A 288358-nucleotide genomic window follows, 5' to 3' on the forward strand; every position below is an offset into this window, starting at 1 on the left:
TGCTAGTTTTGTGGGTGCCTTACTGCCCTTGTGTTTTTGAAGGTTTGTTTGATTTCCACCGCCCTCCTATCGTGCTGATCTCTGAAGTTAAAAGGCAGCTCCACCTCACATGTGCAGCGTGCAGTGATAGAAAAGCAAATCAAGTAGTGGGAGGGAAGGGAAAGGGGTTTAGTCTTTGAGATGTCAGTGTAACTGGCCTACAAGAATAAAAGGAATTATACAGAGAAGCCTCCCTAAGACAGAGAAAACACAAAAGCTCCAAGGTAGGCGTCACACTCAGTGATATTTGGCCTTCTAAGGAGTTGCATTTAAGTGTTTGTTTTTGCAAAAGTCACTCAAGTGTTTCTTCCACACAGAGACTGGTGGTGTATTTTACTGTAGGCGGGATGGGTGTTTGCAGCCTCCACAGAAGAAGCTTTAGTTGCTTTATTCTGTGGGATCATCTCAAAGCCGCATTCTCTAAGTAGAGACAGTCACTTATTTAATCTGTAATTTTAACAATATGGACTATGCAGTTAATTTCATCTCCATAATATTGATAGAGGACAAGAAGTAGTTGTTATGTGATGGAAATATTTAGGCACATATTTCTGGTTTTGTTATTATTCCCTTTGCAAGTCCATCTACTGCTTTATTTTCTAACAATACTGAAAAAGCCCAAAGACCAAATCTGAAGGCTCTGTTTCTGAAAATAACTCCAGCTGTTAGAAGTTACTGAGTTACCTCAGATGTGTCTCAAGGTGGACGTGTAGGTTTGAGGTCTGCCAACAGCAGAAAGAGTCGATCTATGGTTGCTGTATTATGCTGTCCAAGTTTCCTTGCCTCTAATTTCATTCACTATCCCAAAAGCCGAGAAATATGTATGTTTTTTAAGAATTACTGGATGCTGGGATTTCTGGATGTCTTACAGACGAGTTGGAGCAGATCTGTAGCAGCAGCTCCAGCAGGATTACTAGACATGGACGTGCCGAAATGGTAAGCAAATGGCCAAAGAGGCACAGAATCTATGCTGTACCTGTGGAGAGAATGAAATCCTCATGGGATTGGATTAGCAGACCTGCACAGAGAAATGACAGAATTAAATTGGTGCTACACAATTGCAGGATGACACAGACGGTGCTATTCCTATGGGCATGTAACGGGTAGCTTGTTTTAGGAGTGACCTTTAAGAGTTTTATAGGAAAGTTCCCAAAATGTTCTTCCAAAATAAGTGCAGCAATGTAAAAATCTTTGAACAGAAATTATTATGCATGTACGTCCAGTACACGCTGGTCAAAATATAGGTTACTTGATGTATTTTGTAATGAGGGGATATTTCTTTAGGAGAGTAAATTTTTGTTGCAGATTAGCAAACTTTCCATTGCAGAACAGTCAGCTCCTACATCTAAACAATTTCCTGTACATTGCATGATCTTGGTAGTTGCTGTGCACATGAAAGTATTGGATAACAGAATATGCTAAGCAAAGCATAAACCTAGAACTTGCTGGCACCATGTTGTGATTTATATAACACCCCCAACCTTTAGAAGATTTACAAAGTTTGATGAACAACAAAAAACTACCCTTGCTCAGACAACCAACGTAGTACCTACGCTGACAACTGCGGGTGCTGAGGCTATGTAAACAGCTTGGTTATGGGAGTTGAGCTTACCAAAGCAAAGCAAGTGAAAACACCATCAAAACAAACTTAAAAAGTCTTCCTTGTGCCTTGACCTGAAGGCCCTCAAACACAAGCATCCATGAGCTCCAACGCAGGAGTTTTATGCTATTTACGGGTGACTGTTTCTGAGGAAGGCTGTCTCACAGAACTCTCCTGCTGACACCTGTGCATATCATGTCAAAGTAGCCTTTACAACAGGTTCAATGATTAGCTTCTAGAGACCCCAACATCTCTAGTAGACATTTGCTAAAGTAGTCGGGGAGAACTCTCTAAGAAATGTAATACCATTAATTAGTTATTATTTCTTCCATGAAACTGCTGAAAAAGACACAATCCAGCCACTTTGCTTTTAAGCAGATATGTTACAGACTGTTCAAGGTCTTGTTGAGATCAAGAGACCTCAAGAGCTGCAAAAGTTAAGGAGTCATTAAGTTAGATCATGAATCTCACTTGATGAGTTGTCTCCGGTGCAGAATGACTTCCCATTTCATATGTATCACTACGGTTTTCTCTGTGACATGCCCAGTCTTCCAGTCCCTCCTATGCCTTAGTCTGCTTTTGTTCCTTAAAACAAATTACATGGTGTACTGAGAGGGTAGGCTGGTATCAGCAGTCACTGCTTGTCCCAATATTAGTGGGATCTCTCCTGTTTGTCATCTTTGTTGGTGTCCTGGAGGAGCTGACCACCAAGCTTACAGATGACACTGAATGGAGCTGACCATTGAGCCCAGGGGCCCATCAAGGAGTTGGAGATGGGTCCTTCACAGTAATACATGGTGGGAGGACAAGAGATATTAGGAGAGGTTCAGGAGAGATATAGGTACAGACTTCAGAAGGCACCAGTCTGTAAGGTAAGTAGCTCAGGGAGGCTGGCTGGTTTTCAACAGGGGGGCTGGAAAAGGCCCTGAACACCCCCCTCTAATCATCAAGCTGGCCCTGACTTAAGGAAGAGCTAGGACCCCTGGGGTCTTTCCAGCATGAATTAGACTGTGGCTGTATGCTCAGCATTTTAAAACTCCCGGACAATACTGACAAATAATTTGCTTTGATGTTGTATTTTGTACGGCTTTATGGGATCTAATTTGGTTTCATTTTACTGCTGAAGTACACTTAGAGCTTTGGGACGTGGAGAATAACAGGGCTGACTGATCGTGACAGTTGCTGGGCCTGTTGTTGCCCTTAGTCACAGCAATGTGCTTGGTGCCTCCAATGTACATTTAGCACATCACTGGATCCCGAGTGAGTCTGGCTCTTCACTGACAAAACGCGTTTTCAGCAATTTTCTAGTTTTTGAAGATCAAACACAAAAATATTTCGATTCCCAGTAGCACACACTGGTGTGAAAATACCACAAAGCGTTCACATTACACAGGGACCCCACCACTGGAGGCATCCTCTTATTTCTACATTCATAATGGCCTGAAATCCTTACTCCATTGTCAGAATGACACCCTTTTAGAGCCGTGAGCTGCCTTGTGAAGAACCTTAATATTCATGCAGCTTTGGAAAAATCCCTTGCTCCTCACACAGCTACTTCTCACCGCTCATCTCCAGGACCCAGCGGCTGCGTTGGGAAGAAGGTGACTTCTGTGTGGTCCCATCTCACCTTTCCTGAGGTATCTGGACAGTGCTCAGTGAGGCAGCTGCCCGCGATTACAGATCCCCCTCGTGTCATGGGTCACATCACCAGGAAAGTGGGAAGGTTCAGGATGACAAACTGAAAGTAATCTGTCACTGTCAACTCCGTGGGATCAAAGGAAAAACAAACTGTATCTGTTTTGGCAAATGGTGAAGGGAAGAGGAAAAGCACAGGCTGTTAGGTTAACGTAGACAGACAGGGCTGACCTCTGCTATCTAGATTAGTTTATTTTGCTGCAGCATTTTGCATGCTGAAATCACTTCTGTCAGGGAACCTCCAAGCACTTTGCAGAAGATGTAATTAAGAACTGTGGCACCGTTGTGAGATTCGATCTCAGCCGTCCCACCATGGGGTGACCCTCCAAGAGATGCTAAATCACTCCGCTGAATGCCTCAGAAGTAAGCAAGCTGTTCTGGTCTCCATAGCCACCAGATGTTAAGGTGAGGATGGCATGGACAGCATAGGGGCATGGAGACAGCACAGCTGATGGAGAGGGCCTGAGACCCTGTGTCTGGGTTGTGGGTGCTTAAGTCAGAGCTAGGAAGAAGAAAGCTCAGTGTTGGCAAAGCATTCCAGAAGACAATGATCTTTGTCCAAGGATGGGAAGGAGCTTGAGTTAAGGTGAGGAACTCATCAGTTTTCAAGCAAGTGACAAACTTCTAAAGTGGTGTTTTTGGTACTCGAAAAATATTGAATTGAAAACTGGAATAAATGTTTTCTTTTTGTCTCTTCTAACCTGCATGAGTAATACACGAGCCACATCTGCTTCAGCAATCTCATGCATGCAATCATCGTTGCCTGGCATTAATCAAGAGCAGTGAATTCAGCTTCCACAATACAATCAGTTCTTGTTCTCAACTTCTAAGAGTTCATAATTCAGTCTTACTGTCATTTCTTTCCTCTTCCATGTTCTTCCATGAAAGGTAAACCTGCACAGAAAGAAACCAGAGTCATTAACTGTTGGAAACTTAAATGTGCTACAAAACCAGAATTAGAAGTGATAATGAAATTTCCACTGCTGAAAGCAGACTTTGCTAACTGATGTATGTAGTGAGAAAGGTGGCCACATAACCAATAAAAATAAGAACCGTGTTCATTTTTAATATGCCTCATTCATCTTTGCTTGTATTGGCAGAACACCAAATTAGAGTTTAAGTTAAGATGTTCCTTTTAATTTTCAGTAATTAAAATAAATATAGTTTAACCATTTCCATTAGACTCTATTAAATCCGGTGTGTTTGACAAAATATCCTTTAGAACAATGCCTACCAGGCTGAATATTATTTGTAACGTGCTTTGGAGCTAACAAAAAGAATTAGTCCTAAAAATCCAGGTTCAATTCTGCAAAAGCAGCTCACTGATAAATTACGTGTACTTCCATGGGTTGTTGCTACTAAATGAGATTTTGGGTTGGTTTCTTTTTTATTTTTTCCCCTAGGAGCTAAGTAATGGTGAGCAAGAATAACTTAGACCGTGAAGGCGAATAAGATTGGCATCCCCAGCTATCTGTCCTATCACCGACTCCACAATTCGCTGGGCTGGGAATCAAACAGCTCCAAACTTCACAAAGCAGCCTCAATTCTCAGGGCAGCAGCAGCACAGGTTCTCACAGCTATGAACTCTGGCTGTTTATAAAAGGTTTATAAGGTCCTGGTATTGAAAACTCTCTTCCAGATCCTACACCATGGACCCAACGCTGCTGCCATTCAATAAACAAGAGATCAATAGCTGAATTCAGAGGAAACCAAAGGACTATTTCCACAGAGGTCTTCAGTGTAAGAAGTTGTGCCATAACTTCTCGACTGTCAGAACAGCAAATTCTCCAAAATTCCTTTTTAAGTTACAAAAAGCTTTAACTGAAAATACGCGTCTCATTTTGCTGGAGGAAACAGACCAAAAGATATCGGTTCCACTTCCGGCTTACTTAAGAATTCGGGAACTGTCTTCTGCACCAGTAGCAAGATGAGAAGTCAGTTTTGATTTTGACGTGGATTCCAAAATGCCTAATGAAATCAAAGGTTGGGATTTATTAGGGAAACACAAATGTAAACAATGATAGTTGTATCAAGAACAGGCTTATTAACAACAGCAAAAGGTAAAATATTCAGAAGAGAAGATAAAGCAAAATAAAAAGGGGGGGGGGGGGGGGAGGGGAGGGAGAGTTTCACTTGGAGGAGGTTAGACTTCCAGCAACAAGGAGTGACAGAGTTACAGGGGAAAAATGAAATTGGAAAAGAGAGATGGAGAAAGCGGCAAAGGTGGGTTATATAGAATTTTGTCCTGAGGAATGGACACTGAAGAAATAAGGTAGCCAGAAAAGAGGGTGTTTAATAGTCAAGTAGATGAAATATCTTGAAAGGGAAAAGGAACTGGCAACTGAGACAAAAGCTAGCAGATAAACATAAATAGTGCTATGAAATCAAAGAAAATGAGGCATACACACACAATACTAAGAGAAGAGAGAAAGCCAAACCACAGAGCTCTGCCAAGGGATCAAACCCTGAAAGATTCATCTCGCCAAGAATTGTGAGGGCTTGTTTTATTTTTGCTTTCTTATTCCTGCCAGAAGATATAAACTATATCTATTTACTTAGGGGGAAAAAAATTGTATTGCAATACAGCCAATTTCTCTTGGGGAAAAAAGGATGCTGTAAAAAAATGCCTGAACAGTTTTTCACAGTATATCCAGGGATGCTGGAAGTGTTTGGTAAAGCTAAAATTCTGCAAGGTCTCTCTACAAGGCTGATCTATGGAGAAAGGGTTGGAATTGTCACTGGCCAGAATCAGATCTGGTTGTGAAGCCTGAACGGGCTGGGCCAGGCTTGGTCCTGCTGAAATGAATGAAACTATTCACAATAAGCAATTTGAAACAGGAAACCAAGAAGACCTCTCCAGGAAGGGCTGTGAGATTGACAATATAACTCATGCTTTTCAATATCTGCCCTGGCTTTGCAAATGTAGACCTTTTATGGACCCTCACAAAAAAGGTAAATCAAGAAAAAGGGGTTCAGGGGGAAGAAAACATTTGTTTGCTGGTTGCTTGTCAGGATCTAAGTGAGCATCTGTTTGCAGATCTGCTACATTTAATGAAATACTGGAGAAATTAATTTACAGCTCTAATTAAAAGAAAGAAAAAATAAAATGAAATAAAAGAAATCCCACCCCTGTGATCTGCACACTGCTCCCATACAGACACTGTCTGTATGCAACCTGAGCTTCGGGTGTACACAGAGGTTGGCAAGTTCAGCTGATGGCTGTGCAGAATTTAGGCCAAACAGCGATACACAGAGCGCAGCTCCTCGCTCAGCTCCAACTCTTCTGTGAGATTTAATTGACAGCGCTTTCCCTTGCCTGAACCTTCCTTCCTGTCATCAAAGCATGAAAGGAAGCAGGAGACATGGCACCAAGTCTCACGCAGCCCGGGCAAAACACTGGCAGGCCATGGGAGAAGCTCATTGGGACCAGGAGATCTGGGAAGGAATAACCACATGTATCAGTACAGCCTGGGAGATGGCCTATTGGATGGAGATGAGCTCTGCGGAGAAGGACCTGGGGGTCCTGGTGGGCAACAGGTTGGTCATGAGCCAGCAGTGTGCCCCAAGGGCCAAGAAGGCCAATGGAACCCTGGGGTGCATCCGGAAGAGTGTGGCCAGCTGGTCAAAGGAGGTGATCCTCCCCCTCTGCTCTGCCCTGGTCAGGCCCCACCTGGAGTATTGTGTCCAGTTCTGGGCTCCCTGCTATAAAAAAGACAGGGATCTCCTGGAGACGGTCCAGAGGAGGGCTACAAAGGTGACTAAAGGCCTGGAGCATCTCCCCTACAAGGCTGAGTGACCTGAGGCTGTTCAGCCTAGAGAAAAGAACACTGAGAGGGGATCTGATCAATGGTTATCAATATCTTAAGTGTGGGAGACAGAGGGAAATGGCCAGTCTCTTCTCATTGGTCTGTAGGGACAGGACAAGGGGGCGATGGCCTCAAGTTGGAGCACAGGAAGTTTCACATCAATATGCAAAAGAACTTTTACACAGTGAGGGTGACAGAGCCCTGGGACAGGCTGCCCAGGGGGGTGTGGAATCTTCTTCTCTGGAGATATTCCAGACCTGTCTGGACATCAACATGTGCGACCTGTTTTAGGGAACCTGCTTTGGCATGGAGTTGCACTCGATGGTCTCTGGAGGTCCCTTCCAACCCCCACAGTTCTGTGATTCTTTGAATCTGTGAATTTGCTGAAGCTGTTTTTTACTCTTTGCCTTCTACCCTCTCCATTCAGTTTTTAAGCATCAACCAATCTTTAACTGGTCTCAGGCCTTTTGAAATTGGGGTGAGGCTTTTGCTTGTGCCTTATTTTGGCTACCCCAATCTGTGAACCCACTTAATCTACCTTTATCAGGCACCAGCCTGACTGGCATGACTAAACCCTTAATACGAGGTAACTGCAAATTTTCCAAGATCAAGTGGTACTGCATTTTTTTCCTCATTGCAGCCTCCTCTTTAACATCCTCTCTCTTCTCCCATAACTGCACAACATGGGTGCGGATTTTAGCTCTGCATCATGCCACACAGCATCGACACAGTGGACAGAGGCGCTTTCTACGTAGAACCATGCTCTAATCCATTTATCCTTTTCCAGCCTCTTATTAAACTGTATCATGACTGTGTTACTGACTGGTCTTGAATAAAGGGATGCTGAAGTATCTGGAAATACAAGCAAAGGATGGAGTATCTTCAGGCAGAGTCTCTGGAAGAGGTAAAAGCAAATCCACGTATCCTCAAACTGCTTTCGCAAGAAAACTGACACAAAGAAATTGTGGCATTTTAATGAAATACTTACTTAATATACTTTAAAGAGATGGAAGGCCTAAGGAGATTGACCACAACAGAACACCGACAGCTGAAAGGAGGAGGGCATTCCTCTTTAAAAGCTGGTCCTTAACCTTTGCATACTCTTCCTTGTATAGTGCAAGAGTTGGTCTTAGGATAAGGACAGGATCAGCTGGGAGTGAAGTCTGACCAGGAGCAGCACAAGGTACCACCATATCTCAAACTGTGCTTGTAGCTGCCTGTTGTATGTCCTACGTATATACTGCCTGTTGCTTCCTGTAAGTGCAGCACAGTTTTATGGGCCTGGAAATGCAAAATGCTGCCATGCTACTGGATCTCCCAAAGTCCCAGAGGCAAATACCCACATTAAAACCTTTGCTACTCGAAGGGGTCTTTTTATCATTCCTACTCCAGAACTCAAAGTCAAACATGACAACTGTAATTGTGCAGGCATTTGGACAAAGGGCAGCTCCGAATTTGGTTGCATCTCATGGCCGTGGATATGATATATATGTCAGAGCCGATGCACAGGATACAGAAGGGGTATACACTCCAATGTAGAAGAGGAAAAGTAGAGAACAGTCTGTTACTTTCTCAGACCAGTGAAACTTGCTCCCAAGAGAAATTTAAATTTGTGCAAAGTGAAGCTCTGCCAACATATGTTGGCATATCAGGAATCAAGGGCTGGGAACTGCCTGCGCTGCCGTTGCTTTGGGGCAGGGGGAGGGGACAGAGGCTTAGGAGGTATGCAGTTGTTGTGTGCACAGGGACAGATATCTGAGAGCTGCGAGCCAAATCTTTTTCCATGACCTAAGCAATGGTTAAAGATTTCCATTCCTGCTGGATTCAAGTCTCACCCTAAGGCTAAGCCTTCACTGTGTCGATGGCTCTGGATACACCCAGTGCTCCTAAAACCCCCGTTATTTAAAGGGAGACATATATGAGGTTATCCACATGAGGTGAGAATGGATTTCCTTTGCTTTTCTGAGCAGCACTGATTTCTGCTGGCGTAGTACATCTCCCTTTTTAACCCAGTTAATGAATTAAATAGCTACTAACTAATACATTAAGTAGTATTAAGCTATATAAAAGCAACTAGGGTTTTTTTTTTTCCCCTCACAAGAGCAAATTATAGACTCAGGAAGGGAGCAGCACGGTATTACGTTACACAGCACGTGCCCCTGCGGAATTCTTATGGGAAAACAGAGCCACATCACCTGCTGGGAGGTTTGCTGGGGGCCAGCAGACACATGCAGCACCCAAGCCACTCTAAGTACTACAAGAATTTTGGTTAACGTGTGTTTGCATCCCATGCAACATACAAAATCTTTCATTTAGAAAGCAATGGTAATCAGTGAAGTGATGCGTATCAGCCTATTACAGTAGACTTGCTGTGGGGACTCACGGTACATTAAGGGCTTGCAATGTACTGAAGGCTTGAAATACCCTCATTTAATACAGAATCACAGAATCTCAGACTGATGGGGGCAGGCAGGGACCTCTGAAGATCACCTGGTCCCACCTCTGCCAGAGCAGTATCCCCTTGAGCAGGCTGCACAGGACAGCTCTGAGATTCATGGGGTTTGAATGTCTCCAGAGATGGAGGGAGACTCCCAAGCCTCTCTGGGCAGACTGGCCCAGGGCTCTGTCACCCTCCCAGGAAAGAAGTTCCTCCTCATGCCCTGGTGGAACTTCCTGCCTGTGCCCATTGCCTCTTGTCCTGTCATGGAGAGGGAATGCTTCACCTGCCAAAGGCAGTTTTGGGAGCTTATCTGCTGAGGAGGGACAGGGTATCTGGAGGAAGGCAATGGTCAACTTTGGCATATGGCCTATGACTGAAAGCCATGAGGACTGGACACCTCTGCCATAGCAAGGACAATTCTCACATTGTCCTGTCCAGCCTGAGCAAGTCAAGCTCAGGCTACCAACCTCTGAGCACAAGAGTGAGGCTTAAGCCCCAAACCTGCAGGAGCACAGTGGCAGCCACATCCAGCATCCACCAATGTACTGGAAGAAGAGGTACCTCAGGTATGGTAAATGAACACCTGACTCTTCCTGCCCTGCTTGGGGCAGGGTTAAATTACTTTAGGGATCATGTTATTCCAGAACAGCTTTCCAGAACCAGGGTTGTATCATATGGGGTAGTTTAACCCAATTTTATGTGTATCATGGAAGAATCACAGAATCATTAAGGTTGGAAAAGACCTCCAAGATCACCTAGTCCAACAGTCCCCCTATGTCCCACCTATGTTACTAACTGAACCACGTCCCTAAGTACCTCATTCAACCTTCCCTTGAACACCCCAAGGGACGGTGACTCCACCACCTCCCTGGACAACCACTTCCAATGCCCAACCACTCTCACTGAGAAGAAATTTATCTTCATTTCTAATCTGAACCTCCCCTGGTGCAACTTGCAGCCATTCCCTCTTGTCCTGTCACTAATTGCCTGTGAGAAGAGGCTGACCCCCAGCTCACAACCTACTTTCAGGGAGTTGGAGAGAGCAAGAAGGTCTCCCCCCAAGACTCTTCTTCTCCAGACTGAATAGTCCCATTTCCCTCAGCTGCTCCTCATCAGACTTGTGCCCCAGACCCTTCACCAGTCTGGCTGCCCTTCTCTGGGCATGCTCCAGGGCCTCAATGTCTTTCTTTTAGTGAGGGGCCCTGTACCCAGTATTTGAGGTGTGGTCTCACCAGAGCTGAGCACAGGGGGATGATCACCTGCCTGGTCCTTATGGCCACACTATTCCTGATACAGGCCAGGATGCCATTGGCCTTCTTGGCCACCTGGGCACACTACTGGCTCATGTTCAGGTGAGTGTCAACCAACCAACACCCCACAGGTCCTTTTCCTTTGTGCAGCCTTCCAGACACCCTGCCTCAAGTCTGTAGTGTTGCCTGAGGTTGTTATGACCAAAGTGCAGGACCCGACTCTTCACCGTGCTGAACTTCATCTCATTGGCCTCTGCCCATCAAATTCAACCTGTACAGGTCCCTCTGGAGAGTTTTCCTAACCTCCAGCAGATCAACACTTTCCACCCAACTATGGTCTGAGAAGAAAGCAAAGCTTTTGTGTTGAGACATCATCAAAACCCATTGGTCTCAGAAAAGACAGGGTTTAATGAGCCCTACCCTGGGAGAAAAGCAGAGACTAGGACATGCACTGGAAGGAGAACAGAGAAAGCAGCACTCCAGGAGCACAAGGAATTATGGGAAGACCTCAAGCTGATTCTTTTATTTTTCCTCTAAATTAAGCTATAGTCAATTTTAAGATAAAACTAAATTTAAAATACTTGCTGATAAGATACAGGCTAACTGTAATGTGGCAGCATCAGTAACTCTTTCTCAAAGGACCAAAGGCAAAAGGGCAGCTCATGTGGTACAGAAGAAATGCTTAGGCAAGGCACCTGAACCCTCATCGCAGCGTGGGAGACCTGTAAATTTCTTCCCCTGGACACCTAATGCCACACATCCAGGGACAGGAGTGGTTCTTAAACACAGGAAGGCCCGTGGGTTGTGTTTTTCCTGTCAAGATGATGATATCTGCTAATGACAGTTCCCCCTGGTATTCCTCCCTGGGGCTCACTGTACTGGGATCAGTCACCTTGTGAGCAATTCAAAAGAAGCATTGAGAGACAAACCCGGCCCCTTCTCTTTTAAATGTGCAAAAAGGAAAAATGTAAGAGTTGTTTTCCTTCCTGAAATGAGTTGACTCCTTCTGTGCACCCATTCTACAGCATGTGTCTTCAAAATTAACTCCAAGATTCCCCATAAATTCCGTTGGCACTGCATGGAAGAGGAACCCCATCAACACCTCATGACAAAAGGACGAGGAAACATGCCTACCCTCTTCACAGCAGTCCTCTGAAATGCCCAAAGACTCATTTCTCCCAGCGTGATGAAATGCAGATGAAACACCAGTGAAAACGGACTGTGCATCAGTGCTAAAGTATTCACACCTCATTGGAGAGCTAAATGGGGACGGTAAGCTAATCATTGTGACACCGTATCACGCAGTTCATGGGGGAACCCAAGTTTAAAAAAAGAGAAATATGGTGTCTGAAGCCTCATTTTCAGCCCACACCAGGCTCCATGTTTGTCATCTGGATATGTGTGTTTCAAAAAGAGTTATTTTTCCATGCAATGTTTAGTACTGATACAGCTCAGCTCCTTCATTTAGGTGGGATTTGGTAGATTTTATCCTCTAGACATTTATCATCCTGTGAGCAGGCATGTGCTGCTCAGTTACACAGAGCTGCTTCTTCCAACTGGACATAACTGACCTCACACCAGCATACATGTTGGTTGTGTTGTGCCCTTCCACGTAACCAGCAATATGCCTTATGCCAAGCCCACAGCGATCTTCAAGAGGAAGCAAATAGCACATTCTCCACCACTCAGGAACATGAGATCTAGCTCACACAAGGCTTCAAAGTGGACATCTCACCTGAACACACCTGCCTGTGGATAAGAATGTAACCGATTCATCATGGTGCATAGAGCCCCCCAAAAACCCCTGCCCAGCATCGAACAGCTCCAGCCAGCAGCGTCCAGCTGCAGAAGAATCATATAAGTGTGGATGATAAGACAGGCTAGAGATGCTTCAGCCCCAGCTGAAACATGCCAAGCTACCCTGATCCTGCCCTGCCTGTACTTCTGCACAGGGTCACTGCTCCAGAAGCTTTTTTGTGATGGGTCATAACCTGCTATTGTCTCATGTTCATGTAATGACAGACGGAGCTGCACTCAGTTTTCTGTTTTATAGGCTTGGAGCATGATGCTAGCCAACGCTGGCTTTTCTTTTCAAGGCTTTTAAAAGTGTGGAATGAGTTGTCAAAGTGGCAAATTTCCCTTTTCCTTGGCACCAATGTTATTCATGTTTCTAACCAAGGAATGGCTGGAAAATTTCCTTCTTTTCCATCTTGTATGGCTGCCACTCCCTCAGACCCAAATGATTCAAACATTTTCTCTGTCTGCTGAACAATGATGATTTTGTGGTGAAAGTGCTGACATTGTCCTGCCCCTGGTAAGCTTTTGCTGCCCAGAAATTACTAATTCCCTGTGTACAATTCTGGAAAATTGCACAGGGTACTTAGTTGTATGTTCTGAGGATGGGTTTCAAAATAACATTACTTAACCATCTCTCTGAGCTCACATGAGGCATTACAACACCTTTATTTGTGTGAATGGCTAAATATGGAATTAAGAGCAAAGAACAGTGTCTTTGGGCAGCACCACATGTATCAATTATTTCTTCATCCTCATTTTAATGTTGTTTTTTGGGGGGTTTTATTTTGAAGTGCTTACTGCTCTATATCAAGGTAAGTCCCAAGCCTTCATTTGTTCCTTATTAAAACAACTTGAGTGTTTTGAGATCTCCAGATGAGAATGACTGTAAAATTATGTCATCCAAAATAATATTTAATAGTTGGAAAGTATCACTGTCGTGTCATTTAGCAGCCATTCTAGTCTTGAATACTGCTGGTGTAACTTGTTATGCATCAGGATTTCTGCTTAATTACAACAGTATCTCACAGAATCACAAGGTTGGAAAAGCCCTTTAAGATCATTGAGTCCAACTGTTCCTGTCCTGTGCTAAACCAGATCCCTGAGCACCTCATCTGTTAAACACACCCAGGGGTGGGTACTCAGCCCCCTCCCTGGACAGCCTGTGCCAGGCCCTGACAACTCTGCCAGGGAAGAACATTTCCCTCCCAGCTGAGCTGACCCTGCCCTGGGGCAGCTTGAGCCCATTGCCCCTTTTCCCATCGCCTGTCACCTGGCTGAAGAGACCATCGCCCACCTCTCTGCACCCTCCTGTCAGGTGGTGGGAAGTGATAAGGTCTCCCCTCAGCCTCCTCTTCTCCCGGCTGAACCTCCCCAGCCTCCTCAGCCATTCCTCATAGGATTTGCCCTCCAGCCCCTTCCCCAGCCTGGTTGCCCTTCTCTGGAGTCACTCGGGGACCTCAATGTCCTTCTGGCAGTGAGGAGTAGCATGTATCTTCAAGTGCAATACAGACATGTTAAATACTAACAGCTCTTTCTTTATAGGAGGTTATATGGAGAGTAAATTGCAACAAGGTTTGAAATTCAAATCTTCACTGATGCAACTAACATAAAATAAAGTTAAAATAAAATTGTGCGTGGGATGTGTAACTTCCCTTTAAGGTCGTTTCCCAGATCCTAAATGTCAAATCGGAGAATCCCAGACTGATTTGGGCTGGAAGGAATCTCAAAGCCCATCTAGTCCCACCATCCCACCATGGGCAGGGACAACCCCCACCATCCCAGGGTGCCCAAAGTCCATTCAACCTGGTCCAAACCCTGACAGGGATCCAGGGACAGCCCCAGCTTCTCTGGGCACCCTATTGCCAGGGCCTCCCCCCACTCCCTTGGAAGGATTTCTGCCTAATACCTAAACTAAATCTCCCCTCCTTCATCTTAAAGCCATTACCCCTTTTCCTATCACTGCATGCCCTTGTAAAAGCTCCCCATATAAAAAGTATGCCCACTTTAAACCACCACAGTTATTTTAACGGCTCTTTGCTTTCCTGGGACGTGCTGATACCTGTTCTTTAATCCACGCCATACACAGGAAATCCTATTTCCTTATGCCAGACTTAGGTAAGCTTCAGGAAAGATAATATCTGCTTTGGCAGGTGATACTTGGGCTTGCAAACTTCACTTGCAACCAGTTTTTGCACACACGTGAGGTGGGTTGCTGGTCGGTGGTGCCTCAGAGCCAGACCTCGCAGCCATCCCGCCGAGCAGTGGCCCAGGGCCAAAGTGGGCACGTGGACTTCACACATAGGGATACAAAGGACTCTGTTGTTCTCCCCCTGAAGCCAATTGTACCTCCAGAAACAAATGCACTAGGATTTCAGCAAGCTGGCTGCCCAGAACTGGGAAGTCTCCGTATAAGATGTCAAGCCAGTGATGCCCCATCTCCACAGAGCTTATCCCAGCTCCACTCACAGCTTCTTCAAGCTCTTCACTGAATAAGAGTTCATCTAGAAGACCATATCTCATTTTCACTTCAGCTAAAACAGTGTTAAAAAGCTAAGCAAAGAAAAATTTGGAGAAAGAGAGATGACAACCACCCCTTTCCCTGTTTCTGCAGGTCTGCCATCAGAAGTGCTGACACCACCACTGGTGGGTTGTGCACATCAGTTGAGACGCCTTACTAAGCATGTCCCAGACAACTTTGAGAATGTCAGACCTTTTCTGGCTGTCATTCCGGACTGAAGGTACGCAGCAGGATGGAAGATGGCATCTTAAAGTCATTACAGACAGTACATCAACGTTTTATTTTCATAAAATACTTAATTTGGGGGGTTTTTTTGGGCACAACCACACTGGGGTTTAGCAGCACCAGGTACCAGAAATGCTGTTCAGTGTGAGCTGTCCCCCAAAGGAAAGGTGCATGTGAGAATTCAGATAATTTTGCCTAGCACAGCTCCTGCTTCTGAAACTGTGCAAGGAGAGCTGTCGCCGATGACAAGGTAGCACAGAGCCTGACACCTCTGCTGGCCCCCCTCCAGGAACACCGAGATGGTCTGCAGCACACAATACCTTTCTTAATTGTTTGGTAGCGAATAATTAGGACAACCTAAGCCTTGTTTAACAAACTAAAATGCTTGGGTAGACTTTGTGGGTGTCGGAGCAGGAAGCTGCGGGGTGGTGCCGTGCAGAATGGCATCCCTCCTCAGTGGGGCTGGAGCTGTGTCTGGACGTCTGCGTGGAGTGCTGCTTCATCCACATAACTCCCAGGCTTTTGGGGGTAAGGTAAATGATTCTCCGCTTCACCCCTAAACACAGTTTGGAGGCTACAATGAAAATGTACACCAGACAGACATGTTCAAACCATAAATGACTGGCAAAAACGTCATCAATATCTTCATTACTTTGACCTTCTCGTGGCCTAGCAGCTCGGCAACTTGAAACGCTTGTGTACCTTGCATACTTGCATAATTCAGGGTGTATTATTTCGGTTTTGCAAAGCCTTTTGAAGGAATGAAAAAGTGTTAACGTTTCCAAGCCGAAAGTATTTGTTTACAGCGCAACAAGGAAGAAAAGAGGCAAAAAAGATTACGCAGGGAATAAAGATCTCCCTGTTTATTCATCGCGTACTTTCTAGGGCTTTTTGCTCTTTAAATTTGTTCTAATATTATCAGAATTGATTTTTAGTCTCTCTGATCCCAGAGGAAATGTCTTCAGTGAAGCTCTCGGTGGATAACTGTAATGAAGAATCAGCTTGCAGAGCTGTTACTATGGTGCTCTTAAGTGTAGAGCTTCTAAAAAATTAACTGATAAGAAAATTCCAATGCACTATATTTAGAAGTATTTCATTTCCTAGCTTTTGACATAAAATAATTTAACAATTGAACGTCTACATGGAAATTGTTTATTTTTTTATTGCAGCGTGGTATCTTTTAAAACTTGGGGTGGTTTCTGGGGTGGGTTTTTTTTAAAAAGCTTTTAAATAAACTTTGAATTTAGTAAAGAAGCTTGCTGATAAAATTCTCCAAAACTAAAATCAGAAGCAAAAAAATAATGATGCTGTTCCTTTCTTCGGGCTTTTTGTTTTGGTTCATTTTTTTTTTTTTTGGTGGGCTTTTTTATCATTCTGAGAACCAAATCCCTTAGACTCCACTAGAAAATATTTATGTACAAAGAGCTCTACTTGAATGTTTACCTTTGCTTTATACTCTAGAAAGGCATTTTAACAGGGGTACTACTTTCTGACTCTCTTGGAAAAAGCCCAGGTCTATTTTTAGATGCCAGCGTCCTAAATTGTGTACTATATCACACAGGGCAATGCAAGCAAAAAAAAAAAAAACCAAAAAAAACCCAAAAAAAAAAACCCATGGCAAATTCAGCTTACTGTTTCTTTTGACCGTGAGCCAAGACTGGCCCATTTCTGTAGGACAGCCCAGCTTAAAGCCCTCCACAGTCACCGCTGAAGTTGTTATGAGGAATATGGGATTATTAAGAGCACAACTGTACTTCACGCACAGGGTTTGCACCACCTGGAGAAGAGTGAGCGTGAAATAGCTGAAGGTAACACCAAAGCGCCCAGACGCATTTGCAGAAAGCTCCGTGCTGCTGTTACAAATCAGTTTACACTAACACCTTCATTTGAATCCTTCCTATTAAAAATATATATAAATATATATACATAAAAGGAGCTGGGGAAGGGGTAGGGGGGGGGAACCAGCCCTACTTGTAACGAATCGCCTGCCAGCACACAGTTAATTTCCTGCACGGCGGTCCCCTCCCCATCACAGCCCTGCTGCTGCCCGCATCTTGCTACGTGGCTGGGAGGGCTGAGGGATTCACTGCTGTAATGGCTTTCCTGTACTATCTATAAACGAAGTAAAATGCTTGACAATGAGATTATTTTCCAGGGCTGACCACCTGCACGTGTCTGTGACTGCTCAAAACTCCTCTCACCGCGCTGGTGACCAGACTCCACCCTGCTGATGGTTAATAAATGGCTCATGAGGTGTCCACGGGCACGTCCTTGAGGCAGCACAAGGGAACAAATAGGAGTTCATCTACTTTTAATAATTAGGCAAAGATAATATGGGGGGGGGGAAGCATTTCTACCATCCCAATTGCACTCTTTTCACCTTTGTGTCACCTTGGCATCTTTGCAACGTGTCCAGCGATATTTTTTGCCTCCAGTGGTTTCACAGAGAGGGGAGGAGGGCTCATCCTAACTGATGGCAAACTAGTTGCAATAAAGTTTTGTTCTTCTGCAAAGGTTTTGTATTCTCAAAGTCATGTGGAAACAAAAATTAAACTAAACAGAAATTAAACTAAACAAAAACTAATTAACTGCGTGACTTCGTAACATCCAAGTGAAGCAAGCACCATGAGATGGGAGCATCCTGCCACTAACTCCTGAAAGGCATCAGATTTTGTGGTTAGTATAACACCACTTTCATTCTCTGCAGAGACCTAGAAAACAAATAATGAAAAGACATATATATATGTGTGTGTGTGTGTATGTATTACTTATCAATTATAATTATTTATAATATACAAAGTTACTGATAAATATACAAAATATTTTATTTGCATTTATTTTATTGATCATTTATACATATTTTATATGTATATGTATCCTTTATCAACTTATTAATAGTAGCACCACTAGTATTATAATCTTGCCTCAATTTATGAATTACTTTATGATGTTGCCCCTTCACTAATGTTTCAGCAACAGCACTGCACCGCCATCTGTAATTATGCCATTACATTCTGCATGAGTAAAATCCATCTACCCTCCCCAGAAAGGGGTGCAGTTGTCGGGGCGTGCAAGGGCAGCGAGTCACGACTACGTCGCACACGTGCACGCCGCCTGCCGCAGAGCTGGGCAGATTGCTGGGGCCCCTGCTCCAGCCCTCTGGATAAAACAGTATTCTTGTGTTACAGGCTGTTTTGCACGGCTCAGGAACACTGACGCCGTCTGTGTGACCACCCCACTCTATAGCCTGTGCTATAACGATCATACTGCATTTTCCAAGCTCACTCCCCTCTTCTGCTCGCTAGCTGAAAATATTGGGCCCTTTGAAAGGACAGCTTTGACTAGCTATGCTTTTTGTGTCCAGTCTCTATTGCTTTATGTAAAGAGAAGGCATCGAGGACATGTATTTGAATGTGGCAAATGTAGTAAAGTTATACAGTGAGGATTATTGTGAGGTTTCAAGGCTAACTCTTTTATATATGTATATTTATATATATACACACAAGCCTATATATGTTAGCACGTATGCATTTATTTTCTATCAATCATATTTTATTATTTTATTTTGAAAATTCTCCATGTTTCGTACCACAGAAAAGAGGCAAAGTGTTGATACAGCTCCTTCTAACTTTTCCTCAAGTTTTTGAACTTCTTCTCACACTACAATTAATCCAATTTATGCAGAACTGCTGGTAGTAAATATCATTAGGAGTGTAAGCGTTTTGAAGACAGGAAGCCTAGAAGTTGCAGCTCAGGATGGAGATTCAAGAGTGATGAAATCTACTGCTCATTTCCTCGCTGAATTCCTAAATAAAGAGTGACTATGTCATTTCACCTGTTTCCCTGTTATTTCATAGGGATGGTGCAAAACCTGAAATTTTAATTTTGGAATCTCAGAAGAAGGTGAGGGGTGTGAGTTTGCCGAGTGATTTTGTGGTGGTTGTTGTTGGAACTTCCAAGAAATATGAAAAAACAACTCCTTAAGGAGGATTTTTTGCTTCACTGTTTTTCTATATTGTTTAATTATTACAGGGAGTGCTGAGATGTATACACCACTGGCTTTCTAAACTAAAGCTTTGAGACAGTGCTTTTGAAGGGGGAATATAAGAGAAATTTCACAGATTTATAAAAAGGGTGAACCAAACACTTTAGGCCTAGTTCTACCTCAATTTAATGCAACTTTTTCTCCTGTAGACGTATTGTGTGTGCCCATACACATTGGCATTCGCTGTGACACTGAGAGCAAATGCTTAGCTCGTAATATTAATTTTTATGGTTTGTAGGGTTGTTTTTTTGTTTTTTGTTTTTTATATAATGCTCCCCTCTGCCCTAAACAATCCTGAACATTCTTAGCGCAATGTGGAAGATGGTTTTGTCCCACTGGTTTTGAAGAAAGGAAACATTTTGAAAACCATGTTTGGATTAACCCTGTATTCAGTGGCTGAGCAAAAGCAGTTTTCATCTTTTTCTTTTTCTTTTTTTTTAAACATATGCCATTGTTTTCACTTCATTGCTCTCCAAGGTCAACGCCAAACCAGAGCCTACCCATGCTCTACAGTGCATCCCATCAGACCCGCCTCTGCCATGGAAGCACGATGATCCAAGACTTAAAATCTCCCTTTCCTGTAGGAGCCTGTTGGTTTTACACGAAGTCTGAAGAACACACGTGACCTGGATGGGTTCGATCAAGCGCTGTCACATAAACACAGCATGCGCTGTGCTTCACGGGGCTGACTCCTTCGTCAGCAGCGTGCGCAGCTCCCATCACATCCAGAGGCAGAATAGACTCCCAAGCGTACAAGTTCATTGTCTGCTTCCTTCTCTTTGAAATACTACATTTTGAGGACTTTAGTTTTAAACACGCGCTATAAATCTGACAGCCACTGTTACTGAAGTCCCAACTCTAAATAAATAGTTTAAAATAAAAGTTGTATAAATACCCATCCGTGCCTACAATACAGTTTGAAAGGGAGCGCTGTAAACACAAAGTAAATTAAATGGGATCCACTTTTGTGGGGTGGATGGCTACTTAAACCAGTTATTATAGAGAAGATTTCGTTGTGTGGTGCGACAGCACGTACCCATGTGGCTAACCAAGAGCTGGTTGAAGAAACAAACCCCACCCATACCTAGGAGCAGTGCCACGACCAGACCACAATTCCTGCGAGGCATAAATTTAATTTGCTGAAAATGAAGCACAGGCACTGTCGCAGCTCATTAACCAGCAACAGACATATTGCAAGAGAAGAAAGTGGAATTCGGTGGATGGTCCAACTTCTACATGTGCTGTGAATAAAACAGACTATTGTTTTTTGATAAAGGAGTATTGTTTTGAATGTGCCGGGTAACTAAGTAAAGCCAGCAGAATTTTTTGGCCAAATATAGTCTCTTGCTCACTGCTAAAAATCCTAGCTTTTAAATTAGGAGCTGAAGTCATTGAAAAAAAAAGTTTACATTCCTGAAGCCGGCTGCAGCAAAGCCAAACAAATGTTTGGCTTAATATTCATATCTTTCATGAACCTTTCTTAAACATCTAAGTCATAAAATACCATTTCTGTTATTTAGTAATTTGGTGTTTTAAAGCATTGGTTTTCTTCCTTTCTTCCCAACCCGCACCAACCCCCTTTTTCCTTTTTTTCTTTTTTTTCTTTTTTTTCCCCCTTTTTTTTTTTTTTCATTATAAACTTGTTCAGAAAAGACCCAGTAGGGTCACTTCTGCGGTATTAGACTATGCGAAGCATTTCATAACTTAAAGAAACCATGGTTCCAGCTTCTGGCACCAGCTCCAAGTTGTAGGTCACAGTTAGTAGCAGCATGTTGGCTTTTTTTCTTCCTTTTTTTTTTTTCCTTTCTGTTGGGTTTTTGTTTTCGGTTTGCGTGTTGGGTTTTTTTGTCATATCCCAAACCACTGGAAAAGAGGAAAAGAAGGTGTTGTTTTTCACAGTAGCGAGCTGCAGTTGTGATTCGGGCCTAGAAAAGTAGCAGGGCTTTTAGGAGACCTGACTGTAAAAAAAAATAAAGCGAGAACTGCTACATTTCTTTAGGGCAATGCTGTGCGAATGACACACCGTAAAATTATTACAATTGAGTCGGGTAACGGCTGGAAGTCTGAATTGTCTAACACATCCTTTGATATATTTGGTGCTCGCTGCTTTTAGCCGCTCTGGCAGGCCAACAAGGTTATTTCAGTTCCAGGGATCTGGGTCTGAACCAGCCAGCCCCGTTCCTGCCCCCGCAGCAGTGCCAGGACTGAGGCAGAGGGATGCAATCCATGCCTCGTGTCTCCAGGAGACATCAGAAGCTTTTGGCCCTGTGAAGAGTTTTGGTCCCTGGTCCAGAGCTGCCACAACTGCTGAGCGCAGCTCCCGTGAGCTGCCAGGAGGATGACTGCCACGTGGAGGGGGAGGTTAGCTAAAAGTAACCAACTTGCCACCTTTTCAGACTTCTTGAAAGCTGCATTAAGACAGCATTAAAACCAATATGTTGGTCCTCCCTACTACAACAGGGTACGGAGTGTCTCACAGAGGTGAGACTGACCGGCGTGCAGTTCCTCAGGTCTTCTTTTTTTCCCTTCGTAAAAACAGGGGTTGTGTTTTCCCCTTTTCAAGACAGTGGGAACTTCACCAGACTGCCAGGACCTCTCAAATGTGATGGAGAGTGGCTGAGCTTCTTTATCTGCCAGTTCCCTCAGGACACATGGTTGCATCTCGTCAGGTCCCATGGACTTGTGCACCTTCAGGTTCCTTCGAGAGTCTTGACCTTGATCTCCTCCAGAGTGTGGTATCTCCACTCTCCTAATCCCTGCGTTTGTCTTCTGTGACCTGGGCAGTGTTACTGGAGCCCTTGTTGAAGACTGAGGCAAAAACTTCAGCCTTCTCCATATCCTGGATTGTCAGGTCTCCTGTTTCATTCTGGAGGGGGCCCATGTTTTCCCTTGTCTTCCTATCACCAATGTACTTATAGAAGTTTTTCTTGTTGTCCTCAATGTCCCTGGCCAGTTTTAATTTGGTCACAGCATTAAGTTTCCTAACATGATCCCTGACTGCTCAGACAGCTTCTCTACATTCCTCACAGCTTACCTGTCCTTTCTGCCACCCTCAGCAGGCTTCCTTTCTGGATTTCAGTTTGCCCAGGAGCTCCTTGTTCATCCATGCTAGTGTTCAGGTGGTTTTGCCTGACTTTTTCTTTGTTAAAATGCATTGCTCTTGGGCTCAGAGGAGGTCATCCTTGAATACTAGCCAGTTGTCTTGGGTCCCTCTTCCCGCCAGGGATTTGTCCTCTGCCACCTATGCAGTCTACCAAGCAGGGCCCTGAAGAGGCCAAAGTCTGCTCTCCTGAAGTCCAGGGCAGTGAGCTTGCTGCACCCTCCTCACTGCCCTGAGGATCTTGAACTCCATTTCATGGTGACTGCAGCCAAGGCTGCACTTGGGCTTCACATCCTCTACCAAACCCTCCTTGTTGGTTAGAACAAGGTCCAGCATGGCACCTCTCCTTGCTGGCTCCTCTATCACTTGGAGTAGGAATTTATCATCAGTTCATTCCAGGAGCTTCACTGATTGCTTTTGCCCTGCTGTGTTGTCCCTCCAACAAGTATCAGGGTGGTAGAAGTCTCCCATGGGGACTAGGCCTTGTGAACTTGAGGATGCTCTTATCTCTAAAGAGCCTCATCCGTTCAGCCTCCTTGGTTAGGTGGCCTGTAGCAGACCCCCACTATAGGGTCCCCTGTCCCCGTGCTCCCTTTAATCCTGCCCCAAAGTCTCAGCCAACTCCTCATCCATCCCCAGATGGAGCTCCATGCACTCCAGCTGCTCACTGACATCGAGGGTGACACCTCCTCATCTCCCCTGAATGTTCTTCCTACAGAACCTGTACCCTTCCATCACAACACTCACAGGAGACATCCCACCACATCTCTGTGATGCCAATAAGATCATGACCTGCAGACGTGCCCATGTCTCTAACTCCTCTTGTTTGTTCCCCTGCTATGGTGTGTTTGCACAGAGGCATTTCAGCTGGGCCCCCAGTGAGGCTGACTTGATGGCTGGAGTGGTTGGAATGCCTTTGATGTCCTTTACCAATGTTTCCCTGTTGGTTCTTATTACCTCAGGAGCCCCTGGCTCATCTCCACTGGTGTGTCCAGCACGTCCCTGAGCAACAGGCTGACGGCCCTCACTGGCGCCCCATCCCTTCAACCTCGGCGCATCATCCCACAACTTGTCACAGACGAGCCTGACATTATTCCCCCCCTTAGTGCCCAGTTTAGAGCTCTGCCAATGAGTCACACTAGTTCCTGGGCAAAGACCCTTTTTATCCCTTTGAGAAAGGTGGATCCCATCGGACTTCAGCAAACCGGGTGCTGTGTAGGCCATGCAAAGTCAGAAAAAACCAAATTTGTGGCAGTGACACCAGCCACGGGGACATATGTTAATGGACCATGTCCATCTGTTCCTCCCAGCGTACTGCCTGCAATGGGAGGAGTGAGGAGAAAATAACCTGTGCTCCAGATTCCCTCAGAAACTGTCCCAAGACCCCGAAGTCTCTTTTGACTGCTTTTGCACTAAAGCTATCCGAGTTGTCTCAGAATTATCAGGCAGGTGCAGTCTGAGAAGAATTGGCTTTTTTCTGCTTTTTTCTGGCTTTTTTCCTGGCTTTTTCTGCTCAGTGGTGTGGCTACAGACACACCATACCTCAAAAGGTTGGACTGAAAGAAAAAATCCCCATCTCACCTCCCCATGCTCACTGCAAGAGGGGACAACTTGTCTTTGCATGCCTATTGATTAATTTTCCTGGGTTACTGAAACACACACAAGTACAACACACTCTTACAGGGCTCATTATCACGTTAAATAACACAGGAATTATTTTAATTTTGATTTTTCCCACATTGTTTGCTGGATGTGCATTGTGGAGATGGTATCCTACTTCAGGAGGGAAACCTACTACCTGGGGAGTGTAAAGTTGGGATATTTTGTTTACATAAATTTCCTGAAGGTGTACATTTGACTTACCTCTATGCTGTTTCCTCCCAGGTTACTTCCCTTTTGGAGACATAGGGAGTACAAAAATATATGTCTGAAAATACTGCTTTAAAATCCCATGTTATAAGCTTCTGCATTCCAAAGCTCCTTGTAGCCCAGACTTGGCATGTGTGTTATGAAGCTTCCCTTGCCACGGGTGCTTAACGGCCAGCCTTGAAGTCTTGAACCTCTCAGGTTTTGAAGACATTCCCCAGCCTATTAAATTTTAGGTGGCTTTAACGGAATTCCTTTAAGATGTAAAGACAAATACCTGCATAAAACATTTCAAAATTACATTTTTTAATAGACACTGCCTTAGAGTTGCCACACAGACATGCCCCAAGTAGTTTAATTTGTTTCTGTTGTTGGTAAAACAATTCTTTTGCTTAATTCATTTGGTGTCTGGAAGGTAAGACAAAATTTTAACGCTTGAGATTTCCCTCTTTTCGATGCTTGAATGATACAAGAACTTGTTAATCACAGCTTTGGCTGAGAATCACATCAAGAACAAAAAATTTTCCTTCCGATCACATTCAGCGTTAATCAAAGAAAACAAAATACTTCATTTATTGGATTATTTTAACCGAGTTAATATAATAATAAGCCTATCCTAATCAGTATTGCCAGCACTGGCAATTTCATCACCAGTCTCAGGATATTTGGTGGTTTCCATAAAATCCTCACTCTTTTTCTCAGGCTATTAGGTCCAGTGTTTTTAAGTCTCAGTCCCTTATACTATCAAAAAAATCACGCGTCCTAACGAGTGAAAAAGCAGGAGACAAATGAAAAAACGATGAACAAAATGCTGGCATTCCTGGCTTTGACTCTCTCTTTTTCTCTCTCTTTTTTTTGGTCATTGTTGGGTCTTTTTTATTCTGAACCCAACCTCACTTTTGAGGATCTGGTTCATGATTTGGACTAGATGATCTGAAAAGTCTTTTCCAACTTAGTCATTCTATGATTCTGTGATTTCTGAAAAAGACTGGGCATTGTGGTGGTGCTGGTTTAATGACATTTCACCGGGTTTCAGTCTCCTGTTCTTTCTTCTTCTTTCTTCTTCCCCCTCTTCCCTTTTTAACTTCTTTCCCCCACTGCCCACCCCATTTCCAGGACAAGCACTAGAGCTTCCCCACTATTCCTGGAATGTCAGACCAAAGCCCCAACGAAAGACACGCGCGCGTCTTAAAAGCTCAAGTCCTCTCAGATTACAAGTAACACCGGCATGATACCAAATGCTAGTTCTGCCACCCACGGCCACTATCATCCATGCCAAACTTTCACTGGCAACAGCTGATCTCTGACAGACAATGGAAAATTTGAAGTATTAAAAAAAAAAAAAAAAGAAAGAAAGAAAAATGTAGAAAAAAAACCCCAAGCCATGGTTAAAAAGAGCAAACAAATTGATAGTGACATGGATCACTCATGTTGACTTAATAGATTGCCCTAGTTCTTCAGCATGGATGACTTTACGGCCGCTGCCATCCCAGCATAACTACTGCTGATCGTGCTGCCGTGCACTTTAAGAAAGGTAGGACTTCAGAAGGAAGTGCGGTGGAAATTTCCAAAATACAGGCAGTCTGTTTGGATAAAGGCAGGCTTTTTATACTTAATTGCTAGGCCCAGGAAGCCTGGCTGACCTGACCACTGGCTCTGTCTGGGTACACTCGGATGGACTCACACCGGTGGGATCCCCCATGAATAGGGGCGTTCCCTTCCCCTAGCATCACTTGCTTCTTTCTTCTTGCCATATGAGGCAGACTATCGAAAGGGGAAAAAAAATATTTCCATCAGCTGTGTTGCTAAAATGCCTGGTTTTCATAGTTCTAGGTGAGGAAAGATTTTGCTGTCTTTTGAGGCAGCTGGGATAGTGGAGAATCAACAAAGTCAACACGCTTCCCGTCAGTTAAAAAATCAGCTGTATTAAATATTTAGGTACTCTCGGAGTGTTGTCTGAGAAAATAATTTCTTTGGCATAAACAGGGCTTGTCTTAAAGGTTCTGCAGAGAGAAAGGACCTTCATCCATCAGCAATTAGATACGGCAGCAGACAGACTCCTGAAGGCTGTGGCGTACCTGCGTGTCGAGGTTCCCAAACTGCGTTAAAATTAATCGTGTCTTTCCCAAAAAATGCTTGAGCTTTTTCATGAAGACACCCGGGTAGGTAACGCAGTTGCAAGGTTCCGACATGTAGCAGCTCTGGGTTATCTAAAAATAGGCCATCAGATTCTATTTTTAGTAACGGTGATATGAATCTGAAGAAACCTCACTGATTTCATAGCACTCGCCTTGTATTTACATGTGAATTAAAGACATCAAATCAGTCCCTATTTTATTGCTGTGCATTGCTAAATGCAAATCCCTGATTCTGAAAAAAGAGGAAAAACAAAGGAAAAGATAGCAAAGAAAAAAAAGAAAATAAAAAAGAGCTGTATTAATGCACACGGCTGGAAAAGTCCATGTTAATTCTGTGTAACAGCCACCGAGTGAGAGTTAATATTCTCAGGTAGAAAAAGGCTGTGAGTGTTTTTCACCAGCAGCCTGGTTTAATACCAGCTTGTGGATTGGGACAGCTGAAACAGCAATTGCTCAGAATGTTTTTAAGCCTCGATTTTTTTTTTGGTTACCTCACTTATCACCATGTCAGAGTATTTTCTTCAGCAAATTCGAACCCAACTTTTTTCCTTACGTACTTTTCAAGTATTCCAAAGATTCATTCACAATGCCAAGCTGCAGTAAAATCCAACATGATGTAAATCACTCTCTGACACTGCTTTTCCTTTCTCTTTCTGGACAGTGTTATGAATGCAATGAAAAATAAATGATTTTGAGTGGAACTGGTATCACGGATAGAGTTTAGGAGTCAGATCATGTCACTAATAGCTGAATAATGTATTTCCCAAGTTGGATTTTGGCTGCACAAGTTTGAATGTTTGAGCATTTTCTTTTTTTCTTTTCCTTTCTTTTTTTTTTTCTTTTAATAAGGAGAGTGTTTTAAAGTGCTGAAACTGAGGATAAGGTAACATTATCCTCTTGGCACATTTAATAATGCGTACTAATGCAGCCCGTATTTCCAACCCCTCTTCACCATCTAGCCGTAATGCTGCAAATTGATGTGTTTTTCTGAACAGCAAACCCAAGCAGTAATGTGGTCATGGGAAACTGGAACAAATGACCACTTGCTCTGGAAAGCAGCAACACTGTGAGTTTGAAGTCCTTCGTGTTTACATAGTGGCTTGACTCTCAGCAACAGGTCATAGCCGCAGAAACAAGAGCTGCCTGAAATATCGTGTAGGGCCTGTAAAACCCAGGAATGCACTGTGTGCTGCCAGCAGTGCCCTATAGGGTCTAAAGCAGCCCGTCTTCTCAAGACCTGGGAGGACTGCAGATATTTCTGGCCAGACCTAAGGTGACTTTGACGGAAGTTCACTCATTAAACTAACAGCAGAGTTTGTGTCCAGTTCTTTCAACTGTTAAATGTTGTAGGAACTCCAAGGCAAAGATGCTGCTTACAACAGAGAGCACCACTAATAGTGTTTCCAAAGTAATTCATCAATCAAAAATTAATGAACTTTGGCTTGATGCCTTTTTTGGAAAGTATATTTAAAAAAAAATCCCAAACCTCAATTAAGTTGGTGCTTAAATAACACAAGACACCAATCTGTGTTCTGTGGGGACAGGACAAGGGGCAATGGCCTCAAGTTGGAGCACGGAAAGTTGTGAACCAATATGTGGAAGAACTCCTTCCTAGTGAGGGTGAGGGAGCCCTGGGACAGGCTGCCCAGGGGGGTGTGGAGTCTCCTTCTTTGGAGATATTCAAGACCCGTCTGGAAGCCGACCTGTGCGACCTGTCCTAGGGAGCTGCTTTGGCAGGGGGGTTGGACCTGATGATCTCTGGAGGTCCCTTCTAACCCCTACGGTTCTGTGATTCTGTGATGCTATGTTTCCCCTCCAAATGGAAATACCAAAATGCACCAAATTTTATTCCTTGAGTAATAGTATGTGTAACTGAGTCAAAGCCAGCAGTCTTTCTCCATAGTTTGCGCTGTGGGAACATGTATTTTGATGAGGGGTGCTATATAGAGTCTTTGAACTAAAATTCCCCTTTTCCAGGCTTCCCTTGTACCTACCTTTCCTGTTTAGAAAGCAAAATGATGGCAGGCAATTCTATGAAAGACTGTCGTGGATAGCAATTCACTTACAGTAAATAATTAGAAGCCAACTCTGCAGGCATAGTTGAGCTCATGCATCACCAAAAGCTTGTGAATGGCGTTAAAACCAGATCTTGGCTGATCTGCAAAGCATCCTTTCTAGTGCCGTAGTCCCTCCTAGGTATCTCAGTAGATCCATATTCCTTTAGATGGATGTTTCTACCTTCTCAACTCACACATATCTCTGACTTGTTATGGTTAGCTATCAACTGGCATTTCCAAAAGCACCCATCTCCACCCACCCACCCACCAAGTAGTCCAGGATAGCAGGGTACCTATTACACAAGCCAAACCAGTCAATCTGTTCAAGGGTGTGAAATTCTGAGCTGGCACTGACGAGTAGCAAAGAATTATTCAGCAGCACCACAGTGTACACATTTTAAAATACATTTAAGTTCTCAGTTCTTAGACTGCCTGTAAACTTTTTGAATTGCAGAGGCTACACTGGGATGTAATTAAATAACAAGGCTGCTGTCTATAATTATAATTAATCTCTTAAAGGTTTTCATTTAGAGGAGCAAACACGGTGGCCTTAAGACAACCAGCAGTAGTGTGCATGGCTTGACTTCAAATTTCTATACTTACATGAGCAGAGATCAGGAGAAACAAGGAATCTTGCCACTCCTTTCGTGCCAGATGAAGACTGTCCAACCTCATTTCCATACCGAAATCAAAAAGGCACATTAAATTGTTTTTTCATACTTAGGACTGCAAGAACGAGCTACATGCCAAGGGCCAGCCCTGAACATGCCTATCTTCTTCAGTAATGTAATTAATGGAAGCAGTGCTCCCCATCCACTGGAACTACCTCTGCTGACACGTGTGTTTGAGGAATCCGGCCATTAGTGTTTACTTCTCAGCTTTCCAAACTCTGCCTGATCCTTTTAGAAAATTTTAAAAAAAAGAAAGAAAATAAAAGAAAAAAAGGCTTTAACAAACTATATTCAAGGGGTTGATGCCTCCCCAGTTTTCTGTCGAACAGCTGATTATCTTAGAAGGAAAAAATAGCACTGCCATACAAAAAAAATGCTACTTTTCCTGTTGGTACAAACCCCTTTTTTTCTTGTTTTGTGCTACCTATCTCAGTTTAAGATACACTTTTTAGATTTAACAGACGGGCTAAATTGCATTCTCATTAACAAAATAGGCTACAGACTAATAAAAACACCTTACTTTGGGCCAGCAGAGCTTCCATTAAAACAAAAGGATATTTGTGCTACAGAGCCATAAAATAAGCTCTTTGCACAGCATCCTTTCAAAATTCAGCCTAGTGAAATACATGGGTGTACTTTCATTGGCTTTAGTGACTTTCACATCAGGCACCAGGACAGTGCGTGCATTACATCTTCTTAATGAAGACCCAGAGGGGGAGAAAAAAAAAATCAGATTTATTATCAATTCAGATGCTTTGAAAGGTTTTGTTGTGTGTGTTTGTTTTTTTTTTTACCTGTACTAAAAAAATCAGTGAGCGGAAAGTAGGTTCAGCATGACATGTAATTCTTTATCTTACCCACATCAGCAGTGTTAAGTCTGATTCTCCATAGTTTTGTCAAAGTCTCCTGAAGATTTGAAATCTTAAGTGAGGGCACAAGGTCTTGAATTGCCAACAAAGACAAATTTGTAGTATGCCATTTTTAACAAAGAAAAAAAGTCATTTTCAAAACTTTCAGACAATCGAAATGAAAAATCATTTCCATTTCAATTAGTGGTGCTTCCATTCTTTGTCGGGCAAGCCTTGGAAGGCAGAAAATGCTACGTTTCCCTACCAAAACTGGGACCCAGCACTCCACATCAAGTTCTGCATATAGGTATCAGTGATGGGACATGACGGCAGCATTCAGGACAAAGCTCATCACCAGTGCCCACTCTGATTCCCAGCTGCAAAATGAAGAGAAACGTGTAAAAAGATTGATAGAGCTCGAAACCTCGGAAAAAGTCTGTTCTTCCTTGGTGGGAAAGGGACAAGGAGTTAAAAATACTTATGTAATACCCCTTTCTGAGGTCGCAGGCAGGTGATTAAAGTTTAGTCTTCCTTCCACTGCTTATTACCCACTTATCTATTAACTCATAAAAACACTCTGCGTTGTTGCTGCTACTTTAGGCATCTGTAGGACACTTTGCTGTTTGCTGCTGAAGGACAATTTACGCAGATGGGGAAAGTACCAAATAACTTTCCCCGAAAGACAAAGCAAACGCTCTGCAATATTAACCCCCGCCAGCTCTTCTGCCCGCACTGGGGGCCAGTATCAGATGTAGCAATGAGTCAAGAGATTCAGCAAAGGTCAAGAGGCTCAGTACTGCATTTTTCTTAATCTTCCATCAGCTGAAAGCCAGCTAAATGACTTCTCTCTGGTCCTAAAATGTTCTGAATTCTGGCTTGAATGTATTTCCCTGAAAGCATGCACCGGAGCCAAGACGGTGTCATTGAAATTATCCTCTACACCATCATTATTAGTACATTCCTGGGCCTGAAGTGTTGGTTTGGGTTTTTTTTTTCCCTAACAGAGCTGATACAGCAGGGCATAAGTGGATGGATCATCTGAAAAACAGCCTGAGGCAATGGGGTTGTGGGCTGGGCTCGTGAGGCACACAGCAGCCTTTCTGCCACCACCAGCCCCACATCAATACAGGGACTTACAGCATCCATGCCATCACTGCTCAGGGATCTGCCGTACCAAAGTGGGACAGTTGGGCAGGAGGAAAGGGGCCACCTCTGTTGCTTTCACATCAGCCAGCAAAACTGGGGTACATGCACACCTTTTTTCCCAAAAAAGTCACACGTTACACACATATTCCCTCCCATTAAATGGATGGACTTGGAAGTCCTGGTACGGAGCTGGAAGTTGCCTCTGCTCTAAGGAACACTGGCATCACGGGGCATAACTCAGCAGCACCCTGCACTCTACAGGTCTGACCCCCAAGTCCCCTATCTGAGCATCCCTGTGGGGCTGGAAGTACCCCGTGTCTCACAAACACAGACTGTCCCTCACAGTCCAAGTCACAGATGTGGGATTTTTTTTAACCATCTCTCAGGGATGTGTTGCAGATTAAAGCACAGCCAGCTTCAGCCCCAGCTCTCTCTGATTGCAGCCAAGGGCTATCGTCTTTTCCGGAGTGCTGTCAAGATATTTAGAGGACCTGGCACCAGTGAAGCCCAATCCATCCTACTGGGCTGTGTAATAGGTCTGGAATCGCTTTATAAATCTGGAAAGCAGCATGTGAAAATGAAGATACTTGAGGAAGAAAGCTTCTGAAGATGTTCTTGTGAATAAGCTCCCATTTCAAGTACAATTAGATTTCTGAGGCACCAGAGAGCTAATTAATTATTCAACTGTCTAAATAAAGACAGATAAAACAAATACGTCACACACACACACACACACACACACATACAAACTCTCGTGTTTTCTCTCTAAAAACCTGTATTTTTCAATATTTGGTTTCCAAGTCATATATTTTTGCTTGATCACAGCCACAGTTCTTCAGGTAATGAGCATATATATTCTCCCACTTCCCATGCTAAATCATTTTCAGATATGGATCCCAACCATGTTATTTCAAGACACAAACTAAAGAAAATCTTGAAACTTTGCCTAAAGCTTGATACTTTCAAGCTTCTGAAGAATTTGGGAAAATGAGCCACACATCCAACTGCCTCTTAAAAATACAAAGGAATTCTTTAGCAATCAGCTTGTTATTTTCACAACCAGTGCATAAACACAAACTGATGCTATCGTTCTGCAAAGACCATCTTCTTATACCCTGCCTAAAAAATCTGCACCTTCATCCCATAAGCCTATTGCATTCTCCCTGATCGCTTTGGGAAAGGAGTCCAGGGCTCTCAAAATCCATACATCAGTAAATCAATATATGACATGCCTGTGAGACATTGATTTATTGGTCACGTAATTCATTGATTTTTTTTCACACTCAACCCAACTCCAGTTTATCAGTGTTTTAAATATTCCTTAAATGTGTGCACAAGTCTTCTTCAGCGTGAAACAGAACATCCTCAGATCCTCCTATTTTCCACATCGGAAAAATCCAATTAGCAGCTGCTGCTTCTGAAAAATTCCACCTTTCCCAGTATTTTATTTTTTAAAAAATAATCATTATTAAGTCTATATTGTTCAAATATATGGGGGGGGGGGGGGGGAGGGGGGATGGTCCATTCCACAGGAGGTGCTTATTCTGGCTTCATTATCCTATGGTGGCTGCCACTGAGCAGAGAGAAGAATTTTCTGGAAATAGATTTATAAACATTTCTTGATTAAATCATGTAGTACATGTGATGGACAGTCTGCATCTGCTAAGAGGTCAGAGGCTGGTTGCCCTACACATCTGTAGCCGGTAAGACAGCCCTGCTGTAGAAATTCAGGTTGTCTTTAACCCTGCAATAGTTGTGTATGTGTGCAGGTTTGGTTGTATGCAGGGTAGAAAGAAGGGGCATGTAATTAGTTGGCTAATTTAAATTACTTATTGTGTCTGCAGTCTGTGTGAAGAAAGTCCTAAAAAGTTCTTCAAATTGTGTCACACATTTTCCATACTTAATAATTAAGCCTTAAAGTAAGGGGAGCACTGCTGGACTAGTGTGCTGGCTGTAGAAATGCATGGTAGGCTTAACTGTGTGAGTCCTACAGCACTCGAAAATAGTAAAGGGAGGTCGTGGTGCATGACACGTCCAAGTAGGCACACTCAGGAGAAGCATATTACCCCCAAACTTCAGCAGCTATTGCTCCCCAGCTACTGAAGGCTGAGGAGGGAGAAGGACCAGAGGCTTCTCACTCCCTGGCAGGGTTCAAGGCCAAGTTGGATGGGGCATTGGGCACCCTGTTCCCTGCCCATGGAAGGGATGTGGAACTAGAGGGGCTTTGGAGGTCCCTTCCTCCCCAAACCAGTCTGGGATTCTGTGAAATAATCCTGGCTGGTGCTTGTATCCTTCTCGCCTTGTTCCTGCCTAGTAGCTTGTTCTACACGTCACGATAGGAAACCAGATGTCTAAGACTTGCTGTCCAGTCATGGGACTGGCGGGCACTGGTAGGGTTCATCAGTTCTGAACACAAACTGGACGAGGTGTCTGTCTCTTGCCACCAACTGTGGAATGAAGTTAGAATACAAGCTTAGAGTCAGAATGTTATCTGGTGAGGAGAATCCCACCTGTTGGGCTTAAAATGCCAACAGTGGTCCAGCTCCTTTTCCACTGTACCTGTGGAAATTAACTGCGGAGGTGGAACATCGAGAGCAGGTCTCATGCAGACACCTCTAGGGACTTTCCTCTGTTGCAGGGTATGGGTTCATCCAAAACCTGTGAAAAGATCTGGGGAACATAGTTCAGCCAGTGTACAGAAATCAGAAAACCGGTGGTAAATTCTGTGCTCTCGGTTATCAGTTGTGCGTGTAAACTCTGGAGTGTTTAGTCTTCTGTTGTTCTCAGGAACGGCCCAAAACCAAGTATTTCCTTTGTCACTTTGCACACAGTTTCTCCATTACCAGTGTTGTGTCTGCCCATGGCTTGGCTTTGAGTATTGTGAAAGTTGAAGTTGGTGATAATACAGAGATTCAAGACTAAAAAAGAAAAAAGAAAAAAAAAAAGAGGAAAAAAAAAAAAAAAAGGTTAACTGGTAGGCCAGAGGTCTGTAAGGGATATGTGCCTGGATGAGGCTACTTACGGGATCAGGGCCTTATTTACTGTGCAGTGCGTTTGTATCCACAGTTGCTCTGTGTCAATCTTCGTCCCTCATCTTCCCGGTGGTATCCAGGCACGATGTTTTCCGCCAGAACAAAATGAGGGCGCCAGCCAAAGCTCACTCGTCCCCCCTGGGGAGGGGACGGTGACCCAGGTGGACTTCACGTCACGTCACCTGAAGCTCTGTTGTTGTTTTTTGGTTCCTTCGTCTCGCTGAGGGATGAAGGCGGGGGGAAAAAAATCGAATAATTTGCGTTAAATTCTTTAGAACGTTTAATTGACAACCGAAGGGAAACGACGCACTTAAAGGTTATTGTAATTACATCTACTTGCATTTTTGTTCCATAAACAACATTTTGTTAACTTCCCAAATTGTGCAGTGTTGCTTTGACCTATTTTTTTTTAGATGCCTGAAAGGATAATAAAGGATCTGAAAGGCAGCAATTTTGGACTTAAAGTTTGAACCTCAAATGCAATTATTTTTAGTGTATAGTGTAAGGAGAGCTTAAAGAAGGAGGGGAAAAAAATAAACCTAGGTCAGGAACAAGCAACAAGCTCTTTTGTTTTAGTTTATTGTTCATCTTTTATTTTTTCCAAGCTGCATTATTGCTTTTCCAAATGAATCACCGCGCAATATCATTTACAGTCTGACCAACAAAAGCTGTTATTAGTGCTCAAATTAGCGGGATTTTGTAGTCTCTTCAGATCTCCTAAATGCTCTAACTGTGGCAATGAAAGTATGCTTGCATTAAAGACACCGAGCTAACATAGAACGAAATAATTACTTTACAATCTTTTTTTTTTTAAATATTTTTTTTTTTCCAGAGCCATCTGGCTTTCTTCCCAAAGCTTGCATCGCCGGGCTGAAGATTATCTGGATACTCTTTTGCTAGCCACTTGAGAAATATTTGGGATTCAGGAGACGATTCAGGAGACAGAAGACATGCTGAGGTTCTTGGAAACTATGTGTCAGGCCTCGGTGGCTCCAAATGGAAAAAAGGGCTGCAGAGAAATCCGACCAACACCAAGCAACTGTTCTGAAGAATGCGGCTTAAGGTTTTCAAAGTGGAGTCAGCCTGCTAATGCTCGCAGCTGTAGCGGAGGAGCACACAAAAGCAGAGGGTAGACGGGTGCAGGGGGGAAACGCTCCCGTTGCATCAGTTCTGCCTGAAAGATTTTCCTTCGTGATAACATCCAGATTGAAATGTTCTTCGCTCTAATTGACCTTTAAAGAATAACCACTGACAGAAAGGTTTACTAGCTGATAATTACAGCCCTTCGTTTATGAGATTTAGGTTTTCAACCAGAGAGACTGAGAGCGAAACGCGAGTCAAACTGCTACCGAGACCCGAGTATCATCGGGGCATGAATCTTTTATCTGAGACCACAGGAGGAAAGCAGTGAGTTTTCACCTTGAATTTCACAAAGTTGACATAAAAATGACCATGTCTTCCTGCAACGCAGCTTTTATTACAGCATCTAATTTTACCCTAATGACGCCAAATGCAAAACTAATATTGGTTTCTGTTAAGAGCAAAGCCCTGTTTGTTCCACTCACTATAACTTTTATTTTAAACCTGGTAATTATAGGAGGCACAGGTGGTGTTGCCCATAGCTAAGGCTGCCCATGATTTCCCATAATAAGATTCTTTTTTATAAAGATATTTACATTACAGCAACAAGTCTTAAAATACAGGGAAATGCCAGAATTAAGGTCAGGAGTGCATCTTTAAATTACCTCCTCACCCCCCGCCGTGGTTGCATGTATAACGTCATGCTCTTCGAATACCTTATCATAAACCTCCTTCTCCATCCATCTGGCTCCTGCCTCCTTCAGTGCAGGCAGGGGACTGTTTCCTGGGCTTGAATTTGGCGTGTTTAGTGAAGAAGACTTCTTGTCCAAGACATTCCTCTGGTTGGGGAAGAGGGAACATGTCGCTGGGTTGCAAGAATTGAAAGGATGTTTTCATAATTAAAGACCATTGAATGCTGCCCTTGAGTGCCATGCTCTGTCACCATACAAGCTTATCAGAAAAGCCATCAACAGATAGCTTCAGTTCACAGGTTTTCCCAGATCATCTCAGAGAGGCGCAGGCCCATCGATGACACTCCAAGACTCACAGAGCATCACATGCAATGTCTGGGGAAAGGCACAGCCAGTCACCCTGAGACAACCCGAAATACAGACCCTCCTCCCCCTCAGGCCCTGGTCAGAAACCCAGGCTTTTCAAAAAGAGTTTTTAGTAGATACAAAGTGGAAATCTGGGTTTGTTTAGACTAACAAAGTCTACACCAATTCATATGAGAGAATCCTCCTGGGTTTGTTATAAGATTATGTTGTTGAAGTTGGCTTCTTCCCACTGTTTCCACACCCAGACATGACAACAAATCTGCTGAGTCCCATGGCTTTGACATCTTACATAAAGAATTCGGGGTCAATAGGATGGAAGATATGACTGTGTTAACTCAGGCCCGTTTCCCTTGACAAAGTTTTGGCTAAAGAACTGAGTTTTCCACTCCTTTCATCTACTTGATAGTGAGAAAAAAATATGGAAAAGATGACTGATGTTCTAGGTAGGGCACACGCATTGATTTTCATATATAAATATGAAATATTCTCAGAAGAAATGACAATATAGATTACTTGTCCCAGTTTACTTCAGCATAAGGTGGACACACATTGCAGTGGTAAGTGGCACTAGTGGAATGGTGATAATTCACTACCACACCACTCCATGAGGGTTTATCAAGCTTTAGACTGCTGCCTAGAAAAAAATCTCGCCTTACAAAGAGACTTTGGTAATCTCCTTGGAAGTACATCACCCAAACCAAGTAATATCAATTCGAGTTACAAATAGGAGCTTTCTTATCTAGAACTTAGGGTCAGTAGCAGATGTTATAAATTCCTATAGGCGCATGCCCAAAGAGAAGGATTTTTTTTTTTTTTAATGGCAGAAATCTGCTAGCTATTCTTGCCTTATCTGCAACAGCTGAGCAATCTTTCAGTGCCATGAGGAGATTGAAAACTTGGCTCATATCTAGCATGGACAAGCTTGCCTTAATCACATTGCTCTTTTACATGTGCACGAGGACATCAACATTGACAGTGCTACAGTAAAGCAGCCATTTGCTGAAAACAACTGTCAACATTGTCAAGTTTTTTTGGAACCTTTTATAATGTGATTTGTGTGACAAAGCTTGTATAATTCTGTTTATCAGCTGCAGTAACAAATTTCCGTGAAGGGGGGGAATATATGGGGAAACATACCGGAGCTGGATTTTCTATTACCAGATCCTACCTGACACTCCAAAGCAAACGGATTAGAAAATGTTAGAAGATAAATGAACTGCAACCACCAGAGTTTCCAGTCCCATTTAATCCAATCTTGAGAGTTTTCACAACAAGTGGCAAAAACTGAAATAGGAAGATTTTTGTCTTTCTTTTAAAATTTGGGCTTTTTCTAAATCCTTTGTGTGTTTTTCTTTCCACGCTAATACTACCATTGAATATGTAAAGACATGATTGAAAAAGGGAATCATAATTAAATTATGTGTGGTGCTAATTGATACCTGGGATTTCTTTTAAAAGAAAAAGTGAAAGGCTCAGAATAGGGAGAGAATAGGTAAATATTACAAAGTGTTTGATAAAATGCCACAGAGGGTGGGACAGAAAGCTTATTAATCGTAGAATCACAGAACCATAGAATATGTAAGGTTGGAAGGGACCTTTAGAGGTCACCTAGTCCAACCCCAAAAGAGGATGAGATTAAATTAAACTCAGGACTGGTGCCTAACCTGTGCCTAACACCAGTTATTGGCAGCACTCAGCTCTTCCAGCACGTCTCAAAACCAGTCTCTGAGCATCTGCCACTCTTCAAGTTACCGGACCACTAACAGAAATCTGCAAATGGCTCTTGGCATCCTTGGCACCACAACGCTTGTTATGTTCTGCTCTCATTCTCTCCTAGGTGTAAGCATTTTTAAAAATCTTTAAAATCTAACAGCATCAAACAGTCAGCATTTTTGTTAAGATCAGTCTGGAAGGATATGAAGTTTCCTGCAACCAAATTTCAGGCTTAGTGCTGTTTCTGATTACTTGAACTCCCAATCCCTCTTGTTTGCCTTATAGAAGTGCACTTTTTTTTTTTTTTCCTTTTCTTCTCCTTTTCAATCAACCATTTTTCCTATTGATCCATAAAATAGCTTGTAAAGAAGAACCGGGCATGTTTGCCCCAGCAGCTCCTGTCTCACATCTCAGACACGTTACGAGGACAGCTTTGCATTTACTCCTGCAGTTCTCTTCAGACCATGCACCAACAGTGCAGGAGCCACCAGTACCTGAACCCCCCCACAGCCCCTGTGGAATGCTAATGAGAGACTGACGTTCTAAACCATGATGTTTTAACATCAAACTTTCTCTGTACCATCTTAATCATGGTCTCCAAAGATGGGTTGTACATACATTTCAGGTACAGCCCCGTTGACTCTCCAGGCTGTTCCCATTGATCTTTTCCAACATACACTTGCAATGCCTGGAAGATGTCTTGCAACAAGCTCTACAATTACTGGTATTTATCTTGAATTAAAGAGGAGTGGGGGAGGAAAGGAGGGAGAGGAGGGATTGTGGGCACAGTAGACCTTAGGCCCAGAGAGTGTCATAACTCCCGAGAGGATCTAGTGCACACTGTCAAAGTAAATGGTGTCTCACAGTTAATTTGGTTGGTGGCCAGAGGCTACAAACAATTCTCTTATCCACAGCCAAAGTTACTCAGATAATAATCGTAGTCTCATATAGTGGTTTGGGTTGGAAGGGCCTTCAAAGATCACCTAGTTCCAACCCCCCTGCCATGGGCAGGGACACCCTCACTAGATCAGGTTTCCCCAAAGCCCCACCCAACCTGTCCTTGAACCCTGCCAGGGATGGGGATGAACTCCCCGGCTTCTGCAAAGACCCAAAATCATAGACACAGTTTTACCACAGAGGGGAAATGTTAAGTTATACAGAATTGTATAGGTGAGCTTACAATATAATGCATTTCTAATTGTTCCTAAAGTTTAGGAAGAATAAAACGGTTAATCTTCATGATGACAAAAGGAAGCAGGAAAATAAAGTGACACACTTGAATGAACTGTGAGGAAATAAAGTGCACAACATGTGATAATGCCATGACTCTGTGTTACTGCGCATTTCTGGGCTGAAAAGATATGGTTTGATGGGTAATTTGTCATGCTGTGCAATAGAGAACAACAGTAAAGAGACTTCAGACAGAAGAAAATTACACAAATAGTAGGGTGGAAAGGTATAATTGAAGATGGCAAAAGACTGAAAGAAAGACATTTAAAATTACTGTACTGACCTACTAAATGCACTTGGGCGTGGAATCCTGGCCTCACAAGAAGAGGCATTAAATGACTGCAGGCTGTGACACTACTACAGGATAATGCCAATCTTATGGAGCTCTTAAGGATAAAAATCATCCAGTATTAGCTGGGGGAAAAAAAAAAAAACCTAAACTAAACCACAGTCCCTTGCTTTTCACATGTATGCACAGCCTGAAGACACAGTGAATTTCAAACAAGAGAAAGTTTACCTGCAGCCAAGCTGGTATCAGGTATCCAGGCTGTTGGAATCAAGGTCTTACTTTCTTCTTGTGAACTTCGTGAAGACTCATTATCTGCCACTGAGACTGTGGAGCAGTGTGTCTGTAGACAGACTTAGTAAGTATTTGCTGCTGATGTAGCTGATTTGTCCTCTGGTACCCTACTGAAAGACCCATGCTCGCTTCAGTGAAGCTAGCAGAGGCAAGGCTCACTACAAATGTGCCCTTCTCTGTGCAACACATCCACTGTTCCCCAAACTCCTGGTTGCTTACCAAAAAGCACTCGAGAGGAGTTTGAGCCCCTCCCGAGGACAAGGAATCTTGTGCTAAAGAGAGAAAATTAAATGCCTTCCAATAAGGCATCTACAAATAACCTTCCTTTTGTCTTTCCTCCTGTACTTCTTCCCGTGCTCTCCTAGCACTTCAGTGAGAGTACACAAAGGAAGCAGAGGAAGACCTTATTTTTCCTTTTGATTTATTGCACACTACTCACCAGCCTCAGAAATTGTTGCCAGTGCACATGAAAAATACCCGAGCCCTTCAGAACCATTAGGGTGAAGCAGGCTGCTGAAGATTGAGGTAAGGTCTGTTACTGATTGCCCCAGGTCTCCATGCATGTGCAACGTTCACATTACAAGCTAACTCCTTGCTTTCACTGATACACTTCGGTATAACAGAAAGAATTCCACCAGCACATTAACAGCTTTGTCTTTTCTTCGCTTCAGGAGGCTTTTGAATTCCACCTTCATACCTGCATGCTCTTTTATCCAAGAGAAATCACAGAGTACACATCTTTCTCCCCTCGGGGCTACCTGAAACACCAGGAACTCGGCACTGAAACGAGCTTCCCGGGGTTTCCTCGATGTGGGTACAGCACACTGGCACAACAGGGGAAACACTGAGCTGATTTAAGAGTTTGGCAGGTTACTGAAGCACCCACGCTGCGTGATGCCTGAATGAAAGAGAGCCGGAGCAGCCAGAGAATGAGGCACTTTCCCATTGCAGGGATAGGTTAAACTGTTTTGCTACTGTACAAACATTTTGACCATAAAAATAAATGGTCTAAATTGTGAAACTGTAGCTAGCCTGCTGTCGAGTTAAATAAACAGCGAAGCAATCCAGAGACTCCAATAGCAATTGTTGCTCCATGACCTACGCTTTTCAGAAGGCCGCTTCTAGTGCATTTAAGTACTAAAAGAAGAGAATACTTCAGTGTAAAATAAGTTTTCTATGTTTGTTTATCACCCACCATTTGGTAACAGTCAGGGCCCCGTGTGATCTGTGGCAATTAAATTTGCCAGAGAATCCACCCACTGCTACAGACACACACTACAGGATGCAGGCTGTCGGGTTTTGAAACTAAAGTGGGGTGGGGGGGGTGAGAGGGGGAGTGGTGTGCAAGGAAAACCTTCCAGATGTTAACTGAAAATAAAGCCGTGCAGAGATACGTGCCCAAGTTTGCAGGCAGCCTAACACAACGGTGCTAATAGGCATGAGCTGCCCCTTGATTTTAACTGGCAATCGAACCAGAAAACCTGATAGCCATTATTTAAATGGTCAGTGATGCTAAGTATTTCGCAGCTGCTTGTTATCCTAATCTCTACTTCCCAGGCCATCTTCCTATTCTTGCCAAATTTGATGAATTTCAACTTCCCGGCACCTCCTCGCCAAAACCTTCTGTTTATTACGCTGACAACTCTTGGTACCAACGTTGCAGCGCGCAGCTCGCTTTGAAAATGAAAAATTAAGCCTGGCATAAAATCAATAGGATGCAATATATAAGATTAAATGCCACACGGTGCTGAATTCGTCGTAGCATCCTTGGTGACGACGTCTACCTTTCGTACTGCATTATTTATTTATTTATTTATTTACTCCACTTGCAGCGGTGCCTGAAATCTCAATCTTTTTTTTTTCTTTTTTTTTTTTTTTTGCAACAGAAAACTGCAGCAGAATTTAGGTCAAGTGAGCTGCAGCATAAGATAGGGTCACAAAGAAAGCATATCGTAGTATGCCAGCCATAAGTAACGGTTCTGATTCAGGTCCTTATGTAAAATAGTTATGTTGCGCTCATATATCTTACCCATTTCAAAAACCTGCGTGCTTTATTGACATTTCCCAGACTACAGTGTATGAATATAAAAGTAACATAAGATCCAGGACCTCAGCTGGTGTAAATTAGTGTCTGTTCAGTGGGAGTGATGCCAGTTGTGTTGGCTGAGGATTGGTGCATGGAAAATGACTGGGAAAATATAGACGGAGCTGTGTATAATGTTTCCTATTAGTAGTCTTATGTTCAAGCGTTCCCAAAGAGATGAGAGGCTGTCTCCTTGTCCTCAGAGAAACAAAAAGCAAGGAAAAAATAAAAAAAATCCCACCTCCCCTCCCCCACAAAAACCCTTTCCCTGGGGTTTACTTTAAATCAGCTTTAAATGCCCCATTTTCTTCTCTCAGGACACAAATTATTACTCATCAACCTTGAGAAAGAAGTTAGAAATGAGAGAGGAAGCTGATCCTTGCCAGGGTGCAATCCTTCCCCTGGCAAGGTGAAGTTCCCGCACCATTCCCCTGGCACAGCTGTGTAAACAGGTACGCTCCTGGCCTGATTTATGTAGCTGTAGCTTTAGGAAGAAGTCATGGAATGAAAACTTGGACAACTCTCAAAAGAAAAAAAAAAAAATAAAAACAAAACAAACAAAAAAACTTCAGCTTCAAAAAAAATAAAAATAAAATAAAATAAAATTGTTCTTAGCATTTAAGACTGAATACTTTATTCAGTGTAAAGTAGTCCTTCATGCTGGCTTTAATACCGGAAAACAAATTCATATAATTGACAAAAAGTGGTAAGAACACATTAGTGCTCATAGAACAGCTCTGCTTCCTAATGGAGATTTTGGCTTTTCTGCTGTTTGGGGTGGGGGGTGGGTGGGGGCAGTTTAGAAGCAAGGTAACTTTTACTTGAATAAATCCATCATGTTTCTTAAGAAACAAACAAACAAACCTTTTCAAAATTATGCACTGCTTTTATATATAGCTAGCAAAACCTCATCAAGGCTGCCTACAGCAAATACAGGACTTGGGCTCATTTCACACTACTTTGACTACACTTAGGGGGCTAAATAGCAGTGTTTTACCCTTACCAGAATGGTGGAATTGTCAAGACTAGTAGTTTTCATTTGGAAATGGACAAGAGCTCTCCCTGACAAGAAGGTCATTATTTGATCTCACGGATTTACACTCTTAAGTAAACCGGCTTAAAGTGGCAGAATAACCTAGCTAAATAATTGCATTAACCTTCAAATTCTCCCACAAAAGACCCAGCATTTACAAAACCTACTCTGTAGCCTGAGGTTTCAGTCACAGCTTTAATTTCCCAACATCATTCCGGCTCCCTTTCTCAAGCAGCTGCACCTATAGCCTTTGCCCAGAATGTTTATGGGAAGAATTAAGCCTAAGTTTTTTTTCTTTCCTGAAAGGATGTCCTATGGTATTGTGTAACCTCTGATCTCAGGGACAGAGAATGGAGCCCTGAAGCTCTCACAGCTATGCTTACATGCCTTTGGTAGCTCTGGGTTTGCATTTGCTGGACCAAGCGAGTCAAACCTATCACCCTATCCTCCCAAACTTATTTGTGACGGAACCAAATCTGTCCAAGCCACACTTCAGCAGATGTAATTTGTACTTGATCGCTTTCCTTTCACCCCACTGACCTCATATCAAGTAACGAGTGTGACTGAGATACAGAAATCCTGACTGTGGTGCTATCCAGTACGCTGAGGGGCAAGATTGGCAAAATGAGCAACCAGGAACAGAAGGTCCACCTCAGGCATGGCTGATCTCCACTTCTGCCACTGTAAGCTAGAGCCTCTAGCCAAACAGCAAACCACACGTTTCACCCAGGTCAAGAAATACCTGAGTTTCCACAGCAATGGAGTCACACATCTCCACAGACATGGGATGATCGGACAGATGACTTTTCCTGAGTGCACAGTCACTTTCTGATCCTCTCTCCTGGGAGGTGGCACTCTCCACCATTGCTGAAGTTAGAAATGCACACATCCACTGTTTTCCTTCTTCTTCCTTTTCTGCCATGCAACTGTTGTTTTATCTATGCCACACCCAAAATTCCCCCTCACCCCCAAACTGATCCTTCCACGTAGAGAGTCATGTGCTGGGAGACAATGACGTGGCTGCTGCTGGCTGTCCTCTGCAGGCTTCCCAGTTTTTCATTCTGCCAACACCACCTTGCAGAAGATAACAACCCTCTCCCTCTGGCTCAAGGGAGCTGATGCAGTTATATCAAGACACATCGTATTTTCTCCTCACTTGCTGAGGAGAAGCTATGCTTGAAATAAGGTGAACACTGAGCTCTCATCAAGCACATGCTGACCCCCCCCCCCCCCCCCCCAAGAAAACCAAAGCAGGGCATTCTTACCCAAAGTCTGCATATATCATCTCCACTGAATCTCCACGAACTCACATGCAAGACAAGGACAAGTTTACCACTTCCATTTGTAATCTCAACCTGGACTCGACCAGAACTCACCGTCCCTTAGGACCATCACGAGGAAAGGCATCCTAAGCAGATGCAGATGCTGCGAACCCGATGACTGATAAAGGAAAGAGGAAGGAAGAAGCTGTCAAGGCCCTGATTGTCCCAACAGGCTGTAACGGCCATGATAAGCCTCCCTGGGAGCCTTCCCCTCACCCATGCCATGAGGCTCACGAGCTCCATTTAAACTCAGCCCAGGGCCTTAATTAGACAGAGGTATGTTTTAAGTGTATCAGTCTTTGGGTGGACACCAGACCTTTGCTGGGGGTAGCTGTCTCCTGTTGCCCCTGCTTTGTTGTAGCTTTGTCCCAAGCCCCATCTTTGTCCCCATCCCCCAGATGGACTAAGGATCCATGCTTTAGCCCCACCTCCAGCCCTGGCCCACCTCCTGCTGCTCTGAAAAGTCATCAAATGACTGATCGGGCAAGCACTCTAACTTTCCGTTTTACACATCTGATCTGATGCATTTAAACTGTTGTAAATACTATTATAATCACTCCAGCTTCATGGCAGCTGATGTGCTATACATGTTTGAGAGGGTGGTATCAATTAACTATGTTATCTATAATGCCATGCCTGCAATTACTACTACTTCACAACTTATCATTAATGCATTTGACAGGGTTTTTCCAAAGTAACATTTATTTAGAGGTTAATCAAAATCCCTAAGACTGCCATTTATTATAATCTGATTTTGGATAATTGTCCAAATCAGTGGCTCTTAGAGGCAGCAGTTTTGTCTGAGTCTTAATGAATATGGTACATTAATGCCAAAAAACAACAGAGGATTAGAATTACATTTTTTTGTATATACAAGTGGCTACTGCAACACTTGGTTCTTCAGAATGTATGAATTCTACTAGAAATTTTTCTGCCTACTAGTTGGGAGGATGGACGATGCTTGCAGCCATACTAAGAGCTGGGAGGGTGGGAGAAAGAGAGGAAGGCAGGGTGAGGAGGAGTCCTTTCCAAGGATCAGGTTAAAAAAGGCTTAAAGAGACAGCAACCTAGATATTCACCCTTCTGCAGCAGAAATTAAGACCAAGAAGATAAGGGGTGGATGCCACCTCGAGCATTCTGTCCAGTTTTGGAGTCCCCAAACACAAGGACGTGGAACTGTTGGAATGGATCCAGAGGAGGCCACAAAGTTGACTGAAGGGTTGGAGCACCTCTCCAGTGAAGAAAGGATGAAAGAGTTGGGGTTGTTAAGCCTGGAGAAGAGAAGGCTCAGAGGAGATCTTATAGTGGCCTCCCAGTACCTGAAGAGGCCTACAGGAAAGCTGGGGAGGGACTTTTTAGAAGGGCCTATGGCAACAGAACAAGGGGGAGTGGTTTTAAATTGGATGGGGGAAGATTTAGATTGGATATTAGGAAGAAATTCTTCACTCTGAGGGTGGTGAGGCCCTGGCACAGGCTGCCCAGGGAAGCGGTGGATGTCCCATCCCTGGAGGTGTTCAAGGCCAGGTTGGATGGAGCCTTGAGCAGCCTGGACTGGTAAGAGGTGACCCAGCCCGTGGCATGGGGGTGGAACTTGATGGTCTTTAAGGTGCCTTCCAACCCAAAGCATTCTGTGATTGATTCTGTGACAGCAGCTGACACATCCACCCCTACACAAGGCGAAACATGCAGTTTAGTGCTCACCCTAGTAAGCCCTCAGACTCTCTGATAATATAATGTCCACTGCTTAAAATACCGCAAATACCAGTATTAGTTGCCATGCAGCTGTAAGTTGGCTCGACGTATATAGGCATGCCAAGAGCTCCTAATCACTTCCTCCCCCTCTTTGGTGCCAGACTCCCAGCTGAAGCCTCAGACAAGTCTACCTGACCTGGTATTTTCCTGGTGAACTTCTCTTCGGCAGGCATGCCCTTTGGGCAGGTGTCAGGTACACAACTCCAAAGACTGTCCCTGAACAGCCCCTATTATTCCAAAATCTGTTGGTGTTAGAGATTGCCAGTGAAACCACTTTACACGTTCAGGTTTCTGTAACATATGTAAGCTAGAGCACCTCCCCTCCTGTCCATTTCAAGTAACTGCCGAATCGTTATAAAAAACCCAGGGTAAAGCACATTCCCGAAAAAAGTGACTTTGAAATCTTAAGGGTGCAATTTGGCAAGGTGAAAGCAATGTAAAATCTCAGTGAGACACGTTAGGCAACCTTGTGTGTGGCTGCAGTACCAGACCCACCTAAAATAATAGTTTTCAAATCAACTATTCGCACAGCGTGACAAGTGTAAAACCAGGAGGCCCGTTCACTTTGTTAGCGATCATCATCCTTTGCAGGGTGAACGCAAAATAAATCTCTTCTCTACTGAACAGAACTTATTTATAAAACTGGAGTTTGCATGAGTTTGGGAAACAAGAGCAAAATATGAAAAATGGTTTGCAGGAACAGGATTTGAGTCATTCTTACATGAAACTGGGAATGTTCGGCGAAACCCCTTCTTCCACTGATCCTTTCCAATGTTTATTATAAATATTCCTTTTCAAATAATTAATTTGACAATACACCATATTGCTGATTTGCACTAAAATGTTTTAGTTCTAAAAGCTTGTAACATTTTGAGGTTTTCGGTTTTGCTTTTAGATACTGTCTATGAATCACTCCCTATCATATTTATATTTCAATTCTTGGGCAACTATACTGGCAATTAGCATGTAAAACAGCTATACAAAAAAGCAGATCAGTCTGTAATAAATCATACTTTGGCAGAGAAGGTCACTATTAATTTATTACTTTAAAGTAACTTATAATCAGTGTGACTGTTCCGCAGTAAACATTCCTGGGGAAGCTCTCCTCTCTTTGTTGACAGAATCCTGGAGCACGTTTAAATTGATGGCAGATACGTACCTGAGTTCCCACAGGCTGCAGCTGCTCACGCCGCTTCCACTCCTTCCATGCAATGCTTTAGATCTATCCACATGCTTCCCAGAACTGCTTTTAGCTCCAACAAAAATCTAGTAAGGCAAGGTTTGTTGTGAGTTAGGTATCTGTAGCTCCTGGAACTGGACTTTGTGTTGTCATTCAACACTTGTACATGATCCCGATGTGACAGGGGCAGTGGCACAGCCTGCGCTGAGCTGCAGAGAGGATGCTGCCATGAAACGCAATGCTTGGGCCCTATCACATCACCTCAACCCTCCCTGCTTTCACACTTTGCACACATTATATTAGTGATCTCTCCCAGTATTTTATTTTAAATCTTTTAAAGGAAATCTAAGGGCAGGGGCATTCGATGTGCTTGTGTAGGTGGACACACATCACTCTCAGGCTCAGCATTTCAGCAGGACCAGAAACTCACTGCAAGGTTGGATCCTCCTCTCTCATTCACCTGCCTTCCCTGTCCCTTCAGTAGTTTTCATTTTCCTTTTTGAAGAGTTCCTTTCGGTTTAGCACATAAGAAATGGAAAAGTTGAATCACAGAATCACAGAATGGTTTGGGCTGGAAGGGACCTTAAAGACCATCAAGTTCCAACCCCCTGCCATGGGCAGGGACACCTCTTACCAGACCAGGCTGCTCAAGGCCCCATCCAACCCGGCCTTGATCACCTCCGAAGAGGGGGCAGTCACCGCTTCCCTGGGAAACCTGTACCAGTGCCTCGCCAACCCCATAGTGAAGAATTTCTTCCTAATATCCAATCAAAATCTAGCCCCTTCCAATTTAAAACCATTCCCCCTCATCCTATGACTCCCTGTCCTTCTAAAAAGTCCCTCCCCAGCTCCCCTGTAGGCCCTTCAGGTACTGGAATGCCACTATAAAATCTCCAACCCCAACTCTCTCAGTCTGGCTTCATAGGAAAGATGCTCCAGCTCTCCAATCATCTTTGTGGCCCTCCTCTGGATCCATTCCAACAGTTCCATGTCTTTCTTATGTTGGGGACTCCAGACCTGGACACAGAACTCCAGGTGGGGTCTCATGAGAGCAGAGTAGAGGGGCAGAATCCTCTCCCTTGAAGTAAAGATGAATATTCCAAAGTGTTCTCTTTTCCCCACTCCAAGAGACATGCTTTTGCCAAGCAACATTGGACCAGATGATCCTTAAGGTCCCTTCCAACCCATGATTATCTTTTTCCTGTCTTCAGCTGCATTTGTGCCAGATCTGGCACGCATCTCCCTCTGGCTGTGCACAGCCACTGCCACAAACAGCATTATTCCTAAACAACATCTCTTCCTTGACTCGCTCTACCTCCTATCTTGGTCTGTACTTACTCCATTCTCTTTCTCAGCTTATGGACCCAGATATTTCTGAACAAAATCATAAAATCATAGAATCACAGAATGGCATGGGTTGGAAGGGGCCCCAAGGATCACAGAGCTCCAACCCCTCCTGCCACAGGCAGGACCACCAACCTCCAGGTCTGGATCTACACAAGGTTGCTCAGGGTCCCATCCAACCTGGCCTTGAACACCTCCAGGGATGGGGCATCCACCACCTCTCTGGGCAGCCCGTTCCAGCACTTCATCACTCTCTCTCTAAAGAACTTACAATCCCAGCTCCTCTTCTGTGTTAGGAAAACCTATAGAACATTGCCCTCCCTCCCACCTGCCAAATGCATCCTCTCTGCTTTCGGACTCTGCATAATGACACAGGGAAGGTCACATGCAATGTCACATATGTACGCTTAGCACTATGTGCACACACGAGGGGCTTCACACTCTATCACACCACATTTGTGACTCCATCCTGGCAACTCTGTGCTCTGACCAGTGGAAGCAGACTCTCTGTTTTTGGCTTTCCCCCCTCTTTTCCAGCCCAAATTTGAGCCACCTTTTTGTGTACCAGCTCCTCGAACGCAGCTGCTTTTTAGTCAGCCAGGTTTTTACCTCTGTCCTTTTCAGCTGGGCATGTTTCAAGAAGGAGAGGGTCAGAATTTAGGGCCCATTTTCTCTCCAATTGTTCCAAAATAACAGGCCATGCTCCTTGGAGAATTCCTTGGCTACATTTTAGTCCGCTGGTGATCTTTACAAGCCTTCAAACAGCTCACTTTTCACCGCAACACGCCCTACACCTTTTCCACGCTCTTAAACGTTTTCCTGGGGTGAGGGGTTTTGTTCCCCCTCTTATTTGTATTTGATCTATATATTCAAAAAGCATGCAGTGAGCCTTTATGTTTGTGAAGTACGTGTAAGTTGATGGTGCTATAAAAGTGGTCTGTGGAAAACTAAAATAGTAATAATAAGTTGGGCATATGATGATCTAGAGTTGTATAATATGCCCATTATCATACGATCTGTGCAGTTTTGTCATAGCTTTTTAGCACCTGAAAAACTGAATATAGGCCAAATGTTGTATCTCTATTTTACGTGATGGAGAAGGAAGACAGATTTTATCTGCAATATGCTCAGGCTGACTTTCTAGCATTTTGGAAGTGATTCTTTAACAAATGCTAGGAAAAAAAGACATCTTGGATTAAAAAGCTAAAAATCACAAAGCTGAGAACATATTACTTAGATGAAGATTTATGTGCCCAAGTGATACCACTATCAATTTCCCCTCATCTCTTTCTTTCCCTGAGATCTGTGGCGAGGAAGAACAGGATTTTTGCCCGTTACACAGTGGCAGCAACAGGGCAAATCTCATTTCCTGAGCTTTGGCGTGGCTGGGTCAAGCCCAACCTTCCCTGCGTTTCTCCATCACACCTGAGCAGTCCCACTGTTCAAGCACGTAACGGAGAGAGTATTTGCTCAGGATGGCGGTCAAGGCCAGAGTTCCTTGCCCACATCAGACTGAACAGACCAGGGGCTGAGCTGAGACCAGTCTCTCTTTGTACTCCCCCAGCTAGCACCCCAGCAACCTTAACCTTGTGGCAAGGACAGGCACATGACAGGCGGGGAAATGTACAGAACTGTCATGCCTGCCGCTTCCTTCCCCGGAGGCTGAAAGTTTCACCTCTCTGATATGCTCAGTTGGCTCGGAGCAGAAGTTCTTGGGAGCAATCACAATCCTGGGTCTCACGTGGCAATCTGCAGGACGAGCGGGCCAGCCCACCGGTCACTGCCGAAGCTTTCGCAGAGAGCCAAGCAAGGTTCAACCACCCTGAGCCACGATCGCACCTCTTAAAGGGAATCTTTTACACGTTCATAAATGCGTGTACATAAATGAAGGAGGAAGCCTGATAAAGAGAACCCAGCCCGTAGGAAAGCAGCAGCTTTCATTAGGCGGCAAAGTTCTTACAGAGAGTTTCTACAAGGGCTGTTCCAGCCGAATCCACGGAGAGATCGTTCGTGCCATCTGCACTCAGCAGGGGCAGGGCTTGTGGAGGCAAGGTGGGAAATAAAAGCGGTAGCGGCAGTAAATGAAAATAATATGCAGAGACACAAACTTAGCAAAACAAGACGCTAAACCAGTTGGGTTTCACTGAGAACTACCGGATCTTTCTAGGCATAAAAGCGTTTTTCTGATAGCAGTCGTAATTAGCAAGGCATTTTAGTGTTACAGCCTGGCCCAGGTGAAGGAAATGTTTCCCATCCGCAAAATTAAGACAGAAGCTTTCAGAAACACCGACAGAATGCAAACTAATGGACAGCAGTCAGTAATCTTCACGTGTTGTAGCCCCCCCTGCCCTTCTCCACCAGAACCCAGCCACCCACAACAACAACACTACATTAAAAATTGAGCATCAGTCGTGCCTATTAATAGGTGGAATCCCAAAAAGAAAAAAAAAAAAAAGAGTTTTGGATTTGAGCCAAGGGAACTTTGTGCTAACTACATTTGATCTGCTGAGAATCTTCTTTCAGAACGTTTAAGTTTCGATAAGAAATGTAGTCTGTGCCTGTGCTGCTTTCTCTGTGTGGAAATATGGAGACAGAAACACCCTTATTTCTGTTAGTTCTTTGCTTTGATATCTGAACTAAGTAGTGGGGCAGGCACATCTTAATGGGAAAATTATTATTTTGCATTTGACTGATTTCTGTACTAAAGCATCTCCTTTATTTTCAGTCTCTTCAATTTGGTTTCAAGACGATTGTTAAGCTCTTAATTTCCGTGACCCACTAAGCAGCAATATAGGTGGGCATGGCCGCTGCCAAAGCAAGAGAGTCTGATTTCTTGGTATTATTTTTCCTATTTCCTTTTCAGAAAGACAGAAAAACAGACTAGTTTAATGCAATTAGAGCAGTGCCTAAGTCTGATGGTAACATGAGCTATGATCATTGTTTTGCAAACTGTAATGGATCATCAAAAATTTCAGAATTTTCATTCATTAGGACTTTTTGAATGTTGTTTTTTGTCTAAGAACAAGAGCTGAGAGGAGGCTTAAATTATGAAAACGTAAGATCTTTATTATGACAGATACAAAACCCGAGAACCAAGCTTCCACAAAGTACCTCCTGTATAATTTTTAAATAAAAACACTTACTTATTCAGTACTCAGCTTTTAAACCCTGAATAAGAGAAGTACATATTGAGAGAGAGGTACTTAAAACGTTTCCATGGATACAGGATGATGCCAATCAGGTCCATGTTTTTATCTGAAAGGGTGCCCCTGCAGAGACATACAGCCTGGTGAGTGGTTGTTTATACAAGTAAGTAAATAGGAACCTTGTTTATTTTACAAAGAGCTCCTGACCCATACTTTTTCTCATCACTTTTTTAGAAGGAACATTTTGCTCCTTTCAAACAGCATATTGTAGTAAAATACACACTTTGGGAATTTTTCTCCTTAAAGTTGTTTTGAGCTTATGACATAGTTTTCAAACAGAAAATGGAGTATATAGGTATGCTACAAGCGATCCCACCATTGCTGACTCTTTTTTTTCTGACTCAGTGAGAAGACACACTGATGCAAATTACTTCTATTTCAATCACAAGAAGCCACTTCCAGGAAGGAAAATAAAAAATAAAAAAAAGCAAGGGGCAGATATAAATGGTAAATACCCTTACCTTAATCCAGTAAGGACAAGAACACCCAAGTTTTGATCGCTTCTCTCAGAAGAATCTCCATTTACTCTTAGCTCCCATTTTAAAAGTGGTTGGTTCCTAGATTCCTACTGCATAAGTGCTACGAACATATAATTTTGACATCCAGTCTCTCAACACTGCTTGCTTTCTAATTTTGGGAATGAGATTAATACCTCCTATTTGAGAGGTTTTAGTCTTCTAATATTTCTTTGGATAAAAAAGCACAATGAGTTAGTGAAAAGAAAGGCAATCAACTTTAATACTTAACACAGTTTAATAACCTGAATTGAAATATGTGTGTGCTGTATTTCCATTTAAAAAAAAAAAAAAAAGAAAAAAAAAAAAAAAAAGAAAAGTTTCCTTCCAGCCACAATTAATAGAACAAAACCCTGTCTTGTTCAGAGATTATTCTTGGAATACTGTAATTTTAACATCTATGTAAAGGAGGAAAGGGTTGGGTTTTTTTTTTTTTGCCACGTGCAAGCAATTTGGCCTTCCTTTTTCTTCTTGAAGAAGCGGTTCCTGGATAAGACGACCTACTTGATATTTTCCATTGGAACTCGCAGCGCACTTGGAAAGGGGGGACGGCAGTGCCTGCCTTCGTTTGCCAGCGCTGACAAAGGTCTGCTTGTCAGTGATACCTTTTACAGCTAAATTTACTCGGGAGTGACAGAAGCAGGTGCACCTTGGCCTGCCAGACACTTGTGCGCCCGCATCACCCAGCCTACAGGTCAACAACCCAAGGAGAAAAAGCCCCGGGCTGCGGAGGAGAGGGTGAGTGAGGCGAACACAACCCAAACTGGGGGGTTTCTCTTCAAAGCCAGCTGGTCTGGCTTTATTCTACAGGAATTTTTATTTTTTTTTTTTTTACCTGCCGGTTTGATCAACGAGACCCTCAGCAGGTGCTGACGGGTACAACTTCCTGGAGAAGCAGAAGAAGGGCGCTGGTGAGTTTTTAATAGAGAAAATTATATTTTTTTATTATTATTATTTATATATTTTTTTAAATTCCTCTTAAGTCTTTGGAGTTGTTCTGCTTGCCGCAGCACTGGGTGGTTCAGCTCTCCAGGCTGGTGGCTGCGCTCGCTAAAGCTTCTTCCTTCAAGAGATAGCAGATAAGCTTTGTAGCAGGCTTCGTGTTTTATTTGATGCGGTGCTTGATGTTAGCTTCTGTTGCCAAGAAAAGTTTTCTTGAAAGTGGCTGGGTATTTATAGTCAGTTTCTTTCAAACTGTTCCTACCAATCTGAATGGAAAGGACAACAGAGGACTGCGTACGGGAACACCAGAAATCAGGCAGCACCCGGGGGGTGCGCTCCGTGCCCCACCCCATCTGCCCCCTTTAAAATAAAAGGGTTATCTTGGTAATTTCCAAATAAACAGAGAGGATGTGCTGTCTGTAGACTGTTCCCGGTTATCTGGAGCTTCAGCAGGCATTCCAGAGCCTTAGAAACTCCTTCTGAACATTAATGTAAGATCACTTTTTAATACATCGGGGAGTGAAGTTAACAGTCCTGAGAACGCCTTAAAAAAAAAATCTCCGTAATCGAAAGACTATCCCTCAAAACTCTCATCTTTCACTCAAATGAGAAGGTAAATTACAAAGCAGAAGCTACATGAGAGCAGTGCTTGGCATGGTGCTTTTTTAAGATATTATGAATTTACACAATTTTCCTTATTTTGAAACCACAAATTATGCCCGTGTGTGTATTCTTTAATTTGCGTAAGAGCTGGGAAACCAGACAAAGGGGGGAAAAAGATTTATTTTTCTAGAACAATAAGATTTCAATTAATGTGAAAATGTAGGAAAATGTGACCACATGTTAAAATAAATATTTTGGAGGGGAGAAAAGCATTTTTATTATGATTTCTATTTCAAGAACCCGTTCTTTTAACTTTGTTTCACAGTATTCATTACAAATTGTTGTGTTAAATTGAAAACATTTATTTAAGCGAGTAAACAGACAGAAAACTTGACCATATGAATCTTTTTGAGTAAACAGATTCCATACTCACAATTCACATGCACACCACAGAAGACACTGACGGGAGAAAGGAGGGAACTGTACACCAATATACAGTTAGACTATTTCTGTAGTGGATATTCCACTTTTGTCCAAATGCGTGGTTTATCAGAAATGGACAGCCTAAGATTAGGCTGGACATTAATACCCAAGGGCCTTTTAAACATCCCTGATCTGCGGCTCTTTTCAGCGAGGCTGCTTGGTGTGGGACCAGCAGAGCTGACAGGGAACTCCGACCCCAGCAGAGGTAGATCAGGAGACCTTGATCCTCGCCCGTTTTCTTCGTTTCAGGAGACAGAAAAAGCTTTTGCTTCTGGAAAACAAACAGAGTTTTGTTTGCTGCAAGAATATCCTACTGTATGTGAGAATAAAAAGACGAGTAAAACATTACTAGCCCGAGTAAAAAGTAAGCCTCCATATAGGAAAGATATTTCCTCAGCTGAAGAATGAAATTTAAAACAAAACACAAACCCCCAAAACTAGAGCTGCTTTTAAACTAAGCAATGCCTGTAAAACGTCGCTGTTTCATGCATCACATTAGTAATGTATGGAAACGAAATCCCCTGAACAGCCATTAAAACCAAGCACTGTTAAATCCGAAGACAGTAAATAGTAACAGCAGTTCCGAGAGTTAACTAGACATTGTACGTGCTACACTAACCAAGGAAAAAGTACAGCCTTTGGTTTACAGCCTTTAATTCATCAGCATTTTACTGTATTGATTTTAAAGGCTCGGAAACAGTAATCAATATGACAAACTCCTGGCTAATTTCATGAAATTCCAATTAAGTTAGTCTGTATTTCACTGCGCTGGGGAAAATGAGAATTTTGTAAAATGAAACTTCAGTGCAGAAGGTTTTACTTTTCTAGAAAAAGACTGGCTTGTGTTGCAAAAGGTAGAGATTACACACTAAGTAATTCCACCATTAAACTTAAATGACTGCCCTTGTTTGTCTTGCCATTTCTTATCATCAGGCTTAAGCACACTGACTGAAATTCTAAAATATTTCTATTATTGCTTATAGACTGAAAGATTAAGCAAAAGGAAAACCTTATTTCACTCACTGAAACTTCACTATTATTTCAGTTAGAAATAATCAGCCCTAAAACGCCCAGCAGAGTCATTTATTTCTGCACCAACTACTCACCATCGACCAAGAGCTCCGTTGTCTCTTTTGTAAACTAGGCCAGTTTATTCTACAACTATCTTTGTGTAATTTTTATTTCAAAAAGCTACAATCTAGCTCAGCTTTCAACCACATGTTTGTCTTTTCCAATAAATCCAAGCTTTGGTGTCAGGAAGACATCTATATTAGTTATTCCATAGTGCGTGTAAGTATAAAAAGAGATTTAACCACAAAGCTCTGGCAAAAATCGCAATTTAGTGACTCTATGTCGCGTTCTTCATAAGTTAATTCAAGGCTTTCAATTTGGTGTTACATGGTATTTTCAAAGCATGTCGTGCCTTCTGCTCCTTTCACTTACACTGGTGAAAACTGGACACTTTCCACGGAAGGCAATGAAGTTGCATTTAAAGATTATGTAAGAAGAACAACTGCATGATAAAAACTGGGGGGGGGGGGGGGGGGGAAGAAGTATGGTGAACTACTTTAATTACTGCTTCATATGTGAGCATTTAAAACATGCAGATTTTATATTTCTACCAGAAATATCTAGGCAGATACACACCTGTGTATACAAAGCATGTCTGTGTGTGTGTGTGTATACACATATATATGCAGATATACACTTTATTTTTCCTTTGGGATAGTAAGCAAAATATTATTCTACAAAATACATATAACTTTCTTCATGGACTTTTATTAGCTCATTCTTTTGTTTAAAAATGCATTGGTTATTGGTCTGAGACCATACCCCTGACAGTGGAAGGACGTTAGGAAGCCGGGGAGAGAGAACTGCCCCCACCACCAGTCTGCTGGCAGCTCACAGAGCCGATGCCACCCCTGAGCTGTTGGCAGTGGCTGCAGACAGCCTGTCCGGCAGCCGATCCCCACCCCTGCACCCCACTGTGGCCCATTCCCATGTAAAGACACCCCTGGCATTCCCATACCCCTCCCCATGCCTGCTCGCAGCTCCTCCCTGCTATCCCATTTCAGAGATGCTGTTGCGCTGCAGGGTTCACCACACTCAAGGTAACGTGGCCTCGCAGCATACCCCTTGTCAGCAACACACAGACACCATGTTAACCAAATTGTCTTCCCTGATACAGTACTCACAATTCATTGCACAGTTAAATTGGGTTCTGCTCCTCTGAAAACAGCCAAACATTACCAGGCAGGTTCTGAAAGCACCACTTGAGAAATTTTCAATGAAGACAAAGGCAGCGGGGTGCATTCTGCATGTAACTCTACAAGCACTGGATTCTAAACCACCCTCAGCAAACACAGCTTAGAAGATGTATCTATAAACATAGGTTTGAGCTAAGGTACACAAGTTTGCTGGAAGCAAGTAGCATAGCTTCACAAAGTGAATGAAACTGCAATTGACGCTTTGTTCATGTAGATAGGTAGGCAGGTAGGTAGATGATAGATAGATAGATAGATAGATAGATAGATAGATAGATAGATAGATAGATAGATAGATAGATAGATAGGCAGCAGTACTAGTTCTACATACATACTTAAAAGTTGCGCTCACAGCTCACAAAGTTCAATCTCCTGCTAAAGCAGCCGATGTGCTGTACCCTGAAACCCAACAGCATCTGTCAGGGCAAGAAAAAAAATTAAAAGCTGAGTAGTACCAACCCCCAGCTGCTAAGGATTAAATAAGCAAAACAAACCTTTCTGTATCTGCATTGTTTGGGTTTTGGTTTGGGTTTGTTTTGGGTTTGTTTTTTTTTAAATCTTAAAAAAACCCAAAAAACCTCTCACACAGTAATTTTCATATCTCTGCCTTCTTTTATTGCTATACCAGTAATGACACAGAAGTATATGAAATTGAGGGTTCATGTAGTTTTTGCTATGGATACCTGCAGAATTCAGTATTTTTTCCTTGCTTTCTTAAGTGCTGGCAGGATACTGTCTATCCAATACAACTAACTAGATGCAAATAGCCCTTTCCCCAGTACGAGTCCATCACCTCAGTTTGAAATTATTGTAGAAGAATGCTTGGTAATAACAAATTAGTATCTTGTGCAATAATTATAAAAATTAATGAAGAGCCTGCCAATGTTGGGAAAAAGAGAAGAGACTGTGAAATAATTTTTGTGCCTATCAGGAGATAGTTCCTACCATTGGAAAGATATGGCTGGCTCTCAATTTAATTATGTGTCCTTGCACTGACCGACTTCAGTAACCATTAAACCCCCATCAGCTACACTAAGACACATACAAACTAACTGAAATATTTTGGCAAGTATTCTTCCTCAGAAATATGAGAGAACTGGGTCCCACTTAGGGCAAAGAAGTACTTGTTCCTGGGAGATATTATCCCTTAAATAGTTTCAAAAACGCTGGGTTTAGCCTGCAAAAAAAAAGGATGCAGGAAGTCCTCACTGAATCTCACTTTAATCCAGAAATCTGTAACTTGTCTAGCACTGTTAGTGACAATCCTCCTTAAATTATTGCTGTCCATACGCCTTTTGGCCCATCTTCACCCTACCTATCTGCACTCCAAAAGACCTTTCAGTCTCACTTAAGAGCTAGAAAATTTAGTAACTCCCTCCCAAACACAAACCTGTTCTCCAGCCCTTAGTCCATTATGAGTCACAGCCAAGAGGACAGCCAAATCACATCCAGAGATACTAGTGGAAAGAGCCTTTACAGCACAGACCCTCAAACTGCTTTAGGTCTGAAAGGTAAAGACAAACGTTAGTGCCACCATAACATATGTATTTAACTGTCAGTGCAAGTTTATAAATGGAGAGGGCAATGACATCACTGATGTGCCAGTTCAAGAGGTTTCAATTGAAATCTGATGGGATATTAATTGGTTAAAAACGATCGGTGTCTGTATGGCCCCTACTTGCCCAAGGGAAGTAACAACCCTCAATTAAAGAAGCTTCTTCGATTAAATAACAAGGTTTCTCTCCTTCAACCATGTCAGTGTAGGTTATCTGTAAAGCCCTTGGTGAAATCAGAACTTGAGGGTCTGACTGGGGCAGGCTTGCAGAAAGTAACAGACCAGAAATGGGAACTTGGAGCTCATCCCTATCACACAGGAACTGTGAAAAGATGCTCAAACTACATCACACGACAGCAACAGTAACTTCACATGAAATACATCTAAACCAAGGCACGTATCCAAACATGACCTCTGAGGCTTAGTTTCCTTTTAACCTCAGTAATAACAACTTTCTAAAGTGCTTCCATGGGAAGAGTTATAACCAATGACATCACAGCTGGACGCTCGTGGAAGTTTTAATATAGACGAACATAAGTGGCACAAGCACATCTAAAAGCTGACCCAACTATTGTGCAATTACATTTTATGGCCACAGAGGTTACAAGTTCTTCACTTATCAACAAGAGCTGTCAACCTTCAAAAGGCCTCTCTAAAACATCTAATAAAAGGTTTATATTAATTATTGTTTTGGTAATAGAAATATCAGTATTACAGTAGCACTGAGAAGGCACGTTTGTGTTTTGACTTTTCTGTCTGGAGTAGTTCAAATGCAAAAGAAAACCATGAATTTAGCACTGAAGAGTTTACAAACACACAAAAGCACCACATTTTCTCAAAATATCAAGAAGCAATAGGCTATGCTCTGGACATAGGTATGCAAGCACATCTGTACAAAACAGTTTGCCAACAATACCTTTATCCCCTCATTCCAAGTACTAATGTATTGCTCTTGTGTGCTATACTCAATTATGCTCCACATGTCACACAGGATACTCTTGTTACAGCAAACAGGATTGCTGACCTTTCAAATTTGCATATCATTTACCCTGGAACATGGCTCCAGCGATTTGAAATGGAGGCAAATTGTCAGAGCAACAGCCAAAAAAGCTGGGTGCTTATCTAAAATATATCTCAAAGTCTAGTCTGGAAAACTCCTGAGAATTGAGTTTCTCAAAAAAAAAAAAAAAAAAAAAAAAAAAGAATTCCATCTTCTAGCTGGGAATAGTGTAACATCACCCCTTCATGTGGTAGGTTGGAATCTGTATCTGTACCAGGATGAGGAACCATACACAGCAGCCTTCAGCCACATCAGGAGATGAAGTTGACCAACGTTTTTCCACCCTTAGGACAGGTTTGATTTGAATTTTGTTTGAATTGTGGCTAGGGGTCTATCCAAAACAAATCTCTACTTTGCTTGGCCCTCAGAATTACCATGAATTTCATTGTCTACACAGATGCAGATGCTGATCTAATTTGTAGCAGCTGCAGAATGCTTAATTAAGCCTTTTCTGGCCATCTATGGCTGTCTGCTTCTGTATCGCATCATCATGCAGTGCAAGATAGACAAATGCTTGAGTGTCACACAATTAACAAGGGGGTGCAATCATATTTTTTGTTTTGGGGTGTGCAGTTTTTGGCAAAATATCTGAAAATATCACAATACCTTCGTCAGGCAATTCCATTTCAGGAAAAGAGAAGGAATGCTCAGCCTGGAAAAAAAAACAAACCCCTTTCCCCTTCCCCTCCCACACCTTGCCCAAAATGAAAGGAGATCACTGGGAGATTCTCTGTCATCAGCTGAGGACAATCACAGGGACCAACAGACATGGTAGCAAGAATGAGAGGTGACTGCTAGTGCTAGTTCCAAAATTTAATTTCTAGGAGCCCTTCTCCTTGGAGGGATGTGGGGAGGACTGTTCTAGCAGAAACTCCTTTTGAAATGGCCAGGGACCAGTGCTGCATAAATTAACAATGAAACACAAAGTTCTCCTCCTCCACATCAAGTCTAGAGGTTGTGTGAGACCCCAGCAGACAGATAAAAGATTTTAAAGACAGAGACTGTTCCCACAGTTGGCAGGAACCTACCTGATCTCTTCCTTAAATTCCAGTTGCCCCACAGCTGCTTGGGTTCAGTCTCCACTTGGGACACAGGCCCTTCAGAACAAAGTCATGAAGGCACAGCACGTCTCCCTCCAACGTGCTCTTTCCTTCTGTATTAGAGACCGAGCTGAACAGCAGATATTTTATTTCTTGGGCGGAGTCTGTTTCATAACCTAGGCAAACTTTAATCACAGTTGTGTTAAACCATACAATAAATTACACTTCCACCTTGCTGCAAAAAAAAGTACACACACCTAATGTTTCTGAGTCTCACAAAGATGCAGAATAATCAGACTGATGAAAACAACATTTCCAAAATTATTCTTCCAATACATTTGTGTACTTAAGCCCTATTAAGATGGGGAATTGATTCCAAATTTCCACTCTAAACTCGTATTTGATCTATTTTTATATTTTTGCATATGAAAAAAAAAGCCCATTTAGATTGAAATTTCACCTAATTAACTTTATGTCAGAAGAGATCGGTTTGGCAGGGGGGTGTGCGGGGGTATTAAAACTAGTTCCTGAGCTTCTGAGTTTGTCTGAGACTCAAGTTTTGCTTGCCAGTTTCTGACTAGCACTTAAGAACTTCAAAACCCTTGATACATTTCTTCCATGCAAGTCTAGACTCACATTTTTGGAGTCCCTAAATCTCAGCGGGGGAAAGGTTAGTAGGTTAAATTCTTCCTTTCGTTACACTTAAGTAAGATCACTGACTACAAGTATTGTCCCCCTTAAAATATATATATGTATATATAAGCCATATACATTTGGTGGAACGTTGTCATGGGACGATGAGGACATTTGAGTATCTTAGAGAGAGACAGTGGCTGGTAGAGGAACTGTAGCTAAAGCATATTCAAAGATTAATTCTGAGGCAGGAATAGAAGCTGGGTGGCCACTGACGTAGGGCCAAGCTTCCATTTTAGGGTCTCATTTGAGACCTCTCAGAGCGCATTGGATTTCAACATTCAGGGGACGGTGGAAGTGGCGCACGAGCTCCACAGCATCCCCGTTCCACGCCAAGCACCAGATTCAGCGTTCCTGTGGCTGTTAACTCCTTCGGATGCGAAGCCAGACTCATTTTCAGGCAAACAACAGATCTTAAGTGTCATTTCATTTCTAAAAAGCATGCATGGCACACGGCAAGTGGTTACGACCAGCTCCAAATCCCATCCTAATATTAGTAGGTGTTGTCACTCACAAAGCAACAAATACTATTTTTAGCCTATTTAAAACAATTTTAGTAGTATCTAATACTTGAAAGAAAACACAGTTTTCTGTGAAGGTACCTCCTATCTCATTTTACAGCACTGTTAAAAAATAACAAACCAAATACTACAGTAAAAAAAAAAGAGAGAGAGAGAAAAACTCTTAAGATAAAAATAATCTTTGGACAACTGTTTATGAGGTATTTAAAGGGCAACACCAACTCGCAAACTGCAGTTTCAGAAACTGCCTTTTGTAACAATGAAACACTTCAGATTACTAGAACGGGGTGGATTAGGCAAAACAAACAAACCCCCTTTTCATTGCTGACTGGGTGCACTTGGCAGCCTCCTTCCCTGCTGCAGTCGGCCTCTCCCCTGCAAAGGCCCTTGGACAGATCAGCGAGGGAGCACAAATGAAATACTTTTTTATTACTATTATTATTATTAAATTAGGCAGCCCTTAGAAAAACGACGCAACTTTCCAAGAGCCCATAGAGTTGGGAGACAGAGCTCCAGGCCAGCTCCCCTGGGACCACTACCTGCGCCCCGTCCCCAGCCGCCGCCCCCCCCCGCCGCGGCCTCAAGCAAGGCTCCCACCAGTGCCCAGGCCCCACTCCTCGCCGTGACTCAGCCCGGCACTGGCTCCCAGGGCCGGTGAGCGCCCCGTCCCTCGCACTCCGAGGCCTGCGCCCTGCCTCCAGTCTCCCGCCCACTCATTTATTTCCTCTCCCAAGAGCCGGAGAGGCGGGCGGGGTGATGGGAACGACTTCGGAGGGGGCGCGATGGGGACGGCACCGCGGGGAAAGATCGGGCCGTCGCCTTCCCCGGGGCCAACCTGCTGCCAGGACTTTCCCGCCCCTTTGCTATTCCCGTCCTGTTTTAAATAGCCGCCGCCGCCGCCTCACGGAGCTGCGCGCCGCTCCTCTCCCAACCGCGGCGGGATCGCTACCGCTTTCCCTCACGCCCCCCTCCTCCTCCTCCCTCCGCGGGACCACCCGCTCTCGCGTTAGCCGGCGCCCGGCCGAACTTACACCCGCCTTCCCCCCACCACCACCACCAGCCACCCCCCGCCCGCCCGCCTCAGCGCCTTCCCGCGGAAACGGGGAGGAGGCGGCGGTGGCTGCCGGAGCGGCAGTAGCGCCGGCCGCTTCCCGCACACACGTGGCCGCTTACCTCCCCGCACGGCGCTCCGAGGGGGCGGGGGGACCCGCAGCCGGACGCCACGTCCCGGGGTCTCGGCCTGTGCCCCTACGGGCGGGGAGGGAGCGGAGCGGCGGCCGTTGGGCCGCGCTGCCTGGGGAGATGGCGGCCGCGGGGGGTACCTGCTGCGGCGGTGCCTCCCTGTCACCCCCGCGCTGAGCCCGTAAACCAGTAACTAAACAAAACAGCAGCCCCGAGAGCGGGAAGGGTGTCAGCACAGAGGCGGCGTGTGTCCGGAGTGCGGGCCGGGGGACTAAGGGTTGGGGGGGGAGGTGTGTGGGGGGGTTTGTCAGGCCAGACACCCGAGCCGTCGCCCCTCCGAACCAAGGTGTCTGCGGGGAGCCCCCTCGCCACAGGTGCGCGGGGAAGAGGGGCAGCCGGGTTAAAAAAGGTGTCCCCGGGGTTACTCAGCGTGGCCTTCCCTCGGGACAGCCCGGGGGAGAAGCATCCCCCGGGGGTGGTGGTGGCACAGCGTACATCCGCGCTTCAAGGAAGGGCGGGAGGAGCGATGTCGAGCTTCCCAGGGCTCCAGCGTGTGGCCTGGGCTCTGGAACTGGCATTTATTAAATAACGAGGAAACGGCGCCGTTCAGAACGCGCATAAAAGCAGAAATAATTTTCCAGAGTGCCAGTCGGAGGATGAGCACGGTCCGAGGATCGATAATTTTGTAATTCTATTGATCGCTCAGCATCCCTGAGGTAGAATTCACTTGGAGTTTATTACAGCTCCTGAAAATGTCAGGTTGCTCGCGAGTGATGCTCCCTTTATGCCTAAGTGCACATCAGTAAAGACTCGTATTCTTTTTATAGACGTTGTTTCATAAATCTATTTAAATATATTTAAGTACTATGGGTTTGCATTTTAATAATACGCTACTTTTGTGCTTTTTTTAAAAAACTAAGGTGCCGAACACGAATTGTAAACTGTGAAGTAACTACTATGGGAAAGATTAAGTGAAGCATTGGAGGCGGATGATTTTGACAATAAAGAGGGTGTATGTGGTGAGTGTTTAATATTTATTGCATTTAATATTACAAAGTACTATTTATTGTTTTCAGATTTAATGTTAAAAGCAAAGCCTGGAGAGCAAGCTCCGCTGTATTATGCACTTACAGGTACACCTGCGACAAAGGCTTCCTGTAATCATTGCTTGATGTGTACAACACCATTTTAGTAATGGCATGCCATTTTATTTAAAGTTCGTGTGTCAGCTGTGCCTACCTTGCAAATATTATTTGATTTTTTTTTTTGCAATTAAATGATTTTGCAAAGAATCGTGTACGTTTCAGCTCCGTGCGATGGTTTACAAAGGATTCGAATTGTGCTCCTGGAATATATATCCTATTATCCTCGAAATTATCTGAGTTTACATCTTTTGTTCATTATAAAAGCATATGGATTGAGGGAATATTCTGAATGAATGAAGAACAAATACAGTACTGTTGAATAATCTTGTGGGGTAGATTAATCTATAGCCTCGATTTCTCTCAGGGTGGGTTGCTGTGGCAACCGCCCCAGCTCACTTTAAAATAATTTTGTAAAGCTCACTTCAAGCGCTGCACCCAGCGTGGGCCAAGTTTAAAAGCAGCCAGACATGGGAAGAAGTGTTATACTGTGTTGCTCTTACAAGATAGGGAGGTGGTGGAAGAGAGCGAGGCGTGGAGTGGAGTGGGGTTGAGCAGAACTTTAAACAGAAAATAGAAACCAAGCCACCCCAGGGTTAAGATGCAAAGGAGGTGGATCATTTCATAGTAACCTCACTGGCTTTTCAGTTTAAACGCCATTAAAAGGCGTGAGCTGGCAATCTCATTTCTCCTAAGGGAAAGATACGTTCTGCGACCACAAAAGAACAAAAACCGACTTTGATAATCATCTTCAAAGGAAATGTTACCTTGAGGTAATCACAGTTGTAAGGGAAGGAGATACTTAGATACTCACTTCACTCTTTAACAAAACTTCGGCGATCTGATCTTATGATTATTACATTTTGACTGGTATCTCATTGTTTAAAACAGCGCGTGCCTCAGGTGATGGATTAAGAAACAGGTAGTTTTGTCAGCAGACCTACACATGACCTGTGAACAGCAAAAAAAAAAAATTAAAAAGGAGTCAACTTCAGTCTCGTGCCAGAAATTGGAAAAGGGTGCATTTGTGGAGCATCGGTACAAGTACAGACACCAGAACAAAGGTTTTTCACTGTTTGAAATTATTCCAGATCTTAAAATTAAATGCAGCAAAAGAACAAAAAAAAAAAAAAAAAAAAAAGAAGAAGAAAAAAGAAAGTCCTAAACACTTCAAAAGACACAGGATAAATTCATGCCTTATCTAACCCTAAGATGAGCGAGGAAGCCTGATCCCTTCCCTTGTGTCTGTTTGCCCATCCAGCATCCCAACCCGGTTTTAAAAATCGAGGTGTCCTTTACATGGATTTGATGAATTGTACTCATGACAAAAACTTGGCATGGCTGTAAGGTACTCCAGTGTGTGAAGGTCACAACTATTTAAAGATTAGGCCGCAAGTGCCCACACGGAGCTGGTAGTGGATGTGCTAAGTTGCCTTGTACTTTTGTTTTCTGAAATTCTTGCCTACTCTTGATAATTGCTTTCAGGATAACGGCAGTGCTCCGTGTTCTGTCTTGCCAGTTGAAGGACTGTGTTACCAACTAGCCAGAAACCTGAAAGCTTAACATACCCGGCACAAAATAAAGCAGATGACAGTCATTTTCAATTAGAGCACAAAACTGTGAAGTCTTCACACAGTTTTCTATTTTTTGCTGCTAAGAGGAATACGAATATTACTGGATAGTTGGGTGCCGTGCTGGGAGACCGAAATTGTCTGCAGAAGAGGCATAGCAAGGGTACAACCTATGTAACTGTTCCATATTTCTTCCCTGCTGTGCTTCATGCCAAACCTGAGTCTGAGAAAGTATTTCTTCCCCAACGTGATTCGGGGCTCTGCTGCTGACACTGCCGAGCATATGTGCCTCTCACCACCGTATATACACTGTGCTTGGCTCGTGTCTGGCTGCCTGGTGGCTCTGGGCACATCAGTATTGCCGTTACTGTTGTTGTTCTGGGTATATTTACAGCATGAAACTGCCCATTTGAGAGTTGCCCATCCTCTGTCTTGAGTCAAGCCGAGATACAGCAGGGCATGAGGAGACCCGAAAGTCACTGGAGGGGTATTATTCTCTAGGGATCTGCGCGGAGAGCAGTTGCAGGGTGCTTGTTAGAGCTGCCTGAGCTTCGGTTTTGCTCTGACCGTGCTTTGAGCATCCGTGCTTTGAGAAGTATTGAATTGAAGAGGCATTTTTTCACTGTCAGATAGAGAACTTAGGAAGTAGGTCAGTGGCCCAATGAGATGTTTATAAGGGAAAAGGCTGCGAGACCAAGTACTCGTATTAAAATAAACCAAATATATACTTATCACTGTTGTTTGAATTTAGTCGTTTTTATCCGGCGTGCTGTTCCTATTTCCAGTGCCTTAATCTATCATAAAAATAATGGCCTGTGCCTTTATAAACTCCCCTGCTGCTCTCAGAGGATCGTAAAAGTTGGCTATCTACGTAGAAATTAAATCAAGTATCTGCAGAGTCCACTTTTACCGGCAAATTACTGCGTGTGCTGAACGTGGATTCAGGCTCCCATACAGCACGGTCCTTTCAGCCCGGTTTTAAAAGCAAATGAACCTATATTAAAATTTTTTTTTTAAAAAAAAAAAAAGGAGAAGAAGAAGTGCTGTCCCTTTACAGAGCTGGGAACGCCGCGTTTCTGCGGGCAGGTCTGAGAAGAGATGGGCTCCGGCAGCCGGTCGTGGCCGGGGGACCCGGGGCGGGCAGGGGAGCGGGGTTTTACCGGGCCATTCCTCTCCGGGGCTGGGGGAAAGGTGGTGCTGCCCCAAACTTTGCCACCGGGATCGCTCCTGCGCTGCGCGCCGCGGGGGGAAAAGCCACCCGCGGCGGGACACGGAGAGCCTGACGAGTTTGGGAAGTTGGGCCGCTCAGCAGCCGGAGGGGGCTCCGGAGAAGGAGCCCGGCAAAGGGGCAGGGAGCAAGGGCAGGAAGTCTCCGGGGGAGGGGGATGGAGTTGGGGGGCGGAGGGGGGTGGAAGTGCCGCAGGGCCGCAGCCCCGCTCCGCTCCGGAGGCGGCGCAGGGGTCAGCGGCCCCATCGCTGCCGCGACAGCGGCGGTGGCCGCGGCTCTGCAGCCCCCACCCCGGTCCCGGCGAGGCCCGTCGGGGAAGCACCCCGAGAGGTGCGGGAGTGGAGCGGTGTGCGTGCCCGCGGGGCGCGGGTGGGCGCGGGCGTTTCGGGGGGCGTAGGGGCGGTTTGGGTTGCGACACGGGGAGGAGGGGTGGAGGCAGGCATTTCGGAGCCCCCCCCCTCCCCCCCTTCCCCACCGTCCCGCAGCTTCTCCGCACGCCGGCTCGGTCCCCGCCGCCCGCTGCGGGGAACGGGCCAGCCCTGCCCGAGCTCACCGGCCGCAGATGCGGCGCTCGGAGCTGGCCCGGGCTGCGTGTTCCTCCCCAGCCCTTGCAGCGATGCTGCTGTACCTCGCCAGAAGGGGGAAAATACGCACCGGCTCGCCGTGTTGTCTTCGCTCGGTATAATAAAAGGATTGTCATTAGGTTTGCGTGTGGCATATGCCATTACCCCCACCGTAAAACTAAAATTAGCAAAATGTCAGGAATGGAAAGATTGATTCGCCCAAGATGCAATTATCATTTAAAAAGTGCTTGATTGAGGTGCTGATGTTCGGTGATTTATTCTGCATACCATATACATAATTAAAGTAGTGTAGTGGAGTAATTTATCAATCTAGTTTAGACTAGAGGGGCAAGGAAGGGAGCTGCTGCCGCTGCTGCTGCTCTATGTTTGTTTTATTAAAACGCTTTCGGGATCTGATCCCGCCCCCTTTTTGCAAGAGTGAAACTGATTATTTCTCCAGCTCGGGAGGAGAGAGTCATTCGTTTGGGATTGTGGGAGAGGGAGAGAGAGAGAGAGGAGACAGAGAGGAGAGAGAGAGAGAGGAGAGAGAGAGAAATAGAGACACGGAGAAGGAGAAGAAAAGGGAGGAAGAGGGAGCGAAGCAGAAAAGGACACCTCATCAGGCGTGTAGTTTGAATCCCTTCCTCGCCTCCCCCCCTTCCCCTCCGCGATGCTACAAAGGCTGTGAGCTGCTCGCCTTTTTTCCCATTCGCCTGCTGTCACTTCCTTCCTGGACGCTTTCAGGACGAGTCCGGTTACTTTTAATCCGACCAGCAGCTCAGCCACTTTCTCCTCCTCCACGCTGCACACACGCACACGCGCGCACACATACATATACACACACCAGACATCTTCTGCCTGCTTATTGGATTGACTTTGAAGGTTGTCTGTGAGATTCAAGGAGGCTGCATGTTGAACCAGGTGGCGAATATTTCAGGCTGGAAGAAGTAAAGGGATTTTTTCTTTTTCCTATGAAAGGAAAATATCTCAAGGACTAGGCTGACCATCCAAAACAGCTAGATGTTTATAATGTAAGTACACGTGAAATTCAGCATCGGAATGAAGTTATAGTGGGCACGATACAGGAGCCCTGTGTGCATTTCCTATTGCGCTGGAAGAATGTATCAGTCATTGTGTGTGGACTGGGATTGAGGTTGCTTGCAGACTTTTTAAGTGTGTGATTGCACTATCAGTCGCTTAAAAGTAACTTTTTTTAGACAGGCAACGCAGTTAAATCACTGTCTAGTAAATTATTGCTGAGTTGTCTCTGTCAGTGTCATAAGTGTTTAAACTTTGATGAAGTTAGTTTACATCATTTGTGTGCTTGATATTGTGAAGTGTTCAAAGCTTATTTGACTTGAATAGTTCACCAAATGCTATGACCTTGTAGTGCTTGCACCCTGATTTGTCAGACTAAGGACACAGTCCAGCTTGAGTGAAATGCTCTTAAACTTTATTGTATCGTGGGCTCTTCAGTTCTGGAGTTCAGGTAATGCATGCTTTGCAAGTGTTTTAACTTTGTGCACCTTTCAGCTGGATACTCTGCATTTTGGGGTGGAAAGACCCCCTTGCGCAGATGTGGGAATTCGAGCCATAGGCTGCAGACCTCTTTTGGAATAGCCTGCTTTGGTGTTTACATAGTGCTCTGAGCAATCTTTACATTTTTAAACACAAGAGAGTAGGACCTAATCAGCCTCGCAAAACTGGCTTGCAGTGCAGTTACTCACAGCCTAGCATAAAGTTTAATGTAAATGAGAGACTTCTCAGACTGTTGGTGCATTATGTAACTGTAATACTTAGCGTTTCCCATAAAACTTAGTGTGACCTCCTGTCAGCCTGAAAAACAAAACAAAGATAAACTAATAATTCCTTTTCCCAGAGGGAAGAGAGAAAAAAAAAAAAAAAAAGAAAAAGAAAAGCAGCACAATGCAATACAAAAACTTAACTAATCATTGTGGGAACCTAAGCATTGCCTTTTATAGAAGAGTTCCATTTTCTTTATTGTATATAATAATTGCTATTAGCAAGTACCTGTATGCTGAAATTAAATGCTGTAATAGGCAACCTAAGACAAAAGATTTAAGAGAATTAAGCAGTGAAAGGCACTTTGACAGTATTTTACTGGTGATCAGGGGAAAAAAATTGCCTTGACAGAAAATGCATTTTCCTAGCACCTATCTGATGATCAGCTTAATGGCAAATGTCCTAGTTTCATACCTCTACTTTAAAAGAACTACAAGAGGGATGATAATTACATTAGATGCAAATGTGACTAGATTTCTTTTATTGGCACTTTCCTGGGTATTGTGGTTGAAAAGTAAGGATGTTTATATGGAGTATAATAACTCTAATCCCTGGAGGCTTGGCAGAGCACGGAAATATAACCACCTGTGAACCAGTCCTAACCTCTGTCTTACATACATACTGATTTCCAGTTCAAACGCTCAGGCGAATGGCCACTTTGGGGTTTTGTTATTTTGTAAACTGCTTTTGTTACGTGATTTTAGGTATCAGGTCAAAAAAAAAAAACCCCAAACCTAAAACCCAGAACCACTACAAGACTTTCTCACTTTATCAGTTTTATTAAAACACCTATTTTCCTTGTGCTTTTTCTGTTAACGAATGCGTAATTCACATTGATTCTCATACCGAAATCTCTGCTCACACTTAAGTCCCCTTTGGAAGTAATGGAAAAATTCTTTGAAGAAGAACTCAAGAGAGTGGCCCTTAATTCCGGGCGTCTCTGTTCCTTTGCAGTGCACATTCTTTCATTTTAAAAACTCGCTGCCTGTTTGCACTTTTGCTAATTATGCCCTGCTCGTGTGAGAAGATAGTTCTGGAACCTGAGCATGAAAAACCTTCCTTCATGCAAAGACTTCTTCCACAGCTACTCCCACTGACAGCGCCGAGGTTACTTGTGTGGCAGGGAACAAGTCACAGGAATAACGATTTGCAGGATCAGGCCCTGAGGAGACCTAAACCCTTTGCCCGTCCCATAGCTCTCTTAGGACAGAGGTGTAAAGAATGTCACTTTTGATGTCCTATAAATAAATGTAGGAAACAGATATGTCTGTATCCTCTTAAGATTACTCGACCAAGAATAAAGGAAATTTAGGCTTAAGAGCCTTACAGAAATTGGTACTAAATGATGAACAGTGTGTAAGGTTAAGTCTTTCAGAGTTATGTTCCTGAGCTGCTGGTTCTGGAGCATTGTAAGAATATTCATACAAATACTGTGAATTTGCTTCCAGTATAGGATGAGAAATTTTCTTCTCGTTTTTTTTCCGTGAACACTCCTAATTTGTGCACATCCAACATGTGTATTAAAAACCGGAGGGATGCCTCTCTTAAATGGGACTTTTTTTTTTTTTTAACATCTAAAATGTCACAGACAAAGAGAAATGAAGCTTTCTGAAGCTTTTTCCAAAAGTTTACCCCTGAAAGATTTTGATAGTTCCCTATTTATTAGATACATGTAACTACATAGGAACTTAGGAACTGAGAAGGACTTGTGAACAGGATACTTCTGCCAACTTAATTTCTTTTAATCCTACTTTTCTCTGTAGCAGGTTAATTTATTGTTCAGTTCATCTTCAGAGGCAGCAAAGGATATTTTCTACCTCTCAGTGAGGAAGAAGACATTAGCTGCTATTAGGTGCTTGAAAGAACAGGCATTTGGTTTTTGATATATAGACTCCATTTTTACCTGTTGGACATCATTATTCTAAATTACGTGATAATTTATCCGAAAATCATGTAAAGTGTAGTGGTATTCTTTTGAAAACACTGGTTATAAAGATGAACACGAATTAGGTGCTACATAATTTCAAGGAGTTTATAGTCTCTGATTCAGCATTTTGAAGAATGACCAAAGCACTTCTATTTGTGATATATTTTAAGATGTTTAAATTTTGCTATATGATAGCAGCAGAGGGATTTTGCGATGTCCTCATTTAGGCTTTACAGCGACTTAGGTATAAAATACAGAACAAAAATTATATATATGATTCCAAAGAGCTGAAAAACTTCAAACTCAAGGTCAGGGTTGGTGTTCTGGTATTTGAGAAGGAAGAAAGTACGGTTTTGTATTTTATTTCAGAAACAAAGTGGGCTTAGAAGAACTCTGGTCAGTAAACACAACTGATGGTGCAAATGAAAAATTGAAGAAATTTATTTATTTATTTATTTATTTTAGTTTTCTGTTTTTAAAAGTAATTATTTGGGTCCTCTGACCAGCTTTAAGGTAATTTTCTCGGAGCTGATGGTCAATGTTGCATGTGGACAGGTGATTAAAAGCTAGTGTCTTCAGTCCTCCACTTTAATCTCACTGTCTCATTGACTGCAGTGCAGTAGAGCTTGTCTATTCACCAGGATCTGTCATCTTTAGGAAATCAGACCAGCTTATAGAGGCGATTCACAAAACCAACAGTGACAACAAAGTCTTATGTGCCTTACAAAAGAAGGATTAGGCAGTTCACATGTCATTTTGATTGGGCAGAGATAAAAGCTGATTGCTTCAGCATGTCAAGGCACACTTCAATTTCAATTGATTATTTTATAAGACAACTATAACTCTGTTGCTTAGTCATTGTTAAATGCAATTTGAAGGAAGGAAAACTCAATTTTGACATTACTGTTTTCGTATCACTTTATAGCAAAAGGTAGAGCCACTTGTAGCATTGTTATACAAAATTTTAAATAGACTGCTTAATTCACTGCTTTTGGGGGGGGATATGTTTAAAATGTAGCAGATATTGTCTTGGGGACTTTTAAAAAACGCTTTTGCCTAGATGATACGTTATAATAGCAATTAAAAGTTCTTAAGAGTGCCTAGGACTATCCTAAATTCACTGCACTTACCCTATTAAGAGCTTATGTGCAGAGGAGAGTGCATAAAACGTGTAAGGGCTTTGCAGATTTAACAAAAAGTATAAAGTAAGTCATCTTAGTTTACCTCTATTATATTGTTTTTAGAAATGTAATGTGATTTAGAGCTGCTTTGTATGGTGCATGTGAACATAGTAGCCTGGCTTGGAAATAGTTGGGAAATTAAAAGCTGTCCCTTGTATTATTAAGTATGTCATTTAGCAGTGAGAATAGAGAGCTTCAGCTATTTGCATAATTTAGTTGTAACGTACAGCCCTTAACATTTGGAAGTATGAAACTTCCAAGCTGACAACTTCTATGCTAATTTCTTACCATTTTTCAAAAGAAGAACTCTTTTTTTTACCCAACTGATGCCTCCTAGTGTTTCACATAATAAAACACTAATGAGTCAACCATAAATGTAAACATTGTTTTTTTCATTGTCCTCATCTTACGTGATACATGAAATTAATATTTACGTATTTAATTTTCTGCGTGTTGTTACGATCAGACAGGAAATGCCTGTAAATTTAGATGTTTCGTCTTAATGGACACTGAAAGCCCATTTTGATTTCATTCTAGCTTTCCCTAGCTGCTTTTTGAAAAGTTTGTTACACGGGAAGTACATTTTCTTCTTCTCCTTTTCTTTCCTATGTGTATTACACTGACTTCTCAGCATTGTACAATGCAGCTCAGATGGGAATTTTAAGAATTTTGGTATGGTAATGTTTTGAAAAGTAAGCCCTTGGAAATAGGCAATAAATGTGGTTATAGAAATGTCTGAAATATCCTGAAGTACCTCATGGCCAAGTAAGATGAAGAAGATTAGTCTGAGACATGCTCGCTCATTACAGCACTTAAAAGAATAGTTTAGTTATAACATTTGGTAATTGTGCCTGGTTATTTTACTGATATATAAGCAAGAAAAACTGTATTAGGACAGTCTTCAGATGTGCAAAATGTGCACCTTACACTTTTGATTGTACAGGAGGATGAGCTATACTTCTGAAAGGGAATATTACGTAAAATACTGAAAGAGTTTAAGTGGCAAAGACTGAAATACAGTGTCCTTTTCTTGCAAGTTCAGCCTGGCCATATAACTCATGAATAACTGGGGGAAAAAAATCAGTTATATTTGATTTATATCATAAAACAGTAGAATAGTTTCCTTTTTTTTGGATGGAAAGGTGTAATTTTCAAAAAGTTACCTAGCATCGGTGTGACAAAATACAACTTACAGTCCCCAGCTGTGTGTCTCAACTGTCAGGTACGGCCTTACAATGATAAAGAAGCAGGCAAGGCTGAGTGCACTTTTGCACATTTTAATGTCACGCAGTTTTACGTAAAGTATGAGATCAATTTAATGATGACATTGGAAATACAGCCTGTTCTTCTCAGGCTTACAGGAAAAGCAGTGGAGTTCCTAGATGCTTGCTCTACTAAGGAAGCTTTAAGGAGAAATAAAATCATTTCGCAATTAAAAAAATCCTAAGTTTACCAGCTAATATGGGGTAGTAAAAATTTATGTCTTATTCTCAGTGCACAGATGGTAGATTTAGGTGCCTGCTTACAGATAAAGGAATTGTTTCCCACTGAACACAGCCCATTAAATCTAAACGTGCAGATCTCAGTCATGGGAATTTTGTTTGCGTTCAGAATATATGTTTTAGGATTGCGTTCTGACATCAACCCTGTTCAGTATCACATTTTTCTCCCATCAGTTTTAGACCTCAAAGGGACCTTTCTGAGATCTGCCATTTATTTGAGCCGCAAGACGTGGGAGAGTATCCCAGCCTTCAAAGTTCCTTATCTCTTCAAAGTGTCTCGAAGTATGCAGATGGCACCCGTAATTCAGCCAGGAAAGCAAGCAGGCAAACGGGACAGAATTTCCCCACGTAGCTGCTCCTTCCCTTGCAAAGATAAAGTCAGTTTGCAAGGGGAACAGAGGGAAGCGTAGAGAAAAAGAATCTTTAAGGCACTGCAAGTGTAGGACTGCTGCTCTGGAATATGGCTAAACAGAAGTGCACTGAGCTTTTTTCCCCCACTTTTTTAATTCTTTAATTTTTTTTAACAAGGGAATACATGTAGCTTGCAGAAGTGTGTCGCAGGAAACTCTGCAAGAATGTTACCTGACTTACTTAGAACCAGGTCTGGATACATGATTTGAGATTTTCTTCCTGTAATGTCGTGTGGAATGAACCCTGGTGTGAGGTGGGATCGGTGGTCACGCCGGTCAGGTCCGCTGCCTTGGGTCCCCTCTGTCATCCCCTGCGGAGGTGACTTAGAAGTCACCTGCTTCAGAGGGGTAGGGGGTCCTTAACACCTTTCTAGGGCTGGGAGAGTTCGGGCAGAGGGGGCTTCAGAGATCCTGGCCAATACAGCAGGTCCTGGAAAGTCGGCATCTACTGCCACCATTTAAGTGAACCATAAGGCAGCCCACAGATTAGGGACAGAACTGAACAGATGGCATAAAGCTCCTCTGCCTCCATTTCCCAGGTTTTAAAGCGCTGCTGATAGGAAACTGGGAATCCAACCTAACAGGTCTTCTCTGATTCTTATTTCCTCAACTGAGTTAAGCGAACTTTTTGTCATTAAAATTATTATTAACCAAATGGCAGTGCAGGAATCCACCTTATGCATCCCTGACTTTTATCTCTCATCCTGCAATCACGAGATGTACAGTTAAGTAAACCGAATAAGATATAACATTATTTATGTTTGCTTTTATAGATACAGGATGCATGCCATTTGTGGAACCCATGCTCAGTTAAATTTCACTATTTACTTTTAAGTAGTCGATCAATAGCCGTTAGCAAAGTATGTACAAAGGACAAGGAGGGAGGATTGTGAAATTGTTTATAAAACACATCTGCAAAAGTAAACGCAATGCAGAACATTGTCCACGTGAAACAGTACTTCTGGTAATATAAACAAGTAACACGGTAGCTCGTGCCATTTATTTGATTTCTAATAAATTCTTCCCCTTACTGACAAATATGTCGCGATATGACATGATACTGGAAGCGGCAGTTTGTTGTTTTAATCCCTAATCCCAGTCAGTGCGGATCACTACCGAAATCAGAACGTTCCAGAACATATCCACCGGCACAAGAAGCTACACTACGGCACCTTTCATTTAAAAATCCCATATGGACTCCTCTTTTAAACCATTTCATTGGTTTTGGGCACAAAAACCGTCCCTGAAGTTGTATGGGAGGCTGTGCTCTAGAGAAATGACGGGACCCTGAGTTAGCTGGCCAGTGTGTCCCGGTTTTTTTAGCTTCAGAGCTCCCCTCTGGTTGCCGTAACCCTTGGGAATGCCTGGGAGAATTAGTACAGTTTGAGGATATTCTCTGAAACCAGCAGGAGACAGTGTGTTCTCTCCGCTTATCCTCAGGCCTGCTTTATCTCTGTCCATCTGTGTCCTCCTCGGCTCCGCGTCTGCCTCTTCTGAACAGGAGAAGTGGGAGAAACAGCAAAAAAAAAAAAAAACAAAAAAGAAATAAAAAAAGGAGAAAGGCTTTTAGGAAGGGTAGGAAGAACATAGCTGTGGACTGTTTAGTAAGACGGTGTGCAGGTGGAGGAGAGAGGACAGCACATGGTGGCAGAATTGGAAACCTGAATACCTGGATCTCGCAGGGTTTTTTTTTTTCCTGTTGAAGTGTGTAGAAATCATCTTGCTATGAATATTCCTTAATTGTCACAGATTTAGGGACACAGTCTTAACAAAATAGTAACAACGGCTGTTGAAGCACATCCTGTTGCCTATAAGGAACTGATCTTTGAAGCAGTGTTTGATGAGAACCTGTTTCGCCCACAGAGTCCTGGAGAAGTGGTCGTGTTTTCCTTCATCTTGCTTCTGTGCACAAGATGCAGTCAAAGAATTGATAACAGCAGCAGAGTGAGGAAAAATAACAGCGTATTGCCCCACTGCAGTCTGAAATTAAGTGTAAAACTGCACACTTACCAAACTTTGAAACATTATTTTATGTCAGAATACAGAGCCAGGGAACACATCCTTACTGTGGCATACAAAATGTACAACTTCATCCAAAACATACGCTCCTAGAGATCAGAAACATAACTGTAAATGTTAATAAAATCCTCTGGACTGGTAGGCTTGTTTAAAACCTAAATACGATCAAGCAAAATTTCATTAATGACCTTGGGAGCCCACATCATAAAAATACATCCCAGGCTTGCTGGGATACAGGTATGTCTGTTTATGTGGCAGGTTGTTGGCAATCGGAATTAATTTAAAATTACATTGTAAAACGTGCATTAATTGGAAAATAATATTCCAGATTTTTCTTAAAGGGAAACAGGACGGAATTATTGGCAAGCTACCTAATTAAAGTAGAACCGTCTGTAATTACGTGTACAGAAATGGAGCATGTCTACCTATATCCTTGGTGGGCAGACAGCTGCATATCTTCACTGGGGTAACGATAGGATCTGGTGTTTCTGTTTTATTGCTGGTGCTGCAATTAAAAAGAAAGAGAAGAGATCACACGTAGGGCAGACACAGAAGCACATTCTTTTATGTGTCCTGTAATATTCTTGGCATACAGGTTGAAAACCAGGCTGGCGTTTTTGTTTGTTATCCAAAACTTGGTACTGACAAAGCAACGCTGAGATTCTGCGTGTCTGTGTCCAGTGGATACTGTCACAAGCTCAGCGTTCCGTTCTGTGGTGATCAGCAGAGTTATCATCTCGAAGGCATCCTTACAGAGTGCTACCTTTTCTGGAATTTCACTTTGGGGGGAAAAAAAAAAAAGGGAGTATCAGGGTTAAGGTGGGGTGGTGATTGGCATGATGCAAATCCTTAGGGTGGCGGGAAATAAAGCAATAGAAGTGCCACCCTTACACGGTGTTTTCATGCAGTTAGGATTTTTCTTCTTCCCTGTTTCTGTAGGAGAAGCACCTAATTGAGAGCACAAGGATTTTTCAATGGAGGCAGATCGTGTTCTGTACTTAACTTTTTTTTTTTTACTTTTTTTTTTTTTGTCAGTAACAATACAAAGCACTATCTGATGCTGCAAAGAGGCATGGCACAAAAGAAAGATGTTCTGGTGTGTGCCAGAGAGCAGTACTTGTCATGTACCTGGACAAGGGGTAATTTTCCGGTGCTGCCTTCTGTTACAAGCCGCTGAATGTCGTCTGTAAAGCAGTAGCACTGTGTTTTACCACATTTTTCTGTGTAAGATGAAAGAAAAAAACAAAAACATCACTGCTCTGGCTGCCCCAAACAGGACGTGGAATAGCACTTCTACAGATTTCTGATAAAAAGTGGTTTTGAGGATGGTCAGGAAGAAAGTATCTGTTCTCTCCTTTCGCTCTACTGTTTTCCAGATGTGATCGGAAAGAGGAAGCTGTTCCACTAATGGATCAGAAGATTGCTCTGTGATTTAAACATCATCCTAAAAATAGAGCTTCATGTTTTCTAGATAGAAGTTCAGAATACAAGGCCTCTTTAAATTCACAGCGAATCTATAGAAATAAAGTTTTGTGAGATTCCCCTGCTGGCACCTGTGAGAGGAAAAAAAACCAAAAAAGCTTTACCAGCATCATATTTTCATGTGTTGGTTTAAATGCTAATATGAAATGCAGTGCAGCTAAATGAATACCCACCATCATGTCTGCTCACAGCGCACATTGGGAGTGTATCACGATTTAAATTAGACATCTAAGATTAAAATACAGGTTCTCTATCGAAAAAAAAGTTAGCATACAGCACACCCAGTTCCAAAGTGCACTCCAAATTTGAAACCGTTTTCTTGAACATAGTAATCTCCAGTCCCACGTGCAACCCACTGGTGATGATTTCCAAGAAGACCAGGGAGCGGAATCCGTCAATACGAATTCCAGAGCTTACAGGCAGAAAATATATTGTGTATCTTTAACACACTAATCCTTAATCACCATCCATCATCGTCCCTAGAAAGACACATTCACTTTATTTGCGACAACAGATGCAAGGTGAAATAGCGAAGCGCCGCAGCAGTCTGATGAGAAGGGGGCTCAGAACCCCTAAATGTAATCTTTGACGCAGCTGCAAACTTTCTTTGTGCAAGTCTGTGATGCAGTCTCTCAGTTCTCCAAGGGCAAAACATGGATGAAAATTGGCAACTTTACTGAGATGCTGTAAAATCTAAAATCTATTCAGCATGCCAGGGTGTATCCACATAATTAGAGACGACTCAGAGCAACACGAGGAAAAAAAAAAGGGGGGGAATTTAGGTTTTACTTTGCTGTGTCCTGTTTTCTACTGGAATTCACAACCCCAGATTAAATCTATACATTCTTTATAAGCACTGTTTTAACTTTATGGCAGAAATTCGGGATTTGAGAAAAAGGATTTGAAATACTTCCTACCCGTAATTTAGAGTAGTTCAGAGAAAAGACAATCATCTCTTTCTGGAAAGGTCCTTAATCAGTTGGCTATAGAATATTCTGGGAGAAAGCTACTCTCAGTTTCCAAATGTGAGGCCATCCCATTTTTGTATAGATAATTAAATATTCATCAAATGAAGGGCTGTAATTGAGTCATGTTTCACTGGAATGCCATAGTTCCTTAGCTATTGAGTTAGTCTTTTGTGCTCTTTTATCTCTCTTACTCAAAAAATACAAGCCTTTCTGTGTTTCTATTCTGTAATACAGTTTAAAACTAGTTTAAACAACCAGTTACTTGCCATCTTCCCTGTGGCATTGTCTGGAAAAAAAAATTAATTTATAAAATGCAGTGTGCAAGAAGAATGTACTTTTTGTTTTATCTTTACATTTGCAAGTGTATTCATCTTATAAATACCTCTGTCTTGGTCTTCCGTGATTTTTAGTGGCCTCATTCTTTCACCTGAGTTTGCTTCTTGCACTGAGACATACCATGCCAGGCAAAGCTCTGAACTCCAGGATAGGAGTTAGAAACGTGAAGAGGTGTTGGGGGTTGGACTAGGTGGTCTTTCAGGGTCCCTTCCAACCCCTAACGTGCTGTGATTCTGTGTGTTGGAACACGAGGACAACGAGCTCGCTGTAAATGACTAATGGATTGATTATAGGTTTGGCTGAGAAGGGAGGTATAGCTTCAGGGTGTGACAAATTGCTCAGGATATCTAAACGTGCTTAGCAAACCTTGATGGAGAACAAATAGTTCAAAAGTAGCCATTATGTGCATGTCCTCTGTCATCTTCCGCAGAGCTTGGGTGGTCCTGTAGGAAAAGACCTTGTGGCCCAGCGCGCATGCCTCTCCAGCCAGTTCCTTGTACAGTGAATGTGCCTGCCGAATATGTGGGTGTGAATCCAAACCTGACTTCCTGACCACATTATTATGCTTGAATTAATGAAGAAGAATAACAGCTCCGGTTAAAAAGTTGTGCTGATGTTCAGTCTTGACCAGTGTTTATCCAAGAGCTTTAAACAGCTTAGGCATTGTAAAAATGCGCTGCTTTTCTTTCTTTTCTTTTGACTATAATTGGGAAATTCCAATTTCACAAGTACAAAGAGAACTTACATCCACAGATATTAGTATGTTTATTTAACAGTATTTCGGATGTAACTGAATATATGAAAATATATCCTTTGCTTGTGTATTCCAGCATAACTCTGCTGACTTGATGACCTACTAAAAACTGCTTTATATACAGAATTATCATTCACGTTGTTAATTAACATCCACCTCTTTTTCTCAGTTCCATTCTGACTCTTTTTCCAGACTCATTAGAAACAAAGGTACCATTTGAATAGAACATTTCAAAAGAAGATCTCCTTACCTTCTCTTCTGGACCACACTGGGAAGAGTATGTAGAGATCTACCACTTCTTTGATCAAGAACATTATAAGCAGACTTAAGAAATTGTTCCAAGTCCCACTTGGGGGTTAAAGTCTGTACATGTGCGGCTGCCCGAAATGAGATGGAACGTGAAGGTGCATTATACACTGATCTAGAGCTTTTCTCAGACTAGGCGAGTATACTTCAGCTTCTGTCTGCTGGATGGTAATTGTACTGTGTAATGAGATATATATATATATATGAGCATTACAACTACCATATCGCTCTGTTTTACTAATGTAAAATGTACTCTGAAGTCCCATCAGAGTATTAGACAGTCACTGCATATGGAATACGTAATGGGCTGAGACCACTGGCCCCATGAGGCTCTCAGATGCTCTGAATAGATGACTTGATCTGCTCTGTCCATTAGGTGCTATACTAATCTTTACTCAGCTGGCAGTCACATCTTATTCCTGACATGTAAGGCAAAACAGTGTGCTAAACATCAGTGCAAAGTTCAGAAGTATGGTCTTGTAATGGTACTACTGTATTCCTTTTTAAAAAAAAAAAAGGAATGAGTGCACTTCCATGTCTATTCGGTCCATCTTCAAGTGATAAACGGAAAGGGAAACAATCTAAGTTGCTTTGCACCTGAAATAAAAGATTTCTTTTAGAGACTCAGGAGAATTCCCGAACTCATTCCTGTCCATAAGCATGCAGATCTTCTGCCCTGATGGGTTCAACGTCTGGGAGTGCTTTTTAACTATCAGCGAAGATCAAGTTCTCCTTTTATAGGATAACACACAGCTATTCGCAGTAGTTCTGCGCTGAAATCTGTAACACACATTGATCCTTTATAGAGCCATCTTGGGCTCTCAATCCATACACTCAGCAGTTAACACTTGAGAGGATACAAGCAGCAATAGCAAATTTGACTCGCTCACTGTTTGTGCCAATTTAACCTGTCAGGCTCACCATTCCTGCAATGATAGAGTCATAACAGGTTATTTGTTAAATGTCAATTTTAGGTATGGTGGTATTTCTCTTTGGAAGCAGAGCCAAGCATGGGAAGGGCATTCTAGTGCTTAGGATGGCCACCAGGTTTAGGACAGTTTAGACTTAACTCTTCCTTCCATAACCTAGTTCAGATGAACGTGAGGATCTCACTGTTGGTGCATCAGTTCTCCCTGTCTGTAGAGCGAGGCTGCTATTTCCCTCAGGCAAATTCAGAGGGACCCAGGCACTGTGGGAATGGTGGCCATATGAATTCCACAGGCAGTAAACAAGACAGCGCGGAGTATAAATATGTAGTTGCTTTTGGAGAGTTGCAGTCTAAAGCAGAGCTTACAGTCTGCACCAGACTCTTCAGATAACTTCACTTTTGTTAGAGAGCCATTTTAATTAAAGTTTAGAACTTTCTGCTTCTTTCTGTCCATTTTTCTTCTACTTCTTTAGTTGTTGTGCCAAGGTATCCATGTGTGTTTCTTCCACTGTCATCTGGCTCATTCCCAGCAGATGCACACAATCTGTTTTGCTGTCACTGACAGAGCTCAGTTTATGGAAAGAATGTGACAGAACATGCTGCTGTAGTCACTTATACAGGATTCTCTTTTCTAAAAAGTAACTGAGAATAAATTGATTCTTCTTATTTTTTCATATACGTATGTCGCTCAGCCATAGGGTTATATCCAGGCTACTCTGCATCAGGTCAAATGGGGTGTTTGGTTAATATCTTAGCTTTCTTTTCAATTCATAGTTTATAAAATATAGATTTGCCAAGGAAATCATCACGATTCTTTGGCAGACCTGAGTTTCAAGTGGTGGCCATTATCCTGGCTGTTCTGTAATAAATGTAATATTCCCACCTCTTTCTTAGGAAATATTAGGCTATTTCTTTTAAATTTTCTATTCTAATTTCTAATTAACGCTGACCATCAAAAATGTGGAGCATTAAGAACCTTACATGCATATGAAGCATGTAAAAGGATATTGTATAGAGGGGTACGTGTTCCTTACAGGTCAAAGTCCTTATGAAGACCAGAGTCTGCATAGGTGCAAATAATAAAATGACATTTTTCTTTTTAGGACTTTGTTGCCCATGGAAAAACAAACAAACAAACAAACAAAAAAAAAACCAAAACCAAAAATCCCACCAAAATACCCACCAAAAAACCCCAAAACCCTAAAGACTTTTGAACACAATTAATGTTGCCACTTATTGTTGCATTTTAACAGCTACCTGTCCTAACAGAGATTAGTGGTGCATGATGCTGTGCAAATACACATCAATGCAGAGCCTCTGCCTCAAGGCACTAACAGCATGAACAGAGTGGGTAAACAAAGAAGGTAAAAGGAAAAGAAAGGCGGATAGTCCTAAGGATGTCTTGCAGTGCTGCTCAGTGTTCAGGGGGAAGAGGCGCTGTGTTAATTAAACTTTATGGAAGGTGTCTAGCTAGCATAATGCTCTTTATGAGGTGATGGGGCATTCCGTTTTATGTCTTTGCCAGAGGAAAATTAATCAACAGCTCAAATTCGGTAAATATGACTTTAAGTTACCACTTTGCTGCTTTCTACCTCTACCCTGACAAGGGAAGGGATGAGAATAGCAAATTCCACGCTGGGCTACTAAGGTTACAGGCTAAGCTGTTGAAAAACTGTTAACATTAAATATGTATGGGCACACTAGGTGTTTATTAAAGAATAGAATTTGTTTTACAAGCTGATGTTTCCTGTAATACTATTATTCTCACCCTCAGTGATCTTTGAATTTTACTTTGTTGGAAGGGGTTGATGTCTCTGGGTTCTTTTTTAGCCACAGCTAAAACAAAAAAAATGTATCTTCAACAGTGGAAATCTTCATTAATTCCCAAAATCAAAAACTAATTTAATGAGCTTAGTGACTTGGCTACATTTGAAATAGCTGCATATATACATTAACATAAGTTAAATACATTTAAAGAAATTTTATCTGTATTTTGGGGACATATTTTTTGATGCTAATTCACTTTCTGGAGTGCCTTTATGTACTCAAAAAACTGAATTAATATTTTTGTACCTCACATAACTTCAGATCCTAAGTTATTTATAGGGCATGTGTGTTAAAAAGGCTATCTGGAAATGCACTGCACTGGTGGAGCTGCCATGCTAGCTAGGCTTGTGGCTTTGCTGTAAAAATCACTCCCTATGATCATGTACATATATTTATGCATATGTACATATATATATATATATTTCTGTGTGCTTTATATACAAATATATATGGTTTTCGAACTATGCTTGCATGCCTCTGGGTATGCCTTACACTGCAAATAAAACTGTCAAAATGTCTCTTCACAGTTAGACCTCATAAAAATAATCAGTCCATAAACACGTGGTGATCTTTATTCACGTATGTACAGTTACTATATAAAATGAAAGTCTTTCTCCTGTTGTTCTAGACTTACAGTCCTTCTGTATTATGGGTTAGAAATATTGGGTTTGTGTTTTTTTGGTGGTTTTTGTATGAACTTTTACATTTGTTTGTGTATGTGGGTATGAGAATGATATATATAAACATCCCAAACATAACTTTTTCTTGGTTTTATTATCAGTTTGCCTTACAAGATGACTGTAACCCCTAGTTTCCATCACTATATTTTTAATATTATTTTTTGTTAGAAGGAAGGTACATCTTTCGAGGGTTGGTGAAAATAATTTTGTCTTTCTTAACCAGTCCTAAAATTATGTTTGTTTGGGAATCATTAATAGGTGTATCTCTAAGAGGCAAATATTTTCAGTGTATCAGTTACCACACATAATGTAAAAAGAAGGACAGGAGGAAATAAGGTCCTCAGATGATTTCTTGTGCTACCTCTCTGCTAGGCTCAGTTTAACTCCAGAAATAGCATTACTGCTTAGCTATTACACTTTTAAGACTGAGATTACGACAGGACCAGCACACACATATTACCAAGTCAGGCAGTGAGAAGTGAATGGGGTAATTTAATACATTTCTAGAAGGGTAGATTTTATATCCTGACATAAGTCTTGAGAACTGATACTTCCACAAAGTGTCAGGAAAGAGGCCAAGCGAAACACTCCGCCATGTAACATCTTCTTGTTATGTCAACCTGTATTTATCTGGGTTATTAATTTTTTTTAGCACACTTTCTTTTAAGCTTAAGCGTATTAATAATACTTTCTTTGTAAAAAAAACCCACCAAAACCCTGTGAACCAAACTGCAGTTCATCATATTCCTTTCAGGTCCAAATGCTAAGCACAAGGATCTCAAATCAGTTTGCCTGGTACCTCACGATCCTACTTGGAACCTGATATGGTAAAAAAAGATGAAATTTATACACATCCATATTGGACAAATCAAATTATAAGTTCCAAAGCTGAGGAATTATTATATAGAACTCTATTCTGTAAATTTACTGGTTTCAGTGTCCATCTCAGACATCAGCGCTCATCTGAGTTGTAGATGGATCACAAGTGAGGAGATGTACTCTCAAAATTGCCAATATTATTTTTTTTCTTTTTATACATAGCTGCTAATTTCTGTCTAAAAAAATAAATCCGTAAGGAAAGCTAATCAAGTGATTAGCAGAAAAAATAATAGGCTGGGAACTGCTTTTCCATAGATGCTGCTGGTTTTAGTTTTCATAGGGTAGGGCGCTAAGGTTCATATTCTGCTTACTCTCATCTCTTCTGAACAGGGACTAGTTATCCTCAGGAATAATTTTTGGTAGTTACTAAAGTGGTAGTATGAAGATACTTGTGTATCTTCAGATAGATACATGGAATAGGTCAGGAAGCCCTGTGTATGTTTGCGTTTCATGCTTTCCAACACTGTTAACAGTAACTTAAAGAACAGGAAAATATAATGAAAGGGATTAGTTTGATGTATGACTATAGGCTGGAAAGCTGAGGTAAAATCAATAGTAAAAAATTACATTTTCTTGCTGTTCACAAGGTGGAACAGTACAGGCTTTTTTTTTTTTTTTTTGCTTGGAAATACTTTCCAGTGCCTTGCCAGTAGCCTGTTTCCGATGGGGGAACCACCCTCCGTAGTGGTATGAAGCAGATTTTTTTTTTCCCCCTGTATCACCTTAGACGTGGACCTTTCATGAGCAGAGACAACCTATTTTTGTGATGTGAGCTGGCCCCAAAAATGTGTTATTCATGGAGTAGGGCTCTTCAGCAGTAATGATAGCTTGGATTTCTTGGGCTAATACTGCCCCTAGTGAAAGCACTGTTTGTTTGGGGATATTTTTTATATATTTATATTTTATTTTATTTTTCCCCCCTTTTTAAAAATACATTTATCCTTTTTTATCTGTTTGCACTAGGATGCAGGACCATCTTACTCAACAACAAATTGCACTTACCCACAATGTGAGAGAGAAGGTGCCTCTCTGGTTGGAGTCAGCGCTGACCACTGACTCTTGAACACCACGCAGATTTGGCTGTGGCATTCAGTCATGCTCCACCTACATAAAGCCCATGAGCAGAAGTTGCAAGGGTTTACAAAGTGCAGCAGATATAACTTACAAACAATTAGTTTTTAATCCACTCACTGTATTCAACAAAAAAAAAACCCAGAACGTCAGTAATCACATCTCTGCTCAATTCTGTTATGGCACTTTGCATTTCCGTTACAATTTGTCCTTGGCAAAAAATTAATACAAATTATTAATTTATTATTTTTAAGAAAAGCACTGTATTTTTTGAGTGCACTTTTCAACAGTGTTCAGAAAAATTAACCATGTTAACTGTATTAAGATGGATGAGGATGAAGCAGCCCTTTGGTAGTAACACTTCTAGTTATCTTGAAAACAGCTCAGCTGACAAAGCTATCTAATACCATATTAACATTTTTTTTAAAAAATTGGCAGAGTTATTAAGCTTCCAAATACGCTATCTCAATAACTGTTCCAATTTTTTATTTCTGTTAGCTAAAAAATGTGAAAATAAGAACAGACAGATAGCTTTGTTGTTTCCAAAGTCTTATAATTCTGGTTTAGTTTGTTTGAAAACTTAACTGTTAAAATATCAAATGTGAGCAGCTGAAAATATAATGTGCGTTACAGCTCTCTGTTTGTGCAGATTCCTACTGCATGGAAAAACGCCCCTTTGATGGGATAAAATAAAACCTCTCTTTTCAGTATTCTGTATTAGAATTAGCAATATAAATCCATCGTATAAATCTACTTTCTTTATGTTTCTGTGACAAGGCATCGGTGGGAGATAGAACTCCAGTTCCCCCCCAAAAAAAAACCTTAAGTGCAAGAAAGCTCTTATTCAAATGGTCCGTTAAATAATTTGCATCCCAATTAAAGTCATGCCTAGACCAGACCCACTGGGCAACTCAAGCGCTGAAGGTTCCTGCTGCTGTATTGAACGAGAGCGAGGGCATTTCTGGAGCTGGGAGGAGAAACAGCTCATTACAAGAAGGTAAAGCAGATATTTCAGAGACCTTTCAGCTTATCTCTTGGCAACAAGATCATCATCAAAATCTCCAGTATTTGCTTAATTTTTATGGCGTGCATCCACAGAGGACATGCAAGGCAAAAGGAATTTTTCTTCTCTTGTCCATAAAGCATACTTCCAGTAAACAGAAGCTGGCTCAGGGACAGAAATATATTTTTTTTTAATTTTTTTTTTTTTTTAATGCAAAGCAGCAAGCTGATCTTTCAGTCTGTATCATCAAAAAGATTTTGTCCACTACTGCTTTCAGTCAGAAGTGCTGCACACAGTAGCTTCTCAGTAAATCAGGAAACAACTACATGTGTAGCTATTTCAGCATTGCATTAAGCTAATGTTTTCCTTCCCTAAATATGCTCTGTTACATAATGCCTCTGAAAAAAAGTATCTTTGGACAGAACTGAAAAATTATTGTGCAAACTTATCTTGAGAGATCCTTTAAGCAGTGAGGCCCTGTGGCAGTGGAAGGTCATTTTCTGAGGGATTAGAATTTGCCTAGTTTTGGTTTCTTTGTCTACCTTGCTTTATTAAGAGAAAAAAAAATATGTAAGCAGATGGGTAGGGTTTCTGTTCTGAATTGTTGGAGTGTGAGAAGACATTCTGTGAAAGCCATTTCTTCTCCTGAACTGGACTGATGGTACAGGCAGTAGCGCCGTCATCAAGGAAACTTGTGTTAGTACCTCCTGGAGCTTCTCTCCCCTTTAACTGAAGTCTTGTTAGCCCGAGAGACTCAGTTCCACATCAGAATATTCACTAAGCGTGTTCAGTCAATTTCCTGACATCCTGAAGTGCCAAATTTTCATGTTACAGAAAATGTTTGATGCGAAAACCTCAGACCAGAAAGTTTCTTTCTGTCTGTGTGATGCCAAGATTCACAGATTCACAGAATCATAAGGGTTGGAAGGGATCTCAAGAGATCTTCGAGTCCAACCCCCCTGCCAAAGTAGGGTGCCTAGGACAGGTCACACAGGTCAGCATCCATATGGGTCTTGAATATCTCCAGAGATAGAGATTCCACACCCCACTGGGCAGCCGGTCCCAGAGCTCTGAGATTAAGATGAAGTTACAAAAGTGTAATTTTCCATCTGTTAAGTACAAAGCTACTCTTACTGAGGTTTTGGTGGACACAGCCATCCATGTGAAATGTGTGGTTGTAAGGTGAAGGACCTGGGTTCTTTCCCCAGCCACTCCCGTAGACCTGCTGCATACCTTAACACTTGAAAATTCCTCCTTTTGCCATAAAACTTTGCTAGTTACTGCCAGTCAGAAGTGAAAGGCAGGGAGGAAAAACTTTATTTTATTATATATGTTATTTTATAATCAGTATACTATTTTCAGAAGCTTCTGAAAGAAAAAAAAAATAACACTTGTCATTTGAGAGCTGCAGCTGTTAGTCTGTTGAGACACAGAGGGGATGGGGCATATATTGAATTATTCATGAAGGCTACTGCTATAGTTGACAGAAGTTCATCAGCTAATTCCCCCACTCCATTCTGAACTTTCTTTCAAACTCGGTCAGGCTGTAGGGGTACAAGCTGTTACTTTTAATAGTCATGCTACTAGAAGTTTCCTATGCTGTGTACATCACACAAGTTGTTTGGTTTTTTTTTTTAAGAAAGTTATTCATTGTTCATTGGGGGGGGATAAGTGCCTAATTGCGAATACTTTAATTCACAGATAACGTTAATAATTTGACATGCTTTCAAGATGTAACTGTTGTATAGAAGTATTAGAAAACATGTGCAAGTGTGCTTCATTACCTTAATTCAGTTTGATGAACCAAAAACCCCAGACATTTTGATTGTGTACATATTTAAAGCTTTCATTACTTAAGAACATGAGGAGGTTTTCTCTCCTGTTACTTATATTTTACATTTTGTAGGTCTTTGGCAGACCCCAGAGTCATGTCATAAGGTGCCTGGCTTTGGTGAGTGTCATAGGAAGGGTGAATATCAAAGACTTGGTCCCCCTGTGAGTGACAAGCAGCGGCGTGCCCCAGGGATTTTGCACGTGCAGGCAGGATTGCTGGCTACCTCTCAGCCCAAGCACTGAGTCTTAATGGTCTGTATCTCTTTATCTTTAGGTGACCCTGCTCTCTCTTTTTTTTTTTTTGTCACGTCACTGCAGACTGATCTGGGGAACTGGAGTGCAGTAGGAAACTGTAGTAGAAATTCTGACGTCCAGTTCATTCCCCTCTCCTCTGTGAAGATCTCTGCACTGAATGAGATTGAAAAATGTCTTTTTAGTGGTGTGCTTGATGCAGACAGTGCCCTTATTTATCCTGTGATGACCTCATAGCAGCAGCACATGCCCTCTTGATGGAGAGGATTATTGTAATTCCCTCCTAGAAAGGCTTCCAGCAGCTCAGCTCTGTCACTTGCAGCCTGTTCAGAATGCAGTGACACACTCCGTCCTGTCTTGAGCAAATACAATCATCCCTCTTGTACCTTAACTCATTTACTTTGTCTGCTATGAAGTAGCTGTTTGATTTTAAAGTTTGCTCTCTTAATTTTGAAATCCTTAATGGTTTAGATCCTGGCTATTTTCAAGAACTCCTCCACAAATATCATCTTGACAGATATCACCACCCCCATAGCACATTTTAGGAATCTCAGCATCACATCTTAGGTTGGCAAGTTATGTCCTTTGCTGTGATAGGCCTTCAGTTAAGGAACTCCCCCAGGAAATCTGTCTTGAACCATATATCCTTATCAGAAAACATTAAAATTGCATTTAACTTTTTCCTACTTATTTCTTCTCCACTATTATTTTTTAGCATGCTTCTTATTAAGACCGAATTTATTAGGGTTGCTCTCAGTTATTCTGGCTGGAGTTGTTATTTCGGATTTTCTTGTCTCCTAATTTGCAGAGTAACCTAAGCATGTTAGTGGTGTAGTTGTCAATAGTCACTTCTTAAGGATGAGTTTCATGTTGCATGGTAAGAGTACCAGCTTTTTCATGTTAACACAGCACAGTGTGTCAATAGAATTGCTTCCTAAGTAGGACACATGGACCATTAGTACATTTAATATATTTTAAAAAGAAAAAGTGTTTGAGTCTTTATTGAGTCTTTATTCCTTCCTTGCAAGGAATTACTCCTTTCTGGTTCCCCTTGTGTAGTCCAAGTCACTAGACTTCAGCTGTACAAAACCTCAGATGGAGAGGAACCCTTATCTGTGATTGCTTGTCTCGCTGTCTGGCTTGCTGTTTCTAGTATAGTCCCTGTAATCGTGGTGAGATGTCTACAGCTATGTTTATGCAGAGCCTAGTGTTCTCTGTCCATGATAAACTCAGCCTATGTTTCTCTAAGCTTAGATTCAATGAGGACAGAGGGATCCTACACTTCTCTGCATGAGGTTCATGAGGCTTTTTTTCTTTGGTGCCATGCCCATATTTTCAGCCTAATGATTATCTGCATTCCTCACACTTGAGTCGGTTGGCACACTTTTTTACCAGCCTGCTCTCAATACTGTTCCGTGCACTGAGAGCACCACCTTTCATCTAGAGTCCCTGTGTTTAGGACTGTGCAACTTGTATGCACCAAAGGTGCATGGACAGCATCAAGGGTTTGCTTTATGCACCTCTGACCTGCTCATGGATTTCAGATTCTCATTGGCTTGCTTCACTCATCGGGATGCGGTAACAACACCCATGATTTCATTCATATTAACCGTTACATATGTACTTAATTTTAGGTACGTGAACAGTCCTGCAGCCTTCAGTGAACTATTCAAGTGTTTCAAATTAGGCATATACATTCATGCTTGTGGGTTTGGGGCTACAAGCCATCGTACTGCAAAGACTTACACATTTGTTCAAGTTTACTATTTTTGGATGTTGTACCAATGTCGCAATTATTTTCGTCTAGTGAAATACCACACACACACACACACACACACACATATACATACATCCCCCTTAAGCCTTAACTTGACTGGTTGGTGGGATGGTGTGCTTTTAAATTATTTTAAATCCTTGGAATGTTAAACTATTCCACGGATGCAAGTTACTTAAATAGTCTGATTGAAATGATCGGAATCCAGGATGTTTTATAAACTGTGTGTATTGATACAAAGTGAACACTAGCCTTAAGGAAAGAAAAAAGAAAAGAAAAAAAAAAGGTTGTTGGGGGGGGATTTTTTTTCTTAAATCAGATTTTACAAATCAGTTATTTCCGGAAAAAGAAGGAAATGGAGGAAGTTGACACGCATACCTGAAGCTAATTGCATTATATTTAGATCTTTCTAAATTTAACTTCAGTGCAAACTCCTTGTTCTGCTAGGTCAGCTAAATAGATAGGGTTTTATCTCCTTTTTTTTCCCCCCTTGTTATTTTTAGTAGCTTTCTGATGGATTACAGTCGGTGAGAACACCAAGGAACTTTTTAGCCCAAATAATTCTTGAAACAATCCAAAATCATCTCATATTAAGCTGGGAATTTACAAATCCTCATTACTGGATAGTCTTCAGGGTAACTTACTCTTAATCATTAGGCCTTGAACCACAATCCCAGCAGAACCTGCTGGTTTTAATAGCACTGGTTCCTATGAGCAAATTTTATTGTGGCATCGTGGAATACCATGCATTCTTTTGCTGTGTGATTTATTCTCCCTAGATACAAAACTGTAAAAGAGATGTGTTAATCTATTTTTATTCAAAGTACAGAAATAGCTCTGCTACAGTTCAGGGATTGAATAACCAGTATGAACATACTACTCGTTCTTAGTCGTGCGGTACCTGATGCTCACAGTAGGACTATTGATCAGTTGCAGGTACAGGGTAAGCAGACTGTTTTCCAGATCACTGCTAAGGAATACGTCCTCCTGTCCCAGACTGTTTTCCCAAAACGCTCTTGTAAATCAAAAGCATAAAATTGCTGCGTTAAATAATAGATAATGTGCTTCAGTTGCTGGTTGCAGCTACGTACTAGGAAAATAACTCACAGTGAGCTGACTAGAAATTATCCTTAAAGAACTGCAGTAACCTGCATGATTTTTACCTCTTGGTAGGTACTTAGGACACGGTTCTTTGGGGATTTATGCCCTACATATGTCTGGATTTATACAGCCGAAAAAGAAGAGTGTCAGAAAGCAACATTTATCTCTAAATTGAGGGAAATTTACCTGTTTCTCAGCCTGCAATTAGAAACTGACTGTTAGGCAGGGTGCAGAAAGGAGAACCAAGGCGGCTTAGCTTGCTTGTCTGGCACTTAGCAGTCCATGGCTGATAACCCAGTCTGATCCTGACCTTGGCAGCGCTGCACAAGTAATCTTTGTTTAAGGATGAACTGTTCTTGAACGATTTCTCTAATACATTAGGCACACAAAAAAAAAAGCTTTCCCTTTAAAAAAAAAGGAATGCCGGCTTTTTTTTTTTTTTCCTCCTTTTTCCTTCTTATCTGGAGCAAATGTATCTAAACAAGCTGCTGCCCAGGACCTTCAGTTCCCCGTTTCTCTTTGATCTGCCCATTTTTGAAGTACCCTGGGACTTGATGGAGTGCATAAGTGAAGGTTACTTCTGCAGTCTTTTTTTTTTTTTTATGTTATCATTAATTTTGAAGAGTTCAGAAAGTGCTGTTTAGTGACCTGAAGCTGGAGTATTACATGAGAGTGAAAAAGATGGCAGCGGGGACACGATTTTAGCCTGTTGGCATAGGAAGAACTAAAATGATGAACTTTTCCCCATCGTCAAAGGAGATGCACTACTGCAAATAGACAAGGTAGAGGTGAAAGCAGTGATGCCATGGGCATTACCATGAGTTCAGATGCTAAGATGGAGGACAGAAAAGTCAGGTGACTGAAAAAATCAGAGGTCCTCCATAGCTTAATTTTTGTGTGTTTGGTTCTAATGGAAGATTCACCTCTTCAGGACACTGCACATAGTGTTCATTTATGCTGCAGTTTTCCTTGAAAATATATGCAAAAGTTGGAACATTATTACACATTTTCAAAGCATTTTCCTTTTCTCTTCCATTTTATGTAACTAATGCAGTTAGTGAGGCACATGTGCACGGATGCAAGAAGTCAGAGCAGACACTTCAGGCTATGATACAACCTAGGGAACCTGCTTCATAATCTCAGATTGAATCATTGACAAGCAGCAGGAGATTGAAAACGAACTGATGCTGTAGTTAGGTATTTTCTGAAGGGCTGCATTATGGCAAATCTCTAAAGAAAAAAATCATTTTAGATTTACTGAAGACAGCAAGGGCAAAAACATTGCACTACAGCATCACCAGGTTCTCAGTAATAAGGAATGCACAGTCATTCTTAAAATACAAACTCAGATAATTTTATGGGATTTTTTTTTCCAGTATTATCTAGCTGGCAGAAGGGAAAGATGGAGAATTCAGTCACTTATTGTCACTGATCATTATTCCATGAGCAGGGAAGAATTAAGAGGAGTCATAGCCTGCCGCAACAGGCACACAGCCACCTTTTCTACACAGTGCAAGTGTTTACCCTTCACACTTCTTGCCGTCTTAATGACACGGAGTTCTACTACACAGATACAAACCCCACAGCCACTACAGTGGGTTCTACTCCACTGCAGTAGAATGTAACAGGTCACACAGTTAGCCAAAAAAAACCCAATGTGACAGTTTATGTTGATATTTGACCTGTAGTTCGGAAAAAATCCAAGTTTATAATGCTTGTAAAAAGAAAAATCATCCTCACAATAGATATTGTTTAAAATATATGTAATTACTTCCTAATGATCTTAACCTACTGAGTGTACTGTATCGTATTTTTCACAGGGTGCTTTCCTACCAGTGCAACCAGGCCCGTATGATGCCCTGTTTGCACCTAATTTTAGGTCTTAACTATATTCCACAATTATTTTTACCCTGCTGACTGGAAAGCTCCGTGCATTTCAGTTGAAATATGGCCAAAATCTGTGGGGAAAACCCCATGAAAATATAGGTAAAAGTATGACTGTGCTCTTCCGTGCAGGTTTAACAGTGAACTGAAATCTAAAATGCCCTTCTGAAGTTTAATGATAACTTGTTTCATTTGAATGGGCCTTGTAGCGTGCACCTTAGAAAATGCCGGATTAATTTGTTTAATTATAGGCTGTGATTTCAGGTTTGAGAGGAATCTCATGGCTGGTAGCAAACATTAGATGAATCTACTCTAAGTCAGTGTTGGCATTTGGCAAAAGTGGACTGAGAATCAGTCTTGGAGAGGAGATTTGCCTTTGCAGCAGGTCTAAACAGAACGGTAAGAAATTCAAGCTCGTGCTGCAGCACCTCCTTTATCTTGTTTCAATACTTTTAGTGTTTTAAATGCCTTTGGAAGAGAGCTGGTTCCTGATCAGCCAGACAAAATTAATGTGCTAAAATGCGGTCTGCTTTAGGATGTGAAGGTTTTTCTTTTTTTAGTTCAATACAAACTAAGTTGGTGGAGATGCTGTAATTTTTCCTCAGATTAGTCTCAACTGATGCCAGCGTTGAAACTCACTGTTTCTGACTGGCGCGTCTGTCCCAGAACCACCCAGTTACAGTTCTAATCTGTGGTGGTTTTGAGGGCCTTCTACCCTTTTAATCCAGTTCCAGGCAGAGTCTGACCATATCCAGACCTGGTGGGGTCACCTGGTTTTGTGTCAGACATTTAAACACAAAGTAAACATTGTATTTCTTCTGAGTTGTCTGATATCTTGCCGACGCTGCCTTCTAAAGCCTGAGCTTATGATTAAAGCATTGCCTAACCAGAATTTAAGTCTTCAGAGTTGCTGATGACTCTCATTCTCCCTTATCAAGACTTAGTTTCCGTTGTTTTCTGTCCATTCCTGTCTCAACGTGTTCCCTTGTGTAGGGTTTCTCAATGTGAAACACAATAAGAAGGAACAAATAAATCTTTTGTGGTTTCGGTTGGGTTTGGGGTTTTTTTTTGCTTTTTATGATCATATTCAAATCAACAAGGCTAAAAGCCATTATTCCATGCAAGCAAATTTGATGTTGACAGAAGTCTGCCTAAATTCAGGAAGAAGGTATGCACATGTAGAAGAAAATTCCTTCTATCATTGTCATATGTGAGAATTTGTAGACAACTGAGTTTTCAGAAATAGGATTTTCTCATCCTATTTAGCCAAATGGACAATACCTAAACCACCACTTGCCCATCACTGGCAGAATAAAATCGCCACGCCAAGAATAGCTGTGCTGTATGTGAGAGAATGTGTTAGGCAACACAATCTATTAGTAATAAAAGTACCTCCAACTCTATCCTACCATAGCACATTTTAGTGTCTCTCTCTCCCTTCATAATTAGCAACATTTCTGTGGATCACTAATTTCTGATTCATGACTGTGAAAACGTATAAGTTCTTGTAGGAAGAATTGATAATAGAGATAGTTTCTTACTCTGTGGGTGTTTTTGGTCTCTCCATCTCAAAAAGACTATTACAGAGAATTTGGATTTCACCTACAAAACTTATGCCACTTATGGGTGGCATAAAAAAATTATACTTAACACTCCATCTTCGAATGGGTTAAACTGTAAACATATTTGAAAAGAAAGGGTCTTGTTCCTCTCTCCCTACATAGCCTTTTATGTGTGGAGAACTTTCTGTTCTGTCTTTTGCATGATACCAAGTCAGCAGTGTAGAATGGACTTTCACGTCCTCTCTGTGTGCTTCTCATTAGTGCATCCTTATGTTACGAATCTGGGGGGGAGTCTGTCAAAAATTGTTTTTCTGGGTATATTTCAGTGATCTAATTTACCAGCCATACAATCAAGACAAATTCCTTGTGCCCCAACTATCTGACCCTGGAATTTGGCCATTCTAACAATTTTCCACCAAATACTGAGTCTTCACATCTCTAGGTTAATATGAAATTGGGGCATCAGTTGGTTAAAACAGAAATGCGTTCTTGAAAGCAGTGAGTACTCAAACCAGGTTTAAAGACATTTAAACAAAAGAAAAAAGTTGACCCTGTTTAAAAATAATAATAATTTTGTAAAGAATTACATGAATAAGGATGTCCACACCCCAGGCACTATGTCATGATTTACCACTTGCCCTGTTTAAGACTGATTTATGTCCACCAGTTTTATCTGAATCACTCTGTTTGCAAAATAATGCAGGGATAAGTATAGGTTATTACAACTTTCTACAGGAATGTGTGTTTCTGCTCTTCAGATGAGAAGAGCTGCCCTGAGCAAGATGAAACTGCTCTTTCTCTGATCTCTCAGTTGTTTCCACATTAACCGTGTGGCAAAGGATTATCAGCCAGGTCAGGTTTATTCAGGCAGCACACAAGAATTGTCATTCTTTAGGTTTAGCCCGTGATTTTCTTTCATAGGATTGCTATTGTCATTCATGTGATGGCATTGTATTGAAGAAGAGGAGATGTAGATATTAATTTAAATGAGGTTCTAGGATGGAAAGTGTTTCTGTGTTCGTTAATTTGAAAGGAGGTTCTTATTTTCTTTTATATGTAAGAAGAAGAAGAACCATCTTTTATATACGTTACTTTTCTGGAAAAGCTGGTAAGAGAAAGACTGCCCACTTCAGACATGCTGAAATTCCTATTAATAAAAATGCTTTATAAATGCCTAGTATGAAGTAGACCTCTACACTGAAGGCAAAATACGCACAAGGAAAGTGTTGAGTTCACCTGATCCTGAAAGCAAAGCCGTGGTGATACGCTAACACTTCCAACGTGACCAAACATCTGTCTACAACAAAAGGCAAAGAATGCCTTCTTCAGCTGCATTAGAGTTTATATGGGCAGAATGATGATCCAAGATGGAATTTGGCCAGGGCATTAAACATTCTGTATGGATCGTAATGAAAACTTTTATGTTCTCGGTAATCAAGAACTTGGTTTTGTCATCCATTTGTAATGTGCTCCTTCCTGTGAGCATAGTACCTCCAAAACACCATTGACTGAAACCTCTCTAACTTCATATATACCTGTGCATCTTTGGAGGGCTCTTGTTAACAAGTTAAATATGTAAGGGAGCTCAGTAATACCCTGATGTTTCCATTACAACTGAAGGCCCATTATTTTACCTGTTATTTCTTGTACCACTGCAGCTTATAGGAAAAGACTGTCCCTGTCCTAAAGAATTTGCAGCACATGGATCTGACCCGGCTTGACCCTGATTAGCTTGGGAGAGTCAACAGGATCACGGCACATGCTGGTTTGGCTGCTGCGACTCAAGGAAGTGTCTCTTTTCATTGACCATATGCCATCCAGGTTAAGAGTAGTTGACACCTCTTTAATTGAGGGTGACAAGTCTTTAGAAAGATGAATAACTAATCTCACCCTCTTGTATGGCGAAAGGGCATGGCACTGACTTACAGGGTTGAGGAAACAGGGCAGACAGTGCTACTCCTCCATGTGCGTGTCTGTCTTGAGGAGGAATATGCTTTGTCCTCGGCAGGTGCTTATTTTTGAAGGAACCCTTAGGCTCTGGCTCCATGTAGTGCCAGCCTCTCTACCCTTGCTGCTCTTCTGCTTTTTCATCAGACAAGCAGAAGAAGTCGAGCAGGGTGGATGGTCCTAACCCCCCTGTCCTTCTAACACCCGCCGGTCGTGGGCATGACGCTGAGCGTCACAGCCAGCGTACTTTTTTAAGGGGTGAAGGGAAATGAGCGATGCAGTGGCTTAACCAAAATAGTGAAAGAATGCATGGTGTCATGTTTCCACGTTTTTTTTATCCTGCGGCCTAAAATTGTGCTGTAAAACTGACAGTCTCCATGCACCTGAGTCCAGACCACGGGTAATTCTATTTTTTTTTCTTTTTTTGAATGCATGCATCTTGTTCAGTGGTTATTTCTAGAGAACCACGCAGCAGTGGGGCTTCCAGAAACAATTCCATGTAGATTTGGTACAGGGTCTCTTCATCCCTGCAAGAGGTTTCAGCAGGAGCTACAGGCTTACTAACGCATGGCTCTCGTCTGAAGAAACAGCTCTGGGAACTGGAACAAATTATCTGGGAATCTGACATCAAAGGTTCAACAGACAACAAAATAAATATAAAAATAAAGATTCTGGCCTAAAAAAAAGCCCCAAAACCACACTCAGCTTAAAACCCAGCAAGAGAGTTCCTTCCATCTACTGCAGCCAAGGAAAAAAAAATGACAACTGAGCAGCAAGCTCCTCTAGCACGAGCCATAAATCAGTTTGTTCTTGTCTCGGGCTGCTGGTGTTGAAAACTAAATCCATGAGCTGGTATGGGAAAATGTTGGATGATTAAAATTACTTGAAAGTATTCCTTTAAGTTTTCAGTAACTTAGATGTCTATTTTAACAGCAAAAGCCGTGTTTATACAGCTTTTATTTTTATTCTTGAGCATATTCAACATATTCTATAGCCGTTTGATGCAAAACAGCAAAACGTGGTCCTTGATTCCCTGGCGATCATCTCTAAGTAACATACAGAGCTGACGTATTTGTGCAAACATTATTTTTACAGAATCTATTATTGTTATTACCATCATTATTATCGCTATCATAATTATTATTATTTACCATGAGAATTTTATGCTGCACTTCTGCAATGCTTTGTTACCGTATACCACTGCGGTAGCCTACGCGGATTCTAGAGCCTTCTACATCGTGGTAACTCATCGCTCCTCTCCAGAACCACCCAGTGGACTCTTCAGAGAGACTGAGCAGCACCAGCGTGCATTTCCTTTATTTAAACAGGATAATGCCATAGAGGTGTGTGGGTAAGACCAGATAGAGCCTACAGCTTTGATACAGGAGCAGTCTTGGACATGTAGTACGATATACGCAACTTTTTTCCCCAGCGTCTCAGTGCTGCTATTGGTAAAGTAGATAGAAAAATTCCCACTAACTTCCACATGCACGGAAGCAATCAGAAAGTGGGATACTGTTCCCTGGGACTCTCTTTCCCAGCTCCACAACAAAAATTTTTAAATGGCTTTAAAAAAACCCTTTAATATCTTCAATTAGGTTATGATGTGCTGACGACATTTCTATTTAGCAGAAGCCATTGCTGATTCAGATGATTTTCACTTGTGAAGCACAGCGTGAATAGATAGGAGGATGAGCACTTTTTTAAAGTATTCCATCACTCATAGTTTGTTAAATCTGAAGTTAAAAAGAAAAATGCTGGACATTTCTTAGACATATTGCAATAAGTAAACAGATCAATTTGATGATTATGCTTGGAGAAAACAGCAGTGGACAGATAATTTCTTGTCATTTATGCATGATCTAATTGTAAAATTATCTGATTTTACCTATGAAGAGAGGAAATTTAGGTTTACAGAATAGGAGATCATTCTATGTCCTTCCATGAAGAACTTGCTTTCTGTTACTTTGGTGTTATTGTTAACAGGAGGTTTTTTGAAGTGGGTCTGTTATGGGTCTATGATCAGGAATAAACAGCAAATTTTGATACGGCTTCCCAAAACATCTAGTTTTATTTAAAAAAACAAACAACAAAAAAGACCAAACAAACCCAAAATCCCCAAAATCTTATGAGGAAAAAAAAAAAAGTCAGTGCTCCTTTGACCCTTGTTTATTGTATCATTTGTTAAGTACTGCCTGTTTTGAACCTTGAATTTTATCATTCCCATCTCAAACTGTCTCTAGGGCCAAAAGTGTATTTTCTGTAATAGACATAACAATGTAGTTGATGTGGAATGGATTCTGTCCAGTCTTTTCATCTGTTCATTGCAAAATGGAAATTAATCTCTTTAGCTCGAGGCTGCATAGTTTACTGTCATTAGTTGGGGACAGTCAAAGACGTGAAGTTTCGATAGTAGAGAAGCTTTGGGATTTTCAGCTATTTCTGAGATCTTAATCAAAAATGTTAGTGATTGCTTGGGAATCAATGAACACACTCCTGAGGAAAAAAAAAAAAAGAAGAAGAAGGCAGCATAACCTTAACGTTATTCACAGTGTTTTGTTAAAAGGGACAGTGATTCATAATTATTATTTTTTTTCATCTTAATATAAGGTAGCAGAGAGTATTAAAGAGCATCAGGAATTCTTGTTCTATGTACGTGGGTCGGAAATGTTCAGTGCTTTTGATCTGAGGCAGTCTTACACACACACGAGTAGCTTTAAATACTTAAGAGTTTTCCTTTTGACCTTTTTGGTGTATTAAGTTTTAGCATATTCAAAGGTCTGTGCTTGTTCAGGGCTTTTGAAACCATAGCTTTAAGGAAGACAGCTACTTCAGTACCGATACAGTAAGTGCTGTTTTAGGAGAATTAACTTTGTGCTGATGACACAAGCTACAGCATCTGGCATTAATGGAAACAGTTCATTTCTGAATTGTTGAAAGCATTCAGTAGGGAGGAAGGACCCTTAAACATCATCATATCCCACTTCAGGAGAATGCTCTCTCTATTATACTGCTCTCTGTTAGTACCGATTAAAGTTTGTCCCAGCTTCTATCCATCAACATAAAACTGCATTCCACTGAATAAGAGTTAATGTATTTTTAAAAATACATTGACTGAAGTCCAGTCAGGCGACTGAGGCTTCAAAACCTTTGTTTTTCTTGGGTCTCTTTCAAACAGAAAAGAGGAAGCACTTCCTTTTACAACGCGATGTCAAGACAAGGACAAACACGCTCGCAGTCGCGCACACATACAAACAAGGTACTATTCAAACGGCCCCCAGGAGTTTCACCAGCAGACACAGAGGATCCTAAGTGGTAGCATGGGGGGGGTGGGGGGAAGGATGCACGATGCCCATTAAAAAAACAGCAGCTAGATTATGCGGCACTGAAATTAATTGGAAATACAACTGCACAAAATGTGAGGTGTAGAAGGGTAGGAACAGGGGTTGATAAAGCACCAGGCTTCGTTTTCCAGGCGTACCTATGTGAAAGCTATTTTTCATCAGGGTGTTTATTTAAAGGGATGGTTGCAGGCTGCGTGCAGGTCTGATTTTCACCAGCAGATAATGGAACTGGCCGCAGAGCGGTTTCGCTCGCGGCCCCTGCGTTTTGAGTAGCTCGGGTCTCAGCGCTGACCCTGGGGGCCACAGCGTTTTACGGTACCGGTATTTTCCGCAGCAATAAGGACGTGCTGTGTCTTGACAACAAAGTCGTGGCAGCCACGAAGGCCACCTCGCTCTCAGGGGGGGAAGGCCCGCCTTCTAAAATAGCACCAAAACAAAATCAGAGTTGTGTTTTGGCAAGGGTCTCCAACTATTCAGAGCACAACAGCCAGAACAGTAAATAGTGCTTCAGTACCCAGATCTCCCCAAGCTGTAACTCCAAACCTGGTGGAAATACTATAATTAGGGGCGCTTTTCTCTGTAGCTTTTAAAAATATAGTATCCATTATCGATGTAAACATTCAGAAAGCAAGACTGATATTTCTTTTTAAATGCGGGATTTTGATTTGTGACAGCTGCATTGGGTCTTTAATCATATATTATCTTTATGGGAGCTTTTTTTTCTAACATATGTTAATTGGCTGTTTTCTGTGACAAATTATGAGCTCTTACTTTGATGAGGTTCAATTGCAATCATGTTGGAGTTGAGTATGTAGAGTTTCCAGCCCCCGCTGGCTCCTTAAACCACTACAAACATCTGCACGTCACTGCAGTGCTGAGTAATGGCAGGATTTGGGTTGATCTGATTTCTGTACAGATTTTTTTTTTTTCCTCCACAGGATATTTTCAGCTCTTTGCACTAAATCTGTAACAGGGTTTGCTGTTTTTAGCAAAAGAATGATCTAAATTTAAAGTCTTGTATGGGATTATTAGAATACAATGGGAAATAATTTGCAGCACAGTATACTGAAATCTTTTTTTTTCTAATCTTCAGAAATTTCAGCGTGCTATTAGAAATCCCCTATCAGCTGTTACTGTGTGCTACAGTTCAAATTTACCAGGGCCATATAGCATTACTGGGAGTAAAACTGTTGCCTGCCTTTTGAAGTCAATATTTTTTTAAATTCCTAAAGCTAACATTTGCAAGTTCTGTAAAATTTATTTTTTTTTTTGAGAAGCGGTTGGCATCGCTTTATTTTATTTTTTTTTAAGTTTTTACAAAGAAAATTATGTTCCCCCAGATGGACGGGAAATGTGTCTAATTATGTTTTACATAAACTTGCACGTCTTCCTGCTAGTAAAGAAGATTTTTTGCACTAAAATTTAATGTCTTTCTATCTCTTTCTGTGTGTGTGTTTAAGGAATATTGTGCTTACATTTGCTAACTATGTAAATTAGAGAAATATAGAAAACACTCACAATGGAATTAGTATTGCTTTGAGCTTTCTCTTTTTTTTTTTTACTTGTTACTTACTCTCTTGATGATAATTGTGCGTATAATCTTATCTAGTACAGCAATTCATTAGAAATATTGAGATAGAGAATGCGTGCTGTGTTCTAATATGTTGTTACTCAAAGCTGCACTTAAAAGTGAGGGTACAGAAATACAAAACCCCACTTATTTTAACGCAGAGTACCGAGAGCAGCCTGGTCATAAAATGGATGGAGCATCATCTTTTCAAAAACTGTGTCAAACAATATCAATTACATCGCAATTAATTTAGCGGAACACCACACAGCTCAGCTTTGACCTAAACCAAATGGCAGCAGATAAATCTGTCCCATTTGTTCTTCAGAGAAAAGATGGGGGAGGGGGGTGGGGGGTGGGGGGTGGTTAAATTTCCAGGCAGGTGTTAGAGTTTAGAATAAGAAGAGCCAGATGTGTGTGGAAGCTACTTCGGTCTCACGAGGCTGGTTTTAATTCAGCTATTTCCCTGGAGTACCACACAATCAATGAGTTCCAAATCCTGGGGCTACCTGCCTTTACGTGAAATCATGGGAACGTTTCTTCACGGCGTACCACTGAAGAAGTGTGGAAAAATTAGAGCAGAAATTAAAGGGTTTTGGTGGTTTTGTTGTTTTTTTGGGTTTTTTTTTTTTCAAAAATTAAAAAGGTTAACCTCAGAAGTTGCACTAGTGTCACATTCCTTCTTGGATTTATGGAACGAAGGGACGGTGAGCAGGTGGAAATCCTTGCAGAAAGAGATGTATTGCTGCAAGGAGAATTGTCAGCAGCGCAAAAAAATCTCGCGCCGCGGATACTTGATGCATTTCTCTAATCACTGCTCGTTGCAGGCAGTGCTCTAAAAGTCAGCATATGTAGGTCATGTGCAGCACAGTGAGAGGCACCAGAGCTAGGTGAATTGAATCGCAGAGGGGTTTCGAAAGGATGATTTTGAGCGTGTTGCCCCTACCTCTCTGTGTCCGCAAAAGTAAATTGACGCATTGTATCTTGAATTAGTCTACACAATGGCACTCAGTTCCACTTGATAAGATGAGCTTAATTGGCTTTAAGAAAATAAAGCAAGGTAAAGGAAGATGTACAAGTGAAAGAGAGGGCTTGGCACTTTATTGGATTTTGAGGCCTGTGAGCCATGTGTCTTAATTGGGGCCAGTTGGGATCATTTAATAATTGCTGTCAGAAGATCAAATTTAATTCTCTTTATAAAAAGACCACAGTGGGATACAGTTAAACAAATTGTCATCTGAGGTTTCAAATGAACGAAGCTTTAATTAGGTTGATTAGGATGCTGTAAGAGGGAGAGGGTAGGAAACGGGAAATTGATGAATCTGCTGTGTACCGTGTTGGACCTTATATGACAGTACTGTCAAATATCTTTATTTCAAGAAGATATACATTAGCATAAAGGGCTATGGAGAGAGAACAACATGTGTATATAAATGCTTTAGATATATCAGATAAATGCAACTTTCTGAAATCAGTGATTTTAGGCACAGATATTAGTATTTTTATAATCACAATCTTGCCTTTTAACATCACTTTCATATATTTTTACCTTTGCTAAGTGATCTTCTCTATTTATTTCCATACTCACTGACTGTGCCAGATGAGAATTCTCAGATATTTACTGAAAGCCCCAAGAATTTCTCTATTTTTTTTTTTAATAAATATAAACTGGAACTCAGAACATTTGCATGGACGAATCCCCAGGTTTCTTATCCCCAGGTTTCCAACAGAGAAACTGACTAAAAAATGGAGGCGGGATGAAGTGGTTTTGGCAGAAAAAGGAGCAGGTCTCAGCCACGTCTGCATCCCAACCTTAGATCCTTTTTTCTATTCTGCCTGCAACTTTTGCCGCAGCTGTCTGTTTCTAAGAATACTTTTTGTCAGAAATCACCTTGCATATCAATAGAGCTCGAAAAGTGCCATTTCTGAGAAAACATAATGTACATTCAAGGCCACAAAAAGATTTAGCTAATGTATCTCTGTATTGATTATGTTTTGGTTTATCAGCATGCTTCTAGGACAATAATAAAATGAGCAATGCTGGCAATGATCCGTTTAGGGGAAAAAAAAATGCTCATTCAAGATAGAACGGAGGCTATCAAGCAAATTGCACTGTATTTCCCTCTGCAAATTAAGCACATTTTATATGTCTGTTTTCTTCTGGTATTTGTCAAGGATGTTGACTTTTTGCATTGGCTACTGCCCAATGCAATGTGTTTTGTATGTGTAAAGAAATAAATAAATCCAGCTGCATGTGCTAATGGAGTGGTTACAGCTGAGGTTCAGTAGGCAGGGTGTGATGCTCACTTGTGGCTTGTGTAGTTGTAGGCAGCGGTAGGTGTACCTCCATGGGTAAACACCTTCCCTTTCAGCAGAAAATTCACTTTTACAGGTGTTGAGGTGGTGAGAGCTGCTCAACTCCAGTTCTGTGAAAAATCAGAACAAATCCTCATGTGGAAAATATGAATTAGTTACTTAACACAGTTTTCAAAAGCTGAATGTGAACTATGATGTAGTTGAAATTAGATGGGGCTGTTTATGTCTCTGTAACTGACTCGAGATAAGCCTTTACTATCTAATGTGTATTTCTTCTATCTCTTTATCATATCAAAACACAACTCCACAGTGAGCTGTATACCTTACATCTCTCCATCCTTTCTCTTTCCCTCTTTTCATGTGAATATTGTTCACACAAATGTATCTATCGCTTGCCCTTTTCTCCACCATGACAAACATAAAGAGTCTGTAGAATATCCCACTAAGCGGGAATGACGGAAAATTCCTTCCTCACCAGGCAACATAAGTCCATCACTTCGGTAACCTTGCCCATTTCATCTCCCACAAGACATCTTTTTCTGTTTTCTCCTTCAAAGCAAACTCTGTTTTCTTTCCTTTCTTGTAGACATGTCTGTTTATGCTTTTTTTTTTCTAGTTCCAAACTAGTGTGAATCCAGTTTGGATCTTCCAGTGTAGAGAGATGCCTCTTGTCTAGATAAAGCCAGGAAGTAGAAAACTAGTAGCTTCAGAGCATCATAGAATCCCAGACTGGTTTGGGTTGGAAGGGAACTCAAAACCCATCTAGTTCCAACCCCCTGCCATAGGCAGGAACACCCTCCACTAGCCCAGGTCTACTAGAAGTAGCAGGTATGGCCATGTGCTTTATTTACTGGTAGTCAGAACCTTCATTTTTCTAACAGACGCCTCATCCTGAACGTGCAAAATTCTAGACACAAGGCACCAGACAATATTTGTGTCAAGGTTTATTTTCTATCTTGTGTCTTACAAGAGGTATCAGATCTTTGCAATCACAATATGTGCTTCTTTGCTGTACAGCACTGTACTTTTCTTTCTTTTCCCTTTTTTTTTTTGTAGAGATGTATTCTGATTTCATGTGTTTCTGCTTTAATTGTGTGTATTTTTTATATTCAAAAGCAGCAACCTGTCCTAATTTATGAGCTTTGCCATTAGAAAAAGACGTATATTACACAGACAGAGGCAGTTCTTCACCCTATTCAGTGAAATGAAGGTGTTTTCTTTTTTTTTTTTTTTTCATTAGCCTTATTATGTACCTGACATACATTTCATCTCCTTTTGTCCTTGGGAAAAAATGTCTGAGTGGGATTGGTAGCATTAATGTAGACTTTTCAGCTGTCATGGTCATTGGGAAGATTGATATAGTTCCCTTGCCTTTTTTTTTTTCCTTCTCTTTCTTTCTTTCCTACTTCCATCTCATTTTAAGCCTGCAGCTGTCTCTGGGCAAGCAGTTGAATCCAGGGAGTGTCATAGTTTTTATACTCATATTTATCATATTAACATTTACACAGAATGAATGAACAGTTAGCAGCTCAGCAGCTCTCCACCATGTTGTGCAGTCTACCTTACATTTCAGAAGAACTATATTTAATTCTTAACATTTCTGGGAAGGTCAGAAATTAAAGGGAGAAGGGTGTGTTTCTAGAACTGGGTATGCAAAAGAGAAATGCAGTACACCTCAATATCTAATCGTTGCTCTCAAATTAACTGCCAGATGAGGGATGGTACTGATCTGAGGTTGTTTTAGAAAACTAATAAAAGTACTTAAATATGAAAGTTACGTGTTTAGGTCTGTGTTGTAGGGAAAACCAGCTTTCTGTTTCGGTCATAATATACTTGTAGGTCTAATACCACAAATATGAAACAGTTTGTAGGCAGTAGTAATACATTTCATTAGACCGAGTTCTGTAGTTGGGAAAAAAAGGATGAATTTTGAGTACGTTGAGGATCCAAAGAAGGAGTTGTACCCCGTAAAGACAATGCTTTTATTCCTACTAGGTTAATCTGTGTTAGATGCTAAGTCTTCTTGCAAAGCTTGTCCAACTTTCAGTACTAATGATGGATCTGTTCTCATGCTTGTGTTAGTATAAAGGAATAGCTGCATAGAAATCGGTTATCTGGATATGAAATTGTATCTGCCTGAGATTTGTGCCACCTTGAGAAGTCAGCAATTGGTTTGGGTGACTGGTTGCATCATAAAAGAGAAACTGGTGAAAAATACACACATGCATACATCAAGTCTAAGGCATTAGTCCATCCACACAGAATCTAATATTTCAATCCCGAATAGGATAACAACAAACTACAGGATAGTCACCTCAAGAGACTGCCACATACAGCTTCCATGGATCTCCCAAGATCTGGTCAGAATTTGAGGAATTTCTGTGTCTCAAGGTCACCTACCCAAAGTCTTTCATGTCAGATTGCTTCAGTTCTCTGGTAGGGAGACAAATCATGTTAGGGACTGTGCTTAAGAGACATTTGCCCCTTTGTCTTGAGTAGCTCGCCAAATTCAGGGTATTACAGGTTGTTTCCATTAGGGCAGGGAAACTGACAAGTGGTTCAAATTTTTCCTTGATGCTCTTTGTTTACAGAGATTTTTTTATATCTCTAAATGCAGCAAGACTCAAGAATTAGCGTCTTTTATCAAGTATTAATGTTTGAGTTCCCTTTCCCATCAGCGGTAACTCCAAAGCCACTTCTCTGTGTCTATTTCAACTTTAGGGCTCTACTCCCTGTATTTTCTATAACTGAACTTTCTCCTAACAGCTCTCAATTTTCAGCTTCTCTTCATGGTCACGAATCACAGTCTTCCATGAAATAACAGCTAACAAAGTTCTTTGCTGCCTTTTATTCAAGTGTCCAGGTCTATAAGATCATGGAAGTTATGCTAAGCAGCAGTAATCTTATCCCTTCCACCTTCTTTCCTCTCCCAGCCATTACTTAAATCCCTCTTTAAACAGCAATGCCAAGAGCAACGTTTTCCTAGCCAGAAAATGTTATACCACCTTAACATATTTATACACTTTTCCTGTCAAGTTGTTTCCCACTGCTAACCTGAAACAGTTTTACTCTCATTCAGGCTTTACCTTGACAATTTTCATCACTCCCTTTGGTCATGTTGGAAAGGATTTCATTTATTAACCTCTTCACAATATTTGGATAGGGCCTGTTGTCTGGCCAAGTCACACATTTTCTTTTAATGAGGGACCCCTTCAAATTCACTTAATTTTGTCCCCATTCCACCTCATTAGATGATCCTTCCTAATTTTCAGCTTAGTCTTTGATACCAATGTGGTGTTCATTTATTTGCTCAGGACTTTAAAGAGTCTTTGGGTTCTTACAATATTTTGTTCTGTTTGTTCATGCCACAGAATTCCTGCTTCTAAAAGCTTTCTCTTTCCTCCAAAAACCTACTGAAAACTTTCATAAGTTTAAGATACTCCTTTTCAAAATACCATTATTAGGTTTCTAAAAGCCGAATCTTTGTTCCTCCTCACAGAAGGTGAAGCAGTGGTGTAATGTAAACCTAAAATAGCAGAACTTGGCTTGTGTTCAACACCGATAGGCATGATTACAGTGCCCTTTGAGTGAGAAAAGGGAAGATCCTGGGTCAGAGTATATAAAATTCCTCTGGAGCTTGTTGGATGAAAAGGGAGGAGACCAGATCTGTGTAGATCTGAAGAAGCCCACCTGTTTTACCCAAAATTTAACTCCCTTCTCTATCTACCCTGTCTGTTGCCTCCAGACTGATCTATGGCCATAGTTCAAACACTGCTGTCTTCATCTCTCTTGTGTAAGTGCACATACCAAGCTTTCTTGCATTACCGCCATTCAGCAAATTATAAGCAGAAAGTAATCAAAAATATTTTCTGGTAGCAAAGAATCCTTTTTAGAATCAATCCTTACTTTCTTCAATATAAGGCAATCTAAATTTGTCTGCCACTGGTATTGGCATTACCAAGCGCTTGTGCCTAAGTTCAAACCATGATTTTATACTGCAGCACCGAGCTTCTTCCAGTAGTACCTGGAATTGTCCCCTGATTCTTTAAAGCCGTTGTGGGCATTTATGTGCCTCACCACAGACTTCCTCACATACAAGCACTAGTAAAAAATCTGTAAATCTAGATCTAACCACAGCCAGAGACTGCTTTCAGGTGGTGCAGTGACTTAACTCTAGAGATCTTAGACTTTTCCTGTAATAAGCCAATGCTCTCCAAATTCCTTTGTGTATGAGACTGCTCCCAGCCTGTAACCACTAGTATCTTACCTGGTATGAATAGATAAGTAGACCAAGGCCAAAGTACTTACAAGATACCTTTTTAACATGCAAGGTGCTAAATAATACTCTGGTGACCACTGAAATGCTTCCTCTTCTCCTCCAACTCATTAAATGAGAAACTGAATTTGCAAAACACCTTGCCGAACATTTATTGCACATCCATTACCTCTAATGCCATCCAATCAAATTATTAGCTCAGAGCTATTGAGAATCCTAAGTGGAACTGCAGCAGTCAGATTTCCCTATTCCAATGTCGGACGGGTTCCCATTCCCAGTCACTGTCTCAGTTTCAGACCAATTAGGTGATTCAGTTTTTGGTCCTTTATTTTTTCCCGTGTATTATTAGGTCGTCTGATTCAATAAACTGTGCCTGAGCCAGTCTCCCAAGCACTTTCAAGGATCGTGTTCCATATTTATTGGTCAGACTCCCATTATGTTTGTCCAGTTGCCAAAGGTACATCATAAGCCTACTCAGAAACCTATAAACTTTTTCTTCAAACTATTTGTGTTCCACTTTTTTCTTCAACTGAGTGATGGGTAGACGCTGAAATATCACCTATGAGTCATTGTAGATTTAAAATCAACTTTTCATGTTTTTTAGTATACTAGCATTTCACTTAATTGCTTTCCTTAAAATATGCATTAGTGTGTGCATTCTTTGCTTCACAAATCAAATATTCCTCTTCATCTACTCTTCAAAATGTTGTAAATTAGCCAAGTCTTCCTCTCTTCATCAAGCGTGGCAAGCACATATCTCTCTTGCTGGGCTGCAGGCAATCAGTTTTCATCTAGATTGCCAATGGGTGCTTCCTCTTTTGGTGCACCACTGCAAGGAATGACTCACCATCTGTGGCAGATCCCACGTTCACTTGGAAGGCCTTTGGCCTCCTATTGTGGATCTTTATCAGCCTGTCCAGGTCTGGTATAACATGCATGTACTATTCAAAAAACCCTCTTTCACTCTGACTGATGGACAGCTCGGCACATCCCCTGGAAGGTAAGCTGAAATCATCACTCCTTTCCTTTCCATATAGGCATGGGTCAGCTGACATTGATAGGTGGCAATACTATACTCAATAGGTAAGGAGTGTCTGGATCACTCAGTCTTTTGAAAAGCAGGGTCTGGGGCATAATGAAGTAGCACTGCCATTGGGAAGTAACATCTTATATACTATTTTGGCAACGATGCTTAATTTGCCCAGAAAAAAAAAAAAAAAGAAAAACCCACACTTTTCAGGACAACTTTGCAAAACAATGGCAGATGAAACTCTTGTCCACATTGCCTAAGTTGTTGCTCTGTTAGATAAATTGGTCATATATTTCAGTTGAAAGCTACAGTGACCACAGTCATCTCATTCAAGGGAGATGAAGTATCCTTACAACTAGTTTTCAGACGTGTTTAACTCCAAATGCAAAAAATATTCACAGTGCTAGATATTCCTGTGCCTCTTCCTCCTAGAAAGACAAGCAATAGTTTTGGTTATAAGAGAGCAACTTGGCTGAAAGAGAGGAATTTTCTGCAGTTCATTGATACAGTCAGTGTCATAGGAATATATTCAAATATAAATGTGAGAAGTAAATGAGGTGTATCTCCTTAAACTCAGACTGAAAAATAAGCAGGTTCTGCTATCCTTTAGAAATAAACAAATAAGTAAATGCATCAGTTGGAATAGAGGATCTTACAAATTCAGCAGATGTAAAATCAGTAGTAAAAATTAGTGAAATATTTATTCAGATGAAATTATTCGATTTTTTCTCCAAACCATTTCAGTAAGTTCAGTATAATTGCAGTTCCCAAGTTTATGAACATTTTGCTCCTGCCTTGATGCAGAACTTCATTGCCCTCGAATTGTTCTCAATTATAAATGAAACCATAAGTCAGGAATCAGTGTGGATAAATGAAAAGTTGAATAAGCTTCGGTAGTTCAAGACTACAAATATTTTCTTTATATATGGGTTTTTTTCAGTCTGATGTAGTCTAATAGCCTATCATATAACGACTTTATGTCCATCAGGGCTTAAATGTTTGGTTAACCCTACCTATAGCAAAACGCATGATCTCTTGAGAGCTAAATTTAGTAGCTTAGAATCAACTCCCTCCCAAGCTTTTTTATGTGGCAGCCTGACCATAAGATCAAAACACAAAAATGTAGGTTATGTTTAAATTCTGGACCAGGGTGTTGCGGGCAGATGTTTGAAGCCTTAAGATGTCTCAGATTCATTTGTTGTGTGGCTTTCTGCCCGGATAACCGTACCATAGATCACACCACGCCTGTATTGCCGCGGTGATGACGTGTAATTTTATCATCGTCTTTCTGCTAATGGCCCAACCTGTGTCTTCTGTAATGACTATGCAACCAAACCACATTGAATGTGGAGGGCCACTTCTGTCTTTCATGTCAGCTGATCCCCGCCCGGTAACATGAAAGATGATCATTACTTTCACCCTTTTCTGCATTCCTTTCAACTTTATCCGGCTCGAGGTGACAGACCCAAAGTGGTTCACGTTGTCATTTGGTGTGGGATGCCCAGCTGGTTCTTCACTGTGTGGCTTTCGTTGTCCATGCACGGAACATAGTCATCTACAGCTTTTACAGAGAACATTTCAGTGACCATTTTATTTGAATACGTGTTCCCTGCAGGCTTTGCAGCTAATTTTCCATCGGAAAAGCGGCTGGTGTATTCTTAGTCAGTACTTTTACATTTTCATTTAGAATCTGTTTCAAAACCCTTTTGAGTAAACAGTGAGGCTTGCATGAAGAGGTCTTTGAAGTTACTCATTTATCAAGACAGGAATGGCAAGAGAATGGGGGCAGAATTTTGTTGTTGTTGTTGTTATTTGCGTCTTTACGTCAGAATAATTAAAAAAATTGGTTCTTTTTTAACCCGATTAACCCACTCAGAATGCAAGCTGCTTAATGGAACAGGGACATCGTTATGGCAAGTTTGTTTCTTTTGTAAAGCAACCATGAAAATGTGAAACCCTGGCACATTTTAACTTCAGTATTCTCTGGCTGCCTTCTTGTTTATAAATTAAATATTTTTACTCTCCTGTTTTGATACTCCTTATTGCCCCTGGTGTGACTGTTCAAAGGACTCTCTGTCTGGGGTGTTGCAGCAGAGCAGATTCAGACAGTTCTGCTCGGAGAAGGAAGTGGAGAGTTTTGGTTCCCATTTTGCACTTCTGGAACAGTTTAGGGAAGGAAGCACCTTTACACCTTTTATTGTTCGTGGTTGCTGACATCATATCCTTCCCTGACCGCTCTGTGCGTGTTTCCTGCCATTCTAATCAAGATTCTTCTGTGCTGCAGAGAAGGGACAGTGGGTGTGCATGTGTGTGTGTGTGTGTGTGTGCCTGTGCGTGCATATGTCTGTGTGTGAGGGTACGACAGAGAGAACAGAGGCGGCCAAGTGATCCGCTGCATTTGTCCATTAGCTCTTTTCCCTTCTCAAGGCTCAGATCAATCTTCTGTCAGCTACCGCTGCCTCTGCCAAATCATATAGTGAACAGAAGCCCGCCAAAAATGAAGTTCCTCTTTTTGTAAGCAGTCTGATTATTTATTTTTTTTATTTTTTTTTTAATGTTTGGGTTTGCAAAAAAAAAAAAAAAAAAAGGAAAAAATGCTGAAGGCTGTAACACCATAGCTTGTAACTATGTGTTTCTTTAAGTGCAGTTTGTTTGCGTGTAACCATGTCATTAACTTGGAAGTTTTCTTTCATGTGGAGAGTTACTTCAACAAAGCTTCTAGAATTATTTTAAAGTTCCTTTTTTAAGGTTCTCTTGGATAATTGAAAGCCTGCAGTACTATTTGAGTTTTGTAGCGCCTTCAACTTTTCTAGCTGGTCTTAGGGAAATACAGTGTGTTGGTTAACGTGAACTTTAAATACTTCATACGTTATCCTTAATCCTTCAAGAATTGTCAAGAAGTGTTGCAATTGCTGGTGAAGTCTTAAAGCAACCTTGGGCATCTGTTGGTCTCCAAAGTTCTTTACGTTGAGTAGGAAGTCACCGGCCTTTCAAGGTTATAGCCCTTGAATCAGAGCTCTTGGTTTGCTTATCTGGATCCAATGGATTTGGAATCAATCTTGCTATCTGCTTTATATATGTACATGTGCAAATGTCTATGCTGATCAGTTGAACTATGAGCAGACACGTAGTAAAACTGGCACTTGAAGCGGTAGGTGTTAATACCTATATGTGTGTAAAAGAGTCAGGTGGGTACAGAGAATACTGCAGCATACCCAATTTGTCTCTAGTAGCAGTAAAAATAACAAATTATTTAGGGGGAGGAGGGGGGAAGAAAAAGGAAATAAATTTGCCAGAAAAAGATGAAAAGCTTTTATTTTAAATTAGACTAGTAGGCAAAAAGCAAACAGGGGAGAGAATTTTTTCGTCAATGGAAGAAAATTGAAGCAAAATTGTATTTCTTTGCAAATTGTATGCTTGAAACAAATGGCCTAACACGTTCTGTCTTCTTCACATTCTCTCAGTTTGTATAATATTTAATAACCAAACCATCCTTGCTCCCCTTGAACTTTCCCCCCCCCCCCGCACATCCATATTTCCTCTTAAAATAAAACTAGAGTACTTAGTGGATTACTGCAGGTAATGTAGAACAAAATTCTGCTCATCAAGTGTTGCATGAATTACTCTGGGATAATTCTGTCTGGATCATAGGAATTTTGAGCATTCTGACTTTAAACTGCCTATAAAAGCTTTTGTTGTTTGGAGACTGGTCTTAAATGTGGAACTGATAAGTGTGTGGGAGGGACTCGACACACTGCTCCTCCACTAAGATTTTCGTCCTTCCTGGTAGATTTTCTCAGTGATTCAAGTGATTTTTCTGAACTCACTTGGCATCGGCATCTTGATCTACCCCGAGCAGCTCTCATCCTGTGCTAACCTGTTCACCGCAGCTCAAATCTGTCCACCCTGACCTTCCAGTGAATAAGAGCTTAGGCAGGCGTAGCGCCGTAAGCCGATAGTGCCACCGCCTTCAGCTGAATGAAAGGAGAGGAAATTGTTCCATATGCATTTGCTGTGGATTAGCGTATTGGCTTACTGTTACAGAGAAAGCCTGTTAGGCTCCTTTGGCTCCTGCATGTGCATGGGAAACACCATTCTAACTTGGTCTTTGTACTGGAGGTAAGACTATAGGAAAAACAGGAAAGAAACCCAGTCCGAGGAAATTTAAAACGGTTTCTAAAAATAGACTGGGTTTGTTTGTCAACACTGAATATCAGATAAGACTGTCTCCTAGCTTTGTTTGGGAAAGAGAAAAGGAAAAAAAGTTTTATAAATACATTTAATCAACTTATTTCAAAGTTTTGGACTTCTGGGTTTGGTTTTTTGTTGTTGTAAATACGATCAAGCGCCTTTGTGTCTTTTTAAGAAGTTGAACTGTTTTCAAACACGTAGAAAGCAGCAGCAAAAAAGAAGAAATTGCAGCCTTACACTTTTATTATCTTTGCAATGTGAATTTTTCCATGTTCTGCACTGTGGTAATGATTTAGGCATATCTCAGCATGCCTAGCAAATAATATTAAAAGGCATTTTATAGGTAGCAAGTGTTAAGGTAGTAGGTATTATACTTGAAAATTTCTTTTGCCCAGCAGATTAATTATATTTTATAGGTAGTAAGTATTACTATCTAAAGTAGTAAATATTACACATGAAAATTTCTTTTGCCCAGCAAATTAATTATATCACAGTGGCTAGTTAGAAAACTCAGACCGAATGCTTAGTTGTTACCTTTTTTTTTTTCTTCCTAGAGCAATAAAACACTTGAGCAGCTTAAAGTTTAATGTATGCAAAGAAAATCAAGTGAGAATTGAAGATCAGAAGAGTGAGGTCTAGCTTTTCTACCTCAGTAGCTTTGAATCGGAGCCAAATAATGGATTAAATGGCCAGGACATCGGCTTAGTGTTACATAACATATTGTGAGAATTTATCAGGTTGGCTGTGAAACTACGAGATTAAAATAAATAAGGAAACATCAGCCTCTGTTTTAAAACTACAAAATTTCTATTTCCAAGGCAATATTTTGAATAAACTGTGGACCTAATGAGAAAACCTTAAAAAAACCACTTTAAATGAACCCTATTCAGATTTTTTTTTTCTTCTGTATTCTGTGTTCTCCATGCTGTTCTGTTCAGAATATCTAAATGTAAAAATACAGTAAATGAAGGTTAAGAAGGGGAAAATTTGCATCATTTAGTACTACACTGAACTTCATTTGCATGCCTTCTTATATTTCTATAATTCTTCTATTATGAGATATACTTTTCATGTGACAGACGTTAAGGTCCTGATTTATGACATTATGTGAAATACAGAGTGTGTACTGTGTTGTGTTATTTTTTTATATATTGCATCTAGTTGTCCTTAGTTTTGCAACAGAACCAGCGTTGTGAAGTTCAGGGAGCTAGCATCGGTGCATTACTGAACCTGTGAAACCATTTCTCAGAATGTTCTGTCATCTGTTCCTATTGTCCTGTGCTATACAGTTCGTCTCTTGGTGCAGGAGTTTTTGTAAGAGAATATACACATGTTTTCTTGCTATAAATTATGTCAGAGTATCTTAGAATTTAAAGTGAAATGAAGTGAGGGAAAAGGCACCGCTGCTCTCTTCGAGTATCTTGAGTAATACTTGCACTAATCTATATTCTTAAAGAAGGTTAAAAATTTTGGATTTAAAGTACCTGACATCTCTCATATATCAAGTAACACTTTAATAAAGGTCCATCCTATTTGCATAATGAGGGACATTATCACCTCTGCTGTCAAAACACAAGATTGTTTTCCCTTCAGAAATGAATTAGCTGGCCTACTTAGCATACATAGGTACAGAAAGGTTCATTAACTCTCTGATTTAGGTAATTTTTCATATTAGAGCAGTGAGTGATATTTAAAACTAGAGACACCTAATTCTGTTAAAGTTTTGGCAATGTGTATTTCAATCCTTTTCTTCATTTCTTGATATATTGGCGGGTTTGTTCATAAAAAAAAAAGAAGCCTTTGAGTTAAGTTATTATTTCTCTATGCATTACTTACTTTATAGGTGCAGTAAATTTTTATTGTCATTTACTTGTACACTAAATTGCAATGAGGATGCTTGGTAAGCTCCATATAATAGCACTAATCTAATTACCAATTTTGTAATAACACTTGATTTCCTTTCTGTGTTTAGCAGGAACGGATGCAGGGGACTGTGAACTGAGTAGTGCAAGTGTTGAAGAAGGAGGTTTGTTTTGAGGAAACGGGAAAGAGGAAGAAAAGAGAAGGGAAAAATACATAATTTTAAGGAAGAAGGAGAGAAAAAAAAACGGGGACTATGGGGAGAAAAAAGATTCAGATTACAAGGATTATGGATGAACGTAACAGACAGGTGAGTAGCAAAAATACCGTATTTAAACATCATATTATATATCTAAGGTGGCTTGCTCTCATCGCTGTTTAAAAATTGATAACTTTGTGTACACATAAATATACCTACATATATGTATACATATGCACAACATGTGGAAGACTGTCAAAGAAAAAAAGTAGCTTTGGAAACATCCAGAAACCTCAGTTTTTTCAAGTTTAGTAACACACATAGTTTGGAATTAATTACTCGAGGCCTTGGTTCTGCAAAGATTGATGTGTACGCTCTATGCTGGGCTCCCTCTGCACTTTACCTTGACTTTGACGTGTAATGTACATGGCTAAACACATCTAGAAGTTGTCACAGGAAGCAAGTTTACAGCATTGTATCTTGTGAACTATTATGATATGAGTTTATTTGCAGGAGGAGTTGCATTTAAATACATAGGTGCAAATGGATTTGTGTTTCTGCATGTTGGCAGTGGGTTTATTTTTATGTCCTTCATATAAAGATGACACTACTTCATTAAAAAAACCTCATCTTTTCTCTAAGAAAATAACATGTTCTAAAACACACATATGATGATATTGACGTGTTATATTTAGGAAACAAAATCCTGTGACTGATGCTATGCCTAAATAGGTCCAGCAGGACTGATTAATTAATTACCCCTGCTTCAGAGCTGAGTAATTGTCACATATTATCAACACTATCTCTGCTAGTTAAAATATGGTCATAAATTAGAGAAACTTCTCCCCTGTTTTGAGAAAAATGAAATTAAACAATTGGCATCTTAAAATAAAATCAGCAAAAACCTGCTGCTGTTTACGTTTGATGTAAACGGATGGATGTTTTGTTGAAACTGGGGATTCACAAGTGTGAGAAACTCTCCATAAAATTATTTGAAACTGTGATTAGTGTTCTTCATACATGTGGCTGCGATTTATCAGTGGCTGTTTTTTAAGAGCTTGATACCGAGTTCCTATTAATACATTAGTTCTGTTCATTTGATCTACATATTTCTTCATCTATTCAGTTTTGGTTTTAAGAAATTATGTTGTTAGCCTTCAAGGATTCTATAAAGCCATAAAAACCTCAGCCTAGGCATAGCAACAAATTGTAATCGTTAATTATGGTTTCCAATAATTTTTGCATTTTCTAGGTTTAGTAGCCATTTTCGTTCCCCGTGGCAGAAAATGATGTATAAAAGCAAAATTATATTTTTGGTGGATGCATCTTGTCTTTCCCCTAAAGGTTGCCTTTTGCTCTTGGCCAACTTGAAAAGCAATAATTCTATCAATATAACAGCACCACCATATTTATTTTAATTTGTTTATAGCTTGGAATTGAAATTGGATTTTACATATTGAACTGAATTTATCATTAAAAACTATGACACTAGCTGCTTGTTGTTTTCCTGTACGACTATGCTTTCTTTTTGAAGTAAATCTGAATTATTTTGTAAATGATGCTACGGAATTTTGCTATTAGTAACATTCGTTCATACAATAGCTTTGCTGTTAACTTGCTTACTCAAATACAGGATTTGCAAAGAACTTAATCCCAAATGTTGCCAAAGAGGTATCTTACAAAAGGCTAAATTTACTTTAAGAAATGAAGACAACTAGTCTTTGAAACCATTCACAGTAGAGTTTCACAACTTCTACCACCAGCTTCCAGAGATAATAATTATGAGTACAACAGTAACACTAGAATGCTAACAACAGCAGTGTTAGTGCTTGAAACTGTTTATCTTGCTAGCATTTGATAATATCTGTCATGCTGGTTAGTCACTGTGAGGCTGAAGGTATAGATTATCATTACTTTACTCTCCAGTAATTGGCTCGATTCTGCTTCTCATTCCTACTAATATACTGAAAAATAATTTAGAAAGTCTTTCCACTGTTTTTTATCCTCTTTGCCTTTAGTGCCCTGAATTAAAGCTCAGTGAAGCAAATGAATAGATTTCCATTGATTCATTTGGACTGTGGGATCGGGGCTTTCAGTTGTAGCGATATATATGTGATTAAATACAACTGGATTTCCACTAATAGCCAATTGATCTTTTTACCAACCGTATGAGAGGTACTCTTTCACGAGCCTCACTGTTTTGTAAAATATAATGTATTCCATGAGCTGTTGCTGCTTCAGTGAAGCTGCATCACTATGTTTATTTTCTAACCTACACACTTCCAGTAACCTTAAAATAGAAACTGCTTTATATTCTTTCTTTTTCCTTTTCTTTTTTTTTTTATATTCGATGACAAATATATTTGGATTCACAGAAAAACTTAAAAACTTGCACCAGAAAAACAAACAAACAAAAAAAAAAGGTTAAAAGTTTTTGATTAATAACATTAAGATACCAGCTGATGCACGGTTCTATGAAGCTTATTTGTAGCTCCATTTACCATGATATGGATGGAGGCTGTTTTCTTTCTCCCCACCTCACTGAAAGGTTTTTGCAAGAAGAGCAGCGAATCTGTTGACTTCAAACCGGTTTACTGTTGCTTACAGCCAAACTCAATGTGGTTTCACAACACAAGGCATGTGAAGTGGGAATATGATATACATGGACAGTGCATCCTCACTTGTTTGTGAGCACTTAAATTCTCTGCAGGGCAGCACATGCAGGGTAAAATAGCTGGAACACGTATTGAATCTGGGGATGTAGCAACGGTTCAATTCTTCTGCCCTTTCCCAACACAAGGGTGAATCCCTTTCCTTGCAAAAGGCTTTAAATTGTTACAAGGCCTGTGGAAGGCAGTATCTGTCCTTGCTTTTCCAATCATTTGGCCACCATCATGACCAGCTCTTTACGTTCACCATTGAATTGAGTACTTGTTCTATCGGTATAACAGCTGTTTTCTTCCCTGCTGCTGTCTGCTGTGGCAGCACATGCTGGTGCTGCTCAAAGTGCTTGAATGAGTAGATTGCAGAAGACAGAAATAGTGCTGACCTCCCTCCAAGAGGAATTCCGAAAAAGTCTACTTGGTGGGATTTGTGTACTTTAATGGCCACACCGGTAATACAGTTGAAATCATAATACAGTTCAACTGGTAATACAGTTGAAACTGTCCACAGCCAGATGTCTGCCTGCAAATGCCATAGAAATGTGCAATATAGGGATATGATCTGCACTTTTGGGATAAGTTAAAGGATAAACTACTTGCAACTTGTTAACCCGGGCTGCATGAGAGTTGTCATTGACTTCAGCAAGTGAAGAATTCAGCCTTAAAACTAGGAGGAGCCATTAATTTGATGTTGTTTCATGCAGTCTGCCATTGGCTGTATTTTTCTGGCCCTCATAATTACTGTGTGGTGGTAAGGATGCTTGAATATTCTGTGAGTGATCACAAATTCTCTTAGGTTGTGAAAGTTTCAGAAAAGCCCATATGAAAAATTCCCTTTCACTTTGCTTTTAGCCACAGGGAGAGGGGGTGTGAGTAACTGCGTAGTTTAGTTACCATCATGATATTAAATGAAAATGAAAACTCTCAAGAGCATCCAACATGACCAGAGACTTTATTATTGCAACACTGGATAATGTAGTGTCCATAAGTGTGGAATGAATCAGTAGCAGTGCTTGGGCTCGTCAGGTCATGGCAGCCTTGTCAACAGCTCATTCCAGTAGACTGCATCCATGATATTGCTTGCATCACCAACAGAACCGATAGCCAAAAGTGTTACCACTGGGCAGCTGATGTTGGCTCCTGCAATTTCTTTGTGCTGGTCAGATTGGAAAAGGCTGTTCTGAAGTAGTCTGGGTTGCTCAAAAGAAGAAGAAAAAAAAGAAAAGAAAAAGAGGAAGGGCATTTACAGAATCATGGGTCAACTCTATTTTCATGTGTTTTCTCAATTGAAAGAAACAATTCAGTTAGCTCTGTTATAGTCAACACATCCTCCTCAGAAAAGTCCTTTTGTATTTTTTATTTGTTTTTCATGAGTTTGAAATATTTTATTAGTTTTAATGAGGGCCTGTTGTGGTCTGCTGTAAACTGGGATCATCTGAAAATCTTTCTGCAACAGTTCAGTCAGGGCTGCCCAACCCTAAAATAAATAGGTGCAGTGACGCAAATGATATTGTATTACCATTATACAAGTTCACTTACAAAATACCTCATTAAATCCATGGTCTGCAAGCTAAATCCAGAGCTACACTGACCCAGGGATGAAGGTACATTGGGCCAATGACATCCTGGTATTGGGTCCAGAACACCCTCTTCCTTTTAACCCACTGGTTTTTTCCCGGTTAATATTTAAAAATGGTGGATCACCATATAAAACCTGGTATTTCTTACTCCTCTGACCATCTTTGCTCATTATTTCTGCTTTTTTTTTTTTTTTTTGCCTGCTTGTGAAGCATGCTGTTGTCAGACCCACACTTAGAACCGCGTTGAGCTTAGCTAATGATTCTCTATGCTGTTTAAAACATTTCCTTCAATTTGTAGCGAGCTGCTGGGAGCTCAAGTGTTATTAAATACCATAGGAAGTGTACACTTCAGTACTAAGGTGCTTAAATAGTAAGACACCCTTTTTAAAGTATCATGTCCCTGTAACTCTGGGAGGGGGGGAGGTACGACAGTACCACTCGCTGTTTGACTTTTTCATGCGTAGACTTTTTTATCGTTCTTTGATTCCAGCAAATCTGTAAAGCTATAAACCAAGACTTACTGCAGTTATCAGCTCAATAGAGAACAAATTAAAGCAGATAAGTAAAGTGAGGTTATGGGGCAGGGGAAGAATATCCTGGAGGGAAATGACCGTTTGCAGGAAGACCTAGATTTGTTCCACTGACTTCGATACCTAATGCTGTTAGTTTCAAAACTAATTTCATCCTCGTGTGTCTATTTTTATCTGTTTCAGCTCTATTTAAAAGGAAAGAGTAGAAGAGTTTCATCTGAATCAGAAACTCCCCTGTAGAAAGAGAGAAAAGCTTTGCATACTAGGGCTAACATAAGTTAGACAGAAAACTTTTTTCCACTGATTTCCTGGTATTTGCAGCCTTTCCTCATGGGGTGCCTTCATTTTATCCAAGATCTGAGATTCTATGATTTTTTTTTTTTCTTTTTTCTTCCCTCAGGGAAATGTTTTCCTGTGAAAACATAACTGCTTAACTATGCAACTAGGCATCATCCTGTTCAATGAACCTTTGTCTTAAACATCACATGCTTTTTATCTTCTACATAATTCCATTCCTTCCCTTGCTTACATTAAGTTGCACACAGTAAGATATATACTTAGAAGATAGCATTATGGTTAGGCCTTGGTCCTGGGTTGGGTTTGTTTTCCGAGGTAAAGTGAGGTTTCTGTAAGCAAAGAGCACACACCCCAAGCTTTCCTGGCTCCTAAATCGCAGTGATCTGTGCAAGTCTGGCAGCACACTTCACATTCTGCCAGACTACTTGAGGAGGAAAGACTTAAAAGAGAGCTGCTGAACTGAACCGTGAATTTCTGGGACGTGTTATATTTAAGGTTAAGTGTGCTTGTGTTACAAATGTATGTTCTGAGCATAATTTAGAGTGAATTAGCATAAGGTAAATATTTAGGTCAAATTACTTTTAATTTGAAGTGTGAGCAAGATGCCTAAATAAAGAGAGTGCAGCGGTGAATGAGGCATCTGCCAACGCAGCAGAGCTGGAAGCCAGCGCGGACACAGGCACGGCCTTGCTGTCTTGCAAGGAATGGTTTGGAAGGCCCTGGGGGAGAAAGAGCTGGAGGTGGGAAGCAGAACCGAAGCCATTGTGGAGAGGAAGAAGTTACACTCTTCCTGTTATGACAGGAAATGCAGACAAATGTGCTTCCTGACCATTTGCTCAGCAGGGAATGAAATATTCTTTGACCTTTACCTTATGAACATTTTAGCAGCACAGAACTAGTAAACATGTTTTTTACCATAAACATCTATTTGTACCTGCCAGGGTTGGTGATAGCGTACCAAAAAAAAAAAAAAAAGCCATCCTTCTGGTATATTGTATCAGCTACTCTGTTTTTCATAGATTATGGGGTTTTTGCTTAAAATACGTGCACGACTGTGCATCTATATTATAATGGAATTAATGTTATCTCTCCAATTCAACAGAAGGAAGCAAAGTGTCAGAGATTACCTTTATTACTCTTCCTTCCTTGCTTTTTAGATCTTAATTTCCAAGTTAAAGAGGGAAGCATATTGATACTGCCTAACCTACTAATTTCTGAGTTGCTATATCATCTGTTAATTAACACATCTTCCAATTATCCCTCCTCTCTTAACTTACAAAGAAAAAAAAGATTCAGATGAGATATCCACCATCACATGCTGGATTTGGGCAGACTGAATAATATCACTATTCCAAGTATTTGATCTGTTATGTACTAACATACTAAAAATGGGGTGTAACACACAAGTACAAAACCTTCCTTTTTATACGGATTCATCATGAACATTTTATTTGTTATAGCTATAATTTTAGGGCATCCTGCCTAGAACTCCTCTTTATCTGGACTATTCAGCAAGAAGTAGCTCAATAGGCTTGAGGCTCTCTCAGACAATAGCTCTTTTACTCGCATAAATCACTGCTGTCTCATCCCTGAAGGGTTCTGAGAACATGGAAGCAGGCTGCTGAAGGTCCTTCACTGCTCTTTAAAGGGTCTTTCATTTCATACGGCATGCCCAGCTAACGCATAAAGGAAGGTTTGTCTAGGGCGAATCCTGCTCTGGTGCTGCTTCCCAGTCCCACTGAGTGTTACAGCGAAGGTTGTTGCAGCCAGGCCTCTCCATTATGTCGAACAGATCTAAACAAAAATCAAATGGGAGGAAGAGGAAGAGAGAATATGGCAAGAGCTGTTATCTCTCAGGTTGTTATTTGGGGTTTTGACGTACGATGGGATTAGCAACAATTTAATCAAGAGCCCCTTGGTTCACACACAGCCAACTTGGCTTTACAGTGTTTGAAGTTGGGTGGCTTGCTAGTGGAGTACCTCCAATTTGTCACCTGCGTTGCATCCACCATCCTTTCCCTAATCCCTGTATTGGAAATTTCAACAATCCTGATGAAGTAAGAACAAAGAGAACAATATTTCTTCTTGACCAGGCAGTGCATACACCAGATACTTCTGTGCATCAGGGGTCCCTCATTTTCACTTCGGCATGTTTAATGGCAGGAAATGCATATTGGAAGGACTTTGTGCAAATTCCCTGTTTCCCTCATTTTCCTATGTCAGCAGCAATATATCTTTATAATCAGGATAGGAAGGGGTAAGGGGAACACTGATACTTTGCCACTGGCCAGGCTGCATCACAGGAAGGATCACAGGACTCCTAGTTTCAAACCATACAATGTTAGCACATACGCTCTTGCAGCGAGTGATAAATACAGACCACTGCTATGGCTGAGCCTCTCATAGTGTATGAAGTTTTGGTAAAAGTACTAGAAGGACCCAATAAAACTGGAAGGACCTGATAAAACAATAACCCAAACCAAGTGGCATCAAGAAATACGAGAAAACAAGGACTACACGGCAACAATATAAGTAACATATCCCAAAGGCTGTCTTCATTAAATGGGAGTGTGTATGGCTTCTTCCATTCCTCAGCTGATGTGTTAGCATTTTCAAGAAGCTTATAACTGCTGTTACAAAAGTAGCTAAATAAAGACTTGTTACCACTGGCCATTTGCACACACATACAGGACACACGCATTTAAATTGCAGCGTGTGAAAGAATTTATGCTCACAACCAAACAACATAACCTTCTGGGTGATTAAACAAGGAAATCCGTCCTGGGCCAAATTACCCGCTGAATGGACCGTATCACAGCGTGTGATAAGCATACTTGAATTCAGGATGTCTACTGCCCCTCTTAGAGTCATTGCGATGGCTAGTTTGTGAACAACCTCAGAAGACTGTTGTATCTTTATATATGAAGTGCCAGTTGAGATGTGTTTCCATGGTATTGTAGAAGAGCCAGAGCCGAAGAGGGAGAACATCCCTTTAACTATCCTCTTATATCAATGCCTTTCTTTTAGCACATGCAGTGGGTTTCACCTTTAGTCAGAATTTCATCCAAAAATGCATAAAAAAATCTCACCTTGGAAGTTGGGAGGTTCAAACTTCACTGGTGTGTTGAGTTCAGGTTGTTTGGGGGTTTTTTTTTTGTCTTCCCAATACTCAAAAGCAGCATCTGGCTTCCTCATAGCCCATAAAGTCATCAGCATTTTTGCTTCTTCATACACAAAACCACTGCAAGCTTTGGTAGTGTACCATGTCAGTACAGCCATTCCTGTTACAAGGCCAGTTTGACTCTTAAATGTTTAAAAATAACCCTTAAATAAGTAAAATAACCACAGTGCTAAGACAAATAGCAATAGACTAGTGGGTTTTCATTTAATATGAAGGGATGGAATTGGGTTGGTTTATGTTTCAGAGGTAAACGTGTTACTCTCCACACACCGCTCTTCTTGCAATGCATAAAAAAATATGCATAAAAGTGCCTCCTGACAGTATTTAGAAGCTGTCGGTGTTTCAAACCTCCTGTTTTATATACACATGTTTAAAAAGGCTTTAAAGACAGTTGAATGCTGGCCTCATATCTGTTCCACTTCCTCCCTCCACTCCACTTTCATTCTCCCCAATTCTCACACTGTCATTATAAAATATTGTATCCCAAAAAGAGAAGGACTTCCTAAATTGCCCACAGTTCTCCTTAAGAGGAGAAAAATTGTTAACTGAAAAACACCTACAAATTAGCAGTGGTTTAGACAGCAGAGATAATTCATCTTATCTTGACTAATATTGTCAGGAAAGAAAGTGTAGTGATTATTGCTGCTGAAAATACAAAGTTTAACAGATACTGAAATGCAAAGACTTTCTTGGATGCTAGTTTTTCAATATGTTGGAGAGTTGTCCCAATGTATGTGTTGTTTTCTTTCGGTCTCTCTACTGTTCTTCACATCAGATGACAACATTCCATTGTCCATTGGTACATGTTGCTGTCACGACCAAGAACTTTGAATGCAATATGCGAAGGGGAAACTGTGTGACCTCCCAGGTTCTTTGGTACTGTAGGTTCAGCTATGGAAAACCTTGTGTTCATGAGGACTGTGTGTGTGTGTGATGCTCGTTTTCAGCACTGAGCCACTTCTTCTGTACCCAAAGTGTCTTAGGTGTAGGTCTAGGCTTTCTACTTATACAAGATTGACCAAAAGTTTTAAATAACTTACGGTAATTTTTACCACTCGGCAAAATATCCACAATACTGGAATGCTATTCATTACCTTCCACAATATACATTGGATACTTTTAATTTTGTTAACACAACAAATGGTAAACAACCCAAAAAGAAGTTACATAATAAAGATTCTGTCTATCTAGATCGCTCACAAAAATATTTTAGCCTATGGAAAAGTATATTCATCTTCCTCATGTAGCTGCACTGAACAAAGCGTGAAAAGATTTTAAAAGTTTTAAAAGGCTTGAAGACTATTCTTAATCTTTCCTGAAGTTACTGGCCTTTCACCGTATATTTGAAAACACAAGTTCATCCGTACTATAAACTGTTGTAAAAGCATAATAAATATATATATAATATATGTAAGGATAAGCTGCACTGAATGGTGTATTTAGAAAGAAAAGTAATATTCCAGATCGCCTCAGAAACAGCAGTAGATAGAATCTTTTAATGCATTTATGAGTAGTGACAGCATTATCTGATAGAGGTAGAAAATGTTAGAAAGATCGAGGAGTTAAATCAAATTCAGAGCACCTACGGTTCTATTTTATAGAAAAAAAAAAAAAACCCCAAACAAACAACCAAACCAAAAGCTAGCTGATTTGTTCTTTATTTTTTCACTTTCCACAAAAAGGAACTCTAACCAGTATCATTCTGGTGATAAGTATTACGAAATAAGTATGTGCTGTGCAGCACAGCTGTGTGGTTATTCTAAATGTTCAGGAGCACCTAACAGTAAACACAAACAGTGGCTTTAAAGATATTTCTGTGCTGGAGCGTACTTTGATGGTAAGAAGCAGTAACATGCTGAATTCTGAGGTTTCTGTTGCACAGAAACCATACTGTACAGAGACACTCCACCTACAGCACTGTGGTCAAAAAGTTGATTGAAAGGCATTTTAGATGCATAAAAATATGTTGAGTTGGTACATTTTATTTTCTGTATGTTTAGCTTTTTTCTAAAACTTGCTTTTATATATATATATGTATGTATATATGTTTCAACAAATGCAATCTTCTGTAATCAGAGAAGACATTGAGTGAATATTTTAAAGTCTAGGGTTTTTTTCAGAATTTGAATGAAGTTTTGCTACCCATCTCATTATTCATTCCAAATATCAAGCCATCGAGACAGATTTAGAAAGACCTTACCATCAATTATGTCTACTTGAGACCAGTGCCGTAGAAAGTGTGTTTTAAACATGCTTTAACAATTTTATTTAATGGAAATCCATCTTTTCTGAGCACTGTGTCGACAAGAGGCTAAAGAGATTGAAATGACAATAAGAGGAATAACGTTCAGTATACATTTGGGAGAATAAACGTGCATAGTATTGGCACAGAGCCTCATCGTTCTGAGACGGACTAGCAAACAGGGATTAGCAATACTTAAAGGTCACGTTTTCCATGGCCTGACACGCTGGGATTTTAAGGTAGTCTGGGGTCACAGTTAGCATTAGCTTGCATTAGGAGCGTGACAAGATAAAACAGCAGCCATATGAACCACGTACAGACGGATCTTCTTGCCTCAGCATTAGGGTGCAGAGGTGCGACTGCTTAGGGGTAGCAACAAGTGCAGGAACAGGCCTGCCTGCCCTTGACACGTCAAATACCTTGACTGCATGTTAAATTTGATTCATAACAGGCTTAAGCTATATTTTCATCTGTAAAATTCTTGAGACTGAACATTGCTGGAGGAAAAAAAAATAGATGTAAAAAATCCACAGTCATTGTATACACTTAAAGGAGGTTGCATATATGAGGAAATAGAAGAAGGAGAAAAAATCAGCCAGGCGATTAGCTTAAACAGTTTCTTATTCTGAGTCACGTTTCTTACTGGAACTCATAAGCTACTGCAGAAAAGGAGAGAGAAAAAAAAATTGATGTGCAGGTCTTTCGTTGTCAAATTAGGTGGAAATTTACAGTTTTGTACAGAGTAGCAATGTTTTTCATAGCGCCTAAGTTTTGCCTGATGTCAGGGCAATAGCTGGCCTACTGACAGCTTGTAAGCACATCCCTAGTTTTTCCTATATATAATATGACCTAAAAGTCCTTTCTACTAAAAAAAACGCCAGTTCAAATTTATAAGCATCTAACTTGAAATGAAATAGAGTATGCTACGTCTGTGTTTAGAAAAGCCCTTTTTCTCAAAGGTGGAATTTGTTGCTGGCCAACTGCTGTTTGGTTTTCCTTTGTGCTTTGTGTTTTTCATTTCTCACACAAGTGTTTGCATTTTTAACACTACCTATTTCTTCAAACCTTTTGTGAGTGCGTTTATACAACCGATCTACCTATTTCATGCGACTCAAGTTCTACATGAAATAATCTCTTCCACGAAAAATCTAGAAGGACTTGGGAGGGGGCAGAGGGGGAATGGAATCAAAGTCAATCACTATCAAAAAATAAGAATTAACTCCATGTGTTCAGACTGTTTACAGCTGCGGGTCTGAGGTGCAGCTTTAAAATACTGATGGGAAATGTATGTGCAATATATAAAGAGTTTGCAAGTTAACAGAGAAAGAAGCAGTATCAACAGTTCGTCATGCTACTTAATGAAAATGTCCCGTGCTCTTTACCTATACTTTGAGTCAGAATTAGGCATATTTACTTAACTTGCATAGCACACATACACACACATTCTATTTTGGAACGGCATTTATATTTGTGCATTTGTCTTATGTTCAATTCAAAGACCACAGCAGTCACACATTCTATTTCCAAAAAAAGAAGGACTACAAAAACCATCTTGGGGATTTTTGACGGACCTTTTTTTTTTTCTTCTTCTTCTTTCTTTCTTTCTTTCCAGGTGACATTTACGAAGAGGAAATTTGGGTTAATGAAGAAGGCTTATGAGCTGAGTGTCCTGTGCGACTGCGAGATTGCTCTGATCATCTTCAACAGCACCAACAAACTGTTCCAGTATGCCAGCACTGATATGGACAAGGTGCTGCTGAAATATACCGAGTACAACGAGCCGCATGAGAGTCGAACGAATTCGGATATAGTTGAGGTAAGGTTTTGTGTCCTGTGAGGATGCTTTTCTTTGCTTCGCTCTGAGATGGGGGCACACAAAGTGAGAGAGAGAGATTGGCCTGACACCTTTCTTGAGGGTCATGGAGTATACCCCATAGGTGGCACAGCAGCAGGGGAGCGGAACAGGGGAAGACAGTATTGGATTGGGGGTTGGAGGTGGTGCAGCAGAGACTGGAGGGAATCCTGTCTTTTGTGAGCTTTTCCAACTTTTATCCCACTGGAGCCTCTCATGCTCAGCAGAAATTCCCGCAATAGGGTCCCTGGCTCCTTGTTGTCCAGCTTTCTGTGCTGCTTTGTCCCGTCAGTCCCCCTCCATGCCGCGACAAGTACCTTCGGGCTGAATATCCCTCTTGTCCCCAAGTCTCTCCCGGTGATACGCTCTCCAGAAAACATTGTGTGCCTTGTCTCCTGGCTGCAAAAGTTGCAGTGTCCTCTGTCCAGGAGGAACTAAAAAACACATTGTAAAGTTGTGGGAGAAAAAGATTTAAGAGTCACTGCTTTGAGGCGTTTGAGCGACTGCTTTAGCTGTTTGATTATTTGCAGAGGAAGGAGGTTTCATAAAATGCAATAAAAGTTTACTTGTGAGGTGCACATTCACAGATTTTTGCAGCTACCTCCCACAGAATGCTGGCCACCATAATATAGTAGCAACAGTATCAAAGAAATTCTATCAGAATGTTAGAGACACCTCATAATTATTTTTTTAATATATATATATATATAGGGCAGGTTGCATTTAAAATTTATGAAAATGAATAATTAGAACTTAAGATTTTCAATTTTAAGCTCCCAATATTTGCAGAAAAGTCAGCTTACTTTATAATCACATTGGGATTCAACCCATGCAAAATAAATTAGGCTTTCAATTATTTTTTTGCAATAGCAAAATACTTTGAGTGATATAAAAAATATTGCTTGTGTGACTTGGGCAATTCCTATTTTCAAAGCACCTAGGTTAGTGGGCATCTACTGGTATAATGTCAAAAAAACCGATCTCTTTAAAGGTGTTCATTTCACATTTTTAAATAAACTGGATGTTGTTTAAAATGGGGCTTTTGGCAACAAAAAATACATGACTTTGGGTTTAGTCATGTATTTGAGACTAGACATGGAGGAAAATAAGTGTGTGAATTACATATTAGATCTTTTTTGATGGAGAAAAAAATACTGTGTAGTAGGCATTGTTACATGTGTCACACAATATCACAGTCACACTGCCATAGATTGGTGAAGGCTGCAACTCAGGAGTATACATTGCATTCCCATCTATCCTTATGTCAGCATACAGTGTGATGCTGTTTTGCTTCCTTTGTGATCTCCCAGCAGTTTTTCTGCCCTGTTAGGAGAGGATGAGATTCTGACAGCAGAAAAACTTGTAAGCTAAGACTAAGAGGAATGTACATAATTTCTTCCCTCACCTCTTTTCCCCTCTTATTTCACATCTCCTGCATCGATATGAAGCCTTTCCTGTCACCTAGTTCTGGTAAGCCCATGTCCTGTCCAGCAGAATTCAGAATCTGTCCCCAAAATAATGCCCTGTCCTCTTTCAGTGGCAAAAAGCCAGAATATTCTTAGCAGGAAAAGTTTCCTGCTATATCTTTACTTCTTCCTGCAGGTTTTCTTGAGGGAATAGGTGAGTAAGCCAGTAGCTAGGGATTTATTGCTTGCTTCACAGTGAATGAATGCTTTTGATCGTGACGACTGTGTTTATTCTGGAAACCTGAGTGAAAATGTGAAATTTAAAATAATGTCCATTTTGCTGTAACTTTGGGATTTTCAGGAAGGCCCACACCAGCAAAACCTCTTTCCTCCAAAAAACAGCGAGGGTGTTTGGATATGCCCATAGGCGACTCTGTATGTAAACATGCAACATCCCGCCTACACCCAAAATTTCATGAGCACCCTTTGCCAGTCCTCTTAGAGGAGCCAAGTGAAAGTAGGTAATTGAAATAAGCACTATGTAAATTGAGTGGTCTAACAATAGGCAGGAAAGGCCATGCCCATAGTTTTTACCTGTGTTCTGTCAGCTCTGAATGCAGTTGAGCATTTAAACTATTTGCATTTAAACTTCTCAGTAGTCCTGCCAAACCGCCCCAGCGCCAGCACTGTTCCAGTATCAAAGGAGCACTCGTGCAGGCTGTAGGTTCTGAATGAGGGTTTCATATTATCATGCCTTTGCTTGATAATTAACATCACAGTTACAAGTACGGTCGGGGAATAGAGCCCTTCAAAGTACGCGGCCTGAGAAATGACTTGACTCGTGTAGTTTGGGCATATTTTTAGGTACAGGATATAAATCTGCCACACATTTAAATATTTAAATTGATCATTTAAACTGGCTACATTACACATATTTTCCTTGTACGGAGTCCATTTTTTTTTTCTCTTTCAGACAGCTAGATTTCACACTTACAGGTTTTTAATCTTGTTCTTCCAGAGCAATCAACAGCAGCTGAGAATCAGACAGTATTATTAAATCTGATCATTTTCAGCTAAATGACTGTTCAATAACTATATTTCATCGGCAGAAAAGGGCATCGCTGTGCTCACAGATTTCTGCACAGTATTAGAGAAAGAAAACTTTTTTAGGTAGACTTATGAAAATTTGAAATATAACTGTCAACCGTATAAAAGTCTTTAAATTAGAATCCAATTTCTGTTCACATTCAGCATAATATTAACTCCTTAGTTACTCTGTGGCTGTGGCAGAACTGTGCTATCAGCCATTAGGATGTGGTATAGCTTCTTTGAACAATCTATATTCAAGGAAGATCAAAGATCAGGTCTCTAATATGTAGTTAATTACTTTTAAGTTGAACCACTGCTATTCAGTTGGAAAAATTACATTAATTTTCATGTAGGCCTGGCTAAAGCTGTTAATTTTATGAGGCGGTTTTCAGTTTAATTACTGGGATTAATTATGTTTAGCATTTCTGAAGGAATGAGACTTCAGGCCATCGTTTGTTACCTGCAGTATCAGAAGACACCAAGTGTCACACATCAACAAACACTACACTGATTTTCAAAGGAAAAAGTCTTCACATTAATTTTAAAAATATGTGAAAGTGTTTTCTTTACTGTGAATCAAGCAATATGGTCCTACCCAGCTTACAGGTATATGATCTGATTACATCTGTTGTGATGTAAAATGGAGTGACTAATATTAAGAGACTCATGAAGTTCAGTTACTACCATTCTCTGAGCTCTTCCGGCTTATTGATTTAAACAAGTAGCTGATACTTTCTTTACACATGTAATTTTATTTAGAGGTAATAACTATAACTGAGATGGCTTTTTCCAGTTGCTTCGTTCAAAGTGGAGTTGATTAACATGCAATTTGGTGTATCTGGCTTCCTCCGATCACAAAAAATTATCTACCAGCTGAATGTGTTTCAGTTGCTACCCAGTAAATATACTTTACAACGTCGGCAGGTAACTAAAAATCAATGTGTATTCATGAAGGAGAAAATATTTGCATTCAACACTCAAGTTTATCTACTTTAAGCAACAGTGGCGATTATTGTCAGTCTTACCAAAATCTGTGTGGAGGTTTTATGGTATGCATTAGTTCTGGGGAGGGAAACAACAAAAACAAAGAGACAAAAAAGAAAAAAAAAAAAAAGAAAAAAAGAAAAAAATGTTCATTCTGAGACTTCTGTTTAGAGTTAACCAGATTCTTAAAACTGCAGCCTTTATGTCCTCATCCGCCAAACCACTCACACCACAGCCCTTCTTTCAATTTTGCTTCAGTTAAAAAGTGAGTTTTGGTTGCTGGATATAGTAACTTATTTTAAGGAATAGCAGAACCTGTGCAGGGTTCCTTCAGCACTGAGGAGAAAGAGATTAATTTCATCTTTAAGCTAACTTCCAAGTGCCGTATGTAAATAGCAACAACGACACATTCAGCAGCTGTTATTTAATATCCTGCAATATAATTACTAGGAGATTTGTGGTTCTTTAAAAATGGGATTACATTTCTCTCATTAAAAAAATCCTGCGGCATTTGGTACACAGTCTTTGGTACAGAAGTAGTGTTTTTGCAACTAGAGTTGCAATCTGTCCTCTGAAGTTTGTCAATACATCCAGTTACTGTCTGCTCTGTCAAAGAAGACTTACCTTATGGGTTTGTTGTTTAACGATATCAACACAGTCGCACAGGGCTAGGCAAGCATTTTCTTATGGCGATGAGGAAATGAGGAAAGAGTAAATGTCAGAGTTTTACAACAGACAAGTTCATGCATAATGCATTTTTTGCCTTTTTTTTTTTTTAATATTTTTTTAAATGAGGCCAGATCCTTCCCTTGTTTCTGTAAAACAGAAGTGGGTGCAACACAACTTATTTCCGTGGTATTTCACTGCCACATTACCCGAGTAATGAGAACCCAGCGCCAAAGCACTGTCAGCCCACTGCTTAGGAGCTCAGAAAGGACGTTGCCCTTTGACTGTAGGGGGGCGAATTTCCGAGCAGGAATGCGGGGTTCCCACATATTGGCTGCAAATGCAATTACAGCCCTCACCGTGTTACATAAATCTGCTGCTGTTTCTTCAGCTAAGCCACCAAGCCTTTGCTGATTTAAGGCGAAACTTCCTGCCTGTTCTGTCTCTCACTGTCCCTTCTTTCTTGTCACTTCTTTCATGTCAAAGCATCAGCTACTGCCTCAGCTTTAGCAGACCTCTAGAATCTTGGTTCTGACTCGTAGGTACTGAGTCTAACATGCTGATCCTTGCTCTGTGTGCGCGTAAATCACTCCTCCACAAACCACTGGTCACTTCACCTCAAAAGCTCTTTTGAAAAGCCTTCAAACTATCAATTTCTTTGACCCTGCCACTCTTATCATGTGTCTTTCTCCAACCGACTTCTATTCCTCTGCTGATTCACTGGTCACTACTTTCAACTCAAGTTCTCCTACGAGGTCATCCCTTTCAAATTCATCTCATTAACCATATCTTCCGTTTTCTGGCCAACATAAATCCACCTCCTCAGTTCCCCTCTGCCACACCACTAATCACTGGTAGAGAGAAAACAGGAACACAAACTTCCTCCATTTTCCTCTTTGCTAACTGAGATTCTGTATTATCAGTGCTGGTCACCCATGAGATCTTCTCTGAATTTTGTGAAGTTCACTACTTAGAACTGCTGCTTTGCATGCCTGCACACACATTCGACTGATCTTTGCAGCTGTCCTTTATCTTACAAGAAACTCTTCCACGACCTCAGTTTCTTTTCCTTTCTGAAATATCTCACTTGCTATCTGCCTTTGACTCTATCTTTCACTAGCATCTGGCTTCCACTACTCATTTTTTCACTCTTTTTTTTTTCTTTTTTTTTTTTTTTTAACACTTGGGAGTTCTGGGTCCTCAACTTACACTTACACATATAGGAAGATGTCATCTCCTGCAATACTGTCATATCCTCCTGCTTCAATAAAACTGTATCCTCATTTGGCTTCTCAGCTATATGTTGTTTTACTTTGGGGGTGGAGGGGTTCACCTGAATATTTACCAAGCATACCATGCTCTTCCCGCCACCACTCCACCCCTGCAATTTTGCTGTATTCTAATGCGCACTAACAGGTCCCATCTCAACATATTTACAGCCCTGCCTCAGACATGGCACAGTAGAAGCAGGTAGCAGGATAACATAATGATGACATAGTAGCACAATTCTCCCAGATACATCAATTCTGTTTCCATGAAACAGAATTTTTACGTTACACAGAATATATACCTTTTGTACCAAGGACCATCTTTTGACCATTTCTGAGGGTCTCCTCATTTTCAACTCATCCTCAATTTCATCCTTCTTAAGATCTTGCCGATTGTGCTCCCAGACACCATTCTTTTTCTGTCACTTCCTGTCCCTGAGTGTGTCATTAGGTTGTTCTCTCCTTTGCCTCTTGTATCACCAGTTGCTCCTTGAGTCTACTGAAGAGTCACTTCCCCATGACATTTGATGTCCCTCCATTGCCTTTTCCCTCTCTCACTGAAAAGTATTATGTTTGTAGAAACTTTCATTGACTAAAGTCTTGCTTTCAGTGATACTGAAAGGCTTCATCGAGAATTAGCCTGAGTTTTTCTGGGACACTTTAATTATCCTAGGGCTATTGTGATGGAGTTGCTGGTTAGCCATGGGGAGAAAAAAAAGTAGCTGTAATTTGCAATAATATTTTAAATAATTTGGAAATTATAGATTCTTTTTCATAATCATGTAGCATTGTCTTTCTAATTTGTGTTGCATAGGGTCATACGTCTTCATTGCTCTAGTAACTGCTGATGAATTGACCTTTTGCAGAGTGTTTTCCCTTCCCCAGTGGACTCGTGTTTTTGGTGAGGGAGAATGAACTGAACATAGAAGAGATGAGTGCCATTTGTGGCAGCATTTTCCCCCCAAGGGGGGGAGAAGTGAGCTTGTGGACATGTGAAATTCTGACTACAGACTGCACATCCTTTGAGCTTAACCTGGCACAGAGACACCTTTACACACCTTAATGTTAGGACTGTAAAGGAATAAGGTCATACCAAGTCCTGTAGGGTGGTGGAATTCAAAATGTTGCCTTTGTGTGTAACTGCTTGTTCAGAAAAATAAAAGTGTTTTGCTCTAAAATAATGTGTATAATGAAAATATGCAGTTATGATAGATATGAACAAATACTTGTAGAAGAACTGGCTGGAATTGAAAATCCAACCCGTTTTAGCATGACCAGCAGCAGAGTGCTAATCAGCATGAAACACCAGTTCAATACTCAGTCTACAGGCTTGAGGGATTTGAGACTTAGTACACCTAAATCACGTTGGAAGGTTGGAGTTGATGCGGATGGCACTCATCATGGGCCTGGAACAGGCTGCCCAGGGAGGTGGTTGAGTCACCATCCCTGGATGTGTTTTAAAAAAGGGTACATGAGGTATGTAGGGATATGGTTTAGCATAGGATGGGAATGGTTGGATTTGATGATCTTAAAGGCCTTTTCCAACCTTGTAATTATGTGATTCTGTGATTCAAGACAGTAAAAGCCAGTGTGATGTGCCACATGGGCACTATGTTGTGCCTGAGAGGAAACATAGCCTGGGTTGGAAGGCAACCCTAGGATCATGCTAAAGTCCTGCTTTGCTGATGGACTTACTGCACATTACCCCATCAATTCTTACACCTATGCTGTGGGTCCTGTGGCACGTATAGGATTTGTCACTTGGTGTGGAAGTTCTGAATGAGATGAAGAGGAAAAAAATTCCTTCTGTCAATTATTTCTAAAGGTCACAGAGCTAATGACTAGCTGGGAGGTTAATTAGATTCTGAAAGCCTCTTCATATCAATTAAGACTCTTATCTGTATATTTGTAGTAAATAAGCCCATATAACTCTCTAAATGTGCTCTTTTTTAGGAAAAGTAAGGCGACTGTTGTAGCTTGTTTAATGCAGTAAGTGTATTTTCCTCTCTTGTCATCATAACATAACACTACATATAAACAAGCTGTGAAATATATATCAAGTCAGCTCTTCTGCTGTTGAAATCAGGGGAATTATTTCAGCTACCATGGGCTGAAGATCTGGGACAGTATAGAAAATAAGCCTGTATGTAAGAAAGGTTATTCAGGGTGATCTAAAGACAGTACAGTCTATTGGATACTGCCCTGGACTAGGACTCATGAGACTTGGATTTTATTAATAGCTTTGCCAAATACTGTTGTGTGACCTTGGACAAGGCACATTTCCTCCTAATGTTTCAGTTTCCCTATCTGTAAAATGGGGATAGCATTATTGATTTCCTCTGTAAATTGGTAGAAGACCAGCTTGTTTAAACAAAAAAAAACAAACCAAAAAAAAAAAAAAAAAAGCTACTGTTACCAGTTTCTACAGGCCAGATGATTGGACAGGGTCAACTGGCCAAAGAATTTCCTTTGGATGATGATTTAGGCTTTTTAAATGCTTACTTCTTGTTTCATTTTTAGTAAGTATGAGCCAAACCATTACTGCAAACCTCATGTATGTCAAAATCATGGGATTGGCTTCAAGATCTTCAGCATTTTTGTAATATTCCTTTGGCTTTTTTTTTTATGTTTGTTTGCTTTCTGAGTTTTCAGGTTTTGGAAAATGTGTTTGTAATCTAATATCCTCCTGTGAGGGTTGGGGGGTTTTCATGTTTTTGCCTAATCATGATTAGTTAAAAAAAATACCTTGGAGAGGAAAACATCCCATTTTCAAAAACACTAAAAAACTCTCCACTTCATCAATCTTAATTTCATTTTTTTCGAGCAATTCATTTAGAAATATATATTTCTTAACCAAAAGCTGAATTTCTCACCTAATCTCATTATTCGACCAATTTGGGTTTTATGCAAATATTAGCTGTTACGGGACCATAAGTAAACTTCAAAGCTGCAAAAGTCTGGAAGGCAATTCTGTTCTGTCCCAAGTAGTAACTCAGTGGGACTGCTACTCCAGTTGGTGGGACTGTCCAAATTAGTCCCTCTACTACACCCAATACATGGCAATTTATCCCCTTCCTCCAACTCATCCACATGAGATCTTTGACTCTCTATCTTTCCATCCACAGGCTATTATTTAAACTTCCCTTGGTAACTTTTCAGCATCCTGTTGCTGTGCATCTAATGAGTGACAGACTTTTGATGCTTTGCAGCCTAGCAAAAGAAAGGTAGAGGGTAAAGTGTTGACACTTATTTTTTTTCTAATATATTTCAAATTAATTCAGTGTATGAAAAATGCAGCTAAGGCAAAGTTGCATAATGAGTTATTTTGTTTTTCTTTCTCAAAAAAGAAAAAAAGAAAAGAAAAGAAACCTTTCCTACTGTGGATTTATTTGCAACAAGGATCTGGTGGATGTGAAAAATATTTTGTAATGCTGATGTGTCTCAAATGAAAGTCAAGTTGCTCACCAGAACGCTTGTATTTCCATACCCAAAGGAAGAGAATAGTGATAGAGAAAACTAATATGGTTGTAAAGTTGGTTACTCTGAAACACATGGTAGAGCAAAAGCTACTTTTGAGTATATTTTGAGGGAGCTCTGCACCTCCTTATTTTTATTTATTGAGGATCAGTTCTTGTCCTCAGACACGTCCCTACATTATTTTTCTTTTATTCTTTTGTTCTTACTGATATATTTTTTTAATATTTTAATAACTTAGCTAATATTGGGGAAAGATTGTTGAAAAAAATGCTATGATGACAAAGATGAAAAATACATGCACAATATAAATGTGCTTTAAACACTGTTCATAGTTCCTTTTTTTTGTCAAACTGGGGACTCAGATCTGTATTTCTTAGAGCAGTGCCTGTTTCACAGACCTCTGTTCCTTTCTCCAATACATGATATATCTGGCTGAGAAGCTGGAAAAATCTTACATGTCTCTGTAACATTCTTATAACTTAATAGCTCCAAAGTTTTATCCCAATCTAGTCATTGGATAATGTTCTTTGTTTTTGTAGTCACTGTTTCACATAGTAACAGCTTGTTGTATTTTGGTCTGTTTGCCAGAGGGTAGGTTTATTTTTAAATCCCTGAACTCTGAATTTTCTTTATTTTTCCAAGATTGGAAGCAGCTGAAACGCCTGGAGTTACAGGTTGAAGGGCTTGCTTCACAATACGAGATGGGAAGCTTCATCCCCTCCCCCTTTTGTGTTTTTCTTTTTTTTTTCTTTTCTTTTTTTTTAATTTTTTTTCCTAACAAATGTCTCTTAACTGATATTTGTCTAAAAATAGAAAACTGCCTGACTAAAAATAGCTTGGCTCTCAGTCTTGCCAAGGAAAATGGAGAGGAATAGGCGTGGAATAGAAGGCTGAGTAATCCAGCTCTATTCATTCACAGATCCCTTTGAGAATGCAGGCGATGATAAAGTGCCCTCAAAAAACCACAGGCCTGACTTGCTCTCTTCAGACTCCTAGGTGCCAATAAACATTTTAGCCCAAGGATATTTTTTTTTTTTCTCATAGATCGTAAACACTTTCTGAAAGACAAGGCTTTGTTTCACAGAAGCTAACTTACTGTCAAAAATAGCTGACTTTCCTAAGGTCCTTTTTATTTTTTTTTCGACTTTCCACATGTTTTTTAATTTATTTTCAGATGAGCAATGACTGCAGTGTTCTGTCAAGAATTACCATGAAATGTCACATATCTAGTGTGAATGAATGAAAAAAATAGATGCTTTTCATTGATTTCATGCTTTAAATCGTGCCCTCAAAACTTCACGTATCAATAAGGAAGAGAAAATGTATTGCACAGATTCTAAGCAGTAAACGTGAATGAATAGACAGCTGATTTATTTCACTGAGAAATCAAAGTTTAGCTGCAGAGCACTTCTGCATATACATAAGTGATTTTTATTTCCAATTCTCCATTTACCTGAAACTCAGATTCCTCCAAGAGAGCAGAGGAGATGGGAATGGCAAGGGGAAGGACCTAATCAACTTAAAAATAAACTTGTGGAGAACCCCACAAAGGAGGAACTTTTCATTTTAAATGTAGTAAAGAAAGTCAATCTTGTTTTGTGCTGCAGAGGTTTTTTTACATCACGTCGCCATTGTGGCATTGCAGTGAGAGGTATCAGTGATACTAGAGAGCAGAAAAGATACCAGAAAGGGTTGAGCATGTTATTTAGCACAGGAATGTTTGTTGCTGTTCTGTATGGAGTTTTTTGGGGTTTTATTGTGGGGGGGTTGTGTTTTGTTTTGTTTTTATGGTTAGGGGTTTTTTTGGGTTTTTGTTGGGTTTGGTTTTTTTTTAAATCTGAATAACCTGGTCAAACACAGCGACAGGGTGTGGAAATGTCACCACGGTTCACAGGGTTATTTGAGCCCTGAGTATTGTTTTGCTCAGTTCCTGTAATGCTGCTTGTGATAAGACTCTGGAGACAAAGGACGATAATTGATGGAAAGGGACTTAAATCACTCCAAAAAAGAATCAAGGTCCTTGTATTTGGGTACATCAACTCTTCTGGTCTCCTTCCTCCTTGTAAAGCATTTTGTCTTCTTGCGTGTTGGCCCCCTACTGCTCTTTGTAATGGAAGCAGACCACAAGTGATTCCTTTATGCAGTACACAGGGTGTAATTGTGTCTGTGTGGTGTATTAGTAATTGCCAAGGCTGAATTCCCGTATTGTATCTTCACTGCAAGCATGGAAAAATAGGACACACTACCCTGCATTACCATTTTCAACCTAGATAGTGAGCTACTTATAGCTGTGTTCCAGACACAAAGGCTTTTGTGAGCAAACCCATTTTTCATTTTCATCATTGAGACATCCCTGCTTTGTAAGGTAGATACAAAATGTGGTTATTTACCTGGGTTCTTACACAGGAGTAATAATCACAAGTGTAGAAATACCACATCTTCTCTTATCTCACAACTATCTTTAATGCACAAGTGCTGACCTTGCCCCCTTTTCCCCCAAGACTTCTTGTTTTATTGAGCTCCCATAAGCTGTCAACTGCTCTTTGTCAAACCAGTGTTGAAGATTATTATGCAGCTCTGAGTTTCTGGCAAAATGAGCAAGCGATGCACAGTTCTTCATATGCCTACACGCCAGAAAAGGGTTTTTATTCTTAGTGTGTGTTTCCAGATGTAGGTCCCTGGCCACTGCTAATAATTGCATTGGGTAAAAAAAGCTCTATGCTATCAAAGCCAAAAAAACCCTCTAATATGTAAAGTCCACCATTTGGGTTTAGACCCCTGATTCAAAGCCTGAAGTAGTTGATGGGAGCCTTCAAACTACCTTCAAAACTCACTGCTTATAGGTCCTAGCACAGATGCCAGTTTCTATGTATTCTGATACCTTGAACTTTTCCAGTAACAATTCTGTCAAATTATGTCACGGGCAATACTATGATAGGTCATTTTTTCTTACAGAGAGAGTGGTGAGGGGCTGGAACAGGCTGCCCAGAGAGGGGGTGGATGCCCCATCCCTGGAAGTGTTCAAGGCCAGGTTGGATGGGGTCCTGGGCAACCTTGTGTAGATCCAGGCCTGGAGGTTGGTGGCCCTGCCTGTGGCAGGGGGTTTGGAACTGTGTGATCCTTGGGGTCCCTTCCAACCAAGACCACTCTATGATTCTATAGGTCTTATATTTGCAGAGATCCGTAGAAGTGCTGTTTCAGACAATGAAACCATTCACAAGAAGAATCAGGCCACCGGCAGGGCTACCAACCTCCAGGCCTGGAGCTACACAAGGTTTCCCAGGGGCCCATCCAACCTGGCCTTGAACACTGCCAGGGATGGGGCATCTAACACCTCTCTGGGCAGCCTGTTCCAGCCCCTCACCACTCTCTCTGTAAAGAACTTCCTCCTAATATATCATCTAAACCTTCCCTCTTTTAGCTTCAATCTATCCCCCTTTGTCCTGCCATTGTCTACCCTTGTAAAAACTTAATTCCCCTCCTGCTTGTACGCTCCCTTCAGGTAGGCTGAATGCTCCTGCAAATATCTGCAGAATCATGGCTTTATTTCTGAAGCACAGTTCCCGTGTCAATAAGGGGGGGCAGAACTGGGATCTGAGTGGTTCAGACCATTAGTAGCATTTGTCTGCCTAAAGAAGTAAAATACCCATTTTCCCACTGCACCTCAGAGAGTTGCCTTCCCCGAGCAACAGAGGCACTGTCCTAGAGGAGCTTCATCACTGTAGAGGATGGGGATTAGGAAAAAACCCAGCCTAATCCTGGCTTTTTGCCTCCTTCACTCCACCTGCTAGGGAGCTGGCATTTTAAATGCTCTGCTGAGGCCAGAGCACATCACCCTTCTGCTTCACATGAAGCACAATCCCTCCATACCTCCCCTTCCCTGGACAGCACGCAGATAACTCTCCCTGTGCTTGAGATGTCTTTCCTCAGTTTTCATAGTTCTGGCCAAAGTTCTGTTAAACTTTAAAACATGCTGACTTTCCTTCCTCCTTACAGTAAGAAGGTATAGATTAATTATTTATTTGTGTACTATAAAATTTGCATCCATCCTTTATGTATTAAGTAGCTCATATTGATTAGACTCCATTTGCCCTGAATTCAGGGAGGCCTCTGTGTGTTTGTTTGTATGGAAGACGGTTGAAAGTAATGCAAGTTACCAAATTTGCAGGGCTATAAAACCTCAAACACATATGCTTTATTGTTCTACATTTTTAATAATCACAAGTCTAGTGGTCAGCTGTGAATTAATGTTCATAGTTCGGAGATGTTGAATGTAGTTAAATCTTAAATAGCCATTGTTGTTTGAATTAAAAAACAGCCCTTAAGACAGAGTTTCAATCAACATTTTATTTACACGGTAATTTATACGCCCACAACTTTAGGTTGTTGTGTTTTTCCTACTTAATTTTGGTATGGATGTTTCTATACATGGTTAGCAGTTAATGGAGGAATAAATACTTCTATTAAAAGAAGTTGCATCATCTATGTCCTAAACAGTTTATTAATGCTTTTGCATGATAGTGGTGTTAAAAGGACAAACACATGATACACTGGGTAGGCTGGCACTGAAAAAAAAAATCTCAGACCCACTTATTTGTATCACCCTGTGTGATCTATAGACAATGATAACTCCATTTTATTGTGCAGAGTTATAAAAATGTGCATGCACTTTGGGTCGTTAAAGTGTAAGTTTATTTCTTTGATCAAATGTTACAGCACGCAGGCTGTTCAAAGAAAGCAAATTACAGAAGAGTCAATAAGAGTACTTTAAACAACACACAGCTGCTACAGATTGATTCAAAAGAGATCAAAATCTTGACAAAGCAGCAGATCCTAATGGTGTTTAAAGTATATTTAGCATACTACAATAGAGTCATGGCTATATCATGAAAAACATGTAATTTTTCATTCCATTGTTATAATCCAAGGCTTGGTCATTCCATACTTGCAGCATGTTCAGAAACACAAGGGTAAAATGGAAGCTTTGCCCCTTTGTCTCCAGCAGTATGTGACTTACCATTTAATCTGTATTTTTGTACCCTACATGAAAAGAAGCTTGCCTTCTCAGATGTAAATGTTCGCACAACCCACATATATTGTTTAACTCGTGAATAAAAATTCATAATTATGCTTAGTACTTTCCATTCTGTAGCCGAAAGTGTCTCACAGAAGTGACTAAACACAAACTTTAAAATATGGTAGCTAAGGTCCTTTATCCAGAAACGTCACCTGGAGGCACAAAACCTTGTCGGAGACCTCATTATTTGATCTTGAAGGTTTGTAGTGGCCTGTACTTACCCAGTCTGGGCCAAACTGGAGAGGTTTTTCCCAGTTTAAGCCCTAAAAGATCTAGGAACTGTCAGTACTCCATGAACAAAATACCCCTGGCAGGAAATTCCTAATGCAATGCACAGGTACAGGGTCAAGCTTTTCACAAAACAGAATCAGAAAATATTGCTGGTGTTAAAGCACTATCAAAGGAACAGAGTCTTTGGGTTTTCATTCTTTTCTTAGAGGGTTTTTTCCCCTGCCTTTTATTATTGAGTCTGTTGAACATAAAATCTTTTGGAGTCTGATTTCAGCAGGCTCTTGCCTCAGATGGAAACAAGCCACGGAGCCCTGTCCCCTGTTGAGTTCTATTTCTCTGACCCAACAAACATTACATTTGCTAATGCACCAAAGCAAAATACTCCAGGGAAGTGCAGAGTTTTAACCAACCTAAACTGAGCAGAGCATGGGGAGATGGGTAAAATCCTATCAGGGATACAGGAGACAGTACATTTGAGTCCATTCAGACCAAAGGAGAGACAGAACTTGTGTTTCCAACTTGGTAGCAGGTTTCTAACCACTCGTTGTTAGAGACAAGCTGCAACAGTGGCCTTTTCTTCAAAGAGAAGAGTGATTCTTCTCAGGTCTTTGAAAGATTATCTGGAGGAGGTGGCAGCATGCCCGAGTCAGTGCCTGCTTTGTGGGTGAAGGTGTCTCAGCAGCATAACTTCTGATGAGGGATAGGATTTCCAAAACCCCCTGGGCTTGGTCTGGGTCACTCACAGCTTCATCACACGCTGCTAGGTTTGGATCCTGCTCTGCAGCACCAAACTCTTCCTGTGCCCTGCATAGAAAACCTCAGATCCTAACACAGTGTGAATTCCACTCTGGAGGTCAGGTGCCTAAGTATTGCCAAGTCAAGCTTTCTGTGTCCCTAAATCCTGTACTGGACCTATTCCACAGCCCTTTCCTGTCACAAGGCCCTTCCTTGCAACAAGGGAATTGCAGCAGGGTGTGGACTTCTCTTCATGGCTTCAGCGTAAGCTCAAAGCAATGTGGCTGAGAGGATAACACTCCTCGTTGACCATTTCCTACCCTGTCACTTGAAAAAAATGCCAGTACTCCAAAGGATGCTTAGAAAGATGTGCTCTGGAGATGTCTTCATTTACAGCTTTCAAAGCTGTCAGGTCCACCTCAGTGGCAGAACCCTATGAACTGTTAGTTCTATGGATTATGTATGACCATTCCAACTTGACTGGCATCAATAGTAGGGAGTTTGTTTAGTAGGACTAACCTGATAGTAATGCCCATGAGGGATTCACAGCTGTAGCCCAAAGAGAAGTAAGATGCTTCTAGGCTTGGACTTGAGGTGAAACACTGGATTCCCAAGGGTTATAGAAGCCTCTCGTCTCTCCCACAGACTAAATTTTTCATTCGCTTTCCGTTAAGGAGTCTGAGAAATCCTCCTACTCCTTCTGTACAGTCTTTTTCATGGGAGAAATGTTCTTAATTCCACCTCCTCCTTCATGGAGAGTGATGGAGCAAAAGAGCTGACTAAACATTATGCAGTTAAGTCTGCTTCCTACTGATCTCCATGACCAATTCAGTGGCAGGAATAAAAGAAGTACTCATCCATTCCTGCTACTGCTATTTTATTCTGGGGTCTTGTGATCTAGCATACCCCAGGCAGAATCAGGAATCCTGCCAAACTTTGGCATCAGTGTAAGTAAGCTTTGCTGCAGCTTATTTGAAAGTTGCACACTGCTGAGAAATGGCAGGCGAACCTCAGGACTGTGAACCTCTCTGCCGGTACTAGGAACAAAATCGTGCACATCTGAGCTGGGGAAATTCTTATGTGCTCATTGCTTACATGCCCACTGTCCTCTTCATGGAAAGGACCTTGTAACGTCACTGATTTTCACTGAAATTCTGGTTATTTGGGACATTGCTGGTCCCTTTTGCTACTGTAAGTGCTGTGTGAAAGCCTGGGATCTCATTGTCAGATCTTTTTTATTTTAATATATCAATAGCAAGGGGCAAAGACACATACAGTTTTGAGGTGATCCCATCTCAAATCTTATCACAGCCTCTGATTTCTTTGGCACAGCCAGCTTCTGATTCATTTTTAAAATTAATGTTCATATTCAAACGTAACACAAATGTTAGAAGACCTGAAATATTCCTTTATCATCCCATGCAATACTCGTTACCTTTTGTCTAGGTTGTCTTACTGCGTTGTAAAAGCTCTGCAGAGCTTGCAGCCATGGCAGGCTGATAGCTGCGAGCGGCTTAGAAGATAGACAAGATAATGCAATAAGTAAATGAGCTTGGTTTTCTTGCCACAATAATGCCAGTGGGAAATAGTATTGTTCCATCTCCTGGCATAGTGGTTCAGGTTCGCTCTGTAGTTGGTCCAAGTGTCTCCATCACAGGTAGACTTTGGGACTGGGAGTAGTACTTGGGCACTTATGGATTTTACCTCCTGGTTCTGTCAGGATTCAGAATGGTTCTTCCCTGTATGCAAGCTGAGTACCTTTGGAAAAAAAGTCGGAATGTTACCGACTTCTGAACATTTTTCTTGAATAACAAGAAGATTTACCTTTTGCTTGGGAACATGGTCCCCATGTTGTCCGTGTTGTGAAACGCCATGAAGTGATAAGAGAAAAGTTCTTTAAGACCAGGACAGTCCTTCAGGCTGTTTGGGGTTTAGGATTCTTACTGATTTTTCACAGTGAGGGTGACAGAGCCCTGGGACAGGCTGCCCAGGGGAGTTGTGGAGTCTCCTTCTCTGGAGATATTCAAGACCCATCTGGACACTGACCTGTGTGACCTGTCCTAGGGACCCTGCTTTGACAGGGGGGTTGGACTCAATGATCTCTTGAGTTCCCTTCTAACCCCTACGGTTCTGTCTGGAGACATGAGTACCCCCCAAGCTATTTATTGCCTTTCCTCCATTTGAGAAGTTGCCACCTTCACAGCAGCGTCAGAGGAAGGGAATGCATCGCCACCGCCTGCCTGCTCCACCTCCGCAGCTCTGCTACAAGGGTGATTAATCCCCGATGGCAGGGCAGAGCAGGCAGCTCTGTGCCAGGATATATATGGCAGCAGAGAAGCCACCAAAGCTGGTCAGAGCCCCACGGCTCAGTCTTCGCAGAGTGAGGCAGTACCGGCCGTGCATGTGTTCACACTGCCCTTCATTCCCTTTCTTGGAAGACATTAAATAGGCTGAAGTCTTGCTCTCTTTGTCCAACTCTCCTGTAGAACTAGGAGACCTAAGCAGAAGTGTCTTTTGTAGCCCACAGAATTCTCTGTGTGGGAATGCTGTATGATTAAAGGTTGGATGATTTCAGATGGTGGGGCTTTGGCAGGACAGTATACCAATTCTTCTTTACAAAACTGTAATTTTGTCCAAAAAAAGAAATCCCGTTTTACAATGAAAAACCCTAGCATTTAAAGTATGTTTTAGCTGCTATTGGAGGAAGCTGAAATTTTCACCAAAAGATGCTTAGATTCTGAATGACGACTATTCTTTTCTTTTTTCTTTTCTCTTTTCTTTTTTTCTTTTCTTTTCTTTTCTTTTCTTTTCTTTTCTTTTCTTTTCTTTTCTTTTCTTTTCTTTTCTTTTCTTTTCTTTTCTTTTCTCTTTTCTTTTCTTTTCTTTTCTTTTCTTTTCTTTTCTTTTCTTTTCTTTTCTTTTCTTTTCTTTTCTTTTCTTTTCTTTTCTTTTCTTTTCTTTTCTTTTCTTTTCTTTTCTTTTCTTTTCTTCTTTCTTTTCTTTTCTTTTCTTTTCTTTTCTTTTCTTTTCTTTTCTTTTCTTTTCTTTTCTTTTCTTTTCTTTTCTTTTCTTTTCTTTTCTTTTTTTCTTTTCTTTTCTTTTCTTTTCTTTTCTTTTCTTTTCTTTTCTTTTCTTTTCTTTTCTTTTCTTTTCTTTTCTTTTCTTTTCTTTTCTTTTCTTTTCTTTTCTTTTCTTTTCTTTTCTTTTCTTTTCTTTTCTTTTCTTTTCTTTTTTGTTTTCTTTTCTCTTTCCTCTCCTCTCCTCTCCTCTTCTTCCCTATTTTGTTTTGTTTTGTTTTATCTTTTTTTCCTTTTTTCCTTTTTTCCTTTTTTCCCTTTTCCTTTTTCCTTTCCTTTTCCTCTCCTTTCCTCTCCTCTCATCTCCCTTCTCAGCCATGAATGTCTCTGTAAACTCTCTCCTCAGTTACATTCAAGCTTTTCTGAATAGACCTTGAGTTTGCCTCTGCCACTACTGCTTTCTTGGGCAGTAATAAGAACTAGAAGCTGCTCTGTTCTCAAGTTTTCTTCTTCCCAAACTGAGCACTGAAACTGACCATTGTGTTAGTAATTCAACTTAAATACAGACACTTAACTGGGCAGTTATCTTTATGTTAGCCAGTTTTTTGCCAGTGTATGTGAGGGCCTACCTGTCTACATTAAATTTAGACACCTCACTGAGTACATTACTGTTTGCTTGGGTTTTATTCCTTCTTATAGCACCCCAATTACACTGGTAATTACTATCATTCAACTTTGTGTAGAGGAAGAACTATAGAAAAGTGAATTAACAAAGCCCACACAGGAAGCTAGTAACAGAAGCAAGAGCCAAACTGCAACTTGTCGGGGTATATGGTAGCAGGTTAACCTTGGGATAATCCTGTGTCAAGGGGCCAATCTTTTTGTCTCCACAATGGCACATTTTCCAATGTTGAAAATTTAGAATTCCCTTGTCTGGAAAGCTTCCTAAATACTCCACAACATGTCTGGTCATCTTTTGCTAAGGCTGTCACGTCTGTTTGTTCCCCTTCAAGAGAGGTGCTGACTCCTCCCAAGGGGAGAGCAGAGCAATAGGAGCAGTAAAACACAGTTCCCTGACAGACCAGATTTCTAGGCTAGCCACCCAGTTCTGGAGTTTCATCCAGCTCCTCCATGCCACTCCTGACTGTACTCTCTCATGTTTGGTTGAGTTATCTGCAAGTTTCAACTTGCAAAGTTTCTGACTGATTTTCCTAGCTCCTGTAGTATTTTTCCTTGGGAAAACAAACCCCAGTGCTTTGTATCTAGCAGATGCCACTTTGGTAAGCAGGCAAATGCATGTCATAGTCTAGAGATTTTAGCAGCTGTTTAAAGATAGCTACAATTTGCACAAATCTTTCTGGTAAATAACAAAACTTATATAAATTGTTGGTTTAACAGAAAAAAAAAATAAAAAGGAAAAAAAAACCCAAAGCCATCTTAAATCGTGTATGGAAGTCTGAATCATTTGAGTCATCTGTTTTTGTAGTTAAAACCATGGGCCAATTTTTCTTCTCAAAAGTGCTGGCTCACTCTAAACTTAGTGGAGAGACTTCCTTGTCTTTCTCCTTGGTGGAAACTCGACTCTATCAGCAGAACGGTGAGCTGATGGTTATTGCTTTATGCTATTTAAGGCCTCCATCCTGCAGTGAAACAGAAGGCTAGAGTTTCAAGTATCTAACCTCTATTATAATTCACCATTTTTTGAAAAATATATCGATTTGGGCATTTTCACCAATGGGTAAAACAATTATGGTACTATAAAAATAAAAGGGAATGTTCTTTTTCCTTTAAAAGGAACTGCTATTCAGCAGCATTTTCTCATTGTGATATTGGTACCAGGTTTTGTAATAGCCTGTAATTTGACCTGCTGTAAAATAAGTGTTCAGATTCAGTGCAGGGAGGGGGGGATAAAATCCATTCAGAACATTGATACTTTCAAGATTTTTATGGGAGTCCTCCAAAGAAAACCCAGGTGCCAAAGGATGTGGTGTTCTTGCCTCAGTGGGTGGCATTTTCACTGCTGAGTCAGTACTGCACCAGTTCAGAGCGGCCGGAGGGGCTCTGTTTCAAACAAAATGGAAAAGCAAAATGTTGTGGTCATTCAGAGATTCTCTGGCCCTGTGGTTAGGGCTAAAGGTGTTTGTCCCATGGTCTAGGAAAACTCCCATCCCAAGTAACTTTCATCGTACGTTACAGTTCTGTTAGTCTGACATGCATCTGATTTCTGTTCCTGGAAACTTCACCCAGGGCCAGCGTGGCTGCAGAAGGGAACGAGACTTTCACCCCAGGATGGATGCATTTTAAGGATGTGTTGAAGCAGTCCTTCAACATTGAATTTCAGAACCTCTTTTGGACCTTCTTGGAACATAGATTGTGCTCAAAACTTATGTGAAGTGTCACCTGACATCCTTTCTGTAGTAGGCTTTTCATGTCAAAGGATTCTGTGTTACATTTCTTGAGCATTTTGAACGAGGCATTTGGTATTAAAGGCTCCCATTTACATCATGGAAAAACACCAGCTGCCTTCGAAATAGTTAATTGTTTCTGCATTTATATTGGGCCCTGCATATTTCAAATACTGTATGTTTCGAGAGATAGTAACACTGATGTAACAGGCTTGGTAACACCACTGTACATCCAGAATAACTCAACCAGTGTCTTTACAGCTGTTCCAAATCCAGCTACAGATTTACACTAGTGTAAATGAGATCTGACTTCAGCCTCGTATTTGTGTATATGTCTGACTAAATTAGACACAAATGAAAATGTTGAGGGCAGCGCTCCATCTGGAAGGGCTGGAGTCAGTGGAGAAGGATTATAGATAGATGAACATAAAAAGAAGGAGGGAAATAACAACCTGTTGATGATTACAGTGTTTATTTTTAAGTGGCCTCATATTCCCTAAAGAAGCTGAGATGATTCCGCTGAGCTACTGTAAAGTTTGTTTTTCCATTCATACACTTTGTGCGCCTGGCAGCAAAAAAAAAACCCCTAGTACAAATCAAATACACTATGTCTCACCAATTATCTTCTTCTATTTTAAATATGCTCAACAAAGCCTAGAGGAAACCCAGCCATTTAAATTCTTTGTACACTTTAACGGTTTTGAAAAAACTGGGTAAAGGATGTAATGGATGGGTTTTATACCAAGGGGCTTGAGGCGAGTCAGCAACGCATCTATTCCAGCTTTAGGGAATCTCTGCACCAAGGGTGTGCTCAAGACCCATGCTGGTCCTGCCATTGAGTTTGGGGAAGCAGGCAGAATGTGGAAGTTCTGTCTTCGTGGAGTCGTTCCACAAATACTGAGCCATGAGAAACAGTGAAGGTTTATTTTCTGTAAAACCACCTTCTGAGCCAGAGGATGGAAAATGAGGTATTGGCCACAGGCTGCGGTGGTAACCATCATTCTGCAGGAGAAGACGCAGGTTTATGGGCAGGGCAGCATGCATAAACAGTGGGGGAAAGACCAGGAGAGCAAGAGTTTTCTGCTCTCACCTACACCTTTTGTATTTTCATTACTCAAAACCACTACCCGTGACAGACCTTTGAACCCTGGGAAAGGGGTTGTAATCACTGGGGTGCCCAAAAGTGGATGGCAATCACTCCATCCCTAAAACACAGGTATCCTGAAAATACCTCTGATTTAAGTAAATAATCTGCTAATTTAGTGCGTGAAGCACTGTCAGACAGATTCTGCAAGTTGTCAGGTGGTTCTGTTGGGGTTTTTTTTTACACAACAGAGCAGAATTTGACTGTCTTTTCAAAGTGCAGGTTTAAAAAACAGCTGCACAGAGGTTTCATTTTAACACAGTCCCTGGGTGTTAAGGGGGGCATTTGACAGTAGAGAATTGTGACTAACATTTGAAAGGGATTTTGTTTGTCTGCGGCTCATTTTCACTTGTATTTATTTTTTTCTTTTTAAATCTCATGTATCTGTAACACTGATTTTATCAGGAGCTGTAATCAAAACTAGGTCAGCATTCCACTTATGTCACTGATCTTAACACCTCCAATTAATCTCACGCGTGAGTTCGTTATTTAGGAAATGACAATCTTGTCTGGAAAAATCACATCCTTTTTTTATCTATCTCCACTAATCCAACACCCCAGCAATATTGAGCCAGTGTTACACCGCAGCGTAGCAAACAGAGGCTGGTCATGCTTATGTGTGAAGACTTCTAAAAAAAAAAATCCTTCTAGAATTGAACAAAAAAGGCGCTGAGAAGTAATCTAGCAGAGGGTGTATATTCATATATATAAATATGTGTATATATGTATATATATACACGTAGATATGTGTGTGTATATATATATATATATATACACACGTAGTTATGTGTGTGCATCTATAAAGCGCAAGCACTGCGTTCCTGTAGGCTGAGACCACATGAGAGCTGAGAAGTGTGACAGCAACACGGGTGAAGAAAACCCCAAAAAAAAACCCCAAACCCAAACCGGTCAGCCAGCGGGGGACGGGAGCGGCGCGTCCCCAATCAGCGCCGCGGCCCCGGGGACAGCCATCTATGGCCATGGGGCAGCAGGTGCCAGCGCTGACAGGTGCAGATGGCAGGGATGTGTGGCATTGCTGCAGCCGGGATGGGGACACGCTTCCCGCTGGGATACGGCTGCATCGCGCCGGCCAGCGCCACCGGTCACTTGATGCTCTGCTCCCCCCCCCCCGTGAATTCCTGGGCGGCTGGTGCTCGGCGGGTGCTGCCGCCCCGTCTCCTCTGTCAAGGCCAGGGAAACACGATCTGCTCCATTGAGGGTTGGCGTAGGAATCCTACGTCAGCTGGCCAGTCGGGAGGGGGGTGTCGGGTGGGGAGGTGGATTTGTGGGTTTTTTTCAGACCTTTTGCGCCACGATGACGGATGGGAAAAGCCTGAAGGATGAGGAAATATCCTTACTTAGAACCTCGGGAATTATTCAGATCTAAATTATTTTTAAAAGTAAAATTAAATGAAGTTCACAAGTGCAGCGATGGACATTTTTTGTGTGTCCCATGAAACAGTTGTGAACATCGCCGGGTGTAAGCTTAGTTGATTTCATCAACAGAAACGTTAATACGAAGCTGTGATGCCTGAGCCCTCGTGTGATTTGCTTTTGTTTCTTCCTGAGGAGATCCAGAAAGAAGTGTGGTTTAGATTAGCTGCTTCGAGATCTCCGAATCTGACACATCCTCCTTCTATTTATACTTATAAAGCCAAAGTTGCCCTGTGTAATTTAAGTCAATGCTAAATAGAAAAGCCCTGGCAAGTGGGTAAGACTGAACATTAAAGAAAAGGATTGTGCTGGGTTTCTTTTAGAGAGCAAACCTCTGCTGTCTCCCCATCTCCATCTCTCCAGAGGGGTAACCCAGGCACAGCAGCAGCCAGACTGCAAGCTGTGCTCTCTCCCACTGATGCAGAGAGGCAGCGGGAGATGCGGTGAGGCTGACCGGTCTGCTATGGGCTGCAAGGTCAGAGCGAACAGACGGCATCTCCAGAGTGCTGCACATCGCCCTGGCTCAGGGGCAGCACCAGGTGCATCACCCTGCAAAGCTCCCCCGTGCCCAAGGTACCCAGCACCACCATGGGGAACAAAGAAACCAGAACCCCCACCGTCCCAGTAAAAAACACAGGTTCATTTGGTCTTAGACAAAGTATTAAAAAAATTATTGTGGATGTGCCTTGGCTCATGTCAAGGGTGTGAGTGGAAGAGAATAGGCAGAACTGTGCATGCAGGTAGAAACCTCCTGTCCCGATGCGCTTTCAGCACCGCACGTATAAACATTCATAGCACGCCGGTCGATCATTCGTAAGCAAAGAGAAGCAGATGTCACTGGCAAAGGGTGCCGGCATTGTTTGGTTTCACAAGAGGTGTGATTACAGAAGGTACTTGAAGGACGAGAGAATAATCACTTGGCATGCAAAAACGAGAGGCGAATCCAAGCAGAGGGTTCAGGGTATTGTTGTGGGAAGCACACTTATGTGTATTCATCTGAAGAAGACAGACCTACAGAACCAGACAATGGAAATATTTCTCTTTTTTTTTTTTTTAATTTTTTTTTTTTAATACTTTTAAACTTCGGTGAAAATAAAATAGTAACAAAGAGGTTAACATGTGGTTATAGAACTTCAGCTATTATATAAGCCCTGTAGCTTTTTTTTCAAAAAGAGTATAAACCACAAAAGCATTTTATGATTTGTACAAAAGAGGTAAGAAATGTTCCATTTTTCTGTGTTACTGGTATACTTTTTTTTCTTTTTTTTTTTCTTTCTTTCTTTTTTTTTTTGTCTGGAGCTTGTTAGATAACAGTAAAGTCTAATAATGTTTTATCTGATTCTCCTAAACATGCAATTAAGGTACATTAGTACCAGCATACTGGTTTATGTTCATTATTAAATGTAAAAATCTAAGAACTTTACATTAATGGAAAATAAAATTTGAGATTTTAGTTACACAGAAGTCAGGGAATTCAGATGGACGGTTCCCATAGCAACCTATCTCTTCCTCTTTGTGTTTTTCATTTCACTAGAACCTTTCATTACTTGATTGCACCATACATTGTATCATGCAATTTCATCATAAAATTTCATCATTATATAACTGTGCAAGAGAAGAGAGTGAGCATTGTCTTCACTCAACACTTTCTAACTTTAATGTTTCTGTTGCAAGGAGAGCAAACTGATGCTTAAATGAATTAGGGCCATCATTTAAATATTTTCTGCTTTTTGGTGGGGGGGTTCCATAGATTTGGCTGGATTCTCTGGAAAGGCTATAAATAATAAAGAAGTTGAACACAATAGCATATCATTCCGTTGTAATTGGCTATTGTCTGCCTTGCCACGTAGATATGTGGCTCCAGTGAGAAAAAAAAAAAAAGAGAGCAAACCATTTTTCATTTGTGGGTAAAAGATTTATCCCATCCAGATACAGGAAAGAAAGTGATAGCGGAAAATGGAGGGCACTTGTGGTTTTTGTCTTCTGACAGTGGAATATAATTTACCAAATTACAACTCTGTGGACTGTCGTGGTCGCTGGTGGGGTTATCAGTTAGAGATCGTTGTGGTGGCTTCTAGACAGCATAACAGATACGGGAATTTGTAGAAGTAGACCTGTAATTGTGAATTTTTCCATACTGGAAATTTGGGTGATGGTTGAAGAGCCAGCAAGTTTGCGCTTCTCATTACACGAATGAAGATGGTGATTAACCTCTTTGATGCAGAGGCTATCAAAAGGGAACAAAGTGGGCTGGTCTGACTTTCTGGGGAACTTCTCAACTGACCTGGTGTTTTTAGCTTGGCAGCAAGTGTTTCCAAGCCCGAATATCTGTGGCTTCTCAAGCCTTAGTAGGGAGCAGCTCCACAGCTTGATGAACTAACTAAGAAAAAAAGGAGGTACCCTGCTACAAAGATGAGCAAAATTAAAGATTGGGTGAAGAAAAAAATATCAGTTATAAACTTCTCTAGTCTTCCTGTTAAATAAATCCTCTAAAAGAAGAAAATAATACTGCAAAAACAGAGGCGGGATTAGGAAAATTAAAGGCTTTTCCTCCTCAAAAGCCTTCAAATTGTGATGATTTCCATTGCCTTTATAAAATCAGACCTGGCTGGTAGTGCCATATTTTCTTTTGTGCTTTTGTAGTGATGATAAATTTTGCATGAAATGAAAGTAAATAGTTGTTTATACTTCATTTAACAGCAGCCAGTATGTCACTAAGTCAGCACTTCTCCTCTGAGATTTATAGAGCGGGATTTAGGCTAAATTGCTGGCATATGAGATTTCAGCCAAAGGTTGTTTTCCTTTAACCATTTTGTTTTTCAAATGCCTTGGCTGATTTTAGGTTATTGGAGTCCAATATAATTACTTGTTTAATTGCTTGGAAGAAGTAGAGCTTCCGTAGTTCAAAAATGGCTTATTTTCTTTAAAAATAACTGAAATCTGGCTTGGACTTCTCTAAAATGCAACGCAATGCATACAATTGTGTAATTTTATCCTCTTAAAAATTCCCTGAATGGTCATTAAATCTTTGGAAACTAGCTAATCTCTAGGAAGATGCGATAGTTCTGGCTGGTATCCAGGATTTGCAAGAGGCTGTGACAGTTTAACATGGTAAGAAAAATGGTTTCTAAATCACTGCAAGACTGGGTCAAAGACTCCAGACTGCTGAAACACAGTTGGTCTTCTTAATGACTTGCTGATGTCCAGAGTCAGCCTCTGCTTTCAAGAGGTGGCATGGAGCAGAGAAGAGGAAAATCTGAGATGGAGTCCAGAGAGCTTGTGACTAAGGGAGGATCAGTCAGATACTGGTCAGCGCCACTTTGTGTTTCGCGGTACCAACTTGTGTTGTGTTGATGCACAACAATAGTGGACCTTTATGAGATCTATAATGTGGAAGGCAATGATGTGGAGGAGAGTAAAGTAACAAACAAGGCAGCAGAACAGGCAGAACGGTCACCTGCATTGTTGGAAAGCCAGAGATAATGGTAAGATGTTTGGAATCACTGTATTTGTCCTGAATACTACCCAGTGCCGCTCTCTTTTGCCTTAAAACATTTTCATTTCCTACTCAGCACCAAGTAAATCTGGCACAGAGGGAGAGGTCTTACAGGCAACGAAATTCCAGAAAGTTTCATGGAATGTGTATGTTCTTGTGTAGAAAAAGAGAACAAGAAATTAGTCCCAGAAAGATTCCCAGCTGAAGGCAGCATTGCAGCATGAGTCCGCACACACAGAAACAACAAAGAACCAGCAGAAGGATGGGCTGGGGACAAGAGAATCTCTGAGAAACCCAGCCATGGGACAGCTGTGCTCAGTATTGCACCTTACTCCAAAATACAGCTCATGGGGAACCAGGGATTAGTTGCAGTGCTCTGACAGCAGCATGCCCATGGAAATTTCAGTTGCCTAACCTTACCCCATCTCACTGAAGTATCATTGTTTTTTTGTCTGCTTCTAGGGTTTTTTTAGGGTGGGGGGGTGGAAGATGTTCACTGCATTAGTTAGCTTGCATAGCCATGGATTGGTGGGTTCTGCAAAGGACAGGTTTGCCTTGACTCGTTAGGGCTAAAGTTAATTTTGGGTAGAATACCAGCACAGTTTTACTAAATTTGGGTCTTTGTCTTTTCTGGTGAGCACAGAAAATGATTCCTCTCTGCCTAGTGTGACAGCAACCTGCTTTCTAGGGATATGGAAATAAAAATAATTGTGTGTGAAAATGAAAACGTGACTATGTTGAGAGGGAATCTGGTCTCTTTCTGGAGGCTGCTGCAGAACGGTTGCCTTTCCTCCTCTGAACATCTGAAAAATGGCAGGGCATTCCTGAACCTCCACAAACCACAGAAGTGACTGTTTCTCATGAGTCCTAAGTAGACAGTTGCAGAGCTTTAGAGTGTTCCAAGGACAAGGAACATCTTCATTCACCCAGACACAGTTTTGTGAATTCAACAGACAAGGATTTGGGAATGATGGGAGAGGAAAAAAGTTAAAGAGGCTGCAAAACATTCCCTCTCTTGTCTTTTCCTATTGTTCTTCACCGGGGTTCTCTGGCAGGACAAGGATGTGCAGTTCCCTTCCCTCACCTGTGCTCATCTGACCTCTGAGGGGAAAGAAATATTAAAAAAAGAGGTTGTTGTCATTTGTAAATAGAGTATCTGGACTGTCATCTCGAAGCTCAGGAGCTGAGGATGCCATCCAGCCCTGCTCACATCCGTGTCATTCCTCAGAGGCTCCTTGTGAATCCGCAGGACTCTTGTCAGTGACTCAGATGAACTCAGAAAAAGGTCTGAAGAGTGCTGGTCTGGATTTCATGTCTGGACAGCTTGATCCAATGCATCTTGAAAGTAGAATCTTTCCTGTATTCGGGGGACAGCTGTTTTGTACTTATAAGAAGAGAATAACATTAGTTTAGGTTAGTTATTCAGATGTAAAAGAGAAATTTCACCATTAATATATATGGTATCTGTTAAATCTGTTAAAACAACAGCTGAGTGGAAAGGCCCTCTTTACAAATGACTTGTTTCAAGCCAGTAGCAGTAGAAATCATATATGACTGTGTCAGTTCTGCTAGTTAACATTTAAAAGATAAAGGAGAGCTAAAAGGGAGTGGGGAAGTGTAGAGAGAATCATTCAGGCTGATTTAGCTTCTTAAGGTTTGATTCCAATGGATTTATAATTTTGCCTGTGACTCATTAGCAGCTCATGGGATGAGACATGAAATTTGTATAGATGTGAAGTTTGAAAAGGTCTACACTGAGCCAGCATTCCACAGTTGCCTGAACCTGTTTCAGAGGTCAACAACATGAGTTTGGAAGGCTCAGATCTCTTTCTGGAGATCACCATCACGCTGACTTGATGGAAGTGTGAAGTTCAGTGGTGGGGGGGTGGAGGGTGTGCCTCCATGAGAACAGCTTTATAGCTTTTGCAGGAATAAGAGGGCTCTGTTCTCAAGTCTCAGGTAAAATGCAGAAAACTAAGTATAATTTTTAATGAATAAACGTAACAGTACAGAAATGAGGTATGACTTTATAGTACTTGAGGACTTTAACAGTGGCAAACTGGGCATTGTGGTAAAGAAAATAATTAGGAAACGAACTTTTCCAAAAGGAACAAAAAGCTAGGTAGGAGGCAGCCATTCTGAGAAGGTCAAAAAAAAAAAAAACACTTAGGGCATCTCACACTTAGACACAGCAGGAGCATAGCCTGTGATCTGTATGTTGTAACTGGGGTTGCTTAGCCAGGTTCCAACTCAGAATTCACTGTAAGCCATCCAATAAAGTAGTAATAGCCAGATGGACTCTCTGAAGAGTTTTTTGACTCTTTTTAGACTTAAAAATTCTTAAAGCTACATTGGAGACATCTTACAAATACTGACTTTGTGTAGCCTTGCTTGTAGCCCACAAAGACTTGTTTCTCATACTCTTTCGCCTTAATGAAGCCAGTGACACCTTTGGTGATCTGCTGAGGCAGATCAGTTAAAACCTGTTTGAGGCCAGGCCGGCAACCATAATGAATTGTTAGGTACTGATTTCATTCGGCTTTTAAGCTTGTTCATCTCTGTTATTTATCGTGGTGGTGATGATGATCATGGTTGTGGGGGTTGATTTGAGCTGCTGAACCTGAAATTCATCTGTTTTGACTTTTCACTAAGCATCTGTTTTAGCAGTGCTTTTTCCTGTACATTAAGCTTCAGCGCTGTGCATCTGTAGCACTGTAACTGGAGTCAATAAAAAGTAAACACCGTGTCTAGGCGCTCTTAATCGGCATTTCACAGCTACATTAGCAGCTCTGCCTTCCCCTTGTTCTATCAAAAGCGTACACTTAGGAATGGCAAGGCATTGCTAATATCATCTTTACATCCAGTTCAAAGGAAAAAAATTCAATTTAGGTGCTCCTGCTTCTCCTTGTGTGAAGAACACCCTAAATGTGTTGCGGGTTGCTTGGGTTTATTCTTTGTTTCTTACTCCTGTATCTTTCCTTGGAGAAAAGGAAACCAGGGGATTCCACTGTAAACAGCACACAGCCTTTGCTTTTAATGTCTGTTCATTTCAAATGGATGAATGTGTTAAAATACACTGCATTTTGTGGGGGTACCTTCCCTAACCCCTTCATGCTATCAGATACGGGGCGGGAGGGTACGCGGTGGGAAGGGGGGTACTAGCACCGGCACTTCGGCCAGGTTGCCAGCTCCATTCTTTATTGGCTGATTTGGGTTTCAGAAGGGGAAAAAAAAGAAATCAAACCAAAACCCAGTCTGTATGGTTCTCTCTTGCCACTTGCCACTGGAGACCTACAGCATCACTGTGGTGCATGTGTAGTCACTTTCTGTCCCTCCACTGCTGGGCAGTTTGAGTTGCTGTAACACTGCTGAGTCTTTCTTGCAGCCCATGTCAAGGATTGAACTTTCCAAATTATCTATTTCAGACGTTGAGAAAGAAAGGACTTAATGGCTGTGACAGTCCAGACCCCGATGCAGACGATTCAGTAGGTCACAGCCCTGAGTCTGAGGACAAGTACAGAAAAATTAATGAAGATATTGATCTAATGATCAGCAGGCAAAGATTATGTGTAAGTACTCTGAGCTCCCTTTCATTTTTTTTACTTTCTGATATTTCTCTGAACCTGGCAGGCATTGAACAAGAAAGAAAACAAAGGTTGTGAAAGCCCCGATCCTGACTCCTCTTACGCTCTCACCCCACGCACTGAAGAAAAATACAAAAAAATTAATGAAGAATTTGATAATATGATCAAGAGCCATAAAATACCTGTAAGTACCGAAGGTTAGGTGGCTGTCTGCTGATAACTGCTGCAGTAACAAACCATAACCCTTTCAGTTCTGGCTTCTCAAGGAAAACGTTTCAGCTGGAAACGGGCTTTAATAGCCCAACGTATAATTAAACACTGTGGTCAGAAAAATTCACACAACATATTTTTTTCTTTCAAGTCTCTACATCTGAGACACAGACAATGCCTACCATAGGTGAAACCTACAGAAGGAAGTGAAATATACATATATACATTATATCCACTTGAATTTACAGAACTGTTTTACCACACCACTCACCCAAATTATACCTAAAAAAATAACAATGAAAATCTTTCTCTGTGGACAGGCTAACAAACCCACAGAATACTTTCTGTGGTGATATAGAGAAAACAATGTAGAACTGAAATTCCTTCGTGCGCGGTAATTAGTGCGTTCTGTGCATGTCACTTCAGTTCTCAAGTGTCCCCACTAAACTCAGTTGCAGCACTGAAGGGTTACAGCTACTTGCTCGCTGCACAGAGAAACAGACTGCATGAGAGCCTAATGGTAGGATTCAGACATGTTTGTGTGTTGGGGTGATTTTACAGCTTTATCAGAGAATTTGCTTTGACCTCATCAGCATTTCTTTAATGCTTTAACATGAGCTAAATTTTGTTTTAACCGAGTCGAAATTTCTAACCGTCAGTCATATGCCTTGCCAGATATCTAAGAGAAATAACTCTGCATGTGCTCTTCCGTTTGCACAAGACATACAAGGGGTAAAAACACTTTGTCATTACCTTTAATACTGCATTTACAAAGCCGACAACAGGAATGTGGGGGTTCTTCCAAGTATGCGTGGAAAAGAAAGTAACAAACCCAAAGACTCAGGCAGGTTCAAAGAAACATCTGAATTTGCATAGGTGAAGGATTGCTTCTAGGAGAGATCATTTGGATGTGCTCATTCCTCATTCCCACACATAGGTCGTATGGTTAGCTGCCAAAATGGATGTCTCTATGCCCAGAATTGAGCAAAGGCTCTTCCATAGTGCTAACCAGTTGTGCGTACAGATTCTGATACCAAAGATAAGCGTACCTCTTCAGGGTGCTCTGATTCTGCCTCGTGCACAGTGAGTGTTCTTTCTGTTAATTCTCAGCAGAGAGATCTTCATACAAGTTAGTTACAATTTTAAGAAGTTCTCACATCATGGCAAATATATTTTAGGAGGGAAAACCCCAAAAATGAAAAAGAAATCCCCGAGAGGCCAGAACGGCACCAAATTTGATAAATTAGTATTTGGAAAGGCTGGATTGGGATGCCCAACGTGTATATAAAATATCAAGGAGGAACATACATACATATTCCATCTTTGTTACCTCCCATTTTATTTTCTTAATTTGCACAGCTGGTTTTCTCAGGAATTAAAGAAAAAAGCTGTCATCATGAATTTGGTTTCTCAGGATGGGTCTCAGTTCAACAAACGATGACAGCAACTTTTAGGGTGCCTGCTATAAACTGGAATGCTTAACCCTTTTCCACATCAAAACCTCACCGATTGCCATTCTTTTCCTCTTTGAAGGATGACCTTTGGCTTGTTTATATTCAAAGTGTCAGATTTTTCAATCAGATAGTAATCAAGTTACTTTCCACCTTAAAATTGAGTTTGGGGTGGTCCTTCAAATCCCCTGTTTCTCTCGTGCTACCTGGTTTTGTTCCAACAAAGCAGCAGTTGTTATAACCTTTCCAAATCCTAAGACATGAAAAAAAGAAAATAGAAGAAAAAAAAAAAAACAAAAACCCTTTGCAAAACAACCTCATTCCTGTGGTAATGAGCTGCACCATTTTCGTGACCTCCATAAGCATTTGGGGAAATTGTCTTTTTTTCATAAAACAAGGAAAGTTCTAGGAATTTGAAACATCACAGTTAATCTGAACATAGTACATCACTTTTGTCCTCCCCAAAATTAATGGACTTTCCCTCTGGTTGCTTTCATTAAATTTAACCTTTTGATGTCAAATATAGTCGTACTTCTGCTATTACCTTGGTGATTAACTTGGTTTCCTGAGCTGTATTTTGGGTATAATGTAACTTCCTACCTCGCAGGGATGTTACAAGGTACAATGTATTATCTTTTTGTGAAATTACTTCAGAGATGCTTCAGAGGCACAGAACTGCACAATGTTAGCGTTTCTTTTCATGTAAGACAGGATATCCCTTCTTTGAATACTTCACACGCAGAGCTCAAGGTCTGTGTGCTCCATCAAGCTGCTTACCACAAAAGGAAGAATCAGTGGGTGTTCTCCCCTAATGCAACAGGAGCTCCTTCTCTTGGCATAAGCCGAGATGTGACGGGCAAGATGGAGCTCAAAGCTGGAACATAATGGAGATTTGTCAATATAATATATATATTTTTTATGTACACATATCTTATGTACAATAACATCCAGATCAGTATAACTTCAGGGAAGTCTGAGAAGTTATATCCATTTAGTTGTGATCATCAAAGTTAGCCAAGAAGGTTGGGGGGGGGCAAGAAAGCAAAATTGAACAAAAAGTCACCAAGTCAAGTCATTAAATCACTACTTACAAAATTTATCAGACAATGCGATGCCTGTGCCTGGTCATGTAACAGAGTAAAGCTGCTGCCAAATGAAAACACAATTGGCTCTTGCTCCTAACAGCTAAGGCCAATAATGTTTCCTCAGATAATTTTCTGGGGATAAGTATTTATATTGTTCTGAAACATCTGATAATAATTAGACATTTATTTGTAGTTTTCATAAGAGTGATGAAAGCAGAGGAGACAGAAATAGTCCGCTAGAAGGGAGCTATAAGTATCTCTGTCTCTAAATAAATGAAGGCCTGGTTGAACACGGGTAGGATAAAAACAATATTTAACACAGAACGTTTGGTCCATTAATTTCCAAGGGTTTTGAGTCCCCAGCACTTTGCTTTGCACAACATACCCCAGCTTGAGGAGCACACATCTAACGCGGTGCACGCCATACACTGGCAGTTTCCTCTCAGGTGAGCCATCTGCCCTTCTTGGCAGTTGTGTCTGAAGGAGAAAAGACCGAGGGGAAAATATAAAAGAAAAGAAAGAAAAGCAAAACGTGGCAAGCTGCATAGATGTTACTGTCTGCATTAGCTACATCCATGCTAGAAAATTAGCAAATGGCAAAGAACACAGAAAGGCAGTGGGAGGTTCTTATCTCTGCCTTGAATTGGTGCAACAGTCCCTGGCGTGCTTTTGGCACTGGCCAAATATCGCTCTCCCAGGCAATTTCTTAGCTCTTTTTTTGGTAGATAACCCAGGCCAGGAACAATTCCCGATTGTCAGTTGATTTGTAGTCATGATGTTCCTGAGGTTGAGAAAGCTTGATAGTATGGACATGGACTGCTCAGCGGCCTCAGACGGCCTCAGTTCCAAGGCAAGTTTGATTTACTAACACAGGTGTTACACAAGTACACCACAAGCTTTGGTGTCCATCAAGGCCTAGCTGGAACAGATACACCCCGTGATATACCACCAAGAATGACTAGGAGACCTGCAGTAGGTTGCAGCTCTCACTGAAGGACGTGTAAGACAGTAACAAAATTTCATCAGCCTGTTTGATCCTGGTGTGTGTCCAGAAAACCCTCTCTCTAACCTTTGATACTGAGGAGAAGAAATAAAAACTGCTGTATTCCAGATACAGTGTGCATTGTGCTGCAAAGCAAAGAGTGAGCTGACTTTGCCCTGACAAAACTGACTGTGACGTACTCTGTAAATAGATGTAAGTGTGCCCAGAAAGTATGCAAGATGGTGAAAGTTAAGACATGACTACAGAACATAGTAACTCCTCTTGAAGGGGTTTGTAGAGAGTTGGGAGATGGTCTCTTCAGCCAGGGGATGGGAGATGGGCCAAGGGGAAATGGCCTCAAGCTGCGCCAGGGCAGGGTCAGATCAGATGTTAGGAAAAAATCTTTCACTGAAAGAGTTGGGATGTGGAACAGGCTGCCCAGTGAGGGGGTTGAGTTACCATCCCTGGCTGTGTTTAACGGATGGGTAGATGAGGTACTTAGGGATCTGGCTTAGCATAGGACAGGAACGGTTGGACTTGATGATCTTAAAGGTCTTTTCCAACCGTGTGAAATTAACTAGGTTAAAAAGTATTTTTTTAAAGTGACAAAAGGAAAGCTAAATATCTATTTCAGCAATGTTTGTGTGTTTCGGTGATGACTCCTGAGACTGGCAGCCACAAGAGCCACCAAGACTGGAGCTCTGTGGTGCTTTATGTGAGTAGGAAAAGATCGCAGCCTTTGAAGGGTTTGGTTTGTACGTGGAGGAAATACAGCACATATAGATGGAAGTAGGCAAGCTTTTACAAGCTGGCAAGACCTTCAGATTTGTGTTTCTACCCATGTTTTAATTTTCATAGCTCAGCAGAGATTAGGATTAGGAAACTAAGAAAAATAGAGGCAATATCACTGCTATCAACCATCTGCCCAGGCTCAGAGTGCAGGTTTCACAGATCTCATGACACAGGTGGAGAAGTCACTGTGCACAGTGCTCCCCAGTGGGTGACAGCCTGACATGGGCTGGCACCCAAGCAAGCAGGGTCAAAGACACCTGACAGAAAGATCTCTGCCACAGCCCTGAACGTTGCAATAGCAGGAGACTCCATGTTGACTTACGCGTGCCTCACATCAGCTGGCAGTGAAGACAAGACATCTATCCTCAAATGGCTTCCCTGGATAAAACCTTTCAAAAAGGCAGAAACCACCAGCAGCAGCTGGCTCTGAGCTCCAGGAACACCCATGCATTGAGAGGGACAGATTGCACCTCTGACCTACATGGGATTTGGGAACCACCTGGGTCCTTCTGTGGCCAGTGAAGAGAATGTCTTGCTTCAAAACATACCTTCAGGCTGATAAAATATTTCAGGTTATGCTATGTGAACCTATTTCCAGGGAGCCTAGACCTCAGCCATGACATACACTGGTACTCCTTGTGCTATGTACCTCGTAAATTGTCCTTTGAAAGAGAAGCCACACATGCAGCTGGTGAGCTGGACTTCAACTCTAAAAACATCTGCTGGCAAAAAAAGGGGTGGCATCTGAAAGAAATAAAGAACATACTTCAGCAATAACATTGTTCACCACGAAATAATTTACTCTCTTTTTTTTCTATTTGTGAGACACAAACATCAGTATGTTGCAGGATCCCCACACAGACCCAGCAGCACAAGTATTTTTATCTCCTTACCCACTGAACACACAGATTCCCAAGACACCTCTCACCCCCTTCCCACCTCTACTTAAAACAATCATCTCTGTGGAAAATACATCCCTCGGGGTGCACTTCAGCTTCTTGGCAAAGGAAAGCGAGTCCCAGTGTGTAGTCCCAGCTGGAAGCAATGCCAGCAGGTCTATCCACTCAAGAGCCTTGCCTGATCTCAGTCACTATGTTATGGCCATCTCCCACAAAATCAGGCCACGGGCTATGTAGAGGGTTTCAGAGCCAAATTAATACCTTGAAACATGTCCCAGGGCATTTGTGTGATGTATCCTTCACACCATACCCTGAACTAAAACTTTTCTGTGTGTTTCACTGGTTCGGTCAGAGTGATTCTTCCATATTTAGAGAAAAATCCTGTCTGCCCTGAGAAAGGAGAGAAGACCAAAACCAAGACAAAACAAAAACAAAACAAAAAAGAAAAATAGAAAAAACAAAAACACCCAACCCAACTCAAGGGATAACTGTAATTTGATGGCCAGTGCTGTAATACGTGGGGCACAGCCAGCAGCTCTGGCCAGCCCGAGAGGAGACGTGTGGGTGGCACAAGGTCAGGGTGCCTCTCTTGCCTGACACAGCAGATTATATGTCCGGCTCTCCACGTACTCCTTCCAGGTCCCTGAAGACTTAGCAGTGCTATCAGCTGTAGATGACAAAATTAAAACCCCTGATTTCCTCCCTCTGAAGATGTCACAAAACCAGCTTGAAGAAAGATTTTTAATGGGTTCATACTCTCGAAGCTCACAAGAGATTTTAATGGCTAGTAAGGTATTTTAAGGGGTACACTGTTTGCATTCAGGTATTTGAATGTCTAAAATTCTGTCAGGTAATTCTGCAAAAGTTTTCTTCACAAAGAAATGAATTCTTTTCCAAAGTGAATTAAATGTGGAGTTCTAATGTATTTGTGTGCCACCAGATTAATGAATTTTAGAGAAATGCAGTCAACTGCCACCCAAGAAATCTCCAAACTATAAACCCACCAACTAACCAAGAAATCCCGAGTTGGGTTCTCTAAGAGCACAATGAGAAACACATATTGCATTCCCTTATGCCCTCTGTGAGAGTGGTCCTTGATTTGGTTCTTTTTCAAAAGGGATTCCTGCAAAGGAAAACAACTCAGAACAAGGTCCTGCCTTAAAATATGAAAATGATATATTGCAAAGACGTCACCAAACACCACCACTGACCCCCCACCAAAAAAGAGGGGGGAGGCAAAAAAACCCTACAAAAACCCCAAAGACCGTTGTGTATCCACAGTTCTTATTTTTGCTGGGTGTCCCTGAGTAGAACTTTGTTTCTCTCCAGGCCCTCCAAGCTGAGACAGAACCTTTTAAAAAAGTAATTTACTGTGTTGGTGCCTTTAACGTGATTTGGGATCGTTCCGGTTGCTAAAGCAACATAAGCTGAAATTAAAGCTTTCTCTTTCGCATTGCACACCTTCTAATTTTTTCTCCATGCAATGAAGTCATCATAATCACGTACCTTTGCTCTTGCAGTCATCTGTGACACTAGATTAAGATATCACCAGTGAACAATTACAACTTCATGGAACGAAAGAAAAAGAAAATTAAGCCTGATAAACTAGGGGGTTTTGTTTTCAAAAAAAAAAAGAAAAAGTGGGAAAAAATATTTCCAGTGAACGTGCAAACTGCATTAAAGGAAGATGGGATCACGATTTGAAAAATCGTATTTAAAAACCTTGGTAACTCTTTTGAAACTCTTCTCTTGGCTCTTGGGGAGGGGGAGGGGTGGGTGCGTAAATATTTTAACCACCAACTACAAAATATTTGAACTAAATATAGTGTAACTGTGTGTGAAGGCTGTTGTGCTTCTGTACTATTCTCGTCTTTGTTTCCCTTTTTTTTTTTTTATTTTCACTCATACAGGCTGTTCCACCACCAAACTTTGAGATGCCAGTTTCTATCCCAGTGTCCAACCACAACAGTTTGGTGTACAGTAACCCAGTCAGCTCACTGGGAAACCCCAACCTTTTACCGCTGGCTCATCCTTCTTTGCAAAGAAATAGCATGTCTCCTGGCGTGACACATCGGCCTCCGAGTGCAGGTAACACAGGTAGGCTCCGTTCAGTCCCTTTAAATGCTCCTTTCCTGGTGCCCCTAGGTCACTATAAGCTGAGCTCTGGGAAACAAAACCCTCTCTTTTTTTACCAGTCATAACAGTTTGTCCAAAAATTGCTGTATTGAAAAATCAAAAGAAGAGCCAAAGGGGTTTCTGTTCCCAGTTTAGAAAATAAATTTAAAGAAAAAAAAAAAAAGTTCTAGAAAAAAGCTGAATATTGACAAAGGTTAAAGGAAATCAATAAAGGATAAAAGGGCAGACAATTTGCTGTTTCATAAAAAGACAGCTTGTCTACTTAACTCATGCAGGAACTCCCTATACCATAAAGCTTAAGGGGCAGGGGAGAAAAACGCAGCCAATGCAAACAAGTTGAAACCAGAGAAATAGGACACTCGTTATGACTTAAACCATCAGTATTGAGGCTAAAGGCAGAATTTGCTATTATCTATGCATTCACAGGTTCCTTCCTGTTAGCAGAGCTCCATACTGGAGCGCCTTGTGCAGGGAGAGGCTGTGCTTTGCTCTGGTGACGATGAGGGCTCACCTCTGAATAGGATAAATGGGGATTAAGTTAATTCAATCTGTCTGGCTGAAGATCCTTAAGTACACCGGGTTCAAAGAACCATTTCAGATCCCCGAGCGTGAAGAGGAGGGGTTTTTTTTTCAATCCTTCAGCCTGAATGCCTGTGAAAGGCTGAGGAAAAGAAATTAAAGGCTACGCAAGCATACGTTGTCGCTTCTGAGTTGCGTTCCCATATGGGAATTTAGAGCCTCTTCCTCCCATTCCTAAGTGGAAGCCTTTGCTTTCCTGACTAATGCTGAACCGAAGGTAGTTCAGCAGACTACTGTGCCTGGCTTTCAGATGCAGCTTATTTTCCATGTGCTGTGGAAGTATGGAGATAACATCATGAAATCTTGCCCACAGCGCAGTTTTGGGTACTTTTTTTCCTGGGAAGGCGGGTACTTTGCAGGGGTAACATTAAGCCTTGCCATTTTTCTGGCTTGTGGGGTGGCTGTTGAAGGAGAACAGTGGTGGGCTCTGGAGCAGGCCGTTTGAAGTTAAATGTTTTAGAGTGCTTGCCTGTTGTAATTTATCGTGCTCATCTGTAGTATTTCGTTTCAACCCCGTAGGTGGCCTGATGGGTGGGGACCTCACTACCGGTGCAGGCACCAGTGCAGGTAAAGAGAAGAGAATTTACATTTATTTTTATAAGTGAACAAAGGATTTCCTTCAAGCTCAAATAGCTCCTCCGTACGGGAGGTGGGATGTTAGAAAGTGATCTGCATCAGTTTATTTCCCGTAGCTGGGGTGTGGGGAGTTGGTATTTGTGCTTCCCTTTTCAGTAGGAAGAGGCTTGTTTTCAGCGATGCCTAAAAACCTCGCACCTCCACAAAAATTCCATGGGTGCAAATCTCTGTTTTCCTTTCCATAAAAAACTTCTGGGGCCGTTGCATAGGCCCCCCCTGCTCAGGCAAAACTTCCACCGAGGCCAGGGTCTGAAGTGCCTTCATCCTTTTTTAAGCCACGGGGAGCTTCTCCACTGACTTCAGTGGAATTTGGGTTTAATTTTATGAAATCAAGATTTGGTTATTGAGTCTTTCACGAGACTGCAATCTACCAAGCACAGATTTGATGTCAAGCCCCTGCTTTAAGACCGTTGCTAGTCAGCAAAATCTGTTAGCATTTACTTAAATAATCAGTAATTAACTTAAGCTTAGTTTTATGTGTTTACTTAAGTGCTTTGGTACACAACAGGGAAAGGATTTTCAAAATACCCAGGCAGAGAAAAAGATTAGCCCCTTCAGCCCTGCTCCCATAGAGAGCTGTACGGGCTGAGGTCTGTGTTATCAAAGCGATGTTGTCAGAGTAGTCCCCTTTGCTCAGTGAACTCGGTTGGTTTGTTAGCAATGTCAGCAATGTTGCATTATTACAAATACAGATTACAAAAGACAATGGCAAGATTACTGTTTCACTTTGAGAAGTAAACACATATGTTCGAAGAAAATAAGCTGAGTGGTAAAACGTGGAGCACATCCAATTTTGCTGGGTGAGCTGCTTTCAGAAAGAGCTGTATGGAAAAATAGTTGGAAGATCTATTTTGTGCCCCACAGAACAAAGCTGCTATATATTCTGATGCCATCTCATAAAATTACTTATTAAGATGTCCTGGATATAGTGATTTTTTGGGTTGTTTTTTTTTTTTCTCTTGGCTGTTCTCAGCCTGTGTTTGACCACACCCCCCCCTTTTATCTTCACGTGTAGATGAGTCACAGATGTTTGTGTGATGCATTTGTAATAAAATTGAAGGCTCACAGCGTTGTATCAGAAAGGCAATTAGGCACACACTGAAGCTTTTGAGGGGTCATTTTGTATTAATTTCAGAGTAGGGAAGGCAGACCATGGAGATTTAGCTATTGGTCTCCTTTATTCTCAACCCTCCCCCCCCCCCCCCCAAAAAAAAACCAACAAAAAACCAAAGAGAGCGTGATAGAAAATTACAGTTCTGTTCATTATCTTTAGCTAGCCTGTGAAACGCAGCTAAAGAAGGATTTGTCCTACCCATGTTCAGATTTCATCTTAACTTCAACCTCATGTGTAGTAGAAACTTCAGGAAGGGCTGTGGGGGGGTGGGGTGGGGGGGGAAGACGACTGAGATGGGAAATTGATTGCCCTGTGAAGGGGCTCCCTCTTATGGCTCATGGAGAAATATCATTGACTGTTCCTGCTAGAAGAGGCTGGAAAGCAAGTGTTAGGGGCGGCAATATTTTCCTTTGCAAGTCACACATGCTAAAATAAAAGTTCTTCTATACATGCATTTGGCCTAATAATCCTTGATCTTAATAAAATCTGTAAATCAATATGCCAGTGGAAAAATTTATATTCTTTCTAAATGCTTTTCTTTTTTTTGTCTTGGAAATATATTAAAAACATATATAAGCATAGGAAGAGGAATAGCTTGATTATTTGCTCATGAATTAAGACTCTGCATTTCCTGGGTGCAGTGTTATGCATTAAGCTCTCAAGCAGTGTAACTTTGGAGTAGGCAATTGATTTGAGGGGCATATATATGAGGGGCATTGCTAGGAATGTTTCATAAATATTTAATTGTATGAATAGTCTTTGTTCTTTATCTGGCAATAAGAACTTTAAACACCATTAAAGAAGTGTTTTCCAAATCTCTTAAACGCAGAGCAGTAGGAAGAATTTGATACAGGGCTGAAGGAAGATGAAAAGGTCACTATAAGGTTGAATCCTCTGTCTTAGTTGCATCATTCCACAATGGCACTATTTTGGACAGTCGTCTTTCTTTAGGGCGCAGGAGAATCAACATCAAAAGTTCTCTTTGTTCATGGATCTTCACAAGAAACAGAGACCTCTGTGTTTTTCTTCTGTTTGGCATCTAGAAGCTGGTAGCATGATCGTGTGGTTTAATCTGTTGGGGTTCATATTTCTGGCCAAATTAGAACATTATGAATTTGCATTTTTCTGCAGCATCCAAAAATAGCATATATTCAAAATAACATACTCAGAGAAGAAGAGCCTGAGGAGTTTCATTTCTGCCATTATAAAATGAAACTACTTTTGCTTGCTAACGCCAGGCCTCAGTTTCGGCACTACTCTAACAAATTGCATTACAACAAATTACATTATAACTGCAATATCAGAAGTGGAAAAGGAATAATAGTTAAGGCTGTGTTTTGAGAAGTATGTTATTTTGTTGGTTTGGATTATTTCAAGTAATAACCCTGAAATCATCCCGCAATTTAGCTTGGGAGGCGACCCAAGACGTAAATAGAATTTTTAAAAGCTGACCATTTTTTTTTATTATTATTACTCTACACAACTAAATACCGTCAGTGGTATTTCTAAGTTAAACCAAGGTTATCTCAGGTTTGGTAAAGTAAATTTGTTCTTAGCCAAACACTGATTGAATAGTTTCTGTCATGTGATACCAGCAACTGCCAACAAAATTGGAGTGAACTTCACATTTAGTATAGTTGCTAAATTATAAATGCAGCAATGTCTTTGGCACTATTCTCTCAAACCAGACGCTTTTGACTGAAACAAGAACTTCTTGGACCAAAGTCAGTATGGTCTAAAACCACTCTAAATTGCTCCATGACTAAAATGAGGAATAAGTGACAAGTTTACCTGTTGACATAAGAGAATTTGTTAAGTTCTTCTAGTTTTTAGGGATCAAAGACTTTAACAAAAGAGCTTACCAATTTCTTGGCCAGAAATGAATAATGTCCACAAAGTTTTTACTGTAAATTATCTGATCAAGTTTTATTCACTGGCTGAATAGTCGTGTTGAAAGCCTGATAAATGATATCTTTAAAAATCTTTCAATAATTTTAAAATCAAAATACAACAATATTGGAAGGGTGTTTTTCTCTGCATCCGTGCCCTAAACCTTAGATTTTCAAACTCGGTCATACTTTTAGATTGAGTTATATTTTTCAATTTTTGTATGGCTTTCAGATTATGGCATTTTTTATTCTATAATTAAATTTTCTTTTGAATGGAATAAGCCCATCTAAATCAGCAGAATTTCTTTACACTTTAAACCACTAATTATAGTGGTTTAAAAAGCATCAATCTCAAATTTTAAATCCATGATGGGTATAGTGAAAAATATGCTCACTTAAATTGTTTATTCACTTTCTGTAATTTCTTTGTTTCCCTATTTGATGTACTGCCTCCATCTTGGCATTAATATTAAACTAAAGGAGCAGGTTACTCAAAAGTGCTTGGGACTCTACAAAGGCTGTCAGTGGGACTGCATGCTTGTTCTCTTTAAGTTGAGCATCCCATTCTTTAAAATCATTAGAAACTGAAAAGATTGTTGCACAATTTGAAAATTTCATCTCATATCTTTTTAACAACTGAATCCTCTATTTACCTATAAAGCAACAGCTAGTCATTTCCTTCTGGAAATTAACCACAAGCCAACAGTCACCTTGTCATCTTATGAGGGCTGAGGACCTGGATCTGCCAGCCAATATCATAATTTGCTAGGCCTTTCCTGCTCCTTTTTCTTCTCTTGGTCATGTACTGAGTGTGGATGAATGCATTATATACACTACTAGTATTTCAAGCCACATAGGAGTCTATGTAATAGTAGGGTGGTTGGGTTTGGGTTGGGTTTTTTTTGTTTTAATTTAAAAGCCCTGAGGGTAGTGGCAATCTGGATTGTATCATCTCAAAAAAGAGTGATTTACTGAAAAGAAGCAATCTGCCCAAATAAGCCTACAAGCAGTACCAAAAGTAAGCAAAGATTTCAAAGGTAACTAGTTCCATTAATGTCTTAGCGAAACTATAAATTTAAATAAGCAAACTAATACTAAAAAATAAAATTTAAAAAAAAAAAACATAAAGACCCAAAAAAGGTTACATAAATATTCTCTACTGTGCCCTGAAATCGTGCTTGGCATCGTCAAGATAACTCTTAGGCTACAAGCGTGGAGCATGTTAAATAAACAAGTGAGCTTAGAACAATGATTCCCAAACCACAGTTTATGGGCAACCTGTTAGGACTGGGTTTGCCAGGGGGAGCATCATGAGGCATTTCCCTTCCCCTAGTACTCGATGAGTGAAGTCGACCGCAGACCCCTGGTCCAAAGATTGGGCAAGATGCGGTACAAAAGTATAGTAAACAATAGTTCCTGTCCAAGGAAGTTTACAATCCAAAAGAAAGAACATGCAGTCATTCATAACAGAGTTTGTGATGCAATAGTGCCAAATCCAAACAATAAGAAATCATAAACTGGCAGGTTGGCTTAAAACCACGGCGAGGGATAAGAAATTAGAAACACAACAGCTCTCCATTCCTTTTCCCTTTTTTTCCACTCATGTTACGCTATTAAGTTTTCCTTTTTCCAAGCTCTCCTCCATATAAGGAGGATGTACACTCATTTTTTCCAGTGTTTCAAGGGAAGTACCCGCAGGTAGGAGATCTGCAGTAGAGCAGGAAGAGCACCAGAACTTGCTTGGCTGTTCTAATACACAGTATGAAGGAGATGGGCTATTTAACAGTAGCTAAATTTCGTATCTGTACAGGCAGTCAACACAAGCCTTTCCAAAATAAAAGTCCTATTTCTGCCCTAAGCAACTGATCTGTTCTATACAGCTTATTCAGACTCATCATGCAGGTAAAAATCACGTCAGTGAAACTTTGCATTCAAAGGAGAGATGCTGCTGTCCGTGTAAAAACAGTAAAAAGCTTGCAATGGGTGTCATACAGATGCTGGAAGCACGTATTTTCAGCTAACTTGTGTGGCCTCTTACCAATTAAGAGATACCCATAAGCTCATTCTGATAGGACCTCAATGGAAATCTGTGAAAATTTGGCCTTTATTAGGCTCCCATCGGTTGTGTTAGTGTTGACTTAGTAAGTTATTTAGTTATTCTCCCTCTCATCATCTCTCTAATCATCAGTGTCTCAATATTTGTATTTATAAAAAGACAGCTTGAAAGGATTGAAAGGGAGAAAGCCCCGAGTTCACATGTAATGAACAACTAAGTGAGTCATACAAACTGTGTTTCTTTGTAAGTGAGATTTTTAAAGACAGGCGTGATTGACTCCTTTTTCTTTATGACAAGCGGTTTCGAATGTGCTGCAGGAATAATTTGGATTCCTTAGGTAGAATCCCTTCCCTAGCGAAGCCTGTGGTGGTTTTATGCTTCACCTCAGTGAGACAGGGATTTCACAGGGGTTTTGTTTGCTCGTTTTGGCTCATAAAGACTCTGTGCTGTTTCCTGTCGCACGCTGCTGTCCATATTCTTGTTTGAATTCAGAAAATACAGGAGAAGTCCTTGCAAACTAGGAAACATCTGGATCTCATGCCTGCCCTGTGTCTTGAAAGAGATAGTTGATGCCTCCTGGAATGACCACAATGGCTTTGCTCTGAGACAGAAAGCAAGAAATGTGTTTAAACTCTTGAAGCTGGGACTGCAGCCACACGTGGAAGCTCCTGGCAGGATTAAGTTAATGTGACCCCCCTGCCCTTTAACTTTAAACACAATTCCCCAATTAAGATATTCAATCCGCAGCTTCCATTTGTTTTCCAAATCTCCCACGAGCTGATTTTTCCTTTGATAAGAGTTGGAACAGTCTCCCAGAAATAAAAGCCAGAGGAGGCAGGGACGGCTTAGTGATCTCTCCTTTGCCACTGCTTAAATTTCCAAACAAATCTAAGTGGTATTATCTATGTGCAGAGCACTTTCCTTTTCTGTCTATGTCTGCCCTGGTAACATTGCTAAGTTTAAAACATGCTTATATATCATTTGTGTTTAATGAATGTAATCCTGAAGCTTTCATGACATCAAATCTTAAATTACGCATTGTTAATAGTTGTGCATTTATCAAAAACTCAACATTTTAGCTACATGTGTGTGGAAAAAAATGTTAGAATTTATTTCTAAAATTTCCTTGGGGAGACAAGAAAGAGCATTTTCAAATAACGTGTTGAGTTAATAATTGGACTTGCTTATTGTCTTGAAATATTTTTAACTACAAAAGCTTTTTTCCCCAAAAATGATAGTTGTTTTCAAACACACACACACAAAAAAAGGAAATTATTTGACATCAGCAAATAATTTGTTGAGAGCAGATGACTTATCTGCTCTTACTCAGGCAGCCAGGACGAGAATGAAGTCTTCTACCTTTCCCAGGCTCATATCTTTTCTCTATCTTCAGAGCAGCTTGCATTTTTCAGTAATGTAGTTTTCCCTCTAACAGAAGTAGGGGAAGACACTTCTAAATGACTCTCTGGTCCCTGACATCTTGTTTGGACCTTAAAAATGACAACACATGGGAATAAAGTTCTGGTGCTCAATGTGCAGCACCCATGTGTTTGAACTACTGATGTGTTACAGCTATAAAGCACAACACTGAAGACCCCAGTGGAATGGATCCTGGATCCTGGATCATCACCTAGACCTTGGGTCCAAGATCTACATCCAAGCAGGCCTTGGATCATTTATTGCTCTGCTTCTATGCTGAGCAAAACAGGAAGGAATCACAGAATTACAAGGTTGGAAAAGACCTTAAAGGTCATCGAGTCCAACTGTCCCTGTCCTATGCTAAACCATATCCTCAAGTACCTCATCTACCCTTTTTTTAAACACATCCAAGGATAGTGACTCCACCCCCACCCTGGGCAGCTTGTTCCAGGCCCTGACAACTCTTTCAGGGAAGATTTTTTTTCCTAATATCTGACCTGACCCTGCCCTGGTGCAGCTTGAGGCCATTTCCCCTTGTCCCATCTCCTGTCCCCTGGCTGAAGAGACCATCGCCCACCTCTCTACACCCTTCTGTCAGGTAGTTGTAGGCGGTGATAAGGTCTCTCCTCAGCCTCCTCTTCTCCAAGCTGAAAGAAATAAGGCTGACCATCCTTTACAAAAGAAGAGCACTCCCCCTTTTCCCAATGTACAAGGAATTAATGACAGACCATCACTGCCTATGTGATACACCCCTGTTGCAAAACTTGCAAGGGCAGAGAGTCCAGAGATGTGCTGAAATACCTGCCTGCAGCTTGTGAAACCTAATTGCAGTAAGAAAAGATTTTGAAGGGTTGGTCACAGTTCCTTATGTGGCCAACCACCTTTACGCTCATTTTCTTAAGGTGTGAACTCCTGGAGTAAAGCGGGAGGAAACTTAGTGCAAAAACTACTTTAGAGAGATTTAAATGTGTGTCTTATTTAAATATGGGTCTTATTATAGCAACAAAACATAACCGCAGTGTTAGAGACCGGGCTAGTTTGCCATGTACTTAGTTATGCACTTGACTCAGCAGTAAAGTATTTGCATGAAGTCTAATGGCCTGTGATAAACAGGTCAGGTTTCTGTTCTCATGGTCTTTCATTCTACATCTAAATAAACTCATCTATTTCTCCATTTGGCTGAAAGAGCATCTCAGATTTCTAGCCTCCAATTTCGTGGCAAGTCCTTAGGATCTCCAGAAATGTATTTCGCAACGTGCTGTGTGTTGTTAAGTGGCCAAAGTGCCACTTCTTTACTTTCAGCTTCTGCCTGAGAAGCATCCTCTCTGTCCTGAAGGAAATGCGAGCCCAGTTGCTGCAGTATGGGGTACACATGCCCTTTTTCAGCAATAGTTGCGTGCACCTGCAAATCCTCCACATAGAATAGATTGTAAGGATGATCCAAATATAATATGGCACTAGCCCAAGGGTTAGAAATAATTTTGACTACTTCATCCATGCAAACAGTTCATTAAAGTAGCTGGCAGTACTCGACATGAAGATTTGAAGAGGAAAGAGTTGGCTTTGAATTTTTTCATGCTGATGAACACGCCACCAGGACACCCCACAGAGGAGGCAGGGGGCTGGGGGCAGCTGGGGGCCAGGAACCAAGGGGGCTTCCTGCAGATAGCAGGGCAGGGGGGTTGCAGTCAGGACCCCAGACAGTGAGCCAGGCAAGTGAGGGGGCTGCCAGAGACAGAGCCAGCCTCAGGCATTGGGCACCAGGCATCCAGCCAGGATGTCAGCCCATGGGTGTGGGTCTGGATCAGGCCCAGTGAGGGGAACAGTATGACTGGTTAGAGGACTGTTAATGGCACTAAACACAGTATTTCAGTGATTCCCAAATACTGGCTTTTTTTTTCCCCAGCACAGGACAACTGTCATGCCACTAGAGCTCTTTACATAGCTTTAGACCTAAAGACTGAGAACTTCCCATTAACAATTAAACATCCTGCATGGTGAGAGTGAGATACCAACTTAGTCATATTGTGGTAGGATTCTCTGCCTTCTATTTACATTCTTCCTAAATGGTTGATTCCTAAAGCTATAACAAGGAGTTGTACATTTTCTCCTCATTCTCCTCCTCTTTTTCCAAATGTCTATGCCTTCACAGCACTTCCAGCCTATTTCCATCCAAAAATCTGATATTTCACAAGGTGCTTGAGAGTCCTTTCACACGAAGTCAGTAGGTTTTATGTACCACAGCTGTCTGAGTTGGCTCCCAGTAATTCAGTAAGGAAGGTCCATTAGTGTGATGTTGTGGGAACGGGCAGCTACTTTAACATAAAGACTTTCTTTTTTCTGGGCAACCATGCCTACAAATTGGTTTTCTCCCACCACCTGCAGTTAGTAGAGGTCGTGTACTGTGAAATGACTAGCGTGTAACACGTGAGTAAGAACATTCAATTATCTCTTTTTAAAATTATGTTTAGGTGAACACCAATACATCTTCCTGGCATTAGTGCTTTATTACTGGTACCTGCTTTGTTTGGGCAGTAAACCATAAGATGCTCCAAAAGCGTACAGGCATTTCAAAAAAAATTTACAAGAGAAGAGGGACCTTTTCATTGCCTTTCAATCACTTTTAGGAACAACTACCGTTCATCCAGAAAATGAACTGAGTGAAGAGTGCAAAACTGGGCAAAAATTTAGCAAAATTTGTATTACCTAATCGATATTTTTACATATATTTTGAAGTGGAGGTAAATTCTAGCACAGTCGACTCTTTTGTATTTATAGATTCACTCTAAATTTAACATTCTCTCTGAGAGGCTTGGCGATCAGTCATAATGTCATGTATAGGGGATGTACATTTAACATAACCCAGTAAGAAGCAGGAATGCTCCATGAAATTGACTGTACATATTATTCTTGGAAGAATTACGGTAATTTCCGCAAGAGCTTACACTTGTTGGAAACTTGAAATGACCGTTAATATTTATTCAGACTCCTTTGAGATTTTGAAAGCTCTTTTCCTACTAAAAGGAAGGGGAGTTGGGCGTCCCAGTTTCCTAAAGATCTTGTACATTCTTAACCCCCGTGGTCAGTGAAAACAATTAGAGTAAATGAAAGAGTGATCAAAGAAAATACATAAAAATTTTGTTCTTACAGGATTACCATAGAGGTGTGGGGTGGTTTTTTTTTTTCATTCAGTATATTTTTGCATCTTTGAAACCAAAAATTAAAAAGAAATATGGACATGACAGGTTCAAAACCCCAAGAAATCAAAGTACAAAAAATTTCCAGTTTTTCAAGACCTCGAATCATGACAACCCTGTTCAAGAATGTTGAGAGATGATACAGAAATAAATTACTCTTTCCTCATTTGTGTTACCTTAGCACATGGAGAGTTTTCTGGCTTAAGTGCTCAATACAGAATTATTGTCCTAATTCAGTATATCAATAATTGCACTGGCTTTGCAAACAGCGATGACCAAAGATACAGGTATGGTACAGGTTTTACTAATGGGCGATGAGAGAGGGGAAGCAAACTTTGCTCTCTGTCCTGTCCTGAATAAACTTACACCCTACTCATCCCCTTAAATTCTGGAAACATGGAACCGCCATTTAACATAGTAGTACATGAATATATAACATAATTTTCTACGAGTAAACGAAAATTTATCTTTTTTCTTTAATAATTCTTCCTGACTGACTAACTACTGCTGCACAAAAATAACTTTTCTGGGTGTTTTTTAAAAGTGATGTGGCAGGGATTAATCATGCAGTCTGTACTTGGACAGAATTCCTTCTAGAGTCAATGGCACTTGCGCCTAAATGCAGAATGTGGGAACGTGCCCAAGAAGAGCATTCTATGCTCAGAAAGCATTTGTCTTTATATTCTGCCATTAGTCCAAATACAAAGTCTGGCACTCTACTTCATGACACGTGCTGCTCCACTAGTTCTGTCTAGAAACAAGCTCTTTTCTTTGTAAAATATTTTTACTCTTTCAAGTCAGTATCTCAAACAACAAGGGGAAAAATAATTTTCTCTGAAAACTTCTTGAATTGAAAATGTTGTAAATTTACAAATTCTGACATATGCCCTTTAAAACTTGTGCATCTACTGTTTTTATTTTCATTATACATCACAAGCTATATCCGTAATGTTTAAAAATGTTCTATTCCAGCAAAAATATGGCTTTTAACCAAATAAAAATGTAAAGCCAACTTGCTCTAAAATCCATCTGTTTTTCATTTTCTTATAATCTATAATCAGGAAATCCATTCATACATGACATATAATTTTTGCGCTTTCAAGTGGATAGAGGAATGCGATGTTCTGCATAGAGTCACATCTAAATTGATAATTGTCCAGGCAGAGTGTAATTTTAAAGTATAGGATGAAGGAAGGTTTAATTTGTATATTAGACATCTTATACATTTTTTTTATATATATATATTATTTTTTTTGCCTCTGAATGTAAATGAGGCCATTCTCTTCAGCGGATTTATCTGAAGGTGGGACAGCTGCCTCAGAGCAGGCCACAGCTTTCTGAGTAAAAAGGATACGGTTTAAAGAGCTGGTTTAAATGCAGGCTCTTCTTAGCTGCAAACCACACGCCTGCATTCATCATTGGTTTTCAAATGATGGGTTTCTGTGCCGTTGGTTTAAGGTCCACAGTCCTACATTCCTGAATCCACATTATACCAAAAGAACAACAATTTGGTGGCTGGAAAGAGGAATGGTTATTATATGGCTCCAAAATGCTAGCTGGCATAATATGCCATGAACAGCAGAAATCTGCTGGTAAAGAGAAGATTGCAGCAGCTCTTTAAAAATAATTCAATGTTCTAAAAATATAAACGTTAAGAAATGTTAGTGCCGTTCAAAACGCTTGACATGGGTAGGTAAATAATATAAAGGTCAGGCAAAAGTTTTCTGAGGAGTAAAGTTTCATACAGATGCACCCTCTCTCTTGGCTTTTAGTAGCAAATTACATTATAGTGAATCTGATGTAGGAAATAGTGTTTATATGAAAATCTTATGTAGAAAATTGTGTTTATGTGCTCTGAAAAAAAAAAATCACAACTATAGAAACAAACACAGAGATTACAGCAGAATACACTGCTTCTTCAAACAGCCTCATTTTCACTCTGCGAACAAATATGTGTCATAAAACAAATTTCACAGGGCGGTTCTACTTCCTGTTGGTAAAGTAACTCCTGTACGAAACCCGCGCCACAGAAACTCTGCTCACTCCACTTTTGCTTCAGTTTCTTCTCTTGATCACTCCTCCATGATGTCATTAATGCTCCAGTGTTCAGTCCGTGGAAGAGGGACTGTAGGTTTATGAGTACCATTGCATATTCAAAGTGCCCCCTGTAATTTTGCCGCCTCAAGTAACACCTAGCGTTAATTAGAGCGTAATATGGAGCAAATCCATGTTGAGAGCAGTTGTTCTTTTTTTTTTTTAAAAAAAAAAAAGCCTAACTGACACAAAATGGAAAAATTCCTGACAGCGTTCTGCTATTTTAGCTCAGTAAGTGTAAAATACACTTTTTTTTTAATTAACTCATTTTATTTCACTAGCTGTAAGATATCATTAAGGAAATAAACAACAACCTTAACTAGGAAGAAATATTTCAACACGAAATCTCTGAAGTGATCCAAGTGCTTCTATGTTTTCATCTTCATTCCTTTTAACAGTGGCTTGGGAGGTTATTATAACAAAAAGCACGGGAATAAACAAGCCACGCCAGAACTGTGACTAGAGGTATCTCACGAGCACCTTGTGATCCTTCTCCTGTGTCCTAAGCCTAATATTCACAGTTCTGGGTCTTTGAGAGCCTGAAGTGGTGGCTTTGTGTTTAATAGCCTTTGACAGAATTTTTTTCCATGGATTTGCTGATCTGATAAATACAATTAGCTGATGTGCTTGCGGATTAAAACCATGATTTAGTGTTAGTCATGCTTGGATGCACTTCATTATCCTAACTAGAAGACAGATTCACTCTCATGTACTGTCATTTTTATGCCCACCTCATAGACTTTATCAAATTTACTTCCATAATCCATTTATGTCCTTTAGGGCTGTAAATCCTATTTCACATGTAGGGAAAAAAAAAAAAAAAAAAGGAAAAGAGGAGTTCTGCACTGACTTTGGGACTACAAAGGAAATTTGAAGGTCCAGGGCTTCTGAGTCATGGGACTCTGCCACAACCAGAACAAGCTCACCTTCCCACACTGTTTCTAGGTTGTGTGTCACATCTTGTGAGCTGTAAACAAAAGATGAGCACAGAAAAGAAAGTCTCCCCCTGGCAGGGGATATTTATCTGTGAAAGTCTTGCCTTCTGGATGAGATTTCAGGCTGCTCCCTCTACATGACCAGGCAGTTTCCATACCTGCCTTGAGCCTGTGCTGACAGAATTTTAAGGCTAAGCCGAGAAGTCTAAAGCTAAAGGAGGGAAGGTTTAGATTAGATATTAGGGGGAAGTTTTTTACAGAAAGAGTGGTGAGGTGCTGGAGCAGGCTGCACAGAGAAGTAGTGGATTCCCCATCCCTGGAGGTGTTCACGGCCAGGTTGGATGGGGCCCTGGGCAGCCTTGTGTAGATCCAGGCCTGGAGGTTGGTGGCCCTGCCTGTGGCAGGGGGGGGTTGGAGCTCTATGATCCTTGGGGTCCCTTCCAACACAGACCATTCTATGATTCTATGATTCTATAAGTCCTTGCTTTCCCTGGAGTCTGTGTGGGTGAGAAGTGAAATGAAGTGGATGAGATAGGAAGGCCTCATTTTATATTTAAGCAGTTGGTCAGTAACCTGCTGGATATGCAGTAGCCATTACTGTGCAGTGAGGGGAGGAAATCCTTCTCTGAAGAAGGCAAATGAAGCATTTGCCTGTCAGAGCTGTTCCTGGGGCCTGCCGAAAGCAGCAGAGAGAGATGAAGTTGAAAGATGTGGTGGTGTTTTCCAAATAAGGTTATGCTCTTGCTCCCATTGACTTTAGTGTTGACAGAATCAGGTCCCAAAAGTTTGGTGAAAGAGAGACAAAAACATTTAAGAGTCCTCCTAGTCCTCCCCCTGCCTTTTCTGGAAATTACAGCCTTGCTCTGCTCATCCTTTGTTTCAAAGCAAAACAAAATCATGACCTGGAAAGGGCTGAGTCAGGCAAGGCAGAATCCTCTGTAGTTGTTGAGAAAACATTGCAAAGCTAGGCTTTTTTTTTTTTTTAAGCCATAAGATCCGTCAGGCTTCCCTGATACTATTGTAAAGCAAATGTTAGATCTTGGCTGCTTTGAGCACACCCCATATTGTATTATATACTGTAGTACTGTAAGCAGAGTCATATAATCAAGTTAATTTCAGACGTTGGCTGCCACGAGAGAAAGCATTTTAAGACCTGTTGTTCCAAATAGGGAATGTGTTGTATTTTTCTATAAAAATACATTTGATGGCAATGGGTACTTACCTTGATTTTTATTTTTTTTTTAATTTGACATTTTTTGTGTCCGAGTCTTAAGGAATACATTTTTTAGAATCATTCTCACTCTTTTTTTCATTTTATTTTATTTTCCTTTTTTTTTTTTTTTTAATTAATTAACCTGTGCAGGAAATGGATATGGCAACCCCCGCAACTCACCAGGTCTGCTGGTCTCACCTGGCAACTTGAACAAGAACATGCAAGCAAAATCTCCGCCTCCAATGAATTTGGGAATGAACAACCGTAAACCAGATCTCCGCGTGCTTATTCCACCTGGCAGCAAGAATACAATGCCATCAGTGGTAAAACATTTTTCAAAGCTTTTTTTCTTCCCCCCCCTTACCCCCCCCATCTCCTTCAAATAAGAGATATTTAGGAGTTTCAAGGCCCGCTCGAGCAACTAAACCCACCAGAATAACACTCCACATCCTTGCTTGTTTGGTCTTTCCGCCCAACCTTAAGGCTTGACATCAAGCTGAGGATGTAGGCAGAGCCATTTCGATTGCTTTTATGAAGTCATATTTACTTCCTCCCTTTTTTCTATTGAGTTGCAAAATAGGAACTCTTGTCCTGCATAGTCTAAACTTCTGCAGTCTCTTTCCTAGTAGCTGGAAAAGCCTTTCCTGGATTTGTTACAAAGGCTGATTTTAACCCTGAGTATCCCTAACCTATGTATTCCTTAAATATTTAGCCACACGGACTCTTAGCAGGTAGCAGATTAACTATTTCAACTCGATCAATCTGAGCTCCAAAAGCCAAATTTTATAATGAAAAGAGTAAGTAGAAAAGGATTTTTTAAAAAGAGCATGAAATTGCTGTATCTCCTGCCAGGATTAACAAAATTTAGGTAGGCTATTGTGCTAGGAGGTTGCATTGTGACAGCGTCTATGTGTAACTTGCAGTTCCCTTCCGAAAGCTGTTTTGTGGTTACAAGTAAATATTTTGTGAGTGATTTAACATTAAAAGTGAACTTAAATTAAAAAGGATCTTTATTTTAGATTTAAGGGACACTATAAAGACACTTTTCCATTATGTAATAGGCACTATTAAAACAACCTCCAAGCTGTCTACTTTAGCTTGACACATGATAGATGAACCTTGAACACCAAGCTAAACCCCTTCCCCCCCATAAATGTGATGCTGCCTTCTGAGGGAAGAAGTAACAAATAAGTTTCCTACAGGGACAATGCTCAAAGTCGACCAAGGCAGTGACAAGCTGTCTGCATCAAATAATTTGTTCCAAGGTCCTTAAAACTGATACTTTCCAAGGGATTCTGTGAATGGTCAGGTCTCCTGAAACCAGGTATAGCAACACAGTCTGCAGTCATTGGGGCTGCAGAAGAAATAATGGATTCTCAGAGAAAGTCTTGTGCTGAAAACTGGATAGATTGCCCTCACTGTTGAGACAAATATCCCATTAGAAGGGCAAAGAGGAGACCTGCACAGTCCTGTTTTTCCAAACCATGGTCAGAAAGCGTTTAATTTGCCTCCCCTCTCAAACAAAAACTAGAAATGAAGGTTAGAAATCTGCACCCTGGGAAATATTTACACTCACTAATTTTTAACACTCCTTCCCTATGCACTCAGTCTGAGGATGTTGATCTGCTTCTGGTAAGTGATAGCAATGTTCACCTTACTAACCAAGGAAAAGAGAATCATTTTCTTTCGTATGGTTGATACTCGTGGAGGTGAAGTGCTTGTTGGAATAAAGTGCAAAAACTTTACCACAGCTATTGTGAAAACCCAAAAAAGTCATTTTTTAAATGTACGGAGGGCCAGGCACTGTTGCTGCACATGTTCAAGTTATGCATGCTGGGATAAATCTTTCTTGGTGCTGGTGCTTTGACAGCATGTGAACTTGTGCTGCTGAAGATGGTGGCATTTTTTTTTTTGGTGGCTTTCTGGTCATTTCATCCCTCCACTGGCAGGATTAGAGTTCTCTAGCGCAGTTTTTACAGCGCTGCTTCTAGTTCCCCGGAGTTAAACGCGTTAACTGCTGTGCTACCTAAATGGCTCGAAGTTTGTTTTATTGCACAAAAACGAAGTAGCCCGAGCACCATCTGCTGGTAAGAGCTCACTGTTCAGCGACCTGGGGGTGCCCCTCACCTTCCAAGCACAAAATCCAGTAGGACTGGGCCTGGGGCTTGCCCTTGCCCACCTCATCACCCCCCACTTTTTTCTTCTTTTTTTTTTTCTGGGTTTTTTTCCCTTTTTTTTCCCCAATAAAACGATGGGAATATAGTTCACATATTTCACATGATCTGTACTTCTTCTACCCGCAGTAAAAGCAGTCTTACTTGCTACTAGTTCAGTTACCTAGGAGATACTGATGTAATGGGTTACTATGGTGACAACTAGTCTCTTGAAGGCTTGTAAATGATAGGGTTGGCAGAGTTCATAAAAGCCACATGTTAAATGATTAATTTCTAGAAATTTGTATCAGCTTGTATTTTTCATGCTCAAAACATACCCCAAAAGCTAATACACTCAACTGACTTAAAACCAGTGAATAATATGTTTATTTTACTTACTTTAAAAGAATCAAAGGATAAATAACTCCCAGTCTGCTCAGTCATTGGCTACTCCAGTGGTTTCCGTAGCAACTCCTACTCTACCAGGGCAAGGGATGGGAGGATACCCATCAGCCATCTCAACAACATATGGTACTGGTAAGTATCGGTGGAAGATGCAGAGGGTGGGGGAGGGAGGAAGGTGCTGACAAATGCCTGTCTCAGTACTAAGGGATTAGCTAATGTTCATTGGGAAAAAATGAAAAATTCATAGCTGACTTGCTTTTGCACCTCAGATACTTACTCTGAGTCTTTCACTAACTTGAGACATGCCTGTTTAAAAGTTAGCTGGTTTGTTTGAATGGAAAACAGCTTTGATAGCTTTCTTACATTGGCATTAATTAAAGAAAAAAAAAGAAAAAACATAACTTAAAAGACGTTTCTTAATCCTCTGAACACCACAGGTAATTTCAGGTAGTTGAGCTCACCTGCCCAAAGTCATAAGGGCAGCAGGAGCAACTGTTTTTGCTGGCTTCAAAAAGGAGTTCAGTAACCATGAGGGCTATCACATACACACCTGGAAGAGACTGGAAAGGAAGCCTCAAGAGATCCTTTCCCGAGCCCATTGTGCATTGCCGCTGTGTCAAGCACGCTGGCATGTGGAGCCAGTGTTTTTAGGGGAGGCATGTGTTGTTCAGATACAGACTGCCTGGTGGGTTCTGCCAGGAAGACTGTGGCCAAAACAGTATTGTTTTTTGAAGTCTTTCACCCTGTGTAGTTACGTGTGGTTGTATTATGGTGGGTATGCAGGCTAAGAATGCTGTGGATCCTGCAGATCCAGAAAAGTCTTGCTAAATTATAGGCAAATTATTAGTACATTATCTGCTTCTGAGTTAATGAGTTGAGGGAGAGGAAGGTCTACTTTTTTTTTTTCTGCTGCAACTTAATGTGATTGGTGTAATTAAAATTAAAAGGCGTATGAAGTGATGTGAAAATTATGATGCTAGTTATTGTTTAATTGCTTCCCCCATAATTCTCTTTTAATTATTGTCTTTTCTGTTTTCAAATTCTAGAATATTCTCTGAGTAGTGCAGATATATCATCTCTCTCTGGGTTTAATACAGCCAGTGCTCTTCACCTTGGTTCTGTGACTGGCTGGCAACAGCAACACCTACATAACATGCCACCATCTGCCCTCAGTCAATTGGGGTAAGCAGTGTTTTCTTTATTCTGTCGTTCTGCAGTGACTTCTGTCTCCCCAGCAACCCCAAACCTGAAATACACCAAGTGAACATATCCACACATATTTACTATGTGTAGGAACTCCACTTGCAAAACTGGAACTATGTATTTCATGAAAAGTTTGTTAGGGAGCTGACATTAAATATTGTGTCCATGACATTTTCCAAGTAGTGTAGTAAAGTCTGCTGCTCATGTTTGTCTCTTTATTTCTTTAAGTAGCGCTTTATTTCACTGCTGAAGACCAAGCTGAACACCCTAAACACTTAGATTGTGCTCTTGCTGCCTTTTGACATTCATGCTTTTTATTTCCAGTTACTAAAGCACAAACATTTACAGTAAACTTGAAAAATCTCCAGATATTTTAAATTAAGAGTGACATTGTGGTTTGCCCTGAGATTCAGAGTTAACCCTATACAACAATCACCTAAGCCCTTCTGCCCAGGTCTGACAGTCCAGTTTCATTTCTTTGGAAATGCTTTCTAAAAGCAAATAACACATCCAGGCCTAAGGACCATAAGCCCACAGAGCTGGTTGTGATTTGCCTGTGTTGAGGAGGACGGGTATTCATGCCCTCTGGTGGCTAATTTCCAGAGATTTATTCACTGCTAAATCATTTCAGGATTTTTAAAAGTGTGAAAATTCACATGGGGAAGTCACCTTAACACGAAAAAGCAACCTATGGGGTCATGGAGTAGCATTTCAGACATCCTGGTATCTGCAATTTCTTTTGTGTAAGGCTGTAGGCAGTCGTCAGTACACCTCATGTAGCCTAAGGTATGGCTAGACCTGTTTGAATTTTAAAAGTTTTCATTATAAAAATAGAAGTGAAAGTGATTGGAGTGTATTTCAGCCTTCCAGTCCTCGAAAGGTGCCTATAAGAAAGCTGGGGAAGAACTGCTCCCAAGGGCATGGAGAGATAGGATGAGGTGTAACAGTTTTAAACTAGGAAAGGGGAGATTTAGTTTGGATATTAGGAAAAAATTCTTCTAACACGAGGGTGGTGGATCACTGGAACAGGCTGCCCAGAGAGGTGGTGGATGCCTCATCCCTGGAGACATTGAAGGTCAGGCTTGCTGGGGCTCTGAGCGACCTGATCAAGTGATCAGGTCCCACCCCACTGCAGAGAGTTTGGACTAGATGGCCTTTAAAAATCCCTGCCAAACTAATGCATGCCATGATTCTATTTATGAAGATAAATTTCATTCACATGCATTTGACAGGTAAAACCCTTTTTAAAATTTTTTTCAGAAAGTCTTTCATGTATGCACTATATTTTTGCAAGGTGGTTGCCATAATGTGAAACTATTTAATTCTACAAATGTGGCTTAAGCTTCAAAATTCTCCTTCTAATTTATCAGACCACTTCTTGTAACTTGATGTGCAGCTTGGGTTTCTGAAGGACAGCTGTACAAGCATTTCAGAGGAAACAAACAAAAAAACTAAACCTCATTTCTATATAAATAAGCATATCTAGATGCTAACTCCATAAAAACATACAAATGAAATAGTTGCTGTGCTAGAAAAAATAGTCTGACAACCTTTCTTTTATGCTGCTTCTATTTTCTGTTTGAGTTTGCACTGTTTCTGGGGCAACACTCAGGCTAACTGTACAACCAAAGACACGAAGCCTCAAATAAACTGAAAACTCACAGGAGATATCAATGTATACATAACCTTACCATAAACTGATTGTTTTCAGTGGTGTACCAAATAAAATAATAAGGCTATTTGGTCAACCAAAAAAAAAAAACCCCAGGAATAAATTAAATCCTGAGCTAACTACATGCCTTTTCAGATATGTCACACATCGTCATCTGTTTGTTAATTCATATCACAGAATGTCAAAGTGTATTGGCCGCTGCTGGTGGAATACGTTCTGAGTTGCTACTTTTATTATTATTCTTTCAGTGATTTGTAAATGAATTCAGCTTCATTGACAGTCCTGGAGAAGCCTTCTGTCTCTGCAGAAAATCTAAAGCATTTCTTTATTTTATTTTAGTCACTGAGCCCTACATGCAAAAGCACCTGTGCTAACTTTTGGATTATTTTGAAAACTTGAAATTAGACAGAACATATTCAGTCCGTGTCAACCTGAGCTAGAATTTGCAGGAAGATCAAAAGAATCGCACAAAATTATAGTTATCCCCTGACATTTGAGAAAATATGTCTAGAAAGGGTTTGAGCACCCAAATCCCTGTACAAAGTCAGGTTGTGTATTGGAAAGATTTGGCAGTCCTGAGATGCTTGTTGATAACAGTAGGCTGTAAAGACCTGTGAGAAAACAGAGTTACTGCAAGAGACATCCTAGTTCTCCAGCAAGTTTTGGTGTTTGTACCAAAGCCTGAAGATGAAAACCAGCTCTGTTTCCTCAGTGTCTGGCAGAAGAAATAGAGTAGGATATGGTTAGATGCATTCGCTTGCTCCAGATAAGTTCGAAACGATCTCAGCAGCAGTGTCAGATCCATCTTTAAGATAATTGGAGTTCTATACAACTTAACTCTCAACTCTACATGTTGACTCTGCAATGACTTCACAACCATATCAGTGCCAGTGGGCTTGAGGGCAAATACTTGAAGACATGGGAACAGTTCGCTTCTCATGTCTGCACAGCTTTTGGCCTTTTGCTGAGCCTGGTGAATAGGATAGCAGTGTAGAGCCTGTTTTGATATGATTGGAACATTAAGACAAGGTAGACTTTTCAACTGTTTAGGTTAAAAAGCAGAATATTACTTTTGTGGTCTTTTTAGCTAGGTCTGTGTCTGGAAATAATATGCACAAATCCCACTGAAACCCAGTCCCTCCCAGAAGTTTGGGATTGCTCTAACTTGGCTGGCCCTGTGTGGAGCCAGGAGTTGGACTTCATGATCTTTAGGGGTCCCTTCCAGCTCAGGAAAGTCTATGATTCTATGACTGTGTCTGAATATTGCTTCAGTGTCTCTTATATAGAGGGTTACTGCTTATTTAATATGGACTAAAGAGGCTGCTAACAGGAAGGGAAGTCCACAGCAAACTTGGAAATAAATTATCTACATTTTTTAGACATGTTCTCTTCCATCCATATTTCCCAGTCTATGAGGGAATCTTCTCTTTCTTCAGTATCACCCACAGGTGAAATTTTGGCATTCCTAAAATATAAGTCATATAAAACATAGACACATGGTCACAGTATTCCATCTGAAAAATCATCAATATAGATAATTGTTTATGTAAAAGAAGTTTCTCCAAACTTCTACCCACTTGAACATAAAAAATTGCCCAAATCTATCCGTATTGTTGACTTTTTCTGTGGCACACAGCAAACTTATTGCCTAGCAACAACTAATTTTGATTAGGTGATGGCCACAGCTAGATAGGGGCAAATATTCTCCATTAAACCATTTTTACTGAAAAACTTAGATACTGTGGCATCATGTTTTGTGAATTTGTAGCAGTTCTGCCACCTTCCATGTTGTTCCTTCCATTTTATATTTGAGATTGAGCCTTTTTTTCTCATGCCACCATTGTAAATAAGATACTACAATGACTCATTTTCATATTATTCTTTGTTTAGAAATTTCTTTTTTCAAATGTAGACCTTAGTGTGTAAGAGCTAATCAAAATATCTTGACACAGAAATTCTTATTCTACTTTTACATTGATCAAAATACATTAAAAAAAAAAAAAACCCCACACCTTTGCTTTTACCTGAAATAAAAACAGAGGGGATGAAGGAAGATTGCTTTGCTAGCAAGTCCAAAATATCCTCTATTCTCCTAGTTATAGACCAGCACTTGACTAAAGTTACATAACTAAATTTTGCAGTGAATTTTCAATTGTTCCTTATATATATTTAGGGGGGGGGGGAAACTGCGTAAATTGAGGAAGCAAACTAATTTAGAGAAGCAAGTGTGGGCACAAAAGAGGTATGTGAGGCTGTTTCTTCTTTGAACAGACCACTTCCTCCCTGTGTAAAAACGCCTCTGGTGCGTATCCATGTCCTCCCGCCATCACCTGCTCAGCCCTGCACTTCAATCTGTGCATGCTGAGCACCCATACCAGTCAGAGACTTGAACAGGTAGAGACAGATGTAGAACTGATCTCACTGGCATCAGCAAGAACTAAACCTGCTTGCAGGCTCGCTGCATCCCGACTTGCTCCCCACCTCTTACACAGGACCCCGATAGGAACCAGTGTTTCTCCCACGTGGCTGCTATGTTCTAAATAAACATTTTCACTATAATGGTCTTAACAGGGACTGCTGTCTAAAATCATAATTTTAGTTTTCTCCATTGTCTCCATAATATGAAATGTTTTCATACAATGTATGGAAAAAAAGTGACTGCATCGACATGAGCGGACTACATGGCACTGACTGAGTGTTTATCATTATACACAGTCCTTTAAAGTCATTTTCCGTGTTCAAAACCTGTTTGTTTTTCAGTTACCTTAGTGTAGGTTTCACGTGATGAACGTAGGGCATGCCTGGACCAAAACTACATAAATACTTGAAGCAACAGTTTAAAGCCTGCATTGTTACATGTGGATGCAGACAGTTGTTTCTACACTTACACACAAGAAACCATCCAGTAACAAACAGAGTTGTAATTTTTTGGACCCTCAGTAAGTCTGCAGATGACACTAAGGTGGGAAGAAGTGTCTGAGGAATCTGCCTGAGGGTAGGGAGGCTCAATGGGATGAGGTTCAACAATGCCAAGTGCAGAGTCCCACACCTGGGACATAACAACCCCCTGCAGCGATACAGGCTTGGGGGAGACTGGCTGGAGAGCTGTCAGGAAGAGAAGGACCTGAGGGTGTTGGGTGACTGCCAACTGAATATGAGCCGGCAGTGTGCCCAGGTGGCCAAGAAGGCCAACAGCATCCTGTTTTGTGCCAGACACAGTGTGGCCAGCAGGTCCAGAGGAAGGGATTGTGCCCCTGTACTCAGTATTGGTGAGGCTGCACCTCAAGTGCTGTGTCCAGTTCTAGGCCACTTAGTACCAGAAGGACATCAAGGTCCTGGAGCATGTCCAGAGAAGAGTAACCAGGCTGGGGAAAGGGCTGGAGGAAAAATCCTATGAGGAGCAGATGAGGGAGCTGGGGGTGTTTAGCCTGGAGGAGAGGAGGCTGAGGGGAGACCTTCTCACCACCTACAACTACCTGAAGGGAGGTTGTAAAGGGGTGGGCGATAGTCTCTTCAGCCAGGGGACAGGAGATGGGACATGGGGAAATGGCCTCATGCTGTGCCAGGGCAGGGTCAGATCAGATGTTAGGGAAAAGTTCTTCCCTGAAAGGGTTATTGGGTGCTGGAACAGGCTGCCCAGGGAGGGGGTTGAGTGACCAACCCTGGATGTGTTTAAAAGACAGGTAGAGGAGGTATCCAGGGATATGGTTTAGCATAAGACAGGTACAGTTGGACTGGAAGATCTAAAGGTCTTTTCCAACCTAGTGATTCTGTGATTCACCGCTCACATCTATGTGTAGCAGTAGATCTCCTTTGTAACTGACCACATTAGCTTACTGGAGAGTCTCATTAAAATGTTTCTGAAAACGTTAATGAAATAATGTCAATTATAGTCACCAACAAAACAGACATTACCATTCAGAAACATATTCAGCAGAAAAAGGCCATGCTTAAGAAGAAAAGAACACCTGAATTGTGACACAAATTAATTGCTTTATTTATGTTGTTCCAAATCTCAAAAATTTAGTCCTGACCTACCAAAACGACAACTTAATCTTTTTTCCATTTACCAAAAAGTGCTCAAAATGCAGACCAACCTGTAGCATTTGTAAAATTAGTGTGCCAGTTATTTACATAACCCTGCTGATGAATCACAAGGAACCTAAAGAAGAGTCTGCAGAGATGCATTCTTACACTCAGCACTGCAGTACTATTTAAAAAGGAACACTACAGTGTGGCATTACTAGCTCTGCTTCATAGAAAATGCAGCTTATCCCTCTAGATTTGTTCCTTTGGGGGCTGTCACACAGCAAGTATGGTCCGTGTGAACAAATTTGAATGAATATGGTTGGTTTTAACTAGCAGGGGTTTTTAGCTGTCCCCAGCTTTGCAAAGTGACATGTCATCTGCTCATATCAAACATCTCTAAATCAAATCCCCAGGCTTCACCATCCTGCATTATAGGTCTTTCGGGTTTAGCTATAAGCTTGGCATCGGAAATCGGATGTAATCTTGTCATGCATGCTAAACTGGCAGCCTGCTTTCCCAGGTGAAGTCCCAGCATCTCCTAAGCAACTGAAAAATAAAGTCACTGGAAATGAAAAGCGAAAGAAATCAAACAAAATAAAATAAAATAAAAAAAACCCTAAACCCTTAAGAATGTTGGGGTTTTTTATAATTTTTCTTGGATTCTTTTCAAGTAGTTTCCAGGGACAGAGTGGAATATTTCACTAGACTGGAATGACATATTTATAGTTTCTTATATGTGTTAATTTAATAGTTACAAAAGCATAGAAAACGTCCTCTTTGCCAAAAAAAAAAAGAAAAAAAAAAAGTCTACATTTGCTACAGCGAGGGCTATTACTAACTCTGTGGCTTGTGAAGGGGATTGCTGCAAATCTGGCACATTCATCTGTACAGGAATGAAGGGTAGATAAATGCAGTTGGAGGTAAACATCCTGTTTTCTCTGTTTCCTAACGAGATCCATCCGTTCCTAAAGACTGCAGTAATTCCTGATAAAAGCAGCTGATACCATTCAAATAATGAAACCACATAGTTCCATTTTAAATCTGTCGGAAGAAAAGGAAACAACCTTTGGCCTCTCAGCAAGGCTGTAGTAAGCATTGCTTAAGTAAAGCTCAACTCCCAGTTAATGAGATACCAGGCAAAGTCAAATATTTAAATAAATGAAAAGACCACATCTAAACCCAATTGTTTCTTCTAACGTGCTTAAAAAATTACTTCCAAATCCCAATATTTCTTCTGCTTGCCATAAAAACGCGTGCACATCCCTTCGGGTTTAAAGTTTTCTGAGGGCAAGCGGCCTGTTACCCCAACTGCTCTCAGTGTCCCCCCCCGCTCCCACCCACCCCTATATGAATACTGACTGCTAGAGGCCTTCAGACTGTGTCTTTGGGGTTAGACACCGACTTCAGCCTGGCGAACCATCCCCAAGTGGAACGTAACGTGGGAGTGTGCGCGCTGAGAAAGTCAGTTTTAATAAGGAAAAGTCAGGTTTTACCAGGAGGTGGTGCTTTTGTACAAATCATCCCGCAGATGCAAGTGATCTCATTGCTCCCATGAAGCCTTTGCTCTCCTCCCTGCATGTTTCAGCTTTCCTCTGCCACGGCCTGCCCACAGAAACGCACTTAGAATAGCTACATGTCTTGCCTCTGAAAAAGTTCTTAGCGAAGGTTTTTCTCGCAGTGCTTGGGGCATCCGCTAAGCCGGGCTCTCCCAGAGACAAACAGCACAGTCCTCTGACATCTTCCACTGCTCTTCAGCTTCTCTTTGGTAGTTTATTCAAAAGCATTCTGTGAGGAGTTAGGAATTCATAGATTTAAATCGCGAAATCGTATCTAAACCTTGCTTACCTGTGGTATTTCACTGGTGTCAATCCTAGGACTGGTAATTTCAACTCACATCTGAAAGGCATAAAATGTACCTGGCCCAAATCTTTGTTTCTGCTTTGCATCTGAAGTGGCTTGTCAGAGTAAAAGTGCTTGGGTGCGTTCAAATCAATTGGGTTGATCCCAGCAGAAAGTCCCTGCTTCCCCTGTCTCAGCTAGTGCATACACACACACACACACACACACACAAGAGTAGTCATAAAGAAACCTGCAGGTGGTACCAACAGTGCAAAGGCTCGCCTTCCAAAATTTGGTGTGATTCTTGAGTCAAAAGACAATTTTAAAAAGAATTAAAAAAAAAAAAGATAAAAAGCGAGACCCTCCCCTTTCTAAACTGAGGGCACGTCCCGCTCCAGGCAACCACGTTCGTGGCGATGCTTTCATCTCCTGAATTTGGGAATTCCACCCAGAACACGGCCCGCACGCGCTGGCCCTGCGCGAGCCTTTACACTGGTGTTTCGTGTGAGTGTTTGTGCATATCTGGGGGCTCCAAGCCTCCTCCGTCTGTAACTGGGTTTCCTTTCCTCCTACAGAGCTTGCACTAGCACTCATTTATCTCAGAGTACAAATCTCTCCCTGCCTTCTACTCAAAGCCTCAACATCAAGTCAGAACCTGTTTCTCCTCCTAGAGATCGTACCACCACACCCTCGAGATACCCACAGCACACGCGCCATGAGGCGGGGAGATCTCCAGTTGACAGTTTGAGCAGCTGTAGCAGTTCCTACGATGGAAGTGACCGGGAAGATCACCGGAACGAATTCCACTCCCCCATTGGACTCACCAGACCTTCGCCGGACGAAAGGGAAAGCCCCTCTGTCAAGCGCATGCGGCTGTCTGAAGGATGGGCGACATGATAACATTATTATTATTATTACCTATTAGTTGGGGGGTTGGTTTTATTTGGTTCTTTTAATTTTTTTTTTTTTTGGTTGGGTTTTTTTTTTTTTTTTGGTTTTGGGGTTTGTTGGGTTATTTTTTTTTCCTTCTTGCAGTGTGTGTGTGTGCTATACCTTAATGGGGGAGGGGAGGGAGGGGGAGGGGGGGGTCGATATGCATTATATGTGCCGTGTGTGGAGAAAAAAAAAGAAAAAAAAAAAAAGTCAGGTACTCTTGTTTTGTAAAAGTACTTTTAAATTGCCTCAGTGATGATACAGTGTAAGGATAAACGGAAATGCTGAGATAAGCTTAGCACTTGAGTTGTACAACGGAACACTTGTACAAAATAGACTTTAAGGCTAACTTCTTTTCACTGTTGTGCTCCCTTGCAAAATGTATGTTACAATAGATAGTGTCATGTTGCAGGTTCAACGTTATTTACATGTAAATAGACAAAAGGAAAAAAAAAAAAAAACACATTTGCCGGAAAACTGGCAGATCTTTACTGAGAGAGAAAGCAGCTGTTATGCAACATATAAAAAAAATGTACAGATGTTTTGACAGACCCAGCAGTTGGGTGGCCATGAATTGATGCTAGAAAGAGACCGGGTCACCTAACGTAACTGAAAAGTGCTCACAAACGTGCAGGCAGTATCATTATAGAGTATGGCGCCCAGCTAAAAAAGGATCAAAACATTTGAAGAGGACCATACTTGTAAAGATGTTGAGTTCGAGGGCTAACGTATTTAATTTCAAAAAATTCTGGGTCTGCATCACTTATTAGAAAATAAAAAATAAAAAAAATAAAAATATGTACATTACATTTTGCTTATTTTCATATTAAAAAGTAAGACAGAGTTTGCAAAGCATTTGTGGCTTTTGTAGTTTCCTTAAGCCAAAATGTGTTCTTTTTTTTCCTTGATAGCTTCGCTAATCTTTTAAACAGTCCTGAAGAAACAAACAAAAAGGACTTTTTGTATAGAAAGCACTACCCTAAGCCATGAAGAACTCCATGCTTTGCTAACCAAGATAACTGTTTTCTCTTTGCAGAAGTTTTGTTTTTGAAATGTGTATTTCTAATTATATAAAATATTAAGAATCTTTTAAAAAAAATCTGTGAAATTAACATGCTTGTGTATAGCTTTCTAATATATATAATAATTATGGTAATAGCAAAAGTTTTTGTTATCTTAATAGTGGGGAATTATATTTGTGCAGTTGCACATTTAACTATTTTCTTTCAGTTTTTTCTTTTACTGGGTATACATTTTGCAGATCGAAGTCGGCTGTTGAAAGACCGATCTGTAAAGAGTAAGAATTTACCCATGGTGTAACAACTTTAAGTCATTTTAATACAGCATTTTACAATCAGTTGGGTGAACTGCGATCTGTTGTATATACTGATTAGTTCTTTCATGCTGTTTTGTGCATTGTAACAAGTTAAGGGCCCTTCTATTACTTATTGTCCTGCGTATCTCGTAGTTTTCCATGGGTTAAATGACAAAGCGGCATAACGTGGCCCTTTCTCATTCGTGAAGCTGGTATTCTGCCTGTCAGAATTGGATGTACAGCTCTCACGGCTGTCGGTTACGTGAGTGCAGGTGACTATTTGCAGAAGCGGCAAGGAGGGGTTTAAAGGGAGGGATCGGACGCGAGCGCGCGCGTGCTGCAAAGATCGCTCCCCTCTCTTTTTCTCTCTCTCTCTCTCTCTCCCTAAACGGATCTAAACCTTCTGGAGAGATCAGCAATTAAAAAGGGCCGCTTAAAAGCTGGTTCATGTCCACGCAGCCAGTATTGGCCGTCAGGTCCCCGGCTGTCACGGGCCTCCGCGGTGATGTCAACCCCGCAGCGGGCGCGTTGTTGAACGATGCTCCCTGCGTGTTCGCAGCCTAGCCAGACTCGCTTCAGCACAGGGCACCCGCTTTTTCTCCTGCCTCATATTGTTCCTTTGACTTAAAATAGCTTGACCAGAGGGAATGTATCATCTCTTTGAAGTCCCTCGTTGTCCCTCCTGTTTATTAGAATAAAATGGTATGTTCAAATGTTTCAGTTTAACCTTTCTGTTGAATGGGGAAAGTGTGTAAGCAAAATGTTAGTGCCATAGTAAAATTGTATTTTTTCTCCTTTTTCCAAGACTCCTTCCAACTCTCACCTACACACGTTGACACTATGACGAAGAATATAGCTGCGACAGCTAAACATCGACACAGAACATTTTGTTAAGGGAAATCCACGCTCTATTTCCCACCTATACGTGCAGTTGCTGTGCACTGCTCAGTGGTAGAGTGTACCTCTCTGTAGTAGAGGGTGATGAACAGACTACGGCGTGCATTACAACATAACGCTTTTCACTTATCATGACTTTATAGAAGCCTGCCTTACAGGCACTCTCAGCCGTGCAGGGACTAGTGCATAATCTGGAAACTTCTTTAAGCGGAATACTGTGCTACTAATGCATCCATCTTATCTTGTGTAGCAATCTGCAGGGTAAAGGAAACGATACGCATGTTTTAAAACACAAAAAAAAGAAAAAAAAAACAAAAAACCCAAAAAAAAAACCAAAAAAACCCTAAAAAATTACAAAAACACCAAAAAAATTAAAAAAAGGTAAAATGGGGCCCATAATTAATTTTAAAACACAAAAAAAACCCTGTTTTTGAAACCACTTTCTTCACTTTCAGATGAACCTATACTCATAAATCTCTTCAGAGAATTTTAAACTTTGGTGTGTCAAAAATATGCAAATATATCACAAATGTACCTTGTAATTTCAAGAAAAAAAAAAAAATACAACTTTATCAGTATTGTAGTAGAAACTTGTCAGTGGGGAAGGGGATTTGGTCTATTGATATATGACAAATAGCCATATTAATAGTTTACCTTGCGATTTGCCTCAGCAACGCATGAGAAATGGAAAGATACCATATTTAATGAAGATGCAGTGTAATATATTACTGCAAGTAACTAAGCAGAAAGTAGCGTGAAAAAAGTATTGCCTGGGCAATTTATATTAACTCTGACAGTGATTTTTTTTTTTTTTTTTTTTTTTGTATAAACATGACTAGAACAAAAATCAAGTGAAAATAAATGCCAGTCGTCCCTCTTGTTCCTGCTGCAGAGGGCAGCTAACTCATACTGGCAAAATTGTGGGGGATAATGCATATTTGCAAACTGATCTAATGATAAGAAGCACAACTTTGATTGTGAAGTCACTTTCTGTAAACTAACTGTCTACCTTTCTTGTTCCTTTATCTGTACCTTACCATTTATTGTATTTGCAAAGCTAATTTGGGTTTATTGTGTGATTCCTTTGTATTTAAGGAGTTTGGGGCAGAGCCCTGAAAGAGTATTAACATTTACTTTACCTTAACCCATGCTATATAATGTTTTAGGCAACATTCTTAATTGTAAGTTCAAACACCTGAAGTGGCATTCTAGACATCTGCAAGTATTGTTATAGCTAAGCTAACCTCTATTAAAAGGTGTTGTCAGTTAGTGTTTAATTGCTGGTGACAATTATATGATATACCCTATCTGCACAACCTGTATATTGTATGCATTGAGCCATTCGCAGTAAAGCTTTTGTCATTTCAGTGTTTTTCAAAAGTTGTGTTTTATAACAAAATGGCTTATATTTTTCCCAGAAGAGGAATTTAGCAGTTTTTAATGAATAATATAAAAATATCTGTTGTCCTCAGATCTTTTTCAGGTAAAGCTAGCGTAAGAATAAAAGAACTCTTAGACTGTTTTCAAGGATGTCAACCCTTTTGTATTGTACGTGTTATCCTATATACCCTCTTTTATCTATAGTCCTAACAGAGCTGTTGTGTTTTTCCTTCTTCCCTTCGCCTTGAAGGTAAATGCTTTGTAATTTTTTAAAAGCCACTTGAAACCTCAATAAAGGCTGTTGCCTAAACATGGCATACTTCATCTGTTCCTGTTTGTGCCATCTGCTGTGATGTCGTCAGTTATATGGCATTAATTTCCTGCCACTACAGGTCTCTTGAAGGACTGATGGAACATTGGTGTCTGTTAGAATGCTTCAGACTGTAGATGTAATAAAAGGCTTTTGTTAATATATTTTAACCAAAGATGTGGAGCAATCCAAGCTTTGAGCCACAGACCTTCTGCATCAAAAGTATCCGTTTGATTATTTTCATAATCAGATGTTGCGTTTCTACCTTCCCTGCTCATACCTCAGACTGATCCGTACCTCAGTTTGATTCAAAAAAGGTCAGTTAAGTAACTCATCTAAAAAAAAAAAAAAACCTTAAAAAATATATATATCAAAAAGAAATTAATAAAAGCAGTACCAGAGTCTTTTGTGGAGTAACTGATGCCAGACCTGGGTTACCACAGGCATTACACTTGGATTGCTTCAGATGGTTTGTTGTATCCTTTTCCTTTTTTTTTTTTTTTCTTTTTTTCTTCTCTTTCATGGGGATTTGCTTCCATAAAACAATGGTGATAACAAAATAGCTTGTAAATGGGAGCATACAAGCATTTGCAACAAATATTAAAGTAGAGGCTCACAGCGGCATAAGCTGGACTTTGTCGCCACTAGATGACAAGATGTTATAACTAAGTTAAACCACATCTGTGTATCTCAAGGGACTTAATTCAGCTGTCTGTAGTGAACAAAAATGGGAAAATTTCAAAAGATTCTCCTGCTGGAAATAAGGTATAATTTGTATTTTGCAGACAAATCAGTAAAGTTACTGGCTTTCTTAGTGACATGGTGTCTGTGGTGCATTTTTTTTTATGAATTTAATCCACGTCCCGTTTTCACTGTTGTGCACTGTAACACGTGAAAGGATCAGCACTGTGACAACCGGCAGCTGCCTCCATGTCCTTCTCTGCCTGTTGCCTGTGCTTGCTTAGAAAGTTTAGCACCTTGGTGCGTTGCCCTGAGCATTACCAGTGCCCCACCACACATCATCCCACCAAGCTGGAGAAACCCTGGGGCTGCTCTGGGACTTAGTGTCATTTTGCATGTGGCCGTGCTAACCTGGCACCCCCTCATGAGATCAGCTAGGTTGAGGTGATGCCTGGCTTTTAGGCACTTAGTCCCTGACAAGGAATCCAGATTCCTCTGTATATACATCCTGCAGTTTCTCCCCAGGCAGAGAACCATGCAAAAAAACCACCCAAAAAAGCATCATATTTTGCTGGCTCCATGCTTTGTAGATCTTCTTTGGCATGACACCTTCACAGGAACTGCGTTGGAATTAATCTATTCCCTTTTCTGTACTTTGTTGTTTAATTTTATATATATATATATGTATATATATATATTTCCCCCTGCTAACATTGATAGTTTTGAAGGCTAAGAATGCAAGGATCGCTTAAATTCAACAAGATGTTTTTTTCATGCCAGAGGCAGACAAGCTATTAATAACTTAAGGTGCTGGGTGAACGTGGCAGTCTCATAAATAACACTACAAGGTCTCAGTTGCTAAATATGTTTATGAAAGAAAACAGCTGTGCTGCTGTTTGCCTGTTGCTTTTAATGACTTTTTTTTTTTTTTAAGAGAAGCCTTTCTGGTATTGTAGTGTTGGACACAACATAATAATTAGGTGCTAAAACTGAGAGTAAATGTGATTTGGTTTGTTATGTAATGCATTTTTCTCAAGTAAATCACTTTTTGCAGGGATAAGCAAAATATTTCTGGAGAAGCAGCTGAAGGCTAATACTCTCTGACATCTTAGAGAATTGAGTTCATATCTGGAAGTACTTGGTCCTGCAATCAGTCATCTGTGTGATTAACACTGGTAATACCTGCACTGGAAGAGGAATTCCTTTAGCAAATAGAGTCTGCTAAAAACTTTGTCTTCGTATTTACTACTCCAGAAAAATAACTGTACACATATTGCTTACTTTGCTTTAGCTTCTGTGAACTGTATTTTTAAGCAATCTTTAGAACTGTGTGTTGCTGTATAAGTGGGGAGGTCACCAGCCCTTTAAATAAGCACCCTCACATTGGGCTCATCTGTGTCATTCTGAAGAGGGATTGTAAAGCGTGTGCTGAGATACATGAGTTATACATACCTTCTCCATCCAAAGAATGTTTGCTTTCCCTCCAAAGGTTTTCTTTTTTGTTTTTTTTCCCCTTCAGCAAAAACATCAGCACAGCATCTTTTCAGAACAGGAAAGCTATGCTGAGGCAGATGTTGGGGAGCTCAGACTGTCAGTTCTGTTTATACCTTTGCTGACTGTCAGTGTGACCACTTATACCTAATCCTTCCTCAAATGTAACGTCTACATTTCCACAGGTAAAACACTGGGAGGGGGGAGAGGAGGGTGTTCAGCAAAGGGGAATGATTTTGAAACAATCATACTATTTGGTCTGTAAACACTGGGAATGCATCACTGTTCACGCCTCGATAAATCTACTGATGCAGACCAGCAAGGCTTTACCTGCTCCACGGATGTTCCCACCTGTGGATAAGTGGAACTCCAGTTCTCTGTAGTCCCTGATGTTGGGCAGCTTGGGCTGCTTACTCATGGCAAAGTCACACTGCATTTATTTTGCATTCATGTACTGCACTTGATGCTCTACTTGGCATCTTCAGCGCGCCCGCACTGGGTAAAACTTCACTGCACCCTCTGCAGTCCAAGTCAACACATCCAAGATAACTTTACCTGTCATTAGCAGGCATTACAGCTAAAGGTATTTCTACTGATGAAGATGTTTCTTCCTCCTCTTCCAGAAGAGTTTGGAGCATGCCTTGATCCCCTTCTGCGTCATCCGAGCTGCTAGAAATAGTTGAAGGCTAACATGAGGATGCTTTGTGCAAATGATGAGTGTTTTGCTTCTGAAAGCTGCTAGATGTGCTGTTCCAGACATCCTTGCTACCCTGTTCTGTCTCCGTTTGTGATTCCTTTGTAGCCTGACCAGAGTTTTCAGCTTCAAGTTATCTGTTCGTACGTGTCTGGACAATGACCCATAAGTTATTTTAGGCTAGAAAACATATTGCCTCATTCTGTGGTGCCGATGGTTGATGACTGTTGCCTATGAAGGTTTCACACCTTTGACTGAAGACAAGTGATGTAATAGAACCTTTCACTGTGTGGGAGAAACCTAAAGGTAGCATATTTGCATGGTGTGCATAACTGGTGTAAGCCACAGTTCTGTCAATGACAGCACATTACACGGTTATTTTCTGTGTTTAGGAGAGTTGCTCAGGACAGGTGGTGCAGCTTCACCTTGAAAACACAGCGTCCTGTGACAAGGGTGTGCAAAAGGTGCGTTGTGCCACCAAAACTCAGCAGGAGGAAACAAGGAAAAACGCATCGTCAGGAGTCTGGCAGCAAAGAGTTGATAAGCCAAGGTGCAGACCATCAAAACGGCCAGTAGAAATGCAACCAGTTGCTTCTACTGGGTCGCACTTTGAACCGCTGAGAGAATCGTCACAGAGGAAGGAAATTCATATTTATAACAATTAAATAAAGCACATACATTTCTGCCTTTCTGCACCTACCTATCTAATACATCTCTTAAGAGTTATATCTCCCTTTTGTTCCCCTCTGACACTCATTTATCAGGAAAAGCATCACTTTCTCTAATTATAATTTACCGTATTACATATTAGTTAACTTGAAAAAGCTGAAAAGAGGTTCCTGACCTAAGCACTATCTATTTATTTGTTCACAGTAGCCAATGAAAAATACCCTGGTTTACAGCAGCTACAGATACCGAACTTTCACTCAGCAGAGTTTAAGACATAAACTTGGAGGAGACTGCACTGTGGTTGTTGCCTTACAGTAACACTCTACACCTTCAAAGACAAGCTTGTGAAAGTACAATACATGTGGCACTTAATCATCAGAAGTAAATTTATCCCCCCTTGGCAGAGACCCAAGTCACTTTTTTGCAACATTTTAGACTATGTTAGGAAATTTTTTGAAAGGAACTGAGGTCTCCACTAGAAAATATCACAGATTCACAGACTGGCTGGGGTTGGAAGGGACCTCTGGAGATCACCCAGTCCCACCCCGCCAGAGCAGGATCCCCTTGAGCAGGCTGCACAGAACAGTGTCCAGGATCACGGGGTCTCCAGAGATGGAGACTCCACAACATCTATAGGCAGCCTGGCCCAGGGCTCTGCCACCCTCCCAACAAAGAAGTTGTTCCTCATGCTCAGGTGGAACTTCCTATTGTCAACTTTGTGCCCTCTGCCTGTTGTCCTGTCACTGGGCACCACTGAGAAAAGTCTGACCCCTTCCTCTAGATACTGATAAGCACTGATTAGACCTCCTCATAGTCTTCTCCTGGCTAGCAGCACCAGGTTTCTCAGCCTTTCCCCACAGGAGAGATCCCCTCATCATCCTCATAGCTGTTGGCTGGAGTCACTCTAGTAGTTCCCTGTCTTGAACCAGGGAGCCCAGCACTACACACACAACTCCAGATGTGGCCTCACCAGGGCAGAGGGTGAGGAGAACCTCCCTCAACCTGCTGGCCACACTCTCCTTAACGCACCCCTGGTACCACTGGCCTTCTTGGCCATGTGGGCACACTGCTAGTCATGGAGAGCTTGTTGTCCAGGACTCCCAGGTCCTTCTCTGCTTCCCATAAGGTCAGCCCCTAACCTGCCCTGGTGCCAGGGGTTATTCGTCCCCAGGTGCAGGACCCTGCACTTGCCCCTGTTGAATTTCATTTGGTTCCTCTCTGCCCGATGCTCCATCCTGTCCAGGTCTTGCTGGATTGCAGCACAGTCTTCTGGTGTGTCAGCCCCTCCTCCCTGTTTGGTATCATCAGCAAATGTGCTGAGGATACACCCTGTCCCCTCATCCAGGTCACTAATGAATATGTTGAATAAGACCAGACCAAGCACTGATCCCAGGCAAACACCACTGGGCTCTACCATTCAGCCAGTTCCCAACCCACCTCACTACCCACTCATACAACCCACACCTCCTGAGCTTGCTTATGAGGATGTTATGGGAGAAGGTTTCAAAAGCCTTGCTGAAGTCAAGGTAGACAACACCCATGACTCTCTTTTCATCCACCCAGAGAGTCATGTCATCACAGAAGACTATCAGATGGACCAGGCATGATTTCCCTTTGGTCAATCCATGTAGACAACTCCTCAAAACCTTCTTCCTTTCTCCACATGCTTATTGATGGCCCCCAGAATGAGATCTTCCATACCCTTTCCAGGGATGGAGGTGAGACTGACTGGCCTATTGTTTCCTGGGTCCTCCTTCTTGATCTTTTTGAAGACCAGAGTGACATTGATTTGCCTTCAGTCCTCAGGCACCTCTCCTGTTCTCCATGACCTTTCAAAGATGATTCAGAGCAGCTTAACAATGACATCTGCCAGCTCCCTGAGCACTCATGAGTATATCCCATCAGGGCCCATGGATGTTGAGTTTTCCTAGATGTTCTCTAACCCAATCCTCCTCAACCAAGGTGAGGTCCTCTTTTCTTCAGCCTTTCTCTCCTACCTTGGGGGTCTGGGATTCCTGATGGCCAGGCTTAGCTGCAAAGGCCAAAGCAAAAAAGGCATTCAGTAAACCTTCCTTCTCCATATGCTCCACACCTCATTCAGCAGGGGGCCCACATTCTTCCTTGTCTTCCTTTTGCTGCTTCTGTGTTTGAAAAAACCCTTCTTCTTGTCCTTGACATCCCTTGCCAGGCTCACTTCCAAGTAGCCTTTCTTGTTGCATCCCTGCCTTCTCTGACTACATCCATGTATTTGTCCAACTCCCTTTTTCCCTCCAGTCTGTAAAATTCTTCTTCTCTTGGAGATTTTCCAGGATCTCCATGCTCATCCATGCAGGTCTCCTTCCTTCTTTGCTTGATTTCCTACTCTTCCGGATGCACCAATCATGGGAGCGGAGGAAGTGGTGCTTGACTATTGATTGGACATCATTATGACCTCAAAAAGAACATAGAATGAGATGAGCTGGGGACAAATCTGCTTGAAAAGAGGTATCAAATAAAACACGAGTCTCCAGCTTGGAAAATATATGAATGAGACACCATATGCTTGCATGAATGGTATGGAGACAGCAGATCTGCAGGAAACAACTACGTTATGTCTCTCAAAAATAGTGGAAGCAAGGGATGTTCAAAGAAACCAACAGATGCTCCAGGTCTTTAATCATCTCCATAGCCTCCACTGGACTCTCTCCAGGAGATCCCTGTCTCTTTTATACCAGGGAGCCCAGAACTGGATACAATACTCTACGTGGGGCCTGACCAAGGCAGAGCAGAGGAGGAGGATAGCACACAGGTTACCCTGAGTGACTTTGTCACAGGATATGCTAGAGTTTAATCAAAATTACAATGCTAAGTGCAGAAGGTCCTGAGAAGAATTCCACAGATATGTCACACAGCTCAAAATCAAGGGATTGCAGATTACAGTTTCTACTGCCTCTCATAACTTTGAGTGTAGACTGAGATATTTTAGGAGTTTCCAAAAACGTTTTTATATCTGTGAGACTGTGAACTAGTCAAGTTTATTAATAGTCTAACCATGAATCCATTTAGTGAGAGCAATTTAGCAACTCATGAGAGATGTTCGTGACAGATGCAGCACAAATATAACAATCATTTTTAAAGGTCTATCTTGTATTACCTTAACATGTAGAGACAGAGGCTGAGCCCCAGCCAAACACAGCCTCCTGCAGTGACTTCTTCTCTATATATACCCTATGAATGTTAGCTGAGCGATTTGATTCTTGCAGAAAAGCAAGCTCTTTCCCAAGATAGAATGAAGATGGATAGAAGAAGACAGTTGGACAAATGAAAGAAAAGTAGAAGTAAACAGTCTGCAAACAACACATCAGTGCCATCTTTTTGAAATCTCAGCTGTTCTAAATTTGAACAGTTAAAAAATAGAAGTTACATTTAAGCGTTTGTAAAGCTAATCCCGACCTAGCTTTTCATGCAGCTATGTCAGTGTGGCTCACAAGTGTAAAGAGCAGTCGTTGGGGAGCTTGCAGAACCTGGATCAACCTGCAGTCACCAGTGCTGTTATTTTAAAGATAAAGGACCTTGAGAAGAGTCAGAACAGCATGGCTCTAGCCCATGTTTTCAGAAGAACAGAGGTGGCTGATCAGCACACGAGTGTGATATAGGCAGGAATTTCTGGGGCATCAGGTAGTTTTTTTTTTAATTTAGCAGAGGAAGTGCACACTCTGCCTCCTGAAAACACAGCAGGGGGGCAGGGGGAGAGGTTCCTAACCAGTGTGTGTGGCTGGTTCACTCTGTTTCTACAGGGTGAAAGGTGGATGCACATGAAGTAGTGTAGTTTTGCGTGGCAGGGTTCTGGTGGAGAACGGGGGCTGCAGGGGTGGCACCTCCCCCCACCTCTCCCTTCTTAGCAGACTTCACATGAGTCAGGATTTCGCTCCCTTCTTCCCCCCATTGTGGCACAGGGAGGGGCAGGGAATGGGGGGTTCAGTCAGTTCCTAAGGAGTTGTTTTCCTTCTTAGCCGGGGGCGGGCGGGGAGGGTGGTGGTGGTGCATTCCTCACCCCCTTCCCCTGCTGCACCCTCGGGTCCCACCCACAGCAGAGGATCCTCCATGAACTTCTCCAATGTGAGTCCTTTCCCATGGGGCTTCTGCTCTTCCCCAGCTGCCCCAGCGTGGGTCACTGCTCTGGGTGCAGTCATCAATCACAGAATGTCTCTCGGTCTCTCAGGCCCAGACTGCTCCAGGCTGGTCCCCCACGGAGTCACAAGCCACCCAGCAAACCTGCTCTGGCATGGGTCTCACTCTCCACTGGCTGCAGGTTTCGCTCCAGGAGCTTGCTCCAATAAGGGCTTCCCATGAGGTCACAGCATCCTTCAGGTGTCTCCACCTGCTCCAGCATGGGGTCCTCCATGGACTGTAGATGGGATCTCTGCTCTGTGTCTTCATCCATGGCCTTGGTGCCTGCACAGTCTCTCCCACCTTCCCACTCCCTTCTTTGGGGGCAAAAAGCAGCCACTGGCATTTTCCCTCCTCACTGTGATTCCCAGAGGCTCTGTGACCGTCACTGATAGGTTCAGCCTTAGTCGGCGGCAGGTCCAGCCTTGAGCCAGCTGATATTTGCTCTGTGGCCCCTGCAGCCCCCTCCTCTGCCAGAGCCCCACCACACAGAACCACAACACTCAGTGACAGCTGAATGAGGGTCTCGAAGGAAGAAACATAGAGACTGTGATCTACTGCTTATAATTCTGAGACTTTGCAAGTTGGGGGTTTTTTGATAATGAAGTAATTTACTTGCATGATATGATTTATTTGGCTGGGGTCTCGCTTCCAGTGCTGCACTATCATATCTGAAACACCTTGTGAAGGAGGTGTTTTATCTGTTTGCAGTTTACTGTGTGGGGAAAAAAAAAAAAAGGAAAAATAAAAGCCAGAGTGTCCCTTCCCTGGGAGAAAGTGAGCAGGGAGTTTCTGGAATAACATATAATCACAGGCTGAGCCTGCCAGCAGGAGTGGGGTACAGATCATGGCAAGACATCTCCTCCCCTAGAAAAGACTAACGAGAGGGAAGGAACATTTCCCCAGCACTGCGGGAAATCGTCTGAAGATTGTACAGTGCAAGGGGCCATCGGAGGCTGCTGGAGTGGAGCGCCAGACCAGTAATGAAGACCATGGCAAGGAACAGGGAGAGAAGAGAATTAATTTCCTTACTCTTTGCTTGGTATCCCTTCCTGCAGACCTGACATTTTACACTTTCTCCTGTTTAGCAATTTGCCATTCTAAGAAAACCTCGCCTGAGAGAGAACACTAGTGAGGATGCTCACAGTACGAAGCAGTCAGAGAGCATCACCCCAAGGCTCGGCTCAGCCAAAGCTCTCATCACATGCTGATTTGAGGATATCAGGACTCAGCTTCTCGGCCGCTGCGGCTGCACAAACAAGCATCAATTAGGCTGCACAAAAAGGTTTGCTCTGTGTTAAGTCGTCAAATCCCCCTCTGGTTCCTAACTAACTGTGAAGTTTCTTTTCCCCAGACAGAAGCTGGAAGAAAATACTCAATAATGTATTTATCCTTTTGGAGAGCCAGTTTGCCTCGTAATTGTTTGGCCTGTTCGCCAAGCATGGAAAGATCTTTTTTTGTCCAATATAAATCTCTTAGCCATAACAGTTTTTACAGCAGTGAGAGTGTGAGCTGCCCACTCACACTGATTTTTTTCTCTGACAAAGCTAAACAGACCGACTGCTGTTTCTGAGAAACTTCTGTGGTTTTGCTGACAGCTGGGGTCAGGCCACGTAGCTCATCTCATAGTTCTGCTAGCGCTAGCATGTCCCCTTCAAACAAGCCACAAATGCCTGCTGAAGAGAGAGCATTAGCAGGGCCTTTTCTTCTCCCATCTTCTCTCTGGCAGTGGATTTCTCCAGCCTCCTAGATTATAAGGAAGTTAATTTCACCAGCAGAGAGAAGTACCAGATTCTCCTGCATAGGTTTGCTGACCTGTTTTTCAGATACTTAGAGAGGCTTCAGAAGGACCCTTCCTCTCCATCTCCCAGGTGCTTGGTCGTTTCCTCTGATCTTGCTCTTTGGCAGCCAGTGGCCCCAGGCAACTACCCCCATTCCTTACCAAAAATGTTGTGAAAATCCAATTCTGGTCATTGGACTAGATCCAGTTATTTTAAAAGAACCTGATGCTTCACCACTGCCTTCCTGAGTTTCCTCTTGAGTTTTGGAGAACTGGTGCAATCATGGTCTCCATCAGCAGATGGTCCCACTCCTATGCTTTGCCCACACCACCAGGCTTAGCAACCCTTTAGCTGGTAAACAGAAATAGTCAGACAGGAAGGGACAGAGAGGCCATGTAGCATTCACACTGCAGCCCCTTGGCTCAGTCTCACTCCTGGAAGACTGTATCTCCCTGAGGTTGATGCTTTTTTATCCCAAAGTAGAGACTAAGCAGAAGGCAGATGGTCTTTGCCTGGCTGTTTCAGGAACAGGGGAGCTGGCTCACAAGGTGGCATCCTGCCTCTTCTGCAGGTTTTCTTCTTGGTCAACACTTCCCTCGTCATCAGCACATCCCTCTGTGTGTCAAGACAGGTGTTTTGTGACATTCATGTGGTTTTGGAGCCTTATGGGTAACTCAGGTGGTGGAGGCACACACAGCATTCATCACGTAGCCTTCCAGGAGCTCAGTGATGGTATTAAAGCAGATGGCTCTGTCTTTATAGGCAGGAGTATGTACACCAACATGAGGATGCTGGTGGGGTAAGGTCTTCAAGCATCTCTGCTGAAAAGCCAAGGGGTTTAGAAGAAACTGAAGATGGAGGAGATTTTTCAAAGATCATCCAGATCCCATGTAGGCCTCCTGAGTAAGGGCTGTGATACTTTACATAGGGACTTACTATTCAGGTCTTTTTAATGTGCCAGAGGACGCTGTCAGTGAGCAGGCCATTTCCCAAGTATTCTTGACTATACAACAGTTAACAAAATGCTTTGGATCTTGGTTTTGTACCTGCTACCTGCCTGTGTGGTGCAGAGCAGGAAAAGCTCTATCAAACTCATCACTTTTGCTTTTTTATTAAAAAAAAAAAAAAACATGAAAACAAACCTCCCTGCCCCCAAACTTAAGCTCTAAAGAGCTTTGCAATGCTCTTAAAGAAATAAACTCATTTTGTGCCTCTCATTTCTGACACCCTATCGCCCTTTAATTCCAAAGTAGCACTTTAAGAATGCTAGGAGATTCACACTTTCACTTTAATAACAGGCTTGGTGAACAGACAGGCGAGGAGGCAGAAATACTTTTAAAGGTCTTCATTAAAAGGCTGAGAGCTTGCAAAGGCATGCCAAGCCAGGGCATATGTGATATTGAAGTTAAGGTTGCACAGATAATCTTAACCTCTCTGTTGCATGATGCTCATGATTTAGGGCTGTCGCTCTTCTGGGCATGCTGCAAAAGACATCTGTTCTGTAAGTTTTTTTTGGAGAGCAATAGGGATTTTCATCCTGGGGTGGTGTAGGACTGCAGCAAAGCTTTTGTAACTGGCTGCCTACAATACTGTTTCAAAGAATTGTTTTTGCTGCTAGGACTTTAGAATAATAATAATAATAATAATAATAATAATAATAATAATAATAATAATAATAATAATAATAATAATAATAATAATAATAATAATAATAATAAATTGTATGTTCTTGTATTATATATTATAATAATATAATGTATTGTTATGTATTATTATTATACTATAATAATATAATAATATATTATATTACTGTATTATATGTTATAATAATATATACTATATTATTAGAATATATATTGTATTATATATAATAATACTATAATTTATTATTATTGTTATTGTTATTGTTATTGTGTTAGGTGCCTAGAGCCTTGTCTAGCCAATTTTTTTAATGTTAATTACTATTTAAATGTAAATTAATAAATATTCCACAATTCACAGAATCATGGAATCACAAGGTTGGAAAAGACCTTTAATATCATCGAGTCCAATCGTTCCTGTCCTAAGCTAAACCATATTCCTAAGTACCTCATCTACCCTTTTTTTAAACGCATCCACAGATGGTGGCTCAACCCCCTCCCTGGGCAGCCTGTGCCAGGCCCTGACAACTCTTTCAGGGAAGAATTTTTTCCTAATATCTGACCTGACCCTGCCCTGGTGCAGCTTGAGGCCATTGCCCCTTGTCCCATCTCCTGTCCCCTGGCTGAAGAGACCATCGCCCACCTCTCTGCACCCTCCTGTCAGAGCAGTGTAGGTGGTGATGAAGTCTCCCCTCAGCCTCCTCTTCTCCAGGCTGAACACCCCCAGCTCCCTCAGCTGCTCCTCAGAGGATTTTCCCTCCAGCCCCTTCCCCAGCCTGGTTGTCCTTCACTGGACACGCTCCAGGACCTCAATGTCCTTCTGGTAGTGAGGGGCCCAAAACTGGACACAGCACTCAACGTGCAGCTTCACCAATGCCAAGTACAGGGGCAAATTCCTCACAGGCAAGCCATTCTATCTGTGTCCCAGTTTTCTCCTGCATCAAAAAGACTCCTGATCCACCCAGAACTTTCTCAACTACAAATCCCCAAGCAAGCAAAAGATGAATGTAAACATACACACTATATTTGTGGCTGGGGAGGGTATCAGGCTCACCTTGGCTTGCATGTGGGGATGGAGAAACCTCTTTGTTGGTGGAATTACTTTCTTCCACCTCCACAAAGGGACAGAGAGACTCCATGGCTTGGCAGCACTTGTGTGACTTATCGATCCAGCTTCATAGACAAAGAAACATGAAACACAAGTCTGATCAAGGCCCGCAGTGTGTGTTTCAAGCAGAAGATGTCAGAAGGGCTCTAGTTGCCTTCACCAGGCTTTGGAGATGGACCTGTCTGCTGAAGGCACTCCCCCAACAGCCCTCAGGGGCACTGGGAGCTGCCTGGTCATTGCAGCAGGCTGACAACATGCTCTGCAGAGCAGCACCCACTCATGTCCCTTGGGCATCCTTCTGGTTCCGCTGCTGCAGCTGCACAGACCTCGTTAGCCTAAGCCGTGCCATAAAAGCTTGATCTGCACCTTCAACTGCTAATCCCTGTTCCTGACGCAAGCCTGTCACGAAGGAAAAATACCACAAAGCAGTTTAAGAGCGATTTTCAGGCTTCTTGCCCCTGGTGGGAGCTTAACTCTGCATCCCTCCTCAGCACTCCCCTTCCCAACTCCTGGTCGAGCAGCAGGAGCTCCTTTTCTTCTTCAGGAGCAAGTACTTGTCAATGTGGGGGAGATGAGGGGTGTTGTGACACTACCCCACTGTTTGTGTGATCTGCAGCCCTTAAGTTTAGCGTTGCTGGAAGCAATTGTGTGCTCCTCTCTCCGTGTGGGGCTTTGTTAATAACTCTGTGTTTTGATAGATCTGCAGGTAAAACCCCAGCTTGTTAATGGTCCCTACGGGCCCAGCTCCTGCCCTCAGACACACGATGGCAGCTCCCATCAGGCAGAGCAGCTACAGAAACTGCTGGTGCTGCTGCTCTGCTTCTCTCAGCTGGCAAGCTTCTGGTAAAAAATACCTCTTGTGTTATGTTCCTTCACAAACTTTTGCAGCTGGGAAATAAAAGACATCTTTACTATGTGATACCAGCAGTCCTTTCTGACCTTACTTCCCTGGTTGTAGAGAAGGAAACCCTTTATGTCACAGCTGCACAGAATGAAAGGTGCTCAGAGAGGGAGAGGCATGGGCTGCTTGTACACTGACAACACAGAGAATGTTCTCCATGCTTTGATTTTCCTTGCTCCTCAAAGGATTGCATGGCTGGGCAGCTCAGATATTTGTTTTTGCAGAAATATAATTTTAGTTGTCCGTGAAGACAGGCTGGATCCTTGCCATGCTGCCAGCTTTGGGGTCCCCTTTGGTTCCTCTTCCTGGGAGCAGAATGCTAACAGTGCCTCCTGAGCAACAGAGACCAATTAAACTGAGCTTCCCCTGCCCCAGACTGTTGTGCTGTGGGGCTGGCATCCAAATAATGAGGCACGCCATTCACACTGGCATCAGAGCAGAGTTTAGGGCTTTGATTGCTCTGCCTTCTTTTGCCTCTGTGCACACATCACACCTGAAGTACCACCTGCTACTGGACTGCTTCTCTTCCATGAGACTATTCTGCTTCCTGGGATGCTTGAGATAGTGCTTTTGGCGTGTCCTTTTCCCCCTCCCTGCCTGTGCAAGTGGGGCAGTCCAGGTGCTATCAGCTGCTGAGGAGCACAAGACAGGGGGTCAAGGCACAAACATCAGCACCACACCATCCTTGCCTCATCACCAGCATCAGGAAATTGGGAAATTGTTCTCTCTCTGGACATCCCATGCAGCTGTAGTAAAAACAAAAAGGCTTCTCCTGAAAACAGTCTTTAAATGCTCTCACAGAGGACTCTGTCTCCCTCCAGTGACTATTGAGTACCTACAGGGAATAGCCTCCTAAAACTGCAAAGTTAGGTGTTTTAACCCACCCTCTCAGGTTAGAAAACCTGACCAAACCTGAGATCATGGCACCTGTGTCTCACAGGATGTAGATTTTCACAGGACGCCCTACATTAAGCTTACAAATGTGCCATAACACATCTTTGAAGCAGGATAGAAAGGCATAGAGAGCTCTTCTCTTCCCTTGTACTGGTGGTGTCCTCTGTCCATTAAAGATATGTGCCTATTCTTGACACCTACAGTTTTTCAGCTGTGCTTTTTCACTCTTCCAAGGAAAACCTGACCTCATCAGTGCATTTCTCCCTGTAAAAACTACTTATCTCATGTAAGCACATCTTTTTTTCTGTCCTTTTTTCTTTTCTTTTTTTTTTTTTTTTTTGATAAGCAGATATACATTTATGTGCCTGACATAGGCAGTTTTTCAGCTTCCATTTTAAAAGTTGGACCTGGCAACCTGTGGACATGAGACAGCGTCCTGGTTGCGTCACACCATTCCCAGGTTGTATGAAAATGCAAAACGATACCTCTCTACTCACTAATTCCTGGTCTCTTAATCCTCTTTCAGCAGTCTCAAGGTGAGAATTACTGTTGAGTCACCTGTAGATGCTCAGCCTCTGCAAGGTTTTTGCTTTTCAACAGGAACACCGCTCTGCAGGCGATGGCAATTGCGGCCCAGTGATGCTTGACTTTGCATTTGACTTGCAAGTAGTAGAAAATGTTTTGCCTGATCCAGATGAGCTACAAAACTAAAATATGCTGTTTGACTCCCATGTAATGAGCAATGTCTCTCTCTTGTCCAAAGCTTGCATCATCTTGAGTTGTCGGGGCCTGGAACAGGCTGCCTAGGGAAGGGGTTGAATTATCTTCCCTGGATGTGTTTAAAAAAAGGGTAGATGAGGTATTTAGGGATATGGTTTAGCTTAGGATGGGAATGGTTGGACTTGATGATCTTAAAGGTCTTTTCCAACCTTGTGATTCTGTGATCTGCAAATATTGCCAGTTGTGATTTTTTTTTTTTTAGCTTCAGACAGTCAATAAAACATTGGAAAGAACAGAGACAACCCTTGATCAATGGGAATCCTGCCAGGAAGACACTTACATGACAGTTTTTACACTCACAACAGTTTTTTGGGGTCTACTGGTTGACTCCTGGTTCATAATAACGTGTGCTTTATTGGCCACCTGTTAGCCTTCAGTCATAGAATCATAGAATCATAGAATCATAGAATGGTCTGGGTTGGAAGGGACCCCAAGGATCACAGAGCTCCAACCCCCCTGCCACAGGCAGGGACACCAACCTCCAGGCCTGGAGCTACACAAGGCTGCCCAGGGCCCCATCCAACCTGGCCTTGAACACCTCCAGAGAAGGGGAATCCACCACCTCTCTGGGCAGCCCCTTCCAGCACCTCACCACTCTCTCTGTAAAAAACTTCCCCCTAATATCTAATCTAAACCTTCCCTCCTTTAGCTTTAGTCCATTCCCCCTTGTCCTGCCATTATCTGCTCTCTTAAAAAGTTGAATCCCCTCCTGCTTATAAGCTCCCTTCAGGTACTGGAAGGCTGCAGTGAGGTCCCCCCACAGTCTTCTCTTCTCCAGGCTGAGCCAGCCCAGCTCCCTCAGCCTCTCTTTGTAGGGCAGGTGTTCCAGCCCTCTAATCATCCTTGTGGCCCTCCTCTGAACCCTCTCCAACAGTTCCACATCCTTCTTGTATTGAGGGCCCCAGATCTGGACACAGGACTCCAGATGGGGCCACACGAGGGCAGAGTAGAGAGGGACAATCACCTCCCTGTCCCTGCTGGCCACTCCTCTCCTGATGGAGCCCAGGATACCATTGGCCCTACGAGCTGCAAGAGCACACTGCTGGCTCATGTCAAGATTCTCATCCACCAGTCATCCTGCCCTGCATTGCTAAGTCAGACAACACTGCTAGGTTGGCCATTGAAGCAGGCAGACAACATGATATGGGGTCACTTTTATCAGTCAACCCCGTTAGTCTCATAAAAACTGAAGTCACATTTCTTTTGATTAAAAGCATATTCCATAAAAATGTGAATTGGCACTGGTAGCACTGCCATCTTTCCGTTCCTTCTTGATTAATCATACCTCAGCTTCTTCATTATGCTGTCACAGACCAATGTTAAGTAAGTTCATTATTTAATTTGTCCCGAGTAATGTGACAGTCTAAGAATATTTAGGGCTACACGGGAGGATAGAAGCATTACCATGAATGATTCAGAACTGTTCTCAGTACTTTGTTTAGTACAGAAAAAGGTTTGTTACTGGCAATAATGTACACCTTTTCAGACATGAAAATTAATTCTATGTCACAACTCAAGATCTTGCTGAAACATGGTCCTGAGTAGCTTCAATCACACACCTGATATACTTAGAAAATACCATAGTTAGAGCACTGTTTTTTCTAACAGCTGCTCTTCTGCTATTTGCCTTCAGTGTCACACTTGTCCTCAGACTGAAAAGGCCCAAAAGTCTGTGAATAAAATCAGATGGCTTTCACAGCAAAGCATTGAATTTTGGTCACAGAGAGTGTGGTGCTGTCCTAGAAAATTAATCATTTTGAAATGTATCGTGAGTGAGATTTTTTTTTGGTGTGATTTTCTTGACATGGTAGGCAATAAATACAGTCTCAAAAGCACAGCACACAGGCAAAACTATTCAAAATTGCCTATGTTGTTCAATAAATAACTAATGAAACGTGTCAATAGTTCAGCTTTTGTGCAGGGCTGGAGAACAACCAACATACAGTAGAAAAGAAGGAACAAATTGCTTCTTTTTTCTTTTTTTTTCCTTCCCCTAAGAGCACTTGCAGAGTAGCACTATCAAAAAAGATTGACTTCAGTCCACTGAAACTGATGATAAAACAAAGGTGGATAACAGATGATGTGTTGGCTGAAGTATGACTCTCCAGAGCTGATTTTGCCAGTCACAGAAGTTCAGATTTTGAAGAAATGAGAGTGAAGAGTGAAAATTTTTCTACAGAAAATTTTAGACACTGCATCCACTAACCTTGCCTGTATCTTGACTCCCTCCTGCAAATTATGGTCTGGATTTGTTTGCTGTTTGGCCACCCAGCTGAGAGACTTTCTAGCCATGACTGTCGCAGTTCCAAAGTGGTGGAACTGCAACATTCATCAATAAAACACTGAAAAGACAACAAATTGGAGCATCATGTTAAGAGAGCTTCTGGTGACGGGACAAGCAGATGGCTCTTCACATTGCCTGACACTCGAAAGGTGATAGTCATGATGCTGCCTCTGTTTCCCATCAGCCTGTGGATGGATTAGGAAAGCCGTGCCTTTCCCCTCGTGCTGAAACGTGCACAGGTCCATCACTGCAACTTACCTTCTACAAGCACATTTTGCTTGAGAAAACAACGGCACCCGTAGACTTGAAGGCACAGCAGTGAGTTTTTAGTGCCCAATGGCCGTGTTGAACCTGACATGTTCTTCAAACAGGCAGATAACTTCAGAGAACCTTCAGAGACCTTTACTGAGTGTCATGATCCGCACCAGATAAACTGCTTTGGCAGAGGTTAAACCCCCTTGCGTTCCAACCGACCTCAGATTGCTCTGGGTGGCTGGGGGTGGCTGGGCTTAACCCCTGAATGATGTCCAATTAGGTGCTTTATCATGACCAGGTCTTATTTCTCGGGAACAGAATTAAGACTCAAAACGGAGTCAAGGTTTAAGTCACTTTATTTAGCCTGCAACAAGCGTGCAGGAGAAGGGGGTGGGGTGGTGGGAGAAAGACAGAAGAGTGAGAAAGACAGAGAGAGAGAGAGAAAGAGAGAGACTGCAATATCTACCACCACGGAGCTGAGGCGTCCCATCAGTCTGAATCAACTTCATGTCAGACGGGGGTGGGGTTTCAGTGCTGGGTGCACGGGGGTTGCTCCACTGCGGACGTGCACACTAGGGTGTCAGTTCTTCTTGGTTATACACAGTTCAATGATACTTATTCATTAGGTTACCTCACACATCTGTACATATTCATAACTTGTCCTGCTTCATATTAAAATGAGTTCCAAGAGGCGATTTCCATCAACTCCTCCCAGCTGCGCCTGCGCGCTGCTGTTTGGTGGTGGTCGTTGAGGGGCGTGGGGATGAAGTCAGATGGCTCCTCTTCATCACCACCAGTAACCTTCTGTTTTGCACAGACTCAGTTACCCCTTGACTCTGATCCAAACTACAAGTTGGGTTTCAGCAGGTTTTGTATACCTTCAAGGACAAGAGGGAGCTTGAACTAGCTACAATGAAATGCTTTGCCTGCATTTGTGACCAATTAGAGACAGGCAAGGAATTCATGAACAGATAAGGAGGAGGGGGGTACTGGAACTCGCCAAAGAAGTCATTTTACTTCCACAGAGCACATAGTTCTTGAGTAATTTACTTAAAACATGGTGTTAGACTCAAACTTATGTCCCAATTGATGTTTCTTCTTTATCAATGAGGCAGAGTCATTCGAGTGAGGCATTGTTTATGGGAGGTCACCACCATGGCACTTCAAGCCATCCTGTTAGCGAGTCTTCCTTAACCCTTTACAAGCGTCTTAATGCAATTTTTTAGCAATGTTGAGACACAAGTCCACTGGTACAGGTATTCTTTGAGGGACACAGTACGTCACACTGAGACAGGCAATTTTATCACTTAGCACATACACTTCCCATGCTTCTTTTTTTTGTGAGGAAGCAAGGTTACACAGAGCGATGTCATCTGAAGTGAGATTAATCTTCCCTATCCATCTTTGATCTCATGACCCAAAGCCAAGATCTTATTGTTCATCTCATACAGCGAACCAAACTTACGACCCAAATACAAAAGATGGCAAGAAAACAAACCTTGATTCAATGCTGTTTCCATTACTCTAATCCAGAGAATTCAGAGAGTTTTACCATGCTGCTGACATACCACTATAGAAAATCGCCATTGTTCTTGCATGTGCATCCAACGGGGAGCAGCATTTTCACATTTAGTTTGCTGGGAAAAGAAGTATTCATGGCTCCATGTCCAGGAGGAGGCCAGTGACAAGCGGTGTCCCACAGGGGGCTGTCTTGGGACCTGTTCTCTTTAACATCTTTATCAGTTACATCAGTGATGTAGTTGAGTGCACCCTCAGCAAGTTTGCAGATGACAGCAAGCTGAGAGGTGTGGTTGATGCAATAGAAGGAAGGGAAGCCATCCCTTAATGAGATTCAACACTGCAAAGAATAAGGTCTTGCACTTGGGCCAAAGAAATCCTCAACATAGATACAGGCTGGGAGAAGAGCTCCTTGAGAGCAGCCCTGCTGAGAAGGACGTGGGTGTCACAGTGGATGAGAAACTCCACATGAGCCAGCAGTGCCTCTTGCAGCTCGCAAGGCCAATGGTATCCTGGGCTCCATCAGCAGAGGGGTGGCTGCAGGGACAGGGAGGGGATTGTCCCTCTCTGCTCTGCCCTCGGGAGGCCCCATCTGGAGTCCTGTGTCCAGAGCTGTGGGCCCCAGTACAAGAAAGATGTGGAACTGTTGGAGAGGGTTCAGAGGAGGCCACAAATACGATGAGAAGGCTGGAGCAGCTCCCCTACAAAGAGAGGCTGAAGGAGCTGGGCTGGTTCAGCCTGGAGAAGAGAAGTCTGTGGGGGGACCTCATTGCAGCCTTCCAGTCCCTGAAGGGAGCAGAGGAACAGGAGGGTAACCAACTTTTTAAAAGGGTAGAAAATGCAGAACAGGGGAGAATGGATTATAGCTAAAGGAGGGAAGGGTTAGATGAGATATTAGGGAGAAGTTCTTTACAGAGATAGTAGTGAGGGAATGGAATTGGGTCCCCGGAGAGATGTTGGATGCCCCATTCCTGGAGGTGTTCAAGACCAGGTTGGATGGAACCCTGGGCAACCTTGTGTAGCTCCAGGCCTGAAGGCTGGTGGCCCTGCCTGTGGCAGGGGGTGTTGGAACTCTGTGATCCTTGGGGTCCCTTCCAACCCAGACCAGTCTGTGATTCTATGATTCTACAAGTGTGAATTAAGGATGTTTATGCTGCTGAAGATGCTTTTAATGCCTTAGCAGTGAAAGCTATCAGGTTGTGTGCAGAGGGAAGGAAATGTTAAATAAGGGCCTCTGAGTGAGGAGAAGCCAGAAGGTGCAGTGACCTGGGAGATGGCAGGACATGGTATTTAAGACAGGGTATTTAAGACAGGGTAGATCAGGGAGTGCACAGCAGAAGTCACAGGCTCCTTAAGGAGAAACCTGACAGTGGCTGAAGCAAAGTGGACAAGACAAACGTAGACATAATTAGATGGAAGAGGTGAAGGTGAGAATGACAGCTGTGAGCAGGTCACTGGAGAAACACGATACTTCACGTCAGAGGGCAGAAGGGTGATCAAAGGACAGATGCTTGAGATTTATTTGGGGGACAAAGTCTGCTTCACCTCTGCCTTCCAGATGAGCTGCGGGCAATGGGAAAGAAACCCTGTGCTGAATGCTAAATAAGCACATTACTATAGCCCAGCAGTAGCAAACATGAGAACCAATGTTTGCTTAGGGGAAGTTGTTGTTGATGATGAATGGCCACAACATGGTGGGAAGTAGTGACGTGCCACCTTTGTCACACATGTGATATCACAGATTCACAGCATCACAGAATTAATATTAGGTTAGAAGGGACCTCAAGAGATCATGGGGTCCAACCCCCCTGCCAAAGCAGGGTCCCTAGGACAGGTTGCACAGGGAGGCATCCAGACAGGTCTTGAATCTCTCCAGAGAAGGAGACTCCACACCCCCCTGGGCAGCCTGTCCCAGGGCTCTGTCACCCTCACCAGGAAGAAGTTCTTCCGCAGGTTGGTGTGGAACTCCCTGTGCTCCAACTTGAGGCCATCGCCCCTTGTCCTGTCCCCACAGCCCACTGAGAAGAGTCTGCCCATTTCCCCCTGTGTCCCACACTTCAGATAATGATAATTGATCAGATCCCCTCTCAGTCTTCTTTTCTCAAGGCTAAGGAAGGTTTTATAGGGGAATGTCATCAACTAGTCCTAATCTGAAAACCCGCCCATGACTGCCATCTGAGAAGAATGACACACATAAAAGGACACTGGGTCAACACAGCCCACGTCCTTCTTCTGGGTGCAGAGGGTTTGCAAACAAACTGAGCCCTCAGGTTGCCAGCTGTTGCTTGTCACGAACCCACCAGGAATTGTTAGGGAAAAGCAAGTGACACATACTCAATTAGATGACTTATTTTTGTTGCTGAAGAGAATAAATGTCCTCAGCTTGCTCAGCCTGCTTCTCCACCAGACCTCCCCAGAACTACCATTACCACTGGAAGCCCCTGCAAATGCCAGGGACAGGCTGGGTCGGGTGATCGGACCCTACTGGATTTCATTAACTGGAGGAAGATCACTGCCCTGCTGCCAAGAATGAAACCATTAGCATTAGAGATTCTTCAGGGATGCTGAAGTAGCTCTGTCCCTTATGCTAGGCTCACTTTAAAACATCATGGTTCATCTGTAAGGCCAGTGAGAGTAGCCAGAGATGTCTACGACTGTGAAAAAAATTAGTATCTGTAAATGTGGTATTTTTTTTCCTTTTACTAAATAAAGGTACGAAATAACCTGTTTAACTCACCACTTTCTCCCACTACTGCTGTCCATTTTTCATGCTGTGCATTCATTTCTTACTAGGAAAAAAAAATGCTAATAATAACGTGATTCTTATGTGATATCTGACCCTTTTCCCTTTGTGAGCAAAAGCTGCAGGCAGAGTTTTATGTTTTAGTTGCTGTCACTTACTAAATTGCTTTATTTTCCCCTGGTTTTAAAGGCTGGGTTGTTTTCAGGGCAGTTGAGGAAGGGGTGGGGCATGTAGTCACTTTCTTAGGAAACATAAAGGATTGTCAGTTTGTTGTTTAAAAGAAGCAAGCTGTGTTTTCTAAGGGTAAGGGCTTGCTTTGGTTAATCTTTTCTGGAAATTTGGTAGATACTATTTTATCAGGGGCAGACAAAAAAACCTAAGTAGTATTTACAGGAATCCTCAGCTGACACTCCAGAGAGCGACTAATTGCTGATTTCTGGCCTATCAAATATTTGAACTTTATCAAGTATCAGGAAGTAGAAAAGGTAATGTAAGTGTCATTTTGTTTAAAATACTTCTTCTGCTGGAGATAGTTCCGTCACCACAATTATCCATGTCTTCACAGCTGAAATAAGGCGTTAGGAGTCACTCTATTCCGCAGATGCTCAGTTTCATGTTGGGCATCATCCTCAGAGATAAACTGCCTTTTTCATGCACTTCACAGATGTAAAATCACAAAATGCACGACCTGAATTTTGAAATGTGGCTTTAATCAATATTTTTAAAAAAAAACAATCTTGAAAGTGTTTGCAAAGTGCATGTATTAACTTTTAAATCACTGCAATTATGGTCTGGTCTGCAGCAGTGGGGAGGGGAGGGGGAACCCAGCATACCACATGTTATTTCCATCTCTCTTGTTCTTGCCCTTTCAGAAGCATGTAACAGAAAAGGGACTTGAAATTCTGTTTTATTGATTTTCTGTTTTCTGTTTGGCAAACTGATTTGATGGGCACTTTGATAGAGTTTAGGGGAAGTATCTGAACATAAAACAAATGTAAAGCTGAAGGCACAGAGGAAGACTATTCCACCTATATCCATGGAGGAAGGCAAGTTTAGCCCTGAAAATAATGTTGATTATAGCAGTCCTTAGGCAAATTAAAGACTACTTGGTTGTCTAGTATTTAGAGCTTTAGTTTCACTGTTTTTTATTTCCAACTGTTGGTTGCTGAATACTAGACAAAAAAGTTTTCATGTTCATAGGTTAGTCTGAAAATTCAGGGGAAGAAAAAAAAACCCACACTGTATTTTATGAAGAAAAACTATTTTTTCCCATCCCTTGAGGTGAGTAATCACAAGAAAAGCATGAGAATGGCTGTGTAGGACGCAGCAGCCTGGCAGTGGAAACCAGACTAAACAGCTTCGAAAGGGTCAGCTGGCACCTGAAGTAGCCGTTTTCTGGCCGTGCCCCAAACTTGGTGTTCTAACCTCGGCGCCACCAAAACTCTGTCGTTGAGAAGGGCCTGCTATGCTATCAACAGTTAATCTCCATTAATAAACATGCGTTTCTCTTCAAAGATTAGTTTTCCTCGTCATTTCCGAGGAAAACAGGCGTTGGTGGCCGGTGGCAAAAGGGATGACTGAGGAGAGCTTGTTCCTTAAGTTGTGCTTCCCAAAGGATGGCGATGGGCACAGACTGAGCCCGGAGTAACTTATCCCTTGTTTATCTTTTTTAATTAATTACCTCTACAGAGCTGCCCGGTTCGAGGAGTCAACTCTTCCCCCCTCCCCGCCCCGGCTCCCAGCACTTTTGAACAACGCTGTGGATTGTTGGGATTCCTCAAACCCACTTTCACACACACACAAAGTTGCCAACAAACTCTGTGCTGCCCGGGTAGCCCCGCGGAAAGCAGTGGAACTTCCGCGGGGGTGCGCGGGGGTGGGGCAGGGAACCGCGGACTATCTGCGCCGGCCCCAGAAAAGGATAAAAACTGCAAAAAAAAACCAAAAGGAGGAAAAAAATTAATACAAAACACACAATAAAACTCCGGGTGTCTTTTCACATGCTTTTCAAGTCTTTTTCAGCCGCGCCCCTGCCTCCGCACCCGCGCTTCGTGCGGACACACCCCCACCCCCCCCCCAACCTCGGCCTCATTCCACCGCACTGCCCGAAAATTTCTGGCCCCCCTTCCTCGCCCCTCTCACCCCCAGCCCACCCTCCTTCGCCGTTACCGAACTTCCTCGCTTTCCCCCCATTCTTCGCTTCTGGCTCCATCGGGATCCGCCGCATCCCGCACCCGCGGGAAGGTGCGCACCGCGCCGACAGCACAGAGTACCGGACAAACCATAAAAAGCAGAAAGTCTCGGTTTATTTTTAGGCTTTTCCTAGTCTTTATTTTCCCTGCGGAGCACGGACATGTGCGCGGGCGCGGTTGTTCCCGCGCGCTTCCGCCTGCCTCCTTTATTACTCTCATTACCGCCTTTCCTGTTTTTTCTGCTGTTTCCCCCTTCCCGGCTCCCGGGGCGGAGCGCGGGTGCGGAAGCGCCGAGGACGATGTGGAAGGGATGTTCGTCTTCCCGCCGCTGTCCGCGGGTGCGGAGCGGGGCGGCTCCGCGCGCCGCCGCCAGGGGGCAGCAGCGCCCCGCGCTCCACCGCATCCCCCCCCCCCTCCCCAAACCTCCCCGCCCGCTCCTCCGCTTCCCCCCCCCCCCCCCCCCCACCCCGCCTTTCCCCGGCCCCCATCGGGGTTGCCGCCGCCACTAACGACCGCCCCGGGCCCGGTTAAACACCCCATGGACCCGCCGGAGTGAGCGGCGGCTCCGTCCGACCGTGGGGGGATACCGAACCCCCCGAGGTTTGGGGTTGGAAGGGAGGGGGAGAAGGGGGTATCCCCCCGGCGGCGCCGCGAACTGACCCTCCCCTCCCCGTCCGTGCGACCGTCTGTCCGTCCGCGCCGGTGCCCGCTCCGCAGGTTGGTTTCTTTGTCCTTCCTTTCGATAGTAATTACCGCCGTGGTTATTAATGGCACCGGGAGCAGTGATGATGCTGCGCATGACGCGACACGCTGTTATCGCTGTTATCTATTAGGAACTGGCGGTACGTGCCCCTCCAGGGAGGCGTCTACAGGGTCGGGCACCGACCGGCTCCACGGAGCCTTGGAACCCGGCCGGCAGCACTCCGGTGTCGGGATGAAAAACGTTATGTCGGGCAGATGGGAGGGGGGGAAATGGGGAGAGCTTTGATTTGTTTTCGTTTCCCCTAAACTCTGCCGGTTTCACGCCGCTGAAGTTCGCTCCCGGTGGCGGAGTAGCCGGGGGAAGGGGGTGTAGGTGGAGAGGGGACACACTAGTCTGTCGATGGGTCCCCCTACGGTGCCCGTCTCTCTGTCCCGGCTGGGGGAGTGGAGGGTGAGCGGAGGGTATCTCCATCATCTGGCTCAGGTGCCTGGCGCTGCATCCTTCCAAAACAAAGCAACACAAAGCGGAGAGACTTTTTCCCCCCTCCCCTGCTCTGGAAGTAGAGGACTCGCGTCCTGCCCTCCTTCCCGTCCCAGCTCTGGGGAACCCGCGTATGAGGAAAACGGGTTTGTTTTGGGAGCAGGGGGAAGGGAAGAAGGAAGGCAGGCAGCACCCCCGACGTGCTGCTGGTGCCTGGGGAGAAGCTGTCCGGGCTCTTCCTCACCTGGCAGGAACTCCAGCCGGGAGGGGCCCGGAATCCTTCCTCAGCTCAGTTTTGCGGTGTGTAAACCAGGCGCTCCGTACTTAATTAGCATCTTCGTTACGTTAATAACACGTAGGCGCAGGGTGACGCCGTACTGCCTGTTACAGGGTGCCTGCGGGTCTGTAGGCCGCGGTGGGGAGGGAGCGTAACGCCGAAGTCGGGGTTGTTCCCACAGGCTGCCCATTCCCAACTCCCGCTGGGTTCAACCCGCCGCAGGTTCACCATCACCGAGGGGTTAACCACTCCTCAGGGCAATTTCCCCACCTCCCACTTCGGTGTTCAGCGACTCCAGTTGTTCATTTGGGGCGGGGAGTGGGGGGAGTGTGTGGATATAATAATAAATAAATATAAAAAGCGGAGAAATTGTGAATCCTTTTGAAAAATCTCTCCTATCGTTTCTACGCGACTTGGGGAAAATTATCCCATTTAAAGGTGTCTGGAAAGCATCCCCCACCCCACACAACCCCATCCCCCCCCCCCCCCCAAAAAAAAAAAGGGGGGGGGGAATAGTTAATAAAAGCGTTGGATGCAACTCTTGGCTTTCCTCCGGTGAGGATAACGATCCCAGCTGAAACGGGACCGCAGAGCCCAAGGCAGAACCGCCTGATGCTCCCCACTGAACCCCACAGCGGGGCGAGTCGGCCGGTACCTTTTCGACAGGGAAGTTCCCATCCCGCCTTGAGGCCAGCCAGGTTCGTTCATCCCTTCTCCACTCTCACGGAAAACACAGAGGTGTCACAGCGTCCCTCCCTCCTTCCCTCCGCGGACATCCCGCGCTGCTCGGCGGACACTGCGGAGCACACACACTGCGCCCCTTCCCCCCGGAACGATTTCGGGTGTGCCTCGGAGGCGTGCGAAGGAGCACACCCTAATCGCGTCTCTCGTGTCAACAGAGGCGGCTCAAGGACCCTTCTTGCTGTGGCGGAGCCCGACAGCATCCTCTATCCGGCCGCAGTGGGAGCGGGGTCTCAACTGACTGTGCAGCGCCCAAGCCAAGAAGTTTTTTGGTTTGTTTTATTTTGATTGGTATATCACATAAATACTTTTTTTTTTCTTTAATAAGACTCCAGTGAAACTTAAGACAACAAACAAACAAAAAATCGACCTCCTAAAGAGCACTGAAAACTTTTTATCCTCGTTTTTGAGGATAAAACGCTCAGTTCTCCCCCGGGAAAAACACGTCCCCTCTTCTCGTGGGGGTTTTGCTTAATCTGTGGAGTTGGAGTCTGCCTTAAGTTATTCACTAAGGCAAAAATAATGCATCTCATACGATGTACGCGAAGCGATTTTGCCTAGTGAAAGGGTGGACGAAGTCACATCTTAAGCCCAATTCTCTTCAGACTCCGGCTCCCACTGCCCAGGCAGGCAGTTTTCAGAGCTGGCCTACTTTTTGCTCAGAAATGCATGTGTGTTACTCTCGAGGAGACTTTTGGGGAGGGAAAAATCATCAGAGAAAAGGCAGAAATAGAATTAAAACGCTTCACTCCGACGGAACAGGGATTTAAGTGTTTTATCCCTGTTTGCAACCCGGCAGCCTCTCGGCAAGACATTTTTCCCCCTGATAATTATGTTTTGTACATCTGCATTATTAGAACAATCTAGTAAGTTAGAGAATAAACAATTTTAACTTCGCCCTGTCCCCCTTAAATCCCATTTTAAAAAGCTGAGTGGCTTGTTTTCACCTGACACCTATTTATATGTGTAAGTTTAACAAGAGATGAGTTTAAGAGCTGCTTATCTGAACAAATAGCCACATACCTTTGTAACTTGAACAACTGGGACAAATTCTGCCCCTTTAAAATCAATTCCACCGATTTCAGTGGCTTCAGAAATAATCTGGTAATTATCCCATACTTAATAATCCACTTTCTCCCTTCACCCCACATCTTGAATTCTTAGAGCTCGACAGCAACTGATGCCTAACATCACTGGAGCTGACCTGCCCAGAAAGATCTTAGCTGTGTTTTGAAGTCGAAAACAATTTTCATGTGTCCGTATTAAATAAATATATATTTAGTACATCAATATATAGTATCATTAATATATAAATATTAATATATTAAATATATGTTTTATATGTTTATATATGATATATAATGCCAGCGTGATATATATATATGTTATATATATGTATAATGTGTATATATATCTCACGCTGGCATTATCAGGTCTGTTGGTAACTGCTCTGAAGAAGAATAAACCTGAGCGTGAGTGCGTTCGAAAGAGAATGGATGGTCTTTGCGAGGAACTGAATCCATGTAATTAACAGCAGTGGTTATAGACAGGGTGAGGGAAAGAAGAAAGAAAACAAAAAAGGAAAAAAAAATAGAAAAAAAGAAAAATTCAGAAACTGGCTTGTTCATTTTTACGTGCTTCAGGTAGTGGCACATTACAGCAAGAATATGTGAGGGGTTGTTCTGATGTCATCCCGTCTGATTTGAAAGGAAGCCTGGTTTAATATTACTTAATTTATGGTTAGAAAATAAGTAAACTAAAAGGAAAATTCATTAGAATGAATAATTTTATTCCATTCATTTCCTTTTGACAGTTTAAACAGTAGGGTTTTTTTAATTTAGCCTGACTTCGCTGATTGTGTTTATTATACTAACCATTTTCATGCAACATCAAAATCGATAGAAAGTAAAGACCATTTCTGAACATGATACAGGGCGCTTGCGATAATTTTTTTGTTTGTTTATTTATCCTAAATGATCGAAGATTTATTTTCATTTCACCGCGATCTGGTTTTAGGTACAACCTCTTCCTCTTTATTCTCTTTCGATACCATGAATACAACTCTAAGTTGTCTGTTTGTTGGGATATAATATGTATGCAAATATGTAAGGCATAAACATTCCAAAACGCGCTGGCAAATGGTAGTTCTTTGCTATTTTTCACCCTACACGAGCACGAAACTTGCGCAACCTTACAGCAGCCTCAGCCTTGCCGATGCCCTGTTCCCTGCTCCGATTAGCCGTGTGTCAAGCCACGTTTTGCCGTCATTTGCATCACAGAGGCTTGGAGTGACGCAATCTCTGGCGTGCAAACCGCTGACAAATCGCGGGGAGGTGTTGCAATCACAAACGCCGGGGTTCGATCCCGGGCACGTCGGTGCTGCATCCCCCCCCACCCCCTCCCTCCCCCCGGCTTTTCGATGAACCTTCCGGGAGAAAGCAGCCAAAGAACCCCCCCACCCGCGGAGTCTTGGGGGGCAACTGGGACCTCTGCATCAGTGAGAATTTCGGGGCGGACTGGGGTGAGCCCCCTGTTGCCAACCACGGCCCCTCCGACATAGGTGTGCCGCAAGCGTGCCCCTCCGACGAGGGAGGGAGCCGCAGCTCATCAAGCCTCCCACCTAATTAACCACGAGGGCCTGTGGCATTGCACTTGCCCGGGGACTTGCATTGCAGCGGTGATGCGCAGCCAGCTGTTGACGGGGGGGTTAGCCCCCCACCCCTTACCGGGGCGGCTGCCCGCCGGTGGAGCCCACCTTCCCCGTGGGGACCCTTCCTTCCCCGATCTCCTCTCCCCCAGCCAGCCTCCTCCGCCGGCCTCCGTTTGCAGAGTCGTTTCTAATTAAGCAGTAGGAATAGTAATACAGGGAGGAAGGGAGGGGAGGCGATGCGCTTCCCGCCTGACAGCCCACCCGAGCCCCGGCGACGGCCGCACTCGCGGAGTGGGGCCCGCCTCCGGGAGGGCAGCCCTCTAGCCTCTTCTCCCCCTTTCTCCCCCAAATCCGAGGTCCCCAAGCCCCATAGACAGGGCTCCCCACCCGGCCCGAGGGACTTGTCCCCGTCCTCCGCGGCTGCCTGATTGGGGGCGGGGGGGGGGGGGAGGTGAGTGGGTGGGAAATGCCTGGGCGGAGAGGAGGGGGTAGCAGCGTCTCAGCCGGTGTGGGGCAGCAGCCGTGGCCAGCCCCCCTCCATCCCTGCCTCCTTTCGTCGCCCCTTCCCTTCTCCCCGCCCTGGGCGAGCTGGGCTGGGCTGGAGAAGCTTCTCCCGGGCTGTGTGCGAGCGGCTGCGGAGCGAGGGGAGCGCGGTGAGTACCGGGGAGGGGGCGTCCCCGCGGGGGGAGGACGATACAGCCGGTACGGCCCGACGAGAGAAGTGGGGAGAGAAGCGTGTCCGCGGCTGGGGGGCGAGGCGGGGCAAACCCCCACTCTCGGCGCCCTGTGCCTTCTCCATCTCTCGGCCTCCTGAAAACACCGCGGCGGAGTGGGATGGGTGATCGGAGGGGGGATGGAGGGGGAGAAGTTGAAGTCCGCACCAAGCGAGATGCAGGTGGGGAGCCGCAGCTTCTCACGGCATCGGGCCGAGCTGGCGAGGTGTCCCCGCAGGGAAGGGGGATCCCTTTATCCCCTAAGACCCCCGATTTCTTACCGTCGGCGGCAAATCTTGTTTCCTCGAAGCGAGGCGATTGGATTGCACGTCTGATCACCTGACGGGTTCACAACTACGGGCTCCGTTAACCACGCACACTCACGGATGCTCCGCACCCCGAGCATCTCACCACCGCAGCAGCGGAGGGTGTGTGTGTGGGGGGGTGGTGGACAGGCCCGGAGAGTAGCCTCCCTCCACCTCTCCCCCCATCCCCCGGAGAGAAATCAAAATAAATGGGGTGGGGGGCGAGGTGGAAGGGCGCGTACCCGCCGCTGCCCAAGGTGTGACGGTTCGTCCTGGACATGGGAGGGGGAAATTCGGGGTGTTGCAGCCCGGGTACAGGGCTTTCCGCTCCTGTTGAGCGTCATCCGGGGCGGAAGGGGGGATGCTGGAGGTAGGTAGGTAGGTAGGTAGGTAGGTAGGTAGGTAGGTAGGTAGGTAGGTAGGTAGGTGGGGTAGGATGACGGCCCTTCACCCCTCTGTATTTGCATCATCCTGTTCGGCCGCGTCTGAACACACTCGTTCACCGGTAGCTCCCGTTTCTTGATTCCGTCATCTCTACCGATAATTTGGGGAAGAAAACAGAGCGGGGAGGGGGCTCTCGGAGCAAGGGGCTACATGTCTGCACTGCCTGAGGGGTGTGGGAGGGTGCCGGACAAGCAGCCGGGACGGGGGATGCGCTGTGAGAGCTCCGAAACTTTTTTGTCAACAGGGATACGCGTCAAAAAGGCGAAAGTTTTTAACGAGAGTTCTGGGGACCCTGCTCGGGGGTTGCTCCGAGAGAGTGGGAACCTGCCCTAGCAGCGGCGTCCGTCCGTCCATCCGTCTGTCCGGACGGCACGCCGGGGAGATACGATGCCGACAGCCCGGCTCGGTGCGGCGGAGGTCGCATAACGGCGGCGTGCCCGGGGCTAAACGAATGAGATCCGTGGTTGCCGTTTTACCGTCAAAGTAGCTCCGGGCGTCGGCAGGACAGAAGGACGTCGCCCTGCCCGGATGGAGAGACGGACAAACACCAAGGCCGCCTCTCCTCCCCTGGGCCGGGTGCGGGCAGCCTGCATCCTTCTCGGGGTTTTTCCTGTTAACCCACGCTTCCCCACCACCCCGAGCGAGAACGGTGCTCGGGTAACCCACCAGGTCCTTCAGCAGGGAGACGTTTGCTACGAAGGGCACCTCGGGCTTGTTACGCCTTTGGGAAAGGGGGTGGAGGGGTCAAATAATTTATACTGGGGTTTAACGGTAGATTTCGGCCGGATTTTGTTTGTTTGCCTTGGTGCGCATCCCTGGCAGGCGCTGGTGAGGCGGTGTGATGCTCTGCGCCGGTACAGCAGCCAAAACCCGGGAGAGGCAGACACGCCACGCGTGTTACTGCAACTGCATATACCAGCCACGCCACACTTTAATAACATTAAACACGAACATTTTGTGTTCGTGAGCCCACAGCCTATTGTCACGTTGATGAAAACCAGCACGTTGTTAATTTTAATATTTTTTTTCGGGGGGGGGGGGGGAGGGAAACAGGAATAAATAAACTCCCTCGGGTGCAGAAGAAACTCCCTCCGAAGGAGCCGGGTGATGCTTTTCCTTCGCCCGCAGCCTGCTGAGATACGAGGCAGCTAAAATTTCCTAGAAGGAGACCTGGGAAATCAATTATGGAAGCACTTGGCGGAAGCTCGACTAATTAACTACCGGGAAAAAAAAAAAAAAAAAAAAAAAAAGGGGAAAAAAAATAGTAGTGTTTAATCCAATCAAACGTAACCTCCAACTTCTAGGGAGTGTGTCTTCCTCCGGAGAACCTACGGCGATCAGAGCCCCTCACCGCCATTCCTGCTCGTAAGAACTGCCTTTGGGCAGCCTCAAACCTGCCGTTCTCATTATTTTTATTAAAAAGAGAGAGGGAATATCAGGTTTAAGTTTAAAGCCTCCTACGGTCGGTTTTTCCGAGGAAAGGGGTTTATCCCCGCGAGCACCGGTAAATAAAGAGTTGGGGGCATTTTGTCGGGGCGAATATTGAGATATTGCTGTTTGCTGGGATGTTACAGCCGCACTCCGCCTGCGCCCTCCTCCCCCACCCCCCAACCCCTCCCGCGGATGGTAAGCCCTGCTTTTCTTTAAACAGGCACCCGCGGAGCGAGACCGTATTTTGATCCCTGCAATTAACATGCGAAGCGCCGGCTCCTGCCTCTCCTGCCCGCTCCTGCCTGTTCCTGCCCGTTCCCGCCCGCTCCAGCCTCTCCTGCCCTCTTCTACATCTCCTACATCTCCTGCCCGTTCCTGCCCTCTCGAGCAACCTCTCCATCCCCTCCTGCCCGTTTCTGCCTGCTCCAGGCTCTTCTGCCTCTCCTGCCCTCTCCCGCCCACTCCTGCCCTCTCCTACATCTCCATCCTCTCCCGCTCGTTCCTGCCCTCTCCTACATCTCATGCCCTTGCCCTCTCCTACATCTCCTGCCTGTTCCTGCTTCTATCCTACATCTCCATCCTCTCCTGCGCGCTCCTGCCCTCTCCTACACCTCCATCCTCTCCTACTCGTTCCTGTCCTCTCCTACATCTCCATCCCCTCCCGCTCGTTCCTGCCCTCTCCTGTATCTCCTGCCCTTGCCCTCTCCTACATCTCCTGCCTGTTCCTGCTCTCCATCCTACATCTCAACCTCTCCTGCCCGCTCCTGCCCTCTCCTACGTCTCCATCCTCTCCTACTCGTTCCTGCCCTCTCCTACATCTCCCGCCCGTTCCTGCCCTCTCCTACCTCTCCATCCTCCCCTGCCCGCCCCCTCCCGCACCCGCCGGTGCGGGACACCAGCAGGTGTCGCTGTCCCCCCGCCGCCGCCGCCACCGGGACCGGGTCTGGGGGTCTTGAGGGGCGGCAGCTGCTGCCGGGCGCCCTCCGGACTAACGGGGGGCACTGGGGATGGGAAAGGTCCCGCCGAGAAGCCGTGTGTGTGTGTGTGTGTATGTGTGTGTGTCCGCCTTTTTCACCCTCCCGTAAATGGGGTCCGGCCCGCCGAGGGGATGCCCAAATGGGGTGGGGGTCTAAGTAAACACCGCGCCTCCAGATAGAAATTTTAAAAATAAAATAAAATAAAAAATTAAAAGGCAGTTTTACCCCTGTCCGTGAGGCCGGAATTATGGAAAGCAGCGCAATAACCGTGGGTTTCGGACCTCCCCTTTACTGATGGGGTATTTTACGCCCTAGTATGAACCGATCGCGACAATAAAGGAGCGGAAGAGCCATCGCGAAATCTGGGCTCGTCCTCCTCCTGCTGGTGCCGAGAGCCGAAACCACGGCGTGCGTGGGAACGCAGCTGCTCTGGCCGCTTCTCCCGGGCTGGTGCCGAAGCTGTTGCGTTATGTGGCTCACGAGCAAACCCCAAACAAAGCCTTCGCCGCACGACCCTCCCCGGAAACCTCACCACTGAGGGATTATTTGAAGTCTGGGTGAAAGTATGGAAGTTCTCGCCCTCTTTTCCTCAGCTGCTCCTCTCGGTTTCTACCTCTCTACATCAGGGGAGGCGTTGTTAATCGGAGAGAGACGGTATGGCTTTGATTTTGGCTTGGTTGGGATTTGTTGGAGGTTTTTTCCTTTTTAATATTTTTTTTTTTTAATGAGGAGTATGCACTCGGGAAGCTTTTGTGTAAGGAACCAAAATTACGACCGCGCGTGTGTATAGGCAGAAAACTAACTCCCATGTTTTTCCCTTACTTTTTTAAAAAAGAAAGTATTTTTCTCACGCTGAATTTCGGTTACTTCTACTCAAATCGCATGTTTGGCGTTGTACATCTTTTCAGATTTTAAATCTTTTAGAGAAAAAGAAAAAAAAAAAAGAAGAAAAAAAGACATTCCTCCATTCCCCTGTACCTGCATCTCCACTCTTCTAAAATAATCTGTAAATAATTCCAAGGCATGTATGTTCACATGTGGAGCGTATCGGTGGGTTCCTGGTTATTTACTGTCTCAGTAGAAGACAGAGAGGGCCGCAGGAACGAGGGAGGACATCTGAGTGTAAACCGCTGAATACTCGTGTTAGAGGAGCCCAGGTATCAGAAGCACTGGGGATGGGGGGAGGGAGGGGGCGGAATAATGAAGACGAGGATGGAGGGAAAAATAAGAAGAGAAGAGAGTTGGACTACTTGGTGTGTTTATTTATTTTCAGCCCGGTGCCCTGACTCCTCTGCTCGGCTGTAGTGGCCTGCCTAAATCTGAGCATTATTACTCCATCCATCCATCCATCCATCCATCCATCCATCCATCCATCCATCCATCCATCCATCCATCCATCCATCCATCCGTCTATCTATCCATCTATCTATCTATCCATCTATCTATCTATCTATCTATCTATCTATCTATCTATCTATCTATCTATCCATCCATTCATCGGTCTATCTATCTGTCCATCCATCCATCCTTGGTTGAAATCCGTGAAACTTCGATGTCATTTGGACACCCCGCGTGAGCTGTTGGGATGCGCAGCGGAATATCCGCACCCGTTATTTTTAGCCGTAAAAGGCCGAGATTAGGTAACAAGGGGGTGGAAGGGGCGGGGGAGGCAGGGGGAAAGAATTTATTGTTCCTATTCCGCCCGTCGAGTTCGCGTTCAAGTGGCAAGTGACGGAGGGGAGACAGCTGTCCCCACGCTGCCCGTGGCACAGGCAGCGGCGCAGGCAGCGCGGGGGAGGGGCACGCTGCCACCCCCCCCACCCCCCACCCCACTGCCCTCCCCTCTTGGGGGCTCATTCAAACGCCGACGACGTGTTTCGGCGGAGCCGCCGTATGGTAACGCGGAGGCTGGGGGGGGGATGGGGGGGATGCTGTGGAGCGGGACCCCCGTCGTCCCGACCGCGGGGGTGTCTCCGGGGATAGCGGAGACACACACACACCTCCTCACCCCGTTCCTGTCCCGTCTGGGCTGCTGAGAGGCGCGGGGTAAGCAAGACAGGGAAGATGTGGGGGGGGAGGGGGGTGGGGGGCGGGAGGTGGGGGGTGGAGAGGAACTGGGGGGGCGGGAGAAGGGGAGGGCGCGGATATACAGCGGGGACGGACAGACGGACACACCGTCCCACGGCCCCGCGCTCACCTCCTCATTTTTGCATATGCTAATGGAGGCGCGAGAGCTGCACGTGCGCTAATTAAAAGCGGCGCCGGGATGTTGGGTTCGCGCCCGCGGGCCGGGAGTCTCCGGCACCGCTCTGGGTAAAAAACGTGTAGAAATGGTACTTTCCTAGTGAGTCGCGGCTATATGTGGTAAGGTAAGCTCTAACCTGGGGGATGGTGGTGTCGGTTTCGGTGGGGTGGTTTTGTTTGGGTTGTTTTGGGGGTTTTAGTGAGGGCTTGCTCTTTTTTTACTGCTGATTTTTAAATTCATTACTTTTTATTGGGCGTCACATCAGAGTAGGGCTTGTAAAAGTAGCGCTGGAAATACCGTGAGAAGGGCCAAAGAATTCAAGTATACATGTGGTGAAACAGGCACTGAGTGATACAGACCGAGCATGGCACTCTGCTCTTTATTTACATATATATACATATATATACATATATATACATGCATATGATAATATATATGTGTATATATATAATTATATATGTGTGTGTATATATATATTTACGTACATCACAGTCTTTGGGGAGGGCTAACTTCTGCCCTATACGTTCGAGCAGGTGAGTCATTCATAGTGTAAGTAATTATTCATGCATGCACTTGGACTTTAAGGCGGGGGGGTTAGGGGGGAAAGGAAGAAAAATGCGCGTACGGACGGGTGTCGTTTGCTATGGAATAGCGTTGCTCGTTTTAAAGCATAACAACATGCCGGGACTAGAGACCGAGAGCGATCTTCTGGGCTTTAATCAGCTTGGAAATACTCTTTTTTCCCCCGTAATAATTCCCCCATCAAGGCAAAACGAAGTATGCTAAAGCGACTCGAGATGTAATTCAGGGCCTGTGAATTTTCAGGTAAAGCGAGGGTAGTGCTGCAACCGGCGGTATTTCAAAATAACCTCCCGAAAACGCGTGTTCCGTGAAGATTTAGGCAGTGGGTGTAAAGCTACACACGCCAAAGTGGGATGTAATAACGGTTAATGATGTAGCACTTGAGACAGAACGCACAAGATGTCTCCCTGGGAGGAAGCTCCTCGTACCGGGGTCTACGGAATTTAAGAGGAGATTCTGAAGTAAAAATCAAACCCGCTCACAGGCCACAATACAGCAGCGAGGTATCACCAGCAGTCCCCATCACACGAGCTCTCTACATTGCTTTGTATCTTGAAACCTTTGTGGGTTCTGGGTTTTTTGGTTTGGGGAGGGTTCTTTGGTTTGTTGTTAGGTGTGTGTTTCCCCCCTAACCCCCCACCCTTCCTCCCTAATTCGAAGTTAATTAGGAGACCAAACTTCCAGTTTTGAGCTAGCGGTGCTACAGCTGAGAGTAGGGTGAGGAGACCCTGCTCTCCCCTTTTAAGACCCAATTAAGCATCTCTGTAGACCTTGGTTTGTAACATCAGCACTGCACGTATTTTGTAAACCTACAGAAACAGAAGGATGGGGGAAACGGAATATAAAGACACATACACAGCCGGGTATCGCAAAAAAAAAAAAAAAAAAAAAAAAAACAAACCCAAACCGAAGGAATGGAAAAAATGGGAGAGGGTGTATTTATATTTATATTTATATACATAAAGACAAGGGAAAAGGACACAAAGGAGATATCAGAGGAAAAGCGATAGCCTGTAACTTTCAGTAAATTTAAAAAAAAAAAAAGCAAATATACCTTTACATATGCATCAGTATTAAAAATAATACGCGCTGGAGCCAACGGGAGCAGCAGGAGGAGGAGGAGAAGGAGGAGAGGAGAATGGCGCAGCACCGGAGCCGCCCGCTCCAGCCGGGCTCTTCTCCGCGCCGCGGCCCAGATCGCTCCTTTCGGGGATATTTGTTTTGCTGGTGATGATGATGATGATGATGATGGTGTTTGGAAGGAGAAGCGAGGCACGGTTATTTTTTCTGGTTCCGTCGATTAGGATCTTCAGCAATAAACAGGGACGGTGGGTCCGGGAATCCGCGGTCTCTTCTCCGAGATTTGCATATTCTTTCTGTTATTTATCCTTTCTTTTTATTGCCCTAATTTCCCCGATGTATGTAAATGTAGCCGGACGTACAGTATTGCCTCGAGCTGACGTCAATGGACGTGACCTCGCCGTTAAACCTTGGACGTGAAGCGGGGATGGGGGACTCGGGGGGGGGGGGGGGGGGGCGGGGGGGCGCAGCCGCGGAAACACGATGAGCCGGGAGGAAGGGACGGCTGCGGAGGGGAGGCTGCCTACTGGCACCTTCCGCGGGCGCGCAGGATGCTTTACCGCGCCGCTCCACGCCCCTGACCGATGAAATGTGCACTGGCAGCAACCCGCGTCCCCCCACCCCCACCCCCCCCTCCACCCCCTCGCCCGCCCCGTGCGTCCCCAAAACAAAGCCCACCTCCACGGCGCGCCACCGAGCCTGGACTGCCTTTCTCCCCTTCCCCCCACTTTAATGGGATGTTATTTGCTGTTTCATTTCATCAGGCGACGAGCGGGAAATAGAAAATTCCGGATGATTTAAAAAAAAAAAAAAGAAAAAGAAATGGGGGAAAAAAAATTCTCCCCTTCCTCTCTCCCTAAAATGCTGCATGGCACAGGCGTGTGGAACCGGTGGAGGAGGCGAAGCATCCCTTCCCGAGACCGGCACTGCTCCGCCGGGTATCGCGGTTACACTGCTGGGTGCCCGCCGGTGCCACCGGTCGGGTCGATGGAGAGAAGCAGGCAGCCCGAGAAGCGGGGGAGCTGGGGAGGCGGGGGTGGGGACGGGACTGCAGCCGCCGGATCTGATTGATTTGCGAGTCAAAGCCGTTCCCGTGGCTTTGCAGCGGTCGTCCGTGTGTCGTGTGTCCGTCTCCCCGCCCCGCAATCTCTAAACCCAAAACCAACCCCCCCATCATCATCATCAGGAGGAGGAGAAGCGGTATAAGAGGGGAGTCGGTGCCTGGCGGAGGACGGTGACCGGCACCGGGGTAGCGGAGGGTGGACGAGAGCCGCTGCACCCTCCTCTTCCTCTTCTCCCTCTCTCCTTGGAGAGACGCCGCGCTGTGCAAAGATGCAGTGAGAACTTTGAGCGCCGCGGGAATTTCTGCCGGCAGAATGTAACGCAGCCGGCGGCTCGGCAGAGAGGGGCGTGCTGTGAGGACCCGACTCCCCCCACCCCTCCTCACGTTATTTATTTATTTGTTACTCAGCTGTGAGATGTTCCGCGGCATCTCTCGGGACCTTGGCACCGGCGCTTCTAGAGCAAACGAGATGCCAAGCGAGGGGCTGCAAACACGCCCCTCCACCCCCCTCTCACCCACTGCCTCTCCGTTGAAGCATCTCAACTAAACTTGAATGCCCACGACAAGGAGTGGGATGGGGGTGTGTGTGTGTGTGTGGTGGTGAAGGTAGCGGTGCAGACTTCAAAAAAAAATTCCTCTCATCAGTTTTCTGTGCAGCCGGGGGGGTCTCTTCCTGGATTCTCTCGGTTCGCTCCGGGCTTTCGTTTCGGTCCTGACAGAGCAGTCTTTGTCCGCCGGGTCCCCCGGGGGCCGTGCCGGCAGAGGATGCCCGGGTGCCGGCGGCTGCGGAGGGCTGTCCCCGCTGTCCGTCCCCGCGGAAGTCTGCGCCCCGGGCGCGGCGGAGCGCCTCCCCGCTCCCTGCAGCCGCGCTCCTGGCGAGACACCTATCCGGCACCACATACATATATATAAACACACATATATATGTGTGTGCGAGTGCAGCATGTATATATATATATATATATATACACACAAATTTTTGCGTTGCCCCTCCTTCCCCCACCCTCGCAGCCCCCCCTTCCCCTCACACATACCCACACTTCTTGATACCTGCCCACGCGGGGCCACAGACGTCGTGTGAAGCCGCCCCCAGAATGATGGGGAGGAGGGAGAAGGGGGACAGCGGAGGGCAGCACGACATACACACACACACACACACACCTCTCCCCCCTCGTCACCCCACCTCCGGGCAGGGGAGAGTTCCCCCACACCCTTCCCCCACTTCATCCTTCCTCCATCCCTCCTCCATCTCTCCCTTCCCCGCACACCTCCCGCTGCGGAGCACACCTAAACTTCTCCCAGCCAACTTCCCCCCCCTCCCTCGCTCCCCAACCCGCCTCTCGCGCTCTAAAACCCAGCCGGGGCTTTGACGGACGTTTTCACGTTGTTTCCAAACCCGGAGCGACGGACGAGAAGGGGATAAGGACCCGGCATCGCTTTAGGACAGCCTCCTTCCAACGACGAGAGGTCGCGCTGCAAGTTTGCATGACAGCAGGGATGGGAAGAGATTCTTTTCTGTTAGCGCCGTGGGTTGGTTGGGGTTCTTTTTCCCTCTAATTTTCTTCTTTTTTCCCCCCTTACATTTGTTTTTTCCTCCTCCCGGTGCTGGCTGGCTGCTTGATTTGGACCAAAGTTGCATAAAATGGCAGTGCCTTCCAAAAAAACAAGGCATGGAAGAAGCTGTTCTTCAGAAGTTGGCTGGAGGAAAACACCTTAGAGAACTCGACCTTTTGCTGCATTGGGGTTTTTTTGGGGGGGGAGGGGGTGTGTTGGTTGTTGGGTTTTTTTTAAGTTTCCAAAGGGATGTACGCTTTCCTTCTTCTCTAGGAAAAGGTAGCCATTGCTCTTCTTCAGACCAGGCATTTCTAATTTGTTCCGTCCTGTCAGAATGGGACTCCGAGAGGTTTTGGTGCAAATTCATTATCTCTGGCAGCGCGCAGCGCATAGTAGGAACTGAAAAAAGACCGTGGCAATGGATGAACAATAGAGCTTCAGTTCATCAGCAACAAAAGCGTTGGGGAAATTGGTTGAATTTCAGAGCACGTCCTCCTCAGCAGAGAGGGCTGGACTAGACCTTGGCCAACCCCCCCACCCCTCCATTTCCCCCCCTCCTCTCCCCCCCCCCCCAAAAAAAAAAACAACTTGCAGAGCTTCACATACAACACTTCACTTTCTACTCCGGGGCGTAGGAAGCAATATGGGAAAAAAAGGAAAATTAAGAAAAAAAAAAAAAAGAAAAAAGGAAAAAGGAAAGGAGCCAACCCAACTTTCCGCGTTCCTCACTCGTTTTCCTGGATGGAAGATTTCTAACCCTTTTTACAGCCCTCCGCGCAAGAATGACACCCTGGAGCTAAGCGGCACTTTTAAATGCGGATGGCGCGGGGGGGTGGGTGTTGGAGTGGGGTGAGACGTGAATTTCTGGCGGCATGAGAAGGGGCTTCCTCTGCTCCGAGGGGGGCTTGGCCGTGGGGATCTTTGTTTGCCGCCGGAGGCTCAGCTCGACCCTTAAGATCTGGGGTGAAATCTTTCTCCGTAAAGACGCGGAAATGTAAGTACCGCGGCCGCGTGTGCGCGCGGAGGGGTGTGGGGTAGGAGTGGGTCCTGAATTCTCTGCAAAACTGGGCGAGGGGAGAAAGGGTGGCGGAGAATCGAACCCCGACCGGGTCGTGGTTTCCCCCGGGGGTCGGTGTGAGCCCGGGCTGGGGCCGCCACTCCCGGGGCAGCCGGAGCGGGGTCTGCTCGGGGCGGCTCCGGCCGCTTCCACTCGCCCCCGGCGAGGGAAATTTGATTAACAAGGCAGACTTTATGGCTTGACACGGCGCCTTATGCCAGTTAGCCGGTTTTGTGCGTCTGATGCTGAACCTGTTGGTCGTGGGGGGGTGGTGGTGGTGGTAGGGGAATGTGTGTGTGAGATGTGTGTAGTTAGGTGGGGGAACTGTTAATTGTTCAGCAGAGTGGCGGTGAAAGCAGAGCTGAGGCTTTCCAGTGAGCTTGGGTTTTTTTTTTTGGCAGTGCCTGGGTGCCATGGGAAGGTGTACAGGCGCAGGAATAAACAGGGCTGGAGGGTAGGAACTAACTCCTGCGGCCTCTACATGCTCAAGCTTTAAAAAATAAGAAAATAAATGAAAAGAAAGAAAAACAAGGAGAGAAAAAAAAATCTGGGATAAAAATTAAATTTTTTAAAAAACGAGAAAAGAGAGCTAAGTCGAAGGCGTATCTTGCAGCTGGCCAGGGTGGGAGATATTCCTGCTCGCTGCAGTTAGTCCATCCGTAGTGGGTCACTCAGAGAAAGCAGCTGTCACTTCCCGGGTCATCCAAAACGCTGTCCGGTCAAAACACGCACCCCTTCGCGCGAGGGATTGTTGATAAATGCGTGATGCCCCTGACACTCTTCCCCTCCCGACCGAAGCGGCAGATGCAGGGGCGTATGTTGCGCCGGGCCCGGCTCGGCCCGGCTCAGGAGCGTACTTTGGGAGGGGTGTGTTGAGGGGTGTCGGGGCGGGGAAGCTTCCCTGGAGCCCGGGGAGTGTCGGTACGGCAGCCGACCCCGGACCTGTGTGTCACTGGACCGGTGCACTCTCCCAAGGCTGCTCCGCTGCATCCCTCCATCCCTGCCGCCCATCATCCCTCGCCACCCCGGTCCACCCCGGCTCCGTGGAGCGGGTGAGACCGCTTCCGCGTAACACAGAACTCGGTTTCTCCCCGGGGAATGGTGATGAGAGTAATAACAACAGCAATAATATTAGCATTAATGTTAGCAATAATAAATAGCAACACGTTATTTTAGCTGAGGTGGATGTAGCCGGTGTAGTGCAATGAAAGCGAGCAGCGCACGTTGTATTTATTTACCTCCTCAGCTCTTGATGCAGAGCTGTAAATAGGGACCATGACTTCCCGGTGATCCCGGCTTCAGGACACCGGCGGATTGGAAGAGCTGGGAAATGTAGCGGGAAAACGCTGGCTTAATGTGTTTTGCATGTTTTGAACTGAAGGCTAGGTGGAGCCTCCATCCTTTATTAAGTAACTGGCAGCTTATAGTATGCAAATCCTGCATCTCCCTCTGTAGTTTTCGTCACTTTCTATTCAGCACGCCCAAATAATATTCTTCGCCTTGTATTTCTAATAGTTCTACAGAAATAACGATGCATTCTGTTTTTTTAAAAATTATTATTATATTATTCACATTTTTTATTGATTACCACGTTTAACCCTGCGGATACCGGAGTACATTGCTCATATCTGTTTTGTGTCACTTTAGACCATGGGCAGGAAACGTGGCTAGTTATTTCCCCGTATAATCCAGGGCCAAGCTTTTTAGGGATTCATTTAATAATCTCAGAGGTTAATATACTCAGCGCCTCCTGAACACGCATAGAATTACCAGTTCACGTATATTTCGTGGACCGGAACCAAACACTGAAAGTGTTTAAATTATGATCCATTGCTTTTTTTTTTTCTTTTCTTTTCTTTTTTTCCCCCCGGCTATTTTTCAGATTTAGACAACGCAGACAGACCACAGGGAGTGACAATCACGACAAGAAACGGTAATTTTATGTACATATATATTTTATTATTTTTTTAGTTTAATATAAACCAGGCGGTATGATGTGCACCATCTACAAGTACAAATACATGTTCTTCAACAGAACGCAGTGTTTCCATGTGTAATTACTGACCGCGGGTTTATTATTGTTATTCCCTCCCCCCCCCCCCCCCCCCCCCCGAGACCGTGATCTCGACAGCCTGCCTTTTCTTATTTCGTATCTGCACTAGACATCCCTTTGCATACCGGCCGTTCAACAATACAGAAGTATAATCTGAGGTTGCCTGCAAGTTAGAAATATCGGTCACGAAATAAATAATGAGGCGCCTTCATTAGAAGCCAGTCGAGTGGCTTACCTGGGTAAGGGAAAGGGAGATGCTCAGCAGGGAAAGCTGGCCTGGGCTGTAGCGGCGTGCCATGGTTTACACCGACGTGAATTCTGTCGTAATTTTGTGCGAAAAGGGGATTTAAGTAACGCTACGCACTTCTTACATACCTCAGAGCGGCTTAAGGGCGGTGTGTGTGTGCGGGTGTGTGGGGGGGTGGGTTCCCGTGTGTCTTCCCCGCGGAAGGTGGGGATGCTGGCAGCAGGACCGGGCTCTGATTGCGATGATTGCATAAGCATTCCTCTTTAAAGTCAGTAAGGGACTGTTTATTCTTAAGAAATCCACGCAGGATGTTTCTTCTCTACGTCACAGCCATCTGGAGACCTATAAAAAGATTAGAAAACAAGCATGGCAATCACATACTGATCTACAGGCCTTTAGCAGGAATATGTTGGGGAGGTAGGGGTGGTGAAAAAAGCCCATGTTTGGATTCCGTGTCTTCCAGCGTGCCGATCATTTCTACAGTGGGTTGGTTTGTTTTAGTGGTGTTTTTTTTTTTTTTTTGTGGTTTGTTTTTCTTTTTTAATAATAATAAGTAAGGTTTATGCAATTATGTAAACTGGAAGAGAGCAAGCAGTGCCAGGGGCTGCTTTTTCCAAGTCAGGTGGCATTTTTGGCACCGATTCCAGAGCTACACGTTGCTTAAACTTCCGCATGCCAGGCAGACTTGGAAATGCCTTTTAAAACCGCATTTTTGTGATGTTCGGTACGAGGAAACACTCTTGAGTAAGTCTCTTGGACAGACGTCGGTGTCGAGGCCTTAGTAAGACGCCCGGGAGTTAGAAAAAATGTAATTGGTAATATGGCTAATGAAGAGCTCGGTGATAATCGTGGTGTTGGCTCTGTTTGACTGGCTGAGGCTCCGGTGATTCATCAGCGGGATGTGACGGGTGTGCTGCCGCTACCTCCCACGTCAGCGTGTAAGCGAAGGTGGTCGTGAGAACAGGGCTGGGTGTTTTAAAGGTGTATCTCGCATCTTTTGGAACATAACCCCTACAATTCTGTGATTCTGTGTCCTAGGGACCCTGCTTTGGCAGGGGGCTTGGACCCCGATCATCTCTGGAGGTCCCTTCCGACCCCTACGGTTCTGTGATTCTGTGATAACCCAGTCGCAACAACGCGCCTTGCATGAAGTCCGGTGGCACGGTGACATGTGTTGCGTGCATGCATTGACGTGTACCTACGTGCCTGTGTTAAGTATGCGTTAAATGTGTATATATGTATATATGCAGTTGCCGTAGGCGCACATAGGCGAGGAGCACTTGAATTTTCACGCCTCCGGCTGGAAGAATTTAATGCACAAGCTCACAAGCCTGTGGTGTGCAAGGGTGCTACGCCTGCTCACCAGCACTGCTGCCCCTGGCTATTGCTGGAGGGGGTGATGGAATAAATAAATAAATAAATAAATGGAAATAAAAATACACCAAACCAACACCTTTCTGTCCATCTGCCAATCAAGAAAAGCTCGTTAGAATTTTACCGAGGGTCAAAAACGATCGTGGGCCTCTGGATGCTGCTGTCGGCTGCCTGGTTTGTTCATCCCTGTTGTGCCTGAGCAGCCTGAGAGGTGAGGCAGAAGCCCGGTAACTCCACACAGCGCGGCAACACGGGAGTTCTGCCCGGCTCGGCGTTGTCCGCAGAGGACACTGCCACCACCACCAGCTCTGAAGCCTCGCAGCACTGGTGGCAAATGCCGTCTCCCCATCCCCCCCCCTCACCCCGTGCCAGGATATCTAATACCTGTTTTAAGGAAGAAACGCTGGGTTCCAAAGGCTGAGAGCCTGGAGGCACAGCTGAGCAGCCCCGGTCGCTAACACTGCTGCTGAATCCCGGGCCCGCTGGGTCAGCCAATGCGCGCCTGTTATTTCTTGGGGGGTGTGGGGGGGTCTGAGCTGATTTTGGGCCTTGCCCGACAAATGAGACCCCCTTCCCCATGCCCGTACTTTCTTAGTGACACAGAGCAACAACTTCAGTTTAACTCCGCTCATCTAAAAGAAAAAATAACCTAACATCCTCCCCACCCCCCCCGCAGACATGGGTTGATCTGCCAGCAGTTGTATTTAAACGCAGCGCGGAGTACCCACGATGCCTGTGCAGGGACATGGAGCGGGGGGCATGTTGTGTTTCCATTCCGAGGAAGGGGCGGCAGCGTGGATTTTGGAGTTGCAGCCCCTTCAGGAAGGCAGCGCGGTCTCTGTGCTCCGCCCGTGCTGAACCCTCGCAGCGCGCATCCTTCTATCGGTACTGCGGCGCGCCCCTGGCTGTTGCAGCGCGTTTGTTAATTTTCAACAGTAAATGCGGTGGATCTCAGCGAGAAGACTCATCGTATAGTATGTACGCTCGGGAGACCTTTAATGTTTGCACTTTAGGCTTAGAAAAATTCTATACAAATGATGCTGTTAAATAATTCAAAGTAAAACGAGCTTTTTTTGGGGGTGCGAGGAGGGAGGGGACACTGGGGGTGGGGGGAACTGCGAGACTTAAAATCCTAAAAAAAAACCCCAGCACATAACGCGTCCTGACAGTTTAGAAAGACTTGCCCCCGCCAGTTCCTCGAGCAACGTCAGCGTGCATTTCTTCGCTCTAAGTACGGGGTTAATAAAAATAAACGGTAAATCGGCGTTTTCATCAAGGCGTTTCGCCGGGTGATGTGTAGCCTTAGGTAAATATTGCTGCAATGTTCACCTGCGCTGCATCCTAACACAGGCACAGCGACACACGCGCACACAGAGGCTGGGAGAGAGGGAGGGGTGGAGGGAGGGATGGATGGATGGAAGGAGGCGGGGGGGGGGGGGGAGGGTGGTGGTGAGGGAGGAGGAGAGGGTATAGATGCTATAAAATACACTGAGCCTGCTGCTCGCAGCTTTCCCAATAGACACGTAGAGGAAAACGCCTTGCACAACCGTCCCGGTGTAAATACCTGCAAATCGCGGACCATCACGCAGATGCGGAGCCATTATTAAAGAAAAACCCAACAAAAACCAAAACCCACACATAAAAAAACCAAAACACAAACCCCAGACCAACCCCCCAAATGCTTCCCCCCCCCCCCAAAGAACAACCCCCTCCCAAAAAAATGACCCCAAACCCCCCCAAAACCAACCAAAAAAAAAAATATAACCCAACCGCAGACACAACACAGCAGAGCAAATTGTTAGTGTAATTACACATCGACTCACTGCGTAGCACAGACCCGATCCCCGGCCTCGGGAAGCAAGGCCCGGCTCCCAGCCGCGGCGATGCGCCTCGGCATCGCCCGCACAAGCGGAGGATGCTGCCGGAGAAAGGCAGGCGAAAGGCTCGCCGGGGTCTGGAAACGCTTTTATCTGTCCTTAGAGAGAGAGAGAGAGAGAGAGCGAGCGAGCTTCCTTCCAGCCTTCGGATATTAGAGCGGTCTGCGCTGGCGAGGAGGAAGGTAAAGGCGGCGGGCGGATCTCTCTGCAGTCGGGAGCGGTTGGAGGAGGCGATGCCGGAGGCGAGACGGGGGCTCGGTCCCGCCGGCCGGGGCCGGTGGCTGGTGGCTCATGCATATCAATAGCCGTGTGTACTTGAGGTTTCTCATGACATCATCATTACCTTGGTCTCCCGCGGTCCAGGACCTCTGACCTCGCCGGGCTGGTCCACATTTTGGCACTGAAAGCCCTCCAATGATGGCCCTTTTCTCCTTCTTTCAGACCGGGGGCAGCAGCAAGCCGGCAAGACCGAGTCTCCTTCTCCCCAGCTCTAGGAGCCCCGAGAAAGAGAGGATTTCCCCCTCTCCCCCCCTCCCTCCCTCCCACCCCCACCCCCCCCAAAACACACACGCACGCAGGATATTTGCAATCAAGCTGCCACCGTTTGGTAAAAAGCTCCATGCCGTGCATAATCTAAAGGGATCAGGAGCCGCATCCTCGAATCGTCTTGTCACTTTCTGCTGAAATGGGATTTAAAAAAAAACCCCAACCCCAAAAAACCACCAAAAAAACCAACCAAACATTTTCCTCTTCCTCCTTCTTCTTCCTCCTCGCACTGCGCTGGAAGTCGCCGATGGCTTTTACATCTTTATAGAGGCTAAAGAGTCTTTGGTGAGGACGAAGCGATTTACAATGCAAATAGAGGCCTGTGAAGGGATGGATGCTTCTCACTCTTAACGCAGCCTGACGCACCTTAATAGCTGGTTTTGTTTTGTGGCATTAACAGACGAATTTGGGGGGCTTGTCGCTGCCGGAAATCACTGGCTGAGAAGGAAAAGTTCGGGATGAACTTTGAAGGCAACAGATCTCTTTCGGATGTTATTAGACGCAGACACACACAAGACACACAAACCAGGTCACAATTGCGTAAATGGATGAATATTTTAAAGCAGCGCTAGTACTCTTGGAGGAAACAACACGCCTGATTGTCAGAAATAATCTGGATTCTAGCAAGAGAGAGAGAGAGAGAGAGAAAAAAAAAAGCAGTTTTGAGGGAAGCGAGTTGTTATCTTTGGTTATCTAGCTGTATGAGTGTTTTGGTCTTCATAAAGCTAGATAACCGAAAGTAAAAACTCCTTCAAGATCATCGTACAGCGCGTTGGAAATGAAAGGCTGCTGCGAGAGACAGCAAAACCCCAGAAAGGTCAGAAAATGCTTATTCTAACACCTTTTTTTTTTTTTTTTTTTTTTTTTTATTTTTTACGGCTGAAGGTGGGAGCGAAGGAAATTAAATTACATACTTAACCCAAAACGTGAAGTTGTCAGGTGGCACAGGACGGACAGACAGACCTTGCACAGAGGGGACGGTACCGATGATAAACAATGCGTGTGCAACTACTGCCGTAGAATGAATAAAGACAAGCCCGGACCAGCTCACGTTTAACTGGGCTAAGACGTTATATATATACTACCCCCCCTCTTACCCTCCCTCCTTAGAAAACCGCTTGGAAATGCAGAGTTTCATTCTGCAAAATGACTCATTGCAATGAAATGGCCTTAAAACTCAAGGTGGTGGTCGGTGGTGATGATGAAGATGATGGTGGTGGTGATGATACAGCGTGGACTGAACTGAGAGGGGGAACACCCCCCCCCCCCCTCCACACACACCAAACCAACAACCCACAAACCCAAACCCCAACTAACCAAAACAACAAACAAACAACAAAACCCCACAAACCCTCCCCGAACCTGCCTGTGAGCATCTGAGACAAAGCATCAGGGTTTATTTCAAATAACACTAAAGAAGGGTTTCGAGCGCGGAGAAAAAAAAAAAGAGAAAAAAAAGTTTATATTGAAGTGTAGGCAAGTTAATAATTTATATCTGCTGAGAACTCGGCGGAACTGCAGAGAGATGGGGGGAGGCGGGGGGGAAGAAGAGAAGTGATGGCCGATTTTTATTCTTCTATTCAAAACGCGAGCACAGATGCTTCTCTGTTCCGAGAGGGTTTCCTTGAGGAAGCTACTGAAGCAGAAAGACATGATGGAGACGAGATCGCCTCCCCCCTTGTCAAAGTGTTAAAAAATGTTCTGTGTCTTACTCCGCGCCTAGCATTGGAAATGAAAGTGACATTTACTCCAAAACCCACGTGTGCGCCTCCTCGCTTTTTGTTTAAGGATGATCAGATCTATCCAGGAAACAGCTCTGGCATCCCAAACCGAAATAATTAGGACGTATATAGACCTGACAAAAAACGAAGGGGGTGTGTGTGAGGAGGGGGGGGGGGGTGTTGAGAGGGGGTGTGTGTGTGTGTGTGGGGGGGGTTATGGGGAAGCGGAGGGTCTGTCTTGCCTAATTGATTCCGTTAAACGGCGTGCAAGGAGATGTGAACGGCTGGGCGCTCCCATTCCCACGCTCGGGGCAAGTGGCAACGCCGTGCCCCGGCAGCCCGTGACAGACAGCCCGGCGGGGGCCGGGGGCTGCGGCGGGGGCCGGGGCCGGGCCGGGGGCGGGGGGAAGCCCACCGCCGGCACCACGCCGCGCTCCCTTCCCTCTCCCCTCACTCCTTTCCTCCTCCTTCCCTCCCTCACCACCCCTCGAGCATTTCCCCACCCGCTGCCATCCGCGGGTTTCCAGGCGAGGGGACGCGTCCGCGGATGCCGCCCGCTCCCCCGGGCGCAAGTTCCGCCCTTCTCCCGCGGAAGGGGGAAAAAGGAGGGGGGGAATGGGGAAGGAAGGGAGGGAGGATGGGTGGGGGGCGGCTGCGGAGGCTGGGCCCGGTGGAAGAAGGGAAAAGCAGGCGTGGCGGGCTGGCCTTGCAAACATCCCCGGGTTTTTAATAAACACTCGTTCGGGTGCTATTCATCTTTATAATTACCGCATCTTAGGCACCTCTTGCGGTGAAATCGAGCGGGATTAATCGCGGAGGGTAACATTTTCCCTTGGACTTGACCTAAACATCTACCCAGAGGCACACGGGCGTATGACACCGAATTAGAAACCGAACGTCTCCGAGGCAGATTAGGGTATGAGCAGAGATGAGGGACCGGGGCTCCGGGGTCTCCATCGCACGAAGGGGATAGCCTCCTGCGCGCTGCTTGTTGCTTTTATTTATTATTATCATTATTGTTATTATTTTTTAAACTTTGCAATCGTTCCGCTTGCATAAAACGTAGCGCTGGGTTTTTCTTTTTTTTTTTTTAAGTGGGAATATTTGCCTTCACCACACACCGGGAGAGGAAAGGACAGGCAGGTCCTGGGTGGCCGCTTTAAAACAAAGCATTTGTCCTCTAAAGTTACCCTCTCCTTTCCCGTCGTTCCCAATATAATCCTGCGGCAGCGCCGGCCGGGATTCCAGCCAGGCCGTTTTTGAGGTAAACCCCCCCTCCTCACCCCCCCGGGTTGTTTTTTTTCGGCTGCGCCACACGTGCCAAAGTTTTACTGCTGTAGCGACCGATGGAGGGGACCCTTGTTTATTGACATCCGAAAACGTGTTTGTGCCGCCAACCTTTCACCGCGGAGCGCCCGCACGCCTCTCATTTACCGCCCGTCCAGGGGTGCTATTTACCTAGAGCCATTGTCTACTACAATTAACATTTGCATGACAAAGTAGGCGGCTCGCTTTCTCGGAGAAGCTTCAATTAAGGCAATAAGCTGTTTTCTGGGGAAACCCGCTGTTTACTTAGGCATTCAGCGGGGTCAATTTACTTAAGCTGTTGCTTTCGCGTCCTGCCCTTTGATGTAAATTCGGGAAGGAAAACACCCGGGAGAAAACATCGGTGCTAATATACCGCCGCTTCGGCCATCATCACCCTCCACTGTGCCTGAATAATATTATCAATCAATCAATCAATCAATCAATCAATCAAGGAAATACGTTTGGCTATTTTTGCTATTATTACGTTGCTATTATTCTTGCTGTTATTGATGTGACTCCTCCGCTGCCCCAGGAGCAAAGTGCCCCGTTTCCCCCCCTCTTTCCCCCCTCCCCCCCCCTTTTTTTTTTGTCCTGCACGCCTAACTTCTGACTTGTGGAAAGAGAACGTGTGGAAACGTGGTAGGATGCCCTCTGAGATTATGCTTTATGAGGCTCAGGCAGCAAGTAACCCTTCCTGGGATTAGCATCTATTTGTTAGGTGCTGTGTCCTTAAAACTTGCGAAGGAAAAAAAAAAAGTAAAAATTAAAAAGTAAAAGTCAAATCATACGTAGCTTTATGTAGTCAGGAAAAAGCGGGGTGAAAAAAAAAAGAGAAAAGTGTAAATATCCGCGGAGCAGTTCTTTGAAAGGTAGTTTTAGTACCGGGACGAGAGACCAGATCAAGTTTATTTAGCATACCAGCGCATTGTAAACCAGTTGGGAGTGAAGTTGCGGGTTGCGTGAGTATGCATGTTAACTAGCAGGGACCCGGGCTTATTCTTTGTGAAAAGGGAGCAGCAGATTGCTGTGCAAGGCCAATGTTAAAAAGGCAGCTGAATTTAACACCATCTGGAAGAAAAGGTCCCTTCACGACTTTCTCACACCGTCAGACAAAACTAGTGTCCCTTGTTCTGAGCCCTTGTCTATGCGACCATACAATACTGAGTCATTATACATTTGCTGAGAGAAAATTTGAGAACACAATATGGGTAACCAGTGAATGACCAAGTTTCATTGTGCCCGCTTAAGTCGATTGAAATCTACGTCTAGAGCCCTGAATGGCAGCATTGTTTTCCTCACCGGGGCTGTACTAAATGTCAGCACAGTGTAAAGAAAAACTTGAAGTCTGCAAATAACTTACCAGATCTCAATTATAATATTTTCCCACACTAGAACTAATATCATTGCTAGGGTCTACAATGCATGAAATACAAAAAGAAGGGGGGGAGGGGGAAGGAGGGGAAAAATGAGTTCATTTACAAGTTATTTTAGCCAGATAAACATTTTAATTTTCTTATGGGAACTGGGGTTCAGCATGTAGAGCTGGCTAATTGTTTCCTGAGAAGTTCAAGTTACCAAACTGCTTCTTAGATAATTAGGAAAATAAACTGTGTGAACAAGCTTACAGCTGGCAACTACTGCAACCCTCCAGTTTAGGAGTGATAAAATGTTTGTATGGGCACTCCACCATACATGGACTACTGAGTCTGGGCAAGATTTCTTTTAATGTTCAGCAGAAATAAGGCTGAGACTGATAACTGAAGTGGTGGGAAATGTATTTCCCCCAGGTGCTGGAGGAAATCCATCAGGGCATCTCAGTGTAGTCCCAGGTACCAGAAGGAGTGTTGCCAGCTCCTTCCAGTTTTTACTACTACCCTTTTCTTTTTTCCCCTCTCTTGGTGATGGTGTTATGGCTGCTGGTCAGTCTACTCCTCTGTTTCGCATTCTCATACAGAGCAGGCCAAGAAACAGTTCAAAGACATTGTGAGGCGCTGGTTGCACGTGCTTTATTAGAATGCATGTGCTTTAAACCTGAGTGGCTGCAATTCTGTCTGTGTTTCATCAAGCACTAGCACAAACGAAATGAGTCCCCAATAATGCAGCCCTTCATCTGCTCCACCTGCTGCCTGTCACAGCAGGACCATCACCTGATGGTGGTATGTAGTGGCTGGGAAGATGCTGGTAGCCCTAAAAACAGTCTGTTCTGACTTTCTCACACCACCCCTTGTTGTTGGCCTCAGACCAGAAGCAGGGTAGCTCAGGCACATGTTTAACCCTGCTCTGTGGGGGCAGAAAGAGAAGCCAGGCTTTGGCCAGGCCCTGCCCAGTGTACAGCCCATGGGGGGGTGGGGGAAAAGGGCTGCCTGCATGAACGACATATTCAAGAGCAGAACAACCCCCTCCCCCTTACATAAGTCTGCCATTAACACATATTAGTATAGGGTGAATTAATTATTTATGTTACAATTAAAACAGACGTGGCAATGTACTTAATTTTGTGGAGAAGCCAAGGGTGTGCTCTCTGTAAGGACAGATCTCATCCTTCCTGCATAAGAGTTGTTTTCTGATTTCTGCTGGCTGCCTCTGGAAGGGTGGGGTGTGGTGGGTGTCTACCTGTCCCACAGACACGATGAAAAAACGTCCAGTTAGATTTAGTTAAAAAAAAAAAGCACATCACCATCACCCTGGGTGAGCACATTAATTACCCCTCACCTCCCCCATTCCCTTAATTTACAGAATCACAAGGTTGGAAAAGACCTTTGAAGATCATCAAGCCCAACCATTCCCATCCTAAGCTAAACCACATCCTTAAGTACCTCATCTACCCTTTTTTTGAACACATCCAGGGAAGGTGACTCAAGCCCCTCCCTGGGCAGCCTGTGCCAGGCCCTGACAACTCTTTCAGTAAAAAATTTTTTTCTAATGTCCAATCTAAACCTGCCCTGGCACAGCTTTGTGCCATTGCCCCTTGTCCTATCTCCTGTCCCCTGGCTGAAGAGACCATTGCCCACCTCTCTACAACCTCCCTTCAGGTAGTTGTAGGTGGTGACAAGGTCTCCCCTCAGCCTCCTCTTCTCCAGGCTAAACATCCCCAGCTCCCTCAGCCGTTCCTCATATGATTTGCCCTCCAGCCCCTTCCCCAGCCTGGTTGCCCTTAATTTAGAAGAAAGATGAGTAAATTTCTTAACTAGATGGCAGGTGTATGAGGAGGCAAAAATCTGTCCACTTCTTGTGGGCTGTTCTGGGAGGAAGGGGAGGGATGGTAGAGGAGAAAAGAGACTTTTGGCTTTGCTGCTATCCATCAACAGTGGTATGCTTTGTCATCCCTGAAGAGGCATATAGGTGCATATGCTTTCAGAGAGTGTGGTCTAAAGCAGGGGTGGAGATCGCCTGCCAGGGCCAGAGTTAGAGATGAACCTGTGCTGTTTGCTTTGCCAGGAGCAGTACCAAGTCCACTGACCTGCAGATTTTATATACATATGGATGCAGTGCAAGGGAAAGGGAGCAGGGCGTTCAGTCTGTGCCTTTAAAAAGCTATTTTCCTCCCTAATTCTGTACGACTATGAATGGAGCAACCCTTGCTGCACTTGCCTTCCTGAGTGCCACTTGAGACAGCGGCAGCACGGCCGCCCCACTCCTGCTCCTTGTGCAGTCTGGACTGGAACTGGAACAGGCCAGTAAATAACTATCATTAGGCTTTATGGATTTGGGTCTTTTCCCTTACCCAACAGTAATAATGGCAAAAAAAAAATTTACCACTACCAGCCCGGTTTGCTGAGGAGGCAGTGGGGGCTCCTCCCCCAAATTCCCTACAGTGGATGGGCACAGTGGGCAGAAAGGAAAGCCTCTTCCTTGACGATCCCATCTTCCCCCCCGAAGGCAAGGGCTCTGGCCCCGCAGCATCCACACGTGTGTAGGGGGGAAACCCCCGAGCTAGCAAGGAGGCTCCCAGGACCACCAACCACCTCCCCGGCCGCCCTATCCCCGATTCAACCCCCTCCCGACCCTACCCCACGGCCGCGGACCGTATCCCCTCCGAGATGGCGACCACGCATCGCGGGGGCTGCCGGGAGCCGCCGGTGGGGCCACGGTCCGCACGGCTCCGCCCCCGCGGAGCATCCGCGGCACTGATTGGTGTTTCCCGGGAGACCGGCGGCGGCGCCGCGCCCGGGACGGGATGCTGCGGGACGGGGTGTGTGTGTGTGTGTGGGGGGGGTTCAGCGGCTCGTCCCGCCCGTACTCGGCCTGTGCCGCCTCCGGTCGCGGGGCGGAGTGGCTAACGGTGGCCGTTAATTGCTGTCAGCGGTTACCACTAATTAGCAATCACGAGGAGCCGAGTCTCGCGGCAGTCAGCTCCCGTCCCCCCAGCCCCTTCCCCCAACCTCCGGGTACCCGGTTGCTGAGTAATTAAGTTATTAGCGCTGCTGACCCGCCGCGTCCTTGTGCTTGTCTGCTGGTGGGGGCTAAAAAAGGAAAAAAGACCAAAAAGAAAACCAACCCAAAAAAGAAGAAAAAACCCGGAAAAAAAGAGAGGAAGAAAAAAAAATCATGTCTTAAAAGGTGACTAAAGGCAGTTAATAACATCATGCATGGATTTTTAAACTTGTTTTGAGTTGCAGGAAGGATTAGGGAGAGAAATCATACTGCACAGGGCTAACGATGCCCTCTCGGCTTTGGAGTGCTGTCAGGAGGAGCTCAACCCGCCTGCAATCATAGATTCATAGAAAGGTCTGGGTTGCAAGGGACCCCAAGGATGAGAGAATTCCAACCCCCAATGCTACAGGCAGGGACACCAACCTCCAGGCCTGGATCTACACAAGGTTGCCCAGGGCCCCATCCAACCTGGCAATGGTGACCAGCCTGTGACCCACACCGTGGCCTTGAGCTGCTGTGCCTGGGCTGCATAAAGGCTGTCACCTTGCAGCCAGGGCTTTTCCTTTTTGCTTTCTTTCCCCCACTCCCTCCCATGCTGGACAGTTGTTGAAGTACTTTAATGGCAGAACTGATGGCACCCCATCAGAAGTGGTCATCTCCACGTAGGTGCTGTAATGATGGGACCATTTTTGGACCCTGTTATGAGTTTGAGTGCCTTCTTTCCAAGCACAGATATTTCCAGCACCCTGAAACTAAGGGAGTGATGTTTTGGAAAGGCCTCTTTGATACCCATTCGGGATGCTCTTTCTTTTTGTATGGGTAACCACTTGCCTTTGAAATGCTTGTGCCTGGGCTACACCACGAGGACATATTCATAAAACTTTTTTTTAACTTTAAAGTAGAATGATAAATGTGTATTTAATGTTGGGACTATCATGGAATGCACTGGGTTCAGGAAGAGCTGATCCTGCTTGTTCAGGTGTAAGATGCTTTGCTGCCATTTTTTCAGTTCCTTTAGCTCTTACTGAAAGCTGAGGCATGTGAGGTCAGGAAGTAACAGTGAGAGGAGAGCCACAAAGATGATGAGAGGGCTGGAGCATCTCCCCTACAAAGAGAGGCTGAGGGAGCTGGGCTGGTTCAGCCTGGAGAAGAGAAGGCTGCAGGGGGACCTCATTGCAGCCTTCCCATCCCTGAAGGGAGCAGAGGAACAGGAGGGGAATCAACTTTTTAAAAGGGCAGACAATGGCAGGACAAGGGGTAATGGGTTAAAGCTAAAGGAAGGAAGGTTTAGATTAGGTATAGGGAAGTCTTTTACAGAGAGAGTAGTGAGCTGCTGGAACAGGCTGCCCAGAGAGGTGGTGAATGCCCATTCCTTGAGGGTGTCCAAGACCACGTTGGATGGGGCCCTGGGCAACCTTGTGTAGATCCAGGCCTGGAGGTTGGTGGCCCTGCCTGTGGCATTGGGGGTTGGAACTCTGTGATCCTTGGGGTCCCTTCCAACTGAGACCATTCTATGATTCACTGCTCCTAAACGCTGGTTGTTTAAATATCCACACCGAAACACAGTGTTTGATAAGAGCACAGGTCTTTCTTTGCTTAGTGGTTTGTAGACCATTAGGGCTTTGTTGGCACTGGAAACCATGCAGCATCTGTGTAAGGCTGCAGCAGTGAGCAGCATCATCAGCCCCATGTGATAAAGAAAGTGAGGGAAGTGCCAATGCATGGGAGACCACAATAAGGAACCACCTTCTGCTTAGCCTTTTGACCTCCAGTTTATACATCAGCATGGAGAAAGTAGAAGCCAGGTCAAAACTAACTTCATAAATAAATAAATGACTAAGGGAAACAGTCAGTAATTTCTCTTCTTTAGAGCCTAAGAAGAATTTGTTGGGAAAACTTAATGTATTGTGCTTTCAGTAGGGATTGGTTGGTCTATCTTCAGACTTGAATAGGACCATCATTTTGCCTTTAGTAGAAGGACCTGTATGGATTGACTGGGATCATTTTAATTCCAGAATGAACTCTTTGCCAAAGAAAAGGGACGTATAATTGTTGCTTGTGGGTTTTTTTTAAAAATCAGATTTTTTAAATTGATTTTTTTAAGAGATGTCTTTTCAAGTCGATTACATTTCTTCCATTGATGATGTCAGTTCTCCAAAAGGGACTTTAACGTAAAAAATACTCTGCTCTCATTGTCATGTAGATTATTATCTTTAGGAAACAAGAGCTCGGGGTGTTACAAAATAATATAATTTTCATAGGAATAACAATACTAGTTTAATGTAATTGTAGTCTAACACATGATGACCTTGAATGAGAAGGCTGGAGTCAGTAACAGAAAGCCCCGCATAGTGAGGATGGGACCACACATAGACAATTTCTCCTCCCTTGTCTGATTCAGCAGCAGCTGTGGTATATCATCTAACGTAAACTTACCACTCTCTTGTATGAAGTATAAGTTACTGTCTTTCTCTGTTCTCAGTCACAGAAGGGAGTTGCTGTCGTAGCATCTCAGAATTAGCTGTAGGTGCACAGGAATGTATAATCTGGTGGTGGTACGGGCTCAAACAGCGCTGGTGCTAATTCTTTGCTTATTTTTCTACATTTAAAAACTCTTTCCAAACAGGCCCATTGAAACCTCTTTCTGTATCATTGAAATTAGTGCAAGGATAGGTTATTTAGATTATTTTTCAGCTGAGTACTGAGGATTCTATGAGGTACCAATATTTTATCAGTGAACATAAACTTTATTTTTTTAAATATATGAATATTAATTTTATGTCTCCCTCTATATTCCCATAATCCTCCAGTGTCAAAAAAAAAAAAAAAAGAGGGCTTGCTCAACAGCTATGTAGATCCTCTTTTTATTTTAGAGGCATACATGTAGATGCAAACCTGCATGTGCACACGTCGGCATCTGTGCTTGTAAGCTTGAACCTGGAAAACCCGTGATCTCTGTCTGCATGTTGCAATGTCATGAAGTGAGTCTGCTGTGCCCCATTGTAGCCATAAGCTCTACCTCCTTTGCCTCAAAAAGTCATCAAGGGCTGAGGGAAGACCCGCAGAACGATGGAGTTACCTCTGTCACCACTCTGCCCACACTGACAAGGCAGGAAACCTCCCGTTTCTTCCTTGCATCATCCTTTACCACTGGTGACCAAGGGGATCAGCTAAATTAACTACACAAAACCAAGCAACTATTTCACAATGTTGTAATAAAATCAGCATTCCCTCTGGCAGTTGAAGGAGAGAGATTCCCAGGGTTTTGCTGCACAGGACATTTCATTTTTCTCCCTGTTCTTGTAGGAACAGTACTTTGTTTCCTACAGAACGGTCTAATTCCTATTCTGGGGGTAAAATTTGGCTTTTTCTTGCAATGAACCCAGAAAGTGGAAACAATGTTTAGCTTCCATCCTTTAAAAATGATTTGCTAAATATAGCTATGTTAGATATTATAACTTCTTCATATTATTAAGTTAATCTAGTGCCCACGGTCATTACACACATTCCTCAGTGTCCTTCTGATATCTCTCCAGTCCACTGGATTTTGAAGTGTGATTATGTAAATTTTTTTTTGCTGATAAATAAATTACTATAATTGTGGTTGAAATACCACTCAAATTCTTGAGACCATTGCATCTAAATAATATATTATGCATTACTTAATTATTTATCAAGACTAATTCAAAATAACTGTAGGGCAAAGCATACATTTATTTTTAAATAGCACTTTTTTTTTTCTTTATTTTTTTGCACCAGGTATAAAAATGTTCCAGATGTCAAAAAGAAAAAAAACAAAAGAAAAGAGAGAGGGGGAGAGAATGGAGTTTCTGTCGAAAAAATGTAAGATTTTTTTTTTTGGATTAATGCTATTGCAATAGTGATGTCATTTCTAACTGTGATCAGGATATCAGCTCAAATATATGTTCGTCTATATATTTTCTATTAGGAGGAAGGGAATAAGAGAACTGTTAATGTGGGTGGAAGGTTAGCGTAGCAGTAAGGGAACAACATTAATTTTTGACTTAAACTGATGATTAGGTGGCTGTATACTTGGCAGGGAATGTAAGGAGATATATCAAGCGCTGCAACATCAAAATCATGGGTGCCAGGGACTTCAGTGCTAAACGAGGGAAGTCTCAATGAACTGGCTGGTGGTTATTAGTGCTGCTGCTCAGCTTTCAAGGGGGACCGTTTAACTGCACTCGCCAAGGAACTTAATTTTCCACCTGCAAATTCTAGACTGGGTTCTAATCATCGTGCAGACACAATAGTTTGGGGTTTGTTTTTTTTTTGTTTGTTTGTTTGTGTTTTTTTTCCGCCTCCCTTTTTCTTCAGAACAGACCTTTAGCTACCTGCTAACGAAATACAGGAGATTGATTGCAGAAAACCTGCAAGGGCATATTTACTGTACCATATATAGTAAGCCCCATTTGGTGCATTAGCATTTAGCCACTTTATGCAAATGTAGTGAGAAAATGACTCACGTGTACGATTCGGTATGCATCAGCGACAACTCGTAGCATCCTCATAAGAAGAAAGAAATTAAAAATTCATTAGAGAACTGGGCTGGTGTCGCTACGTGGTTAAAACATTATTAAAGCCTGTTTCCAGTGTTTTGCTTACACTAGTGTTCTCATCATGGTGCCACCATTTCATGACAAAGAGCGTAGAGGAGAAAACATTCAACTTAAAATGTCTGCTGGCACACATCGCTGGGTTTGTATGTCACTAAACAATGAACGAGCATAGCCTTGAATACCAACTATTTAATTAGCACTTTTGCCAGCCATGCATAGAAAATAGCTCATTTACATGCGTCATGCTTAGTGATTATTCCCATTAAAAGCCCCCAATTTAATTATTTATTTATTTAATGTATGTAGGATTCGAGAATGCCAACGTGAGAGAATCAAAACACATGTTATTTCCCCCCCCCCCCATAAACCTTGAAAATCAGAAATTTAATTAAAACATCTGAAGTCTTTATATTTCTCTCGGAGGTATATTTTAATTATTTAATTTAACCTTAAGTGTGCCATAAAAGCCTGGGTGCAACTAATAATTAAGAACTTCAAAGGGCAACAGAAACCCTCTAACAGTCCCCAGTTTAATTAAAGGCTATTATTACGATCCTCTCGAATGTACAGTTACATTTAATGACAAGTGGTGACTTGTAAATGCTGCATTTGAAAGACACCACTCCCGTTCTAAACACTGTTGATGGATGATGCTGAAACATGTAAATTCTCCCAGTGAAATATTCTATTCTGAGCATAAATGGGGTACTCTCACAAAATTAAATATCACTGTCACTTTGAAGGTATACAATTTTGAAGCATTTCACTTAGAAATATTCAGTGGTTTCGTTCACATCTCTCAGCATCTGTGAAACAAATGGAATATCACTGAGGGAAAAAGGGATAATAATGAATGATATGCCAGTTGATGTAAATGAAAGTCAGACATTCGAGCACGTTGTGCTAATAATGTACAGTGTGCCAACACACGCCCTGGCTGTGGCATACAACAACCCTGAGACACTACATTTAACACAAACGCTTCATTTCTTAATTTAGTTTTAAGTATCACGTCGCCCCCTCCCCCACCTAAAGAAAAGGTGAATCCCGGTGTGTTCAATGAGTGTTCTCACACACAGCATATATTCTAGTATATTTTGGAATGTAGGCCAAAATATGCCATGAAAACTGTTTGTTGGGTATTGAACCCTGGTTGTGTAGGCTCCTTGTTTCTCAGGTGGTCGTTGCTTTCTTGTGGTGTCTCGTAAATGAAGCGACATCTATAAATAAGAGCTGCTAACCCAAACTTTGGGCTGTGGGTTGGGCCCATCACCCATCATTTCTCAGTAATGGGTACAGTTTTCTGTATTTCGAGTTTTAACCTGTTTTGTTTTTTCCCCTATGTTTTCATCCCTGTGGTTTGCAGATTGCTGAAGCCCACAGGTTGTTTGAACCCTCATGTGCAATATGATGAGTTCACCTAAAAATGAGATTTCAATGTTCTAATAATTTAAAAACCTGAACAATTTATTTTTTCCCCCCAAAATTGTTTAAATAATTGCACATGCCTTAGTGACTTTAGGGAAGTGTATTATCTAGTCCTACGAATACCGAATTAATAAACTGAACATACTTACCAATAATTTGGAGGGTGCAAATGAAACAACTGAAGTTGCTGAATTTGGAGATGCTATAAATACCTCTGGGAAAAGTGAAAGAGTAAGATTCAACACAGATTTTCAATATTGTCTGGAAATCAAAAGACGAGATTTAACACAGAAATGAAAAAGGTAATGAATAGATGGGAGGAAAAAAAAGTCTGAAATGCAAATAAATATTCAGTGGAAATGTCCTAAGTAATAGGAAGACAGTTAAGAGTGAAGTGGGCAGCACACTAATTGCAATGTCAGAATGTTAATTAAAAAAATAAACAGAAGAAGTATCAGCAAGGTCTTTTATGACATATATTTAAAAGCATCATGTTGGGAACCCATAATTTCCACATGGCAATGTTAGTACAGCATGACATTAAAAAAAAAAAAACCCGAGTCCTGCCATGAGTCTAAGTGATGAGATTCAGGAAAAAAAGAAGGGTGGGGGAGACTGTTCAGGGGATGGAATGGAGGGACTGATTCAGGAGGGAAGCTTGAGAGAAGTGATGGATAATCAAAACCAAACCTGTGTGGGATAAGGAGTAATCCCAGCTAGTGAAGGCTTGCATGGTGTCAGCTGGTCATCAGTTATATTGGCCAAAACCTGGCCAATATAACCCAAACCAGAAAGCAATATTAGACTGGTGCTGACATGATGTCCTGTGTAGCCAGGAAAGGTGAGTGAGAAGAACCCAAGCATAGGAGCTCAGTCTGGATATCTGGGAAAATTCCTAGTAAGGAGGTAGGATAGAATCAAAGGAAATAACAGTGACTCCACTGCCAGAGTAATTTAAACCCGGAATGGAGAACACTCCAGAGAGCCCATTGCAGGTTACAATCCTGTGTGCTTAAGAGGATTCACTAGATCAGCTCTGAGATCTTCTCTCATCTCTAAGTTTTTATGATGATATAGTAATTTTATTCCAGGTGATTCTTCCGCCTGGCATTAAATCTTCAAATAAAATGATTTCCAACTATACATCTGGGTAGTTCGAGCTGTCACGTGCTCGTTAGGAGAGGCTCGCGTGATGGAGACCTGTCGTGACAGTGTTAGCCACCTGGCCACCATCATGGGAGTAATGGGAATACAAATGTTGGCTTGAAACAGAAGAATCAGAAATGAAAATGGTTGGTTTAAGATGCACAGCCTTACGCTGAAGATCCCAAAGGTGTAATTATATTAGATACAGGCACATTCCTTCCATTTATTTGACACAGATAGATAAGTACTGCCTTTGCCTTTCCCACTGCTTCCTGTAAGACTGCATCCGAATTGCTCTTTTCTGTGAACAGGTGAAGTGCAAATACAACAGTGCCACATGTCATCGTATTATGGTCTGTTGCAGCATACGACATGTTTATCAATAAACCCGTGTATTTGTTAATGTCTGTGCATTGTCCTTTGGAGGAGCACACCTCTTCCCACGGTGCGATGAGCGACATGCGTGCTTGTGCAAGATCAGGATCTTTTTATGAAGGCCTGCAGGGAGTTAAATTACCGACTCTCCAATCTTTTATAAATTATTTTCTCCAAACAGGCGTTGGCAGAATACCAGGTCACGTTAATTCTAGAGGCACCCATCCTGGTTTCACCCTTAAGTTTCAGTTTGAACACGATGTGAGCGTTCAGACGCATTGCTGGAGAATATTGCCAAATTCAAGCACTTTTATAGTGTGGCCTGAGATGTGATTTGATGTCTCTGAGTGGTTTTCTTTAGCATGCATCCCTTCTGTGTGCAGTTTATAGCCTATCTACAGCTGTATGTATACAGAAATTTGTATATCACGATTTGTAAGTCACATATAATATAAACATGATATAAACCATGTGATGAATATAATATATAACATATAATGAATATAATATATGACATAACAAACCCCAGGATAAATATAATAGAATAATAGAAAATATATAATTACAAACAAAAATATATTAAATAATATTCCACATATCATATATCATATAGATAAACTTAGAGTTAAACTTAAGACTTCTTGGTTTAGAATTTCTTTGTGTCTTTGACAAATTAGAGAGAAAAGAATTGAATTTAAAAAAAATATTTAAAATTATAAAAACATGAAAGAAGCCGTCAACCCTGACTCCATTCTAGCTTTTTTTCCCCTTGACAATTTCCAGTAATAACTAAGCATGACAAAGTCAGTGGATCATCTCTTGCTGCTAAGACCAACATTCAATTATATGCAAAAACCTTAAACTGATTTTGGAAATAAATACGTAGCAGAAATATTTTGGTGCATTATTATTTTATTAGTGTCCTAAACTTTTAATTTTATAAAATCATGACAATTAGAAAAAAAAAAGAAAAAAGGGAAAAATAAAACATGAGACAACAAAACCATGAAAAACATTTAGAGAAGCTTTGGAAAGAATTTTTCATTTCATTGGAAGGCAATGAGAAGAATTCGTTTATTCTTAAAAAAAGTCAATTTTCTTGCTTATTTAAAGGGCAGGTTCAGGAGTGTGTGCAGATGGAGTGTCTAATCCTGGGTCTGGGGGCTGTGTCTGTGTTTTCTCACATGGTCTTGCTTGCTCTAATGGTGCCATGCTGAGTTTCATGGCATTAGATGTCACAAAGTGATAAGCATACTCTTCTTTATAGCACTTGTGCCTTGCAACTCCTCCCAACTCCACTTCTCGTTTCTCCCTTCGTAGACCTCCTACCACACTTTCTGTCTTTTCCTCCTTACCTGTGCAGAGGACAGTTCTGTTCTCACAAGTAAAGAGAACAAATACATACCTGCTGCTCTGGGGACGAGAGCTTTGCTGTCCTGGAGGGTACCTAGGTGTAGGAGATGAGCTGTGGTGGGGCCGTCAATGCTAAGCTTCAGCCTTTACAAACCTGGATATATTCTAGCCTTTTGAGTTTGATCGTCTCCAGTGACAGTTAATAGAATTAATTTGGATTTGCCATGATTTAAAACACATCCCAGAGCCAGCCTAAAAAGAAATATGGCAGGTGATGGCAGAAGTATGATTATCAAAGTATAACCCCATAGGTATCTTGTACATCCCTACAGCTCTGGTTGGTTAACTCTCTGCCAAACAACAGGAAGGGATTTGTAGGGTATGTACTTAAAGAGAAGCAACTGTGCAGTGATTAAGAAAACTGGAAGCTCTCCAGCAAATCGGAATGTAAAGCATTGCAAAACTAAGAATAAACATAGTACAGTAATTGAGAATATGTGCATAGGAATTTTTAGTAAGAGATCAATTTTATTGTATTTTTTGGGATGAAAATTCATTTTGCTATGTACTTGTGAAAGTTATTTTTCATAGGTAGAGGTTACAATCCCAGATAAGATTTTATTTTCTGTGTTGTGAGTGTGGATGAAAATGGATTATTGTAACAAATCTTGTAGAATTCTGAAACTGCTGCTTTAAAATGCTAAAGTCTAAAACTTAATTAGTAAGTAAAGAGGTTTTTTTTCCCATTTTGCTGCATAAATTGAACAAAATTATATGATTTGTGGTTTTGTCTCCCTTCAAGTTAGATATAAAATGTGTGCATGACTTAATAATGAGACTTTCTGTGAGATGTTTGTGGCACATTACAGAAGGATTAGCTATAGTTTAATCAATATTTCACAAAACAAATAATTAAAGCTTTTTAACAAAGGCAGAAAACCCATTGAGGGAAATAATGTCAATGATACCTTAACCAGTTACAACGTGTGAAGCAGCCTGGTGTCTTTTTAAATTTATCTGTGTATGTTTATTATGATTTAAAATATCCCATAAAATATAAATTTCAAGTAGTAGCTAGATAAAATAAAAATTGTATTCTAAAATAGAAAAAAAAAAGAAATATTTCAGTCTGTTTATCTTGACTTATAAATCAGAGGGAAAAATAAAACCATTTACCTATCTTTATTTCCAAAGATATTCCAAGTAATACAGAATCCTTATCATAACATGTAACATGTATATGTATACATTTATATATATATATATGTATATATATGATGGTATATGGAGAGAGGGTATTTCACAGATCAAATTGTTCATAAAATTTATTAATCGTAAGGTGCATTTCATTGTGAGGCTGACTGCCTGGGTTGTTTTTTCTTTAAAAGAGATAATTCTCAACTGTGCAAATGCTGCCTCTCTCAAGAACTTGAGAGAGGATCTTGCCTTGTCAGGAAGAGATATATTTTCATATATAGAGTAAATTATCATATTTTAGGAAGGTCTGAGAGAATTGTTGTTCTTTAAATTTTATTTTTTTAAATTATAAATTCTGCTCTCAATAAAGAATCTAAATGCCCAAGTTCTCAGTAAGAAATGTGTCTGTTGCTAATTTCTTGAGTCAATTACAGGCACACCTGAGTTTGTACTGCAGATATCTAATGTGGAGCTTGTTTATGTAGGGGCATTTAAGGGAAAGAAGTCAGGTTCAGTATCCTTTATGGATGAAGTTATTTAGTGTGCTTTAATTATTTAAATAATTACCTGCTGTAGTTATTTGCCAAAATAAGTTCTCTGTTTTGACATGACCTCAAAGTGTAGACTGACCAAGAACATACCCAGAGCTGCTTTGGAGGTAGTTTGGACCCTGCTCTGAAGTGATAGGCTTTATTCTTCTGAATATTGGCAGCTGAAATTCTTTTTCACCTAAGCTGCACATGTAGGTGACAACCATCTTATCTCCAGTGAGGACAGAGCCCTACAGCAACTTGGCAGCTAGTAGCATGGTGATGTTAGAAGAGTGAAGGAGTTGAGGGCAGGGCAACTGGGAAAGAAAACCAAATTTTAATCAATCACACAGACTTTTTTACTTGAGGAGTCATCTGATTTCAGCAACTAAGGCATCTTTTAAGAAGAGGTGTCTTTGACTTTGAATTATTAAGAGCTGACATATGCAAGAGACTCTGTAACAGAACTATACAGAAAATATATGATCATCCCCATGGTCCAAATATTTTGGCATAGGAGAGACAGTGATTCAACCTCATATAAAATGGTGAAGCCTCAGGATCAGTGCTTTTCAGATCAAGGGCTGCTTACTAGATAAGTATTCATAGAAAGCGAAACTCCTGATTCACATTGGTGATTGACTACTAATTAAATAGGTAATCTTCAGTAAGTTGCAAATAAGCTAGCACTTACGGAAGCCAAACTTGTGTGTCACTGGCTCATCTGATCAAAAATACTTTTAAAGCTACTCAAAGCATCCCACCCTGAAATTCATTCCAGACCAGCACCTTTTAAGCATGGGGATCTTCTGAATAACATCAAAAAGTATTAGATGGATGTCCATTTGGAAGGCAATGTACTGTCCTCTAGATACTGGTTTACTTAAAGGTAAAATTAAATTAAAATATTTGTCTGCAACAATTCTTGGAAAGGCCACCAACTTTTGGAAATCCCTAATATCACTTATTTCAGCAAAACATGATAAAATAAATGAAATAAATCTACAGAGGATAATTCTTCTGGAGAATTTCAGGGAATTTATTGAAGCAGACAGGGAAGAACTCTTAACCCAAAGGTTGTTGTAAAGCTTACCTCACTTCCAGACAGCTGGGAAAAGGGGTTTGTGCTTCCCACATACAGCAGCAGTTTTCAGGAATATAAACTTCTGTGATCATCCTTTTCCCTAAGGATCACAACCAAAAACAGATTTCAGGACAAGGGATGACAACTTTATCAGTATGTTAAATATCAAAGCAAGAAAACGCCCAATCTCTCTGCCACTTGTGTCGAGCACAGCGTTCAACAGACCTTCCTGCAAAGCCTATGCAGGCATAACTCTTAAGACACATTTATTCAGGAGATTCATCTTCAAAAGCAGGAGTCTGGAAGGAACTTTTCTCATGGAAAGAGTCAGTCTCATGGTGCACGAGACTACCTTGTTGCTAAGTTTGACAGCTTTGTGCTGGTCCAGTTTTGGTGTGTTTCTAGTATGATCTTGATGACTCAGCTGAGGATTTTACATCTTCATAATTCCCAAATGTATTATTTTTATTAAATAAAGATCTGCAGTGATGGGAAAGGAAACCAACCACTGTATGTAAGTTAGGTAGATATTGCAGTTCTCAAAATTTCAGTTCTTTGGCCAGGTGATATTTTTTTCCCCTACAGAATCCAGCAAAGATACAACCCTGCAATAAGTTAAGCTCCTTCTGTGATATGACCATTTTAATTTCAATCAAAGCTGAGACTGTTAAGCACCTTGTAGTAGACACCCAGCAGCTCAAAGTCCTTCGATTTCCTTCTCATACGCAGAGGAAAGAACAATAAAGTAAAATCTCAAGACAGAGTCAATGTGCCCCCTAGGAAACTTCTTTTCTGACCCAAATCTATCAATCAGTGAAACCTATGTGGGAAATCATGAATTTTGGACAGAACAAACTGCATATGAAACTTGCTTATCCCTTCTTGAGCTTTTATAGTGAGGCAATGGCAACCAAAAAAACTGTGGAGAAGATCAGGAAAAGAGATGGGTGAGAGATTTACAGTTGACTGCCAGCAGAAGAGCTGAGACAGGCTTTCATTTCATACCAGAAAATCTTGCTCTTCTGATGGGGTCACCTTGAAGAGGTTTATATGAATACAAAGAAAGACATAGATGGTTGCCAGTCAATCGACTGTTGCTACTGGATGGTCAGATCTCCCATCAGTCCTTGAAGGAGCTTAGCTGGTGTTCTCCCCATGGAGACAGAGAGTAGTGTTGTTGTACCACTGAATCGAGTTTGTAATTCCTGTTCATTTCCTGGTGCTGAACCCTTTATCATAAACGCAGCAGGGATATAAAAATTATTGTACAGTAGAATAAACCTTTGGCAGAATAAGAAGGAAATGCTCATAAACTGTAATTAACTAGACATAATGTGAAAATACCCAAGCATTGTGTTTGTGATTGTTATTATATGCTTGAGTTCTGTGTGTGAATAAACAGGTCCCAGGCATATTTTAAATGTCAACATTTGTATTTGATTTGCTTTCTGTAAATTATATTTGCTGGTAGCTTACCAGTGAGCAATGTGTTGGCTTTTCTTTCTCCTAAGACCGAAACGTGCTGTGCAGGTATCTAAACTCTTGCCACCAAGCACAGAACCTAAATTTTGAGCCACAAGGTATTCCCACACATACAATGGATATTTTCTGTGTGTAACCTGCCCACTGCTGAGCGAATCTTGCTTTCACTCAGGGCACGTTCTGTGTCTTTGTTGAACCAGGCCAAAAGAGAGGAATGTAGGAGTGGAAGCATTTGAGCGCAAAGTTGATTGGAAAAAAAACCCAACCCAAAACTATTGAAGATTATGATGTTTGCTGAAAGCTTGTGATTTTCTTCTGGAAAAAATAAAATGCTTGGGTTTGTTGTTCAAAAGAGACAAAATACCCAACAGAATTACAAGACTTTTAAAGAAACATGGTGCCAGATTTACATACCTGCTGTTGCCCTTAGTTTTCAAAATCCCAAACTAAGAATACATGGGAAATGGAATTTTTTCTGTTCAATTTTTGAACTTAGATTATTTTACAGTTGCGTTGGTGTTCTGGAGAACAGAAGCTACCATTGTTTCTCACAGAGAAAGCGATCAGGAATGGATTTAAATGGAAGGAAAAATATAAAGAGGAGTTGAAAACTGCAAAATTTAAATTAAAATTGAGCATGCCAGCTAGCATAACTAGCTTAACCTAAATTAAAACATCTTAACTGCTAAGCCCAAGAAAACATCATCTTAATATAGAGATAATCTATGAAATGTAACTTCAGTTTTAACTTCTTTGTGCAGATGTATTCTAGCCTAGATTAATGAAAAAGATAGGAGCAATTTTTCCACTCTTTTTCATTTCCTCAACTTATGTATCTACTTCAAACACAACTTTTATCGGCTTGGACAATAGAAACAAAATCAAGATCAGTGACTAATGTAGATAAAACGTGGCTGAGTAATGATGAGCAAGATTCTTTCCACTGTGACAATGAGTAATTTAGGTAACCCTATTGATTCCCCTGCTCAGGCAGGTTCTCAGCCTGGAGAAACGAACAGTTAAGATCGTGTCTCTGTTGATTTTAAAAAGTGAATTTAGACACAATAATCACCATCCATTTTATCAGTGGTTTCTGGTAATCGGTGCTAGTGCAAATTGAACTTAAGCTTGGACTTCATGGGGCACACCTCGGTTTATGAGTTACTTTTAAGTCTGTGTGTCCCTCTGTTGAACACATTTGGTTTTCCCTGCACTGGATTTTGGCACAAAGGGCAGAGTCCTTAGACTTTTTTATAACTTAAAATCTGAAATTGCAGTGGCTCTTAAAGGCCATTTTTTGCTTATTAAAAATCTTACTCTTAAAAAGCTTCTTCTGAATGAAAATTACAAAACCCCCCACCCAATACAGAAATATCAGAGCAAATCCTGCTTATTTGCTTGATCAACTAACTTACTAAAGTGAAAAATATAGTCAGAAACATGTTCACCAAAGACTAAAGTGTACTTGCCTAAATTAAAAGGGGGAATTATTTTTCCAGCTAGATCACAACATTTTCTCAGTGTCAAGCACAGAGGTAATTTAAATAGGTGCTCCGGTTTAGAAGTTAAGCATACCTTTTTTTTAAAAAAAAAAATTGTATTGCTTCTGGATATGTTTTTGTATCAAAGCTGAATTTCAAAATTTGTCTTTTAAAGTAGTTTAGGTATTCTGATGGTTCTTTCATTGCATTTAACATGATTATGTGGAGAAAAAGTTAATATTTACATTATTGTAAGTTTGGTAACTTTTACAAATATCAACAGTTGTTACAAATTCAAAAGTTATCTTAAAAATGAAACTGCACTCTACAAAAAAATCAGCATATAAATCTAATTAACAAATTTAAAAATAAAATTAAAATAGTACTTCAAGTATGGTGATGTTTTAATGGTAGTTTATAGAAAGATTGTGAAACGTAAAATACGACTATAATATGCCAGCAAATGTGATATTGGCAGTGTGCCAGTGGTGTAGGAGTTGTCTGTAGTTAGAAGTATGTTTTATGAACATTTAAAAATGTAGATTATACCTCCAAAACAATACCAATAAAGAGGAATATTTCTTGGTAATTGTGGTGTTTTGCTGAGGAAGAAATGTAGGGAAAGGAATGTGGCAAAAATCTCATAATGGATAACTGACAAGAGTTTGGTTTTCCTTGTTTCTCAATCCACTTGAAATTGGATTCCCCCCCTCCCCTCCCTCCCATAATCAGAAAGTAGTCAAAAAATTGAGACAATGAGTATGCTTTAGTGTTCCACTTTCAGGGGCTCACGCAAAACATCAAATTTTGCTTTGAGGTGTTATCAATTCCTGGCTTTTCTCAAAGGTTGATTCACTCATTTTGAGTCAGATTGTGCCACTGATTTTTAACTAGAATTCCCCACTGACTCTAATAGGAGGTTCTGCAGAAAAAGAATCGATTGTTTGATCAGGATCTCAGTGAGATTCCTCTGAAAGAAAGAGCCCGATGCCACCGAAAAATAGGATAAGTGGAAGTACTGATAGCACGGGAGTGGTGTGAGAGCTGGAAAAATGAAAGAAGAGTTGATAGCAAATGATACTCAAAAATAGACGCCGAGTTAAAGGTGATGTTTTGGCTCATGGGTCTTCTTCAGGTCATAAGCTGAAAACCTAATATTTTTCTATTTCCTCTTCATCCCGAGGAAGGCCTCGGAGACTGAGCATTGCCTTTAACCTTGTTGCTGCATTCCAACGTGTATTTTAAAGACTGGAAGAATGTTGTTGGGGCAAAAACAATAGAGTAGATCAGAAGAAAACTGCCATTTTTTTTTTCTTAACTAAACACACCCTGAGAAATGTACCCCCAGAATTACTCTAAATTCAGTATTCTGTCCAGGGACACTGCTGGTAAATAATTAAGAGTGCTACTGACTTAACTAAGCCCAATTATAGATCTAAACATTCCTCTGAAAAATCGCTGTCTAAACATTTCCCTAGCGATGGGTTTGTTGTTCGTCTCTTTTTACGTGGAGGACCTGATTCAGCCATCCAGACTTTCATGGAAAAATATTACTTGCTCTTGGAGTTTCATTGAGGTTAAAAGGCCAAATTCTAATCTCGTCTGTACAAGGGGTACATCTTGAGTAAAGCTATTAAGGTCAGAGGAGTTACTTTAGATTTACAGCAGTGTAAGTAAAAGCTCATAGGGTATATTCACATAAGATTTATTCATGCTTGTAAAGGTTACATGCTTGGGCACCTAGGTTTTCTCTTGAAGATACAAATTTCTGCATTCACGTCATGTTTGGTATGCCTACCTAATTTGCACGTTTCCTGTAATTGTTAGTTTATAATTCACATGTAAATTCAACCTCTTTAAAATAATCTGCCCTTGAATTTGAGGAGGTGTTGGTGGGGGGTGAGAATAAAAATATTAACTCCTTTTTCATCTCAGGAGTGGCAGTTCATTTCTTTTCATGGAGATCTCATGGAGGCTCATTCCTGTAGTATGGATGCTAGCACGCTCTGCTAAAAATGGGTCTGCCTTTGACAAATGTGGCCTTTAGGCATGCAGAGGCTGTGACATTCATGGGTATAATGTATGAAAGCCTAAAACACAGAGGGTGCATCTTTCTGATTTTCTCAAAACAAAGTGATGGAATCACACTGACTTTGTAGGGGCACACACAGCCTCCACAAGAAATCAAGATACTATTGTTTAGAGTTACAAGAATGGCCAAAAAATAATCCTTAGCACATTCACAGCATGGTCTATTCACAACACTGCACAAGCCTTAGCTAATTCATCAGTAAGATAGGTGATCTGACATTGCATCTTTTCCACTTAGTGTAGCTATGTCTTTGGGGGGGGGGGGAAATAATTAAAAATATATACATACAGTATATAGCAGTGAATAAAATCGCATCAGAGAACAAAACACAGTGAAGTCTTCACAACCACGAGGGTTTCCATAATGAAAATATGGAGAATAAAATGCAGAAAACAAGATGTGGACACACACAGCAGCATAGGCACTGTTCCCTCTTGAGCCTAATTTGTTTCAGTAAGGAATATTTATTCATTCTTTTTAATCTAGTGATGGAATAGTGGAGTACCTCTTCAACATCATGATTATTGTCACTCTAGATACTTTTGAAATGCTAGTTTTTAAAGAGAATTCACTACTAGCCCCACTCCAGTTCTCTTATCCACCCTAGATCTCTGCTGGGCTCCCAACAAGCTGAGTTTCATAATACAGAGCTTCTTGGCACAAGGATATTGTGGTAGGCAAATGTCACACATCCAAAAATTGTCCTGGATGGAAAAACACTTGTCATTTTTTCTATGGTAAATTATCAAGCTGGCTGCTTGTTTTCTTGGCATGGATACATACTAATGAAGATGATGAATGTTCAGGTGTCCACAGCATGGTAATGTAAAAGCAGCTGAGGTTCAGAGCTGGCTTTCAAGCACAGTTTTTAGGATTCCGTATTTTGGAGTGAATGATTTTGAGCAACTGAAATTGAGGAAAGAAAAGAAGTTGAGGAAAAAATAAATTTCAGAAATATATTAAGCTGGCCATATGCATTTCAGTAAGCACCACTCATTTTAGTCCCCAACAGACCCATATTTAACAAATAGATTGTGTTTTTCTCAATTTCTTTCCCCAATATCCCTCAATACCTTTTTTCCTAAATTTATTTTTTCCTCTGACTTACACATAAGACCTGTCAGTTCTGCCTATCCACTAATATTGCCTTAATGCTGCCTTCAGGTAGCCTATTGCCACGCGAACTCCAAAGCCATGCTGATGTAATCCATTTCTCTACAATTGGGTTTTTAGTTGCTCCTTTGATTAACCTTGTTCAAAATAGCTGTGTGTGGTTGCACAAGTGAAACAGTATGTTCCCTGAAATCACAAATAGCAGATTTCAGGAAGACATTTCATTTTCTGTGTAAATCATAGGACACATCCAGTAACAAAGTTTAGTGCTTACAGTCTAAATAAAATAACACACTAAAGGCACAGACGTTATTTAGTAACTTTGGCTGCCACAAAAAATAAGGCAATCTACACTTAATGAGTGAAATCATGGTCAAAACCAAAAGGAATGGCTTAAATCAGGGATGCTTATTAAGTTGAGCTCCATAATTAATGTGTAAACTCACTTTCATAAGCAATAACTAGGGTTCAATAGCCCAGAAAAGCATTAAGTATACTATGAGCAAATTGAGTAGCTGCATTTATGTTATATGAGAAGTTATATAGAATCATAGAATCATAGAATTGTAGGGGTTGGAAGGGACCTCAAGAGATCATCGGGTCCAACCCCCCTGCCAAAGCAAGCTGTACAGATAACTAATCAACAAGTATAAGGAAAACCCCCCTTTTTCTCTGGACTGGTAATTTCATCATGGGCTTGCATATTTTTCTTCTGTGTCAATAAGTCTGGCCAGCTACAGAGTCAGGATGACCTGACCCAGGATGTCAATCCCCGTTCTTTTTTTCCCATGGATAAATATTTCCCACAGAGCTAATGGTAACTATATCCGGAATGGAGATGTTTAAAAGGTGGTTAGGATTATGATTAAACATTTCGTATGGAAAGAAACACAAACCGTATTGAGCTGTATTATCATGAATTACATAAATCAATGTGATCATTCAGCTGTAAAAACTGAAGCTATCTTAAACTTAGAAATTTTACAGAACATCAGGAGTTGTATAAATTTAGGGCTACAGTGTTTTAAACCTCAGCAAACACAATTGAAATGAGGCTTTAAGCTAGTTTCAAGGCATGTTTCTTTAATATGACTATTTGATAGATCAAATATTCCAATGGAATTTTTAAACAAAGCTTTATTTTTCTCTCTGAGAGCACTGTAAAAGCATAGAGGCCCTTCTATAAAATCTGATGTGAATTGTGCATCTATAGCCCTTTTCTGTAGCTTTAATCCACTCTTTTCTGAGATGGAGAAAGACTCCTGCAAGCCTTTTAGTGTTTTGGTGGGGTTTTTTTGGGTGTGATTTTCACACAGCTCTTCTCTTTATGCCTTCTGATATGTATTTTGCTCTTTACCCGAGTCTCAGTGAAGGTCTTCTGCCTCTTTCATCCCTGCACCTTTTGACTTTCCTACTCTTCTTATTCAAGTACTGGCAGCTGATCTTTCTCTCAAGTCAGTTGAAGTATCTCTGAGTCTAGATCGCTTGTGTCACGAGGTTGTACGGTTATCTGTCACACCAGCTCGCAATTCCAAATTGGTTTAGTACCTTTTAACGGACACCCTGGCATAAGTATGTGAAAATCATGCCCTTCTTTACGTGAATAGGACACCCCTTCTCTGCTGCCGGAATTGCTATTTAAATTCTTCTCCAATTGTGACAAGAATCACAAGACCAAAATTACAGTGCATTTTATGTATGCTTAACCATCACAGAAGCAGTAAAAGGTGAGACAAATTTACAGCCCTGCATCATATAAACCATCTCAAGATCACCTCGACATGTGCATATGCATTCTGAAACTACAGAATATGGAAATTTTAAAAGTTGGCTAAGTCATTTCAGCTCTTTTGTTATCAAAATAATGTAATGAATCAGTGGCAATGTCACAAAAGTCTTTTCTTAGCATTCTGTTACAGTTCCCTGGAACATTCAACAATTCAGTTGCAATAAAAAGATAACTAAACCTGAGTTTTATTAATAGCATCCACCTATACATAAATATGCAGACAGAGAGGGCATTATTGCCACCTTATTGCTAGTTTTAGGATGTAATTTTTTGCTTTTTCTTAATTAGACTTAAATTCCAACATTATGCCTTGGAATAAGCTGGGCTTATTTAAAGACCCAAGAAACATCATTCTTCTTACTGTAAGTTTCCCATTCATTAAGAAGTCAACACTTATTTTTTTCCACCCTTTCCATTTGGTTTTCTGCATTGCACGCTAAATAATAAAAATAATAATAGAAAAAGGGAATGAAGAGCTTCACGTTTTCTATGACAACGCAGGGAGTCTGTCTCTGTAAAAGCGTCTGCTGAGGATGTCAGATCTCTGACCCAGCAGACAGTCAAATACATAAAGTGTGCACATGCCAGAAATCATAATCATTATCTGAATCAAATCCTTTCTTAAGAGTCCCAAAGTCCTGCTTGGGCTTGGTATTGCATCAATGTTTCAATAGGATGTTAGGATTTTACCTTTTTCTCTTTTTTTCACTGTCACAGAATAGTAAAAAGTAAAGTAAAATTTATTTAACGCTAAAAAAATACATATTTTAACTCTGTATTACCTACACTCACTGTCCTTTCTTGACCAAAATAGTTAATTTAATTTTGATTTGAATGTTGAGAGACAGTGTTTGCTCAGCATCAAAAAGGTAGAGGAAAGTTTCAGAAACAGGTTTTGCCCCAGAGCCCAAGTCAGCCTCAGTATAAGCCAAGGACCTTTCAGGTTGCTGACATAAATAATAATTTTTTCTTGAACTGAAGATGTTCTTCTGAAGCTTTACCACTTACTCGGTGAGAGACAGAGGGAGTCAATAACAGATGGTGTAGTAGAACATGCCATTTACCTTCTTTCAACTGCTTTGGCTCAGTTTCTGGCCTTTAATTTTGCTATATGAGTAGAGATTAGACATTTCTTCTTAAAAACAAAAACATGTTTTAAACTTATATGTTTTAAAATAAAGATTCCAACAATAAAGGGATTTGGAAACCAAAATTGGCAGCATATATCCACAATAGTTTTGCCCTAGAGAGGCCATTATTACAGGACTGTAGAGGGATCATGAGTTATACAATCAATGAAGATAACAGCAATAAGAAAATTAGGATGTTAAAAAATATACCCTGGGCCTCTGCTTTAAGTAATTTCCCCCCTGCCCCCTCCACTACTCCTCTTCCACTATGCAGAATGCAAAGACAAGTGAGAGGAATAATGCTTGCCACATCAGATACTGCAGATCAGGAGGGTGCTGCGATGTTATCTGCAGGCTTCTCATTAAAAGAAAGTGTTGAAAATGAAAGTCAGTGACTCTGGAAGAGACCTGATCTTCTCCCATTAAATACAGATTAGTTTTCAGACGCTCTACATGGAGCAGTCCTGCGTGGTGGAGGCAGCTGGTGTGTTCCCCGCCCCCCCTTACAGGGAAGACCCCTGAAATGTTCTTCGCGGTACATTTGGAAACACACTTGTAAGCACTGTTACAAAAGGCTGGGGCAGGATGAATGGCACATGTGGTGCCTTTGTGAAGGTTTCCAGCGGTAATGGCAATCCAGCCCCTGCGCTGTTTGTGTGGCATTTGTAGTCCTGAACTATTCATCATAACCCTTCGTTGCTTGTACCCTTGTCGCCTTGTGAGCAGGGATGGGACCAAATGAGTTTTACTTCACCTTCCTTACACTATTTGAGGGCAGAGTGTTGTCAAAATAAAAACCTGACACTGGAGAATGGGGTGATAACAGTTCCATGTAGTTACTTCTTTGCTCCCTGTGACACTGTAAGGTTTTATTTTTGGAGGATGGAAAGCAGACTGCAACTTTTTTTCATGGATCAGGACAGTGACAGCGATGAAATGAGGTTTAGCAGTGCTGCTTCTTACACTTTTTGTTCTTCTGTTTGAGGGTTCTGGTTAGAAACCTGCAGAATCAGGAATAACATTATTCCAGTTACTGGACTTCGCACCAAGATTTGTCTATTGATTCATGTTGCACCACATGACCAACTATTTTAGTTGATACTAGCACAGAAATATTTTAAAAACATTTAGTTTCATAGTATTCTGTGAGAAACTAATTTTCAAAATTATGCAGAAATAGTCAAGACAAAAGAAGTATTCAGCAATGAGCAGGTAGGGTTTTATGAAAGACTTTTTCTTCAGGGCCACGATCAAGGTAAAACAATACTTTGCACAGAGAAAGTTAATGCAGTGGCTTGCTTAGACATTGGATTGCACTTTCATACCTTGTATTCTGATTCATTACCTGTGTAACATGTTGTGTGGTATTATCTTACTGTCTTCTTATGTTACCTATATACATAGAATCACAGAATCACAGAATTGTAGGGGTTGGAAGGGACCTCGAGAGATCATCGGGTCCAACCCCCCTGCCAAAGCAGCTCCCTAGGACATATCACTCAGATAGGCGTCCAGACGGGTCTTGAATATCTCCAGAGATTGAGACTCCACCACCTCCCTGGGCAGCCTATTCCAGGGCTCTGTCACCCTCACTGGGAAAAAGTTCTTCCTCATGTTGGTGTGGAACTCCCTGTGCTCCAACTTGCAGCCATTGCCCCTTGTCCTGTCCCCACAGACCACTGAAAAGGGGCTGGCTGATTCCCCCTGCATCCCCTGCTTCAGATAATTATAGACTTTAATTAGGTCTCCCCTTAGTCTTCTCTTCTCAAGACTTAACAGTCCCAACTTACTCAGCCTATCCTCATAGGGGAGATGCTCCAGGCCCCTAATCATCTTCATAGCCCTTCTTTGGACTCTCTCCAGGAGATCCCTGTCCTTTTTATACCAAGGAGCCCAGAACTGGACACAATACTCCAGGTGGGGCCTGACCAGGGCAGAGTAGAGGGGGAGGATCACCTCCTTTGACCTGCTGGCTATACTCCTCCGGATGCACCCCAGGATCCCATTGGCTCTCTTAGCCACCAGGGCACACTGCTGGCTCATGGCCAACCTGTCATCTACCAGGACCCCCAGGTCCTTCTCCACTGAGCTCTTCTCCAGCAGGTCATCCCCCAGCCTGGACTGATACAAATGGTTGCTCCTTCCCAGGTGCAAGACTTTACACTTGCTTTTGTTGAACTTCATCTGGTTTCTAACTGCCCAGCTCTCCAGCCTGTCCAGGTCTCGCTGGATGGCAGCGCAGTGTTCCTGTGTGTCAGCCACTCCTCCCAGCTTTGTATCATCGGCGTACTTGCTGAGGGTGGATGCTATTCCCTCATCAAGGTCGTCAATGAAGATATTAAACAGGACTGGACCCAACACCGAGCCCTGGGGAACACCGTTAGTAAGAGGCCTCTGGTCAGATTCTGCTCCACGAATCACAACCCTCTGGGCTCGGTCTGACAGCCAATTCTCAACCCACCTCACTGTCCACTCATCTATCCCATGCTCTCTCAGCTTTGCTATCAGGGTGTCATGGGAGACAGTATCAAAGGCCCTGCTGAAGTCAAGGTAGGTGACATCCACTGCTCTCCCTCCATCTACCCAGCCAGTGATGAGATCATAGAAGGCTATGAGATTGGTCAAGCACGATTTCCCCTTGGTGAATCCATGCTGACTACTCCTCATGACCTTCTTCTCTTCCAATTGCTTGGAGATGGCGTCCAGAACAAGCTGTTCCATTACCTTTCCTGGGACAGAGGTGAGGCTGACTGGCCTATAGTTACTAGGTTCCTCCTTCTTGCCCTTTTTAAAGACTGGAGTGACATTGGCTGTCCTCCAGTCTTCAGGCACTTCTCCTGTCCTCCAAGACCTGTTGAAGATGATAGAGAGTGGCTCAGCAATCACCTCCGCCAGCTCCCTCAGCACACATGGATGAAACCCATCAGGGCCTAGGGATTTGTGTGCATTAATCCCTTTGAGCTACTTCTGGACCTCCCCTACCTCAACCAGAGGGAAATTCTTCGTTTCCCCAACACTCCAACTTTCATACAGGATCTGTGGGGCCCAAGGGGCCTTTGAAGTGAAGACCGAAGCAAAGGCAGCATTCAGTATCTCCACCTTCTCAGCATCCCCTGTTACCAGGACACCCTCCTCATTCAGCAAGGGACCTACATTATCCCTGGTCATCCTCTTACTACTCATGTATCTAAAAAAACCCTTTTTATTATCCTTTATGTCCCTTGCCAGCTTCATTTCCAAGAGGGCTTTAGCCTTCCTAGTTGCATCGCTACAGGCCCTGACCACATTCCTGTATTCTCCCCAGGTGCTCAGACCCTTTTTCCACAATTCATAGATCTTCTGCTTCTCTTTGAGTTTACTCAGTAGCTCTGTGTTCATCCATGCAGGTCTTCTGCCTCTCTTTCCTGATTTCTTACTCAAAGGGACGCATCGTTCCTGTGCCCGGAAGAAGTGCTGTTTAAATGTTAGCCAGCTCTCACAGGCTCCCATTCCTTCAAACAGTGTAGCCCACGGGATAGCCCCTATTAAAGCTGCAGAGGAGATCAAAGTTAGCTCTTCCAAAATTCAGGGTAGCTATCCTACTTTTTGGCTTGCTTCTTCCGCCCAGGATCTTGAACTCGACCATTTCATGGTCGCTTTGTCCTAAGCTGCCCCCGACCTTCACTTCCCTAACGAGCCCGTCCTTGTTAGTGACAACAAGGTCCAGCACCCGCCCTTGTAGGCTCCTGCACCATCTGTAGCAGGATATTGTCTTCAACATACTGTGATCTTGGTGAAAGGAAATAGACTCTATAACTTGAAAGTGCACCCCCGAAGGAGCACACCCAAAGGAGCAAAACCCTCCCATATTTATACAATGAAACAATAAATACTCTATAAATGACTATACATATACATTCCCTAAACCCGCCTACTCTCGCTTCTCATGCTCATTAGCTTATCAGTCCTTTGTGCTTGTGCAGATCTTTCAAAAAATTTTGGGCAAGGGTCTTCAGTGGTCCTTGGGAGGAAGAGCATGAGTCCTCATGATGTACTTTTCACCTTTTGCCTGGAATGTGAGGGCCTTGCAAACTTGCAGTGTTCTTATCAGTTTGAGCTAATTTATGTCCTTGTTAAGGAGATCTATGTCCTTGTTAGTTTCTTTAGCAAGGAGATAAGTGATGCATCTGTGGTGGATGTCATCCTGCCCTCCAATTCTTGCCCTTTATCTTTCCCTTGAGATAGTGTGAGACTTTCACAAGTAAACCCTTTGTTATAAAAAAACCAGACTTCTTTCTCCTCCACAAGCTGTTCCACATGATTACCTAGTTAAGCAAGAGCTGCTCTCTGTAACTATACTACACTACAAATATAATTGTGATCCTATACCCTCACATCAATCTATTGGCTTTTATTTCATAAAATCACAGAATCACAAGGTTGGAAAAGACCTTTAAGATCATTGAGTCCAACCATTCCTGTCCTATGCTAAACTATATTTCTAAGTACCTTCTAAACTATATCTCTTAAGTACTCCTTTGTAAGTCTAGGGAGTGTTCAAATCAGATTTGTAGTTTGTTCCAGACTAGGACACCTGCATGAATGTGTATTTGCCAAAGTCTCAAAATCAGTTTGTGGCACTTCCACTTCAGCCAATGTGACCAAGACTTACCTACCTATGTTTTTGCTGGTCACACCGACATTAATCGAGTAAGGTTTTGCATTAAAATAATATTTATCGTTTCTTACTGCTGCTCTATTGCTCTGGCTCTATTCAGTTCCATGAAAATCAAAGGTGGTGAAGACCTAAAAGGTTATCTAATGCTTTTCTGTGCCACTGCAGGATTGTTCCTTAAAGTGTATTCTTCAGTATTTTGTCTTGCAAAGAACAGGAGTCCACTACTTCCCCTGGGAAACTTTTCAACAGTCTAATAGAATTCACCATTAGGAACATTCTCCTTTTGTTCAGCTTACATTTTCCTTGAAAATTTAGGCTTCAAATGCAATTTTGCAAGGTTCTGGGCACATCCTGCAAGTGTTGTGTCTGAAATTCAGCACCCCCCAGTTAAATTCAAGCCTTTTGCCTTTGTATACAAACCTCTCCATAACATTGTCCTACCTTATTTGACCTAGACATTTGACCTGCCTCTGCCCTCTCTTTTCTGCTAATGATGTTACCCTTGGTGCCCTGGGCTGTCTGCTCTCCTCCTCATCTGTGTCGTTTTGTCTCCTCTTTTCCATTTGCATAGAGCATCCTCAGTGAACTGAGTTACCAAACACCCATCTTCCCCTTAGCCAAGCTCTGGCTAGACTCCAGCCTTTTGGTATCAAAAGGAAGGCCACATCTGTGATCTTTTTGAATGTTTGGATGTGTATTTATTTTGCAATTCATAATCAACCCTAAGATAAATTCACTTTTGCTAAATAACTGTGGTCCTTCAAGTTTTTTGCCCTGAGCTTTGGCCTCGCATTTTATCACGTCCTCGAAATTGTGTTGAGGTTGTAGCAAAAATAAACTTCTCCGTGGAAAGATGTGTGTTTTGGAAGTACAATGCCCTACTTCAAAAAAAAGACATGCATTCTTAGTAGAAAATACAACAATGGTATTAGTTTTATCCTGAGATTCCAAAAAATATCTGCAATTTTGAATAGGCTTTGTACTTTAACATCAAATGCAGCTCAGGCTTCAGGCAAATTTAAAAAATAATTTTATTATTAGAGGAAATTAGAGGAATTAGAGGAAAACTTCATTTTTGAGTGGAGCTCATGCTCCATTTTTAAAGGAAGAAGCAGCAGGAATTCCTCTATATATGCAAATACTGCTCAGTTGAAACAAAGAGGCATAGGAATGATTTAGGCTGCTAGAGCCTTGTGATGGCTAACCTGTTTGACATGAACTACAAGAAGTATTTGCAATCAGTCCAGGCTAGGTTTTGAACAAATTAACAATTATTCTATTTATTAGAAAAAATTTTTTTACTGAAAGAATTGTCAGGGCCTGGAACAGGCTGCCCAGGGAGGGGGTTGAGTCACCATCCCTGGATGTGTTCAGAAAAAGGGTAGATGAGGTACTGAGGGATATGGTTTAGCTTAGGATGGGAACGGTTGGACTTGATGATCTTCAAAGGTCTCTTCCAACATTGTGATTCTGTGGATTATTTGCTCAAGTGTTACGGGTGCCTTTCTGCACACCCTGCTAGAGCTGCTTGCTAGGTAGTTACGTACGTATTCCTGTTGCCCTCTGATGAAAGTATCCTCGGAGATTGTGGGCTGGTGTGTGGGTTGAATCTGAAGGTGATTCTGCTGTGCTGTGGAAGATTATTTGAGGAATGTAAGGCAGAAGTAGTATCAGTGATGCATCCAATGACCCTGGGTTGAATGAATGACAAGAGGGGAAGTTCAGTGAAGAGACATTGTAATTTGATCTATCAGGGAAAATATCCTACTTATTTTCCATGTTCTTTCTGTCTTGCAGGAAACAAATCTGTGAGGAACATCTGGTTTTAGCTCTGTTTCTGTTGCTATCTTTTATTCCCTTCAGCAGCTCCTTTGGGAACTGTCTTGGTTTTATTTTTTATTTGACCTGACATAAGTATCTCTCGATTTTACAATAAGACATTTATTTGCTTCCCTGATATCTAAATTATCTTCTCCTATTTGCCTCAGGCATGTGTTGTATTATCTCTGGACAGAGGCCTACGCACTCTTACAGCTCCCCCCAGCCTGTGAGCAACATCTTTAAATTATCATCACTCAATAGTTTGTTGAAAGAGTCCTCTGCTATTAGAAGGGAAGCAAATTTGTTTCACAGTTCTTTGTATACCAGAATCCTCCTGTCTTCTTAGTCTCTGAAATAAATGTTAACAAAATCTACAATTTTTTAATGTATTTGGTTAATAATTTAAAAATATAATTAATAGTCTTTAACATATTTTGCTGTCACACTTTTGCCAAGTCCATGCACTCACAAATCAGCCACAAAAAAAAAAAAAGAAAGAGATTTTGGTAAAATAGTGCATCTTATTACCTTTGTTACTTCTCTTTCTTTTTACTTTGAGCTTACAGAAAAATTATATTAAAACTTGTCTATATAAACTTAGTTTTAAGTGTGATGTCTTTGTATACATCAAGGTCCTGGAGCGTGTCTAGAGAAGGGCAACCAGGTTGGTGAAGGGGATGCAGAGCAAATCTTCCAATGAGCAGCTGAGGGAGCTGGGGGTGTTCAGCCTGGAGAAGAGGAGGCCCAGGGGAGACCTTATCACTGCCTATAATTGCCTGACAGGAGGTTGTAGAGAGGTGAGGGTTGGTCTCTTCACCCAAGCAACAGGGAGTATGACAAGGGGGAATGGCCTTAAGCTGCACAAGGGCAGGGTCAGATCAGGTGTTAGGAAAAAATTCCTCATTTGAAGGGTTTATTGGGGACTGGAACAGGCTGCCCAGGGAGGAGGTTGAGTCACTGACCCTGAATGTATTTAAAAGATGGGTAGATATGGTGCTCAGGAATAGGGGTTAGTAGAGTACAGGTACGGTTGGACTTGATGATCTTAAAGGTCTTTTCCAACTTAGTGATTCTGCGGTTCTGTGATTCTTAATGCCTTTCTACAAATTGAGAAGGTGAGGTTCTTTTCCTCCATTTATCCCAAACTGTTCATACTTATTTTAAGTCAGATTGAAATGATTTCATTAAAAATTGAGAAGCACTGCATACAGGGCCAGTTTTTCACTTTGTCTGATTCAACATGGACTGTGTTTCACCCTCTCCAAAGTTGCTTGAGTCCAGTAAGCAGATTGGAATAGGCAGATGATTTTTCAGCTCTACAATTGCAAAATCTGAGTCAAGATTTACTATGGACACTGTGATGGGAAAATTTAGAATCATAGGATGTGTAAGGTTGTGTAAGGGACCATCAAGTTCAACCCCCCTGCAGTGGGCAGGTACATCTACACCAGATCAGGTTGTCCCATCAAACCTGACCTTGAATGTCTCCAGGGATGGAGTCTCCATCACCTCTCTGGGCATCCTGTGCCAGTGATCTACCACTGTCATATCGAAGAACTTTTTCCTAATATCGAAGTTAAACGTCCCCTTTTCCAGTTTAAAACCATCACCCCTTGTCCTACTGCTACATGCCCTCGTGAACAGTTCTTCCCCAGCTTTTTTAAGTAATTTGTGTTACTTAAAAAGTATTCTCATTAAATCAATATATGAATTTAAAACTTTTAATTCCTATAAGTGTTTTATGAATAGGAAAACCCCAGAGTACTATGCATATTTATACCAAGTGGTGAGTTCCATACAATTCATTATTATGTTTGTTGGGTTTTTTTTAACTGACAGTAATGGGACCCGGATTTGGTTCTCAGCAAAGACCTGTTTCTGGCAAAGCAGTGCAACTGACTGCTCACTTGAATGTTTAATTTAATGCTTACTTATGCAGAAGCATGCCAGCTTGCTGATGCATAGAAACAACCCCTGCTATCACGTACCTCTTATCTCAGTCAGTGACACGGCCAAACTCTTTCTAGTTTGTGAAATATGAGTCCTCTGTTTGACTACAAATAAGTACACACCCTTATATGACAGAAAAGCTTTTTTCCTAGCCTATTTGTTACAACTTTTAAAATTTTATTCTGTTTTCCTTAGTAAAATCTGTGCTTTTACAGGAGCAGCTGAGTATAATATAAACTTTCCCATGCAGTCCTGTATTTTGTTATTTGCAACTTGGCGATGTTTTGCTACTGATGTTTAGTGCTAGGGGGCAAGACAGCTGATGACATTTTTACTATCTTCCATCCTATGCATAAATGATACAATTATAGTTCTCAAGCCTGGGATTTGATGATATTCTGTGGAAAGCCAGAGATAGACACAGCTTTCTTCCACCCTCTACTAATTTAATCGAAAAACCTTACTTTAAAACTTCTTGTCCAGTGCCATCCATATTTTCAGTAATGATAAGAGCTCATTCTTGCTGTTGAAAAAAGGAGAAGGACACACAGAACTTAGAGAAACCAGATTTTCAACGGTTGTTCATTCTTGTTTCTTTCCTCACAGCAACCACCTGTGCTTTGTTTTATTTTGCTGATAACATTACTGCAGAAATAGTAGTAAAAACTAAAATCAGTCATATCATTTGGAGCTGCGACTTTATTTTCAGGGATTTGAAGATCACTTTTCTTGCATTTTCAGAGTTATCAGAGAAGTGAAGTTGCATGGGTGCTTGATGGGATTATTTGCATGAGTCTTTGCAGTGCCACCTTGAAAATGCACTTTGGAGGCATGGAATGAAAAGCAGGGAAGTTTTGACACAGAGTCTGGGAGGAGGAACAGAAATGTTTAGAATGAGAGCCAGTGTTGAAAACTCGATGGAATAGTTGGAAGGGGAACTCACATGTCACTTCAGGGCCAAGAAAGCATCTAATCCACAGCACATGGTGGTAGTGGCAGTGGAATCATTGTCATGTGGCTCACACCCATGAGCATCACCTGGGAAGGGTGAGTTTAGGAGCCTGCCTTACATCATGTCCTGGGGGTCATTACTGGGCTCATGGCAGGGGGCTGGGAGGACAAATCCAAGCCAGACAGTACAAGAGGGACTGTTTTGAGTGGGCATGGTGGAGGAGGATGTACGATTTACAGGGAGCAGGCTGTTGCAAGGCAGTAGAAATGTGAACTGGAGACAGGGAGCTGGGTGAGGGTCTGAGGCTGCTGTCAGAGCAAGAATGAGCTCCAAAGCAGGCTCAGTGTCCGTAGCAGCAACAGGGTGTTGACATACAGGAGGATGCTGAAGGGGCCTTTGCCCTGGGGATAGACATACGAGTCATGTAACTCTCTCCTGAACCTGCTGGTATTGAGGGGTCCCCTTGCTAAGCAGCCTGGATGAGCTGCTTTAATGTCTTCATTGAAACAGGAAAGGGTTTTTTCCCAGTATGGAATACATACATATTTTACTTTGTCTTAAAAATTGCAGGCTTACATTTCTAATGGTTGTAGTGAAGCCTTGAAAAGCTGGAATCAAAATTCAATTGCCTTGGTGACTGTGAAGCAGGTATCCTTTATTGCAGCGCTGCACACACAGGGGATCTCTCCTCCTAATGTGTTCACCACTTAAAGCCGAATTTCTGAGATTTGTACAGATTATCTCTGCATATTCAATATAATTTCTAAGAAAAGGAAGGGTTATGCAAGTTATTTACAGGAAGTTGTTTACATTAACTCCTCTCAGGTAGAACATGCCCAGTGACACTCAGGGTGTCTTCTGGTGGTCTTCAGGGATGAAGGCTGGATGTCTTCCTCTCTTTCAGTGCATGCTCTTTACTGTTTTCTCCAGAGTCTCAAAAAAAATATTCCTGAGCTCAAAAACACATTCCTGCACAAAATAGTTAGGAATCCTTTCAGATGAAAGCAAGATACAGTCTGCCTCTTAAATGGTCGCTGGTCTCATTATTTCTGACTCCCAACCTTCACTTTCTTTATCTTCAAGGCTGTTCCATTGTTAAGGTTAAATTTTGTATCTGCTCTAGCAAAACAGCTCAAATGGCTACAGATATACATACTCCACTAACATCCAAAACATGCAAATACTTTCTGCTCTCCTTATATTAAAGATCAAACCATCTGGTACTATTATGCATCATTCAATCAGTAGTTCTGACTTGTTTACAATTTCTGTCTTCCTAGGATATGTTACATGGCACCCTTCAGCTAAAACTGTTAATAAAAGACAGTCTTTGTGGGTGACCGTAATCAAGTTTTTAAAATTGTTTTCATATTTAGTCAAGGAGCTTTATAAACACTCAGTTTAAAAATCCTGACAATCTGTGAGAAAATAGTAATCTTGACCGCACTGTGTTTTCAGAAGTTTGAAGTTGTATTAAGAAATTAACCTTCCAAGGAACTGGTTTTCTTGCTCTAAAGAAAAAATACTCAAAACTTAATTTTCTTCAAAGAAAAAATATTAGAAACCATTTTCTTCACTTGATACTGATTCAGTGATGTAGCTTAAGAGAAAATTCGGCTTCAATACGTAGCAGGAGACTCACACGTGTCATAAAAAGTTAGCAATCCCTTAAATGCTGCCAGTAAGTGGAATGAGTCTTTATGTATGCATTGCTCTCTCCTCTACACGAGAGAGAAGTGTTAGTATTTTGGAACCTAGCATATACCCAACTAATGTGTGCATATATTAACATATACATACCCGTTACACTTCTGTACCTAAACATATGAAAAGTCAGCTTTGATATTTCTTTCCCACATGTATCTGCTGATCTACTGGATGGTCAGGGTTTCCTCATCTCTCTCTCTCTCTTTTTAAATTTTTTTTTTTTTACTTCTATCATTGGTAGAGAAAATGAAGCCAGATCAGCCCTGTTGCCTTGGTTATATAGTTTAAGTCATCAGACTAAGGGCTGTGAATAACATCATGCGAATCAGTGGAAAACAGCCCTAAACAGCTACAGGAGCTCGAGACACAAACTCGATTCTGTTTCTTCTTGTCCATCAGAAATATGTCGTTTTCCATTCTGCAAGCACTTAGGCATACAAGAATCCCCTTTAGGGTAGTTAGATGACTCACACACCCAGCATCAAATGCAGACACCGCAGCACTGAGGTCTTGTTTGCTGAATTCCCCTTTTAAGTCACATCTGCGTGTCACTGCGGACAGCCCTTGCACAAGCGCGACCCCATCACAGCTCTGCCTGGAAAAGCATTTACTTGATGAGGTAATAATTTATTTGCAGGAGTAGGATACTGGAGCACGTTTGTGAGGGCCATCATCAGAACAAGCTTTGTATAGACAGGGAGATGGATAGGGACTACCTAAGAAGGACAAACCTAACAAAACAGCAGAACACCACGTTGGTGACTGAACCAACATGTATTTCTAAACACTGCGTTTGTTTGGGATGCTCCCGTTGAGCCGTCCTTCATTTTCCAATGTAAGTTATAGCTTCCTGCTTCCCGTTTTGAGCGACAGATGGTAAAGAAAGCAGTCCTACCACCCTGTTATTATTTGTGATGACAGTACTGGGAGACCGAGAGAAAGGGAGAAAACAGCTTGTTTGCTTGTTTAATGGGTTACAACAACCCATTGTGCAAGCAGAGCGGGAACGTTTAATGTTTTAATTGCTTTCAAAGGCCCCAGTCCTACAAATGCTTTGTCCCCAGCCGTGGCAGGTCTCTGTGTTCCCATCCAGAAACAAGCGGGGTTTTGCCTGGTTTCGTTTCCCTGCCCCTCTGCTGATGTGTGGTGCTGGCTCGGGGCTTAGCTTCATGTGCACTAGCCGTGCCGTCAGACTCAAGCAGGGAAGGTGACCGTACGAAGCAGCCACGTAGGCCTGTGCGATGTGTCACCCTCATGGCAGTTCTGTGAGCACGCGCGCGCACAGCAAACAGGCCTCGCGTCGCAACCCGGCGCAGCCTGGAAGGCAGAACCGGCGGGTAGGAGACTTTAATCTAATATAGAGGCGAATTAGCAGGGAGAAGGATTAGCAGCTCCTACATGTGCAATGAGGTTTTTGGGTGTGATTCATTTTTTTTTAGGGTAAAAAAATAACAAAAAAAGAAAAGCCAGCAAAGGGTATGTTTTTAAAATGGTCAGCAAAACACTTCTGAGAGGCGCTCGCTACACAAGTGTGCTTTTGTGCTTTATATACTTTTAAAATTCAAAGCAAATTTACTTAACTTAAGAGAACGGCAAGATCAGGAGGATATAGATACTGGAAGCCTGACTATATGACACTTGCATACCTCTGAAATTTTTAAAAAGACAGTTTACCTAGCTTCAGTGAATGTCTTGAGGCTGTGAATGGTACTGTCTTGAAGTTACAAATGATAAATGTCTTTCCATCTCTCTGTTCTTTAGACACTCTGACCTTTGCCACAACTTCAGAATGGCAACTTGCGCCATTCACAGTCATAAAATAACTCAGCTCTGCTTCTATCAGAACTGTATTTTTTGCCCAGTGATACAAATCATGCAGTCACTATGTTAAGGCAATCATAGAATCATAGAATGCTCTGGGTTGGAAGGGACCCCAAGCATCACAGAGTTTCAATCCTCCTGCAACATGCAGGACCACCAACCTCCAGGCCTGGAGCTACACAAGGTTGCCCAGGGCCCCATCCAACCTGGCCTTGAACACCCCCAGGGATGGGGCACCCACCCCCTCTCTGAGCAATATTCATATATAATGTTGCATGTCCTGATAATTTTATCTAATCAATGCTGGAAAAGATGTACTCTCTCACACTGCTTAGATTAACCCAAACTCTGAAAAGAATGTTTCTCAGCCCTAAACTTTCCTGCATATTTGCATCTCTGTAGAATATCTTGCTGATGCTCAACACTGGGCCAAAATTAACAGTAATACTTTTATTATTCTATGTGTCTTGATTTGGTGTATGTGAATGTACCTAACTCAAGCAATTATAAGGAAATGGCCTCAGAAAGTGGAAAATTAAAAGTACAGGAGGAAAAAAACACTGTTGCCTCTACAAAGCAGGGAAGAACAATCTACCCTACATATATATGGGATTCCATGCTTTTCTGTGTTAAAAATACCGCAACGGACCAGGATCATCAGTGCTTTCCTGTGTAAACTTGGTAGAAATAGCACCTGGAAATCTGTCCCCAGAGCACTAAAAGTATAGTTACTAATTATTCTTGCTCTCCTATGCCAGTTTTTTATTTTACTTCCTGAATTCTTCCCAGAGGAAGGTATCTTTGTTGCTTTCCAGCAAAGCGTTTGTTTTTTCAAAATCCCAGAGAACCCCAAGCTTTGTGTAGGAGTAGTGTCCATCTAACCAGACTCCATGAGTCTCCTTATGAAGACTTGGGTATGTTGCATCAAAACACCAAAGCTAGTTTTCAGACGCCTGCTTCCTCATTTTATTTACCTGGTCTGCTTTGTAGTATATCTTGATGTCTACAACCCTCCTGTGGGTCTTTGGATACTTACCCTAGCAAGAGTGGAACTGTTAGGCTTGTTGGTCTGACCTCAGTGCTGGGGAAGATCATGGAACAGGTCATCTTGAGTGCTATCACACAGCACATGCACAACAAGCAGGTGATTAGGCCCAGTCAACATGGGTTTACGAAAGGCAGGTCTTGTTCAACTAACCTGGCCACCTTCTATGACAAGGTGAGCCACTTAGCAGATGAGGGAAAGGCTGTGGATGTAGTCTACCTTGACTTCAGCAAACCCTTTGACACCATTTCCCACAACATTCTGCTTGAAACACTGGCTACCACTGGCCTGGCCAGGCACAGCCTCTGCTGGGTAAAACACTTGCTGGGTGGCTGGGCCCAAAGACTTGTGCTAAATGGAGCTAATCCCAGCTGGAGGCTGCTCACAAGTGGTGTTTCCCAGGGCTCAGTGCTGGGGCTGGTCCTGTTCAATGTCCTTATCAATGACCTGCATGAAGGGATTGAATGTTCCCACAGTATGTTTGCAGAGGAACCTGGGAGGAAGTGTTGATCTGCCTGAGGGTAGGGGTTCCTCTTCAGAGGGATCTAGGCAGTCTGGATCCATGGGCTGAGACTCAGGGGGTGAGGTTTAACAACACCAAGTGGAGAGTCCTGCACATGGGACATAACAACCCCAGGCAGGGATACAGGCTTGGGGCAGAGTGTCTGGAGAGCTGTCAGGTGGAGAAGGAAGGACCTGGGGGTGTTGGTTGACTACAGGCTGAACATGAGCCAGCAGTGTGCCTGGATGGCCAAGAAGGCCAATGGCATCCTTGCTTGTAGCAGACACAGAGTGGCCAGCAGGTCCAAGGCAGGGATTGTGCCCCTGTATTGGTGAAACCACACCTCAAGTGCTGGGTTCAGTTTTGGGCCTCTCACTACAAGAAGGACATCGAGGTCCTGGAGTGTGACCAGAGAAGGGCAACCAGTCTGGTGAAGAGGCTGGAGAGCAAATCATTTGATGACCAGCTGAGGTAGCTGGGGGTGTTCAGCCTGGAGAAGAGGAGGCTGAGGGGAGACCTTATCACTGCCTGACAGGAGGGTGCAGAGAGGTGGGTGATGGTCTCTTCAGTCAAGTGACAGATGATAGGATAAGGGGAAATGACCCCACACTGTGCCAGGGCAATTTCAGATCAGATGTTAGGAAAAAATTCCTCATTAAAAGGGTTATTGGGCACTGGAACAGGCTGCATAGTGAGGGGGGTGAGTCACTGCCCCTGGATGTATTTAAAAGATGGGTAGAGGAGATGTTCAGGGATAGGGTTTAGTAGAGGACAGGTAGGGTTGGATTTGATGATCTCAAAGGTCTTTACCAACCTAGTGATTCTGTGATTCTGTAGACATTGTGCCAGTGGTTTGATCTGCCCTGTCATGGTGGCAGGAGTCAGCCACCATCCTATGTGTGATGGTTTCCAGTGATGGAGCAGTATGACTATTTCAGACCAAAAATCAGGCTGCAAACTATCACCCAAGCTGCAGAATTATCAAAGAAGTCTGAGCTCAGATATGAACTCAAGATACAATGGGACAGTGTCAGTGTAGCCCAGAATATCTAAATTGCTTGTGTCTGTGCACTTGAAAAAGAGTTTATTCTGGTCTCTTCTCTTAGGTGCAGGTAGTTTAGGGTTTCGGTTGGTAAAATGGTACCAAGCCCTGTACAAAAAATCCAAGCTAAACAGATGTTACAAAGTAGCCTCATAAATTACCCATGATCTAAGCTGATTTCATACCCAGCAAATACAATTCTAAAGGAGATTTCTTGCATGAACCTCCAGCAGTGCCTATCACATAACACCTTAAAACTGTATACCTACTTTGAGGTAATAAGCCTCACTGTCAGTCACTGTGGCAAGGAGTAAATTGTCTTTATATTCCCTTTTCACAGACACGGAGGTATACACAGAGGTAAAGAGTTTACTAGAGGTCAAGTACAAGATCTCAGAATTGGAGTTAAAACCAAGGTGGCATTAACATACTCAGGGTGCTTAATATTGCTGGTTCATTTGTGCTTTTACTGCAATACAAATTAATTTGTCATGACAAGAAAGTTAAAGAGCATAATATTCGACACGTTACGGTGTGATAACTTCTGCTACCTGTAAACTGAGTGATTCATCTTCCCTTGGCAGATGAGCACAAATCTGCGTCAGTGTGTTGCATGTAGAATCCAAGAGAGGAAGTTTGGTCCTGTAAGGTTTTATTTGAAGTAGAATAATGAGCAAGCTTTACAGCAAACACCATTCACTAACCCACTTCCTAATTCTATGTTTCAGAGCAGTGTATGGCTAATGACCTCTCTCTCTGAGAACGGCTGGAAAGTCTATTTGGAATTATTCCTGGAATTAGACCAGCATGAGGCCTCCTCTACCAATCTGAGGTAATACCGCTGAAAGGCAAGAAGTCCAAAGTCATGCATGTCCAGCTGACTGTGAGTTGACAACATCAACACTGGCAAAAGTTCCACATGCCTGGAGGAAAAAAAACAACCTCCCAATAAAAAAAAACAAAAAAACAACAACCCAGGAGAATGAATAAACCTTGAGGCATGGCAAAGTCCTTTCTGAGGGATATTTAGCTGGTGGACACAAGGGCTTCTTTAAGTGAAGGGCAGGTTTTGTTAATGGTGACAGCTCAGGCCTCTGCCATGATGAAGCATCTTGCTGCAGATTAACTAACCAGTTATTTGCCTAACAATACATAACAGCAAATCCAATAGTGCTGCCTTTTTTTTTTTTTGTTAACTTGTAGAGCCTTTATAGCCTCAGAGGCTCCAAATCAGACAGTTTAAAGTGAGAATGCAGATGATAAATACCATATGGTTCGATACCACTCAGACCCAAGGCTTCTACTAGAAAAAAAACCCCAAACCACTAAAATTCTGCTTTCCTTTAACCTGTTGTACACTAGGAGAGATCCTGGTCGCAATAGTTTTGTGTCAGAGCAAGCCTGACATAAAATGATAGCAGAATCAGCCCAAGTGGGATGTACACACAGAAGTTAAGGCAAATACGATTCCCTGAGAGATGTGCATGAAAACTAGTTTTCTTGCCATGGAATGATCTTCCTGAAATGTTTTCTTTCAGTGGCTGTAGCCAAAAAGCAGCAGAAAATATCCTCAGGTCTGGGGTATATCTGTCTCATTCTGCTTCACTGAGGTTACATAAATTATGCATGCCCTCTTCACTCTGGCTAACAGTCTAGCCTCAGAATGATATTAATTATTATGCAATAACTTTCACTAATTGTTTCTCCCTTTGGAGTGTTTAAAAAATTGGTTGTGTTGACAATAGTAAAAGATAATGAATTGTTGTTAAGATGTCTGTAGTACAAGGTGAAAGACTCACTGCTTCTAATGATTTCAGAAAGACAAAGTCACAATCTTTTTAATGATATTCTAGGTACATTATGCTTCTGCTACCTTTTTTGGGGGGGAAA

The 288358-nt window shown here is 42.5% G+C and overlaps 1 protein-coding gene across 13 annotated transcripts; it reads left to right on the forward strand.

Moving 5' to 3' along the window:
• Positions 1-53101: 53101 nt before the first annotated feature.
• Positions 53102-192822, forward strand: MEF2C (myocyte enhancer factor 2C). Of its 13 annotated transcripts, none has more exons than XM_084278344.1 (12): positions 53102-53280; positions 63633-63731; positions 115342-115539; positions 127534-127737; positions 157628-157687; positions 157833-157970; positions 165116-165302; positions 166440-166487; positions 180624-180796; positions 183034-183163; positions 184078-184213; positions 192350-192822. In XM_084278344.1, exons 3-12 carry the CDS (start codon positions 115486-115488, stop codon positions 192669-192671), a joined length of 1452 nt encoding a protein of 483 aa, XP_084134470.1. In that variant the 5' UTR covers positions 53102-53280; positions 63633-63731; positions 115342-115485; the 3' UTR covers positions 192672-192822. The 13 variants fall into 13 exon arrangements, with proteins under 13 accessions (XP_084134470.1, XP_084134473.1, XP_084134465.1 ...); XM_084278347.1 differs by having other exon boundaries at positions 115345-115539; XM_084278339.1 differs by lacking the exons at positions 53102-53280; positions 63633-63731 and adding an exon at positions 67712-68247.
• The last annotated feature ends 95536 nt before the right edge of the window (positions 192823-288358 follow it).

The sequence above is a fragment of the Gallinula chloropus genome (assembly GCF_964237585.1).
Source record: "Gallinula chloropus genome assembly, chromosome: Z".
NCBI classification, from domain to species: domain Eukaryota; kingdom Metazoa; phylum Chordata; class Aves; order Gruiformes; family Rallidae; genus Gallinula; species Gallinula chloropus.

Bases quoted from the DNA above. Each gene is read 5' to 3' on its own strand.
- MEF2C (XM_084278344.1), top strand. From the start codon at position 115,486: ATGGGGAGAAAAAAGATTCAGATTACAAGGATTATGGATGAACGTAAC. The intron at 115,540-127,533 runs GTGAGTAGCAAA...CTTTCTTTCCAG, and splicing joins TGGATGAACGTAACAGACAG to GTGACATTTACGAAGAGGAA. The intron at 157,971-165,115 runs GTAAGTACCGAA...TCACTCATACAG, and splicing joins TCAAGAGCCATAAAATACCT to GCTGTTCCACCACCAAACTT.